Raw genomic sequence first — 244,933 nt, 5'->3', positions numbered from 1 at the left:
CCAGCAAGCGAGAGGGAGAGGTAGACGAGATCCCGGCAGCACGACGGCGTGGTGACTATGGTGAATATTCTCACGGGCAGGGCTACGCCGTGCGCGTGAGAAGAGGAGGAGAGGAGGGCTCAGGGGAGAGAGATCCAACTGAAAGCTTGGAGTGTCTCTCTCCCTTGCCCCCCCTTCTATTTATATAGGGGTAGAGGAGGCGTGGCCAGCCAGGACTATCCCGTGGCCAGGACTCTCCGGCGGCCAGGACTCTCATGCGGCCAGGACTCTCCCGCGGCCAGGACTCTCCTCCTGGCCGCATGGGCCCTGTGGGCTAGCCCCTCGGCCCATTAAGGCCAGGGTGCTCCCTCACAGGCCCATTTAGCCCAGGGATAGGTGGGCCTCAAGGTGGAACCCTCCGGATCCCTCCGGAACCTTCTAGAAGCTTCCCGGTCAAAACCGGGAAATATTCCAAACTTTCCAGAACCCTGAAAACAAATTTCCATATATAAATCTTTATCTCCGGAACATTCCGGAGCTCCTCGTTGCGTCTAGGATCCCATCCAAGACTCCGAATCATAATTCGATATCATCATCATTTATCTCATCTAACCCAAGCAACATGAAACGTTAAGTGTGTGACCCTACGGGTTCGAGAACATGTGGACATGATCAAATATCAATAACCAATAGCGGGACCTGGATGTCCATAATAGTTCCCACATATTCCACGAAGATCTCATCGGTTGAACCACTATGTCGAGGATTCAATTAATCCAGTATCCAATTCTCTTTGTCTCGCGATATATTACTTGCCCGAGATTTGATCGTCGGTATCGCCATACCTAGTTTAATCTCGTTACCGGCAAGTTCTCTTTACTCGTTCCGTAATATAATACCCCCGCAACTAAACACATTAGTTGCATGCTTGCAAGCTCATTAGGATGTTATATTACCGAGAGGGCCCAGAGATATCTCTCCGTCACAAGGAGTGACAAATCCCAGTCTTGATCCATACAACCCAACAAGTACCTTCTGGGATACCTGAAAAACACCTTTATGATCACCCAGTTACGAGATGACGGTTGATGCCCACAAAGTATTCTTCCGGTACTAGGGAGTGGCATGATCTCATGGTCTAAAGAAATAATACTTGACATAATAAAACATAAGCAACTTAAACTTAAGTGACACGATCAAAAGCTATGTTTAGGTTTGGGTCTGTCCATCACATCATTCTCCTAATGATATGACCTCGTTATTAAATGACAACACATGTCTATGGTTAGGAAACCTTAACCATCTTTAATCAACGAGCTAATCTAGTAGAGGCGTATTAGGGACACGGTATTTGTTTATTTATCCACACATGTATTTGAGTTTCCAATCAATACAATTATAGCATGGGCAATAAACATTTATCAAGAACAATGAAATATGATAATAACAAATTTATTATTGCCTCTAGGGCATATTTCCAACAGTCTCCCACTTGCACTAGAGTCAATAATCTAGTTTACATTGTAATAAATCTAACACCCATGGAGTCTTGGTGTTGATCATGTTTTGCTCGTGGAAGAGGTTTAGTCAACGGGTCTGCGACATTCAGATCCGTATGTACTTTGCAAATCTTTATGTCACCATCCTTGACATATTCACGAATAGTGTGAAACCGGCGTTTAATATGCTTGGAATTCTTGTGAGACATCGGCTCCTTGGCGTTGGCTATGGCACCAGTGTTGTCACAATAGATGTCCATGGGATCCAACGCACTCGGAACCACACCAAGTTCAGATATGAACTCCTTCATCCAAACTCCTTCCTGTGCCGCTTCTGAAGCAGCCACATATTCTGCTTCAGTTGTTGATGCTGCCACAACGCTCTGCTTGGAACTCCTCCAGCTAACTGCACCACCATTCAAAATAAATACGTATCCGGATTGAGACTTAGAGTCATCCGGATCAGTGTCAAAACTAGCATCGACGTAACCCTTTACGACGAGCTGTTCGTCACCTCCATATACGAGAAACATTTCTTTAGTCCTTTTTAGGTACTTAAGGATATTCTTAACTGCTGTCCAGTGTTCCACTCCTGGATCACTTTGGTACCTGCTAGTCAAACTAACAGCATGACACACGTCTGGTCTAGTACACAGCATGGCATACATAATAGAGCCTATGGCTGAGGCATAGGGGATACTATTCATCTTTTCTCTATCTTCTGCCGAAGCTGGACACTGAGTCTTACTCAATATCTTACCTTGCAACATGGGCAAGAACCCTTTCTTTGCTTGATCCATTTTGAACCTTTTCAAAACTTTGTCAAGGTATGTACTTTGTGTAAGTCCTATCAGGCGTCTTGATCTATCTCTATAAATCTTGATGCCTGATATGTAAGCTGCTTCACCAAGGTCTTTCATTGAAAAACTTTTATTCAAATAGCCTTTAACACTTTTAAGAAGTTCTATATCATTCCCAATCAGCAATATGTCATCCACATACAGTATTAGAAATGCTACAGAGCTCCCACTCACTTTCTTGTAAATACAAGCTTCTCCGTGAGTTTGGACAAATCCAAACCCTTTGATCACCTTATCAAAACGGAGATTCCAACTCCGAGATGCTTGCTTCAGCCCATAAATGGAACGCTGAAGTTTGCATACCTTATTAGCATCCTTAGGATCGACAAAACCTTTGGGCTGAACCATGTATAACTCTTCCTCAATGTGACCATTAAGGAACGCGGTTTTGACATCCATCTGCCAGATTTCGTAATCGAAAAATGCAGCAATTGCTAACATAATCCGAACAGACTTTAGCATCGCTACGGGTGAGAAAGTCTCATCGTAGTCAACTCCTTGAATTTGTCGAAAACCTTTTGCGACAAGTCGAGCTTTATAGACGGTAACATTTCCATCAGCATCTGTTTTCTTCTTGAAAATCCATTTGTTCTCAACGGCCTTTCGGTCATTCGGTAAGTCTACCAAAGTCCATACTTGGTTTTCATACATGGATCCCATTTCGGATTTCATGGCTTCTAACCATTTTTCGGAGTCTGGGTTCATCATCGCTTCCTCATAATTCGCAGGTTCATCGTTGTCCAACAACATGACATTCATGACACGAACATTGTACCACTCAGGAGTATTACGTGTTCTTGTCGACCTGCGAAGTTCAGTAGTTGTCTCATTCAAAACTTCATGATCATTATCATTAGCTTCCTCTCTAGCTGATGCAGGATGCACGGGAACAGTTTCTGGTGCTGCGCTACACTCAAATTCGAGAGAAGGTTCAATAACCTCATCGAGCTCTACCTTCCTCCCACTCACTTCTTTCGAGAGAAACTCCTTCTCTAGAAAGGACCCGTTCTTAGCGACAAACACTTTTCCTTCGGATCTGTGATAGAAAGTGTACCCAATTGTTTCTTTAGGGTATCCTATGAAGACGCATTTTTCCGACTTGGGTTCGAGCTTATCAGGTTGTAGCCTTTTTACATAAGCTTCGCATCCCCAAACTTTAAGAAAGGACAGCTTAGGTTTCTTGCCAAACCATAATTCATACGGTGTCGTTTCAACGGATTTAGATGGTGCCCTATTTAAAGTGAATGCGGCTGTCTCTAATGCATAACCCCAAAACGACAGTGGCAAATCAGTGAGACATCATACACCGTACCATATCCAATAAAGTACGATTACGACGTTCGGACACACCATTGCGTTGTGGTGTTCCAGGCGGCGTAAGTTGTGAAACAATTCCACATTGTTTTAAATGCGTGCCAAACTCGTAACTCAAATATTCACCTCCACGATCCGATCGTAGAAATTTAATTTTCTTGTTACGATGATTCTCCACTTCATTCTAAAATTCCTTGAATTTTTCAAATGTCTCAGACTTGTTTTTCATTAAGTAAATATACCCATATCTACTCAAGTCATCTGTGAAGGTTAGGAAGTAACGATATCCACCGCACGTTGTAACACTCATTGGTCCGCACACATCAGTATGTATGATCTCCAACAAGTCACTGGCCCGTTCCATTATGCCTGAAAACGGGGTTCTAGTCATCTTACCCATGAGGCATGGTTCACATGTATCAAATGATTCAAAATCAAGTGATTCAAGTAGTCCATCAGAATGGAGTTTCTTCATGCGTTTTATACCAATATGACCTAGACGGCAGTGCCACAAATATGTTGAACTATCATTATCCACTTTGCACCTTTTGGCATTAACATTATGAATATGTGTGTCACTACTATCGAGACTTAAAAGAAATAAACCATTCACAAGTGGTGCATGACCATAAAAGATATTACTCATATAAATCGAACAACCATTATTCTCTGATTTAAATGAATAACCGTCTTGCATTAAACAAAATCCTGATATAATGTTCATGCTCAACGCAGGCACCAAATAACAATTACTAAGGTTTAAAACTAATCCCGAAGATAAATGTAGAGGGAGCGTGCCGACGGCGATCACATCAACTTTTGATCCATTCCCGACGCGCATAGTCACCTCATTTCTTGCTAGTCTTCGTTTATTCTGTAGCTCCTGTTTCGAGTTACAAATGTGAGCAACTGAACCAGTATCAAATACCTAGGTGCTACTACGAGTACTAGTAAGGTACACATCAATAACATGTATATCAAATATACCTTTGACGTTGTCAGCCTTCTTATCTGCCAAGTACTTGGGGCAATTACGCTTCCAGTGACCAGTCCCCTTGCAGTAGAAGCACTCAGTATCCGGCTTAGGTCCATATTTGGGCTTCTTCGCGGGAGTGGCAACAGTTTTGCCACCCTTCTTGAAATTTCCCTTCTTACCCTTTGCCTTCTTGAAACTGGTGGTCTTATTGACCATCAACACTTGATGCTCCTTTTTGATTTCCACCTCCGCGGTTTTTAACATCGCGAGGAGCTGAGGAAGTGTCCTATCCATCCCTTGCATATTGTAGTTCACCACAAAACTTTTATAGCTAGGTGGTAGTGACTGAAGAACCCGGTCAATGCCTAATTCATTAGGAATCTCAATTTCCAGTTGTCTCAGGCAGTCGGCGTACCCAGACATTCTGAGCACGTGCTCGCTAACGGAGCTGTTCTCCTCCATCTTGCAGTTAAAGAACCTTTCGGAGGCATCATACCTCTCCGCACGGGCTTGGGTCTGAAATAAAGTATTCAGTTCCCCAATCATAGCATATGCCGAGTGGTGCTCAAAACGCTTTTGGAGCTCAGGTTCCATACCAAGCAAGAGGCCGCACCTAACTACATTGTGGTCCTCAGATTGAGTCAGCCAAACGTTCCTAACGTCAGCAGACTCAGTTGCTGCGGGTTCTGCACCAAGCGCTGCATCAAAAACATAAGCCTTTTTGGCAGCTTCGAGGATAATCCTCACATTCCGGAACCAGTCCGTAAAGTTGCTTCCATTGGACTTCAGTTTATCTTTCTCTAGGAGAGTATTCATATTGAACGTAGTACGAGCCATTGATCTACAGCATATTTGCAAAGGCAATTAGACTAAGTTCATGATAATAAGTTCAAGCTAATCAAATTACTAATGAACTCCCACTAAAATCAACATCCCTCGGGTTGTTTAGTGACACATGATCCAAATCCACTACACCAAGTCCGATCATCACGTGAGATGGAGTAGCTTCAATGGTAAACATCAGCATGTTGATCACATCATTCATATGACTCATGTTTAACCTTTCGGTTCCTTGTGTTCCGAGGCCATGTCTGTACATGCTAGGCTCGTCAAGTTAACCAAAGTATTCCTGCATGTGTAAAACTGGCTTACACCCGTTGTATGCGAACGTAGAGTTTATAACACCCGATCATCACGTGGTGCTTCAAAACGACGAACTTTTGCAACGGTGCATACTAAGGGAGAACACATTATTATCTTGATATTAACAATGAGGGATCATCTTATAATGCTACCGTCAACTAAGCAAAATAAGATGCATAAAAGGGATAAACATCACATGCATAAATAATGTGACATGATATGGCATTCTCTTCGTGTGCCTTTGATCTCCATCTCCAAAGCACGGGCATGATCTCCATCATCACCAGCATGGCGCCTAGGTCCTCGGGCGTCATGTATAGTTGCCTCCACCAACTATTGCTACTACGACTATTGCTACTACTAGCGATAAAGTAAAGCAATTACATGGCGATTAAATCATTGACACGAAGGTCATACAATAATTAATGAGACAACCATACGGCTCCTGCCGGTTGCCAAACTCATCGACATGCAAGTCGTGAAATATTACAAAACATGATCATCTCATACATCAAATATATTATATCATATCTTGGCCATACCACATCACATGCCCCTGCAAAAACAAGTTAGACGCTTCTACTTTGTTGTTGCATGTTTTACGTGGCTTTAGGGGCTGCACTAAAAGAACCGTTCTTACTTACGCAAAAGCCACAACGGTGATATACAAATTGCTTTTTAACCATATAGGCCTCCCATTGCAAATCAGATTTCAACTATAGTGGGAGAGACAGACACCCGCGAGCCGCCTTATGCAATACAAGTTGCATGTTAATTGCGGAACCGGTCTCTTGTGCGAAGACAAGTAAGGTTGGTCCGAGCCGCTTCATCCCACTATCCCGCAAAATCCGATAGTGCACAAAGGAGGTAGCAATATGAACATCAACGCCCACAACTAAATTGTGTTCTACTCGTACAAAACATCTACGCATAGATCTAGCTCTGATACCACTGTTGGGCTCGTTGCATAGGAAACAAAAATTTTCCTACGAGAAGTGCGGAAGAAAACCCAAGAATATATATACTAGATGTATGTAACGAGAGGGATCATGAACACCATACCCTCGTAGACCGCTAAGCGTTACGATCACGATATCGTTGTTGGTGTAGTGGAACTTTCAATGAGATCAATCTCAGTGCCGAACGGACAGCACCTCCTTGGTATCCACACGTTCAGCTTCACGTTGTCTCCTCCTTCCTCGATCCAGCAAGCGAGAGGGAGAGGTAGACGAGATCCCGGCAGCACGACGGCGTGGTGACTATGGTGAATATTCTCACGGGCAGGGCTACGCCGTGCGCGTGAGAAGAGGAGGAGAGGAGGGCTCAAGGGAGAGAGATCCAACTGAAAGCTTGGAGTGTCTCTCTCCCTTGCCCCCCCTTCTATTTATATAGGGGTAGAGGAGGCGTGGCCAGCCAGGACTATCCCGTGGCCAGGACTCTCCGGCGGCCAGGACTCTCATGCGGCCAGGACTCTCCCGCGGCCAGGACTCTCCTCCTGGCCGCATGGGCCCTGTGGGCTAGCCCCTCGGCCCATTAAGGCCAGGGTGCTCCCTCACAGGCCCATTTAGCCCAGGGATAGGTGGGCCTCAAGGTGGAACCCTCTGGATCCCTCCGGAACCTTCTAGAAGCTTCCCGGTCAAAACCGGGAAATATTCCAAACTTTCCAGAACCCTGAAAACAAATTTCCATATATAAATCTTTATCTCCGGAACATTCCGGAGCTCCTCGTTGCGTCTAGGATCCCATCCAAGACTCCGAATCATAATTCGATATCATCATCATTTATCTCATCTAACCCAAGCAACATGAAACGTTAAGTGTGTGACCCTACGGGTTCGAGAACATGTGGACATGATCAAATATCAATAACCAATAGCGGGACCTGGATGTCCATAATAGTTCCCACATATTCCACGAAGATCTCATCGGTTGAACCACTATGTCGAGGATTCAATTAATCCAGTATCCAATTCTCTTTGTCTCGCGATATATTACTTGCCCGAGATTTGATCGTCGGTATCGCCATACCTAGTTTAATCTCGTTACCGGCAAGTTCTCTTTACTCGTTCCGTAATATAATACCCCCGCAACTAAACACATTAGTTGCATGCTTGCAAGCTCATTAGGATGTTATATTACCGAGAGGGCCCAGAGATATCTCTCCGTCACAAGGAGTGACAAATCCCAGTCTTGATCCATACAACCCAACAAGTACCTTCTGGGATACCTGAAAAACACCTTTATGATCACCCAGTTACGAGATGACGGTTGATGCCCACAAAGTATTCTTCCGGTACTAGGGAGTGGCATGATCTCATGGTCTAAAGAAATAATACTTGACATAATAAAACATAAGCAACTTAAACTTAAGTGACACGATCAAAAGCTATGTTTAGGTTTGGGTCTGTCCATCACATCATTCTTCTAATGATATGACCTCGTTATTAAATGACAACACATGTCTATGGTTAGGAAACCTTAACCATCTTTAATCAACGAGCTAATCTAGTAGAGGCGTATTAGGGACACGGTATTTGTTTATTTATCCACACATGTATTTGAGTTTCCAATCAATACAATTATAGCATGGGCAATAAACATTTATCAAGAACAATGAAATATGATAATAACAAATTTATTATTGCCTCTAGGGCATATTTCCAACAGCTTGCAGCTCGTACAGCAGCCCGGCATCGAATCTCCTCGATGAAGGTAAGGTCACCAATCCTTTGCGTGTGTTGGCTCTTGTCGCTGTACACGCGTACCCGAGGTGACCCATACTTGAGCTCGAGGGGCAGCACAGCTTTTGCCCCGTAGACGAGGGCAAACGGAGTTTGACCCGTCGACTTGGTGTGGTCCGCAGTGACCACAGCACGGGCTGGAGTTCTTCAACCTAGTGTTTCCCGTGGCCTTTGAGCTTGTCAAAGGTTCTCGTTTTGAGCCCCCGCAGCACTTCCGCGTTGGCTCGCTCCACTTGCCCGTTGCTCCTCGGATGAGCGACGGAGGCAAAGTGAATCTTAGTGCCCATGTCCTCGCAGTAAGCTTGGAACACCGCACTAGTGAATTGCGTGCCGTTGTCGGTGATGATGCCGTTAGGCACACCAAACCGGCACACCGTACCCTTGAAGAACATGATGGCTGCCTGCACCGTGACGGCTCGGACAGGCTCCACCTCGATCCACTTCGAGAACTTGTCGATGGCCACGAGCAGGTACTCGTAGCCGCCAACTGCTCTCGGCAACTTGCCAATGATGTCCAGCCCCCAGACTGCGAACGGCCACGAGGACGGGATGACTTGCAGGGCTTGCGCTGGTTGGTTGCTCTTCTTGGCGTGAAACTGGCATGCTTCACAGGTCTTGACTAATTGTTCGGCATCGGCTAGTGCTCTCGGCCAGTAGAAGCCGTGATGGAACGCTTTCCCAGCTAGTGCCCTAGAGGCCACATGGTGCGAGCATGTGCCTCGATGTATATCCTCTAGCAACGCGCGCCCTTCTTCTTGGGGCACGCAGAGGAGCATAACTCTGTTAGGATGCCTCCGGTAGAGTTCTCCGTCCACCAGAGCGTACATCTTAGCTTGCCGGGCTACTCGCTCCGTGGCAACGTCTTTCTCTAAGAGGGTCCCGTCCCTAAGGTAGCGAATAATATCCGTCCCCCAGGATGGTGGCTCCCGGCTAGTATATGCCACCAACTTGGCGACATAGTCCCCTGCAGCTGCAGGGTTACCTTGAGTTGCCAGAGGGGCTTCCCCAGACACAGCCTTGGGGTCGACAGAGGGCTTTGATTGCCTCTGCACGAACACCCCAGGAGGCACCTTGCTGCGTTCCGCTGCCCACTTGGACAGTTCATCCGCAACAAAGTTGTCCTTGCGTTTTACGTCCCGATTTGGGTCCTTTGAACTTGGACTCCAATTTTCGCACTTCCTCCACGTACACTGCCATCTGGCGGCAGTCGTAGTCCTTGTTTACCTGGTTGATCACGAGTTGGGAGTCTCCACGAACAACCAAGCGCTTGATGTCGAAGGCGATCGCCGCGCGCAGCCCAACAAGTAGCCCCTCGTACTCTGCTGTGTCGTTGGTGGAGTTGGCGAAGTCGAGCTGTATCACGAACTTGAGCTGGTCCCCGGTGGGCGACTCGATCACCACTCTGGCACCGGCGCCCTGCAAGCAGAAGGCGCCGTCGAAGTACATGACCCAGTACCCTTCGTCCAATCTACTGGGAAGGCTCACTTCCGGCTCTTCTTCCTCTATGCCTATCGATGTCCACTCTGCGACGAAATCAGCGAGAGCGGTGCTCTTGATGCTCTTGGTGTTTGCGAAACGCAGCCCGAACTCCGCTAGCTCCATTGTCCACTCGGACACCCTTCCGGTGGATTCACGGTTAGTGAGGGCCCTCTCCAGGCAGAACCCCGACACCACCGTGATGTTGTGCGTCTGAAAGTAATGGCGCAGCTTCCTTGAAGCGAACAGGATCCCAATCAGAAGCTTCTGGACCTGCGGGTACCGTTCCCGGGCATCGCGCAACACCGTGCTAACGAAGTACACGGGATGCTGCACTAGCCGCTTGCGGGGGGCAGCCTGCGGGGACCGTCCCTCGGATCCAGTGGCAGAGGCGGTAGCCGGGGGTTCCCTCGGCTCGCCAGGAGCCTCCCGCCCTTCCGTCTCAGCCCTCGGGACTTGCTCTTCTCTTTTGGCAACGAGCACGGAGCTCAGTACCTGATCCGTCGCTGCCAGGTACAGCAGCAACGGCTCGCCCGGCTTGGGGGCGAAGAGGACCGACGGCGACTTCAGGTACCTTTTCAAGTCCTGGAACGCCACTTCCGCCTCGAGGGTCCAATTGATTGGACCCTTCTTCTTCATCACCTTGAAGAAAGGCAGGGCTCGCTTGCCCAGCTTTGAGATGAAACGCCCAAGCGCCACAACGCACCCGTTGAGGCGCTGGACGTCTCTAACCTTGTGGGGTGCCTCCATCTTCTCGATCGCTTTGATCTTATGTGGGTTGGCTTTGATTCCCCTATGAGAGACCAAGAAGCCCAGCAAGTGTTCCGAGTCCACACCGAACGTGTACTTCTCGGAGTTAAGCTTGAGCTTGATTCTGCGGAGCTCTTGAAACGTCTCCTGTAGGTCGCCAACGAGCGAGTCCCTATGCCGCGACTTGACGACGATATCGTCCATGTAGGCCTCGATTTTCCGGCCTAGCTGGGGCCGTAGACACTCGCGCAGGGTGCGCTGAAATGTCGAGCCCGCGTTCTTCAACCCGAAAGCCATGCACGTGTAATAGTAGCAGCCAACCGGGGTGAGAAACGTTGTTTTCTCCTCGTCTTTGTCGTAGCACGGGGCTTTGACATCGGGGATGCGCGAGCACCCCCTTTTTGGTTCGGCAGTGGGCGACAGGGATCGCTCCGGCGATCGCCGGCGGGGCCAATGCGAAGCGCTACGGCATGTAATGAGCACGGACACGCGTTTTACCCAGGTTCGGGCCAGCCAGAGGCGTAAAACCCTACATCCTGGTTATCTGAGCTCGTATTGACGGAAGAACAAGTGCTTACAAGTTGCCGCGGAGAACCCCCGGGTGCTCTCTTTTTTGGCTAAGTGTCCCTTGCTACCTTGGGGCTACTGCTAGTGAAGCACCACCAGTTGGTTAGCGAACTAACTAGTCCACCATGCAACTATCCGACCATCCAACCCCTTTGACCGCTGGCGGGGGTCCTCCTCTTATAGCCAAGGGGATACCACAGGTACCACGATGCATGGTTTACAAGTGACGAGCGGGGAGCTCGGGCAGCTCCTCCTCGGTGCGCTGGCATACATGCAGGAATACTAGCCTTTTAGCTAGGGGTCTAAGGCCTAAAAACTACTCTTGGACAGCCATTGTTTGCATGACTTGACGGGGAACCCCCTCCCTGTCGGTTCATTAAATGCGCCGTGCGCCTCACTCCTTGTCCTGACGAACCCTGCATGTTGGGCGCCCCGCGGGCGCCCATGTGGCGCCGTAGTCCTGCTTACTCGGCCCCGCCCTCGCAGCGGAAACATGCGCCCGGGAGCACCCCTCCCGGCAAGTACCTTCCCGGCAGGTGCCCAGGCGGGAATTCTCCCCCGAAGCCCCGCTAGCTCTGCCGGAGTGGTAGCTTGCCGGGCGGCTTGTATACTGCCGCCCGGGGTGTGACCCTCCCGGGAAGCAGGCGAGGCGACCCGCGCGTCGTGCAGCGGTGGTACCCTGGATGCCACTGGTGCGACAGTCCTCGACTACCATCTTGATCTGATGGTAGCTGGAGAAGGCATCAAGAAAGCACAAAGACTCACAACACGTTGTAGAATCTACTATTTGATCGATACGGGGTATAGAGAAGGGGTCCTTTGGACATGCACGGTTAAGGTCAGTAAAATCTACACACATGCGCAATTTATTTCCGGCTTTAGGGACTACAACAGGGTTTGCTAACCAAGTAGGGTACAACACTTTCCTGATCGCCCCGGCGTTCTTGAGCTTCTCCACTTCCTGCTGGATGAAACCCTTGCATTCCTGTGCTTGCCGGCGAACCTTCTGCTTGACAGGCTGCGCGTCCGGCCGCATCGCCAGACGATGTTCGATCACCTCCCTAGGGACTCCGGGAAGATCTGACGGCTCCCGAGCGAACACGTCAGAGTTCTCCCGGAGGAAGGCGACGAGGGCGCTTTCCTATTTGTCGCCGAGGCTCGCACCGATGGGGACGGTGCGTGCCTCGTTGCCGGCATGCAGGGGGACCTTCTTGAACTTGGTGCCCTCCCCCTTCAGCTTCGTGCCCTTGTTTATGCGCGGGCTGGAGCTAGAGCTGCCCCTGGCATCCTGCCCGGGAGCGGCTCGCGCCTTCTTTTGTGCGGGTTGTTCACCCGCAAGTGGATCCTTGTTCCCGGCAACGTCGTAGTCACCGGGATCGCGGAGGTCTTCACGACCTCGCCCACGCACCAAGCAGCGTCTTTCAGGTCGCACTTAATGGAGAGAACGCCGTATGTTGACGGCATCTTCATCACGCCGTAGGCGCAATGGGTTGCCGCCATGAACTTGATCAGCACTGGCCGACCAATGATCCCGTTTTATGGCAACGGGGTGTGAGCCACATCGAAAACGATGTGCTCAGTCTGGAACGCTTCCCGAAAACCGAAGGTCACCGGGAGCGTGATTCGCCCCATGGGCAGCATCACTCCGGGGTTGATCCTCCGGAACGGGTCGGTGGGCTTCATCTGCTCCAGGGGCAGCTAAAGCTTTTCCACCAGCTTGGCGGACAGCAGGTTGTGGCTTGCCCCACTGTCCACCAAAACCTTGGTCACCGTCACATTGTTTATGATCGGCGACACCACGAGCGGGAGCACCCCTGAACCCAAGGGACGGATCGGGTGATCGTCCGAGTTGAAGGTGATCGGCACATGCGACCACCTCAACAGTTGCTGCGCCTCCATGCTGGGGAGGAGGGCGCAGACCTCACGCGTGAGCCGCTTCATGGCGGCGTGAGACGTGAGAGCATACGCTCCCTCGTGGATGCAGGCGACGTCGCGGGGCTCCTGGAAGCCGGGTTCGTCGGCGTCGTCGGCGCTGTAGACATCCTCGCGCTGCTCAGCGCGAGGCTTCTCGCGTCCCCGGGGAGTCCGGTCCTTGCCACCACGGGTCTGACCGCGACCCCCCGCGGGTTCTCCTTTGTCACCGCCGGCTGCACCCTAGCCTGCTCCGCCGCGGGGGTTGTTCGGGCAGTCCCGGGAGAGGTGCCCGATGTCACCGCAGTTGAAGCAAGCCCCGGCAGCGCGGCGCTCCTCGTAGCGCTGCTCGCGCTTCTCCTTCATGGTCTATAGAGTGTGGCAGTCCTGCACGTCATGGATGGCGTTGGTGTGGATGGGGCAGCGCGCGGCCACTGCCGGCTTGCTCCCCGATGCCCCCGCCGCCGCCGCCTTCTTGGCGGGCCTCTAGGGAGCCCCCGGCTCCGCGGCAAGCACTTGCTTCCGGCCGCGTTTCCGGGAGCCCTTCTTCCCGGAGCCCTCCGGTGGGGTTGCCGCTGCTTTGGCGGCAAGCTCGGGCGCCACGCGCCCTTCCTCGTCCATCGCGCACTTGTGCGCGAGAGCTTAGAGATCCCTGGTGGTCCGGATCCGGTGCGTGTTGAGCTTCTCACGCATCTTCGGGTCTCGGACGTTGATGGCGTACGTGTTGATGATGGCGGCTGCTTCCACCTCAGGGATGGAGTAGGAGAGATTGGAGAACCTGTTGGTGAAGTCCCGCAACGTCTCCCCCGGTTTCTGCACTACCGTGTGCAGTTCCGCCATGGTTCCCGGGCGCTTGTAGCCGCCCTGGAACGCGTTCACGAACTGCTCGCGCAGGTCAGCCCAGGAGGCTATGGACCCGACGGGCAGGTTGAGCAACCAAGTCCTCGCTGATCTTTTGACGACCATCGGGAACCAGTTGGCCCTGACCTTATCGTCGGCACCAATGGCGTGCATGCCCAACATGTAGGTCAGGAGGAAATCCTTGGGATTCACGGTCCCGTCGTACGTCCCGAGTGTCGGCGCTCGGAACTTGCGGAGCCATGTCACCCGGCGCAGCTCGCGAGTGAACGCGGCGTAGCCGTACTCAGCGCCCATGGGAGCATCTTCCTGCTCCTCTGGGCGCGGGCATTCTGCTTCACACCGACGCCGGCGCTCCAGGCGCGGGCGGAGGTCTTCCTGCTGGCGAGCATTCAGGACGCCTCGCGCGTCACCCTGTGTAACGGTCGGTGACGAATCCGAAGACCCCACGGGATCCTCGCCTCCTTGCCCTCCCAGCGGGGGAGGGTATTCTCCGTGTCCTGAGACACGGGGCGTGTCTCTGCGTCCCGGGTTCTGCCCCCGGCCTGAACCAGCCGGGGCACCCTCGCCTTGCGGCTGCTGGGCGGAGAGTGCGAGGAGCGCGTCCAGCTCCGCACTCCACGCTTCATGCGTCGGCATGCCTTGCGGTGGCTCATAGTGCACCATGACACGCGCGGCTATAATGGCTTCCGCCGGGGTCTGGGTGGGAGGCTGCTGATTCTCCGACCGGCTGCCCTCCGCCCTGTCACCCGGTGCCCTCGGATGAGTGGGGCGAGACTCCATCGGCGTTGCACGCGACGCGCTGTACTCATGGCACAGTTGTCGCTGCACATCTTCGGCCCGCGAGGGGACTCGCTGGCCGGCGCGCGCGGCTGGCTCCGGCGTTGGGCACCGCAGGCCCCCTCGGCAAGTTGTCTGCCGACGGCCGAGGTGGCGGAGGTGGCAGCTGCGACTGCTGCGACTGCTGCTGCCGTGGAGGGGACCCCTGGTCCCCTTGTGCTTGTGACGCTCGCACAACGTCATGGGACCGAGTGCGCATGGCGAGAGTGTCGTGCAAGTCGACCCGGGGCTCGTCCGTCTTCTTGGACGGCATGGCAAGCTAGTTGTTGAAGACGTCATAGACGAAGGAGCCGATGTTGACGACGCTGACGCCAGCGGTCACCCGAAGCTCTCTGCACGCCCCCCTACCTGGCGCGCCAGATGTCGGAGCACGGTCTCGGGCACCGGGGATGCCGAGCACCCCCTTTTTGGTTCGGTGGAGGGTGAGGTGATCGCTCCGACGATCGCCGGCGTGGCGATAGACACGAAGTGTAGACACAAGAGTTTACCCAGGTTCGGGCCACCTGGAGGTGTAATACCCTACGTCTTGCTTTGAGTTGTATTCACAAGTTTGAGTGCGTACGTATCACCCGGGGAGTTCCCGGGTTGGCTACTTGGGTGAATGCGATGCTATGTTCTAATAACTGGGGTTGGAACCCTTTGACCGGTGGCATTGGTCCTCCTTTTAGAACCAAGGGGATACCACAGGTGCCTAAGCATGCAGCATGACACGTTTCCCAGACACGTGTCACGGCCACACAAGATACACTTTGGTTGATCCGCGCTGGACGCCATGCAACGCCCTGTCTACTATACACGGTAGAAAAAACGGTTCGCAGGGTAGTCGCCATAGCCTTGCTCAGCAAGACTAGTCTTGCCGATAAGACTCTTGTCGGTGAATTAAATGCACTGCGCCCGCTGTCTTGTCCTGTCTTCACTATTCTGCGGGTCCCGCCCGCATGCCCGAACGCGGGTTGCTGGGATGCACCTTCCCGGCTAGCGCACCTGCTAGTTGCCGGGAGGCGTTCCTTCAGCTTCCCGGGACCGGAGTTCCCGAGGGCATCTTGTACTCGGCCCTTAGCCTTTAACTTCGCCAAAGGCCGTCTCCTCGAGGCAAGCTTTCCGGACTCGTCGCTTCCCAGGAGGCCTTCCTGACGGGGCTTCGTCACTGACGACCCACGCGTTCCGTATCAGTGGGATCCCGTGGGCCACTGGTACGACATTTATAAAAGGTTGCGACACTCTGATACGTTACTCCCTCCTTTCCGGTTTATGGAGCCCCACACATCCTTAGGTGGAAGATATCACTAATGTAACATGAGTTTTATATCACAAAAATTATACCATTAAAACTTCATATGTTTTATTTTCTAATGGTATAATTTTTTGATATAAGAATCATGTTACCTAATTAAATCTTGAACATAGAAATGCGCAGGGCGACTTAAACCAGAATAGAGGTAGTAGTAGCACTACCAAATTCCCTAGTGACATTATTATGTTTTTTTTTGCGGACAGTGACATTATTATGTCAGTTAGTTGGCTTACGACAGCAGATCTTCCAAGTGCGTGATGCTTTGTGAAACAGCTGTCTAGTCAAGTCTCGCTACAAATCAAGAAGGAACTTTGGGCTCGTGAATAAAGGAAAAGATCGCAGCCACCAAATTGTTATTAGTATTTATACACTCCCCTACATTCTGTCGTGGTTTAGTTCAAATTTGAATTAAAACAACAACAATAATTTAATATAAGAACAAATTTGAATTAAAACCACGACAATAATTTAATACGAGGGAGTACATATATGCTTGCGTACTTTGGTGAAGTGTCTAAGTTCGAACTAATACAATGGTCCAGGTACTCATCACGTAGGCTCAGTGCTTGATTTCTCTGTAGATGTCCTTTGCTGACTAAGATAGAAGCTGTAAAAAGAAGCGATAGAGAAAAGATAAATGAAACCACAAGAGACGCGCTCGCAAAATTATTAAGTGCGAGGGAATAAGGGAGAGCGGCCCTCCATTCGCACCCCAGCCACACCCCACACGACTCCTATTCGAATCATCGAAAACCAAGAGCAAAGGAAAGGAAAGCGGAGGCAAGGGGAGAGGGGATGGACGCCGGCCACGCCACTGCCGCGCAAGAGACCGACGACGACGCGCCGCGCAAGAAGAAGACGGCGGCCAGGAAGCGCTGGGGTGACGAAGGCTCGCGCGAGCGCGGCCTGTCGCCGGCGGCGCCACCCGACGACCCCGGGAAGGACGCGGCGCTGGCGGAGTGCGCGGTCTCGTGCTGCATCTTCTGCGCGTGCCTGCCGGTCGCCGCGCTCTGCTGCGTCGCGCGCGCCCCGGTCCGCGCCGCGCGGCGGTGCTGGAGGTGGAGGGCGACGAGGAGGCGGCCGCCCCGGCGCCTCGCGCCCGGCGGGTCCTCGTCCTTCTCCGACGCCGAGCTCGGGGACTTCCGGCAAGGGCGGAGGCGGACAATGGCGGACGAAGACCACCGGCCCAGATCGCGGTCGCCGCGTGGCTGCCGGACTGCCCCGCCGCCGGCGCATCCGCAGCAACCGCCCCTTCGGGATCGGAGGAGATAGTTAGTGCTCAGTCAGTCAGTTAGCCTTTTTTTCCCTCCTCTCCAGTTTTGCAGTGATCTGCCAAGTAGGATGCGCCGGCTCGATCTGTCCGGCCTCTCTTTTTTCTTCGGTTTCTGTCTTTCTTCCTCGCTCTCGCCTTCGGCTTCGGTTCAGGTCCGCCTTTGGTAGTTTGGTGCCGATGATTAGCAAGAAATTTCGGCAAAGATTGTTCTTCAGTGCACAGCTGCACAATGCCTTGTCCACATTTTTCTCTCTAGACTAGACTGTAATAGTCAAGATGATTTGATCGTTTGCACCAAAAATAAAGATGCAGTCTTTTTATAAAAAAGATGCATTATCGTATGCTTTATCACATCTCCATCCTGCGCCAGTAGAAATCACAGGATCCTGCGCTAAACAGTAGAAATCACAGGATTTATGCCCCGCTCGCCCTGCCCCAGAGCCGGGCCTGGTGGAGAACTGCGGGCTGCTAGCACGTACTGATGCTACCCACACTGTTGAAGAAAAATGACCCGTTACAATTCGTCAGATAGGACTACGAGTCAAACATACGTGTACTTAAATTGTGCTGTCAAAAATAAGTGTACTTAAATTGCCTCTTAATTCTACCGTTGAATGACATGCCACTGTTAAGTGTATTGCTATAAACGAGGGGGTCAGACACGGCGAACAGTTAGTGTAGTAAATTACTGGTTTGTACTGCTATCCCCACCTGAGCGATCACGAAGGTGTTGAGTTAAAAAAATGAACAGCCCGCCGAAAGATACCCCCGGAATCCAATGATGTGATCTATTGTCATGACAAATCTATCTTTGGAGTGTACTACACTTCTGAACACTGATCTGAATTCTGTTGTTTGGCGACTTTGTCGTCAATAGGTCGGCACGACGCGACATGCCAGTGGCACGCACCATCAACAGAGCGCAATCCTTGTTTCCATATGCGATGGGAGGTCAAGGTTGCGCCCCACGGGCCAGGCCATCGTGCACGCGACGCGATAGCGAGGAAGATCCGAGACCGCGAGCACAAGGCGCCGTCCAAAGTCCAAACGCCCCAATGGATAGAGGCTCCGCTCGGCAGCTAATCAGGGGGGCAGTAATTGCAAAAGGCGGACTGACACGCAGACGCGTTCGCTGTCTCCGTCGGCTCGGTATCGGGCAGCGTGGCGACAACGCGGCCCAGCGCCGACAACGTGCGTTCGTGCGTGCAAGTTGCCCGCGAGAAGATCCTTTGGTTCGTTTGGGTGGCCGGTCGCGGCCGCTGGGAAAGGGGAAGTTCAGCCGCGGGAGGGAGACACCTTTCTCCCCACCGCTGGAAAAGACAAAGCAACGTGAGCGCACCCGCGGCCCGCGGCGGCATCTATCTCTACTCCGGCGGCGCTCCGGCCCATTTCTCTTCTGCGCGATTAATCGATTATCACCTGTAGAATCCCAAAAAGAACGTCCGCGAATATGAGTGGTCCATCATACAGACAACAGCAGTAAGCATATATAGCTGCAACTCAGAACGAAAGCTAAAGAGTAATTCTAAAGTTACGGATAAAAACAGAGCCAAGCCTGTTTGTGTTGCAAAACGCATCTGTCCTTCAGGATAACAAGTAAATAGCACACACAATAAATAAGAAACAAGAACTTGACACTGACATAGAAGGAATACAGGAGCAATGATACTCCCAAGGGTCTATTGTACATGTGGTTAAAAGAACAGAGAAATCAAACGCATCAGATTGGACTATGATCTGAACCTACAACAATAAACACCTCCGGTTCATCTTTAACCCTTACAGATTAAAACAGTGACTTCTAGAATTGTACAATTGAAGTCAGAGAAAATATGGAACAGCAGTCCTTGGGCCACGCATCTGGTTGTTCTCCTCTGTCTCTGTGAAGAACTTAACCTCTCTTTCCTGACAATTGAGCAGATGATCGAAAAGGTCAGAAAACAGATATAGTTCATGAAATAAATTGGCTTCAGCTACTTCACATAAAAACTGTAACTAAAAGTGAATGTGTAGGTTTCATTGGCAGTTGAACTGAAGTTCTCTTCCTGTTAGTAGCCACTAGCTTTATTCCTTATTTCAGGTCTTGATCCCACTAACAAGCAGACTACAAAATCCGTGGAATGCGACACTCGGTATACCAACAGAGAAGCGACTCACAAGTCACAACCAGTTGGGCTGTGTACCATAACAGGAACTTTGATTACCTAAAAAAGAAATTTTGATAACCACAACACTGAATTTAAGATCTAGAAATACTGGCCACAATGTGGTTGCAGGGTACAGGGTTCATCCCATGTTGCATGATTAGTTCATTAATGACCAACAAAATGGACATTCTCCATGAACTAGTTTATATGTATAATAAAATTGAAACCCAATAAAGATTTGAGTTGAAATGATTATGGATGGCCTGTATGTATTATGTATCTGCAGGACAAATACAGCAAGTAAATCCTTGTACACCAAAGATTAATATAGTTTCATCAGAGATGAACATACCATGTTGTCACTGAAGCTTAGTATAGAAGCAACATTGCCGCATCTGTAACAATAATTAGGTGCGGACCACACCTGGAAAAGAAATATGTACAAGGCATATGAGAAGGTTGCACGGAATTGAAAAATGTAGGGAGTAGCTTATAAGTTATAATAGAATAAGATGCTACGGTCAACTGGATTAGTTAGTCTATACGGCTAACAGGAACTCACAGTTACAAGGCCTTTATCCTGAAACATGTACTTTAAGCCTTCCTGGACCAGCTGGTGTGCCCGGCAAACTAGATCAAGATTGTTGACATGGTTGAACTGCATAGGATAGATCAAACACGAATTGTTAAGAACAATGAAAAGGTGATCCAGATGGAGAAGATTTGATGCGCACCTCTGTTGTCACTCTTGATCCAAAAAGCCAACCAGCACCACGCGGACTAACAGCCCATGTCTCTATCTCTTCAGGGTCACTCCACATCAGATCACAGAAAGGACCTTCGTGGGGAATTTCACAATTCCGATCAATTGTCCGTATCTGGCGACAAAATGATGTTCAATCAGATGAATGTTTCGATTGTATTGTCCGGCAACAACTCTTAGATCTTATAAGACAACAGCAGTAAGCATACAAGAACAAATCAACCACAGAATCATGCATTATGACATCAATGATAAAAAGACTTTACTGCCACAGATAAGTATAACAGAAATCCAAATGAAAACAAAAGATGATGGCGAAGATCAAAATCAATAAAAATAGGGTAGGATTAGAAACACATTGTTGACATGCTCAACACAAAGTTGGTGTTAAAGTTTACTAATCCCTCAACAGTTCTCAAAGAATACAATGTTCCAACAGTAACCCAGCATTAGCCATGGGGGACACCCTCGTCCTACTCGCCTAATGGGCAATTAGGTGTTAGCACAATTATCTACAGAACTCATAGATCGATTAAAGATATATCTAGAGCTGTTATCTAGCAAGAGCATTTCCTTAAAATTCGTAAGAATTTGGATGCAGGCCATATAATGATATAATAGTGTTGTAAACCAAGTGCAGTAAGTTTCTCTATTGTACATTTGCTACGCAGAAATTCAAATTCTTCTAAAATGGTAGAATCAAACCCAAAATGGGTTCCAGAAATAACATACTGGCTGAATGATGATCACAAAAAGTTGGAGGAATAAAAGGAGTCCAACTAACCTGGTCAATAGTTCGCACATCAGGAGAAAGACCACCGTGAACACACAGGACCTGAATTTTCACCATATCATTTAAGTAATCATTTGGTACAAAGTACAAACTATTATCCTACAAATTGCCTACTAAGAGGAACTTACTGTGCCATTAATGATTGCTGAAAGAGTAAGGTAATCAAAAACATCAGTGCAGTACCGCCATGCGTTGGCGTTCCCGTACTTTCTCTGGCACTCGTCATAGAAACCATATACCTGCAGATTCAACCAAATTATATTAGTATGCCTGCATGATACCCAAAAAATCAGCATACCATGTGAATTGACTTATTTTTGTTAGACAATACATCAAGCTGTGATTCAAATAAATATACAAAAGTAGCATATATTCCTAACTCCTAACCACGCACAAAAAAAAAACATGTGAAAGAGAGATTGTTCAACTGGCCAAACAAAAGTACAAAAGCACAAGCAATGGTGCGTGCATTTGCATTTCTAACGCGCAATTACTTAAATGACAAACATGATAACTTATGTAAAAACATTAGTTCAGTAACAGGATTGTAAATTTAGAGTAGTGTTCTCATTTCGTCCAGAAAGCGAGAACCACAAATGTTGGTGCACGAATTAGAGGTCAGATATGCAAAGTAACTCAACAAACTACAAGATCATTTGGCAACAGCTGAGAGTGCAACATGGAAATTATGAAAGCAGGTAGATAAAACAACAAGACAGTTAATTGCAGCACAAGTATCTCGAAACCCAAATTATTAACTAGATAAGGGATCATTCACCATACCAGGACATACCTGTGTCAACTGCCTACTTTCATGATTTCCTCGGAGAAGGGTTATATGGGCAGGATACCTAATGTCAGTACGAAATTTCATTCACCGGAATTAGTCATATATGGTGACACTACAGGAAAAAAACTAAACAATTCTTACTGAAAGGAAACAATAACACGAAACAAAATTAACAGACTTGGTGTGTTCATTACTTAATTGTTTCACTGATCAAGAGTGACAGGCAATCCTTATTTTCACACTTGCAGTTCAAGTTAGTACAAAACACAAAGGAGTTTTGATTTAAAATTCCAGCCAGTATGGCACACCCTTTAAGCATTTGCTCATGTTAGCATAACGAAGTCCAGAGGCCAAAATCCAAGCCATGGTTGTGCAGTGCATGGTCATCTTAATCCAATTAAGCTCAACTCATGTCCTTTGTGTACTCGGTATGGTATCAGAACCATAACATAGTAAACTTTAAATTGAATGATACAAAATAAGCTAAACTAACCCCCTCCATCCATAGATTGCTCCAAGGTATTATTCCACAAATATAAGGGTATAACTCAGTTACGAAAAGACAACAGGGTTTGACATGTAATGAAGCAGCAGCAGAGCATTATCATCCAACAGCTTAACTGTATCTAAGAATGCCTACTGCTACCTTTGGTTATTTGTTTATCCTTACCATGTATTATTACAATAAATATGGTGATATACTAATAATAAAGTCAATAGTTAGAAACAGTTAAGCTAAGTGTTATAAAGTCCATAGCTTTGGAACATATAAAAGGGCAATTCACGATTAGTACTCAGAACACTAACCAAATACCTTGCTTTTAGAAGCAAAAGGATGGTGAAAACCTCGAGACTGTTGAAGCCACGGTCCACAAAATCACCCTGAAAGTCAGAATCAATCACTTCAGTAACATAGAACATCAGAAACCCTCTGAACAAATCACGGGTCACAAAATGGGGTGGGGAAGCCACACCATGAAAATATAGTTTGTCTCGGGCACATGCCCTCCTGTGGCAAAGAGCTTCATCAGGTCATGGAACTGCCCATGGATGTCGCCACAAACTGTCACCGGGCTGTTCACTGGCTGCACGTTTGACTCCTCGATGAGAATCTCCTTCACCTGCATAATCAACGAAGCACACGGCGGTTACACACAAACACGTCCACGGATACAGAGTTTCACTTTAATCTCTCAGCGGACAGCAAAAGCAACTAATTTTCCCCATCTACCAGCTATCACCCAGAACCCTAACATAGGAGCGGCTTAGTGCACACGCACACGCGCGCCGACCGTGGGGAGAGCAAAACCCTAGCGAAACTAATAGGGGCCAGGAAGCTCACGTATTCACAGAGGGTCTGGAGCTCGTGCTCGGCGAGGTGCTGGCCCTCCTTGACCTTGGAGATCCACAGATCCAAATCCATCAGAAGCTCGGGGAGCGGCGGCGGCGAGTCGCCGGCTGGGTATTCAGGACGGACGCGCGGATCAGGGGAAGATAGGAGGGCGTCGATCCCCTCTTGGTTCCTGGTATCGGTATTGGTTTCGCCTCCTCGATCGCGGCTGGTGAGGGAGGCGAGGCGAGAGAGAGAAGAGAAGGTTGTGATTTGCGCCGGGCTTTGGGCGCTGGAGTAGGAAGAAATCGAGGCTGGTTCCGCTTTGCCTCACAGCCACCAGACGTCGTGTGCAATTGGACGGGCGGCTCTGATTGGCTGGTGCAGCCTTCTGTCTGCGTGCGCAAGCGTGTGTTCCCTCTTTTTTGAACTTTAGATTTGATGCACGGAGTACTTATATGAAAATATTCTGACTAGCTTTACGAACGACGTTCAATTTTTGTTGCGACATCTTGAGATGGACTACGATACGTAGTCCTCCGTAGATTGTTCGTAGCACAGTCGGACAGTGCTGCTTTTAGATACTCATCGGATATCACCATTACACAGCCGAAATTGTAGAGTAGAAAAGGACAGCCGGATTTGTCCACTTGAGTGATTCTTTTATAAATGAAACTTACAAATAAGAGCAGCTCCACCATTGCACAGCAACCACAAATTTTGCAGATTGGCTTACAGTACTAAGCAAATATATCGATAACAAGATCCTCAAAATTCCCCCCTTTTTTGGTATAACGGGTAGGACACATTACAGTTCTTTTTGTGAGGAACACATTACAAGGCTCTGCAACATGGATCGTTAGTACTACAGGTGTTGTACCAATATTTACATTACGGAAAGATCTTGTTTCCTCACTCTGGAACGGCAAGCGCACACGGCAGTAGAAAGCATCGCTAATTAGCTACAACTGATTCTCGCCTGAGCAAAATTGCGAATGAACCAACAGAAAACCTGAGCAAAATTGCTTCTCTTCAAAGAAAAATGCAGGCAGGCAACTTCCCGGTTAGAATCCCTGACAAATGCTTTAACACTGGTGTGCATCTTATGCTCAGTAAAAAGGGCCAAGTCAAACCATGTCCCAACAAAGCAAATCATGCCCTACAGGTTCCTGGCTTCCTGCAGATGCTACATACTGCAGAACCCCTAAGTGTAGCGTTTCTTAAACAGATGATGCCTCTTTGCTGGGTCCTTGTTCTTCTTCGCTCCCTTCCCCTTCCCAGTGCTGGATCAAAGGTAAGACTCACACGTGAGCATTGAGCAAACAAACCGCAATGAAATCAAAGCACAGATGTGAAATGTGAATGGAAGTGGAGAGAGAGGCAGCACTTGTACTCCATGTAGACCATTCCACCCGCTCCAGAAAAGGCGCTCATTAACCCAGCAGAGCGCCGAGCTTTCAGGAGAGCCTTGCCATCAGAATCCTCTTCCAAGTGCTCAACACCAATCATGTCATCCCCTGCATTCAACACCTGTTTGGAGTAGTGCAGGCATCAATTGTCCACAGTCAGCAACAAAGGCACAAAAGTGAAACAAGGGGTACGGAAAACAGTAAATACCCACTTTGCCCAAAAGGTCAAGTTGTTCATCGAGCGTGTGAAAGCTCAGGTTAGGTCCTTCGTCAGGTGGCGGCAAGCTAGTGATCACCTGGAAAATAGAATATTTCATCATTAACACTGAAGTGCCAAAAAGACTTATTTCTTACCCGTGTGTGCAGAGGGGTCTAATTCAAGAACCAAGCAATGAAGCAAAATAGACTAATTCCCCAACTACAAAAAATTGTAGAAAGGTAAACCTTGAAGCTATAGCCCTGGTCGATAAGGAACTGTTGCCTTTTCGTTGAGTAGTACATCTCCTGCACCAGTGCGACATATGTTATGGTGAAGTTAATCTACATTATGCAGGCATATTTTCGGCCCTCTCAAAGCTGGTGGACTTCCAAAAGGGCAATTATGCCATAGAGAAACAAATATAAACGTTAGTGAGACATACCTGTGTGTCAGTTGAAACCAGGGAGTAGAAAAAAGCATTGTATTCTTCTTTTCCACCTGCCATCCTATCTTGATGCTTACCCTGAAGTCACAGCAGTTGACAAGAGATTAAGTGGCAGTACAATAGAAGACACTTGTTTGAAATACAATTGCTGGAGTTCAAGATCTAATATGGTAAAGTATTTTTGGAACATTTCACCCCATCTGATCGGCACATCTTATCAGATTTGTTGTCAATTTGTCCTAACTAGCATCCAGACTATGTAAATCCCTTACACGACTACCTCAAGCCAGATCAGGGGTGGGGATTATTTAGTGGCAACTTACAATCCACACGGCAGCATGTTAACAGAATTCTGTAGATGAATGACATCATACAAACTGTCACAGATTCAAATAAATCAAAGATTTGAAAACATTGAAGTAAATGCTAAGTTATATAGGAAATACACTTGTCTCCTTTTGCCACCAAATTTGGTTTGAGATATTTTTTTTCTTCGCACCAACTATTTTTTTTCAGAGCTTATATCAGTATTTGTGATGAGTTATCATTGTAAATTTTGAATATCAAGATGAGTAACAAAGTACCTACAACAATCGGTTTGTACATGCAACAACCACAAGCTTCAGTCCACATTACCTTTGCCCTGAGGATACGTCCCAACCGTTGAGCTTCTTGACGCCGGGAACCAGCATGAGATGATATTTGTATGATGACATTTGCTTCTGGAATATCAATTGAGTTATCACCCACCTAAGAAGTAACAGCACACAAGTCATTCAGATTGCCTATATCCATAGCTTTGAAACAAAAACTAGGATCACAAAATCAATGATAAGCACACCTTAGAGAGGAAAACAGTATTAACTTCTGGGCTGTTCTTGAATTGATACAAAATTCTCGTCCTCTCAGCATGGCTGAAAGATGCAGAGCTGACATAAGTATATAGCTTATGGCTCATAAGTAGCGTCTGTATAAAATGAGAGTTCACCTCGTGGCACCATAAATCATTGGTTTACGGAGCTTCATCGCATATGCAGTTAGTGCAAACAAATTGTCGGCAAACACAATTATCTTATCTCCACGTTGTTGCTCATGGAATCGAATTAGAAACTCACAAGCCCTGAACTTGTTTGGATTCATCACATAGAGTACCTGATAGGAAGAGCGAATATAATGCAATCATCAATATGAAAGAAAAAACTGAGGACTGTACTGAAGCTAGAACAGAGTTGAGAAACAAGCATACAAATAGAAATATTCATAAGCTTAATATGTCAAAGTTCAATAATAAAAGCATTTTCTCACCAAGATTCAAGATAACAAAGATCAAAGGAAGTCAATATATGTTGATAAATCAAATTGACCATTGCATAAAAAAGATGCCACAGAAAGAAATAATGGAAATCCAAACATGTGTGATTTATCTTTCTATAGAAGAGGCTCTGAAGTTGAATGAAAATTCTGCACAGGCAGATGAGAAACTTCAACAAAGATTTACCTGCTTCTTCTTTGAGTTTTCCTTTTTCAAATACTCAGCAAAAAACTCTTTGGTCATGGGACACCAGACTTCTGCACACTGCACATTTGCAATAAATCCACCTTTCACTAAATCCAGCCAGTTTGCTTCATACAGCTTTGGTCCAATTAGAAAATTCAGATCAGTAATACGTTCGTCCTCTCTCACAAGCGTAGCTGCAATTATATTAATTTAAGTTATTTTGCTTAGCATAATAAGTGAATAAAATAATATAGGAATATATGATGAAAATATACCAGTAAGACCAAGCTTGCAGTGAGACTTAGTAATGCTAATAACCTTTCTGAACATATGTGCAGGGACAACATGAACCTGCAAAAGAAAAAAGGTAGAAAAAATGGGTATGTATTGTACTATGACTTGTCATGTGTAAATGAAATTTGAAACACTGGATTATCAGAGAATGGAGATCCCACCTCGTCCATTAGGAGCAAACCCCACTCTCTGTTCCGGATTTCTTCAATAATCTTCTCTGAGTCTTCAGACCGTTTGCCCCCAAATGCCACCATGTTATAAGTAGTTACAACAACACCAGCCATCCCTCGAAATTTCTCCTTGTTATCTGATGTAAAACGGCTGATATGTTCATCTCTTATAGTTGACCAGAGCTTGAACTGGAATGCCCATTGATCAACAGAGACAGCATTAGTGGCCAAGCATAGACAGCTCTTCTTTATACGGCATGCTGCAGATACACCAACCAACGACTTTCCAGCACCACAAGGTAGCACGATAATGCCTGACCTTGCTCTGCCTGTCAAATCATGGGAAAGAATTTTCAATGAAAAGAAGAACAAATGAACCCATGGAATAATGCTCTACTACCTCCATTCCTAAATGTAAGAAGTCCTAGCTTTGTCTTAAGTCAATCAAATGTACTCCCTCCGATCCATATTAAGTGTCTCAAATTTTGTACTAACTTGGTACAAAGTTGTACTAAATTCGAGACACTTATTATGGATCGGAGGTAGTATTAAAGTTTGACCAAGTTTATAGAAAAATCTACCAACATTTAGAATATCAAGCAAGTATTCTACGAAAATATATATCATGATGGATTTAACAAAACTAATTTAGAGTCATAGATGTTGCTAGATTTTTCTATAAACTTGATATAACTTTAAGAAGTTTGACTTAGGACAAAGCTAGGACTTTACATCTACAAACAGAGGGAGTGGCTAATGACAAGAGCAAGGAGACTGTCTCCAACATTCCTAGTTTCCTTTCTTAGTAAACACAGGTTTCCCACTAGTCCCAATGTTTAAAATGTCTCTTCTCAAAAGTCCTACCCTCTAACAACTTCTAGAGAGAAGATCCTGATTTTAACTCAAATTGTCAAGATCACTAGTACGCTTAGTAAATTATTAATGAGGATTGTATGCATCTGTTATGCTGCCACACCATGACACTATCTGCAGGCCTTGCCCAGATCTTATATGCAGTTATTCACATGTGCATTGCATAATGAACTTACCGTTCCCAAACATCTTACTGAGGCTCTTTTCTTGATACGGCCTTGGCCGTGCTTGAGGTTTTAATTCCATATCCAAATCTGGGTTCACCTACAGTTAAATGAAAAGTCACCTCCAATTCTAAATCATGCTGCCAATGGTTGTTCATACATCGTGCTTGAAATCAACCAAAAACCATCACCATCAAATTATTCTTTTTTATGTTGCCTGTTCATATACTACACAACTTTACAAGTAAAAATGATGAAAAAAAATACCATGAGTCTCAAACCTCAGTATGAAATTAGCATACAGTGATTTCTATATGTACTTTGTTGTGCTGGCAAGCAACACACTGAACAGAAAGTGTTCTCTTTACATGAATATTTATGAGAGTTCTCACTTAATATACCAAAATAGCTCTACATATAGCTTTATGACGAATAGCTCTCATGTATATGGAATTAACCATATACATGAAGAATATGAAGCAAATAAAGTTGCTGGTTTATTGTTTTAACTTTTAGCTGTATATGTTAAGAATCAAATAACATGCGCTAATTGTTTCCAGGGTAAAAGAAAGGCCCGATATTAATACAGTAAATTTCATACTCCAATGTTTTGAATCATACTGGGCAGTAAATAAGGTCAGTTATCACCGTTAGATTGGTGCTTTAGTCTTATACTCCCTCCGTCCCATATTAAGTGACTCAAATTTGCCCAAATAGGGATGTATCTATACCTAAAAAGCGTCTAGATACATGTAATAGAAAGTTAATTAATATAGGACGGAGGCAGTATAATTTATATTGATGTAGCAAACAACTACTCCCTTCGTCCCATATTAAGTGACTTTCTATTACATGTACTAGACGCTTTTTAGGCATAGATACATTGATATTTGGGCAATTTTTGAGTCACTTAATATGGATGGAGGGAGTAGCTCTCTAGTTCAGTTGATACGTAGGAGTTCTTGACTTCTTGTGTTATCAGAGGCAATTGTTTTGAACTCAGTGAACTACCAGCTAAAAGTTGCATTTCTAAAGCACATCGCAAGGTTGACTCAGCAAAGTTCAACTGTTCAACTTGACCAGCTCGCAGGAAACCTGGCCAGCTCAATCAGGCTTCCTCACATTTTGACACGGGCTAATTGGACTTTAATACCTTGGTCCAACTAATGCACCACATCCAGTTTTTTCCAGTCAGCCACTGTTCTAGGTCTGATAAATATGGTTGTTTATTAATATGGCCAAAAAAAACTTACAGTGTCATTCCTAAAATCATACTCCTCCAGCATGGGAAAGTTTAGTGCATTTGGTAAGCACCGTTGCTTGACATTCTCAACCTGAATGAGATGAATTGAACTATTATAATTATTAAACAGCAGTCTCCATGACTGAAGTCGCACCCAAGTTTATACTTAAAGTGACACGATACCTGAGATGGATCGATTTCAAAAGAATGTGTTTCCTTATCTTCAGTTGCAGCAGCCAATTCCATTCCATCTAACAAATCCTCATGGCCACTAGCTATTTCCCCTGCTGTTTTGCTAACAGTAAATGAAGGTCCTCCTAGGGAATCCTGAAGAAGAATAGAAATGGATTTAGATAACATATAGGAAATAGAAAAGCTGTATGAGAGAGCAACTGAAAATGTCCAGTATGGAAACCTATTCCTGAAGTCGAGAATAAATAATTAAGGTACTCCCTCTGTTCCATAATTCTTGTCAAAATATTACATGTATCTAGACACTTTTTAGGAATAGATACATCCATATTTGGGCAAATTTGAGACAAGAATTATGGAACGGAGGGAGTAGTATTTATGCCACTCAGATTAAAAAAATAACGAGCATAATTATCAAACAAGTAGATCAAAGCACGTTGACGGTATGGACAAGCACAAGGATGCAGTTTTGTTCTGCCTGACACTGATTATGTTTCCGCAAAAGCTGTATTCAAGTAAAGAACACAAAAGGTTAACCTCAGGAGATTGCCGTGCTCTTGCGATGACTTCATCATTCAGAAGAGTCTTCAAAACCTGGACACAAGTGTCACAGCTCACATAAATAACAGGTAACAGTGCAATCAGAAATCCTTTAGTTCAAGGAAGAATGATACAACCTCAGGGAATGGGGATTCCACAAAATATCGGTTCTTCTTCAGAACAAGCTTTACTTTGCCATAATTCGCAGTTGACCCATGGATGAAATCAATTATTTCACGGGGCAATTTGGTCTTCGAGAGCTTACTCAAGACACTAATGATAGTTGTTGTCTCGAGTCCAACTGAGACCGCGGCATATAATGAGTGTGGCGTTAGATTGTATTCATGCATAGATTCTGGCCTGCACCAACAAAGTGAGAGTTGAGTTTTCAATGAAAATCACACACACTTTGCTGAATGCATATATTCCAGACATTAACTTGATAACTTTTGGGTGGGAAAAGGTTCATCTATTGAGTATTATCATCGTTTTAGGTCAGATTCAATCGGATTTAGCTTAACTTATTGCTGTTCTGAACATTAAACGACACTGAGTTGGCAAAGACTTCTTTATCTCCTTGACCCACCATCCAAACCCCAGACCTAGAATTTTGTTCGAAGGTAACAAGGTAAAGCATATAATTCTTCTCCTGGAATTATGCTCGGCATGTTGACATGTTGCAACTTATGTTCAGATAAGTTTTCTAGGTGGTGATATTTAAAATGCTTCAGATAATTTAATTGCAAGAAATTTATGGTTAAATAACATTGAGCAGCATTGGTTTCTCAAAATCAAAACGGGTCCAAACCCAACCTATTACAGACAAAATTCTTCCATGTAATCACATATAATCAAGTTGGACTTTTCCCTTGCGTATCATCATTAAACTCACAAGGCAGTGCCAAAATCCACCAAAAGCAGGTTCCATTGAAAAATCATTTTATATCAGATCAAATGAATGATGCTGTGCGTCATCACACCTACCAAATCCAGAAATTCAACTTCTGGTTCAAGGTGTGGCAAAATTAAAACTAACTCAGCTGAGAACTTGTGAGGAGAGAACTACTAAAAATTGGTAGAGGTCCACTCGTATGATAAAATCGTGACCGGTCCAACACAAATATGCCATTTGGTTCAAAGTCGGAGCTGGACCTGCAAACAGGTTCCGCGATCGCGATGAGGAAATCATAAGCCTGCTTGTAAAGAGGCGAGAAGGTCTCGAGGAAGATGCGGCCGTCGGCGCAGGCCCACAGCGGCCGGTTCACGTGATCCGGTTTCAGCTCCAGCTTGGTGAAGTCCCTCTTCTTCACCTCGATATCCCCTGCGCCAAATCGAAGTTCCACCCGAGAAATCCCCAATCAATTAAAAGGCAGAAACCGCATGGATTCGCGAAAGGTTTGTTGATTCGGGAGGAATCGTGCGCGCGATACCATCGCGGGCGTCGTCATCGAAATCATCGGCGTAGTTCATCTCGGCGGTCTCGTCAACCAGAGCCGCCTTTGATGGCGCCGAGGACTTCTGCCGCTTCGGCGCGCGGGAGCGATCGCCTGCAGAAGGGGGAGACGGACAGTATGAAACCGAGTGACAAGGATGTTGGTCAGATTTAGGGTTGCCGCCTCACCATCGCCGCCGGCCATGTCTGGGGTGAGGAGACGGTAGAGGTCGGTGCACGGATGAGTCGAGTCGAGTCGAGGTAGACGGCGAAAGTCGAAGGAAATATGTGACAGGCCTATGGGCTGCAGGCCTGGGGTAAATATAGGCCCAAGCCTCTCGCGAACATCTTGTTTTCTCCGTTCTTCTCCCGTAAATTGTTCGGCGCATGTCTATATTGTGGGCGCGACTTAAACAATTCGTTTGGGATGGAACGGTCATCCACCTGCGTCCCTAAAAATCGGCCACACAAATTTGGTTGTCTCACAGATAGTGGTGGCCCGCGCTGCTTTTTAGTTTCAGCACGCGTCCCCGCTAGAACCCATGTGAGTAAGTAGGGAGTGGTTTTGAGAGGGGGGCTAAATTTTTGGGCCGAGCCGGCTACTTTTTGGATTTAGTGGAGTGGCTGGTTGGATTTTTCAGCGCCAACACCCTTTATTTGACGTTTGGGGGGTATTTAGGGGGTCGGCTGGAGATGCTCTTACAACTTTCGCTCAAAAAATGGTTACAACTAGTGCACAGGCATAACCGACCCAAAACACCACCTAAAAGCTGTATACTTCGCTAAACCCCTAAAAATGCTAAACTAAAAACTCATAAAAAAAGTTACTAATTGTTCACAATATCATTGTCATACCCATCCATGTGTCACAAAATTTTACATCCAAATTCAAACTTCATCTCTAGACACAAAGGTTTTAAAAAAGTCAATGTTAGTGTTAATGGGCTCAACTCACAACATAAAAAAAAAGTCATGATCTGAACGCCATGCCCTTTTGATTCCCAAAGGCATCCATACGTCTTTGTGGCTTTGTTTTATTCCTCTTGACAGATGGGAATCGAGGATGTTATCGAGGTCCGTTTTGTTTGGGCTTCTGTTTCGGTTTTTTATGCTTCTAACTTTCTAAAAAGCACTTTTTTCGTTTACACGTGAGCTGAGAAGGGAAGCACCTCCGGATGTGCTTCTTAGCTTCATGTGTAAACGGGTGACGTGCTTTTTAGAGGGTTAGAACCATCAAAAACTAAATCAAAAGCCCAAACAAATAGGGTCCAAGAACCACCAAGGCGTTTGTGTTACTGCTTGCAATGAACTTTTTTTTTCTGACATGGTGAATCGTTAATTTGCCAAAGCTATTGCGAAGCGATGGACGAAGCTTCCGATAAGCTTCTCAGCCTGAATTCTTCTGTGTTAGATCGTAGCTATGTGGGTGTGGTTGTTCAGAACATTTAATGTCCAGCCCACCCGTGCATTTTTGTTCAATTTCTTCGTATCTTTTGTTCATTTTTCTTTAATCGATGATCCAACCGTTAGGTTGCATTCTATAAAAAATATCTTTCTTTCATGTGGCTGGTACATGTGTTAGCTTTCGTTCTACAGATAAGTTTGTTTTTTTCTATTTTCAGGTTCCGTACCCCGAATGCATCCATAAAACTTTATGTAATGATTCGTGGTATTCAATAAAGTTACGTGTTATTCTTAGAAAGAAACTCACACAGTCACGCTAGCCAAGCGACACCTTCCCGACTCCCGACGAGTCCCCGGGGTGGGTATAAAACTGAGAAACCAAAGTTGATGACCGAAAAACCAAAAACCGGAGCCGATTGGACCGAAACCGAAGAACTGTTTAAAATTCCGGCCAGCAAATCTGAAGAACCGATCTTTGTTCGGTTAATTTGGTCACTTCCCTCGGTTAACCGAAAAACTTGAAGAATTAATTATTCCTACCGACACCTCAACTCCGTCTCCGGATTCATGACTTCCGAGAAGCAGCCCGTGGGGCAAAGCCCAATAGCCCATAAAGGAACCCTCCTCCCAAATCCTGATCCATTTGCCTAACAGCTACCACCATCGCGAGCGCTTCTCTCCTGATTAGCGGCTACAACCGCCATGCGCTAGCCATACGGGCGCTGCCACGCCGATGCCGCATAACCCCACGCCACCTCGAGCAACAACTTTCGGTCTCGCACGGACGCTAGCCACGGACAGCCATTCCCCCAACCCGTCTCCAAATCCTCTCTAGCTCGCCAGTGTGCCGCCCCAGCCACGACCTCCTTGACCACCGGTGAGCCGACTCTCTCCGGCGCAGGACGCGATAAGATTTTTTTTTCGCAATTTGTTTCTCTTGTGCCGCCAGTCATTAATTTGGTCTTGCTCGGGTATGACCGAGAACCGAACTGACTTTTTGTTCCAAAATATTTCGGTACTCAATATTTATTTCTAGGAACCCGATCGGTCACCATTTTTGAGGAACCGAACTTTCTGAAAACTCGAAGAACCGAACGGTTCGGTTTGCCCAGGCTGACCTGCCGGTACCCGGCAGTCCAGAACCGGACGGATTCCACCGTCGTGTGGTAGCTCCCGCAACGGCGCCGTCTCCAACACCGAATCGTGATGGAGACTTGGATCCGCGCCGTGGTGGAGGCCATCCACTCCTCTCGCGCCCAGGCCGTCATCTACCTCGCCGGTGGCGCTTCCCAGGTACGGGCCACCACATCACCCCACTTCTTCTGCTGCCCCATGGGGCACCTGTCCTGTAAATTATTAGTCGGCGGATGTCAATTGCCAACTGTGTTCGATACCTCGACCGTCGCAGGCGCTCGGCTGGCTCCTGTCCGTGCCCGGCGCGTCCGGCAGCGTCCTCGAGGTCGTCGTGCCCTATTCCAGGTCCTCCATGGCGCAGCTACTCGGCAAGGTAAACGCAAGCAGCTTCCGAATCCTTCTGCTCTTCTACTCGCGATTCGTACTTGTTTGCACACTGGGTCATCTCGTTAACACGCGCTAGACACTCATCGCATTGGCCATGCTTTGATTTTCAGATGCCCCTGCAATTCACGAGCAAGCAGACTGCAGAGGACATGTCACTGGCCGCCTTCAACCGTGCCCTTAAGCTTTCTGGACCAGGTCTGTCGGAAGAATCCTCTAACCTCGCTAATTGCAGTTAACATGAGCGTGCAATTTGCAGTTAACGTCGTTTGTGGTTGCTATAAGTTTAAGTAATTGGGTGAGAATACTCGCAGGTCTACAAGTAATGGGTGTCGGTTTTTCTGGGTCACTCGCTAGCTCACGTCCAAAACATGGTGACCACAGGTATGCCTCACTCACTTTCCTTACACCTTAACTAACTGGAGTAATATTAACACGAGGAAGAATGAAATTCCCCTCACACCTTAACTAATAATAAGACGAGGAGAGGGAAATTACCAAAGCCTTTTCAGCTATCCCTTGAGTGATCTTATTATTAATAGTTACAGTAGCAAACCCAAAGTTCATCCGTTATCAGAGTTAAGTGAGTAAACGTGTAAAACATGTATGTAATGTAATGTCCATCAAGTGAGGGCAGTGATTATATTAGCATGTTAACATAGCATGGGATGTGGTCATACATAAGCTAACCTGTTATTGAGATAAATGAACTACTTGCTTACATAAAATTCAGTGTGCATATGACATTTAGAGCTTTCTTGCTATTGCTTCTAAGGCATTGGAGCTTCAATACATGATGTGTCACACAAAATTCCTGCCTTTTAGGGAGGCAGGGGACCTTGCCTACTTTTGATAATAACATTTGTAAGTTTTGTGAGCCTTTTTCTTTAATGCGCTCTATATAATATTTGGAATTCATATTCAAACAGGTTCTATGTGTCAACTCGGACACAAAATTGCCTAAGGACATCACATGTAACATTATCAAAGGTACTGCTGATACTCTTTACTGTTAGCAAACCATTTTTAATAAGAGGGTGCCAAAATGACCGGAAGTCAACGTCCTGATTATGCGGTGCTTAATTGGCTATTTTCGCATGTTGGCACATTCTACTGCACTCTGTATTAACTTGTCAGCAATTGCGGCAATTTGTAATAAATGCACTAACCTTATACAGTTCTTTGTCAAACTATGATGTTCAGTTAAAATAGTTTCTGTACGTAGGGTTTACGGAACAGAGAGGAAGAAGACAAGGTCTCAAGCTATTACGTGCTCAAGGTCTGTTATATACATATGTCACCAATGTGCTCATGCATAAATGTTCGGACTAATAACATGCAATTGAGTTGGGCATCATAATTAGCAACTACGAGCAACCTATCCTGATCGTGCTAGGATGTCAGGATTAGCAATACTTTATGATAATTGGTATTCTCCTAGTTAGCTCTCCCTTATGAAAATCTACTACACTGCAGGTGATTGCAGATGCCTGCAGAGTTTCTGCAACTATTCCAACAGACGTTCAAGAACCTGAAATTCCAAAAGAAAGTGTGGAACAATTTGATGAAGACCAAGAGCTCCAGCAAGTTATTGATGGAAAAGTCTGCATGAAAGTATACCACTTTTCTGGTATACTTTGGCGCTGGAAATTGCTAGTTTTTTCATGCTAGAATTCTTCCATTTTCGTTCTCAAATTGAGTTGTTATTTGTCACTTGTAGATCCAGTGGAAAAGAACTTTGACAGGAAACTAATTCTACCTGGTTCATTCAATCCCTTGCATGATGGTCACCTTAGGTTGTTAGAAGTTGCATCAAGGTGAGATATGATCAAACTACAAATGATTAAATCAAATATCTGTGCAATTAGATTGTCATCCTAAAAATTAGGTATGAAGTGATGCTGTGTAAAAAAAACTTTCTTAAACTGGAAATGTTTGTTACAATAGTTTACTTCAGTGATATTAAAATTAGCAGTCCCGCATTATTTCCGTATAGCTGTCTGTCTGTCTAGCAAATGTGCAGCATTCCATTAAAACCCTTTTGTTTGTTGAAGCATCAAAAGAGTAGTTGACCATTTTTCCATGAATCTGTGTATTGCAGCATTTGTGATGATGGGCTCCCATGCTTTGAGATATCAGCAGTCAATGCTGATAAACCTCCACTATCTATTGCAGAAATTAAGCGCCGTGTTGAGCAATTCAGAATAAGAGGTATGAGTATAACCCATTGCTATTTTGCTATGCATTAAGGTCTTGCTTAAATTTCTTTGAACTATTTATCATGTGTCATGCCTCCAGTCTTCTTTATTTCTAGCACTCTTGTTGCATTGCTATGCCGACATTTTGAATGTCATTAGTCTAAGGTTCCAGAAAAACAGGGAGTTTCATTTCACCATTTATGCGTGCAGTCACGCATCTTGAGTTTAATATCGTTTAGCAATGATTTTTATGGCATATGGTTGCGTCCAGTCATGTTTCTTGCTCAGTTTCTATACATACTGTGGTTGTATCGAGTATTGACTTTGGAATCATGGCTGACACTTGAACAACCCACCTTTCTAAATTTACTGAAAGTCTATGATCATTTTCTCACCTATCATCATTTACTATTGTTTCTTTGGCCCATTGTGGCAGTATGAAGATGAATTTATCTGTGGGCGGGGGGACTCATCCAGTTGATCGATGACTATCTATTCTTTCTGATGCAGGGAAGAATGTAATCATATCTAACCAACCTTACTTTTACAAGAAAGCAGAACTTTTCCCAGGCAGTGCTTTTATAATTGGTGCTGACACTGCCGCTAGGCTTGTTAATGTAAGAAGTTTGCTGGAGCTCAATGTTAAATCGCTGACCTGTTAGTTTTCTTTCTGAGAGTGTTTGTTAGCAATTAGTATTGATGAAAAGTGTTTTTATTTTTAATTAGATACTAAGTAATGGAGTGTGGATTTCTACTTGAAGCCCTTTGTAGAATTTTCCTCTTTGTTTGTATGTGTGCGGATTTGCTGCATTTTCCTGTTCCTGCATTCTTTAGTTTCTTATCAGCTTATACTTACTTTTGATTTGAGTATGAAGTCTGATATTGCCTCGAGTTATATGAAGTCTGATATTGCCTCGAGTTATATGAAAGAAAATCAAATCATTTATTGCAATGGTTAAGTGAAAATAATCAACTCTTGAACTCAATGTTTACAGTATTCAGCTATGTTAAATCCGGACTATGTTTTCTGCATTGGTCTCTAAATTTTACACCCCTACCAAACATGAGAGAAAATGATACATATGCAAAAAGGAAGGCTTAAACAAGTTCTTTTAGCTACGGGTCTATCATCAATGCAGCATTTAGTTTAGTTGTAACAAGAAACTTCATGTGCAGCTGGTTTCGAAACTGTTACTGTAAGTTAGAAACAAAAAATAGTTATTACAGTAACATATGTTTGGCTGAGTTGTACTTCTCAAGTTCAGTGACTGGATTTTACCCCAAAACAAATATTCAACGGTTGAGTGTTTTATCGTTCCAAACTGAATGTTTACTCGCTTCAGCCTAAGTATTATGGAGGTGACTGCAAAAGAATGCTGGAGATTCTTCTTGAATGTAAAAGCACTGGCACAACATTTCTTGTTGGTGGTCGAGAAATTGAAGGAGTTTTCAAGGTATGAATTTATGTCAAAATTTTGTTTTACATGCATTTGAAATTGTTTGTCTCACCTGTACTTCATTGCTTGTTTTGAAGGTCCTTGAACATTTGGACATTCCAGGAGAGTTGAGGGACATGTTTACCTCTATACCAGAAGAGAAGTTCCGCGTGGACATTTCATCTACTGAATTAAGAAAAAGCCAAGGGCTCTAATGTGTGAAACACATGGTCCTACTATGCAGAAGATTCAAGACGTTCGTTTCTTGAGCGAATCTTCGCAAATAGCCATGGCAGTGTTTGATGGCATAGCCTTGGTCATGCAAATAATAAATTTATGTGTACCTTAGTAAAAGTAAAACACATAGCATTAGTATTTCAATCACAGATGTCAGAAGGCAACAGATGCCCCTTCCTTTTTCTAGTATACTGTTATTGGACACTTTTAATGTGTCATACTTGTACAGATTCCTCAGTGACACAGTTAAAAAAAAGAAAATCACTTCTTGATAACGACATACGTTGTTTGAGGTTATAGAATAAGAGTTCTTCTCATATATATTTTTTAGCTAGCTGATGAAAATATGATTGTATACATTAATAGGTACACCTGGATGCTAGCAGTCTGGTCTGAACTCTCAACTGGACTTTCATCTGCTTCGCTTGTCTGGGATAATTTTGCTTATTGAATAGAATCGCTTCCCTTGAAAGCCACTCCAGTAACTGGTCATTCTCTTTCTGGGGAGCAATTATTAATCTGTGCTGATAGCCCTCAATAGTATGTTTTATCTAAATTTTGTCTTGACAGGGCCTCTTGGTATTTTGCTGACCACATTGGAATCAATCTTCTCATAGAACTTCTTGATGTATTCGCCTCCCCTTGCAAGTAGATGGTCCACTTCTGTCTCGTATCGTTGGTACAATGCTGGCAAAGTGTGGGCGCACAAGAATCCTGTGGAAGAAAGTTATGTTATAGTATTTGGATGTTTTTGATCTATATTGTTTCATGAGACTGGATTGTTTGGTGTGTTCTCCTTGCATCCTTTATTTAGTTCTACCTTTTTTTTTGCAACTTATGATTTTCTGTCCCACTTACCAAGATAGAGTAGGCTTGTCAAGCTGCAAGAATCTCCAATCACTGATAGCGCTAGCAGGGATGCAATGACCTTAATGGTAGAAACGACTTGAATGTTAGTACAAGTTTGAGTTAAACAGAAATTGCTAAACAATGGTATGAATATTTTTGCTAAACGGTGTGTTGAGTATTGTGTCATGTCTTTGTATCAATCCTTTTGTACACGCTGACACTGGAATTGTCACAGGATTTGTCTTTTCCTTATCAAAGATAGTACAGCAAAGATGTGGATTCTGTACCAACAAGAGTTTCTTCAGATCCTTTCCACAAGCAATGTCATAAAGAAGAGATACAGCATATGACAGTTTGTGATGACTGGTCAAAACCAGTTCTCTGAAGGCATGTTCAGAGATGACAACTTCTGGGATCCTTGGCGGGGCTCTGCAATTTGAAATTGGCCAGTTGAGTTCTTCTACTTTCCATTGTAAAGAAGTCGTAATTTGATAAATAAATAAAAAGCTAAATACTCTGATCTCTCCAGATAAAAAGGAAGCCATACCTGTCGAAGATTGGTGCAGCATTTGACCAAATGAAGATGACAAGCATGACAAATATGGCAATCTGGGAAAGGAGCGGAATTATGTTATATTCAACCACGTCAAACAGGAACCAGATCAGTGTGGCCCCGGCAAGGACCCCTGCAGATAAGTTCCTATTCTTCCACAGCAGAATGTCTGCAGCTGCAAACCCCGACATTTGAATCCATAATTGCGTTGGAGGAAATATGGTACATCAGATAATGTAAAGTAAATTTCCTACAAACAAAACAAGAAAAGCACACCTTCCCCTCCACCAAGAAGCCTATGGATCGACTTGTGCCTGCCTAGTGGCCTTACCGCATGTCGTCCATGGTTAGAATCACTTGGAAAATGAGGTGGCATGGCTTCAAGCGTTTGGGATGTTTACCTGCTGTTTTGCTATCTCTGACTTGTGCAGTTATGGAAATCCCATCTTATATAGTTGTAGGCACCTAAAATGTTAGTATGATCTGTAAGGGAGCCTATGTTTGGCAAGGAAAGGATAGCTTGGCCTGTAGGTGATTGAGCCATTGAGGGGAATAAACGAATGCCGGGCAAGAGTTGCTTCAACCAGATGTTTTCTTCGTTACACCCTAGAAGCAAGTTTAGCTGTTTTAACCTTTAGTTTATGCCAGAAGCTTGCCGGGATGAAAATCGTTGATATCAATGGGATCCTAACCATGGGCTTGCAACGCATCCCAGCGTCCTATACTTTCGGCCACCCTTGCCCAGTGAGAATTCTCGTGACCCGCCCGACAGTCCGGCAGTTGATCGTGAAGAGGCCGTCGTCTTTTTCTTTCTCACGGTGCTAGTCCCAGCCCCCCTGTTTATCCTGGAAACTGCTGGGGATCAGCAGACGCTCGTAGTGATATGGAAACTGCAGTGAAACAAAGTACTCCAGTATAATTTAGCACTACATATGCTGATGATATACACTAATTTATGGAGTTGCACATCAAGAAAGGAAGCCTATGTATCAACTTATATGAAGTCTGCACCGGTGTGGCCTGACTAGAAATATCTAGGACCTGTTCTGAGTGTCTTCAAAACCGCAGGAGCAACATGAACACCAAATTTTATCATGGAATACTAAAATTTACATTTATGTACGATTCATGATAATATTGACACCCTCATGTTAATTTATTTATTGAAAGAGATAACTAAACTAATATGGCCTTAGATTTTATTATCGTTTAGAGTTTAGCCATTATTTCCCTCCAGAGAAAAGTCAATAAACACTAATGACATCTAAACTTTAATGACAACCCTTCGAGTCGAGGAAATTCATAAAATTCTCCCTAAACATATCAAACAATAGTACTCCCTCCGACCGGTATTACTTGTCTCAAATTTGTCCAAATGCGGATGTATTTATGTGTAAAAAGTGTCTAGATATATGTAATATTTCGACAAGTAATTCCGACCGGAGGGAGTAACATAAAAATATGGATTGAGAATATCAGTTGCATAGTACAAGTGGGGAATGTGATTGCTCGTATTGTAAGTTTTGGTGAAAAAATGTCAATTCAATTAGTCAAATTCGCAAAAGGCATTGGGATTGTAATATTAACCGGTTACTACAATTCTGAAGAAAATTTACTAGGCTTTCAACAGCTTGGTCCACGGTACCCCTCCTTTCTGTGCTACCACGGTCGGTAGCGCTACCGACCGTAAAAAGTTTCTACATCCGGCTGTAATTATTTGTCACAGATTCTGTACTACTCCGTATGATATATATATATATATATATATTTTTAAAGTTAAAAGGCTCGACAAGATTAGTGCTTATAATCCTACTCAAGTTCAGATTCGATCTAACCATAGAGAAACGAAAAATAAATGCAGTGTGAGCAGTGTCGCAAAAACACAAAAGATAAAATTACAGACACTATTCACAGCTGGTTGTAGGTAAACGCAAATACCTTACTCTATCTTTTTTATATAAATCAGAAGGACTTTGGTACGGGGCAGCGTGCCAGCGCTAGATACTCTCTTGCAGTCTACTTCACGCGACCCGAACTCCGAAGCAGAGCTCCTGGGATCCCGAGCACTCGTCACTCGTGCTCACGACCGTGCTCCACCGTTTACGCAACCGTGCAGTTTAAACGCCGCAGCATTTCGCGGCACGATTCCAGTGGAAGGCACCGGTGCGCCATTCCCATCCTCGGCTCATCATCCAGCACACACCCCCGTGCTGCTCGCTACAAATACCAAACCCTGTCCCCCCGCTCCCAAAACCATTCTATCAGTCACAAAATTAAGCTACGATCCGTGCGAGAAGCCATGAAGCCGTCGTGCGCGCTGCTAATCCTTGCAGTCATGCTCGCCGCGTCCGGCTCCTCGTGCCGGGCGTCCAGAGCAGCGCCGGCGGCGAAGTGCGACCCGCGGGCGCTGCGCCCGTGCGCCCCGGTGATCCTATTGGGCACCGCGCCGTCAACAGCGTGCTGCGTGAAGCTCCGGGAGCTGAAGCCGTGCCTGTGCAAGTACGCCAAGAACCGCGATCTGGGTAAGTACATCAATTCCCGGGACAGCAGGAAGGTTGCAGCCGCATGTGGCCTGCGCGTTCCTATCTGCTAGGAGTAGATCGAAGTTTATGCGCGGTGGAATTAATCTGATACGTTCCTCTGGGTTCCTCTTGACGACCGTCTCCATTTCTGACTGCCATGCGGTTGTGATAGCAGAGATAAGTTGTAAGAGGACGGCGTAGTTAGTACCACTACTAGTTAGTTACTGTTGATCTTGGAGTATCTCAAGAGTTCTCAAGAAATTATGTCGAAAACCTGATTAGATCTGGATCAATTTCCTCTCAGGTCACTTGTGCCATGTAGAAGCGTAAAGATGAAATGATCACCTTGCAGGAAATGAAATGGACTTTTCACGTCAAGTGTCTTAAAACAGGTTCTGACGCAACGACATATGATAGCAGTTTGCAGGATCACGTGATCTGAATTACCTGAAACAATTTCAACTCTGACAATACAAAAGTTGGCAGTACTTGCTCGAAATTTCACATGTATCTAGACGCTTTTTAGAAATAGATACATCCATTTCGGAGCAAATTTGAGACAAGAATTATGGAACGGAGAGAGTACTACTTTTAAACGACAATCAGCTACTTATGTGCTCTCCTCAAATTCAACACTAAACAGATCCAAAACCAGGTCGACAGCATACACGCCCTACTTCCGATAATATGAACAATCAACAATGTATGCAACCATGTCTTTTACGCTTCAAGAGATTCTTCTTGGCAATTCCAGGTCTGTGCTGCTACTTTCTAGCATCTCAATGACTCTGCTCATTGATGGCCGACTCATAGGTGCTGCCTGCACGCACCACAGCCCGACTATAATCATCTTCCTCACAAGATCTCTCGTGTCGCCGTTGATGTCAGAGATGCTGTTGCAAAACTGATCCAAGTGCTCATAGAGCCACTGAGCAAAATACTTGCTGGTAGTGTCAGCACCAACCTTGACGTGCCTTTTCGCTCTAACCATCTCAAGGACCATCACACCGTAGCTGTACACATCAGACTTGCTACTGACCGCACCAAATTTCCTGGATACTGACTCAGGTGCATCATATCCATCTCTCTCCCTTACATCGTGAGATGTCTTGCTTTCTTTCAACAAGCATAGGTTCGCCACACCAACATCAGAAATCTTTGGGCATAGCTCCTGATCCAGCAAGATGTTCCGGGGCTTGACACTGATATGCACGTCATTATCACCAATCCCTTCATGGAGGTACTCTAGCCCTTGCGCGACACCCACCGCAATGTCGAACAGCTTCTCCCAGTACAGCCATAGAGAGTAGTTCTCCTCTACGGAGTCCTCCTCGTTATTGTTGAGGGCATAGCTTTCAAGCGAGCCATTGGGCATGTACTCGTATATCAGAGCTCTTGTTGGCCCCTGCAAGCAAAACCCCAGCAGAGGAGCGACGTTGGCGTGAGAAATTCCGCCGATTCTAGCAACTTCGTTCACGAAGTCCTTGTCGCTGCCTTTACAGTTCTTCAGCACCTTCACCGTGATCTGGCGCGCATCTCGGAGGCTGCCTCTGTAAACGTCGCCGTGGCTGCCTTGGCCCAGCTTGTGAGCGAAGGTTTTGGTCATCCTTTGGATGTCTGAGTAAGTGTATCTTTGCGGATGTTGGGGTATCAGCTTTTGCTGGAATTGTTCTGTCTTTGGAGGTGTCGTTGATCCCTCTTCAGGAGGCGACGAGCTACGGTATTTCTTATGGCACAGGAAACAAGTGGTAAGAAGCAGGAGCAGCAGGACTGTGCCAGCGACGACTCCTACTATGGTGTCTGCATAAACAAACATGGAGTTAAAACGCATCGAAACTGCTTGAGTCAGGCTGTGTGCGTATTGTCAATCTACGGTAAAATAGAAGTTGGTTGGATAATCCAATATTTGCAAGAAAACATAATCAGAATGGACAAAAGTAATGGCTTACAGATTCTTTTTCTGTATGATGATGTGCCGTTCCCTGTAATTTGCCAAAGAAAGCATTAGCTTGTTGAAACATGTGACACGCCGATAAAATTACAAAAACGACTAAAATACAAACTTGCAATTAGTAAAATTTCGTATATATGTTGTAAGTAACGCGGTAGGTACCTGTGTTCCTGTTTTGTAAGTTGGCCTGCAGCTTGACGCTAAATCCAGAATCCTTGTCGTAGGAGCGGCTCCACAGCATGACGCCGCCGTAGTTAGGCGCGCCTTCCACCAGCGGCAGCACCCGCGACACGAGCGTGTCGGCGTCGACGAACCCGCTGCCGGCGGCATCCAGCGACGCCGGCAGACCGAGGAACACGGTCGCCGACGGCAAGGCCGCCGTCCACTGCTGCCACGCGCTCTGCAGCGCGCTCGCGTCCGCGGCGAACTGGCACGGCGGGTTATTGTAGAACTGCACCCACACGTGGTCGAAGAGCCCCATGCCGAGCGCGCCGCCCAGGGACGCGTCCGGGAACGGGCACTGCGGCGCCGCGGTGAGCAGGTACGCCTTGTTCTTCTTCTCCACCCCCGTGGGCGTGGCCGTGGCAGCGCCCTTGTAGAGCCACGTCAGGTTCCTGGCGAGGTCGTCGTAGTACCTGGACGGGGCCTCCATGTCGAAGTCGATGCCGTCGAGCACGGCGTCCCCCAGCGGCCGGGATTCACCGGTGCCGCCGAGGAAGTTGTCCCATAGGTAGGCGGCCACGCGCTGCGCGTCAGAGGGCGAGGACAGGTTGTATCCGGGCGCGCCGGCGTCGTCGAGCCCGCCGCCCATGCTGAGCAGCACCTTGACGCCCGCGGACTGGCAGGACGCGATGTCGCTGGCCAGGGCCGCGCAGGTGCCCGAGGGGGCGTCGCAGTGGCCGCTGAGATCGAGGACCGGAGCCCGACCGGCGCCGAAGGTGGAGAGGAAGGCGAGGTTGACGTAGGCGTAGAGTCCCGTGCCGCATGTGTCGCCGAGCGTGCCCTCGCTGGCGTTCTGGCCCCAGTAGATAGCAATGTCGACGGCGTCCGCTGCCGCTGCCGCGGGCAGGACGGACGCCGCCGCTAAGAGCAGGATCGTGAGGTTGCAGAAGTTGCCGCGCATTGTGAAGAATGGTGCATGCCGTCTGTGGCAATGTGGTGGGTTTTGTAGGTATTTGAATGGTGTGAGTTTCTAGGATAAAGAAATGGGACGCACTGCAAATGACAAGGTTATGTTGTTGTCTCTTGTGCATGGAGTAATCAGGAGATCAGCGGACATAAGGAAGCTACTTTGTTTGTCTCAATCCCAATTCTCCAGCGTAGATTTGGATACCGCAAACTTTTGTTCCTTCTTGCACGACCTGCCTTTTGTTCCTCCATGTATGAATTGAATTTGAAACTTTGTAGCATTATAATTTATAATTTTATCCAATTAACTTGTACTATACTTCTTTCCACCCATAATTTGGTAGAGGCCTTATAAACCGGAACGGAGGTAGTAGATAAAACTCTCTCGATGAAGTATCACGTTCTGAAAGAACTGTTCTGGAATAAATCGTCTAGCATAACCAAGTATAAGCACAATAGTTTCATTTTTTTTTAAAAAGAATATGAACGCGGTTTCTGCCGGTTCCCCTTCGCTCCCATCCCGATGTTTTTTTTAGGAAACGTCATCGTGACTAGCTTTATTGATTATGAAATAAACTTACATCGTTCACAAGAAGAGTACTAATAAAATCGGGGATCCTCAAACCAAGAAGTAAGGTGATCATCCACCGCTCTCGAAAGGCATGAGCTACAAAATTACTCACCGAGATGTAGGAAAGGGAAGAGAAAGATAAATTTTGAGCACCTACGCTTCGTCTCACGGTATCTCTTCGTGCCTGCGGTCATGCCGCGGTCCACCCTCAATCGCGTGCCGCATCCCGCGGTCCCTACCTCGCCGGGCTCACCAGGGTCCACATGGCTACCTCTCTACCCAGATAGTCCCGACTCCCTACGACGGCCGCGCTCACAGCAATCTCCGCCGCTGGCAACGCCGCGTTCCGGCGCCGGTGCGCTAGCCGGACCTCGACTCAGGCAGCACCGGCGGCCTACAGCGACCCGTTCAAATCTAGAATCTGAAGTATCTCTTCGTTACTCCTATTTGGCTACTCTGAATTAGGTACCCCGTGAATCTCAAACCCTAATTCTTAATTCAGAATTCAAGTACTCAAAACAATGGGCACCATACTAATTTTTAATCACGAGTCTTTGAGTATGATTTTGCGATATGAATTTGTTGTCATGCAATTCAAATAAGTATTATAATTTAGTGTCGTTTCTAACTCGTACAGTATTTCGTACTCCAGTCCTACCAATCGAAGGGTATTCAGAACCTGACCCAACTAGTTCTGATTCTCTAAGACATTTATCAGAACGACCAGAGTGCAGCTGCACATAAGAGTGTTATATGGGCACCGTGGTTTTGCAACTACTCACGCACAAATTACAGCATTTCATGGAGTATTAAAAATTTCAGTTCCTTACAATTCTGCAATACTGGAGCAAGTGCACAACACCCAATGTAAACATGTTGGTGATTATGAAATCAAGAGCACTTTTGGTGGCAATTCAAGGTCACTCGTGTTCCCTTCTAGCATCTCAACTACTCTAGTCATTGTTGGACGATTCGTGGCACTTAATTGTATGCACCACAGCCCAACTACTATCATTTTCCTTACAATCTCTGTGATCTCGCCATCAATCTCAGAAGCACCGACACAATATTCATCCAAATGTTCGTAAATCCATTGAGGGAAATATTGGCTACTAGATGCACTACTTGCATAGATATTCTTATCCCTAGCCCCAACCATCTCAAGAACCATCATTCCATAACTGTAGACATCAGACTTGCTACTTACTGCCCCAAATTGCTTTGAAAAGACCTCGGGCGCAATATAGCCTATTGTTCCTCTTGCACCACCAATGGAAATAGCACTTTCTTTATTGAGGCACAGCTTTGCCAATCCAAAATCAGAGATCTTAGGGCAGAAATTTTGATCCAACAGAATGTTGTGGGGTTTGATATCAAAATGTACGATGCGAGTATTGCATCCTCGATGAAGATATTCAAGTCCTCGAGCAATGCCAACTGCTATATCAAATAATTTCTCCCAACCTAGAGTATTTTGGCTATCTTCGCCTTTAGAGTTATCTTTGAAAGCATACTTTTCAAGTGATCCATTAGGCATATAGTCATAGATTAGTGCCCTTTTAGATCCTTCCAAGCAAAATCCTAGGAGGGTCACAACATTGACATGAGAAGTTTTGCTGATACTAGCTACCTCATTGATGAAATCCTCACCATCAGTCTTGTAGCTCTTTAGCATCTTGACTGCAATCTGACGGCCATCAGAGAGGCCACCTCTGTAAACAGCACCAAATCCACCTTGACCTAGTTTTTCAGTAAAAGATTTTGTCAATCTTTTCACTTCTGTGTAAGTGTATCTTTTTGGATATATGGTTCCATTCTTTTGCAGGAAGGACTCAATCCTTATTGTTTCCTTTGATTTCTTTCTGGATAAGTATTTCTTGGACCCCAGCAACAATGCAAAAAGTAGAAATACCAGAGGTATAGTGCTTGCTATTATGTCTGCATAAACAATTTGGGCGGGGTAAGCTATCGAAAGGGGAACCAGTTTATATCTTATACTAGTAAAATTGTTTACTTGGACTTTGTTTACTACTACATAACCAAAAAGAGAGGCATTATAATCATGTCCTGCTGTAGAAAGCAATGCATCTGAGCTATTGAAGACTCTTGTTGACAATCCTACTGCAGAACCTATTATGTACGCTAAAAGGCTAAAATACATGCATTTTGTCTTATGGAAGACTCATGTTGACAATCCTACCATATTATGTATTCTAAAGGCTAGGTATATTTTTATTTCCATCATGAAACCTGATTTAGTTTTTCAGGAACTCTGTGCCGCTTTTCAGATAAACTGAACATGGTTATGGGGACATTAGTAAACACACAGGATTGCAGCACATTTCGAAAAAAGATCGACAAATATGAGAAGATGGGGAAAAGAACTAGTTATCATGGGGTGGAGAGATATTTCTTACATATCTTTCTTTTGTTCTTTGAGTGTGCCCCTGCAAAGTTTCAACATTGGTGCTCATCAGTAATGGGTACATAAAAGATGCATTATTGATACAATGTAAAGCTTGCGCACTACATAATATAACCTATAGACTTTATGACACACATTTGAACATATGGTAATATTCACCTACGGTTTCAGTACATTAGAGCCTGCTTGGAATGTGTGTATTTTTGTTACCGGAACCAACTAGTGTTCTACTCCAAACAAGAAGAGAAATATCATCAATTTTCATGCATAACCTTTGACCAGTGATTCATGACGCCAGTTTCACATAGACAGAGCTAATTGGGTACATGGAAAAGAACAGATTGCTATCTCAAACTGTCGACGGTAAACGTCGATCTTACGGTCGTATGTGTGCCGATAAGTGTGGAGTACACCAAGTAGATCATCACGGGACATGACATACGCAGATTCAGGCCCGCTGAGGGTAACAGCCTTACATCTTGCCTGCTCTTTATTAATCATGAGAAGGATTACAAGGGTATCAAGTACATGGGTTAGGTGGGATCTACAAGTAGGTGAGAGCTGGGGATGTATCTCCTTGCTTTTCTCCTCAGAGCTGGGGATTACAAACGTGCGCTCTACTAGTATTTCAGTAACATGAAAGCGTTCGGGAAGCAATCGCGTCCAAATCGGGGCAAGAATCGGTCGCGACTACTACAGTTTTTACCTTACCAAACCTGAACAATTTCGTTCGAAAGTTCAGGTTACAGGCTTTGTCAGAGTTATGCGGGATTTGACTGGCTTGGCTTACAGCGATTAGAAATGTTCAGTCTTCGCACTTGCCCCTCTAGTTAGTGAGAAATCATTCGATGTGCGACATCAGAAAAGATGCAAAGTAGCAGCGCGCGGCGGCACAACAGGATTGCTGTACAACCATGTTGTAAGGTCCAAGTGATTTCAAGAAGTAACAAAGTTTGGCAGTCACTTACTAGCAACATTACGACATATGTTCGTGGGAAGGAAAGGGCCAGGAGCCCGAGAGGGCTACACGTCAAATGCAAAAACACGCAACTGTTGGAAGAAAAAGGGAAAAGTTTCAGATTCAGAGAGCTTACCGGCGCCCTTGACACAATTATCGGAGTGCATTCGCCCGTCAGGGCACAAGCAATCGATGAAATCCATGCCCTGGCTGTAACCGCACTTTCCACTGGATTGCTCGCACCGCATACATGCCTGGGACTTCACGCTGTCATTCAGTCCCAATTGAAATCCCTCACGAAGAAGCTTGCCATATTCACTGTTTCTCCATCTATAATCAGTATGGTCGACCGGGATATTTTTGTTCACAGGCAGCTGTATGACTTGCCTGCACGCGTGCGACCAGTTCCTGGCGGGCACTTCATCATCCGGAAGCACGAACGACAGTCCAGGGCCCCCGCCAAATCCTTGGCAGCTGATGGGGTCGATGTTACTTGGTCGCGGGAAGCCAGAGCCGAACGAGCAATCGATCAAGAAGACGAGGTAATCGACCGTGCTGTCAGGAAAGAAAAGCCATGATCCCTGTGAAAGGGTCACGTTACCACCGACTATTGGTCTTGGGCAGGTGTCGGTGCCGCCGCCGAGAACCTTGGGATCAGTTAGAGAGACGGTCGGGATCGTGCCATTGATGCTTGTGATCGTGTACTTTGCGGGGCCGTCGAGTTGCAGGGTGGGCTTGCCGCCGTCGCAGACGATCCCCAGGCCAGGGTAGCCGCAGTAGGAGTTGTCGTAGCCCTTGAGTTCTTTTGTCTCCTCAGCGAGATAGAACGGGTAGCTGATTTTCACGCCTCCGCAGGTGTATGGCTGATCCAGGCACATGGAGGAGTCGTAGGCATCGTTAGATGAATCGCCATGGGAGGCGGCAACCGAGAGGAGGAGGATCAGCAGCAGCCGGTGACATATCAGGAGAGGAGGCATGGCTAATGGAGTCAGGAGCTTTGTTCGTCGCCGCTGCTCGCCTCTCCGTTTATAAGTCGTGAGGGCCTTGCGAGTTTCTACAGAGGCTGGCAGGCTGATGAGAGCGACAGGAAGGCCTTGACCAGTTGCGGCACGCATAACGCGAGTGTGTGCCACGCAAGTCGGCTGTTACCTCCCGTCGTTGTACCGTGGAGACTCGTTTGATGTTTGATTGGTTGAGTCGCATGGAAACAAAGGCTTCTAGTCGCCCATATCTATCTTTTGCCTTTCTTACTGGGGGATTTGCATTTGGGAATTGGTAAGTTTTCGTAATAAAGTCCCTAAAAACCTCTCACCTGGACCACCGCGACAGAAAGAATAAGGAGACTTGACCCCGTCAACTCTATTCTGGGAACATATCGGGCAAGTGTGCGTTCGTCTTTGTAAAAAAAAAAGGTGCTCGTTCAAGCCCGGAAACACGTCCAGAACAAAGCAAAAATACCCAGGTATACGCTGTTTCACATTCAAATGCTCTAGAAAAGTTTCTCGATCGCATGCAGTGGGTTGCCTTGATTTTTTTTGGAGCAACCAAACAATGATGCATAACAGGAACAAGGGGGATGGAAAAGGTCAGGAACCATCCTTGTCGGCTGACGAAACCAGGAGCGAATATCTCGCCTTCCCACGCGCTATTGGTTTCTCAAGCAAGCACCGATGAATTTCCGATTAAATCAGGTCAAGCATAATTACGTCTGCAGTGCAAGCGTCAGCAGGAACGAGCGTGCACAGCGGAGAGGAGGCGGCGGCCGCCGCTACGAGATGCAAATCCGGGAAATCAGTGGCTACTGAACTAGGAACAATTCATCAGTCCTCGCTACGTTATCTAGGTGGACATTGGCACACACAATTGGGTCTGTGATCGAACACGCGAAATGGCAATTGGCAAGCGAGGGGATTGGTCTACTTTCGGCTGGGAATAAAACAGAATGATCGGTTCTGAAGAACTTACTTGATGCAGACGCGGTGCTTCCAGTTCTGCTGTTGCCACTGTTGTAGCAATCCGGAACCCCAATCTTCCCGCCGGAGCACAAGCAACCAAGGTATTCCTTGCTCTCGCTGTAGGCGCACCGTCCGTAAGATTGCTCACACGCGTGGCATGGCTGCTGCGTGCTCTGCTTCCATGCCAGCTCGAACCCTTCCTTAACCACGGCACCGTAATCCAACGGCAACCTCACTGAACCACTTCTCATCAGACCATCTTCATGTACCGGCACGAAGACAATCTTGTTGCAGTGCTCAGCCAATAGGTTCTCTCGAGAAAGCTTGTCTTCTTCAGAGGTGAACACGAAGGAAACACCGTTTCCACTGCCTGCAGGCGGACTGAAACCTTTGCAGTCGATCTGGTGATCTTCTACGTCGGGCCGGGGAGCGCAGCCGAAGAAGAATTTGAGACTGTCCAAGGAGTCGGTGTAGTTCAGCCACTCCGGGTCCATCGTAACGTTGTGGCGGACTGAGGGGCACTTGCCGCTAAGGGCGTCAGTGTCCACGAGAGTGATGGAGCGATTGTCGTAGAAGATGTTCCGGATGGTGTAGTTGGCTTCGCCGAGCCGAAGGATCGGGGTCTTGGTATCCCCATCGCCATGGCAGAAGATCTTCAAATCGGTGTAGCCGCACGAATAGGTTGTGTAATCTTCTGGGTTTCTTTCAGTTGCGTTTGACAGATAAAATGGGTATTTGATGTCAACGCTGCCACACTTCGATTCCAAGCACATGGACTCATTGTAAGCAGTGAGCGAAAGAGGGAAGCCATCGGAGGCGGAGACATGGACGCCGATGAAGAGGGCGAGCAAGAGCAGTAGGTGAGCCATGGCAAGATGAGGCAGTGGAATTTGGCCGTTTTTGCTCCTCTAGCCTTGCACGCTACTGGTTCCTGCGAGCGCCGTCGTATTTAAGTCGCGTGCAGGACCGAATCTCGCAGAAATTGGTTGGTTGGTGGGCTGGAGATGTGGAATTAGAAACACATCCTACCCCGACAGGTGAGCTGATTGGAAGACCGGAGCGAACAAGTTGGTCTCTGCGTCTTGGTGGTTCAAGGTAGAGCCAAAAAATCGTCGGCTGCCTGCTACGTCATGGCAAAGACGCAAGGTTTTAGTTGACTTGACTTACATGCTGATCAGTAAATCTTGTTAGGTTCTTGCATCCGATACCTTTTCTGTGCCTTTCTGCACAAGACATCTTAAATTCAACTGAAAACGCGTGGATCAACTTTCACCGCACATCTATTTCGGACGAGTAATTAATTTGGAAATGAACACAATTCTGTTCCTTTTGAGAGGTCCCCCCCTCTTTCTTTAGTGCCCCGGAGAACTTATTTCAAAAGGCAAAGCATTATGCACACAGAAATAAAAATGGTAAATCTTCTTTTGACAAAATGCTCAAAAGAATACGACTCACAAAGATGCTTTACTGGCTCATTAATTAGCATCAACTTGATGATTGTCCATTTTAGGTTCTGAACTTACGCACAAAGGTTGTCCCGTTGTGCGAGTCTCGACTGGTCGGAGCATATTTGATAAGCAAGAAGCCAAATGGGGTACACATTGGCCCATGGGCTTTACGTTGGAGTAGTTATAGGCTGCGAAATTAAGCTGCCAGGGTTTGGTAGCCTTTTTTTTTTCCTATTGCAACGAGATATGGTAGTACTAAAATCCTAAAAATTGGCTAGGCGAGAGAGATGTTTTCCCCCATCATTGAAAAAAGATCTCATTCAGTAGTAGGTTATCACTATAATTTCTGTGGAATAAGTATCTATACACATTTGCCTATCTGGTAAGTGCTCTTTATGGCTTTTTTTCTATACATTTGTAACCGTGTAATATTATGTGTAACTACGAATTTTGGCGGGCTTTTCTTAATTGAGCACCAAATTATATTGCCCCTCTTTCAAGTTGTTCCTATGCAAGCAATGGAAACATTCCCACTAATTTGGTGGTACTATCGGTCATTCCCATGTATAGATGTGGATTTATTTTGAAAAAAAATGTAACTTAAAAAATAAGCATTTTTCAAAATATAAATATTTGAATTTAAATCCGAACAAATCCTTGAGGTTCATGCTTCATTGGTTTCTACAAGCGGCATCAAATATGTAACTCATGTGACAATTTGGAGGGGTTTAAGGAATAGCTTGACAAAATTACGGTTTTAGGAAAGAGTTCACCTTCCCCCTATCAGTGCCTGTTTGCAAAATAGCCTCAAAATGCATGGATAGGAAAAACATGATTATTTTTAAAAGAAGGAAAATCGCTCATCGCTCATCAATATTACTAAATGAACACATGTCATAATTTTTTACTCGTTGAACCTCTTGCATTGTTTGTTCTAATGTGGTTCTTGTATAGGTAAGGTCACGGTAGCATGGAGCAGGACAATAGTACTAGACATGATAAGAGCATTTTCAACAGTTACAAATCAGCTGTTCTTAACGCCACATATCTGATTTTTTTCTTAGGTGGAGGAGTGAGAATAGAAAGAAGCATAACATCAGTTTATTGTGCAATAAACTGTTAGTTCATTGTTACCAAGAAAAGTCGGAGGAAAGTAGAAATGGGAGAGGAGTATGACAAGTGGATCCTAATAAAAAAAATACTTTTCAGATATTTATAATTAGAAAAAGGTGGATATGAGAGATAAGTGACGACATGAAAGGCAAAGTAATGGCTGTGGTAACATCTTGTTGAAGATGCTCTTAGCTCCGTAGAGGTGTGATGCTTGAAAGACAACTTGAAATCACGTTAAGACAAGTCAAAGAGGGGGAGCGGACCTGGCAGCAACACATGGCCACATGGGATAGGCAAGAAGGGCGAGCTAATTAAGTACCCCCAATGCTCCCAAGCCAAAAAAAAATCACATCATTGACACGTCATGTTTTTGGTATCTACACAATTTTAAATCCAAATAGAAGCAAAATTTGAGAAACAAAACAGATCAATCTAGTGTCGGTGCTGAAAATCGAGTTTTAGGATACAGATTTGTGTGAAATCATAGATAAATATAGTGTCAATAGTGTAAAACTTCTAAAACTTTTACTTGTATTTACTAATTGATCTACACTTGGGTGCACATGGAATAGCCGTGCTTTCGGAGGAGGAAGGGAGGGCGAGAAGATAACACCCGTGCTACCGGATTATTGGGTTATATTGTACTTCAGAGCAAATCGATATATTTTTGGCCTAGATCTATGCATATGGTGATTTCTCATTTAAAATTTTAAATCCTCAAGTTTGGTTAGAATCAAGCAACCCATCCTTCTCTCGGGACTAGGTTTCTTACCCACTCATTTCTCCCATTTACACCCTAGAGTTTTGTTAAATTCCACCTGTAGTACACCCCTCTCTCTCACCCATCTTGCAAGATTTTGTTAGTTTCATTGATATTTCATTCTGATTAATTCATTCATATTTCACAAAATATTTAGGTTTCATTCCAGTTTCACTGTGATATCAATTTTATATCAATTGGGCATTATTATTCTCAAACATCACTTGATTGACATATCATTAATTGATTGAAATTTCATCGATATTTTTGTTAACATATATATATTTCAATGATGATATCACTGAAGTTTGAGTGATATAACAAGAAATAACAATAATATATTTACAGTTTTGCTATTTGTAAGACGACTGATAAATAACTATTTCTAAGTCAATGGTAATAACGGTCTGATCTAATCAGTGAGATTCATACAAGATTGATGCAAGTACAGAGATAATAAAATCTTCGTCGGTGGTATGATTGTTGACTGAAAAATGACTATTTACTTTCATTATTTCATTGATTTATTTTAATTCACTAATCAATCAATTTTCCTGAAATGTTATTAAAAATCCACATACCAGAAAAAGGGATGGATTGTCGCTTGAACATAATTTAAGGACGTCAATGAAAAATCAATAGTTATGTTCGATCATGTGCCTTGACCCAGATCGGACGGTCCATGTTGTTTTTTATTATGGTAATCATCCTTACATACCACTAGATATGGTCTGATGTATTTGGACTTTTGGAGAATGGAAGTCGCCAAAAGATGGAGTAGTTCGTTGATAGCTGGTTGCAACCAAACCGGTACTCCTACTGAAGTAGGCTAGTTGGCACGAGAGCCTGATGGCTGTACTTCGCTGATGTGTGGTCACTACACCAGGTACAATTAATTGTACTAAGACTTGTGCACTGGTGCACGCGGTGTTCAGTATGAACAGAAGAAATCCTTGAGGGAGCAACCGAGCAGGCAGGTCCGTAGACTGGTACCGACCAAACCAATCTTCTTCCAGTTGGATGCATTGCTGAACTTTCGTGATCACAAACCTAGAAAAGATCAAAAGACAGGAGTACCAGCGTCTCACGCAAGTTCTAGTCCACTGAAGTCCGACTTGGCTGCCTGTTGAGTAGTACAGCTGAGCACTACGAAAACGTAAGAAGCAACCTGCGAGCGGTTAATTCAGCACGGAGCTGTCGAGGCAAGGCAGTCACACCACTGAGCCGTCGATGTTGATCCGTGAACAAGGGGCCTCTCTACAGCTTTACAGTGAAGTCGCGAACCGAATCTTGCTAGTCATTTGTTTTGTCCGGATGTGCATAACACTACCTCCGGCCGTAAGTCCTAGCCCCTAGCGGTGGGTCACAAAGCACGTACAGTACGTTTGACAGAGGCTCGATTCCTTCAGGCAAGTACTCAGGCAACTACCCGTAGTAGTAAATCGTGGGCAACTGGTTTGTTAACAACTTGCTACTTGCGGATAATTCTTTCTATCTAAAAAATGGCTAAACTGACTGTTCCGGTCAGTTTGTTACTGAATTACTGCAGTATTGGCTCCAGTTAGTCGCTGGTAGGAGCAGAAAACCAAAACACGTCACTGCATTAACGACTTTTTGTCAACCAAAAGAAGAGGAGCTCATGCTCTGAAATCCGAACTCTGAAGCAAGGAAAATTTCGAGGAGTGCGGGAGAGGAGGAGGAGGGACACTTACCGCAATGATCCGCGGTCGGGCCGCCGTCGCAGAAACAGCTGAACACGATCCCGCCGTGAGTCTGGTTGTGCCGGTAGCCGCACCATCCGCGTGATCGCTCGCATCTGCCACACTGATCGGAGTTCGGGCTGTAGTTCAGTTCGAACCCAGCCCTCAGCACCTCAACATATTTTGTGGCCGGAGGCGAACCCACACCCACTATGCCCTTCTTATGAATCTCAAGCACCGGCGCCACCACCGCCGCCTCGCACCCGAACTCGGACGCTTCACCATCATAGTCATCGGCCGGGGACACGTAGGAACTCTTGTTATACTGCGGACAGCCACTTAATTCCACGGCAGAGGACCAGGAGTTCTTCGTGCAGTTGTAAAAGAAGGTGATGTTGGAGTCCGCGTGCGAGAGCTGAAGCGCGGAGATGGTGTCGATGGTGAGGTTGAAGTCGAGGAGCGGGCAGCCGGTCGTGGTGGTGAAGGCGTCGGCGTCGGCGAGGGCGATGGTGTGCGTTTCGTAGTCGATGTTGGAGACTTTGTACCGGTGGGATTGGGCGAGGAAAATCAGAGTGGTGCCGTCTTCGCAGGCAAGGCCGAGGCCGGGGTAGCCGCAGCTGGACGCTGAAGATGAAGACGAGGAGTTGAGCCAGAACGGGTAGGCGATGGTCTGTTGGCCGCATGTGGCGTTCCTGCAGGTGGATGGGTAGCCGTCGGCGGCCGTGGCGAAGAGGAGCAGAACGGGGAGGAGGAGCAGAGGTGCCATGGTTGTGTGTGTGTGGATCAGTGGATGGGAAAGGGGAGGATCGAGGGGGAGACTGGGGGAGGAGTGTCGATTAAAGTCGGCGTGAGAGTCAAGTGAGGAAGTTAGACTGAGCGCGACGGGTGCTTCGAGTGGATGTGGAAATTTCGCGCGTCGACCGAGAGCACGCGGCAGCTCACGGTTGCACGAAGAATTCCGGCCTTGCATTTCCCCGTCGTTCATCGCGGACGAAAACGGAGCGTGTCGCGTGCCGGTGAGTGGGCCGGTCCCTGGGCCAGAATGCGTTTTCCTGTCAATTGAAATTTCTCTTCTTCTCGATCAATTTTCTGTACGTCCGCTTATTTCTACGATTTGTGCATTCGGCGGTTCGATAGTGGTGTGATTGCCCTTTCCTGATATCATCGTAACATTTTTATTTTTTAAAAACACAGTACCAGATGCAGACACACACGTAGACGCTCTCGAACACCAAACACACGCAGACACACACGTAGACGCTCTCGAACACCAAACATACACCGGTCCTTATGAATGCGTGACTACTTTCAGTTCGCCATCATGACATGAGAATGACAACACATATCTCTGTTTCAAAATATACAAATCCACGTCACTTATTTCGAAACGAAAAAAGTCCATTTTAAACCCTGAACTTGTAGAGCTTGTCCGAATCAAACCCTAACGTTTTAATTCCGGGTTTTCAGACCCTAACCTATCTAATCCCGGTTTAATAAAACCTTATCCCGAGAATACCTGTTTGGCTCGGACGGGATGATGACGTGTCATGGGATTATCTAAGTGGGGCACGTGCCCAACCAACGGCGCATCTCATCATCGTCGGATCGGACTCCATCCTCTATCTCTCTTCCATTTCTTTCATCTGTCTCTTCACGTTTCTTCCTAACCACGTATCGGCACCCCGGATCGACGGCCGAGGCCATGGACGGCGGCGGCGGCGCGACGCCGAGCCGGGCTGCCATGGTGGGGCCACGCCGGTGGGCCTACGACAGGGCGTCGCAAGACGGGGCTGCGAAACGGCGGCACGGTAGTCTGATCTAGCTCCCCTCTGTTGGGAGTTGGGACCTGGACTCTCCTCATGGAAAGATTAAATGATGTTGCCATGACACCCACATAATACGGGAAAGTAAAAGCCAAGAGAGATTAAAAGTTCAACATAAGACTAAGAAGTCTGATCTAAGCTCCCCTCTGTTGGGAGTTGGGACCTGGACATGCCTCATGGAAAGATTAAATGAGGTTGCCCTGGCACCCAGATAATACGGGAAAGTAAAAGCCAAGAGAGATTAAAAGTTCAACATTCAGAACATAACCACCACTGCGGCCATCAATTATACAAAGATGCAATACACGGTAGATGTGTGAAATCATTGCCATCTTCGCCGGTTGATATTTCTAGAGGAGCCGCGCAGTTGTGGGGTGCCACGTGAGCAACAAGCCTCCAGATCCAAACTCATTTATCGGTGTTCGAAGGAACACCAGTTTGCTCTGTTCTCTCTGTAATACCAAAAAAAAGGAACATATTAAATGACAAATCTGCTAATGCGGAATGAGCACTACTTGTTTCCATCCATGATTGATATAATCAGACAAGGTTTTATCTTCCAAAAGAGGTATATTAGACCTGGTCCCATCCTTGGTAGATTCAGTTTGGAATTTATACGGAACAAGTATTTTATGTACCAGCCACACCATTTGAGGAACAATAATTTTTGTTCTGAGGACGCAAACGGTCAATCCCCGCGATTCGATTAGAAGAAAAAGTTGGCCCGTTTATGTGGAAAACCGGACCGAAAAATCGATACAATGTCCGGCTTATTCTAGAAAAGCCGTTCGAAAAACCTTGACAAGCAGCAGACACAGGACGAAGCTGAAAAACAAGCTGCTACCGTGGAGACAAGCCCCCTCCACCCCAACGACGCTGAACAGGAAGCAACTCCTTGCGCTAGAGAAGGTAGGCAGAACTGGGCTTCTTCGACGACAGGAGCCAGAAGAGGTTGCCCCGACAGTAACAGCTCGCGCATCGGCAAGCCCGCGTCGCACGAAGCTGCCCTCCCTGGTCAGGCCCCCCGCTGCAAGCATAGTCCGCCACCAAACAAGGGCTTCAGAGGCAATGCCTCCAAGGAGGGCACAACGTCCGAGGACGCCGTCGTTACCCGACTCGGATACTGAATCAGAACTTTCGCTCGGAGGCACCTCACTTGCAAAGTTTGGGAAGTGGCGGAGATGCACAACGACGCCTTCAAGAAGGAAACGACGTCCAAGGACGCCGCCGTCGTTGGCACCGACAACGTCGATGAAGGGTTTTCACCCGCAGCCACGAAACCCACCACAGATAGGAGCGGACAGCACCGTGAGCCAAGGTCTCGACCAGAGGCCACCGCACCACCGCGAGCGCCGGCAAAACCCACCGAACGCCACGCGACAAACCACCAACGAGCACCGGCCAGGGCGCCGCAACCGCCCCATGCACCAGATCAGGCGACGCCATCCTGGCCACACGATTAGCGGAACAGGGCAGCAGGGCCAGGCCCACCAGGCCTAGATCGGGCCCGCAACACCGCGGACGGCGGCCTCCATGGATCCCATAGCAGATCGGCTCCGAGACCAACCGGATCTGGCACCACCAGCCCCGGGCTCGGTGCTTCCACCTCGAGATCGAGCCACACTAGCCCTGCCGCGCCACGCGACGCCGCCCCGCGCCTGCTCTAGCCACCCGCGCACGGCCCCCTCCTCGCGCGGGCTACTTGCACCTCCCTTCGCCGGCAGCGCACGCCACAGCCCCGTAGATCTGGCGGGCAGCCCAAAGCCGGGCCCAGATCGGGCCCGCATCACCGCCGGCCATGCGCCGGCCTCGCGCGGCCGCCTCCACGCGCGAGAAAAGGGGGAAACCGCCCCACCGCCACCTTCCCTGGGCGTGCCCGGCTTCGGCGGCACCCTTCCTACGGCGGCGATGCGGGGGAGGTAGGGGGGAGGGGGCTAGGGCCGGCGACGCCATCTGCTGCCCCGTGTCGTCAGAGGAGGGCGACGCGGGGTCCTTCAGAACACTGGAAAAATAAATTTATCCACGGGCGACGCGGGGTCGTTCGGAACACTGGAAGAATAAATTTATGTGCCCACTGCTCGCGTATGTTTCCCTCATTCTAAGTTGATATTTTTTTGACTGATGTAGTGGCCTGTAAACAGTGATGGAACCAGGAACTGTGTGGTCAGGACATGTGAACCAATTTTTTCGGGGTACGTCGTTGTCGTCATATACCTAGATGCCAGAGAGGTTTTCCCCCTGCATGGGTGGTGGCTTAATCTCAGGATCGCCGTGGCGCCACCTAGCTTTATGCGTTTTTTGCTGCTCATTTCCCTTTTGTTATTACCGAAACTTCATTTGTAAGGATGACTGATTTGGTTTGGCCGTGTGTGTGTGTTGTCTGTATTGATTTGATAAATCGTGATCGCTCCCATTTTGAAGGAAAAAAAGCGAACCAAACCTGTCTGGACTAACGAGTTTGACTGAGCTGGGCTCACGCATGTTGCCCCGTAAAGTTCTTCGGTCCACTGGGATGGATTAGGTTCCGAACTCATTACCAACCATTCTCCACCGGTGCATAAAGCGACCAGCTACCTGCATCTTACAGTGGAAAAGTGCCAGATACAGGGGAAACGGGAAACGGTCGCCGAATGGATCAGCTGCCTGGTTGACTCGTGGTCATGGCACCAAATTTCCACATCCGTGGAACCACCGATCTTTGCCCGCTGGAATGCCATATGAAGCCCCTCCCAGTCTCCTCTTCCTCGTCCATCATATTACCATAATGCATCATCTGTTCATCATCCCCGTTCTGCTCCTCCTCGCCGGAGCTGCAGCCGACGTCTACCCGGCTGTCTGCAGCAACGCCACCTGCGGCGGCCACAGCATCACCTACCCGTTCTGGCTCGCTCACTCAGGGCCCAACTGCGGCTACCCGGGCCTGGGCCTCCTCTGCGTGGACGACGCTCCGATCCTCGACATCCAGTTCCACCAGTACAGAGTCCTGCGCATCGACTACGCCAACCACACCGTCTCCCTCGCCGACGTCGACGCGTGGAACAAGACGTGCCCACGGCTCAGCTACAGCCTCGCCGTCGACCCCAACGCCTGGCTGCAGCTCACGCCGTCCAACTCCGAGCTCGCCTTCCTCTACAACTGCAAGACCGACGACGTTTCCAGGCACACCTCCGCCGTGAGACTCGACGGGTGCGTCCCGGAAGAACAGAACATGAGCAATTGGTACGTGTTCCCGGATAACACGATCACGACGGGCAGGTACGGGCTGGCCTATGGATGCGAGAAGACGGTGGTGACGCCGGTGCTACTGAGCTCGCATAATCGGCTGATGATCAACCCGGTTCTCGGTGTCGGTGAGGCGCTGAGCGACGGGTTCGAGATGAGTTACGGCGCCAGATCCGAGCAGTGCGGCGCCTGCGAGCGGTCCGGCGGGCGGTGCAGGTACGGGCGCATCGAGCAGCACGGCGGCACGGAGTTCGCTTGCTTCTGCGCCGATGGCGGGTGCGGTATGTATTTTCTTCTTCCCAGTCTGGAATTTGCTTGGCGATGCACAAGTCCTTTTCAGCCAGTTTTTCAAATAAAAAATATAAAAAGCCTGCATTGACCACCAGGGGAAGATGGCATTGGTGGATTTACACCCAAGTACGGGCGATATTTGTACAAATCTTCCAATAACATTAAGATGGACCAATTCAAATGCGTTAAAGAAGAGAAAACACGAAGATGACATATGGAGTTGGAGTAGATTTTTTTTCTCACGAAAAAACTAGTACGGAGTACTCCGAAACTTGACACCTATACATACCAAGTCAGTCAGACGAAGTTTCGCGCAAGGATGTGGCTGTACACGACGGCAGATGATAGGAACTGCTTTGCGCAAAGAAAAGGAGAGAGAGAAAGATGATAGGAACTGCTACTTCAGTGCCACGCTGGCACGCTAGTCTTCTACACTTGCATGTTTAAAGTTGAAATCGATATTTTATTTCGTGCGGCTTGATAGGGTTCCCTGTCAGCGCCACACTGCCAATGATTCTCTCACGACTTTCCTTACAAAAAAAACCATAAGTTAAGATACCTAACGTTAGACAGCCAAAGCAAATTAGAAAACAGCCAGAATACACAAGTGACTTGTTTAGGTCTCGCTAGAAAAATATGGGCTTCGTAAGGATTGAGAGGAATGGAGGAAAAATAAGGGAGTGTCTATTTCTCAGTCGACGATCATAGTCATTATTAAATTAAAAAAATCATCATTTTATATTTGTATGGATCTTGCACGAATCTCAATGACAGATCGGATGGTTGTTAGCGTCGACTTACGAATAGTTATTTCTCAGTCGCCTTAGCAATAGCAAAACCATAAAAATAAACTGCATTCCAGGACATCAGATCATTGGTTCTCGAACTCTCTGCCAGAACCAAACAAGGCTTTAGACAACCCAGGGAATGAATGCCCTAGCCAGATTTTCTTTCAAGCTCCAACGAATGCAATTTACTCATGGTTCAGTTTGCGCTAATACACCATACTCCCTCCATTTCACAAAGGTTGGCGTATTTTGTTTCGTTAAGACAAGGCTTTGACCAACGAAAACTCTATTGATATGTGTTTTTTCATACATGAAATCTATATCAATGGATTCATCTTTAAAAGTTCTTGCTAACGATCATGGTTTCGTATCATATAACTTACATATTAATAGAGTAACTCTTGGTCAAAGGCTTGTCTTAACGAAACAAAATACTCCAACCTTTGTGAAATGGAGGGAGTATTATACTAGCCCAATCAGAATTAAAAATAGTTTTTTAAAGACGATGCAATGTCTCAAATGAAATAATCTATATTTTCTGGTCAGGAGGGGGTGCGATCTAAAAGTGGTGGACCTTCGCCACCAATTGAGTTATTTATAAGAGCAGAAGATATATACCCTGGCAACCCACATAAAAAGGACATCTTACTCACATTTAGTCTGCCTGAAAGTAGATACTCCCTCCGATACTAAATTGTTGTCGAAATATTACATGTATCTAGACGCCTTTTAAAAGTAGATACATCCATATTTGGGCAAATTTGAGACAAGAATTTAGGATCGGAGGGAGTGCATATTATTCCATTTTTCTCCCCCCCCCCCCCCAAAAAAAAAAACATGCACACCTTGCTTTCTTAATTTATTTTTGCAAACTGTAAGGTGTGGTTTATCAGCATACTATAAATTTTCAGTAAATTTGTACGCCATATACTTATGAGCATTTGTTTTCAAAATTGCAGGGGATGCCCGCCCTTTAAGCTTGAAGAGATGGAAATTGTTTAAGCAATATCTCTCAATCTGGAGTTCCTTCTTATTTGCGTTCATATAATCTATTGTATAATTGAAACAATAGGACAACAAGCCACCACAATCATCCACATAGAAACAATATCTTCACCGTCAATTTTGATTGATCCAGATTATAATAGTTCAGATTTAAAGTCTTTCTCACGTTTATGTTAATCTATTCGGCTTTGCTAAGTATAAATTATCTGGGAAATAGTAAGAGATTAGTCTGTTTTTGGCATGCTTTTTTAGTTCTAAGTACATGCAGTTGTACTTTTTTTTTTGCTCGTTGTATTTTTTTTATATCTTCAACTCAAGTGAAATCTTAAATGTTGAACATCAAGAGAATACATGTGTTTTTTATTACAATTGTTTTCCTTTAGTGTATATGTTTATTGGCCAGGTGCGCGCACCCTACTGCTGTGCATATTAGTTTTTGAAGCCAGTTACACAAAGCTTCTTCACATGTGTAATCGAGTTCATTTGTTTAGTTGCTCATGCCTATACTTTTCGTACCACCGGGTGTAGGCTTCTCTTCATGTGCAACTGATGTTCTGGGACCTGAGTTTCCCTTCTTTTCAGCTTTTGGCCTCGTGAGAACTAAAACTTGTCTAAAATCTGAAAAAGAAGGGGGCCATAGCGAGAATACATGCAAGCGGAGACCTGCCTCAGGCAGCCCGAGCCGTGACATTCTTTATCTTTGTTAATTGAACTAGCATGGTGTCCCGCGTAATCGCGCCGGAAACGACTTTAATCATGCATCATTATTTTCTAACTAATCGTAGATATGTATTTTTGTGTTATTTACATGATCGGTCGAATTATTCAACCCAATTTATCTAGAAAAGTAGAATTGATCAATCTCACAGCCCCTATAAGCATGAAAGTATATTGAGTCAAATATGTTTAGAAGATGAGACAAAATGTTTCATTTGCATGTGTTTTTATAGTAAAATCCAGAACTAAACGCTAAAGCGTGTGTCGGATGGTCGCTCAACTTCTACGTCAGACTGATTAATTGTTTGTGGTGTCATTAGCTTAGTGTTTATAATTAAAGTTCAGACCATCTACCAACCACTGATCTTTACGTGAGATGATTGATCATGCATGATATACGTACATCACATTGGAAAACAAAATTAAAATTAAAATTCACACGTGGAATTGATGGATCTGTTATTTGCATTTGTAGTCGTGTGTATGCCAAGTTATATCAGTAGGTGGGATTTCCGTGATAATACAATTCAAGAGTAACGTTCTACTTGATTATTCTATCGATACTCGAATGAAAGTATTGATCATTTGAGCTAACTGTTTGATTACTATGGGTACTTTGTAACGATATTTCATAAAAACTTGTTTGGTTTGCTGGCCGGTCATTCGCTCATACAGGATATGAAATTAATAGTCAGAGTTAAATTTGAGGCCATGTGTAACACAATTCACATTTTTTTAGCAATTGTGTATTGACACGTAGAGTAATAAATATTCAAATGCGGTTAGGAACTCGTTTTGTAAAGAGCCACATTTATCTTGCTAACGATATATTGGTAGGCCGAGTTATGTTTACCGAACACCGTTACTACTCATAAATCTTAATTGTTCGGTATAAGACCTAATGGTTTAAATAATACATATTACATGGATCAACATGGAGTTTTCTCTCTAGAACCACACATTGCCCTTCTATTATATACTACCTACGTCTAGGTTTATGGCTTGTGCGTGCTCCTAATCACCAATTTAACTAACAAAATGTAAGTTATATGACAAAAAAAGATCATGAAAATTAAAAGTTCTTTTGATAACGAATCTAATGGTATACTTTTTGTGCAATATAATACATATTTAGCTAATAAAATTGATGATCTAGAAATAAGTGCATGCCTTTTGGACCTGAACAGAGGTAGGTATTGGTTGAAACAATTCATGTGATGTGAATTAGACTGATTGCTCATTTGTAGATGATGTTAGCTTAGTATATGTAATTAAAGTTCAAATCACCTGCCAACCTCAGGTATTTACATGATACAACCACGTGATATATATCACGTATGTACATAAAAATAAAGTTCACACAGGGAATTGATGTATCGAATGTTTGCACTGGTTGACCGCGTGTATGTAAGTTATATTAGTAGGAGCGATTTTCATGGTAATAAATCATAACATGAATTTAAGTTTTACATGATTATTCTAATGATACTCAAATTAAAATTTAGGTAATGAGCTAGTCGTTATAGATATTTATTAGTGAGTGATATCACATTTGTAGACAAAATTAAAGTTTAGATGAGAAATCGGTGAATCGATTTTGCACTGATAGATGGCATGTATGTTAAGTTATATTAGTAGGTGCGATTTTCATGGTAATAAATCGTAACTCGAGCTTAAATTTCACACTATTATTTAAAAGTTTTTGATGATTATTCTATCGACGGTCGATTTAAATTTAGGTAATGAGCTAGCTAGTCGGTTTTATTGAGTCTGAAGAGATATTTATGAGTGAATGTTTGGTTAATTTGCTGGCAGTCATTTGCCCGTACGTATCATATGTCAATTAGTAGCCGGTATTAGAACTTAGGGCCATGTGTTAATACTTAGATTATAAGGATGGCAACGTCTGTTGGTGTCGTGTTGATCGATCTCGTAGTGATCGATCTCTGCATCTGCCGAGTACGCGCGTACGTACAAAGCATATAAAGGCAATATTGTTTTTTTTCTCTAAAAAAGGCAAGATTGTTTAATGAGATATATTGTTTAGTTAAGTTGACGTTGATTGGTCACCCGGTTTCGTCAAGCTACGTGATTGTTTTGAACCGAACATATACAACATACAAATCAACGTGTCTAGGAGGGAAACGCCAAAACTTTTTTAGGTCTTTCAATGGCTTTAGATCTCGGATCCGACGGTTAAAATAATTAAGGTGATGTGGATTAACGTGGAACCTTCTCTCGGCACCTTTCATATTGCTTTTAGATCTAGGAGTAGTATATAATAGATAGATAATTTTAAAATTTTGCCAAGTCTTATTTAATAGGGATTTAATACGGAGTAGTTTTAGTAATTTGAAGCAACGAAGGCCTAATGAAATCCTAACTCCGCCACGCATCCAGGACCGAAAAACTTTGTGGAACCTTGAGCTGCCGTGTGCTCGGTCGAGGTACGAAATTTCCACATCCACTCGAAGCACCCGTCGCGCTCAGTCTAACTTCCTCACTTGACTCTCACGCCGACTTTAATCGACACTCCTCCCCCAGTCTCCCCCTCGATCCTCCCCTTTCCCATCCACTGATCCACACACACACAACCATGGCACCTCTGCTCCTCCTCCCCGTTCTGCTCCTCTTCGCCACGGCCGCCGACGGCTACCCATCCGCCTGCAGGAACGCCACATGTGGCGAACAGACCATCGCCTACCCGTTCTGGCTCAACTCCTCGTCTTCAGCTTCACCCTCCAGCTGCGGCTACCCAGGCCTCGGCCTTGCCTGCGAGAACAACACCACTCTGATTTTCCTCGCCCAATCCCACCGGTACAGAGTCTCGAGCATCGACTACGACACGCACACCATCTCCCTCGCCGACGCCGACGCCTTCACCACCACGACCGGCTGCCCGCTCCTCGACTTCAACCTCACAATCGACACCATCTCCGCGCTTCAGCTCTCGCACGCGGACTCCAACATCACCTTCTTTTACGACTGCAAGAAGAACGCCTCCTGGACATCTGCCGTGGAATTAAGTAGCTGCCCAGCAGCATATAACAAGAGTTCCTACGTGTTCCAGGGTGATGGTTACGCGGGTGAAGCGTACGAGTTCGAGTGCCAGGCGGCGGTGGTAGCGCCGGTGCTGGAGGTTCATAAGAAGGGCTTGGCGGATTTTCCTCTGGCCACAAGATATGTTGATGTGCTCAAGGCTGGGTTCGAACTGAACTACAGCCCGAACTCCGATCAGTGCGGCAGATGCGAGCGATCCAGCGGATGGTGCGGCTACCGGGACAACCAGACGCACGGCGGGATCGGCTTCAGCTGTTTCTGCGATGGTGGCCCGACCACGGATCATTGCGGGACGTGTGTCGTGTGCCTGCCCTCCTCCCGTGTGAACTGCTTCGGTGCACCCGCTTCAATGTTTAGATGCAAATTTTTAATCAACGGTTAACATTAGTACTTACCTCTTCAGTCGTAAAAGGGTAGTGTGAATAAATTTGATATGGTCCGCATTATTTCATTTTGAACGAGCTACTGCAGTGGACGTGGACTGATTGAGCCTTTGCATCCCACAACTTTTGGCTTACACCGCGGGGCGTTTACCGTGAAGCACCAGTCTTGCGAGCTGGTCGCCTCTCCCCTGATAATGCAGGGGATGTCACGTCCGGCCATACAACCAACCAAATTCTGTGCCAAACCTGGTCAAAGGTGCACCGGACTTAAATACGGAACCAAACGCGTGCAGGACTATAGAGCTACTAAAACAGTCAAATCTGTCTATCTCTGCTCTCGCCTCTCCATGGGTTACCCAACATGCTTGCTCGTCCCCCTCTTCCTCTTCGTCCATGCCTCCGCCTCCCTTCTTCCGCTCACAACATACAACGAGTCCACCTGCTCCGAATCATTCAATTGTGGCAGCGTTGACATCAAATACCCATTTTATCTGTCAAACGCAACTGGAAGAAACCAAGAAGATTACACAACCTATTCGTGCGGCTACACCGATTTGAAGATCTTCTGCCATGGCGATGGGGATACCAAGACCCCGATCCTTCGGCTCGGCGAAGCCAACTACACCATCCAGAACATCTTCTACGACAATCGCTCCATGACTCTCGTGGACACTGACGCCCTTAGCGGCAAGTGCCCCTTAGTCCGCCACAACGTTACGATGGACCCGGAGTGGCTGAACTACACCGACTCCTTGGACAGTCTCAAATTCTTCTTCGGCTGCGCTCCCCGGCCCGACGTAGAAGATCACCAGATCGACTGCAAAGGTTTCAGTCCGCCTGCAGGCAGTGGAAACGGTGTTTCCTTCGTGTTCACCTCTGAAGAAGACAAGCTTTCTCGAGAGAACCTATTGGCTGAGCACTGCAACAAGATTGTCTTGGTGCCGGTGCATGAAGATGGTCTGATGAGAAGTGGTTCGGTGAGGTTGCCGTTGGATTACGGTGCCGTGGTTAAGGAAGGGTTCGAGCTGGCATGGAAGCAGAGCACGCAGCAGCCATGCCACGCGTGTGAGCAGTCTTCCGGACGGTGCGCCTACGGCGAGAGCAAGGAATACCTTGGTTGCGTGTGCTCCGGCGGGAAGATTGGGGTTCCGGATTGCTACAACAGTGGCAACAGCAGAACTGGAAGCACCGCGTCTGCATCAAGTAAGTTCTTCAGAACCGATCATTCTGTTTTATTCCCAGCCGAAAGTAGACCAATCCCCTCGCTTGCCAATTGCCATTTCGCGTGTTCGATCACAGACCCAATTGTGTGTGCCAATGTCCACCTAGATAACGTAGCGAGGACTGATGAATTGTTCCTAGTTCAGTAGCCACTGATTTCCCGGATTTGCATCTCGTAGCGGCGGCCGCCGCCTCCTCTCCGCTGTGCACGCTCGTTCCTGCTGACGCTTGCACTGCAGACGTAATTATGCTTGACCTGATTTAATCGGAAATTCATCGGTGCTTGCTTGAGAAACCAATAGCGCGTGGGAAGGCGAGATATTCGCTCCTGGTTTCGTCAGCCGACAAGGATGGTTCCTGACCTTTTCCATCCCCCTTGTTCCTGTTATGCATCATTGTTTGGTTGCTCCAAAAAAAATCAAGGCAACCCACTGCATGCGATCGAGAAACTTTTCTAGAGCATTTGAATGTGAAACAGCGTATACCTGGGTATTTTTGCTTTGTTCTGGACGTGTTTCCGGGCTTGAACGAGCACCTTTTTTTTTTACAAAGACGAACGCACACTTGCCCGATATGTTCCCAGAATAGAGTTGACGGGGTCAAGTCTCCTTATTCTTTCTGTCGCGGTGGTCCAGGTGAGAGGTTTTTAGGGACTTTATTACGAAAACTTACCAATTCCCAAATGCAAATCCCCCAGTAAGAAAGGCAAAAGATAGATATGGGCGACTAGAAGCCTTTGTTTCCATGCGACTCAACCAATCAAACATCAAACGAGTCTCCACGGTACAACGACGGGAGGTAACAGCCGACTTGCGTGGCACACACTCGCGTTATGCGTGCCGCAACTGGTCAAGGCCTTCCTGTCGCTCTCATCAGCCTGCCAGCCTCTGTAGAAACTCGCAAGGCCCTCACGACTTATAAACGGAGAGGCGAGCAGCGGCGACGAACAAAGCTCCTGACTCCATTAGCCATGCCTCCTCTCCTGATATGTCACCGGCTGCTGCTGATCCTCCTCCTCTCGGTTGCCGCCTCCCATGGCGATTCATCTAACGATGCCTACGACTCCTCCATGTGCCTGGATCAGCCATACACCTGCGGAGGCGTGAAAATCAGCTACCCGTTCTATCTCGCTGAGGAGACAAAAGAACTCAAGGGCTACGACAACTCCTACTGCGGCTACCCTGGCCTGGGGATCGTCTGCGACGGCGGCAAGCCCACCCTGCAACTCGACGGCCCCGCAAAGTACACGATCACAAGCATCAATGGCACGATCCCGACCGTCTCTCTAACTGATCCCAAGGTTCTCGGCGGCGGCACCGACACCTGCCCAAGACCAATAGTCGGTGGTAACGTGACCCTTTCACAGGGATCATGGCTTTTCTTTCCTGACAGCACGGTCGATTACCTCGTCTTCTTGATCGATTGCTCGTTCGGCTCTGGCTTCCCGCGACCAAGTAACATCGACCCCATCAGCTGCCAAGGATTTGGCGGGGGCCCTGGACTGTCGTTCGTGCTTCCGGATGATGAAGTGCCCGCCAGGAACTGGTCGCACGCGTGCAGGCAAGTCATACAGCTGCCTGTGAACAAAAATATCCCGGTCGACCATACTGATTATAGATGGAGAAACAGTGAATATGGCAAGCTTCTTCGTGAGGGATTTCAATTGGGACTGAATGACAGCGTGAAGCCCCAGGCATGTATCCGGTGCGAGCAATCCAATGGAAAGTGCGGTTACAGCCAGGGCATGGATTTCATCGATTGCTTGTGCCCTGACGGGCGAATGCACTCCGATAATTGTGTCAAGGGCGCCGGTAAGCTCTCTGAATCTGAAACTTTTCCCTTTTTCTTCCAACAGTTGCGTGTTTTTGCATTTGACGTGTAGCCCTCTCGGGCTCCTGGCCCTTTCCTTCCCACGAACATATGTCGTAATGTTGGTAGTAAGTGACTGCCAAACTTTGTTACTTCTTGAAATCACTTGGACCTTACAACATGGTTGTACAGCAATCCTGTTGTGCCGCCGCGCGCTGCTACTTTGCATCTTTTCTGATGTCGCACATCGAATGATTTCTCACCAACTAGAGGGGCAAGTGCGAAGACTGAACATTTCTAATCGCTGTAAGCCAAGCCAGTCAAATCCCGCATAACTCTGACAAAGCCTGTAACCTGAACTTTCGAACGAAATTGTTCAGGTTTGGTAGGTAAAAACTGTAGTAGTCGCGACCGATTCTTGCCCCGATTTGGACGCGATTGCTTCCTGAACGCTTTCATGTTACTGAAATACCAGTAGAGCGCACGTTTTCCACAGATGTCGTGAGAAGGAGTAGGACGCCGTCTTGACCATTCCACGCACATGCGAGTATGCGACAGCAAAATTCGTGTGTGGTTGTTTTTTGGAAAACACATACTCCAACCTGAGAGATCAAAGCCGGTCTTGCAGTAAAGGCTCCACTATAATTTTTTCTTTTTTCCTTTTTCTTTTTTCTTTTGTGAGAGCACATAGCTTTTGTCCGGTTTAAAAGAATGATTTTTTTTAAAAAAAAATTCAGTTCGCATTTTCACTAGTTTTATTGGCAAGGAATTACAAATGTGACCAACTTGGGAGCATATTTTCCGGTAAGAAACCTGGTAAACATATTTGAATCATGTCTAGAGTCATGAAAAGAATCTTAAATTAACTTATGGCATGCATATAGATTAGCATACACAATCTACCACATGACATTTCAATTCTATTTTTTACGACTACATAAAAAACAAAAGAAATCATGTTGTGACTAGTACCAAATTTAAATATGGAACTAACAGTATCCTGGTGGAACTATTCAGGGACGAATTGATATTTTTTCTGAAGTTGTGTACTATGTATCAATTTTGGACCTAAAAATTATTCCGTCATCTTGAGGTGCTACACCAACCGGTATGCCACCGTGGAGCGCAACAGCTAGGATATGGATGAAGTTCTTTTTTTTTTGCATCAACGCGACCTAGAGGGCTGTGGCACAACTAACGTCAAGATGGCAACGAGTATCCGTTACATGGCCTTCATCCACTTCTAGGCCTCGCACGATCCAGGCGCCACCAGCCACCTCATTTGCTGTTGCTAACTTATTGGGATAAATCGGTGGTCGGATATGAGAAAAAATTATGCTGACGGCTAGTATATGCACATCTTTTTTTTTAGCAAATGAGTATAAAGCCCGGTAGCAAAACTCCAAGTCGGGGCCGGACCTGAGGCCCAGGCTGATCTGGCTATTAAAAATAATCAATTATGATAAAAAAAATGAATTTTTGGATCTATCTATTATTCCCTCCGTTTCATAATTCTTGTCTCAAATTTGACTAAAAATAGACGTATCTATTCTTAAAAAAATCTAGATCTTACATGCCAGCACGCCGGGCTTGGGACCGGGCCGGTCATGCCTAGATCTTACATGCCATTCTTACCATCTTGAGCTGGCGCGTCGCCAGTCGGCCAGTGCTCTCGACTGTCATGTGCCGTACGTCCTGCAGTGCCCACCCAACCGGCCAACCCTCTCACCCAAACCTCGCTTGGTACCTCGTGCTTAGCGCACGGCATATAAACGGGGAGGCAACCAAACCAGCCAAAGCCCCACACCAACCGTGCCAGCAGCGCAGAACCCTCGAGCCAAAACAGAGCAGAAACCGGCCATGACTCTCCTCTGCCTCATCATCCTGCTCGTGCTCTCCCCGGTCGCTTCCCATGGCGACGACACTTACAACAGCCGCCGCACCCCAACGTGCCAGCTCGAGCCTTCCGTCTGCGGCGATCTCAGCATCAAGTACCCGTTCTACCTCTACAACGAGACAGAGAAGGCGCCCCCTCCGGAGCACTCCTACTGCGGCTACCCGGGCCTGGCCATCCTCTGCGACGACGACGGCAAGCCCACGCTCCGCCTCGACCGCGACGACTACACGGTCTCCTCCATCGACTACGCCAGCCTCACCGTCTCCCTCGCCGACGCCGACATCCTCGACGGTGGCGAAGCCTGCCCTAAAGCCGGCCACAACGTCACCATCCCCAAGGCCTTCCATCTGCCCACTTCCACCATCGCCTACCTCTTCTTCTTCACCGGCTGCGCATTCGCGCCGGACGCCGAGTTCCTTCCGGAGCCCAAGCCGGCGCGCAAGCCGCCGAGTATCAAGCCGATCACCTGCGCCGGGAGCTCTGGCGAAGCAGAGCCTACCATGTCCTTCGTGCTGCCGGAGCGCGAGGTTCCGCCGAAGCCCAAAGGATGGTGGCAGGCGTGCCAGTCGGTGTACAGGGCGCCCGTGCTCAGTGACGCCGTCCCGGAAGGCGCAGCGCAGGACCCCGGGTGGAGGGAAGGCGGGTACGCCAAGGCGCTCCGCGGGGGGTTCCAGGTGAGCTGGGAAAGGATCGGCTCCGGACCCTGCGCCCGGTGCGAGAGATTCGATGGGAGGTGCGGATACAACGGCACCGGCGAGTTCTTGGGCTGCTTCTGCGGCGGTAATGGCGCCCTGGTGGACGCCGACGGCTGCAGCAAGGTCTCAGGCTCCGCCGCGACACGGTCCGGTAAGCCGTTCTGATCGAACCGCTGCTGCCGCGTCAGTTCCGTACGAAAACCATCTAAAGCAACAACAACCCGGACACATCTATCTGGGTCGCTTCGCTTGGCAATTACTCCGTACTTAGAGCCATAAATTAGAGCCATTGCTAGCTTCAAGCACACTGCAGCACCATTATCTGACGGATGGGTACTGGGTAGGCCAACTAAACAAATACGCGCCAATGTTTTTTCGAAAAGAAAAGGAGGAGAAATATCAGCGTGTGAAACGAACCGTAGCTTCAACCACATCAGTACGATCGATCCGTTCTCCCGTACCTTTCTTTCCTTGGACAAAGATCGACACGCCCATTGAAGAACACAGATGTCCAGCAGAGCAGGGTCTTGGCTTCATCGATCACGTCCGCTTCAGGACGGCAACGGGGAGAAAGAAATGAAGAGCAGCTGCACAGCGACTCGACTCCATTTCCTCATGCCCGGCCATGGACTGATTCGGAATTCAGAAACCATTTTAGGTCCCAACGATTGATCCATTCACGCCCTCTCCCAATCTATACGCCTTCTATCGTGGAATGGAGTGAGTAGTACTGTCTACTGCAGCCTGCGTTGATAGATCAACCAGCGAATTGATGGTTAGGTGTGAATGTGTGATAAGATCAAAGGCCCGCTTGCGGACACATGGCAATGGTCCATCCCTGTCAATGTCTATTTGAGGGGTCGACATCTTTTCACACTTTCGAAGGCAATTTCAGGTGGTAATATGAGTTGGTGGCTCAAAATTTTCAGTGGAATTTATTCTTTGATTTCGAAATTTTTTTCAGACACTCTGACATCATGGAGAGATCGTTTTTTTCATTCCTAGGGAAGACTACAGCTGCCTGCCTTTATGGTTTCTTTAGTTTTCTTCCTTGACGCCGATGTCCTACATATTGGTATCTGTCATGTTCCCCGGAAAAATATCTGCCAGTACATGTTAATTGCGCCTTCAAACGTAAACGTGTACGCTTTGCTACAGCTTTATCCAAAGTCATAATATTTTTCATGTTTCATGTCATGATGCACCATATCTTCAAAAAGAGAATGTTAACTTGTCAACCGAACTAAGAAGGAAAAATGAAGACAACAAGGATGCCTTTGTCCGCTGTTGGTACAAGATTTTCTTTTTTCATAGTGCGGGTCGTTGTTCATCGGTAGTCAAAAGCAATAGAGCAACCTCCTCTTTATGGTCAAAGTTAATTTCCAGGCTTTGTAGCTTAGCACGTGACAGCTTTACTAGGAGGAAACAGCACCTTGCCCATGTTCCCCATATGTTTCTTCTTTATATAATATCGGCAGCAGTTGCAAAATCTTTTCTTAGTTCGTTAGGTCTCCAGAAACAAATTGAATGGATCGATAGAAAACAATCACCTTGAAGTTTGATACTCGTTAAATTTTCACACACATTATTTTTGACTTTTTTTGTCTGCTTACGCAGGAAAGAAGATAAACAAGATAAACATAGCAGCAATAGCAGGTATACTGCACATTTCCTTTTCATGCAGTTAATTTCATGCCGTGTTAATGTTTTGATGCGGCACAAGACAAGTTTGAGCAAGTTGATCAGCTGTAGTAGATCATTATGCGTGGCATGTGAACCTCTTACATTTATATTTGAACTGCATTCTTGATCTAGCAACAGAGCATTATTGATCCTGCTGCTAGATCAAGAATATACTCTAGAGATCATCCTGCTGCTCACAATATACTCTAGGGGTTATCCCCTGCAGTCTTTCCCTCAAGAAAAATCTAGCAACAGAGCATCTTCGACATACTAATCAAATTGTTGTTTTAACCACTTCACTTTCTCAACCAGTGCAAATGGTTACACTGAATGTTTATACTACTTGAAAAAATTGACAGCTGAAAATTCCACAGATGTTGGTGATTTGCATTCTGGTTTGCAACCTGTAGTTAACCTATCTGTGCACATTATTCAGGGTTCTACTACTGGCTGCAGCAATTTCACTGTCAGGCGTTAATATGTTCGATCATTGTTCGCTATTTCAGGTGGTGCGGCAGCCGGTGTCGGTGCGCTGCTTATTGCTGGCGTGATAGCCGTTTTCTTCATCCGCAAGAGAAAGCAGAGGAAGGTGACCTCGTCTTCAAAGCTCCTCAAGTACAGCGGCTCTGGCGGGACCCCTACACGTTCCAGGGGCAGCGACATGGAGTCCGGCAGCGTCCAGGACATGGGCAACCGATTCAGCTACGAGGAGCTCGAGGAGGCAACCGATTCCTTCAACGAAAAGAGAGAGATCGGCGACGGCGGCTTTGGCACCGTCTACAAAGGTACACATTGCTCGATCTCACGGCATGCCCGTCTGCGCCAATTTGGCTACGTTGAAAGAAAATGTGAACTCATTCTTGTGCAATGGTTGGGTACTCTTTGGTCGATCCAGGATACCTGGCAGACGGGCGAGTGGTGGCGGTGAAGCGGCTGTACAACAACAGCTACCGGCGCGTGGAGCAGTTCGTGAACGAGGCGGCCATCCTGGCCCGGCTGCGCCACCCGAACCTGGTCATGTTCTACGGCTGCACCTCAAAGGAGAGCCGCGAGCTCCTCCTGGTCTACGAGTTCGTCCAGAATGGCACGGTGGCCGACCACCTCCACGGCCACCGCGCGGCAGAGCGTGCCCTCCCGTGGCCGCTCCGTCTCAACATCGCCGTTGAGTCCGCCGCCGCACTCACATACCTCCATGCCATCGAGCCGCCCATCGTGCACCGTGATGTCAAGACCAACAACATCCTCCTCGACGCCGACTTCCATGTGAAGGTCGCCGACTTTGGCCTTTCCCGCCTCTTCCCCCTCGACGCCACACACGTCTCGACCGCTCCCCAGGGCACCCCAGGGTACGTTTGTCACTCCGGTAGATTGAGCAAATTGAAACGGGAGAGAAGACAGCGCGAGTAATCTTCTCGCATTTCATTATGTAACCATTGTGTTCTTCGCATGGCTGGCAGGTATGTGGATCCAGAGTATCACCAGTGCTACCAGCTCACCGACAAGAGCGACGTGTACAGCTTCGGGGTCGTCCTCGTGGAGCTCATCTCATCGAAGCCGGCTGTAGACATCACCCGTCAGCGCAACGAGATCAACCTGGCCGGCATGGCCATCAACAGGATCCAGAAGTGCCAGCTCGAGGAGCTCGTGGACCTCGAGCTTGGCTACGAGTCCGATCCAGCGACGAGGAAGATGATGACTATGGTGGCCGAGCTGGCGTTCCGGTGCCTCCAGCAGAACGGCGAGATGCGCCCGCCGATCAAGGAAGTGCTCGATGTGCTCAGGGGCATACAGGAGGGATGCGTGGTGGAGAAAGACGGCAAAGACAAGAAGGACCTCGTTGCGCCCTTCTCTCCTAACACGGTTCATGCTCCGTGGGACAGCAGGACCACTACTCCTAACACTAGCCAGTGACGCAGCCGAGCAGATTAGATCAGTGTTTGCAGCCAATTTTTATTTCATGTTTGTAGTATGCTTACTACTGAGAGCTGCTTGATTTGCCGTGTATGAGCGGCCCGACATTTCTTTTTCCCTTCCAGGTGATGTAAATATATGTTTGTTGGCTACCAGAGCAGAGGCAGTGTCCATGAGTGGCGTGTTGATGATACATTTGAATATATAGATTTTTAGAGATATGATCTTGCATTTCTTGCTAATATGCAGTTCCACCAGTCAGATGATTCAGATTCTCTGTACACTCAACAAGAGAGGTGTAGAACATAGACGAAAGTAACATATGAACACTTATATTGGCATATCCAGACTAGAACATGTCACTTGTGATTGCGCCAATACTTTAGACTACGCAAAGTGGCAGCAAATGTTCTGCTTTCGTCACTCATGATTACAGACAATAATGGTACACTTCTACATGATGGAAATGATGCTGCCACTGGTGTTGCAAAACAGGTCGGTTGCGCACGCGTCTATAACCGATAAAGTAACCATGTTAAGACGTACCTCTTTGATAGATGACAGCTTATTCAGCAGCTTCTTGATTCTCTTTCCCGTATTAAAACAGCTCTTATCCCTCGAATGCGGGAACTGCTCATGCTGTTCCTCGCTGTACAATACTACAATGTATGCTTGATTCTCATGCTATGGTATTCAATACTACACCATAATTGTGCCATATCATACATCACCAAACCAAGCATCTTCTCCTCCTGAATTTGTCAACATCATCTGAGCTCATCCGTGGCTTTTCAGGAACATCCACTGTTTTGGATTTCCCGACTCGACTATCTAAGCTCTTCCGCGAGATCTGTCGGCACTTCGCAACCTCTCGAGGCTTGTCAGAAGATGCAGGCTCTGCATCTTTACTAGAACTGTCATCCTTTGCAGATGCCTCTTTTAGGTCATGTTTTGCTGATTTCTTGCCAAGGCTCGACACAAATTTCTTCAAGTGTCTGATGTAGTCAGGATACAATTCGAGATTGCAGTGCCCACCACCACTTAGCCACAAAGGTGAATGTTTCACCTTGCAAAGCTCCCATAGCTGTTTCCCATGGGAGCAATCAACAACATCGTCTGATGTACCCTGGTATAGGAATCAGAATTATTTCAGTCATGACAACTGGAGCACCAAAATTCTCAGACAGAAACTGACATGATAGTTAACACTCTAAAACAGGACAAGACTTATTCCACCTCTGTAACTTTGACATCTGATTGTTCATTTGCTTCATTTTTGTTTAAATTTTTACACACTTGACTTTACAAGGGTTTACAAATGAATCATCTATGTTCAGCTTGTCAATGTACTGGTATTTCAAATCCAAAGCTAATCCCACCATGGGCCCAATGCAAGAACTGGAAACTACTGAAAATGGAAGAAAAAGAGAGTAAATAACAGAACTTACATGAATGACAAGAACTGGACAATTTACCAAGCCGATTTTGTCCACATTCTACAAAATGGAGGGAAAATATATCAGACCTTACAAACAATAAACAACGCTACGGACAGGGGGATAAGTCAAATTTACCTTGTAAATGTCAAACCAAAATGTCTTTTTAACTGGATATAGCACTCTTAGTCCCGATAAAATGGGACTGTGCAAAACTACAGCTCGCAAGTTCGGCAACTGTGAAGCGAGATCAATGGTTGGGCCACTTCCAACAGACTGACCATATAGGATTATATCCTCATCTGCCACACCATATTTTTCCTTGAGGCAGTTATATGCTGCTTCAATGTCTGCATATGTATTATACTCAGTGGGCTGTTCAATGGAAGAATAAATTGTCCATTAAGATATGTAGAAGATTAGCTCTGCTACTTAAGTTAAAGATGAAGCAACTAGCATAAACATACTTTCCCTGTAGACCTTCCATAACCAGCATAATCATACCTGCGACACATATTAGGTACATTAAATTGGATGTCAGGGGAAATGATTTCGTGGAAATTAACTGTATTTTTTGCTCTAGGGTACTAACTTTGAGCGTAAATCAAGCACAAGCATAAATGGGAACCCATTTAGCATTTGAGGGGGGTCAAATATTGCTCCAAATATTATACTAGCGTGTGAGATCCCACAAATATGATGCACGTCTCTCTGCATAACTCCAATCATTAGGTATATAGGTGATCCACTAGACAAACCCAACAATTATGCCTCGAAATACAACATGCCATCTCTTCATCATTCAAAAAGTGTCTCGTGTCAGATTCAAGCTACCTCCATAAAATACATTACCTTCTTTGCTACACCACAATGTTGGATACAGTACTATAGTCCATTCTGAGAATTTTTTTTTGAAAAAGGAAGCCCATTCTGGCCTTAGGGCATGTACAATGGTTGATAAGACTGTCTTATCTTAGGCATTCCACGTCAATTAGAAAAGACAACAAAACATGTTGTACAATGGGTTATCTCTTAGTGTTCTATCTTAGAATTAATGTTTAGATGAATAAAATTAACTAATAAATGCTAAGAAAAGGTGAAATCTAGTACAATGGTAAATTTGCCTTATCTTTGCCTTATCATTCTTGTGAAGAGATCATCTCTTAATTAAGAGAAGGCTTGTGCCTTTTCTTCGTTTCTCTCTCTTCCACATCAGATTTTATCTTATGTGGCATCGCTAAGAGAAGGCTGACGTCACCCCATTGTACATGCCCTTATATGACTAACAAGGGATAGCTGGAATTCTTAATCTGAAGCAAAATTCCATTAGACATTGAGGGTGTCGGGCAGCACTGCAGAGATGCTTCATTTTTCATGGCTGGGCGAATTATGCAGTGCTCAGAGGAGACGTGGCAGCTTAAGTGCCAGTAGATACAGGTGAATTCCATCCGCACCTAAAAAAATGGGAATAACTAGGACTAGGAGCCACTGGGTACTTTCCTTTAACGAAGAAGAAAGGCACACAAATTAAATACGATAACCACTTGTGTATGACCCAAACATCTCTCGCCAGTCGCCACTACCAGACAATTTTCGAGAAAACGCCATCCCTTTTGCATAATTGCAGGAATCAATCAGGAAATAAGCACACAAAAGATACCGATATCCCCTAAAAAATAAACATAAGATAATAAATGCAAACTCATATCAAACACCCTGTAAGTGCACGCACCTTTCCCGAACTTCTCCCGGAAGTTTCCCCCAATGGGAACTCTCTAACCCAGGTAAACTCAACTTATAGAGAAGTAGAAAAGTAGTCCTAACAACAGGCGAGCGAGCTGAAGCGAGCATTACCCGAAGATGTTGACGCGGAGCCGACGGCTGAGCTCGACGAAGAGTCCGTACATCTGCCCGAGGTCCGCGGCGTTGCCGTGGGAGTAGAGCAGCGTGGCGGAGGCCCGCGCGTTGCGCACGTACACCCCCACGATCTCGTTCCCGCGGCGCGTGCGGAGACGCACCACCTCCGTGCCGTCCTCCTCCTGGGCGGCGCCGGACGAGGAGTCCCCGCCGCCATCCCGCCTACGGCGGCGCGCGGGGGCCCGAGAGATCTCGGGGATTAGGAGGCGGCCGGTGGCGGCGTCGGCGACGACGGTGTAGGACGGCGGCGTGGGTGGGAAGAAGGCGAAGCGCGCGGCGATGGTGGACGTCACCCCGCCCATGTCGTCTCCGCGGAGGAGTAGGAGGAGTCAGCAGCGCCGCCGCCTCGGGGGCCGCGGCGGCATGCGAGGGAGGGAGGAGGGTTTGGATCGGAGGGTTTGGTGGTGGTGGTGGGAGCAGAGATGCAGGGAGGGAGGTGGGAGCTCACTACTTTTCCTCTCCAGCCAGCCAGCCAGTGTGATTAATTTCGGGTGTCCGATTTAGCTGGGAGCTTTAGATTTAGCGAGAGGAGCCAAGCGGTTGGCCTCACCCGGACAGGAATGTGGCGGATCGGCTGAGGCTGCCTGCCGTCATGGCCAATGCTGCGGTCATACAAATACTGAAATTTATATATTTCTCCATGTGCTGGCATGTGGTTGGAGACCATCAACATTCTTTAGATTAGGAGTAGTTTACTAAGCTTAAAGGCTTTAAAGCCAACTTAAGCATGCCCACGATTCAGTGTTGCAAACGGTGCTAGTAGCAGTATTTAGACAGAGATGGTTTGACGACGAGAACTCTCGGCTGCGTTCAAAAAGAGAACGTGACGACGTGACGTGGTTGGTTCCTTTTGGAGTTTCGGGGTGGGAGGTGTAAAGGAGTAACGTCGTAAACTTCATTTATAGGAAGACTTTATCTGTTGCAAAATACATCTCATATAGATTTGTGTATTTGGACTAAGACAGTTCTCATTTGCGGCCGGATGCGGATACCAAGAGAAAATGAGGTGTATTGTGAATTTTCCTAAAAAAATCTATACACGTTGTATTTTGAAATGGTAAGAGTATATAGAAAAAGGGACTCGTTAAGGTATTCCTCTTTAGCCACCGTATTTCATCAGCGTGTGGACCTTATGCACTCATCTTGGAGTGTCTCCTAAACTTTAATCGATAGTACAACTTGAGCAAAAGTAAACTTACACACCTTTACAACTCGAGTACTGAATTGAAAGAAGAACGAAAACATCCAAACTCTGCAATCTTTGCTTAAAGCAACAGGCGAAACGGAGCAAGGAACATCGATCGCCATGTCTTGGTTGGTTTTTAACCATCCGGAAGGCCACATGACACACCACGCGCACAGGATGCAGGGATCCAAGTGCGCCGGGCGCCGAACCAGCATGCCTCCGCAACAACATTTTCCTGCTGCGGATTTGGATAGGGAAATCGGCAGGGGGAAGTCCTATCGGAGGGGGGTTCCGCCCGTTGATCCAGCAAACAGGAGATTTGGCATCGCATCGTGGGGTGAGTGATCGGCGTGGGACGACCAGGTCACGAGGATAAACTCCTTTGACCGGCCAGTTTGTCCCGGAGAAAGCAGAAAGCACCCGTCAATGGATCTACTACCAGGCCTGCCCGTACATCAATCAGTCGGCATCACCCCCATGGCTCGCTCACATGTCCCCTGTCGTCTAGCACGGATCATTCACGTTGCTTGTTGCTGTCTATGCGACTGATTCTGCTCCTCGGATCCTAGTGCTCCAGCAGTCCAGCTGCTACTGCTAAGACTGTATTTGGTTCAGCGTTACAGCCGCATGCATGTCCATTCATCGACTAAATCGTTTGCATTTTACCGGATGTATAATCAAACATGATGACAAGAAGCCAACGTTTGTCAACACGGGCTAAAATACCTAACCGATTGAAACTAGATTTTAAAGTAAGATTTTTGCAAACTTATAGCTCGTTTGGCACGCATCATTTGGGTCTAAAATTCAGGAATTCATTTTGAATTTTAGAAACGAATTTGTTTGGTTGCCACGAAATTGGCCACGGGAATTCAATCTCAAATTACATAAAATTGCACTATAACTAACTCCAATTTCTTTCCAAAAGTCATCATTTCTTGGGAATTGTCTTTTACTCTCCAAATCCATGTGCTATACAAAAATGATTTTTGAATAAGTAATTCAAATTCGATCAACCGAAATCCTATCAAAAACTGGATTTTATTTCACTTCTACCAAATGAAACGAAACGATGGTTACCAAACGGACTCTTGGATCTTTTGATATTTAGAAACCGGTAACTCCAACACATATGCATAACCAGCCGAGCGGTCCGTTCGACCCGAAGGAGTCCGACATGCACTCTACCGATGACGTGCTAAACTGCTAATCATGATATATTTCCTCAATCTATTTTTATTTTTTCTTCCGTTTTCTCTCTTTCTGACCGGACTTGGGACCGGTGCACCTAGGTGCAAGCCTAGTTTTGAAAACCGGACCGGACCGGCGGTCCGACCGGGAAAAATCGGAACCGGAGCTCACTGCGGTCTTCCTAGCGCACTGGACCGGTCGGGCAAGTGGACCGGGAAAACCGGATGAACTGGGCGGTTTAGGTGAAAACAGGTGAACCGGGCGGTTTGGCTCGAACCGCCCGGTTCAGCTCCCGTTCCAAAAATCTCTCGTCTCCCTCGTCGCGCCGCCTCCGAGCCGCCGCCAGCCGCCCGCCGCTCGAGCTCGATCCCGCGCCTTGCCGTCCCCCGTCTGATCCCTGGCCGCGACCGCCTCCCAGTGACGCCCCGCCGCTCCGCGCCTCTCCGCCAAACCGCCACCAGCGCCGCCCCGCCGCTCTACTTCCTCGCCGGCCTCCCCGTCCGCATCGGCACGGACCCACGGGCCGCGCCGAGGCCTTCTCCGACGAGCACGAACAGCCGGAAAGGGCGCCCCCTACGCCGCCACCAGAACCAGAGCCGCCCGCCGCTCGAGCTCCGATCTGCGGGGCAGCGGGGAACGGGGGAAGAAGACGTCCGTGCGGGGAGGGAGGCAGGTAGCGGGATGAAGGCGTCCGGGCTGCCTCCTATCCGGAGCTCCGACGAGCTTCCATGGCGGATCGAGCACTCAGGAAGACGATAGATCAGTTCGATCTTCGATCCGTTGTTTTTTTGCCAGAAGAAGTGTCGATCTGTTTTCTTGGGCCAAACCGACAAAGCCCATAGGCATTCTTCGTTTCCCTTTTTGGTTCCAAGAAGATGGCCCGCGAAGCAAGCCATGGGCCTCAGGTGCAAGCAAACCACCATGACTCAGCCCATTTGTTAAAAAAATATATATTATTTTATATATAAAACCAAACAGGTTCAACCGGGTGAACCGGCGGTTCGACCGAAAAACCTGAACCGAAAGCCTCGCAGGTTCGGTCACCGGTCCAGTCTTAAAAACTAGGGGTGCAAGCAGGAAGAGCACACAATTCATACAGGCATAGAGCATATCGACTCTGGTTAAAAAAAAGAGACAAAACAACCAATGACAATTGTTGACCAAAGAAATAAAAGGTAAGCAATAAAACTACGAATCTTCTGTACTTAAACATGCCCGAGATACTTTAAAAGACCATAAGTTACTCGAAGTTTTCCGCTAGTTTATTTTGGCTATATAGTTTTACCGTAGTTTTAAACATGGAACTAATGATTTATTAAATTCCCCACGCTAACACATGTACTCCATAAATATGTGTGGGGTCACCTTCGTAGTTATGTTTACACGATCTACCATCGAGTGTCGTTGTGATCTCTACACCGTACCTGGGCAAACCTCGGGCCCGAACCGGTTCGGGCCGGGCTTCATAAAAGCCTGACAATCAAACCTGAAGCCCGAGCCCGGCCCGGCCCGAAACCCTGAAAATAGGCCATTTAAGCATTAAAATAATTATTTTCAGAATAAATAAATAATTTTTTATACCTATTTTTCTTAAAAATTATCCCTTTTTACTCATCTTGGACTTTCGGGCCAGGCTTGGGATTGGAAAATGAGGCCCGAGCCTGGCCCAGGACGTCGGGCTTCGGGCGGGGCCACCCATGCCCAGATATACTCTACACCACATGTTTTTCAGAAGATGTGTGTACATCAGGTGGCGGATTCAAAGCATAGTGAGTGAGGGGCAGCCCCCAGTCAATTCTCATGTTTGTACTAAAGAATGCAATATTTCACCTTTAACGCTCCCACTTTGTCTATTAAAAGGTCTTCACTTTTCCTGAAATTATCTATCTTTGGTTTCATATTCTTAAGAGTGCCCGCAGTCATCTTTTGACCTGGATCCGTGCCTGGTGTACACGTTGCCCTTGTTATCATGCCCTCCAAATTGCTTGTTTTAAAGGCCATTTAAACCATTTTGCATTCTAAATGAAATGTATTGCTATTGTTTTCTTTTGCTTAATCTTTTTAAGTTGGTTTGTATGTACCTTTGGACAACATAACTTCATTTTCCGACACATGTTGACTTGGCGTAAATCATTCACATGGAAACGAATGTGGATTATATGATCTACCATAATGCATGGTGTTACAATATTATCTTTAAACATATATTGTTTTATTCCGCAGTAACGCAAGGGTATTGTGCTAGTATTTTCTCAGTCAACAATATTAGACGCCGATTGTGTCTGCGGGTTATTCTCCTTTTCGATTTTTTTTATTTTCCTGTGGCTTAGTGTGGCCTTTTCTTTTCATCGAAGCAAAATGAAGCCAATGAATTTCTACATTAACAATTGAATCCAGGCGGAGATGAGTTGGATATAAAATCAGCAGAAAAGAAGGACAAGAAGCCCATGGAACACAAAGCTGACCACCGGAAGACCCCTTGCTCAGCTGCTCTAGGTCCGACCAGCACAAATACTCGAGGTTGAGAAGGCTACGACTACGATCAACACGGAGCAAAGACACACCTACCAAAAACAGAACACAATTGGGCCAGGAGAAGTGGGCCGGCAACATAAATAAAAGAAAAGGAAGAAAGCCCACGGGCTGCCTTTGCACACGCTCGATCCTCTAAAAAATAACGCTCGAATCTCCCAGAAAAAGAAACGGTCGAATGAATCTCACGCGGCTGTGATTTAGGAAATTCTCAGGCAACTCAGATTTAGGAAAGATTTAGAATTACTCGTCGCGCACGCTTCGGTCTCAACTCTCAAGTCGTTGAGTTGTACTACTCCCGAGTTCGTTGTAGGAATTTAGGAAAGGCAACAACACGCGTGGATCATTAAATTCGTACGCGAAAGGAAATACTAGGCCAGTTTGGAATCGATCGCTCCGGTTTAAATTCCGCCGTCACTTTTCTCACCCCATCCCGAAACCTCTCCTTCCAAATTTCACCCCCATCCCCAAACCTCTCCAACATTTCGCCGCTGTCTGTCTTCTTTGATCCCAGTGCTTTGCGTTCATCGATTGGAGCCAGAAATCAACCCATCCAGCAACCCCATCCGATCCAATGGAGGAGGCAGAGGCAGAGCTCGGCGAGGTCTTCTACCTCTGCAGCTTCAACCCTAGCCCGGTGGAGGCCGTCACCTACTTCTTGCCGCGGCTCATCTCCGGCGAGCCGCTGCCCCGTGGCGCCGAGCATCTCATCCACCGCGTCGACATCTACAACCACGAGCCCAAAGACCTCGCCGCGGCCTTCGCCCCCGCGCCCAAGGCCGAGCGCACCGGCGACCGCTTCTTCTTCACGCTCTCCAAACGCCAGAAAGGGAGCCGCACCAGGACAGCGCGCGTCGCCGGCGCCGGCACCTGGACCATCCAGAAGACAAGGGACGTCAACGATGAGTCCGGTCTGAAGGTGGGCGAGAGGAGGAGCCTCTGCTTCAGGAAGGGCAAGGCGTCCACCAGCTGGGTCATGGAGGAGTACCGGTGCTTGCGGCCAGACGCTATAGTGGACGACGGGGAGATGGTGTTCTGCAAGATCCATCTTTCATCCAAGCCGCGTCCCGAAGCTCAACAAGAGTCCGCCGCATATCTCCGTCGTCATCAAGAACTCGCCAAGAATCAGCCGCCAATGCCGGTAGCAAAGAGGCCGGCGCCGTGTGCCGCCGATCCGCCGAGCCCAAAACGTGCGCGGGTTGCTTCCCTGACCCCTGCCGTGGCTGAATCTGACGGCGGCGACAGCAACGCGTTCGCGAGCTTGCTGGAGGAGGACATGCTTGGTGCCGTCAGCTCCCAAGACGAGATCGCCCCTATCAACATCGACGACTACATAGACAGGTTTACTTGCTCGATTCACGAATTTCTCGGTGGAGCAACTGATCCGGAGGAGGCCGCCACGCTTCCGGCCGACGAACCAGAGAACGATTTTGACAACAGCATGGCGAGCGATGAGGAGTTCAACTTTGACATTCCACTACTGAGCAACTCGAGCATGGTGTTCAACCTAAACGGTGAGGACAGCTTCAACCTGCTGGACAACGACCTCTACGACTACAAGCTTCAGACCGATGATGGAGAGCAACAGCAGGCCGGCTTGACGAGTGACGACGAGTCGTGGGCCATGACGGCAGAAGACGAAGGATTCATGCGGCTCATGGGGAGCTACACGCCATGGCCGACGATGTTCACTCTGGATCAGCTCGAGGGCCACAACGAGTTCTTCTCCTACGTTGAATGAACACTAATTTATCTCCCGGTGTTGCAAATCTTGTCAAAGTATGTTAGAGAACACTAGGTGTTAACAGTTAACTCGTCCTTGCATGACCGTCATGGATGTAATTCCCAGTTGTTTATTTTGCTTCCTTTGCTCGCTCATCGGCTCATGCAATTAGAAGTGCTGCTGATCTTGCTCATGTATACGATCGATCTTCTGAGCCTTATGGCAATGTCTGTTCACCTGCACTACATTTTGTTCTGTTTGCAGATGAATCTAATTTTATTTTCTGTGTTTTGTGCTCCAATTTGCAGTTCTTGCTTTAGAAGCTTTTCTGTTGATGTTTGCATGGCAAAACCATGTCGGTGTCCTTGATGATGCACGCTTCGATACTAAGCCTAATCGAGAAAATGCATTTGTTTATAATTCGGTTTATCCTTATACCTGGTGAAAGTGAATAGAAATTACTTTCTGTTTTCCATTCTGTGTTGTGATTGTTGAATTTATGAGTTACGGGTCTCACTGCTCTTTGTTTTCTCTTGTCGTGCCACTTTTAATTTACACTCTTGCAGGCTTGAGGCCTCCAACGTTTTGGTTGTGTTGTACATGGTAAAGTACAACTTTTATACACATGGAATACTGTTTAGCTTGATTAGCTCCTTTGTGGTGGATTGCTACGAGTGAGTAGTGACCGTCTCCTCACCAAACGGGAGTTGACATATGGTTCATGTTTGTTAATTTTTGAAATTAGTTTGATGAGAAAGACAATCAGGGCTATGTGATACATCTTGCTAATAAAACTGGAATACTAGTATATTCACAATTTTTTCTAAAAAAAACTGATATTTCGTCTGATTAGTTTCTCAAATATTGATATTCATTCCCCAACTTCCATCTCTCTTTGGACACGCAAGTGCTGCGACCTGCGACCAGGCCGTAAAAGAGTTTACACGGCCTTGGGCCATTGTCAGACCCGAGCAAGCCCGACCCATCTGTTCCTTCCCCATCTGGCCCTTCGGGCTTCGGCCATGGAAGCTTAGCAGCCTAGCAGGCATGGGAGTCTTTTTCCCCATAAAAAAAGCAGGCATGAAATTGAGCAAAAAAGGAAAGGGCAAAGCAAGAGATGGGGGGAGGAGGAGGAGGCTTACGAGAAGCCGATGGAGACGACGAGGGGAGTGGTAAGGAGGAGGCGCTCGCATCAAGTAGGCTACTTGACCCGGGATTCAAGCCCTCAAAGCTTTCCCAGGACCGGCTCGACAAATTTAAGGTCTTCTTTTCCTACTTGGATTTCTCGAATTTCTATGCGAATCTTGTGCTGTTCTTGATCCACGCACGTGGAGGATCCTTGCTTTTAACCGGTCTAGTTCCTGCAGTTACGCAGGAAACCTAAATTAAGTTAGTTATCATGGAAGAGCACATTAGGGCAGGACAAAATTGGTCTCTCCCTCCCTTGCTCCGTCCTCAATAACCGGGGGTGTTCAAGCTGCAGGCTTTAACTGCTGTCCATGTCATACAGAGTGGCGAGCGCACCTTAATGTATGAGTGAAGTGTTGGGTTTCTTGTGTGTCCTTGGTTGGTACTATCACACACCAAGTTGTTCATAGAGTTTTATTTCTCCTATAGACTAAATGTATAAATTTTAGGAATCATTTGGCTTTGTTTCCAGAATAAAGTAGTCTGATGAAGTCTGGACTTCATGTGGCTTAAGTCAGCTTCTGATTTGTGATAGTTAAGAGTGTCTGACTTCAGACAGATGATGTATTGAACAATTGATAGCCATTGAACTTTAAAATTTAAGAATGCAGTTTTTCAGTGTCTAGAAAATCCTGCAGTTAAGGGAAAAATGTACTTGTAAAAAGCCGTAATAATTTCTTTATATTAATCATTAATTTTGGAATTCACAGTTGCTTTGTGGAAATACGGAGGGAGACGATATTATGCCCTAAAGTCCATAGCCAGTTAGCAAACCGCATACTGTACACGCACGTTGATGAATGTAACAAATAAATAAACAGTGCAAACTGAGAGAGGAAGTTTAGTACGTAGCAGTTAGCACATCTGTGGAATGTTGAATGGAACACTATTTGTGTACTAGAGTTTGGGTTGGTGTGTAGAAAATATATTCCTATATGCACTCAGGGATAAACTGGATGTGATGTTTTAGTTTGGGCTTATTATCTGTCCTGTGCCTACCAAGATCGTTAACCAGATGCTGGTCTTGATACTTCTCAAGGAGTTCAAGTCGAGAAGCAAAATTTCATATTCCCAACAATCTCAACCCTGAAAACGACAAATTTCCAAACATGTGTTTGAGTGTTCCTGGCTATCCTTCATAAGTTTTGTTTTGTTGTTCAAAGTTAAGAAAAAAATTCTGAAGTTATCAACTATATTATCTGATCTGTCATGTTGTAGGAATTGCACAAGAAACGGTTACAAATAAAGGAAAAGCAAAAATACAAAGGAAAATCTAGAGGTACCTCTCTTTTGTGTATGTGTGATCACCTGATGATCAGTGTTCTAAGCTATTTTTGTTGGTGTTTGTATTTATAGGAAGCACTGAGAGGAATACCAAAGTAGCCAATGACTTTAAACTCACTAACAAGGATACATCGGTTGATAATACCACAGTAGATGTACAACATACTGCATCAACTACAGAAATCCAAGTGGTATGTCTGGTTATACTTATTGAGAATGTTTGGTTACTAGCACATCAAATTACTAACTTCCTTTGACCTGGATTCATCTTATTGCCTGAGTCTTTCCTCATAGCACATCAAATTAGTAACTTAAAAAGGTTGTCTATAGAAATATCAAATATGTGACCGAGATCTTGGTTATCGATCCCAGTAACTTCTTCCAATTGGTCTTGAGGTGTTGTATATACTCAAGTAATGGAAGAAACGGCTCTACCTTGTCCTTTTGCAACTGTTGTTTGCAAAATACACACTGTTTTATGAGTCCTGTTAACACGTAGCATGTGCCAATGAATAAAGTATTCTTGAGGGCATACCAATGAACTAAGTTTCAAATTATCTTAGTCCTCTGATTTAGTTTAGTTTTAAGTAAAAGTACCTCTTGGCATCAAAGGAAAAGTAATTATCTATTTCTTATATAGTGTTTACAATCTATTGCTCCTATATAACTACAACAAAAGGGCAACGAGCTACCATGTTTGTCCACATAGGCTAAATAATCTCCACCGCTGATATTGATGTTTAACGGTTGAGATAGAAAGGAACGTGAAAAGTTTTTTATTACACACATATGACTTTCCATCAGTACATAAATAAGTTCAAATCAATCACCAACGTATTTGCCTGCACATACGTAGCCACGTAAGACACGGTCAATTCCCCTCCCCACGTGCATGCAGAACCAACGTGCATTGCCGGACTTCACGGAGAGGTCCATGCATACCAGTACATATATAAATGTACGTTATACCAACACCTAATAGATATACTATCAAATTAGATGGTGGATTTAGTAATATAATTGCTAAAGAATAACATGAAAGTCTAAAGCTGTCACATACCAATATCCTCACCAGCTAATTAAATTCATGTGGACAAAATTTAACTAACAGAGAAAACAATGTCAAACAAGTTTGTGCATCACGCATGTAATTTGACTACAAGGTTTCTACAATTTTATATGTTTGTCTAACACCACACAACCGTCTCAAAGTTAATATAATAAATATGTAAAAACAAATGTAACAACAAAAAAAAATCTAGCTGCGCAAATGCGCGGATCACCCAGCTAGTTTATTTTGAAGAAAAAAAACCATCAATTGGTGGCATTTACTTACAAACCAAGGGAAGATTAAGAAAAAATGAAAAGAAAGAGTGATAAACTAGGGTGGTGACTGGTGAGCTACAAGCAACTTCTCAGATGTGCATTATCTAGGGGTATGAATACATGGCTGCACGCGGCACCGGCCAGGCGCCATTTACAAACTAAATAATGCAATATCATTGGAAACAGCATATATTTTGTTATCAACATTTACCCAATATTTTTTCTGTCAGATCGACGTGATTTCTGTAGAATCGATAATTGATGATATCCCTTTTTTTTCGGGGAAAGTTAATGCTAGCCATTGATTCCCAATTGAGTTTACATTATTGCTGTTAGGTGTTAATGCTAGTTACATTTACATCTGTAAGTAAATTAATTGATTTCATACCTTCATGAGTACTGATTTAATTTAGATGGTATTTAGACCACTAATGTTATGAATTTACAAATATGATTTCATAAAAATATCTTGATGATCTATCCCCATTTATTTGCAGGATCTTGCACCATCGCTGCCTTTAAGGAACAAAAGGAAGTTACATTGGGGGTACTATTTCGTTGTTTACCATCATATTACGTAGTAGCTTCTGTTTTCAACACTCTTAGTCTTATGTTACTTTCTACTTAACTTATTTAATATTCAGGGCTTCGAGCAGTTCAAGTGCCTCTTTTCATCAGAAAACTTCATTAACACTGAAAAACTTCACCTTTGGTCACTAAAGAAGTCCATATGCATTCCCCTAATACAAAGTGTTCATAATATATACTCCCTCCATTCCTAAATATAAGATGTTCTAAGTTTAGTCCTAAGTCAAACTTCTTAAAGTTTGTATTAAAACATCGATAACTCTGAATTCGTTTTATTAAATCCATCATGATATATGCTTTCATATTTTACTTATTTGATATTGTAGATATTAGTGTATTTTTATAAACTTAGTCAAACTTAGGACAAAACTAGAACTTCTTACATTCAGGAACGGATGTACTACATTGTACAACTCCTTGAATGGGTGGAGACTTTTACTTAAATCTGATAAAGAAGATGCAATTTTGACTTAACAACTTCTGCATGTAGAAGAAATAGGGCAGGAATGATTCATGCTGCAATGTATTAATAAGCTATTTGTAGCTTATTTTGAGATATTTATAATCAACTTTATCTGATGACGGGCATGAGGTAAACTCTCAGAAAGCAAGGAACTCTGATTCGGAAGATGAGGAAAAAAAAATCAAGCAGGATTGCCATAGTGTTAGGCTAGTATGTTGTGGCATTCTTATGACCATGATTCACAAAATATAATGTGCCAGTTCGCCACCCCTTTTTGTGAAAAGAAATGATTGACTTCCGTTCTTATCACCTCCACGCCATATTTTCAGGCTTGATGTTAAGGAACGGTGGGAGAGAAAAGCGAACATGTGAGTTTCCGAAGATCAGTTTTGTTCTCACAGAAAGAAATTTCCCAACAAGTGGGCAACAGCTAGGGAATGTATCAAATATGTATGTCTTTCAAAGTGTGACCGTGTAAAGACAACTTCATGAATATGATATTTTGCTGCTGCTTGCCTGTAGTGATTATTTAGGTTAGTACAATTGCATAGTGATTTGTCAGTTTTGTGGCAGTTTGGGTGCTTTCTGTCAGTTTGCGGCATAGTAGTATTCCCTTCATTTCAAAATAAGTGACGTGGATTTGTATAAATTTTGGGACGGAGGGAGTAGTACAATCTAAGCCCTTGTGCGCCACTGCTTGATTTGGGTGCTTTCTGAATTCTGATGCTATGATCTCCGGGGGTGCTTCAACTCTTCAGTTGCCTGCAGTCTGCAGATGCAAACCTGCAGAGAAACTCGTCCAGATCAGAAACCGAAAGTCACCGTGAACGTTTGTACAATCTGCATCCAACAAATGAGTGCATCTCTCGTGTGACTTACAAAATACGCGATTAAAACAAGAGAAGAAATGGAAGAAGTGACAGCTGATGTGGATGATGTAGGAGTAAACCAACGGTGTCAAGTCAAAAGGTTTACCATAGTTGAAATGTTGTGGGCTCTCTGCCGCTGGTTTAGTCAGTGCATCTGTGATCCTCTAGTGTACCGGCAGAAATTAGTTGGGAAGATTGGATTGGCATTTCCTACGGAGAAAGTCGAAGAAAACAATACGCGGAAACACTTTTCTGTTGTGAGTCGTCTGGTTGAGTTGTACAGATACATGCACGATTGTGCTTCATGCAAACTTTATGTGAGATTAGCAGGATTCCAAAAGTATAGTGATAGGGAAAACGTAACGATTTATAGTCTCACGGCATGTTGGAACCCGTAGAAATTGAAAACACGATAATATGCAACAGAAGTTCCTTGATTGCATCACGAAAGAAACCATTAAATTTTCTTAAAGGACTATGTGTCGGCCATAGTTTTCTCGTGGTATTGTTCATTGCGCAGAGAGAGGCCGGAGACGCCGAAAACGTCCCCATAGCTGCATTCAACTCCGTATTTATCTCTTTAGTCTGAGTTTCGCCTGACACTCTGGCCGCTGGACACGCTAGCTGCACGATCGATGTCAGTCCACATCTCGCTTTGGATGAATTCAGATTCAGAAGAACCGATCATGGAGTAAGCAGCTCACTTCCCACTTCAAAGGAAACCAGACTTAGTCCCCACAACTACGTGCTAACCATAAAACGGGTGGTTCTCATCATCTCATGTCTATCATCAAAGCCTGACAACTGAAATCAAGCTGGTGGTATCAAAGTGGTCACTAGATATAAGTGACCATGCTTAATTTCGCTTCATGTGGAGTCCACCTGAACCCGTGACTCCAACTAAATTCGGCAAGTGAATATAGTCTATTGGCGATTTCACTCTCTTGGTATACCACTTGTTAGCTAGGGTCCGGCCAACATGTTATGTTAACATTTCCTTTTACCATCCTTGGTTCCACTCCCTTCCGTCAGCAGACATGCACGGCTACGGTTGATCCCAATGCGCTGCTCGGATGATTGCAGCGTTTTATGATTTGACTTCATTGGAAGCATTCGTTGTAACTTAGCACAAAAGACCTCGATTGATAAGGTTAGGCACTCGCTGTCTGGCGAACAATGTTACCATTCTTAATTTCCAGCCGACAGCGTGTGATCATCACAACTTTATTAAGACATTAGATACACTACATTATGTGCCTCTCCTGGCTCCACACCCCGTCATTCCCTCTTTTCCCAACCTTCCTCCATCGATCCAATTCTCTGTTCCGACATGGTTTCTCTATTCTCTATTCTGGCATCGTCACGGTGCATATATCACTAAAGCAAATTCTCAAAAAGTTGTGCCGTTAGTACATGGAATACATGGAAAATAAGGGAGTACATGGAAAATAAGTTGGAAAAGTCCAGTTGAAATTCTTCGTTTTGGGTGTGGAAGTTTTCAATTCTTTTGTTCGCCCTTCTCGATCTTAACTTGAGGTGAATGTTTCGGTTTTCAGGTGAAAGGTGTATCTTGTTTGTAGTTCAAGATTGTGACAAGCAAGGGGCCTTCACCTTACTAGTCCTAGATATCCGCGATAGTTCTCCCAGAAATCAAAGTGTTATTAGCACTAGATTTTCTATTGTCAAAATGGATGATAAGTCAGTCAATCAGGGTTACTATACATAACTAGCTGGCTCCAATCCATGTGGTCCTAAATCTCACTATAATATGTATTACTCCTGAAAATTATTATAGTATGAAATTGTAAAATACTCCTTCTGTCCCACTTTAAGTGTCTCAAATTTGCCAAATATGGATGTATTTATATTTAAAAGGCGTTTAGATACATGTAATATTTCGACACTTAATATGAGACGGATGGAGTAGTAGTGTATTAGGAAGATTAAGACAAACACTAATGCACCTGGTTTGAATCAGGCAGAGTGATAGTTAGTTGATTATTAATTGAGTACGTAGTTGCTAGGACTATCACGCAAGGTATCTGGTCCAAGAATTGTATCCATGTTCAAGTCAAAGATCAGTGTTTGAAATATAGAAATGGTGTAATCCATGTTCTTTTTGCCACATCCATGTTTGCAAAAGATTAAACATAGGGGCAAGTCAACTAAGTACATTCAAAGCCTGTGTACGAGAGGGATGCTATCTTGGTGAGGCGGACCGAACAAATTCCTTTGTCTCTTTTTGTGTGTTTAATAATACTATAAGAACAACTACTACAGACACTAACTTATATATACAAACCATGAATTTCAAAAGGATCTTGGAAATAACAAACGAAGATACTAATATTTATTAGACGCTAACTTATACATTTTCTGTTAATTTAGTGAGGGGATTTCCGGTCAAAAAAAAATAGTGAGGGGAATGGGACGAAGGCTTGACTGGTAAAAGCAAGTTTAATTGAGATCCATGCAACAATACACCAGCCTAACTCCTTCCGGTATAAAATGCAAGTCCTTTATAAGTTAGAACAAGAATAATAGGTCCTACTAACCAAGAATAATATCCAAGGGCCAAGTACAACCCATCTACTCTTGGTTACTATACCTACTAACCAAGAAACAAAAAGAAGTATAGAAGCGTCCTCCATTCAGCCATTGCCATTTGCCCATTAGTCGTTGCCTCGGTTGGCTTAGTCCGTACCGCACTGGTGGTTGGAACTTTCGCAGCAGCATGTTTGGATTGGTCGCCCTTGTCCGGTAGAGCGTCGCTGGGTAACGGGGCCGCGTGCTCCGCCGTGCAGGCTCGTGCCTGGCTCGTGCCGGGGCCCTAGCACCCACGCGCCTGCCCATGCCACCTCTTGCGGCTCCCGTTTCCTTGGACATAAAACAAACATGTGGCCACGGACAGGCGCACACGCGGAGCAGGCGTTTAGATCATTTTCAAGCCTTTTTCTAATCGTTTTCATCAATTTGGGTCGCGGTCCGGACAGACCAAGGGGATTTGTCCGTTTGGCTCTAACAATGCTCCCAGCGAGGCCATCCATTTGGCCTCCTTTATTGGTCATAGACATGTAGTTCACATGAAAAAAAATGAGCAAAATGATGACAAACGAAATGCAAATGTGCTGTCCGTCCCGACCCATTTCCAACCCAACTTTGGAATGAAAATGGGTCGTGGCAAACCGAAATCCAGACCCGAGCGGAAATGAATCGTCCCGAAGGGGGACGCGTTTTGTCCGTTTCGGTCCAAACGGACCGGTCCAGCCGCAAATGGGTCTCCCCGCTGGAGTTGCCCTTAAAGTATTGTTTGTGAGCGAGCCATCCATTGGCGATCGGGTCAACGACATGTCGAGCCGTTGATTAAGGCCAGCCATCCAGTTGGCTAAACAAAAGAGCACAACTATATATAGTCTTTCGCCACGTATAAATATGGATTATAACTTTTCACGCAGAGGCACACCACATGTACATAGTCGGACAACGTCTCGAAAATCAAATTCAAGGAATCTAGAGATTTGATGAAGACGCCGTTTTGGCCCTCACTGTCTTTTTCTACGAGAAAGACATACGTTTGCTGATTTCATTAAGATAGAAAAATAGAAAAGTATCAAACTGAATATTTCCAAGGACAAAAACTAAAACAGAAAGCTACATGTTTGCAAACATCATTAATTTTACCTACCAATATCCTTCTTTTGAGATAAGTCATGTCAAAAATCGAGAGATATATGTACTCTTATAAAAGAGTCAGTTGGTGATGGTGGTATGTCACCTCCTTTTATTGTAAAAAACTTTCCATTTCTTTCTAATGCAATTTACTGCAATAAACTGACATGGTAATGGCGTTTTCCATCAGAGTTGGAGATATTATTACTAGCAAATGTCTCTAATATATCATAGTTCCTATTAGTCTAATTTATCTAAACAAACAGTTTAATTTGTATTATTCATAGCAACGCACAGTTATTAGGCTAGTGACTCATTAAGGTAGTGTTTGGTTCTATAGCGAGGTGGAATGGAACGGAACGGTTCTATTCATATAGGAATGGAATGTAATGGAACGGTTCTACTTTTCTATATCCTAAGAACCAAACACTTAGATCATTGGTTCTACTTGGAACCAACTCATTCCTACATTTTTGTGAAATGAGATGGTTAGGCATATTGAGGGAATATTTCCTTTTGAGGAACCATATGGTTCCATTCCACTTCTCTGTGTTCTAAGAACCAAACACATGAATCATCCCAACTTTTGGAACCATTACATTCCAGTTCATGATCTCAACCAAACACTAACTAAAACTCCAGCGGTGGCGCTCTTTGCACACGCTCCATAGAACGTATATGAGCACCTCTCTGAAAAGCAACATAAAACTAATCTTAAAAGGGCAACCGAGCAATAATAGATTTTACATTTTTGGTTATTTCTGGGAAAAGCTTTTCCGCTCGTACATGTACCCGCTTGAGTAATCTAAACCACAAAGGATGCTTTGAGATTATTCATTTTATCCTACATTATTTTATCACAAGTTATTATTCGTTTTATCCTATTCCTTTGTCACCATAATTTCTAAAGCTTTCGGGTTAATTATTTTTTCATGTAAAAAATTGCTTTTCTAAAAGACGGGATAGTAACTAGACTTTCATCCACATGCACACTATCTTGGCAATAAAAGGTCGACACTTGTGTGGTTTGGGTAGATGCGAGAAGGAGAGTGGTGTGTGAGTTGCTTTTAGAGTTAACCAATAAGTGTCTTCTAATCGATAGCGAAGTTTAGATTGTAAATTAAACTGAGACTATAGTTATCTCGCACACCGAAAATTGTCTAGGCACTACTTTGTTACAAAGCTCACCTGTTTGATAAAAACTTGATCTTCTTCTACTTTCTTTCAAAAAGGTCTTCCACATTCTTGAAATTTGAAAAACCAGCACTACGGCTAGTAAGAAGTCAGAAAGCTGCCACATTACCACAACGAAAGTCACTCCTAACCACTTCTTTTTTTGGTGAACCTAGAACTCGAGGAAAAGTACAACATCGAGCACTAACAGATCTCCGTAGCCACAAATCCATAGACCATAGGTAATACCTGTAAGGATATTTGCAAGTAAAAGCAGCATGATGCATGCTCAACCTAACCAGCCATATGTGAAGCGTGTTGGGTTCATGCCTTTGTGCACGAGCCGTTGGTGTACCTAACAGATACAAAGCTCCGGCCCACTTCTAATGTTTCTATATCATCCTTGTATCATTCGCCACAAGGGCATAATAAAATATTTAATTTTTTCCTGTCATGGAGTGGCAATACTCTTTCTGTTTGTCAGCTAGCTCGAGCTAGTCATCACTATGATAATTAAGGACATTCCTGATTAATATTTAGGAATGAAAAGGTGCCCATATATAAGCGACAAGATAAACACTAGGAGCATGTGTATATAGTTATCAACTTAATTCCATGACTTGTCAACTGTTGATTAGTATTCTTGTTACGTGTGAAAGTATTAATTATGACCTAGAGCTTACATTAGATAGACATACTCCTTTTTTGGAGTATTTCTTGGTGATCCATAAGGCCACATGTACATGCGCAGGTGTCTTCTTTCTTTCCCTTCCCAAAAAAAAGGAAAAACAATGAAAGTATTAAGTACCCGGCCGGCTGCTACGTGCATGAGCAGAACTGCGTCCAGAATGTCCGGTCGGGCAGAAAATTTGCAATTTCAGTTGTCATCTATCGTAGGCTCATTTTTATTTTTGCTAAACTTATTTTATATCGTGCTCTAAAATAATAACCATATAATAGGAAAACTTGGTGAAATAAAGAGATCTCTTACAACGACACTTATTATGAGTCAGAGAAAATAGTAAGTAGGCAAATATGGTTAAGCAAACAGTTTACCATAACCCACAAAATGTCGGGCAAAACAGCAGACACAACCATTTCTTTAACTAAAGTTCATAATATTAATTAGCATAGCACGGTGATAATATCAGCTGCTAGTGTGGCATGGTTGTTGACTCGGTTGACGCGTTTCGGAGATGGCAGTTTGATAGTTTGGTTATACGGTGGTGCGGCGCCACGGCAGCCATGGATGTCCGGGCGACAACCATTGTATGTGAGTGATTGCCGCGCTTGGACTGTTGGGGGACCGGATAGTGTGGCGTTGTAGCTTGAGGCAGGAGCGGAGCCAGGATTTCAAAAGTGGGTATGCAAAACTTTTTTTTCTGTGACAAAAAACTAGTCGACGAGAGAGTACGTGTACCAACGGAGGCGAGGAGACGGCGGCAGGCATATACATGATGGACTGACAATTTTAGTCGTACTAGCTAAATGTCCGTGCTTTGCTACGAGATTAAGAATCTGTGGTTGTGGCTTATATTTTTTAAAATTTCTGATATATCTCAAAATATTATTTTTGATTTTTTTAATCTTGAAAATCATCAAAACCAATCAAGAATAGTCAAAAGATCATGATACGTATAAAATGAGTGGCAATTAGATGACTCTGTAGCCATTAAGAGGTAGTATTGTTGGAGTGAACTCGCAACCACCAACTCAGATCTTTATAAGTGTAAAGATTTGGTTTCAGCTCAATTCATCAGTTGCATTCATATTTAGACTGTAACACTACACGTAGACACACCATCGAATGGATAGACACATGAATATGAAAAACCATGATCAAAATCTCACCGATAATGAAACTTAATTACTCCTATCTGCAAGGCAGTGTCCTAAATATAAGCCACGTTGATACGAGACAAAATGTTGGTGAGTCATGCGGTTGGAATTCAAAAGGGCACCTAACATTATACTAATACACTACTATCATACACATGTATACTAAGTAGTGATAAGAGTACCAGTAGTAATTATTCTAGAAAAAAAATACTAGTAGTAATGAAGTTTTAGCTAGCCAAGAAGTCTGGGTATGCATTGCAACCCAGGCATTAGTCTGGCTCCGCCAGACGCTTGAGGGTGAGCGGGGCCATTGTCGGGGTGACGACCTTGGAAAGTGGTGTCGGAGGGCAGCACAAGACGCGTCACATAGGTTGAAGTCGGGGCGATGGCCAGATATATATAGGCTTCGGCCTTGCTGTCTCATTTTTCGCCCAATTTCATGCCAGTTTACTAGGCAACCAACTTCTCAATTTACATAAGAGGGAGAGCTTGGGTGGAAAAAACATCGTGTGCTCACTGCCTTAATTTGCATGCATAACTATCTAAATGCACTTAAATTGTGATGTGTGTCACGGGGCAATGCAGCTGAGCAACTAATTGCTTGCTCAATGACTGCAATAATGATTCTAAATACTCTCTCCGTTCCTAAATACTTGTCGTGGTTTTAGTGATATAACACAACTAAAAAAAATCAACAATATCTCTCCCGATCTAAGATTAGAAGGGAAAGAGGATAGGATCATGCATATGGATACATCAGATATCACCCGCAAAAAAAGGATACGGCAGATATAAAGGAAAGTTAATGTTATCCGTGTAACCATGCATATAATGGATTGGTTGATGGCGATCACTTCTGTTTGACCAGAGACTAGCATTTTGCCTCCCACTACCCTGCACACATCCGACAGCAGGATCGATCCAGAGACACACTCAGATCCTACTACCTTCTGTCGTGTGCCAGAGTGCTAGTAGATACATCGAAGTGGCCGCTGATCATCAAGCAAGAACGAAGAAGAGTGCACTTCGTCGTGGTTCCGCATGTAAACAACTCCAGACTCCAGTTGGCATGCATGCATATATGATTTCTACTGCTAATGGATATATACTTATATAAGTATGAAAAAAAGGTCGCCGTATAAAATGACGTTTGTTTCTTCGATCCTCTGGATCTATCTACCCAGATTTACACATGATGGCAACGTGTAAACACACGAGATGCGCATCGGAATACTATAAATCGACATGCCTGCTCAAGTTCCCCTGTACCGAAAGCAGCAAGGCTTTGGCCGGCGCGTCCACCCGTTCTTCGGTCCAATAATTAAACTACTCGAAGACCGCAAGCACGGGCAAGATTTGGGGTGACGGGGGTGCAAGCACACGCCGCATCAACCGTGCACTGTTCCCGCATTCCGGTGACGAGCACGCAGCTAGCATCAACCACCTCAAACGACTTAAATTTACTCCTACTCATTTTCCTAGCTAGCCCAAAGCGCCTTTTCAGAGGTGGAAGAAGCAACCGCATTCCATTAATACTCCCCTCGTGGTCTGATCGTGCTCCCCCCGTTTTTTTTTCCTTTTTCTCCTTGGCATTTGCACAAATGTGGACTTTGCTTTTGCCAAGAGTCCGTGCCAAAAATGATCGGTGAAGTTGACGATAAGGCTGTAGTTGAACACTGGGGGGAGGTTGGCGATAAGGTTAACTAGAGCTGGATTGACAGGGACCGGATAAACTTAAGATCGCCTTTTGTGCTCTGGATCGAATTAGTTCAGTTATGACTTGTGCATGAATTAACTCGGTCGTCCGGCCGGCCCGTGCTAATAAATCTGCCACACGATTTTAGTTCGGGCTATGTGGGTGTAAAAGATTGAATTTTGGATCGTACTAGTATCAAGGAGTTAAATTGTCGCTTGATATCATACCCGTACATGCAAAACAAAACAAAACAAACGCGTGTGTAAGATCTGATTATCTCACACAGTACGGTCTAGTTAGATCATTCTGCCGCTCTGCCCACTAGCTAGGATTATTTTTTACTCCTTCTCTTCAATGTGGTCATGATGATATTGATGTCAATGGAAGAGGATTTACATCCAGATCAAGCATTCGAGCTTTGCTGCTCCCCGGCATGTATATGCGGTCAAGAGTCAAGACCTTCTACGGAGTATATGTTAATAAGTTACATTGGACCCAAAATATAAGCTAAAGGTTTTATCTTGATTAAAAAAAATTTAAACAAGTTTATGCAACAAAATATTTGCGTCTATGGTGCCAAATCATTTGCTCATAAAAGTAATTGGCATACAAGAGCTTTTTGTGCTAAATTCTTGACTCAAATTTGTCTAAATATGTATATATCTATTCTTAAAAAGCATCTTAGATACATGTAATATTTCGACAACAATTTAGGATCGGAGAGACTGGAGCTTGTATTAAGGATGAATTATATACGGTTGGCTATATTCTTGCAAAATTAAGCTAGTTAATGATGTGTATTGTACTAAGTTGAAAGAATCGACATATATTCCATTAAGATGCATGCCACAGATAATTCTGTGTACTTGTTTTGGCTTGTGTGGCTGTCTTGCTTGGTTGGGTTCATGTAGACGTGCTATATACTCCGTATATGCCTACGGTGTTATTGGGCACTGGAGAACTTTTGTTCGGTTGACCAAATGGATGAGCTTTTACAAGATTGTGTCAAAAAAAAAGTGGGTAGTAGAGTAACCGAGAGGTTCACTCTTCTTTTTTATATTTATCTATTTTCATGAAAACGATGGTGTTACTTTTTTTTCCGAGAAAACGCAAAACTTGCATATCGATGCATTGATAGAAAGAATGTATTTACAAACCCAATAATAGGCCAACAGAACCGAAAACTCAAAACAAGAACACGACCAACAGCTACAAAGCTCTCACTACAACCAACGCCGCCAAACAACCACATGTCTAAATGCCAAAAACACAAAAGTACATGATAGTGAAGAAGACGCCGCGGCCCGTCGGCCTCGCAGAACTCGAAGACAAGCCCATGAGGCATCTCGTCAGCTGCAGAAGCCTCGGGCCGCCGATCGCCGCGCTCATCCCGAACATTGCGCCACCATAGCTCACTGCTCCCTGTTGGTCGTAACAAACATCCCCAACCGCTGGTCGATACCCATCGAGTGCACCCATGAGACCAAGATGCCGCGGCACTGAACCCTCCGCTAGCCACTACCCTTTCCATCCAAGGTCGCGCACTGTCACGATGTCAACATGCCCAAGACCCGGCCACTAAAGCCAAGGCGTATGTCGCAGGAACACGCTCCAGCTAAGGGTTTACCCTCCAAAAACAACGCCTCCAACAATTGAAATTAAAAATAGGCCATTTGTAGGATCCCGTTTTGCATTCTACCATGTCCTTCGAGATTCCCAATAAACATCACAACGGTTTTGAAACCACTCGGCTCCATGAAGTAAGCTAATAAGAAACACTAATGCATTAAAATGCAAAATCATTAGTACACTAGTGTCTTACGGTAGTTCAGAGATATAACCTTAGTTTGTACTCCATAGTCTATACTAAACCACAATTGTATTCTTCGGTGTTCATTTCGTTTGGGACAAAGAGCACAAATCTATGACCATAAAATTAATCCAGAATTTATTTTATACTATTTTTATACTACTAGGAGTCCTAAACCAAACACGGGAAAATAAAATTAATCCAGAATTTATTTTATACTATTTTTATACTACTAGGAGTCCTAAACCAAACACGGGAAAATAAAATTAATCCAGAATTTATTTTATACTATTTCTATACTACTAGGAGTTCTAAACCAAACACGAAAAAATATTCAATACAAATAGAGACAACTACTCCGTACTTTGTCTTAGAAACAGAAAAAAGAACCCGTACTAATACAACAAGAGCAGCCTTTCCTCAACCTAGTCTTCTCCTCGGCAGAAAAATAACCACAGACGACAAAACGGAGGAAAAAAAAACCCAATTCGGCACGGCGAGGGAAAGAGAGAGACCCCCGCAAAAGCCAACGCGACGCCAAATCCATTCCTCTTCCCTCTCCACAGGCTGAGACGAAGCCAACCGAAGCGAACACCCTAGGCGCGCGCGCGCAGAGCCGTGGCATAGTCGTCGGCCTCGACGGAGGCAGCGGATGGCGACACCCACGCCCATGGCCGGCGAGGGGTCGCTGGCCGCGGTGATGCCGCGGTCGCCCTCCCCGCCGGCGGCGGCGGGGTCGGCGGCCGAGGCGCCGATGCTGATATTCCTCTACTTCCACAAGGCGATCCGCGCCGAGCTCGAGGGGCTGCACGGTGCCGCCGTGCGCCTCGCGACCGAGCGCGCCGGCGACGTGGAGGCACTTGCCGAGCGCTGCCGCTTCTTTGTCAACATCTACAAGCACCACTGCGACGCCGAGGACGCGGTAGGGCTGCTGCCCTCTGCAGAGCTCCGTTTTGTTTGAGCCATTTCGTTTTCCCCCTGTTTAGCTGTTGTCGATTTGGGTAAGGGGATGCGTGGGGGCGTCGGAATTTCAGTTCTGTTTTGGGTTTAGGGTTGCGGAATTGTTCACTTCAGTTTGGACGAACTGGCGTGGTTGGGATTGAGTGGGTCGAACACTGTTAGGATCTGAATCCGGTAAACTCCGTACCATGGTGTTGAATCTTCTTAGCTTTTTATGCTACAGTGGATAGTATGAGATTGGTTGGCTGAATCAGCCATGTTCGCATGAACAGTTAGTCACACTTTTTTTGCCTTCTGGCTCCTGATGCTGACATAAGGAGATGATGGTTGAGTTGTGCAAGCTGTGATACAAAAGCCCCTGTTTAATTGAGACCACAATGGAAATTTTGATATCGACATCATCATATATCCCATTGTTTGTCTTTCTTCTAGGTTAACGCTGATGTGCCACTTCGATTGGAGCACACAAAAACTTCCACCGTAATCACATATTAAATTGGGGAGGATTGATCTGTCTTAGTTTCAACCTTTTAAGAGTCAGGAGCTAATGGAGGTCAGAACCCTTAAGTAAAGAGCGATGCCAAGTGTACGGCAATTTTCATACTATCTTCATACGACAAACCACTTGCACCATTGGATTGCCTCATTCTTTTAATCTGGATGGCTTGGAGTTCCATCGCGCCAGAATCGGACTTCAAGTGTCGTGCGCCTAGCTATTCCGTTGCGACAATGTTAGGAACTTATTCTGCTGCAGAATAGGATAAACTTCCACTGCGGGACTAGATGACAGTAAATGTACTTCGATCTTCTATTCCCCTTATTGCTGCCAAAGTAGAGCTTCTGTGTTGAAGCACAAAAACATTATTGCTTTTGCTTAACCATTTTCTTCACAGGGAAGAACTGTGGTAATGGCTTGTTTAATTTTCTTTGCATTTTATCTTTCTAATGCTTTATTGTTGACCCTTTGCTATTTAGAGATTACGCCAATTGATTTGAATTCTTCATATCCTAGATTTTTTATTTATTTACAAAAATGCTCATATGTTTTATTTTGACAACCGCAGGTTATCTTTCCAGCACTTGATATTCGAGTCAAGAATGTTGCAGGGACCTATTCTCTGGAGCATAAAGGGGAGAATGACCTCTTTACCCAACTACTTGCTTTATTACAAATGGACATACAAAATGATGATGGTCTTCGGAGGGAACTTGCATCCTGTACAGGAGCCATACAAACTTGCCTCACCCAGCATATGTCCAAGGAAGAAGAACAGGTCAGTACAATTCTCCTCTTTCAAATGGGATCTTATCATATTTAATTACTTCACATCACATCCGACTAGTTATGGAAAACAGTATGCTCCTCAGGCTCTTCTGTCTGAAGCAATTTTAATCTCTAAGATACGTGGATTCTATGAAAATCACCACAGATAATGAGAGAAGTACTCCCTCTGTTCCAAAATGTAGGGTGTAATTTGTTTTGTTAAGACAAGCCTTTGACAAACATTTAACCATTGATATATGATTTATGTGTTACAGAATCATAATTACAGGCAAGTACTTTTGAATACAAATCTAAATTCTAATGACAACAATTTTATGTCATATGAACTACATACTAATTTAGTAATTTTGGTCAAACTCTTGTCTTAACAAAACAAAGCACATTATATTTTGGAAAGGAGGGAGTGGTTCTTAACGCGTGCCCATTATCTTAGTAGCTTCTTATGAAGGTGTTTTCTTGTTCTAATTCTGTTGAGAAGTCCTTAGCAAAACATCTAAATACTAGGATGTCCATCTATCTCGCTCTTTTAGTAACATTTGAATACTCAGGGTCTCCTTTACTAGGGTGCTAACAACTATAGCATGCCAAATCAATCTGGTAAATTTATACTCGAGTATTTTGAGAGATTTTATGGTATACTTTCCTGTTGTAATCTTGATATTAATAATGATAGGAGGAAGCTGAGAAACTATGGTAGTGGGAAAAATGTGGTCTTCTAGTTGCTACTCTATTTTTGTTTTCTCGATTTCTATTTATACTCAAGTATTTTGAGAGATTTTATGGTACACGTTCCTGTTGTAATCTTGATATCAATAATGATAGGTGGAAGCTGAGAAACTATGGTAGTGGGAAAAATGTGGTCTTCTAGTTGCTACTATATCTTTGTTTTCTCGATCACGACCTTGGGTTGGCTCGTGCCAGTTTTTATATTCTAGTTTAAGGAACACACAGTTCTCAGTGTCATGCAGTCATCCTGGAGACCTGAACTGTGTACTCTTCTTCCTTTTGGAAACACTGGACTGCATATTCTCATTATAAGTATTTACCTTAATCTGTGGATCCTCATTAGATAAATTGGTTGGTCAGTTCTTGTATCCTTTGCTGTTACACTAGGCCTCTCATTATTTCTTAGAAGCTTTGATTAGTGTTTTTTTTAGCAGTCTTGGCAAATAAGTGGATTGCAATATTAACTTGCATGAACTAGAATCTGCCTCTGGAAATTTAGACGCGGCAGATTTTTTCTTCAGATTATGTGCTTTGAATGATCATGTATCTACTGAGATATACTGATATCTGCATTCTAAAATCATAACTAACGAAACATTTAGTGTTGGTGGCTGATCATATTTCATACGTATTGATTGCTGATCATCTGAATTTGTTTTAGGTCTTCCCGTTGCTTACCAAGAAATTTTCATACGAAGAGCAATCTGATTTAGTGTGGCAATTCTTATGCAACATTCCTGTAAATATGCTGGCAGAGTTCCTTCCGTGGCTTTCAGCTTCTGTTTCTTCTGATGAACATGAAGATATTCGCAATTGCTTATGTAAAATAGTACCTGAAGAGAAACTTCTTCAGCAGGTCTTCACAGTTGCACCTATTTACAATTCCTGGCATTAAATTGCTTGGCGTCGTGCTAATTTTAGTTTTAAATATGTGAAGGTTGTATTCACTTGGATCGAAGGGAAATCAACAAGAGTAATGCTGCCGAGTTCTGTCAATGCTATTTCAGAAAGAAGTCATAGTTGCAATGATGCGTCCTCAGTTGACCAAGGGAAGAAACTTATTTATGCACATGAAGAGTCTAATGTTGGGAACAGAGAGTATGAAGAATCTAATGATAATCAAGCTGACAGGCATCCCATAGATGAGATTCTATATTGGCATAACGCTATTCGTAAAGAATTGACTGATATAGCAGAGGAGACAAGAAGGATGCGGCAGTCTGGAGATTTTGCTGATATATCAGCCTTCAATGCGAGACTTCAGTTTATTGCAGATGTGTGCATATTCCACAGGCATGTAGCTTTAAATCTTCACTCATTCATCTTTTTTTATCATCTTGTTGTGCAGCTATGGTAAATATGATTGACTGTATTTTAATACAGTTTTTTTTTGCACATTGACATTTAGTATGCCATCACTCATTACGGATTTACACTGTAACATATTGTATAACTTGTTCAACATATCCCGGTTCTTTCATGGACAATTATTAGGTGGCTTATGCACTGTTTGACATTGTGATGAGCTGGTGGCTTTTGGATTGCAAGTTTATTTTACTATTTCTGCATATATTAGTGTCTATCTGCTGGCTTTTTCTAAGGGCTGTAGGTTTGTAAAGTAGATAATTTACTATATCTAGTCCGGATTATCTTAAATAACCAGATCCCAGCATTTGCAGCATAAGCACTAGTGGCAAGTAATTCGTAGTCGCCATAGCTAGCATATGATTTTATACATCGGAATAACTAATGAATGTCTAAACGTGATGTTTCTTATTGCTGGGAACAAACTTATATCTTTTCTTCTTTATTAGCAAATGGAAAAGTCTAAATGGCACACGTGTTGTCTTTTGTCTAAACCGGCGGTGTGCTTGTATCTCTCCTGAACGCGTGAGATTTGCTCGGCCCTTCTCTGTCCGTGCGTTTCTTCGTGGAATGCTCTGCGGTGCGTTTTTTCTTTTGGGATGCGCCCCCGACCAAGCCACCAGCTGCCGTGCCGCCACAACCTGCACAGGACTGAGCCACGCCTCTCCCTCCATCCCTCTCTCAGTCGCAAGCCGCAGGCATCGGCTCAACCTGCAAGGGATAGAGCCACGCCTCTCCTTCCATCCCTCTCCCCACGATTTTCCGGCGACTGGCTGAGCAGGAAGAGGATGGGACAGGGCAGCCCGCTGCACACCAGTGGCCGTGAGGAGCACCGTCGACCGCTGCAGTACCCCCAACGTTCGTGCTTCTCGGTGACATACGCATGGCCTTACACGGCCATGGCCGGCGCGACCAATGGCGCGGGAAGACGGAGCTCCAGCGCTGCTGCTGACACCACGCACTGTGCGCCCCCCGGAGAGCAATGGTTGAACATGTAGACGGCGAGGCCAGTGGCGCAGTAGCAGGCCTTCACGGCAAGCGAGTAGGCTTGGGAGGGATGGTGGCATCAACAACGCAAAGGGCAGAAGCCATCTATCCCTTCACGACGCTCTGTGAATGGCCAATTGATTTTCCTTGTGCACACCAAGTTTTTGTCATAATTTCTCGAAGTACTATGTCTCATCTGGTAATTTGTCAAGGTTAGCAATCGAGCATATGTTTGATGCACTGCGATGATGCATTCAATACAATGCTTCAGCGTACGTTTACTACGTGTGCTACATAAGATGGAAAATTATATCTCATTATAACTACTAGTTCACACGATTTTAACGATCTCTACACATATTAAGATGCTTTGTTGATCTCTACACATGGTTGTTTTGGTCCAATTGCGCCATGTCATGCACTATTAGTTGCTATGTGGTGTACTACGTAGTTGCCATGCTGTTTGGCCCTAGTCATGCACTACCTAGGTGTCATGTCGTGCACTGCTAGTTGCCAAGTTGTTTCTTGTTTGGTCGTAGGTGCCATGTCGTGCACTACTTAGCCGCCATGTTGTATAGTTCTGATTGTCGTGTTGTTTGGTTATAGGTGACATATCGTGCACTACTAGCTGACATGTTGTTTACCATCTAGTTACTGGTTGCCATGTTGCTTGGTCGTAGTTGCTATTTCGTGTATTACCTAATTGCCACAAATGTAATTTAGAAGAGGAAAATAATGAAATGCTAAAACGAGATGGACCGAAGGCCTAAACTTACGTGAGCCAGGTGCAACAAATCCCGTTGCTGGGCTGGACACACTGCGCTGCTAGCTGCTGGGATGGGCTTGGCGCGCAGCGCTGGGATGGGCCTGGCATGGGAGGGTGCTGCACGTGGGAGAAGCAGGCTGCACATGGAAGCAGGCTGCACGCGTGAGTTGGCCGCAGGCGCCGCTCGGGATGCTTAGAGGGCGGCGCCACATGATATTTATTTTCCACCCAAGTAATCCTTGCTTACATATGCTTGAGCAAGCAGTAATACCACACCAAACATGCTGAATCTCGCTAAGTTTAGGAGCAGTTTAATTGAGAGGAGTTATGTACATATGTGTTATTATTGAGTTGTACATATGGGAATTTATTGTGTACATGTACTAGTCATACCTCGCTGTGTATTGAAACATGTTTTTGCATGGCACGTTTTTTTAATGGTTTTCACTTGGAAAAACAGGATGTTCTTGGAGTAGACCACATACCTTCTTTAATTTAACCCTTACATTTTTTTACTATTTTGTACAGTATCGCCGAGGATCAGGTTGTATTTCCTGCAGTCAATAGTGAGCTTTCCTTCGTGCTGGAGCATGCTGAAGAAGAACGCCGATTTAACAATTTTAGATGCTTAATTCAGCAAATCCAAAAGGCAGGAGCAAAAGCAACTGCAGTAGAGTTTTACTCCGAACTGTGTTCACATGCTGATCAGATAATGGAGGCAATTGAGAAGCACTTCAGTAATGAAGAAACCAAGGTTAGTACTTAGTAAAGATGCTACTGGACTGCTGGTACTATTGCTTTATTGATCTGTTCAGAGTTTCATCGTTGGTTTAACTTACCTAGGTGCTTCCCCAAGCTAGGGTTCTTTTCTCTCCTGAGAAGCAAAGGGAACTTCTATACAGAAGTTTATGTGTCATGCCATTGAAGTTATTGGAACGTGTTTTACCATGGCTGGTGTCAAAACTGAGCGATGCGGAGGCATCTTCTTTTCTTCAGAATATGCGCTTAGCAGGTTTTCTCTTTACTCTGATTTTCTATGTTATTGTCTCTATACATTACTTAGCTATGGTGGAGCTCAATGTTTGATAAAACATGCACATGAAACAGCACCATCATCTGAGATGGCACTGGTCACTCTTTTCTCTGGTTGGGCGTGCAAAGCTCGCTCAGAGGACAAATCCAATTCGGGAGAATATATATGCTTAACTTCAGGGGCGGCAAGATGCCTGTTGGATGATGTAGATGAGCTGAAAAAATGCCAATCATTCTGTCCATGTGCTTCACGTAGCAATGCAGTGGTTCCTCTGCATCTGCAAAACGAAAATGGTCCTAGGCCAGGCAAGCGAGGAAGTGATGCAGAATGTCTGCGTGGTACTAATGGAACTCATTGCTCTCAAATTGCTGACACCGAGGCACGTCCATGTAGCAAAAAACCTTGTTGTATTCCTGGGTTGAGAGTAGAAACCAGCAATCTTGGCATTGGTTCACTGGCTTCTGCAAAATCCTTTCTCTCATATAATTCTTCTGCTCCTTCATTATATTCGAGCCTTTTTTCATGGGATACAGATGCAGCATTGTCTTGTTCTGATGGCATCTCAAGGCCAATTGATACCATTTTCAAATTTCACAAGGCCATTCGCAAGGATCTAGAGTACTTAGATGTTGAATCTGGAAAGCTCATTGATGGTGACGAGTCTTGCCTTCGCCAATTCATTGGAAGATTTCGTTTATTGTGGGGTCTTTACAGGGCACACAGCAATGCTGAGGATGAAATTGTGTTTCCTGCTTTAGAATCAAGAGAGCCATTGCACAATGTGAGCCATTCATACACTCTTGATCACAAGCAGGAAGAGCAATTATTCGAGGATATATCTAACGTTCTCTGTGAGCTTTCACAGCTACATGATATCTTAAATGAGCCTCATAATGAAGCTAATGAAGCAGAGAAAAACTATTTGAATTCATCTAATGGGATTGATTCAACTAGAAAGTACAATGAGCTTGCTACGAAGCTTCAAGGAATGTGCAAGTCTATCCGGGTTGCCTTGACTAATCACGTCCATAGAGAAGAACTTGAGTTGTGGCCATTGTTCGACAAACATTTTTCCGTGGAAGAACAGGATAAGCTTGTTGGTCGTATAATTGGTACAACAGGGGCTGAGGTTCTCCAGTCAATGTTACCCTGGGTTACATCAGCGCTTAATCAAGAGGAACAGAACAAGATGCTGGATACATGGAAGCAAGCAACGAAGAACACAATGTTTGGTGAGTGGTTAAATGAGTGGTGGAAGGGAGTTCCAACACCATCAGATTCTTCGGCAGAGACATCCTCTGCTCCAGAAGGTTTGTGCAGTTGATCTCTTATGGCCTCGCCCTCTACTACTAACAATGTTTTCAACTTGCATTTTCACTTCACTCGTTAATGCCATGTTTACATTGAGTCATTGAGGCAAGCATGCAACCTTCATGAGAATAAATTATACCCCATCTACTCTGAAATACTTGTCTAGAAAGTAGAATCCGTGTTGGTCAAACCTTTTTATGTTTGTCTATCGATTCAGAAGAATTATCAACGTTGACAACATCTGATTGATATTACCAAGACAAAATATACTTTCATAATGTAAAATTATTTTGTTCAAAGGATCATATTCCCAAACAAGGTGATGGTCAAAGTATGACCCTGGAGACCATTTGAATGTCCCAAAGGACGAGTATTTGAAACAGAGGGCGTAAATGGTACACATTAGAGACAAACATATCATCAACTTATGAGTGCTCAACCTTGATCTAGTGAACTGAGCTGTAATATTGGGCCTTATGGTAAACAAGAAGACCCATCAATTCTTGATAATTCTTTGGAATGTGCAAGCTATTGAGATACACTGCCTGTATTGTAAAACATAAACTTCGTCAAAGATTATTCTTTGGGTGTTTCTTAGAGAATGGACAGGCCATGAATTCTCAAAATTTGGGAAGTGGATTTTAGCCGTGGAGTTATGTTTGAACAACTAATTCATAAAATATCATTTGTTTCTGACGCCTCTTTAGTCTGAAAGTAGTTCTATGTTCGTTTCCTTTTTTCCAATGGAAAATATTATTGTTTGACAAATATTCTTTGCTCTTCGTAGATAGTCATTCACAAGACAATGTTGACCAGAATGACCAGATGTTCAAGCCTGGCTGGAAGGACATCTTTCGAATGAACCAGAGTGAACTTGAGGCTGAGGTGCGAAAGGTTTCACGAGATCCTACACTGGACCCAAGGCGGAAGGCCTATCTAATCCAAAATCTCATGACCAGGTTCGTGCACTTGATATTTCAGTACATGAATTGTTAATAGTTATATTAATAAAACTGTATTGATAATTGTGCACCCTAGCCGCTGGATTGCTGCTCAGCAAAAGTTACCAGATCCAAGATCAGAAGAGTGCAGTGAAGGTGCTGGTATACCTGGATGTTCTCCTTCGTACCGAGACCAGGAGAAGCTAATATTCGGCTGTGAGCACTACAAACGGAACTGTAAGCTTGTTGCTGCTTGCTGTAACAAGCTTTTCACATGCAGATTCTGCCATGATAAAGTTAGCGATCATACTATGGAAAGGTGAATTCTGTATTCTGCAAAAACACTTGACTAGTTCTCATCTTTTTACTGCGGAAGGGTATTTCTATTGTCTGGTTATACTAGAGTGTTTTGAGTTCCTTTTCTCTTCTACTCCCTCCGTCCCATATTATTATTAAGTGACGAAATATTACATGTATCTAGATGCTTTTGACATATAGATACATCCACATTTGGGCAACTTTGAGTCACTTAATATGGGACGGAGGGAGTATAATCTTTCAAACTGCTAATCTGCATGTTCTATTAAAAAAATTAAGACACGTAGGAAACAGACAGAAACTTGTTTTTTTTTTCAAATAACAAAAAGGGATAAAGTTTCCGACATTGTTTCCATTAGTTGTTCCATTTGTATTCCGATATCGACACCTTTATCACTTTTCTCATTGACTGTCATCCATATAGTTGGCTTTGCTTGTGTTTATGTGGTTACTTTGTCCATTTATGTTCCAAAGTACCTATCCTGTCTGAGATGAAATGATTTCTGTTCCTTGACGTTTCTGTTCATCTCTCTGTTACTGTTCAGCTAGACCTTTGCAACTGTATAAAAAAGTAAATGTGCCAACATTACTTGCTACCTGTAGGAAAGCAACACAGGAGATGATGTGCATGGTATGCCTGAAGGTTCAACTGGTTGGTCCAAATTGCCAAACTCCATCTTGCAACGGTCTATCCATGGCAAAGTATTACTGTAATATCTGCAAATTTTTTGATGATGAAAGGTAACATCCCCACTGTCATTGAAAAACCGTGCTTTCTGTGGTATTAACTACTCCCTCTGATCCTAAATTCTTGACTCAAATTTGCCCAAATATGGATGTATCTATTCTTAAAAAGCGTCTAGATACATGTAATATTTCGACAACAATTTAGGATCGGAGGGAGTATTAAGTAGGTACTGCCGTACTGGGATATTTGAGATCTTTGGGGGCATTGAACAATTGCCATGTGTTTTCCCTCTTGTTCATAGACCAAAATACTGTTTCCGTGTTAGTTTCTATTTAGTTCTGAGATATGTAGCCATATCCACATCTAATATCAAGTTTGGATTGGATTATATCAAAGTCTGTCACTACCATTAGTTATATCTGCCACATACCAAAGGTAAATATAAATTAAGACTCATTTGCATCTGTTGTCAGTAATCTGATCCACATTCAAATCAGAGTAATAGCTATGCATCTGGTAGAGGCACAGCGTTTGCACAACCAGTATGTCATGGGCGTACATCCCTATAGAGGGCACAGCCCTAGGTATCCAAATAAGGGACAATATCCCAGTAGTATCTTCTTAATTAGTTAGGCGAGAGATAAGATAAGAATATTAAGATATGATTTGTTAGCAAAGTAGAGATTAGTTTCTTGGATGTCAAGTTGAGTCATTCCTATAAAAGGGCCCCCTGTAATCATCATGAGGCAAGTCAAGTATAAATCAATCTAGTTATACCACCCCTGCCCTTGAGGTGCGGCTACCTTCATGGAGCTGCCATGCCTCTTGGGTCCAGGGTCACCCCGTACAGGCCCTAGAGCCTTATCCCCCATGTCATGAACCTAGCTCATGACAAAGTATCTTTCAATTTTGCTTTGCCTCCTCTTCATGCCGTATTGCCACCATCAATTTCATCAGATATTTACAGCAGGGACATATTTAGTGCACACCAGTTCAGTTGTGCTATGAATTTAACTGAAACAATTAAACTGAGGAAATAGTCCATTTTTTATCGAAAAGAAGGAAATAATTTGTCGAATGTCTACCCACCTTTCAAATTCCAAGATGAACTTCATTGGTGTTACAAGAAATGATGGTGGGAGGGATTTGCTGTCCATAATTATTTTATCTTCCACATTCTTGCAGCTTTGTCAGAGAACTACATTTTTTATCCTAATATCTACTTTTGCCATATTATTGGTTCTACTAGCTACTGGTTTGCGCTAGGTATACTCCATGGATGTATTTGTTGGGTTCATCATGAAAAATGCATTGACAAACCCTTATTTAAGAGCAAACAATTGTACATTGCTGGACTTCTAATGTTCTCTTCAGTTGTCCAAATACAATAACACAAGTCGGAACCTGTTGGTTTCCCAAGTAGCTATGTTGTGCTATCTCATACGTTACATACTGTGGATAGAAGCTGCTTTTCATGGTAAGCAATAGGGCTCTTCTAATGCGGAAATGTTTTTCAGGACTGTGTACCATTGTCCGTTTTGTAATCTATGTCGTCTTGGGAAAGGTCTTGGTGTTGATTTCTTCCATTGCATGAAGTGCAATTGCTGCCTTGGAATGAAACTAACAGAACACAAATGTCGGGAGAAAGGGCTAGAGACAAACTGTCCAATCTGCTGTGACTTCCTATTTACATCAAGCGCGGCAGTCAGAGCTCTTCCCTGCGGCCACTTCATGCATTCAGCTTGCTTTCAGGTATTAACATCTATTAACATAATCATGCAATTTTCTGATATACCCTCCTGCTGTGAAAAATGCTTATGACAATTTTCGATTCCAGGCATACACTTGTAGTCACTACACTTGTCCTATCTGCTGCAAATCTTTGGGAGACATGGCGGTAAGCTACATCTCTTTTACGGTGCTGCAGCTATTTTGCATTTGCGTTGATAGTGTATCTTTATCTCGAGTCCCATGGTTTATTTATTTTCTCATTTTAGTGAATACGATTATTTCTCCTTGTTTGCCCTTCATCTAGAGGGCATTCCATTAAGCTAATAAGTGATGTTTCATGAAAGCAAGGAACTGGCACATCCCCATTACTTTGATACTGGTAGCATCTACTCCCTCCGTTCCACAAAACACCTCATATAGATTTGTGCACTTGGACCAAGGCAATTATTGGATTAAGAGTAAATGGGTGTGAGCAGCTATTAGCCGGGTGTGGGAGCCAAGAGAAAAATGAGGCATATTATGGAATAAACGAGAAAAAAAATATGAAGTGTTTTGTGGAACAGAGGGAGTACCTCCATTCGAGGGTAACACAATCAAATGTTCTATCTCTTCAGTGGCATTGCATGATTATTTCTACATACACCCCTAATCATGACTCCAGTGCCCGAGGGTGACTTTTTTTTAAGTTAAACCGTAAGAGCCGCGTGATTGCAGTCCGACAGTATATAGATATATAATTTTTACAAAGTGCGACCTTCGAGGATCGAACCCTGGTCGGCTGCCAGCATACCTCATGGTGACCACCCAAGCTATGCCCGAGGGTGACTTTAGTTGTGTTTATTTAAAATCGTCCCTAATACGCCAAAAGGAAATGTTTTGGTCTTTCGAGAATACACAAATGAACATTTTACTCTTGATTCACACATGATGAATGATTCCCCTTACCAGTTACTGAACATTTTCTTATATGTAGACAAAATTCATTAAAAAAGATGGAAAGCTACAATTTGTTGCCATTATGTAAGAAGGCAATAAAAAGGCACCAGTTTCTTTTTGGCTTGTTTGAGATTTAGCTCCGATCAATTAGTTTCCTTCACACTATTTTGTCCAATACATGTGTGGTTGCCATAGTGATCTCAGAATAGTATTGAAATCGTAATGCTGATCAATTGTTTTGAGTCATTCCTTCAACTTAGTCTGCTGTATGCTGTAGATGTACAATATCCACATAATGATTGTTCCTTGTGAGCCGATTGTCTATACATTGAAAGCCCGTTCATCGGTCTTGCTGAACTAATATCTGTTTCTCCATATTTGTACATAAAGGTGTACTTTGGCATGCTTGATGCATTGTTGGCTTCTGAAGAGCTTCCGGAGGAATATCGTGATCGGTGTCAGGTATTCCAGTTCTGTTACTGCTTTTCATTATTATCAACATCTACAGTATTTATATTTTGTTGAGGCATTCATCCAGGATATTCTTTGCAATGACTGTGAAAGAAAAGGGAGATCTCAATTTCATTGGCTGTACCACAAATGCGGCTCCTGTGGTTCTTATAATACCAGAGTTATCAAGACTGATACGGCAGATTGTTCTACGCCAAACTAGTGAGGGGAATATTCTTTCTTTTTAGCTTTAACTCTGTAAATATAGTCCTACAGAACCTTGTGTAGCATAGCTACCATTTTTTTTTCATCCCATAGCCAGTTCATTTTGGTCAAGCATAGCGTGCAATTTACTAGGTCTAGTGCTAAGCTGTCGAAATGGACAATAGCCTGACCTCTATTCTGTCAGGTACATCCTGTCCCAAAGGCCGTAGCATCGACGCCAAGTTATACAGTATATACTATACACCAATGCTGGCACGATCACATGCATGATTCCAGGTGTTCAAAATATCATTTTTCATGCATGATTCTTTTGTTACTCAAATACATACACATTTGAAACGTTAGTATATTACTCAAGTCTTTTTCTTCAACTAGAAAGTTCTTGGTGAATATCCATTTTTGAACTGCACCAAAAGGATGTAGGATCGGTGTATGTACAGTAACACCGCAATGAGCCCTTCACGGTTTCCAAAAAAGATAAATCTGGATGTACTTTTATGCAATCATCTGTATGCTTGCAAGTTTGATAAAAAGTCTCGCAAGAACAAGTTGTGATAAAAAGAGAAGGGAGGAGTTTTTTTTTTTTAAATAACCGCAATGAGTTCTTGCACAGTTAAAAAAATGATTTTGCTATCCTAAAAAAAAATTTGTTTTGCTATTGAGAAGTCTTGCTTGGCTGTTGGATTACACGTGAGAGAGGAGGAAGTGGAGATGGCACTTAGATTTCAATCCAACGGTTTTGATGCATTGACTAAGATTTAAACTTGAGGTATCGCCTGAGACACTGTAAACCATTACGTACCGGTTGCATCTAGAAAAAAGAGCAATTGATACGTTTGCATTTCTTTTCTTTTTTGGAGATTTATATTGCATCAACGAAGAGCAACTGATATGTTTGCATTTTCCCATTTCAAAAATTTATAAGCACGTCATGTGTACACATTAACCAGGTAACGATTGTATTCAGAAAACGATGTTGAAGAATTCATATGTTTGCGCCTCTTGCAAGGGTTAAACAAAATTTATCCAAAATGTTATCTGATACTCCCTCCGTTTCATAATACAATGCGTATTAGATTTTTTTTAGGACAATTTTGATCAAGAATACTCTATTAATAATTGGTTATATGAAATCACAACTAAAATGAATCTAGAGATACCAATTTTATGTCATATAAACATTAACAAAGTAAATCTTTGATCAAAGTATTGTCTTAATGTCCTAGGAATGTTCGTTCCACATGACGCCCAAAAATAATATGAAAACTTTGTTTTCACATGAACATTACTCATCAATTAGACATTACCCGATTCATCAGAGTAATGTTCACGTGTTCACGTTGCCCATCCCAAGTTGTCTCTGTTGTTCCGCACGACGAGCACATAAAGGATTTGGCACTCGTAGAGGGGTGGATGGGAAAATTGTGGATCTATTTGGCACAATGTGTACGTTTGAGGGTTTTGTTTTTCAAAAAACGGTACATTGCAGTAAAAGGGCGGCCGTCTCCCACACGTGTAGGGCATGTATGCTCCATTTGAGTCACACAATGACATGGCGAAAGTGCGCTAGAAACGAGAATTTTGAGTAAATCTAACCTAACTGCCAAATTAAATGAATGACATAACCATTTACGAGTTGATGGACTAAACTGGACATAAATGCCAGTTTAAGGACTAATGGTGCATTTTACTCAAGAATATAATACTCCCTCCGTTTCACAAAGATTGGCGTATTTTGTTTCGTTAAGACAAGGCTTTGACCCATGATAACTCTTTTTTACATAAATGAAATTTATATCAATAGATTCATCTTTAAATGTTCTTTCTAATAATCATGATTTTGCATCGTATATGTTACATATTAATAGTGTAATTCTTGATCAAAACCTTGTCTTAACGAAACAAAATACGCCAACTTTTGTGAAATGGAGGGAGTATAATGCACAATTCACTCTTGATTACACATGTGCAAGAACCGACAAACACCAAGTTAGCCTGCAAACCTACTCACTCTTTTGTATGGTGTACATCCAAAGATATAACCACTCGTCAGTCTAGATAGGAGCTTTGCCTTATCTCGTTTTAGTGTTTCTTCGAGACTTCTAAGAAACTCTAGCAGCAACCTAGAAAGTGTACCACATATTGTCATATTGTCCGACTCCTAGGGTATGTAGTGCGTCTTTTCTTGTGCTCTTGTTAGAAAAAAGCATGCATGACCAGGTACACCACCTAAAACAATTTAGTTGCCACTTTGTAATACCGCAGGAACATTTAACTTACCCAAACTGCTAATTATTGGGCTCCCGGCTCCTTGGAGTTCAAAGTTAGTTTCGTCAAAATTTGTGGCAAGTTTGGTTCGGGTATAGTTGAAGGTCGTCTAAATTTTTGGTTGGAAGTTAATGTTCTTGAGGATGAAAGCTTCAACTATTTTAGTAGAAATTGGAAAGTTTTCAATTTGAGTTGAAACATGTGAATTATTGAGGGCAGAGAGGAGCGGTGTGAGAGAGGTTGGTCCTCGTTTATAAGACGTGTATGGGTAAATCCTAGAGTTACCATACCCTTTTAACCTTGTGTATGGGTAAGTCCTCGGATTGGTCGGCGGCGGCATTGGTGGCGTCACTCTCTCCTTTGGGGGCGTTGTTGGAAGAACGCTATATTTGCGGATGCACGGACTTTGGTCAGCGAACGCTACTAAACGCTTGCTGGTCGGTGATTTTGGTTTGCATCGTCGATACTAAGTCTGGCAAATTCAATGCTTTGATCATTGTCCTGAAGATGGGTTAGCAGAAGACGGTGACGGCAGGTTCTAGAGCGTGCACATACAACACATGTTAAGAATTTGCTTGATCGGTTGTGCCCTGATATGACCTCTGTATTTGGTTGCTGGATGGTGGTGTGCGGTCATGACATACTACGTTAATGGCCGTTCTTTTACCCGGCTTGTAAGTATAGCATGTGGCTTGGGGTTGATCAATCTATTTTTATTTTGTTCTACTTGTTAAATAAATTAAAAAACGATGCATGCATTTTGACGCAGAGACGTTTTTTTATGCCTCTTTTAAAGAAAAAACTAACGAAATCGAGTTGTATGCTCCTCGTATAACGAAAGAAAAACTAGGTCGGGATAAAACCGGTCGTTTCTGGTCCACGGAATCCTTGTTGGGGTCCTTCCCGGAACTGCCACCTGTTGGCTGTTTCTTTTATGAGATTTGACAGAGTCATGATGTTCGGTTCTAGATATATTGACGTGTGCTCTCATGGCGTCCTTGACGCGATCCTGTGCATACGTGGACGATGATGTATTGATGTCCACGTGAGAGAAAGATTATTCAACTATCCCTTTGTTTCACCGAGCTCTCAAGCTTGACATGTCCAACATAAATTAAGGCGAAACCACCTCACCTGTACCCCGGGCGGCAAATAGATCCGGCGCAGGACAGCTTCATGGATTTTACTCCGGCTCGTCGCCGCGGCCTACGTGCTCTGGCCGGTCACGGAGCAATGCTGGCGCCGCCGCGGCAGCTTTTGAGCGCACGTTGGACCCGTTGGCGTTTTGATTTTTCATCAAGGAGCCGCACGCGTCCGTATTTTGCAAATTCGCTGACCGTCCTCTCTCCGGGAAAGAAAAAAGAACTAGACTAGACACGGTACTCGGTGACCGAAGAAATCCACGCACCTGCTGGCTGCTGTCCTTGACCAATCTAATAACACAAAAGTGGCCACGGCCCCGCACCGCAAACTCCCAAAGTCTCCGACGGGCAGCATCAGGTCCGTTCCCTGAAATCTAGCACGGGCACGGCGACTTGCCACGAGACCGAGCAGTGGAGGACGCCGCGCGTGACGGCCCCGTTGGGTCGTAAGCAAACAAACGTAGGGAGCACGGAGCGAAATGATCGATGGGCCATGCAAATCTTACCCGGCGACGTGTCATCATCGATCCTCTCTGGGTGATCACAATTCCCTCGTCGGGGTGAACTGTTGACGACGCAATCTGATGCTGACACACGGCAACTTGTACACGCAGGCCCCATGAAGACGAGGTACTCCTGCACCGTACACGGCAAAAAGGAGGAGGATGATTCCTCGGGTTAGGTTTTTTAATTAGCCCCATTTAATTGTGGTGATCGATGTACGTGACGACGTCGTTGATTAATTGGTTTTATTCATCTCCGCGAAAGAATGAAATTGGTTTCTTTTGCGGAAAGGACCGCCCTAAGCTGTGCTTGGCTGAAAAGGTGATGCTACATGGCAAATCAGGCAGAGGGGTCGTTGCTTGATGACGATAGCTTTGCCGTTCACGTGTATGATACTCCTGAGTCGTGCTTGTTTAAAAGAGGCATATATGAGTTCGACCGGCACTTTGGCATGCACTGCCTCACTGTGCCTCAAAAATTCAAATCTAAATTCAAGCAGCAACTTGATAAACCAAACTACCAAAGGCCCAGATACAACAATGAGTACTTGAGTGGATTCCATTTTTTTTACCACTTATTTTGAAAATTGATACTCCCTCTGATTCATAAAAAGTTTCTTAGATTTTTACAAAGCCAGTACAAAGTTGTACTAAACTTGAGACTTTTTTTTTGGGAACGTGCACGTGAATTACATACATGGGGGGGGATGTGGTGGAGTGTTACTTACCAAATTTACTTTCCCATTATGAAATTCTAATCTAGATTGGACAATATCATGTGTATCATGTGTTTTCTGTTCACAATCGATTCTTTTCCTTTAGTTGTGGATAGATGATGGAATTGAACATTGTGACACAGTTGTTTTTTAATTACCTTTCCCATGATATTTTGGTTTGTCAATTTGGGACTTTAGGGCATTAGTACCCAATATACCTCAGGTTTTAAAGACCTTTCAACATGCATGGCAAAACTGGCAACCGCCTATTTCTCCTAAACTTTTGGGACCTCGAGCTTTTCCTACTTCCAACTAATAGTGCGGTGAGACTGTCGTTTGATTTATTTTTTTCAAGGTGAATTATAGTAATCTTGGTCAAATTTATTTTTAAAAGCTTATCATTTGGTTAGAAGCTTTTGGTGTAATATGCACAAAAAAAGGTGTTTGAAATCGATTCTTGTTTGGCAGCAAGGGCGGATCCAGTCTGCTTATTGGGTGGGGCATATGCCCCACCCAATAATTTTTAAAACCCTTTATTCCAACTAAAAATTATCGGAAAAAATTAGGAAAAAATAGAACCGCAGTGTATTTGCCCCACCCAATATTAGAAACACAGTGTTTATCTCACCCGATATTGAAAACCTGGGTCCGCTACTGTTTGGCAGACCTGAATAAATATATGCATCCATGTTGCAAGTGGTATTTTCTTGTCTATTTTAGGAGTTAGTTAGATTACTATATTATTGGCTTATGACGCTGATTATTTCATAGTTTTTTTCTTAATAGGTTATAAGAATAACCTGAACACAACACAATTCATGAACCGAAAATTAAAGCCTCAATCTCAGTATTAGGTGTGAGCTTTTAATCCAGCTTTGATATTTTATTTATTATGTAAACTCCCTCGTCTTTACGCACTCTCCACCCTCCCAACCTCCTTTATTTTCCCTGTTTTAAGCAAGAGGTGCAACAACACATAGCCAAATGCTTCAGTGAGTAACTGAAAGGTGCTCCGTTAACACATGTTTCTAGTGGATTTGTTTTCCAAAATTTGAAGTTAGAAGCCCCTTGAGTGGTTATAAGTTTTTGTGTATTCTGTGTGTAAAAGGTTTAATTGGTGCTGAGAGTTTTGGTTAAGCACCAAAATAGATTTATTTTCTCCCGGGACACATATTTTGTAATGAAAGGCAAGCGACGTGAATAACTATTTTCTTTCAGAGGCATTGCCGCCGCCATCAGCCGTTCGGTCTTAGCTTGACGGCGTGCTCCGACGACGGGTGGAAAGATGAGAAGATGAGGCGTGTCAGCTCGCAGGAAATTTGCATCTTTTAAATGTGTCACCATCCACTTGTTTACGTTCCCAATTGTTTTTCATTTTGTTTGTGTGAGGAAAAGCCTAACGTCGATATCACCCATAGAAGAAGAAAAAAAATGAATTCTCTTTCGTTCCGAACGATCAGCGTATAGCTGGCGCTATCATAACCCACAGTTGATCCGTAGAGAAGCGAACTTTTTTTCGCACAGTGCTGCGGTTGGTTGATGCTTCACACTAACGTGACAACGCCGTTCGTCTCGCGCCAATTAATTCCTGCAAGTAAAGCTAGCGATCTCCTAATCTGCACACACGCAAAATGTGTTGCGATCGAGCGCAGTCATTTATTTGGTCGTACCCGCCGCTAATTCCTGGTTTACCCCGGTACTACGTGGTACGTGCTCAGATCATCAAATGGAGTAACATCCATGATCTGTCCATAGTACCGTACCTTTACCACTAGCATAGTCTATGCCAAGTGGGCAGCCGACGTGTTACGTGCAGCCCCGTCCCCCAGGAGGCCAGGATCTACTGCGTCGGACCACCTGGTGCGGAGAGCCAGCGGGCACCCTTGCCGTACTCCCACCGCCCGTTGCAGACCACCGGCTGAGGAGCAGGCCAACTCGTGCAGCATAAACAAATCTCGGCAGGGTGGCGCCGCGCCGACGTGATCCGAGCCACCGTTGTGGCTGTCAGGCGGACGTAACCAAGAGAGGCTCGGGCGGCCTGGATCAAGTGATTTTTATCCCTCGGGGTGGTCTCGTCTCGTGGCCCTGCACGAGCCCGGCTGCCCCGCGAATTACCTAAGCTGCCCTCGGTCCGCTCCCCCCGACGCACACCAACGCCGCACGGCACGACCCATCGCCGTAGTAGTATGCCCCAGTAACAAAACGCGAAGACTCTCTCTATCGCTCCTCGCCTCCCACCCTTCGCCTATCTCGCTTGCCTCCTCCGCCGCCGACCCTCTAAGCCGACCGTGCGCTGCGCCTCTGCCTTGTGCGGCGGGGGAGCCGCGCCGACCGACCGTGCGTGTGCGCCTCTGCCTCGTGCGGCACGGGGCCGCGGACGACCGCGACCATGGCGGCCGCCGCGGATCCGAGGGCAAAGACGCCGGCCACGCCGTCGTCGCACCACCTGAAGCCGTGGGTGCCGCCGCCTCGTGGCAGCCGCGTGCCTTCCCTGCTGCCAGCCGTCTCCGGGGCCTCCCGCGATCGACGCCGCTCCTCGACGTCGTCGTCCCACCGACGCGGCGGCGACGCGAGCGCCGCGGACGAGGAGCCTTACGACGCCGGGCTGGAAGATCTCCGGGCCAAGCTCATGGGCCACCTCCATGACGCCGCCGACCGCCTTCGCCTGCCCCAGGCGCACAAGTCCCACCGGTCGCCTGCGCCGGCGGAGCCCAAGCCTCCGCTCCCGCCGCCGCCGCCGCCGCCCCCGGCTCCACCGCAGGACGCCGCTGCGGCCGTGGTGGCCGCTGCCAGCATGCCGTGGACCCTGAGGGAGCGGAAGCGTCGTCCATCAGCCCGCGGGAGCGCGGCGGCGGCGGCGGCGCAAGCGACGACGACCGCGGCGGCCGGTACGGCGCGGGACGACGGCGAGCGCGCCCCGTTCGCGCTCGCGCTGGAGGCGGAGGAGATCGAGGAGGACATCTACGCCTTGACCGGCGCCCGGCCACGGCGGCGGCCTCGGAAGCGGTCGCGCATCGTGCAGCGGCAGCTCGATGTAAGGCCAATTCCCCATCCTGCCCCTCGTCTCCCTAATCACCTAATTAGTACAAAAAAATTACTTATTTAATTATACTCTCGATACGCTTTTAGTCTCTTCGTATAATAGGAGTAGTAGTACTGATACTAATAATCTAATCAAATCTTGTGTCCAATAACAACAATTTATAGTAGAGTACTGATGATCCAGCTAAGAATAACACTAGCGATTGTCTCGTGATGCAGTCGCTGTTCCCGGGGCTGTGGCTGACCGAGATCACCGCCGACGCCTACCGGGTCCCCGACGACTAGCAACCCCCGCCGGCCGCTACCAGCCCTACTACCATTCCTTGGGTCACCAAAAAAAAGATAAATGTAACTAGGATTAGTTGAGTTGATAGGTATTGCTTCCTACGAGTATGTCGCATCTTTTAACATTGATTTCCTGCTTTAAAATCTGAGCAGTGCTTGCTTTATTCTATGTCTTCCTCTCTCTTTCTCTGTGTCTCTTTCATGTACAGTAGTCTGTGGTCGTGTGTTGTTATCAATACTCTTAATACATCTAGGTTCGCCATGCTATCCTGCCTAATTTGCCAGTATTGTGCTCCATCTCTTTCTCCGTCTCTCGGGTTGCATGGTTTCGTGACCACGGTTGCGGTGCAGCACAAGAGTTGCGCCTTTCCCAGTTCGTTGCTTGCTTTTAGCCTTTCTTTCTTTTCTTCGCAGCATATTTGTGCAGCTGTGTTGCTGCTCGAGGGGTTTGGCCCGTCTCGTCTGGTCTGTACCGTAGTAGGCGTAGTTGCAGCCGCGTGAGCGTCGTGCTCGGATCCGAGGAGAGGGAGGGAGGTGGTTGGTTGGGTCGTTTTTTTGATCCTTGGACCCCGCCACCTGTTTGGGGGTTAACGTGGGACACCCATGATGCGGCATTATCATTGTACGTACGAAGCTCCAAAAGAGGCTCTTCTTCAACTGTAGATTTTTTTTTCAAGCTCGCGTTGTAGGTCGCAGAACAACGGTCATGGAACTCGATAGTGGTAAATTTTGAGTAGGTTTCCCTCGTCGAGATCTAGATGTTCGTGGCATAAAATGATAAAATTGCCGCTAGAATTGGTTTGCGCAACAAAGGCTGGCTGACCGGTAGGGCTCGCTTGTCAGATACGTTTGGCAGTTGGAGCATTTGTTTGCTCTTTTTCTAGAATACGGAGCATTTGTTTGTCAGATCGTCATTTTAGCTAACTAAATATAAATTAAATATTTTTCTCCGTCCAACCAAAGATGTCTCAACTTTGACGAAATTTGAATGCATCTGTACACTAAATCATGCCTAGATACATCCAAACAAATTTGAGACATCTTTTGTTGGACGAAGTGAGTAATTAAAAAAATATATCATTAGAAAGTTTTTCGATAACGAAATTAATGGTGTACTTTTTTTAGAAAACATACATATTTAATTAGTCAAATTGAAAATTTGGGTACGCGTGCGTGGCTCATATTATTATAAGGCCCTGTTTAGTTGGGTTTAAAACTGCTTTCTGACTTTTGGATTATAAGCCACAAAAGCACCAAATTAGATGCTTTCGGTTTTGGTTTTTGACATTTGACTTGATATTGTTAGATGATGGTATAAGTAAAATGCCAAAGTCAAAAACAACTATTTAGGTGCTTTTGTGAATTATAAGTCAAAAGTCAAGGTGCTTTTGTGAATTATAAGTCAAAAGTTAAAAAACAGTTTTAATCCCAACCAAACAGAGCTAACACTGAGGGGATAATACAATATTCTTCTGCTCATGTTATCGTGAAAGCGTGGGAGTAACAGAACAGCAGTACACTTCTAAAAACGTTCGTCATCGACGAGGTACTCCTCATTATGGCTATGACCTCTACTAGTTAAGCATGACAGCTGGTATATAACCATGATCAAGCATTCAAAGTTTCAAGCACCCACAAGAAAACAACGCGGCATATTGAGGGCGCAGTGGCAGTACTAGTACAAACCACCATGGAAGCCCGAGCCCATATGATTGGTCAGCCTCATGACGTCCTATGAATTGAGTTCACTGTTTACCATTTCGTGCCAAGTTTCACAGATCTTCTGTGACGGCGGGTGATATGCATTTGTGCAGCTCCACTACATGTAAAAGCGGCCGTGCGGCGTGTTGTCCACCACGTGTCAGTGTAGACAGGCAATCGGTCAGCACTCTTTTTTCTGCGAAATGGAAACCGAGTGTCAAGCAGTCTTTTTCTGCGAAATGGCAAACCACGAGCACTCGTACAACAAAGATTTAAGCCGGAGGCTCCACCTAAAAGCATTTCTACACAGACGTGTTTCAGTACAGTACTTGTGCTTTGCTACTGAAATAGAAAGGCGTACACCGTCATACAAATTTTAATTGGCGTATTTGGTTTTGTTAGCACAATACTTTAACCACAATATTCTTAACTGGATCATACGAGCTTCGAAAGCCCGAGGCGCAAATTGACTACCCACCTTTTCGGCTTACCTCCCCACATCGTCCTTTATTAGTCGCATTAGCAGCTCGTTCGGCTTTTCCACTGGATCGCTGGCAAGTTCATCCATCGCTTCAGCTCCCTCCGGCGGTTCTCAGGATGACGGGGACGGGTGATCAGCAGGAGGGCGGCACGATTGCGATAGGCATCGACCTCGGGACTTCGTGGTCTTGCGTCGGCGTGTACCGGCACCGGCACGGCCGCGTGGAGATCATAATCAACGAACAAGGCAGCCGGACAACGCCGTCCTGCGTCGCGTTCTCGGATACGGAGAGCCTCCTCGTCGGCGAGGCGGCCCTGAACCAGGCCGCCCGGAACCCCACTAACACCGTCTCCGGTAAGTCTATTAGTACTAGATCCTTTTCTCAGTTTGTACGTACATTTCCCCGTCTTCAATGGCCGCGACCCATTTGCGTGACTGCACACCGACTGCTTTGTGTGTTACTACTGCTAGGTGCTAAGCGACTGCCGGGAAGGAGATTCAGCGACGCGTCCGTGCGGTCCGACATGAATCTATGGCCATTCAAGGTCGTCGCCGGCCGCGGCGACAAGCCAATGATCGCCGCGAGCCACAGACGCAGGCAGAAGCTGCTCGCCGGGGAGGAGATCGCAGCCATGCTGCTCGTAAAGATAAAGAGGGACGCTGAGTCCTACCTCGGAGGCACCGTCACGAACGCCGTGGTCACGGTCCCCGTGTCCTTCGACGTCCTCCAGCGGCGCGCCACCAAGGACGCCTTCGCCGTCGCGGGCCTCGACGTCCTCGGCGTCGTCCACGAGCCCGTGGCCGCCGCCGTCGCGTACTACGGCCTCTTCCACGAAAGTGGCACGGAGACGAAGAACGTGGTCGTCTTTGACCTTGGGGGCGGTCACACCAGCGCGGCACTCCTGACGATCTCCGCCGGCAAGATCGCCGTCGAGGCAACAGCCGGCGACGCCCACCTCGGCGGCGAGGATTTCGACGGGCGCATGGTCGAGCATTTCGTCGAACAGCTGAAGACAGAGTACGGGAAAGAAGACGTCGGCCGCAGCGCGAGGGCTCTGGTGAGGCTGAGGGCGGCGTGCGAGCAGGCGAAGAGGACGCTCTCGTCAAGTACCTGGGCCCCCATCGAAATCGACTGCCTGCTCGAGGGCGTCGACTTCCGCACGACCATCACCCGGGATCAGTTCGAGGACCTCAACACGGACCTCTTCTGCAGGTGCATGGAGCCTGTGAAGAAGTGCCTCAGCGACGCCAAGCTCGACAGGAGCAACGTGCACGACGTCGTCCTCGTCGGCGGGTCAACCCGAATCCCTTGCCTGCGGCGTATGCTTCGGGATCTTTTTGATGGGAAAGAGCTCCTCCGCAAAGACATCAACCCCGAGGAAGCCGTGGCGCGCGGCGCTGCCATTCTCGCCGCTGCCGTAGTCAGCCGCGTGCCCGACAGTGACTTGCTGGACCTGATCCTGTCCGACACCACGCCGCGCTCGCTCGGCGTGGAGGCGGCCGGCGGTGCCATGGCCGTGATCATCCCCAAGAATAGCACCATTCCCATCAGAAGGGAGCAGATTATTGCCCTCCATTCTCAAGAGCCGACGAGTGTCGTTATCCCGGTGTTTGAAGGCGAGAACCCCATCGCAAGGGAGAACAGCTTGCTCGGCGAGCTCAAGCTTTCTGCCGTCCATCGTGGAACACAACGCGGGGGCAGCGAACGCCAGGTTTCGGTGTGCTTTGACATCGATGCAGACGGAGTCATGACGGTGAACGCGAGGGACAGGGCGACCAAGAATGCGAACCAGATGAAGTTCATGGACAAAGGCCAGCTGAGCAAGCAGGAGATCGAGAGGATGGCCGAGGAGGCAGCGGAGTACATGGCACAGGACGCGGAGAACAGGGACAGGGTCAACGCGAAGAACCTGCTCGAAGAATGCTTGTACGTGAAGCGCCGTAAGATTGAGGCCGAAAGGAAGAAGGCGAACGATGCTCTTTCCGGCTTGGAGCAGATGATTCAGCAGGTGGACAACGACCAGGTTTCCAGCGCCAAGAAGTTCCGAGAGGATTTGGAGGTGCTCATGGTGGAGGGGAGCACCGTCGCTGGTAAGCTGGGTGATGCGTGATGATGTCCACATCGTCTTTATGTATGCAACCTTGATTAGCTTTTCAACCGTCAATGGTCAAATCCAGATCTATTTTAAGTGATTTATGTTCATTTTGGTATTTGCACGTGTCGTGCTTCAATATACTTCCTCCGTTTCATAATTCTTGTCGAAATATTACATGTGTCTGCTTTTTAGAAATAGATAAGTCCATTTTTGGGCAAATATGAGACAAGAATTATGAAACGGAGGTAGTATATCTGGAATGTTTGACTTCAAACCATTTATACAACATACTCCAAATGTTGTGTATTCAGTTTCAATTATTAAGGCAAGAAATTGACCAATAATAAATTTTATTAATAATATGTAATTTACCTAAAGGAAATCACAATTATCATCAAAAACTTTCGAAAACAGATCAATTAATAAATTTCATGTCTTAAAATATTTCCTCCACATGGCCATGTGGACAAGATTGAGATGAGAAACATCACATTGATGGTCAGTAAGATTCTATTAGTAGATATATTACTTTTTTTCTTTTTCTTTTTTTGAAAATGAGTGTACACGACTATACAACTATAGATAGTCAGTAAGATTCTATTAGTCTCTACATCAATCGATACACACAACTATAGATATATTACCTTTGTATGTCACTAGGTAAATTATATACTCCACTATCTATTCCCCTCACTAACCCCATAAACATTTTTTTTCAACATGTAAACCACTTGAGCCAATAAATACTACACATGGGGCAATAAATAAACCAAAAAAATTCACGCATAAGACAACAAACAAACCAATCCGTCCTCAATAAACTTATGAGAACCGTAGCAACGCACGGGACACTAGTTAAAAAGACGTGTGACCGGGTGCTTTGGAACTGGCAAAAACTGTAAAGGCCCCCTTCTCTACGGCTCGAACTTCTCTAGAAGCCGGCTTCAGCTGAATTTCTCACACAAGCGGCTGTCCAAAAAAGCCATAGAAAAATGTTACATTCCCTTCTTTTTTACTTCTGGAATTTCAGTTCGTAACCTATTCTAAATAGGAAAAGTCAATATTGCCCAAGTCATTTGTGCTGTGTTTAATTGCCAATCAACATTGTTCCATCAACCCAACCAAAATAACATCAACAGATTCAGCTTGAAACTTGTTCATCTGCACAAAAATTTCTTGCATCTAATTTGGTTCATACATTCATTTATAACACTTCCACGTAAAAGTTCCTTGCATATCAAATGCATACATTCATTCTTGCACTACTTGATTTCCACAAGAATCTGACCCTGTTCTTAGGCTAGCGACTGGAGTGGAGATAGGATTAACAAGATGAAGCTCGATGGGGAGAAGGTCTAGCAATAAAGATCAAGAACCCGTGACTCACAGGAAGAAACGAAGGCACAATCGCATCTCGATTGATCAAGCTACACAGATTGGAAGAAATCGAAAAAACGCCGACGCGCTCCTGCTCGTGCTCGATCCAACAGCAGCAACCTCGCCGGACGGAGCAGCAGCAGCAGCCTCCTTGCCGGACGATGGTGTGGCTCCGAAGCCGGGGCGGCGGTTGCGGGGGAGATGAGGAAGACTGCTAGCGGTGAGGAGGAGGCGGGGCGGGGGAGGAGCGGCGGCAGCAGGGGAAAGGAGGTGGGGTGAGGGAGGAGCGGCAGCGGCAGGGGAGAGGCCCGCTAGGGTTGGGCGATGGGGAAGACGCGCGAGGGGGTCGGTTGACGCTGACATTCACGGGTGCCGGTGAAAACGTTAAGATTCACTCATGCCGCCGAACAAAGAACCTGAAAATTCTAAATTCCTTGTCGCTGTCGTTTGCATAATATCCTCTTAGTCTACCGCTTTATGTGTCATGTCATGTACTCCGTTGGGCAAGAAAAAGAAGCACGGAGCATGGTGGGCTGGGCCCCCCTGCGCTGCCTCCGTCCCGATGGCGGCGGCCCGATGGTAACCCGCCAACACGTGAGGCCAGCACGTCCGTTTCGTTCGCTCCACAACACCCCGCACCCGACGGGGGCGAGAGAAAACCGAGGAAGCCAGAGCCAACGCCACATCGACCCGCGCCGCACCGCTCTCCGTCCGAAGCCGAGAGAGGCCCAGAAGTCCAAGACGAAAATCCAAAGGCAACGAAAAGAAAACTCCCCTTTCTTTCCCCGTTTTAAAAATCTGACCCTCTCGGCCTCTCCTCTCTCCCCGCAGTCCTCATCCCCCCCCGGTCTCGGCTTCCTCGCTTCCTTCCTTCCGCCCCCTTCCTTCCCTCTATCTCTCTCGCCCCGTCTCTCTTCATCCACGCGCTAGGACAGGCGGCTACACCTCATATGGTCCTCATGGCAGACGACGACAACCACCACCACCACCGCACCGTCGCCAATCCCTCGTCGCCTCCGTCCGATTCCCCGCCCCCCGCGCCGGCGCACCGCACCCGGCTCCACAGCTTCTCCTTCCCCACGCTCAGCTGGGGCACCCACCGCCTCCTCCGCTGCTCCAAGAACCCCGCCTCGTCGCCTCCGCTCACGGCTCCCGATACCCCGTCCCCGGACAAGGAGACGGCAGCCCGCGGTAACACCGGTGGCGTAGGCGGAAGCGGAGGCGGTTCGCCTCAGCGGCCGTGGAACCTCCGCACCCGCCGCTCCGCCACCGCCGCGCCGCGTAAGGTGCGGCCGGACGACGCGGCCGATGCTGCCGCGGAGCACGGGCCGGCGCGCCCTGCAGAGGCCAAGAAGCGGGGGTTTTCCATTGTGCTGTCCAAGGAGGAGATCGTCCGAGACTTCGCGTTGATCCGCGGGACGCGGCCCCCGCGCCGGCCCAAGAAGCGCCCCCGCACGGTGCAGCGGCAGCTCGACGTAAGGATCGGGGCTGCCTCTCGAATTGCTAAGTTTCTCTTATTTGAATTTTGCGTTTTTATACGAGTTCCTTTCTTTTGGAATTGCAGTCGCTGTACCCTGGATTGTGCCTTAAGGGTGTCACGCCGGACTCGTACAAGATCGAGGAGGTAAGGAACAAGGGATCGTTTGATTTTTGTGAGTTTTATTTGGTTCTTTTATTTGCTTTGGTTCTGAAGGTGCATCTTTTTCTAATGCAGCGGTGATTGCTAATATGGCGGAGATTCAAATAGGAAGGGATTCAGATGTGTTGATCCATTTTGTTCTCCGACGTTCTGATTGCTTTTCTCTTCTTCTGTCAGGGCTGAAATTTCCGTTTCATAACTCATAAGGGTGTTATGGTGGATGTTTTAGAGGAAGTACAGTGTAGTATCTGTTCTGATGATGTGTTGGGATGTAGTTAAAGTTGGAATTTCATTGTTGGGCTTGTAGGATTGCTAATTGTACGAAAGGATATGATCCTTAGGTGGGATATAATGTCCTATTATGTACATGGGTATTAATTAATCTATCAAGGTTTTTATATGAGATTACAAGGAAACCGTACAAATCTGCTTCTCATTGTAGCCTGAGGTGTTTAATTGATCTTATGCGAGTTGGTGTTTGCTTCTTAATGATTTCTTAGTTGTTGAATTTTCCTAGCAAGCATAAAATAACTACGGAGTAGTTGTATTTCATCTTTGCATAACATAGAAGAAGCTCCTTTTTTCTTTACTCTAATGGGTTATACATTGTTATTCATGGAATGTCTCTATGTTCTGTAACATAACTTGATGGTTTCGCTCCATAAGCCAAAGTTGGTGGGTATGTAACTTATCAAAGGTAACGATACATTTTTATCATACTGTTTTAGTATATCTATGTGATGTTTCTTTTGGGGCTCTGATTACCACCTTTTCTACCTGACATGCACTCCATGTTATCATCAGCATCTGGTACTCCCTCCGTCCGGAAATAAGTGACGTGGATTTGTATAGGACTTATTTCTGGACGGAGGGAGTATTAGTTTGGTATTTTTCTTCTATTGCTCTGCATCTTGGTTCCACTGTTTGTTTCAAATTTAGCGCATCTGTCTATTCAGTTATGCACTTCATGTCTTCTTTAAAATATTGCAACTCTAGGTTGACGGATTGTTGCATGTAATGATGCTCTCTATCTAGGTATTTCTGTTACTTCATTGCAGAGTGCCAGCAGAGTAAGCCAAAAAGCCGCATACATTTTACCAGGAGATAGAGACAATATGATATAGTTAGCCTCCATCAGATGATGAGCCCCAGTTTAGAGCTTTGGTCACCTTGGACATTTTTCAAATCAATTGATATCCCTGAACATTCTTAAACCAGTTTGGCCGCTAGGCATATAAACACATCTCAATGCCAACCCCTACTTGTTGAATAGATGAACTAACATTTCCATGGAAGGGTTTTCTTAGTTCTACTTCTACAGAATGCTACTGACACATATGTACCGCCAGTTTTTTAGGCATTTATTTACTGAATCATGGAATGGTAGCTTGATTAATGAGACTTTAGTGGGATTTGTGGATCATATTTGCGAAAAGGCTGGTACATATTTTCTGTGGTTTTGCAAGTCATTCTGTCACTAAACAAGCATGCTATGAGCTTCAGGGTTATGTTTTAATTGACTAGTAGCTATCTACATATCATATGTTCCTCTTTGTCATCAGGTTTGTTTCATTCGGCCACAGTTAGCTTCAGAAATTTTGTTTGTCTGTACGCTGTGACGCTCTGGGTTGAGGGTATTCTTTGTTTAGTGCTCCAGTATTGCAGTGTTTGACGGAGCTTGCCTGTTCCTACCTGCGGTCCTCCTGCCAGTGTACCTTGTGCAACGGTCACTGCTGTTTGGGTCAAACACCTGGAGTCAAGGTTTCTCTTTCTTTTATAATCCTGATTTGTCTTACTAAGTTTTATTTTCGGGTCTTTTGGGAAGAATGCTATTTCTTTGTAAACTTTTGGTATTTAAGTGTTTGAACTAAATATGAATACTCTGAAAAATACTCTTATTCCACAGTTTTCCATTATCTGTGAATATTTCCACGGTTTTGCTAGCATGATGTGACTTGAGGATCTGTTATCCACTTCATTCTAAGAGGCTAGAAACTCCCTAAGATAATCTGAAAAAAACAATATGACAGATCCAGATTATACTGTTGTCGATTAATCAAAATGTGTATGATAATTGCTACAATTGTGTAGCCAGAAGCATTAGAATTCTATAACCAAAACATCTCAATTTTTAAACATGCTCATATGCATTTAAGCATTGGGCTGTTTTGCGGCGATCAGATAGTTATTGTGTGCGAATTATTCTTCTGTCATTGTTGCTTAAACCTAGCAACTCTTGGGGTCTGTAGCTCTGTATGGATCGTAAGTGATTTCGTTGGTTTCCTGCGGTGGATATTACAACTTATGGGTTCACTGATGCTATTGGTCAAAGCTCCTTCCGGCCTTCGTCCTGACTGCCAGTGTGTCATGGTCACGGGTACGATGCCCACACAAGCAGAAAGTCTTTACCTGATTTGCCACTGGTGTTGCAAGATTGCCTGATTTGTGCTCTACGTTGCTATTTTACTCAAGGCATGTTTTGTCTTTTCAGTACTATAAAGTGTGATCAGCTCCCTTCACTGGAATTATTTTCAGATAAGGGCGCGCGATCAGCTTTTGTAAAGAATCTTTTAAATGCAGTGGACCCAAAATCTATGCTACAGGTGTAGAACTTCTTTCGGCCTTTCCCTTTCTTAGTCCTTTTCACAGCGCCATTTTGGATTGGTGTCCTGAGTTCTGAGTGCTATTCCTGTTGGATAATCCATCCCTGCATTCCTATCCTTGAGCAAGGAACTGTTTGATTGGTGAGCTCCGCTAGTGTTCTACCGCTACTCTTTGTCTACCTCGTTCCAATTCGTAAGTGCTCGCTGATCCTTAGCGTACATTTATTAACATTTCTTTACTGTTCTCAGAAAGCAATGTTTATATATGAGAGTAACTTTCAATGTCACTTTGAATTGTCTGTTCTCTCGGTTATATTTTGATTCTGGGGTCAATGTGAGTATATTTGTGGCAACCTTAATCTTTTGTTACAGAACACCATTATTTTCCGGAGCTTTGATGAAACAAACCTTTCGATGTGACTTTGCGCAGTAGCATTACAATTCCGTGGTCATTTTTTACAGCGCACCGCCTGGTTTAAAACGCAAAGTTTGACTTTTTTTTCACAAGAAATTACCGTTTCACTTCCATAATTTTCCCTAAACATGTGTTCAATCCAGAATTAATATATGCCTGCACTAATCGATTTTTTGAACGTTTATGGTTCTGACATGAGGCATGAGGCTAAATGCTGATCAATTTTGTAATCAAAGAATGTCAAATTTGAAACCTACATACTGCCTTTTGTTGCCAAATTTCAATATAGATTTTTTGGATTCAAAATAGTCATTTTGTCAAGCAAAAAAGTCATCTAGCAAAAAAAAAGAAGGTTGCCAAAGTTACATACAAGAAAGAAGATCAAAACGAAAATAGGAGCCGTAAGATCAACAAACTCCATGGAATAGACCGTAACAACAATGGCAAGACATTAAAATTTTTCCCTAAAAACAGACATTAAAAAAATAAAAACATTAGAAAATTATTAACAACGAGTTGACTTAGTTGATTTGTGAAAAAAGAAGAAGCTGTTTTTTTTAGGGGTAAAGAAGAGAAGTTGTTGAACACGTCCAGACTAATGTGTTGATTGGGCTAGTTCCCGCCTATAGGCCAAACTTTGGTCCATTGTTGCATAGAAGGCTGCGGATTTCTGATAAGCCCGCAAGTACACTATTCATTTTTCAACTAGGGCTCTAGGCCCGTTCGGCCAAACAAGAAGATCGTAGATGGGCCGTATCCCGAGTGCCAAATTACTAGCGGTTCGATTGTGTTACCGTTCGATCTCCAGTTCGCGCCGAGCTTGCGAGAATTACTACATCACCAACGCAACCGACTTGCTTCGTCAGCAATTAATAGGTAAACATTCGTAGTCGATCGATCTCTGTAATTGTACGTAAACATGTCACAAGCGATCGATCATCAGAACTGTATGTAAACAATTTACGGTCGATAGACCATTACTCGAATTATGTGGAATTGGAAACCTCTCATGGCCCCGAGAGATCGATGGTCGCGACTCTTGTTCAGGTTCAATTCTTACATTCCGGTTTTGTGCCGCCCTGATCTTTTTTGGCCTTGAAACCTTGATGAGCTTCTAAATATCTTTCCTTCTATGCAATCGATCGGTAGAAATTACGGACCGAGCAAGCAGCACTGCAAGCCATCGTCATGGTGCGTCATGGTGCGAGAAGCAGCGGGCGCTTTCCGAGTCATTTCACCGCGTTTATGAGTTCATCCCATGCCCAAGCAAAGCGGATCGGCTTTACCGTACGGCGACAGTCAGAGCAAAGGTCGGCAGAGAGCCACGCCGCGACAGCGAAAACGCGCGCCGACGTGCGCCGTGGGTGAAAGGCTAGTTCAGTTCGCTTCAGTCCTCACCACTGCGCGCACAAGGGATCGGGATCCCGTATATATTCATGAAGAGCAAGGAGAATTTTACTATGCGTTTGAAGAGACGTTTTCCAATAATCATGGTTACCGCACAAGACTGCTGATTCACCTGTCCAACCTCTTGGCTTTCGGCCCAAGTACATACCATCTGGTGCGTGCGACACAAAGAGAGAGAGGGTGCGGTTACTCCTAACGAGGTCGTGCTGCGCACACTGGACGCATTCTTTCTTGTAAAATCTACTCCGATCGAGTTGTCGTGGAGAGCAAGTTTGTGTCGATCCCTTGCGCGCAAAGCGTATCGAAATACTAGCAGTCTAGTAACAACAACCCAACAAGGAATGGACGAAAGCATATCCAGGCTATTATCCCAAGTAAAACCGCGGCATCGTCGCCAAGTAAAGTTCCTCAGTTCGGTAAACATCACAGGTCGCATCACAATTAACAATGCACCCGCATCACAGACCCGAGGTCGGCTGGGAATTGAAGCGATCGCGCGGCGACGGCTACGTACCGTGAACCGCACGGGTCACGACGACGCGTTTGTTCCTCCTGCGCGGCTAATGTCAAAACGCAACAGGTTTTGGTCGGTCGGTCGGTCGGTCGGTTTCCCGGCTCAGGAAGCCGAGAGTGACGATCGATCTAGCCGGCATGCACGCGCGGACGGCTGACCCCAAAGCTCCTCTCCCGCCTTCAATTTAGCCCATCAACTGGTACGTGTCGCCCTCGCACTCGCGCCGGACCGGGCAGGCCCGCACGCAACTCGTTCGTTGCCTGCGATCTGTTCCGGTCGTGGCCCGGACACACGGCCGCACGCCATGCTCTGGTCACATCGTTTTGAATTCAGGGCTCCTCGCGCGCGCGCGCGCACTTCTTTTTTCCGGCCTTTTTACAACTCTTTTGCAGCTTACCGGGCTTATTGCAAGATAAATACATGCATGTGGGATGCGGACGTGCAGGTCGGCAAGCGGCCAGTCGAGAAAGGATCAGTGCTTTCGGCGTAGCGAGACACCGGCGAGACACGTAACGTTGATGTAGTTGCTCGTGGCCGCGGTTAACGTGCAACTTTCATGGCGTACGGACGCTTTCAACGGTTGCAGCTAGTGCAGTGTATCGTTTCCTGCCGGCGTGCTGAGCTCTCTCCGTCTGGAAGCGAGCAACAGGCCGATCTGCACGCTTCGCTGCGTGTGTCAAACTAAAAGATCGGTGACTAGAACGTACAGTAACTGGGAATCTAGCTACCACCGCGTGGATCTATGGTAACTTCCAGAGTACGTGCAACCAAACTATGGAGTTCAAACCGGTCGTTTTCACCTAGAACAGAGTAGGACGTGACAACCTGATCTAAGGGATAGGACGCTTATTAGCACGGAGTACGTAAGGAATAATGCAAAACCCAAATAAGTTGCCAGAGTATTAAATACTACCGGTACATTGTTGGTCAGTTTTTGTATGGAAAGGAATGGAACAAAACATCCTGCCGTATTCTATTTTTCGATATATGAAAACATGCAACCAAACGGACAGTCAAATTTCAGCACATCCATGCATGATTCCGAGTACTTCCACACAAATGGTAGACAGACCCAGGCTGGATCGAAATTCATTAAGTGATCAGAAAAGGCGCGCGCACTACCACATCATTGGTCTTATTAGCCAGGAGCAGAAGCATCTAGGCACTAACTATGCGAGCTAGTGGAGTAGTTAATCATCAGCCCTGTCCTAATGCGTACACAACACTGGCAAAGCGAAGCTAAATTCTTGTCCAGCCAAAATTGGATCTCGGTTGGGGGAACAAGCAAGCAAGGAACTAGAGGAGCGAGCTAGCAGCACGACTGATCTGCCAGGAGAAGAGAGCAGGCGCGGGAATTAAAATCATTTGCTGTTTGCTTCGATTTGCCTCATGCATGCATCTGATCGCCAATACGAGCACAAGTGGGATTAGATCTAGTGAAGCCGTGGGGAAGAGAGAATCAGAGATCATGCTCTCCATGGAAACCTTTTGGCATAACATGATTACTTTAGCAGTTATCATAGGACTTCTCTATGTAAACATGATATTTCCATGAAGAACGCACATTTAGAGTGGAGACCGTAAAGGAGGAATGTGTTGGCTCAAAAGCAAGAACATGCCAAAGACTAAAGGAACACTAATGTTAGTTGTTCGCTTAAGTTGTCTCTGTGGCGGGCAATACAACCTTAGCCAGAAATTAACAAGGGCAATGCGAAGGGGCTTGGTTTTGGCAAGTTGTTAAGAGACAAAGGGACAAGTAGACAGGGCCCTGGGGCCATGGCTGAGCTCGGGGAGGACAAGTAAACACAGGGTTAGTACTTGGCCGCTTTGTATATTGCTACGATGCTGGCTAGTTCTTGTCCTAGTACATGCACGGACATGCACGCGCAGCTGGAGGAAGCCTCCCCTCGAGCGCCAAAAACAAGGCAAGAGATCGAAGCCCCGGCCCCTGCTCCTCTCATGCCTGGCCCCCTTCAATGATGGCCTTTGCCGTCTCAAGAAGGGCCTAGAGACCTGCAACCGCAACAACTACCAAGGCAAGCAGGTGCATGCAGGTTTATCTCCGCAGCATCAACAGCCGCATGGGAATTGATTTATTTAAGATAATGCAGCATCGATCGGCAGGCAGCAGCTATAGCCATCATTGTTCATGTGGGCGCTTTTCGGGTCTCGGTGTCTCTGCCGCTGTACACGCCCTGCATTCTTTTGCGTGCATGCCTACCTGTTCTCTTCTCTTCTGGTCAAACGTGCGTGCATGCGCGGCGTACGGTACGGGTGTGTATGGCTCGCTGCTCGCAGCGATAGAACCTACGCTCCTAGAGTCTTTTACTGGATGTACTCTCCCATTCTTGTGTTGTTGTCCCGTAGTACGCACGAGCCCATGCTGATCGAGGCCTGGTTTTCTCCAAAAGGAGCTTTTTCGAGAAGCTTGTTTTACTTGCTAGCGTGTCTAGAGTAGCCTCTGCTACGAACAGGGGAAGCACATATAGTAGCTGGGCATCTGAAATGGCATCCTAAACAGGGGGCAATACTTTATTTGCTACACGCAGGTGTTAGTTGTTGCATTAGTAAACATGAAAGGAACAGCTTGGCTGTTCCAGAGAATAATAGTGGTACAAATATGGTGCCACATCCTAATCAAGCGCAGGCGAGGGACATCATCGACGAGGTGCACATGACATGAGAGATGCACAGCTGCAGTTAGTACACAAGTGCCTATACTTGTGAGAGAAAACAAGATAACACTTGAATAGGAAAACGCGGAAAATTAAATGGTATGTCATGTTGAATCTTAAGTCATACAAAACACATGGATGTGTGATAAACTTGTTTGATTGCACGGTAGGAAAATCTAGAACTTATTCGAAGGTTTAGGTACCAATAATCATATATGATTGTAATAGAAACAAAAGAATTTTTCATAATGTTTGACCTCAACAAAAAAAAATCTTTCTAATTGAATGCAAATAGTCAATTGGAAATTTTTCTATGATTTCAAATCAAACAAGCTGTATAGTAACATTTCTTAGGGATAGAATCATTCCACTTTGTACCCTCAAAGTGTCCAAAATTGACACAAAGTACGAGTATCTTATTTAAAAAATTGACCACTTCGTACACCATTTAGTTTTATCAATTTGCGCCCCATTTTGCCAATTTGTGTAGAATCTAATATATGTGACCCAATTGCTTAGTCGAGCTGCTCGGCTCACACACACACGCACGCCTTTTCCACTTAGTATCTTGTAAAAGAAACCATCTTTTCAATTTTTGGTTCCAGCTCAGCCCAAAAAATAAGATAGAGAATATAAGTATCTGCTAAGTACTCTTGTTGGAGATACCGTAATACCTAGCTGGAACGGTGGAGCGTGCACTGTGTGGTGTTGTGACCTAACCGTACAGTTCAGGTTGGACCTAAACAGAAAAGGTTGAGAACACCCTTGCTTCCATTAACCCGACGGCTCACCCCGAGGAGTGGGCCCTATCAGATTAAGCATAACTTAACAAATGAAGCACAAACAAAAAACAAAAAAAATAGCACTAAATATGGTACTAAGTGGAAAAGGCGACATTGAATGGGGGGTATAAAAATTTAAATGAGACGCTGCATTTGAATTTTAGATATTTGAGGTACAAAGTACAATTTAATTAAAAGCAAAGAATGGGTGTGCATCTAATAAGAAGTGAAGCAGCATATGTGTTTCTCTAAAGTTAGTACACTAACGGGAAGAGTAAAGGTGGCGACGAACATGTGGACCATAGCCACGCAAAGGCCCGCAGCCAAAAAACAGGAATGCCGGTATAGTAGTAAAGAAAGAAAATCCCATAAAAAATGCAGAGAGAGAAAAGAAATAGAAGGGAGCAGAGCACACGTCTGGACTCGAACTGTCTTCCTAGCTGGCACAACAAGAACACCAACTCACGCGTCCAGCACAATCCCTCCTCCTAATCACACACTAAGCATGAGATTACAATCTAATCAGCCCTCGCACGCACCAGCTGGAATATTTCAAACCATCCACAACCAGAACGGTGAACCGATGATTGATTAAAGAACAACAACAATGAAACAACTATAAACGACCAACATAACATGGCAGGTTAAAGAAATCAGACCTCCAGACGAATCAACAATTAACCCACTGGAAACAAAGCAAGGTCAAAAGGCACATGTCCAGGCTTCACTTGCGAGATGCCAGCCAGCCAGCCCCTCTGAATCTGATACAGGGAAAAGGAGGGCCAGGAAAAAGCCTGAACGAAAACCCTGGGTCCTGAATACTGTTGAAGCCAAGCTGTTAGCAAAAGGCAAAACTATTTCAAATTTTGAACAAGGTGGGCTAAATTACACTGTATGCAGTGGTGGCTAGCTAGAAGAAGAAAAGATGGTGAAAAAAGAAGACGCCTCCCGTTGCAGGGAGAAAGAATTCACAGGCGCTGCAAAACTTCTTTCGTGTATCTCTGTTTTCTATCGCTGGCTGTAGTATCCGCCCTATGGCCCCCACCGACCGGTGTCTCAGATGAGCAGCCGGACCCCCCCAAAATCGGCGGCCTATCAAAAAAATTTGAACCCAAAAAGCTCGAGAGCTTTTTCCTCCGCAGGGGCCGGGTCTCACCCCACCATGCCACGGCATTGTCTCCGCGCGACTAACCCGTCCTCCTCGTCATCGGCGTCGCCGCGTCCGGACGACGACAGTCCTTGGTCGCCAAGAAACCGGCGCATGGCGGCCAGGCCCGGCCCGCGCACGTCGCGCTCCCACGCCGCGGCCTCGGCGGACCGGCCGGCGGAGCCCGCGAGCCGTGCGCGGACGACGCCCGTGGCGTCGAGGCGCCGGACGGGCCAGCCCCAGCCGTCGGCCATGCGGCGGATCTTGCGCACCTGCGCCGCGGCGAGCACCCGCGTGTTGGCCTTGATCTCGTCCACCGCTGCGCGGAGGCTCTTGCGCCCGGCGAAGTGGTCCCCGAGCTCCGGCACGCCGATGGCCTTGCAGAGCCCGGCCTGCGAGGCCCGCTCCGAGGGCGACGTCGTGGCGAAGTACTCGCGGAGCTCCTCCACCATGCCCTCGCCCAGCATGTCGTCGACGCGCCGGTCGAGGTATTCGTCGAGGACGGCCTCGTCGACATCGACCCAGAGCAGGCAGCACGGGAACCTGAGCTTCGGCCGGTAGTACCTGGCAGCAGCGGCGAAAGGGTCGCGAGGCGCCTCGTCGTCGAATCGGTCGGCGAGGAAGGCGTGGATGAGAGAGTTGGAACCCCCGGCCACCACGGGGACGCGCCCGCGCGCCGCGATGGATGCCGCGGTGGACGCGGCGAGCGAGCGGAAGGACGATGCGGGCAGCTCCCCGGATTCGGCGCGGAGGGCGCCGAGGAGGTGGTGCGGGACGCCGCGTCGGTCGGCCGGCATCACCTTGTTCGTGGTGACGTCGAGGCCGGCGTAGAGCTGGATCTTGTCGGCGTTCACCACCTCGCCGCCGAGCTCCTGGGCCGCGTCGATGGACAGCTTGGTCTTGCCCGTGCCCGTCGCGCCCACGATCACCACCAGCCTCGTGCTCGTGTCCTCCTCCTCCCCACGTTCTGCCTCCCTCTTGTTGCCGCTACTACAGCTGCAGCTGCAACCACCCCCGGCTCTTGTCCTTTCCATTCTCACACTGAGCCGTCGCAGCCGCTTGTGGGGGCCGCCGACAGCGACGGCCGCGGACGCCATCGGCGAGCGGAAGCCGGTGCCGATCCTGCCGATGAGGCTTCTCATAGAGCCAGCCCAGTCCCCCACCCCAGTCAGTCACCTCGACGCACTATAGCACCGGGGACTCCCTTATATAGGAGACGACGGCGCAACGCGAGACGCAAGACTCGCTCGCTTTAGAATAAACAACTAAGCAGCAAAGCCTCAGCTAAAGCTTCACTTCTTGTGCGGCCGTTTGCCACACTAGCAGCACTTGTTAGTAGTTTCTCTTAACTTGATCAAGTTGAGAGGCTGGTAATGCCGAGCGATTCCACCACCGGAGCCGGAGGGAACACTCATGCGCTGCTTGTTGCTTGCAGCCTTGCACGGATGGTGTTTGTGTTTGTGCTTTGTCCTGTTTTGGGCGCCTGCTCTGTTTGGGCTCTGTCTCTCTCTACCTGCGAATGCCGCTACACTGGCATTGGCAATGCACGGGGGATACTCCATGCCTGGTTGCTCAGACTTTATATATAGAGGAAGGGAGCAGGCGTCTAGCTCAAGTTTGACTCTGACCGCATGGCCGGAGGGATCTTGAAAATTTAAGCTCAAGCTAGGCAATCCATGATGCCATGGCAACCATGCGGGTCCTTTGGGCTCAGATGGTCAGGCAGCCTCTGCGTCTTTTCTAATCTTGTCGTAACGAACCTCCGCCGGCCCGGATCACCTGCCTGCATCGATCCCGTCCCCGGGCGGAAAGCTGATCGCTGCAGAGAATAAGAATAAGAAGTGGCTTTGAAGTAAGCGGCGCATGCCTCATGAGACAGAGCCGTCCACGCCGTGCGCGGACCGAGCCGTGTGTCCGCCGTGCGCCTCGCTCGCTGGCACTGGCAGGGAACGCAAAAACTTGTACCGCCGCTTATAGGCCGTGGGCATAGGCATTGCCCCGTCTGACGCGATTGTAGCCTGGTTCGGGCAAAGCTGGACACGGCTGTTTCATTCCGTCTACTTGTTGGTGATCTTTTCGCCCGTCCAGCCGGGGTCGAGTCAGGCGCAACTCACCCAGCGGCTAAAACATGTTCCGGGTAGCCTTTTCCAGGGCGTCTGCACTGTTGTTGCCTCGCTTGCTCCCCCGGACAGCAAGCAACCAAGCGCAGCACGCCCGGTTACGATTTAGATCGGGCGATGCCCCTGCTCAAAGGTATGTGCTCACATGAGTATGTTAGATGTAGCATATATAGTCCAAAAATGATAGATCAACGGTTCAAGAGAGTGTGACGCACCATAACTGCGTACGGACTTTCTTTTTGAAAGCACAATATGACGAATTCGCAATGTTATATGGACTTTCATTTACACAAAGCAAATGCCATTTTTTTTCCAGACAGGAGAAAACGGCAGAAGCGCTGGCCTACTCGCTAGGAAAATTTTAATAGGTCAGAAAAAATCATGTTTTGATCGGAACATAGTAGAAACCGCAAAACCTCGTTGCAGCTCCACTTGGGATTTCGATGAATATGAATATAATAATCTTTCTTTGCTCAATCTTCTTCCACATATTTAACTGTTTTAGTAATAGTACTAGGTTTCTTCTACTTTTTCCTGCCTGATATTCGTATCAAACTGTTGTGATCTTTGAATTGTAAACTTCATATTCCTTAAACGCTGCAATAAAATGGATGTGTGCATCAATCGATGCAGATGCAGAAGCGATTTTCCTTTTCGTAAAAAGTAGATATATAAAAGAAAAAGTTAAACAAAGTCTGACAACACAAATACTTTATTTGTCTAGAAAATGAAAATAGAGGTCAGAGCGTAACACGATGTAGGTTATAAAAGTATTTATCAATCCACAAGCAGATGAGTAAAATTAGGCTGAATTTGGCATACATAGTGGATTCTGCATTTGGCATAATTTTGTCTTCATGGCACTTTTTCACATAGATTATGAAAATAAGTTCAATATAATCTATATAGCTCACCAATGCAACCGACACTTAAGTGTAAATCTTATTTTCAAGCATCGCACCACGCGAGTGTTGACTTAAATACGACTAATCTCTATAAAAAAAGGAAAAACTTAAGTACAATCATTCGTCAATGTTGTGAGTTATCCTGGATCGACCCATGAAGGGAATGGAACCAGATAGCTAGGTTTCTCTTCTGCCAATTGTCCTAGCTTCTTCAACGCACGAACCTTTCGTGTTTCCATGTTGATGGCCTTGTTGGCTACCTCGGACGGTGCTTAGGTGCAGCTGCGTGTTGTTCCTCGCTGGACATTTCCCATGGGTTTTCTCCTCCCTCTTGGTTCCTCGCATCACACCTCTAGGTCGCACCCACCATGCATCTAGGTTGCACCCCACCTAGCAAGTGTGGTGAGGTAGAGGGCGGTTGTGAGGCCTCCTAGACTTTCCAAGCACCGTTGTCCACCGATCGACCAACGCCCTCCGAGACCTTGCAAGCACCGCGGTCCTCCGATCGACCACCCAATCCACCGGTACCCTACTTGCCCTTCTCTAGAGCTGTCATGCAATCGCACCTGGATCTCTTGATATATATTTTTTGTTCATGCAAAGATCGATCCAGATCCAAAGAATGGATTTTTTGTGATGTTTTTCCCTGATACTTAAGAAGTTTTCCTCCTATATAATGGAATGTATCAGATCCGGATAATGAACATATTTTCTTGGGAGATAGCAATAGTTTTTTCATGTACCAAACACTCACCTCTACTTATCTCTGCATCAACCCAACCATGCTAGGTGCAGACAGGATATGGATGCGATGCAGGCTAAGCCCATGTCGAAAACCAAACGCAAGATAATATATGGCTAGTCCTCTAAAAAAAGAAAGATAATATATGGCTAGTTCGAAGCTGACTTGTTGACCTCGTCAGCCCAACTCACTGTAGACCTTGTATCGCGGTATCGGCATTTCTTTGTGATGCAACAAGTGGCCGATTGAGCGCAGGTTCTTCAAACCTGCTCAGGTGCACTTGCTAACTACTCCCATTATAAGTAACTCTTGTGGCCTCTTCTGTAATGAATAGCAATTGGTGCGTGCATCAATTGATAAAGATGTCAGATGCTATATAAAAAAAAAGAATAGCAGTAAGTGTGAATTCCAGTGGCATCGACTGCTCGCTGTGGGTGGACTTGAAATAGGAGTAGCACGCAGGGAGGTTAAGTGGACGTTTACTCCGTTTAGCTCGCGACCTCGCGTAGGCGTGCACACGTCGATCTACACATTTCGGGGCTCCCTGCATGTCTACTTGTCTTAGTGACCTGCGTAGCAGCAAGCTTTCACTCGGAGGCAACAATGGGGGTTATATATGGATCAACCAATGTGGTCCTGTAGAATGGTTCTCTGTGTCTCTATGTTCCAGTACTAGTTAGTGCTAACGATGTTTATTCGCAAAAACAAAATAGTGTTAAGCATGTTAGATTTGCTGATCTTTTTATTCCATTCTGCCCCCTTCTCCATTGGCAGTGGTCATATTGCTCTCTGATTGAGCATGCACCGCCCCTAACCATGAATACGTGCTAGATTTATCTGAAAACCGAATCGATGACAGATTTTGCAAAATCCTCCCTTTCTCTAAGGCTTTGTTTGGATGTTGGTATTGGCAGCCTTGGAATTGAATTGGACTCAATACCAAATCAGCCTTTGTATTGAATTGGGATCCAATACCAATTCCATTGTTTGGTTGTGCAAAAAGTTGATAGATAAAATCAAGAGATAGGCCAATTCCAAAGTTCTGTTTGGATGATGCAGAGGTGGGCAGAGTGGGTGCTTGAGGAAGAGAGAGAGAGACTCAGTGCCAGAGAGGGAATGTGGGGAGGGAGGGGACACGGCGATGGGAAAGCCGCGGCCGAGGAGAGGCGAGGAGGGGCGAGAAATCTCGAAGCTCCTCGAGTAGAGGGAGGACGCGAGCTGGAGCCAGCGAAGGAGGCGGAGGCGCATGGCAAGTTCATGGCGGCCAGCAGCTGCTCCACCGATATGCCCTCAGTGTGGGCTGCCGCACAGAAGAGGGAGGTGGGGGGAGGGTGGCGACGAGTTGGCCGAGGAGAAAAGGCATGCTAGAGGGGCTGGACCGCTGGAGAACGGACGGCGAGAGAGAGCTCTCTTACCTTCGCCGACTACCACCGTCGACTGCCACACGCCGTCGGTCACAGGTCCTCTCCTTCTGCTCGCGTCGACGGGGAAGAGAGACGCGGATGAATTCTAGGCAATACGAAGCACTTGGGCTCGGAATTGTTTGACGCGGGGCTATGCCTGTGGGAAAACGGTTCGGAATTTGCTCCTAATTCCAGGGGTCAATTTCACGGACATCCAAACGGTGGAATTGAGCTTGTTGAATACCAATTCCCAATTCTGAGCGTGAATACCTACTTCCATACGCGGTGTAACTGAAAACAGTGTATGCATGCGGTAGCTGTCACGTAGGCCGTATACACACACGACGCCAGATGAGCCAAATGTAACTTCAAACTTAGGTGACGGATTAAGATATCCTCTGTCCACCAAATCAAAATGGACGTATTTCAAAACCAAACTTAGTAGATTTAGTAGTCTGTAACATTTGTTTTGTTTTCCTTCCATAGTTTCTTTAGTAGCTACCCGCACAAAAATAGTTTCTTTACTACTCTCTCCGATCCTAAATTCTTGTCTCAAGTTTGTCCGATGTATCTATTCTTAAAAAGCGTCTAGATACATGTAATATTTCGACAACAATTTAGGATCAGAGGGAGTAGCATTTTGCCTCTTTTTTGGATCGTAATAACTTTGAAATGTGATTGTTGGCAACTGCAATAATAATACTAGATGATGCCCCGCGCGTGCCGTGGAACCATATTAAAATCAAATGCATAAATAGATGTTTAAAATTAACTTGCATTTTCGCTTACTAGGGAGAGACAACGCTTCTGCTGCAATTTGCGCTCCCTTTGTTTTAAATGGCTAGATATAGCCTCAAAACCCCTTTTGCCCCAGTTTTAGAAAATAACCAAGAATTTCATATTAAAGGTTCAAAATATTACCAAAAAAACATAGACGTACATATGTGTGCTACTTTTTTTTGTTGTAAAATTTCGTTACAAAATATTGTTTATAGTATGAGGTACACAAGAATAACAAATACATATATTCTTAGTAGATGCACCTTTTGTTATCCTAGATCCACAAATTTGTGAATTTTGCACTGATTTACAGGTATGTAGTATAAATCTATGCTTGCACTAGAAAAAAAAACAGTTTTCTTGAAACTTTCAGATATGATTTTTTAAAAATGTATATAAATACCAGGCTTGCATGAACCTTGGAGCCAAACCTCCGCTCGCTAGCGCTGCACTATAGTTTTTTTATGCCCTAAATGCTAAGAGACGGGCCAGTGCTTCGCCATACTAGCTACTATGTTATAGATCTAAATAGATCCACTATTTTCCATAGTTTTTAGCAACGCGGTAGCTCCGATACTCCATATATACATATTTATCACAAAATAGTATGATGATTTTGAAAGCAGTTATATTGAAAGTGAAAAATACATTGAATATATAAAATTTCAGTACGATTAAATTACTACGATTATCTAGTTTATTTGAATGCGATTTTTATCATGTATGTATTTTAAAAAATAAAAATACTATTGTAACAGCTTTCGCCATAGCTAGTATAGTTGTAGTTAAAACCTCGGTACAAAGCTACGATATAAAACTTCAAATCCTACTCATATTTATTATTTATGAGCAATAAAGATCTTGCGGTTCCCCCGAACAACATACAATAGCTAGTACATCAAGATTCAAAGGGCAAAGGTAAAAAGGCTTTATTCTCCCCTAATGATAAAAAGGCGATTTGATAAGGGGATTAGGAATATTATTATCATTGTATCTATAATAGTTGGAAGCCATAATTTTGGGATTGGTTGACGATTTCTTTTTGCTACGAACTGTCGCATCACGCGGTATAAAGGAGCCCCATTTGCACAAAAAGGTTCAGCTCTTTTTCGCCACTGCATATTGGTGCACGAAGTATCCAACCACTTTAGTCGAATCTCTTACCGCACGGCTTCAGTTTTACCGCTGATCGATGCTAGTGTGGTTCGTGTGGTTCGTGCGTATATAATGGCCATCCTCCCTCTTTAACTTGTTTTTGCTCTGCAATTAGGATTCCACTAGCCGCCAAACTTTGAAGAAAAAAAGCAGAAATATGCCAGTCCTTTTGTTTACCTTCGAACGCTTATGGGCCACCATGCAAACTAAAAGTTCCTTGTCCTCAAACAGCCCCAAACGCGCACAATGCAGGTTGCAAGTTGCGACCAAACGCGCGCGGTGCACGAGTTCCATAGCCCAAATCAAGTATGGTTGCGGTGGCGGTGCAGATCCGCGTGTGCCATTCTTTGGCTCGATTTTGAATGCAGTTTGCATTTTGTTTATTTGATGGAGTACCTTAGCCCCAATCAACTTATTTGATGGACAATCTTCTCTATATTATCTAAAAACAGAAAGAAATCAAGATTCATATTTGCATGGCGCGCAGGTCGATCGATCGTACTACGTAGGAAGATCGAATCATCCAACGGCGTGAGTTGGAAGTCAAATTAAGGCATTTCCTTTGGACCGTTATCTGGCTGGCCGATGCTCGATCCCGGCCACTCCCACTCACCTTTATTTCATTTTAGTGCGTGAATATTCGGCCGGCATTGCAGGATCGATCGGTCCCTCTCCGAGAGGGCCTGATCTCGACCCTTTAATTTGCCGTACGTGGTGCATGCATATATTCAATTCTTCAATTCAACAACGTACCGGAAATTCATTCGACCACCCTTTAATCCGGCCATGCAACGCGCGTTTTCTCGCTGGAATCTGATATATGCCGGCCGGCCGTCAGCGTTCGCCTGATCGTTCTACTCCCTCCGTTTTTAAATTTTTGTCGTTATTTTAATACAAATTTGAACTAAAACAACGATAAAAATTTAGGAACGGACGGAGTATTCAACTGATGTGACGGTACGCTTCGTATGCATGTGTGTGCATGCTATAACTTGAATTGACAGGCAAATGCCAACGAGTGCAAGTACAACATCTATCTATCCATGTTCGCTGAATATATACTAGCTAGCTAGCCGCGTAGCATCGGTGCCTCCCCCACTAGCTAGCTTTGCCTCCCTGAAAGCTCTACACTTGTCCCCTGTCGTTCTCGTTCGTCTCATGTGGCAGACGCAGATCTGTAGTTAACCAAAGAAATTAACTACAGTTTACGCCGTATTAAAAAACATTTAATTCTCAGTTAAGTTTTTTTTTTGTAAAGATCAATCGAATACCAGCGTCTACATTCTACGGGCATGCATATGCATGTATGTGATAGTTATGAGCCAGTGCCTATAGTTAACTCAATCGATCGATCTCGGTGATGAACTGATGACGATCAAGTATGATGAAGCGATAAAATAATCAAGGCAGTTCAAGTACATTGTGAGGTCAACTGCTACTAGCTAGCTAGATTGCTTGTCTTGTTTTTTCTTTCTAGAATATATACGCCCTGGAAGGCGCAGCATCAAGGCTAGAGTACTCGTACAGTAGTTTTCAGCGAGACGAAATGATAGGGGCTGTGACGAATGCTGCGGGCTGTATGTATACCCAGTATATGAATAAGTATAATAACCAAGATGACGCGATCAAGACAGTAAACTAACTAATCATCATATCCCTCGACCCCTCAAGGTGACCATATCAACATGCATGCAGTAATTGCCCATTCTTGTGCGGATCCGTTGCAATCGATCCTTTGCTTGCCCTTGCCCGTGCAAGCTAGCTAGCTAGGTTCCTTCAGTTTTGGTTAGCTTCAGTCTTGCAAGAGTCTGGCATCCTTGTAACAGGGGAACATACTCTAGCTGAGATCTGTTAGTTTGGTGTTTAGATAATTTTCTTATGTCATGTTGCACTAGTTAGTTGTTTAATTAGGAAATGAGATCATATCGTACGTTGTTGTGTACGTAACTACAACTCTAACTACTTGAGAGTTGACACTTGACGCTCCAAAGCATATATATTGACATGTGGTACTAATTAAAAAAAAAGCAGCAACGAGTTGGAATTATTCTACATAATCCAGGTGGCTAGTATCCAACCAAAATATTAAATAAATTATAAAAACGGCACATACTTCTCCCAATTTGCGGCCTTCTAGAACTCTTTGGAACTTCATCATTTTATTAGCTAGAAGTAAATTTCACAGAACCACAATTTTTAGGCATTTTCTCACGGAGTCCCGGATTTTGCTAATTTGGCCGGAAACCAAATGTTTTGAGTCTGATTATCTCAAGTAGCCCAAAATAACGGTTTAAGCCATATTGACAGTATCCATTACAGGCCTGGTCCACATGTCCAAATCAGCGTCTTAGAAAACAATTTTTTTTACAGCCTCTTAGAAAATAAACTTTGTAATACTAAACTTGTCTTATATACACTGACCGCATGGCTAGAACGTTGAGGTGCACAATTGTTTTCGAATTTTTAACATCGGGGAAAATTATTTCACGGGCACACAAAACATTATGAACACCATCTGTAAGTCGTTTTATGAAAATGAGAAACAGTTTGTAGAATCACAGAAATCCTATTTCTCTACCACAACACCAATTTTTTTTTCCGTGCCACGCCTCTTATAGACCGCTAATATAACAGTGTTATACATCACCTTCGGTTAAGATTATGCTTTTAACGGTTTTGGAGCCACGTGCTAAAAATTGACCGACGGATCAGACTGTATATAGATAAAGGTGGTAAAATGAATGTTTCCTAGTTTGAAGAACCGGATCATGTACTGCTCGATCAGTCGAGAGTTATGTTACTCTCACTACATCCCAGTCTGATCCGATCCAGGTGACGAGTTTTTGCCGGATACAACATCCTTATATACCACGTATTCTCACTCCAAATAACTAATGTTCGTCGATCAGTGGATGTTCGAAAGTTCAAATCTTGAAAAGTAGAATCCAAACCAAAAATTGAAACTCTGTTTGTGAACCATCAACTCTTTTACTCTTGGTCCTCCGTAGCTAGATCCGGTCGGGAGACTCATGCATGGGATTGGGAGGGGAAGCACTCAAGCACAGGTTAGTCTGAGAGACGACACGTGCTCCTGATTGGCTCGTGTTCTGTGATCCATTCAGGTTTATGTGATTTCCTACTGGAAATGCCTAGGTCACCGTCATGCATACCGATGGTCACATCAGGCCATTAATAAACCAACCCTTCCGAACACTTGAAGCTCCATATATAAACTTCCTATCATGCTCTCTAAGAAAACTAAAGAGCAAAGCTTATCACTGGATTGAATAAAATAGAACGAGCCGAACAACACAAGTATAGGAAACAGTACAGGTCGATGGATCGAACAAGTGTCAGCCGCGTTATCCAAACTCAGTACGTCTTCCCCGACCGTGATCAAACACGTACTAGAAGTTTATACTCCTGGTCCTGGAGTAGTACAAATTTAGGTGCCGTCATCTCTCGATGCGTTGGCCCGTTCCTGGTCGCGAGGTCGAAACTGATAAGCCATGACACGGACGTGCTTGATTGCTTTCTTAAACCGGGTCATGACGCTAGCTTAGGGGCCTAGCTAGTGGGCCCCTATGGGGTACGTAAACATAGTACGTACAAATCTGGCTGGTAAGTGCTGTTTGTTTTGGGGTCAGATCTTAGTTTAAGCTATCAAGCCAACAGTGAAGGATTATATCGATCTAAAAGAAACTAAACGAACTGATCATGTTTTTTTCGTAGCTCCGCAGCGGGGCCCTACTTCAGTTCGATGCATATGCATCTGTCATCCGTGGCAGAACCGCGGGAGTCCTGGTTCGTCGTCATGACTGCCCTTAAGCCCCTACCATTTTCTTTGTGTGTTTTAAGAGTTACTGATGTAAAAAAGTTAAGTTATGGTGCCCAATACGTTTAAGGCTAAATTTTATTTTGCGATTGCTGAACTTATTATAAGCACCCAAAAATATGCCATGCAAATAATAAAATAACAAAAGTGTGTGGGAAAAACAACATTACGAGAATCCACCGGTCAAACCAAATGTAGCATCAGTCAGAACGAATAACCTGATTCCCAAGAAGATCGCGCAGAGGCCTTCCCACGAGGTTGATGTTCGTAGAGGATTTGCCTTTTCCACGAGACCTAGCCACCAAGTAAAGTTCCTCGAAGCTCTGGCTATTCATCCATGTCCAGAGCACCTCATCTAGGTCGTCTCGGGAGCGCTCTAGGATATCAACGCGAATAGGCATTGTTCCGGGGAAACACCTGTGTACGGTGTACCGCCGCATTGTAGTTGTCGCCGCCGCCGTCCTCCTGTGGCAATGCCGCCGACGCGAAAAAGGTTAGCCCACAGCCCAGTACGAAAACAATCCTGGGTCCAGGCCTGCGTAGCCCAGCCCACTATTAGAAGCCTTACCAAACCTGGTCCCGGCCAAGCCCATACATTCCCTCTCCTACGACTATTCCTCTAGAAAAAAAGGCAATACGGTTATACGGGTCTGCACACTTGCCCGTACACACGGCTGAAAGGTCAAAACCGTCAACGGGGAAGGTAGCCTTCCTGCAGCTCCAAGCCGGCGTCTCGACGCCAACCTGCCAACTTGCCAAGTCCCCTCGGGCCCTCGGGCCTCGGTCTCAGCCCTCAAAGCATCTAGGTATTCCAGCAATCAAGCTGTATTGCCCACCGTATCGGTCGAGCGACTCAAATGGCGGCGATCTCGCAGTTGCAGCGGATCGCGGGGCCGCGCCACGCCGGGGCGCCGCGGCCGGGGAGGCGCGCGGCGGCTGTGTCGGTCGCGGCCGCCGCGGGCAAGACGCCGTCGCGGAGACTGGAGGGCGCGAGCGAGGAGCTGAGGGCCGCGGCGGCGCAGAGCCTCGACTGGGCGCCGGCGCGCCGGCGCGTGCGCGGCGCCTTCGTGCCCGTGCTCCCCACGCTCGACCACTGCCTCTTCAAGGTCCCGTCTCTGCTCTTGGCCCCCTTAGCTTGGGCCGTCTCAGTTTGATCCTGTTACTAGTTCGTGTGCTTGCTTTCAGGAAAGACACAAATGGTAGAAAAACTAGCACCAGTATACATACTCATAGTCAAACATGTTCCTCAAAACTAAAAGTCTAGAACTTACATGTACCATTTCTGAGATGAAATTACTCATGATTTTCCAGTGTGTCACTTGTAGAGTTTTACTGTGTGTCACTATCTAAAAAACAGAGAGTTGTATTGCGTGTGCGGCATTCAAGTCCATGTTAGCATAGTTAGCTAGCACAACTCTACAAGCAATGCATACAAATGGACAAATCACTTTGGGGGAGGGAGTGCTTGTCTTGACAACAGAAATGGGCCGTCCTACGGATCAGTGCACATTGTATGTAGTTGCTCTGTTGCTTGAGCTGTGTAAGTGGATGACATTGTTCCAAAGGTAATCGGTTCTATGATCTATGTTGCAAAATGGTATTTGCTATGTGGTTCATCGGCAGTCTTGATATTATTGTTGCACATTCCATCGCTCTAATTGTCAGTTGTTCCTGTTTTACTTTCTCACCTTTTATCTCCTACTTTTCATCATGTAGATGGCTCCCAAGGGAATCCAGATGGAGGAGGTAAGCACATGACGGGGTTCTGAATTGACCTTCCCTTCTATTTGGTTCAAGTAGTTCCCTGGCATAAATGCAATCTATCCATGACACAAGTATCCTTTTCTGTTGTAAAAGATGGTATGCTGACATCCATCAAAACACAGGTAGCTTAAGCCAGTAATACCAGGCACAAGGTCGTGGTATATCAAGGAAACTAAATAATTTATAAAGATTGGCATGGATATGTTATGTGCAGTTAGCCTCAAAAGGAAACTAACATTAGCTGGCACTTTGAATCTTGATGAACATTTTTGTAGCTTCTTTTCCTTTGTGTGACAAGTGACATCACTTGTTTCTGTAGAATTTTGAGACCAATTCAAAGGGGGTTGAAATATTCTGGAAGAGCTGGCTGCCTAGGGAGGGCACTGCCACCAAGGCAGCACTTTTCTTCTGCCATGGGTATGGGGATACTTGCACTTTCTTTTTTGAAGGTGATTACTTCTTCCGCTTTGTGTTCTCTTTTGTTCACCTGCCTTTTTTTAATGAGTATCTTACTAGCTTGGAAATATCAGGGGTTGCCAAGAGAATAGCCGCTGCTGGATATGCAGTATATGCTATGGATTATCCTGGTTTTGGATTATCTTATGGTCTTCATGGCTACATCGCGAGCTTTGATGGAATGGTGGACCATGTCATTGAACAATATGCAAGAATAAGAGGTTTGATGGATACCTCCAGTAGATGAAGAATAATCTAATGAGATAATCTCTGCATAATAATTCAATGATATCTAATATTTAGGCAGGAACGATGTACGTGGGCTCCCTCACTTTCTCTTGGGGCAGTCAATGGGAGGTGCAGTTGCTCTGAAAGTTCACTTGAAGCAACCGAAAGAATGGGATGGAGTGCTTCTTGTTGCGCCTATGTGCAAGGTAAGCATGTAACTCTAGATGAAACTCATCAAATCTTGCATTCTGTTACATCATCTTGTTTAAAGCTAAGCAGCTAAGATTGCTTAGAGTTTTCAATCTTTCTCATTACGTCTCATGCTTTTGTAACCGTAGTCATGTGTATTTTCATACTTAATTAACTATAGTCTGAAAATGCATGACATTGTAATTGAAGGAATCCCTGGTAAGATCATGACTTTGCAATAAGTATATTGCCAAATATTGTGTTTCGCTGGCACTTTACAACTAAATCAATGTCACATGAAATTTACTTGAAATATATAGCAACTACTTGCAAGATATCCACCTTCTACTCCGTGTTATAACAACTAGTACTTGCTATCACGCATGAGTTAAATTTCAAAATATAGTGATCTTGTCAAAAACAACTGCCAAAAGGTACAGAGGACTTCCTTTACACTATTGTTGCATGTCTTTGTTCTTCATTATTGGGTCTGACTTTATTTGGCAAGATTTCAGAAGATGTAACACCACCGGTGCCAGTGTTGAAGGCACTGAGCATATTATCATGCTTTCTTCCAGAGGCAAAGCTATTTCCGCAAAAAGATATAGGAGATTTGGGATTTAGAGATCCGGTGAAAAGAAAATTAGTAAGTTCTTTGGACCAATTCATTGCTATTTTCTTCAACTTGGTTTGTTTCAATGAAATATAATCTAGAATATAGCAGCACATGTCTTACTTTTTTGTACTTGAGCATATTCCTCATGCCTTGGTTTATTTATGGCAAGGTTCATGGTGTTTCTGTATTTGCCCTTCTGTTAGACATCTTTGCAGTGATCAAATTTATAGGAACAATCAGCACAGCTCTTTAAAAAGGAATACTGAAAAATGTTGTGGACCTCTCTGTTTTCACTTTTCAGTGTGAGTACAATGCGATCTCATATAACGACCAGATGAGGTTGAGAACAGCAGTTGAACTTTTGAAGGCTACAAAGGACATTGAATCCCAGTTGGAAAAAGTCAGCATCACTCATACCTATTTCTCATGTACCTGATTTCTATTCTTATTCTTGAAGTACCTAGAAATGTAGAACATTTCATGTTTTATTACAGGTTTGCTCTCCGTTGCTGATTCTTCATGGAGCAGCAGACATGGTAACCGACCCTCACGTGAGCGAATTCCTATACGAGAAGGCCAGCACGAAAGACAAGACCCTCAAGCTCTATGAAGGTGGCTACCACGCTATCCTAGAAGGAGAGCCTGATGACCGAATTTCAACAGCCATCAACGACATCATTTCCTGGCTGGATTCACACTGTTGAACAGTCTCATTGATCTCATTGATCGGTATTGTTCCCATCCCGCTAAGTAGTGGATGAGTCAAATAATAAAACGGCGTCGATCCGTGTGAGGCCTTCACTTATTTAGGTGAGCATGAAATTCTCTGATGCTTTAGTTTCAGGAACATGTTGTACAGATATTCTTTCTCATTTTCTGGAACTTCATTTTAATGCTGTCATTTGTTGGTTATCGGCAACTTGATACCGTTAGCAGCGACTGCTCATGTGTTTTTTTTACAAAGCTACTCACTTCGTTCTGTAATTCTTGTCGAAATTTTACATGTATTTAGACACTTTTAGGAATAGATACATCCATTTTTAGGTAAATTTGAGACAAAAATTATGGAACGGAGGGAGTAACTAAGTATTTGTTGTTAATTATGAACGCCGCTTTCTTTTAGCATGTTCATTGTTCAAAGCAGGTTGAGCCGTTGAAGTGAACCTGCACTGCAGTATGGAATCTGCTGTTCCTAACCTTAGTTTTTCTTAGTCTCACGGTTCAAGTGTTATAATCATTTCACTCTGTATAAACGTGTGACACTTATGTTGTGGCACGAGTTTATTAACCGAACGTGGCTTGCAGTCATTTATGAAGAGGGCATGTCTTGCAGTCTGAGACTAACCAAACTGGCGCTGCATTTTATTTTTTCACCGCTCTAGGCATGTACCTACTCATGTATTTCTACCGCTTTCTCGCATCTTCTATGCCTTACATGTGATCCACCGCTCTCCTAGTCCTCCCACCGTCTTACATTTTCACCACTTATCTTTCAACCCTCTACTAGCCTACCCTTCCTCCATCCTTCTTCGTGCAGTGTAACCATGGACCCTGAGAGACCCAAATCATACAACATCTTCCACGATGAGAGCTCCACCACACCCTTTGGCTCCCCTCCAAGAGCCACCAAAGCAAGATGAAGGAACAGCTCGAGACCAGGAGGACCAGCTGCTGATGCCACAAGACAAAGTTCCAAAGCCAGCGGCAACGGTGCCACAGGTTCAGATCACTAGCCGCAACAATCTCCTCATGAAGGTGGCCAACACGGGAGGCCGAATCCGCGCCATCCCTTGGAATGCAGTCCGAGGAGCCATGGAAAATGCTTGGGTCCGAAGCTATGGTGCCATCTCCCAGGTCGCCACCAACCTTTTCATGGCCCATTTCGAGGATTCCAACGCCATGTGGTTCGTCTTCCGTAAGCAGCCGCGGAGTGTGGAGAAAGAGACGATTCTCATCGAGTGGGTTGATCCGGAAGATAGGTCCAAGCCGATGGAAGACTACAGGTTCGAAGCTCTCTACGTCACTGTCAAGATTTACGGCATCCCTTGCAGCCTCTGAAGCAGAGAGCTGGTGGAGAAGATCGTCGCAGGCTTCGGGGAGCCGTCTGATCTGCACCCCATCACGGACTCCATGCTCTTCGGTCGGAGCGACTATGTTCGGGTAAAGGCCAAGGTTAACATCGGCCGTAGGATGGTGGACCGTGTCAAGCTGCGGCTCCCCTCCTCAGCCGGCCCGGCCACCATCACAGCCTTCATCAACTACGACAAGATCAGGAAGATCTTCAGGTTTAGCGGTATCATGTTCCGTAATGCTGTAGAATGTGCTCTCAGGAAACATGTCGTCATGAGAAAGGAGGCCAAGGGTGAGTCGACGCAAGATGTCACGTTCCATGTTCTTGGTGGCTGGATGACGCACGCATGGCTCGTACCAGAAGAAGCTCTGGTGGTCAGGGAGTTCCGACAGGAGAGCCCGCTGGTGACCATGTTCAGAGAGCATTTCGCAAGACTCGGCGATTGCTCGATCCGCCGTCGACACAGGGTTGCTGAAGAACAGAAGCATGAAGCAGCATGTGGCAACTCATCTTCGGCAGGTGTTGTTCACTCTCAGCTACAGCACTCGGTCTCGACCGCCCGAGCTGGCGCATTAACCCGGTTGAAGAGGCATGGCGGACACGTGGAGAGTCGAACTGCCGATGCGCCCATGCAAACTGCTAAGGTGGGCGGACAGTCTCTCCCGATGAATGACCAGCTGGAACTGGAAGCTGCCCTCTCCGGTCTCCAAGTCTCAAGAGACGGGGGTCGATTCCGTAATCAACCAGATCACCGCTGACCAAAAAGATATCCTTGGACTGTACCCAGACAAAGGGGAAATAAGGCCCGGCTTTGGTTCGCCGACGACACAGGCCTCGACGTTAGGAAGTGCAGGGTCCGTTTGGTTTCTAGGCAAAAACTAAACTAGCCCAAACGGACCCGTAGTATCTCACCCAAACCCAATTTCGTCAGCACCAGCCCAGGTAATTATTGTTTTTTTAGCTAGATGAAGCAATCTTACTTTTGTTTCATAAATGATTTCTCCTACTACAGTGGTGTGATACTTCGATTCTGGCTTAACCGGTTTCTCTATGAATGCTAGTTTCGTTGTGCCGGCAGCAGGAAGAACTCGCTGGAGGTGTGGGGTTGTGCGGTCCGACGAAATCCACATATGTAAAGTGAAGCGTAGTCCCTCGCAAAAACAAAGTGATGCGTAGTCAAAAGTACTAGTACTATGCTCTTCCGTTTGCTGTAAATAAGATACTCGCACTAATGTAATGTACTTTTCCGTAGCATCTTCTCTTGGATTATTTTGTGATGATCCTAGCAACACAAGACTCCTGATATATGCAGGGGCGGAGCGCCCTTTATGGCATGGCTGATGCCATACCTCAATTTGGCCTATTTCTATAACTTGTCTTAGCTACTAATTTGAACTATGACTACTTGAGTTTAGTTCTCTGCATCTAATTTATGTTTTTCTCAGTAATTCATTTTATTTCATTTCGGATCAAGATTTAGCAATTTCACCGGATATTTTCACGATGCTTTCAATTAAATTCTTCACACGTTAATTACAACTTTTCAGCAATAAGTATTTTATTGATTATCATCATCACGTTAAGCAAATACAACTCGTGAGTTCAATGGCCTCTCCATAACTAGATACACAACTAGAAAGACTGCTCAAGCGTGAAAAAAGGATAGGGCGACAAGTACACTATTCGTAGGTCAGCATGCCGCCCTGACCACGCTCCAGCTTTGTCAGGCCACAATAACCAAAACCTGGTCCTCTATTTTTTATATTTGTTGACTCCGTGCGGCCGCGTTATATATGGAAATTATTTTTTTGTCCATTTCTTTTTGCATCTTTGAACTTAGTTGTGTATTCCTCCGCACCAAAATTCTAGTTCGTCCTCCGCCACTGGATATATGGACGGCAGTAGTGGTGGCAAACAGGGGCGCAGCCAGGATTTGAATATGAAGAGGGCGAAAAAGACAAGAGTCATACAAGTGATAAATCTTCCGTTCATATAAAATCTCAATGTAGTATGTTGATATAAAACATAGCAACAAATGTATGCGGGTACGAAAGAAATAGATCTAACTCTACAACTACCTAACTAGTCAAACAAGTCAATAATCTCATTGGAGCTGATTTTTGTAGTTATTTCCTTCCCAATATAGACGATCATGTAATGTTAAAGAAAATCATCTGCCGTTTTATTTCCAATGAGCGTCTTGATTAATTTCATAGCTGATCATAAGGTTTTAACTTGGTAACTTATTGAGGGGTCTAAATTCACAGCTTGATGAGAAATAAATAAATACACGTGATTGGAAGGGTGAACTAGGATTTCGAAGTCCGGCGATTCGGCGATTCGGCGAAGTAGTGTTCAGTAAGACTAAGGCTACTCATGGTGGAAGTAACTTAACTAGTAACATGCATGCCAACTAGTCATTTTGGTGACATGGCATGGTAATAAATGAAAAAGGCGAGGGAGGTGTTAACTACTCCATCCATTTCACAAAGAATGGCACACGCGGCATTTCAAGATTTTACTTTGACCAACAATTAGACTAATGATTTGAGGTTTATGTGTTACAAAAATTATATCATTGGATTCGTATTTCAAAAACCTTTCCAACGATATAAAAATTGTAAAATATTATCTACATACAGTTGGTCTAATCGTTGGTCAAAGTCCGACCTCGAAAAGCGTGCGCGCCCTTGTTTGTGAAATAGAGGGAATAGATATGTTACCATAACATCACACAAATTAAGACAAGATGAGTCTACAACCTAATAAATGGCACAATGCATGACATCACACATATGTTATTACCCACTATGGAGATAGTAATTTAAACTAATAACATAAGCATGTTACTATTATAAGTTACTCCCCACTATATGATCAGCCTAAAAAGAGCACCCGCCAGGTCTCAAGGAACTGCAAGTTGCATATAGCGAATTGAGGAAGTCAAGGCTATTGGTTTGAGCGGCCGAGGTCTGAGCCCTGAAGTACTTTTTTTTTTTGCCAAAGAACGGTCGAAAAAGAAGTTCGACCGCGGAAGAAAGTGGCCCGTTTATACGGGAAGCCGAACCGAACAGACGAAAAACATAGAAAAAAGAGAACACTAGAGCTTGGAGGTAGGGTTCGGAGGGTCAAAAAAAAAAACTAGAAAAACAACCTAAGGAACATCATCTGATCCGGACTCAAGAGCACCCTAACCCAGGATCACGACAAGGTGCTCAAAAACAACCTGCACAATCACGCCACCCTTGAAATGCTCCTTATGCCGACGTGACTCCATACGAACAACGCTGATCGCCAAAAGGGCATCTACATCAACTGTCAGGAGTCACATGTTTACACAGTGCTTACCATTTGGCCTAGCTAATTAATTATGCCAATTAACGCCTAAAATCTGCAATATAGTGTTACTATATATGTACCGACAATTGGTGGTCTGACTCTTTGCTCGCCACTCCCCGGCTCCACCCTTGGTGGCAAAACGGAAATCGGCCTTTTGTTAGAGTATTCAGGCAAGCCAGTCGAGTAACCCTGAGAACCACAAATACTGTTTTTGTTATTTGTTACCCCGAGATTTTATTTTATTTTTGAGAATCTGTAATGCATTTTGCTATCTAGTGAAATGTTTCATGGACTTCTCGAAAAAAAAATGTTTCATAGACGGGTGTTCAAAAAATGATGAATGGCGTGTGCTCTATCCAAACACTACTGTTTATAATCTCCCATCGTTCTAAGTGATGGTGCTCCATTTCAAATGTTGATTAAAAAGAATCAGATCACACGTCGCGGAATGAAATCTTTGGACCTTTTTCTATGTAAGAACCGGACGGCAGCTCTACCGCAGAAAAAAGAATCACACGGCAGCTAAAGATTATGAAAACAAACAAGTGAAGGGGCATACACGCAAATACACACACAACTACAACAGCTTCTTCCCCCCCAGCTCCGCTTTGCCTTCGCCGGGTGGATCAGCGGCAGACGATTGACGATGTCGTCCCTCAACTCGCTCTTCAACCGATCCTCTCCATTCGGCACCAAATGGTTCGCTTTCCTCCCAGATCCTATCACTGCCTCGCTTTCGCTATAATTTCTCTTCTCGGTTAGTGATCCTAAGATCGGCGGATTCCACTGTGCCTATTTAGAGTTCTAGGTTTAGGTTCTGCTCAGGAAGGGGTAGTTGGGGGATGACCTGTATGGCGATGGGGAAAAAGGTAGCGCCCATCTCGGTTGACAAAGGAGGTGCCTTTTTCTCCGCCTGCTTGGGTGGCAAATTGCGAATTTGCGACTGCTCGATGTGGTATATTAGAGCTTGATGGGAAACTTCATGTATGCAATGATTTTGATTTTTGAAGATGTAAGATGATTCAAATCAGGCTTAGTATTGAAAAATCGGATTACTACTTCTCTTCTTCTTTGTATATAGATGACATCTGATTTCAAGAGTGACAGTGTTAACAAAACTGAACTAGTACAAGCATTGCTGTTTGTTATTCCAAGTGGATCGAAAGCAGCCGACAATATTATGAAACAGTCTACAGTTACTGTATTAGAGTAATGGAAGAACCATCAACAATCAGCTACCAGTCAATGCTTACCCAAACCATAAGCATTTCATGTTTAATATAGTCCTTACAGTTCTCTTCACAGATTCACTTGCGTTCATGTGTAGACCTGGAGAGACAGTCTTGCTTTATTATGCTCATAATTAACAGAAGTTTCCTGCTTTGTGTAGCAAAACATGCTTGAATTTGATCATTTCAAGGATCAAGCTGCTGCGCAATAGGAGGGAAATGCAACTGATAAATATGCGCAAAGAGATGGTTCAGTATCTTCAGACAGGCCAGGAATCGATTGCAAGGATTCGAGTAAATTACGTTTACAGCTACATATGTTTCTTGTAGTTCTGATTTTATCCTTTCTGCATTTTTCTAATATATCATGGTGAATCATAGGTGGAACACATTATTCGGGAGCAAAATATATTGGCTGCCTATGAGATTGTGGAGCTTTTCTGCGAATTTGTTCTGGCACGAGTCCCTATCGTTGAGGTTCAAAAGTAGGTCCTGATTTATCTCCTATCAAGTGTGATCTTATTGAAGTTACTTACTTACTTGTTTATGAGTTAGGCAGTTGCCACTTTGTGGATACCATGATTCTTTGTTTCCCTCACTTGATAGAATCTGATTGACAACTACTGAATTTATCGTGGGAACAGGGAATGCCCCATAGAATTACGAGAAGCAATATCTAGTATTATCTTTGCATCAGGAAGATGCTCAGACTTGCCTGAGCTAATGCATCTCCGTAATTTGTTTACCACCAAGTATGGAAAGGAGTTTGTTGCTGCTGCTCTGGAATTGCGCCCTGATAGTGGTGTTAATCGCACAGTAAGAAGAATTTCCAATTTATGCCTTCATTGCAAATTTAGAAACTGTGCAGTTTCAAATAAATTGAGCATCGTTTCCACAGATAATTGAAAAGCTTTCAGTCAAGGCTCCATCAGCTGAATCAAAGTTGAAGGTTTTGAAAGCTATAGCTCATGAGTACAATCTTGACTGGGATTCTTCTAATACGGAAGCAGAGTTTAATAAGAAATATGAAGATCTACTGGTAACAGTTGTTACCTAATTGCATATTTCCTAAGTACTATTAGACAGAAGCGCTCATGACTTCATGTGTGTGTTGTTTCCTAAGCGAGTTTCAGAATTTATGTGTTTCTGTCCATCAATACTTTCTGAACTCAATAATAAACTGTCACGCTGAAATTGGAATAATTTGATTGAATCTTTAATCCTTATACATGCTCTTCCTGACAATTGTTTAATACTGAGAGGCCATTGGTTCCTATCCTTTGTTTCATTTTGCCACTTGAATTTTAGCTAGGAATTAAGGACTGTGATCTGCCATAACATATCGTGCATAGCTGGTGCATTATGTTGTGCAACCATTTTTACATCTATCTAGTAAACTGTTCCCATCCCATGCCGGTCTCAATTTTGGCCTTGATTTCCTCAGTATTCTTGTTCCCAGAAAATGTCTATTGTTGTATTCTGTTAGAAAGTCTACAGAGTATAGATTGGTTCTTATTCTTACACGCTAACAATTTAGGGTTTGCAGACGTAATGTTTATTGCTCCAAAGTTCTTTGGTTGCTTGCCTGCAAGAGTAGGGCCAACAATTTGGACATTTTGATGCAGTAGTTTAGGGGAAATTTATGTGTACAGTCAGAAAGGACTTGTGCCTACGGTTAACTTGTTTTAAAACTGAAAATTCACTTCATTCGTTCTGTGGTGATCTGCAGGACGGCTCAGGATCCTCAGTCCGCCAAGGCCAGACACCTATAATTGAGAGCACTCCGGTTGCTTCAGTTTCCAGGGATAAGCCATCGATCTTACCTGTGGAGGACACTAGAAAACTTCAAACTCCCGGGTCCCCAAGTTCACCTACTGTGAGTTCAAGAGCATACGCTGCCCCCAAGATTAATGTGGGCAGCCAGGAGCATCAACCCCCTGTTGCGGAGATACCCTGCACTAGCCGAGGTTCGTCAGATGTACTAGAAAAGGCCCGAGCTGCCATTGCTGCAGCCAGCCGTGCATCTGCCGCTGCCCGCGCAGCAGCAGATCTTGTGAAGGTTAAAGTTGCAACCCAATGATGTGTGCCTGCTGTTGATGCGAGATTCTGGCAAACAACTACTTGATGAACATATTTCATTGCGTAATTGTATTATGTGTGTGTTTCTCTGTATGTGCATTAAATATCTTTTTCACCAGGAGCACTGCCGTTCAATAAAAACAAGTGTTTGTATATTTACAAGAATGTGCCTTGATTTTCGGACAGGATAAGATGCGTAACGTATAGCTAGTATCATGCATTGCCACAAGCCCACAAGCACTTCGATGACGTGGCATATCATAAGACCCACATGACACAGTTTACGATTACATCCAATCACTCGTAACGGTAGGTTTAACTTCAACCCTGCTGGAACGGGATCGGACGTAACGTGTGTCGTAGTCGCTGAAAGTGGACCGATGTATTGCAGAAAGATAGTGCACGAGAAATCCAAAGTGGACCATGTATTGCAGAAAGATAGTGCACGAGAAATCCATCAAAATGCCAGAGAGGGATCCTCTGACGTTGACGTCAGTGACATGAAGGTCCCACATGGGGAGGACCACATGTCAGCGCTACGTCAGGGGACCCAGCCCCCAGCTCCCCAAATGTCACCTCTGCTAGTTTGAGTTCCTCAGCTCACTTAAGCACATTAAATGTGAATCTCTCAAAAAGAAGCACATCAAATGCGAAACTGTGTTTTTTATGTTCCTTGGTTGCGTATACTATGTTTTTGGACAATCCTAGAGGTCAGCCGGTGTTTTTGAACAACACTAGGCGTGCGGGCGGACGATCTATTTAAAATTCAATTTTTGTTTATCCAATCGCCCATATCAAACTCACGGATTCAACAATTATTGTGTAATTTAGCACATTGGTCTCTCAAAGAACACCTCATCTAGGGCAAAGGATGGAGGGTCAGGAGGAAGCGGAAGAACCGCTCGTGTAAGGGAAGGCGAAGAAGGGAGATGAGGTGCAAAAAAATAGGGAAGAAAAGCATACACGAGGAAGACGAGAATGGGAGAAATCTAGCCCTCTGAAGCATTTTTCCGTCGCCGGTTGAAAGTCTGAAATCCACTGAATCTATCGGTACAACCGAATCATTAACCATGACATTGATCATGCATGATGAATTATTGAAGTATATTTTTTTCAGAAAGAGAGAAGCCTCATGGCCTTTAAATCGGTTGATGCACATAAACATGTGCTCCCTCTGTCCCATAATTCTTGTCGTTGTTTTAGTTCAAATTTGAACTAAAACAGCGAGAAAAATTATGGGACGGAGGCAGTATTATTCAGTATTCAAAAGTGTTGGACAAATCCAGATGACAATGCCGAACAACTCGACAAAAAAAAGCTGAGGCCATGCTACACTAGTTAGCTGAGCCATGGTAGATGCACATTGTGTTGGTGTTGTCAATTTCTACAGAATTTCATGCAGTCCAAATTTTACAGCGGTAGCACCCGTGTGGGCAATCGCACTAGGTATATGTCTGCATGATTTTCTGGTAGCCCGGGGTATCCCACTTGGTGCCGGTCATGCTGGTGATGATCTTTATCTGCTCCTCCAGCTCGCCGATGCGCGCCTCCGCGGCCTTGGACTCCTCCAGCATCTGCAGGAGCACCTCCACGCGGCCCTGGCGCTCCTCCTCCACGGGCAGCAGCTCGGCTTCGGCCGCGTCCGCGCGCGCCTCCGCCTCCCGCTTCCGCGCCTCCGCGGCGTCCCTCTCGATGTCCGCCGCGGCCAGGGCGCGCTCCAGGGCCCTCACCTCCTCCTCCAGGTTCTCCAACGCCTCCGCCTCCGACACCGCGGCCGCCTTCTCGGCGAGGAGCCTGCGGCGCAGCGTCGGTTCCGCGTCCTCTTCGCCCGTCGTCGCGGCGCGGCCGCCGCCGAGGACGGCCAGCACCGATGACCAGCACGACGGCATTGCTGAAGCTGATCGATTGATGGACAATGAAATATAGTTACGCCGTGTATACAAGGGAGGCTAAGCTATCGACTCCGTGCCGGCATTTTAATTGTCACCGGTTAGTGTTGGAATCGGATCCTCTGCTTCTCCACACCGGTTCGATTCCACACCGGTTCGATTCAGAGAGGAGGGGCGGGGTGCAGTGCAACCGGGACGGCGCGAGCCGGGCTTTCGATTTTCCAGAAAAACGTAACTAAGTGGGCCGGGAAACTGTTGGGTCGGGTTTTCACCCAGCCCACTCACCTGGCCTCGCTCAGAAAAGAAACAAGAATAGACCCAGCCCACTCACTTACCGGCGTCCCGTGGCGATGGAGGAAGAGAAGGCGGCGGCGTACTACGACGAGCTCAACCGCAAGGGCGAGGGCGCCCGCCGCTTCAAGCAGGGACTCGGCTTCTCCTCCGGCGACCCCCAACCTGCCTTCTCCTCCAAGACTACCAACACCTCCTCCTCTTCTTTCCTCTCCGGCTTCGTCCGCGCGGGAGCCAACCCGGCCCAACTCCCCAACCCCACCAAGCCGCATCCACCTCGCGAGGCCCCATCCCGCCACCGACGTCGCTCCCCATCCCCGTCCAGGCCTCGACCCGGGTCGAGATCCCCGTCTCGCTCGTGGCGGCGCCGGTCCAGGTCGAGGGAGAGGGGGGACCGCAGGGCATCGCACCACCGGTCTCGGTCGAGGTCGCCCTCTCGCCGGAGTGGCAGGAGCTCTAACGCGCGGGACAGGCATGGGGATCGGCGTCGCGACGATGGCGGCAGCGGCGGCCGTGAGAGCTCCAAGGTGCGCGGTGGTAAGGACGGCGGTAAAGTGGACTACTCGCGGCACATTGACGGATATGATAAAATGGTTGGTCCCGTCCTGCGTTTACGCCTCGTAACTGAAACACTGTTGTGCAATTCTGCAACTGTGTTGCTGCCCAGTTGGTGTTTTCGGAGTGATGACTTGTTGATGTTCTTACAGACCCCTGCTGAGAGAGTGAAAGCAAAGATGAAGCTTCAGCTTTCAGAGACAGGTATTGGCCACTTTTTTTCTGTTACTTTGGATCTATTATTTCCATTTGATTGCGCTAGTATGCTGCTACTCAATTACAAGCAATAGTGTGGCTACTTGTGTGAGCATACCAGAGTATGTTTCCATAGCAGAAATTCAGTGACTATGCGATTCCATGGTTGTGCTTAACTCCTCTTCTCATCTATACATCGATTGTCTACGCTAATGATCTGAAGTTTATATAATTATACATGTTTATGTGCATGATTCAAATATAGCCAATCCATTGTTTATTGAATGGCTCTAAACTAAAATAAATAACTCTTGCACGCATGAGTAAAATTCCATTCAAAATCATAGGGAAAGCTGTGTTGTATATTCATCAATTGGCAGTTCAGCACACACAGTAAATACTTAGGTTTGTACAGTTTTCATCCCTTTTTGCTTCCTTTTCATAGTTCTGAAGAATTTTATTATTTATTTTCAATGTTTGACAGCTTCGAAAGATTCCACCCTTGGAAATGCCACTGTGGGGTGGGAAAGGTTTGAATTCAACAAGGATGCTCCACTTGATGAAGATGATGCTGATGTTGAAGGTTCGTCTTAATATGGCTGCATTTGAATTCAATTAGGATTCCACTCGTTTTTAGTGAGTTCAGTATCCCCTTTGTATGACTCCGCATTTGGTGCGATATGTAGTGACTAATGAGTATTCCACATTGGTGTCATGCCATTTATATTCATCATTTAGGGTACCTGGAGATGAAGATCTGCTAGGATTTACCAGTCCCAGTTTAGGTTGTAGACCACTTTGCAAATCCCTGGGTTTTATAGTGAATTGTTTAAAAAAATGACCTGCATGTGCGCACCCTAGGTCAAATTTAGCACCATCACATAAAGTTTGTATTGGAATACCTTCTATTTATTTGAGTTGCTAGATCGATGCACTCTAGGAAGGTAAGATGTCTGATTGTTGCAAGCTGAGAAGTGCCCGTAAGCTGTGTAGCTGCCCACTTTATTTACAGTTGAGGAATGCACATGGAAATAACCATATTCTGTACTTAGTTCTGTTGCGCTATCATGGTTGTATTGATGTTAAATTAAGCGTAAATCTCCATCTAACGACTATGTCTAGCTGTAGAATTTCATGCCACGACACTTGGTAATCAGGTTTTGAGCACTCAGAAAATTGCATATTGGCGTGTGTCTCTACTCTAGTCCGTACCAACGATAAGGAACAAACAGTTCAGACCATATTCTCTACTCTAGCTCCTCATCAAGCTACTGAAACTGGGATGCATCTTCTGTAGGATTGCAATTCCTACATCTGATTCTCCATTATGCAAAATATTTAGTAGCTCAAGGTTTTAAGTGGTTTTGGTGTGTGCTATACAAAATCTCAAACCCTTATTTGGCATGTCAAATTTGCTGGCTGATTACCATAATTAGTCTTTATTTTTTCTTTTCCTATTTTAGCTGCTCATGATGATGCTTCACTGGTTAAGCACATTGGGAAGAGCTTCCGACTTTCTGCTGTGGAGGTATCTGTGCTGTAAAATGATGGATTTACAATGATATATATTCTGCACTTTCCTCCTTGTTAGTAAGTCCTAACCAGCGTTATTTTGTCCATGCCTTGTTTATTACATATCATAGTCGAAGCATGAAAATCTAGTCAGAGATGCGCATGACGAGGCTATGTTTGGTGTACCTATGTCTTCGATTGTTGGTACTGAAGCTTCTGAGGATGAGCTTAAGACCAATTATGAGGCCAAGAAAGCTGAAGATGTTGAAACTCAACCTAGCAGTTCCCTTATTAGCGATAAAGTAATCTCAAGTTCTTCCCTGTATTATGTTTATTTTATTTTATTTCTCCGTGTGACAAAGGATGCTCACAGAACAACTTTTTGTTAGGTTCTGGCAATGCAAAAGGTGTCATGGAGAGAAAGGATTCAGAAGCTGCGGCAGAGTTCAGATACATGAAGTTAGTCCTTGCTGAAGTGTTCAATATTGTATATTTCCACATATGCTGTTCTCAGTTTTGACTTGCCATGATGTGATGGTCGTCAAGAAGGAAGTCTGAAATATTTAATGAGCAGTGATACCTGAAGTTGAATTCTCAGACATGTATGTATCTGTTGTAACATTTGGGGCCACTCTATTCAGGTAATCAGGTATACGAATGGCCTTGAGGATTATATCCAGGATAATGGTTGCAGAACTAAGTTGATGCAAGATCAGCCGAGCAAGTTGATGTCCGCAAGTTACATCATTGTGATTATTCTAGGTTCCCAATTGAACCTGTTGTGAATGGTGATCACAATTTTTCTACTCCCTCAGTTCCATATTCAGTGACTTAAATTTGTCTAAATATGGATGTATCTATGTCTAAAAAATGTCTAGATAGATGTAATAGAAAGCCACTAAATATGGGTCGGAGGGAGTATAAGATATTGTGATGCAGGCAACCAGAAGATCAGAAAGCGGCAGATGATATTTTGGCTCTTAACGAGCGAAAACCTGGGTGGGGCCTATGTCCCAACCGAAAAATTTGAGTCTGCACATTTTGTCAATTGCTTTCTCGCCACACGTTGCTACCGCTGTCAATTTAAGATATCAAAATATTTTTGGAAGCCAGACAAATAGTAATCAAATCCTCAAACTTAGCATCCTTTCATGTCAGTATCACTCACAAGAAAATTCTTCAGATATTAAGAACACATGCTTCTGCTAAGAAACAGATTATGCTTCTGTTAGAAAAACACATTATGCTCTCTTTACCTAAATTTGGGAAATAGGTATTTGGCTTAGTAACACTCCCCTGCAAAATTCTCTAGGCCGCCGATAGTACCACAAAATTTGTGTAAACCATGCAGCAAGCACGACATAGATTTGCCTTGCTCTGCATCCTTTGCACATGTTGAGATGTCAATGTAGATTTCCCCTCTATGGTGATTTCAACAGCTTCTGACCACGTAGACCATTCCAGAAGTCCCGAGCCGTAGTTACCTTCTTTCCAGCTAGCTGAAGCTCCAAGACCTAATATGCAGGCAACTTCAGAAAAATTCGAGAAGGCCACAAGGAAAATAAGCAGATTGTCAATGTTATGGTAAACACTAATACCTCGAGCCAAGTTGACTGACTGCAAGGAATGAGCAGCGAGTTCCCCGAGAATAGTATCTCGTTTTCATCTCCGGTTTTATCAGAGGATGTGGAAACCTTTGTACTGATAACCTTGATGTCTAGAACATCGGGTTCGCCCTTTTGGTTCATGAGTTGCAATTTTGCTCGAGTTCCTGGCCACCCTGCAAATGCTCGCACCTACCAGAGTTGGTTGGCAATAGTTTCCATAAGTACACTGAGAATTAGAAAGCTCACCTTGTTATGGAGAACTTTAGCTTCTTCATCAAATGTCAGCCATGACTCCTCAGAATTCATCTGGAAAACAGAGGTTATCAAGATAAATTAGTTGGGCTATATGTCTCAACAGTTTAGAGATTCACTTGGGAGTATCATCTGCAAAGTTTGAACTTTGAAGTGCTAGTAGATGAGGGTTCCAGTAATACTGTAATAGTATTATGTTCAGCAGCTTCAGCAAGTGCATAATTGGAAGAATTGAACAGAATGAAAGTCATATTTGTACAACCATATACAAATACTAATATATGAAGAAACATGCCTTAACTGTAATTTCAGTACAAAACGTACAGATAAACGAACTTTATAACTGCATAAGTGCCTTCGTGTAAATGCAATAAATGGGTCAGGTAGATGCAACAAATGGGTCAGACATCCCACCATATAAGTTTATAACTACACTTGGAAACAAGCACGGTGAATTTAAGAAGCATTTCAACCAAGTCATCAAATATAAAGTTTAGACTAAATTGTAGCAGAGCATTTAACAAAGGTTCTTGCAACTTGTCTTGTTGTTCAAGTCAATTGATATTTTATAGCACTGAGCTTGATGTCAGATTTATTTTTCCTTGGTGAATTTTGACAGACTAGTGGTTAGGGCTTTATACACATCTGCATAATAAATGACTGATTTGAGTTGCATCAATTGGATAAGAAAAACAACTTTTTAGTCACTCCTGCAAATTACTACCTTGGGTGCTAATGTAGCTTTGGAGTCATCCTGTGGTTTTGCCTTTTGCTTAGCTGAGCCATCAAGAACAGATGGTAGTTCGTGAAGGAGTAGTTTGGACCCTATTTAATATACAAACATCAAAATTAGCAAGTCTGAATGGCTCGAAACCATCATAAAAAAATGTTGTTAAAACTATGGAAACTGTTTCTCTGTAACTTGTAAAATTAATGAACTAAATCGTAAGTCCAGCTAGGAGTAGCATATGCTGTTAGGAGAGGTATATATCTCTAGGAGGACGAACTCCATCTAACGAGCATGTAGAATACTACAATGTAACTCTTATACTTTACTCATGAAGTATGATAGGTTTGTAGTTAATACCTATATTGAATAACATAGAAAGCAGCTCTGGTGCCTGCAGACAAATTGATAAAAAAAATCAATGAAGGATTATAGGAAGCTGGTAATCACATCATGACAGCCTGAACAAATTAGCAAGCAAATACTCCCTCCGTCTCATATTAAGTGACTTTCTATTACATGTATCTAGATGCTTTTTAGCCATAGATACATTCATATTTGGGCAAATTTGAGTCACTTAATATGGGACGGAGGGAGTAGCATATTGTTAAATAGCAACTTGGAAACCTGAATTTTTCTAAGGTAAACGTTTTTAGTAAACATGTGACAGTGTCAAAGCTAGAACTGCATAAGTGCTTTTGCGTAGATTTCAACAGTCACTATGATCCATCAAACTGGCAGGAGAACAAATATTATCTACCTTGATGCAGTCATCGACAGAAAACCTTTCGCAAGCAATCACTGGACCTGCATCCAAGGCACGAACAGTATATGCAAGGGAAACACCTGTTTCTGAAACACCATCCTACAGACATAGTTGTTAGCTTGATAATTATAGTATCTTGCTTGTGGTTTTACAAAATTTACTCTAGACTCTTTCTGTCATTGGAGATGGCCTATAACACGTGAGCGCACATGAAAGTCATCAGAGAGGAAATGCAACTCTAGGCATGAGAGGCATGATCAGCCTCCGGGCAAACACGCTCAAATGTCCAACAACACATCCATGTGGTGATTCTAGTGCCTGTTGACTGTTCTTTGTTGGTGAAGCCTCCGGGCCACCGTACACACACTCTCAAATGTCCAACAACACATCCATGTGGTGATTCTAGTTGTTGGTTGGTGAAAGGTGATCATGCCTCCCTCGTTTGTGCTACCAACATGCATGAGAAACCAATAGAGGTGCATAGTGAATAGTACTATAATACTCCGAGAAGATCTCCGTTTCCCAAAGAATAATAAAAATAAAGAAGAAAGGTTGCATTAATTCAAGTTTCTGCGCCAAGATGCATCGGGTACCAACAAAATCACAGCATTGGAACCAATATCAAAGTACATTTATATCACCAAATTAATTTGTCTGCTCCTTTGTCAGTTCCATGAAGTTGCCCCTTTCTATTCGTCTCGCAGAAAAAGAATCAGTAACGATTAGGAAGGAGAAGAGGAAGGGCTGTGTTCGATTTATCGCCTGACCACATTTGCTGTATATCCATACAAGAACCGCCGTCTCCAACGGCCATACTACCTTCGTTCATCTCCCCCCACGACGGTTAAACCCCTCCAAATTACCCACAAATTTACCCGGTTGATCTCGCATCCAATTCCTACCCAACCCACCATCCCCACCATGGGGTCTCTGGGCGGCGGCGCGTCCACCCCGTCGCCGGAGCCGGCGCCGCGCGACCTGGTGACGACGCAGGTGAGCCTCGGCGGGTTCGAGGCCAGCGTCTCAGCGAGCGAACTCGCCGACTTCCTGGAGTACGAGGCAGGCCTGGTCTGGCGATGCCGCGTCAAGACCTCCTGGACACCGCCAGACTCCTTCCCCGACTTCCTCCGTCCCACCGCGTCTGCTTCCGGGGCCCCGCCGCCGCCCTACGACCGCGTGCCCCCGCACGCCTTCGTCCACTTCGCGCGCCCGGAGGCCGCACGCCGCGCCACCGATGCAGCGGGGAAATCCGAGCTCCTCTTCGGCGGGAAGCCCCTCCGCATCGCCTCCGCCTTGGACAGCTCCCTCCGCGCGTCCCGCCGCCACAGCATCAAGCCTTTCCGGTTCGCCGACGCGGTCCTGGAGGTTGGCGCCTTACTCTCACCAGGGGACGAGGCGCCCGAAGCCTTTCTCACCGCCTGGCGCGGACCGGCTGCAGGGCTCGAGTTTTTGGTCGATCCCTTCGACGCTTGCTGCCGGCTGGTCTTCACCCGCGACACCGCCTTCGCTTTTACCGGATACCGTGAGGTCGCTGTCATTCGCTGCGACGTTAAGCTCGAGTTCTCGGTGGGCGACATTGCTGAGGTTCGGGTGTACCGGAACGACTGTTCCCTGCTTCTCCGGCTCACAGCCGCACCCCTGGTGTACTACCGCACAGCTGATGATGACATCCATGAGTCTGTGCCGTTCGACTTGCTCGATGATGATGACCCATGGATACGGACTAGCGACATCACTATGAGCGGTGCCATTGGCCGTTGTGGGATGTATAGAATCAAAGTCGCGCCACGGAAATGGACAATGATGGAGCGCGCACTGGCGTACATGAAGGGACGGAGGGTGGTGATTGTGGAGAGCAGTGTGTGGTCGGGGCCGAGGCGGGGTCTCAAGGTACGTGATGAGCCAGAGTTCGACGAGCCAATGCAGGACCTGTTCTTCTGTGTACAGCACGCCGAGGGCCTGACGTTCCCAGTGTTGTTCCTCGTGAATGCTTTGGTGCACAAGGGTATCATCAATCAGCACCAGCTCACGCCTGAGTTTCTCAGCTTGCTGAGGGGAAGAGATGATGATGTGAATGTGGCTGCCTTAAAGGAATTTTGGGGGGACAAGTTTCCAGTGTTTAATGCATGCAAGAGGCTAGAGCAAGCGCATCGTAGGGTTGCCAGCAACCCCAAACTTCTCCGCAGTGGCAAGGTTGGGGATGACAATGTGGAGGTTCGGCGGCTGGTGATCACACCCACCAGAGCTTCTTGTTTGCCTCCAGAAGTAGAGATATCAAACCGTGTCTTACGGCATTATCACGAGGTGGCAGATAGATTTTTGAGGGTGACCTTTATGGATGAGGGGATGCAGTCGCTCAACAACAATGTGCTGAACTTTTATACGGCGCCAATCGTCAAGGAGTTGATGTCAAACTCACTGCAGCAGAAGACAACAGTGTACAAGCGTGTCAAGACATTTCTGACAGACGGTTTTTACATGTGTGGCAGGAAGTACTCATTCCTTGCATTCTCATCGAACCAGCTTAGGGATAGGTCAGCTTGGTTCTTCGCAGAGGATAGTAAGAGTAAGACTACGGTGGAAAGCATTAGGAAGTGGATGGGACGGTTTACAAGCAAGAACGTAGCAAAGCATGCGGCTCGAATGGGGCAGTGCTTCTCATCTACATATGCGACAGTTATGGTGAAACCAGATGAGGTCAATGAGAATCTTGAGGACGTTGAGCGTAATACCTACACTTTCTCTGATGGAATCGGCAAGATTACACCTGATCTTGCAATGGAAGTCGCTGAGAGACTGCAGCTTACGGATAGTCCCCCATCTGCTTATCAGATCAGGTATGCAGGCTTCAAAGGTGTTATAGCAGTCTGGCAAGGAAACAAGAATGGGATAAGACTATCCCTGAGGCCAAGTATGAAGAAGTTTGAATCTAAGCATTCTGTTTTAGAGGTGGTCTCCTGGACAAGGTTCCAGCCAGGATTCTTGAACCGCCAAATTATACTATTGCTCTCATCCTTGAATGTCTCGGATGATATCTTTTCACAAATGCAGGAGTCCATGCTTTGTAATCTCAACAAGATTTTGTTGGATAGTGATGTTGCCTTTGAGGTTGTAACAACATCTTGTGCTGAGCAAGGAAACACTGCAGCACTGATGCTGAGTGCTGGCTTTGGTCCTGGAACTGAGCCACACTTGAGAAGAATGCTCTTGGCTATAAGATCTGCACAGTTGCAGGATCTTTTGGAAAAAACAAGGATATTTGTGCCGAAAGGTAGGTGGTTGATGGGCTGCCTTGATGAGCTTGGGGTCCTTGAACAAGGGCAGTGTTTTATTCGAGCCTCAGCTCCATCGCTTCATCGATGTTTTCTGAAACATGGCTCAAGGTTCTCATCAGCCGAACAAAACACAGACATCATTGTAGGTACAGTGGTGATAGCAAAGAACCCGTGCCTTCATCCAGGGGATGTCCGGATCCTTGAAGCAGTTGATGTGCCGGAACTGCATCATCTGGTTGATTGCTTGGTTTTCCCGCAGAATGGTGAGAGGCCACATCCCAATGAAGCATCAGGGAGTGACCTTGATGGGGATCTCTACTTCGTGACATGGGATGAGAAACTCATTCCTCCCGGCAAGAAGAGCTGGAACCCTATGGACTACTCCCCAGCTGAAGCAAAACAATTACCACGCCAAGTATCTCAACATGTAAGTTCTACAGTTTTTTGCATGTTGTCATTTCCTCCCTTGGATATTTGTTGAATATATAGCTGTGGTGTTTGCATGTTATGTCAACAGTAATTTCTGCACATGGCAGAGTATCTTGTTAATACTGATTAAATCAATTTTCTTTGTGAATTTGTGAATTAACTGCTGCATTCTTGCCTGCTCAATTGGATTTCCAGGGTACAAAAAAACAGATCTATACTTTTGAGATACAGAAAGTCAATTGACAACTTAAGAAAGAATATGTTCAATTAGTGTCATATCTGAGTTAGTCATCATATCAGTTTTGTAATTTCCCAATTATTCAATGACAAATTATCTTCCCTCAAGATCTACTTTAAAACTGTGATATCTCTCTTTGCAGTCTATGGCATCAGCTACTGGTTCTTAACTTGCTTTCTAGTTACTTGGTGTCTGATGTGGAGTTGGTAGGAGCTGAAATTGCAAGGGTAGCATTCAGCTTAGCATGTTCAGCTGGGTTTTAGTTTAATTTGATTGGGTCCTGGGGATAAAAGTGCAGTTCTTTAAGTAGAAGTTCAGTGACAGTTGATCAGTATTTCAGCATTCCTTTTGTTTTATTTGGTGCATGTTGCCACCTGCCAGGTTCTTAATATGTTGGCAAGCCCTGAAATTTAGTAATGGCTAAAGCTCTTATATACCAGATAAACACTTGACTTTGCTGTAGTACTATTTTCAATTTTTGGATATGTACACCTGCAATATTTTGGGGGGAAAGGGCACATTTTTGTGAGTTGGAAAAAACTTTTTGCTGTATTACTTTTTTTTATTTTAGCTAATCATTTTTTTTGCGGCCCACAAATTCAAATTTCCACAAACTTTTGGCATGTTCATAGTGTACTTCCACATCTGCATGTGGGAATTTGTTTTGGAAGTTTTGGACCTTCAAAATGCACTTCTCGAAATTTTAAAGAGCACCGATCTTGGGAGCCAAAAATTTACTTATGACTTGTGTCTTAATTTCATCTTGTTTTTGTGAATAGCTTTCTTGATTTTGTTCAAATATTTATTTTGTGCTACATTTGTATTAATAAGATTATGGTCATTTATCTGTAACAGGATATTGTTGATTTTTTCTTGAAGAACATGGTAAATGAAAATCTTGGTGTGATCTGCAATGCTCATGTTGTTCATGCTGACCTTAGCGAGTATGGGGCAATGGATGAGAAGTGTATTCGCTTAGCTGAATTAGCAGCAACTGCTGTGGATTTCCCTAAGACAGGCAAACTTGTGACAATGCCACCGGAACTTCGACCAAAAATCTACCCCGACTTCATGTTAAAAGAAGAATCAAGATCATATAACTCAGAGAAGATTCTTGGAAGACTCTATCGGTCAATCCAAGAAGCCTCTGGTGGTGATTTGGTGTCAGAAGAAGCTTGCACCTTAAATGATCTGCCTTATGACACTGATCTGGAAGTTCCTGGCGCATCACTTTTCCTGGCAAGTGCATGGGAATGCAAGTGCTCTTATGAAGGACAGCTCAATGCTTTGCTTAATCAATCCAGGGTGCGCACCGAAGCAGAGCTTGTGACAGGGCACATGTGGTCCCTTCCCAAGTACAACAGCAGGAAACAAGGGGAGATGAGAGAGAGGATCAAGAATGCCTATGCAGCGTTCCAGAAGGAATACCGGTCTGTTTTTGAAAGCCTTACAGATCAATGTCAGATCACCGATGACGAGAAGAATCTGTTGTACGAGAGGAAGGCGTCCGCATGGTACCAGGTAACCTATCACCCCAAATGGGTCGAGAAGTTGAGGGCCATGCTGGATGAAGATGGTGAAGAAAGACCAGTGAGGTTTAGCTTTGCGTGGATCGCGGTGGATTACTTGGTGCGGATAAAGCTGAGGTCCCACGGAGGAGTGAAAGCTGAAGGCTGAAAGCCTGTTGAAAGGCTGGCGGCCTTCATATCTGAGAGGATATGAGGTCCCCCCCAAGATTGCTGCAAGACCACTCTGCCATTTCGGTTTTACAATGCCATAGCTTATCAGTTTGTTAACTTTCCGTGTCACTTTAGTTTTGTGCTGAACTTGGTAACTCATTTGTACGTACTTTCTTCCTGGTCTATATGCTTGCTTTGTGATGGTTAGCTGTTCTTTTGTGGAACCAATGCTCTTTGTAAGAAAGGTGTTCCGTGTATTTGAACCACGTCCACATACTGGACAGTGGACATGCCTGTCACCAATGATTTGAAAGGATCTGGCCTCACTAAGTGCTGACTAACACCCCACTTGGATAGTAGATCACAGAACTCAGGAATTAAAATTAGACAAGAGTGAATTTCTATCCCAATTCCAAGTAAATTTAGGCAACTGAAATTAACCCGTCTTTATTCAGGAGGTGAATTTAGGGACAACTAAAATTAACCCGTCCCAATTCAGGAGGTGGTGGTTTGAATTGGGTGGAATTAAACTCGTCAACTATCTTCATATGCATATAAATAAAGCATGTCATCGTTTAACTGGCTTTGAATTGTAACAGGCATATCATACAAACCTGCAATGCCCTCTGCACAGGAGCTGCACCACGATATAGAGGTAACAAACTTGGGTGTATATTCACCGTACCTGATATACAAGGAGACATGAAAAATCACTATTCACCATACCTCATACAACGAGACATAACAAATCTCACTCAAAAAAGAGACATACAAATCATTATTGTGTTAATTTCCTTTCATATTTACTGATTCCACACTGTTAACGTCTGGTCAAGGCTGCTTGATTGACTATGTTGGACCACACAGAAGTACGAAAATACACCCACATGTTCTTTGTTGCATCAGCAAAAAAATATTTTTCACAGCACAATTTTTTTAAACCAATGCTTGTAATCGATTCCGGGATATGTGTAACTACAACGTTTTGTGCAACAATGAGCACTTCTCTGTCCCATGACACCAAAAACAAATGTTGTATTCAAATATATCAGAAATTTCAGGATTTCTTTGTGCAGACAAGAAGACGGTGTTTCATTGTAAGAAGTAAACAGTCGACAGTCAATAAACTACAAGTACATACTTCAAGCATTATACAAGAATAATAGCTCATTCCCATTGTGTTGCATTGTAAGAAGTAAACAGTCGACAGTCAGTAATGCTGGATTCCTAGTTGCCTAGTTTTTCTGTTTAAACATAAGATAATTCTAGTTCATCATGCAGCACATCGATTGAACAGTACGAAAAATAAGTCAAAGCTGGTAGTTTGGCAGCAAGATTTCCAGACTTACCATATGGTGGGATATCAAGAAACCTTTGAGGTAAAATGTTGCCATAAGCAGCAGTAATGCAAAGCTCTGGTCTCACTTCCTTCAAGTCAGACAGAAAGGACTCCTGCATTGCATAATAAATCACTATGAACTGCACATCCTCATACATTCAATACCATTAGAGCGTCGATGTGAAAGAAGACTTGGATGACGGTTCTGAAGAGAGTACCTCCCCTGTGCGCTCGGGAGTGAAGATGAGGTCATGAGGGAACCCTCGGTCGAGAGCGAGCTGCGCGACGGCCGACGGCATCAGCTTCCTTCCCCTATTCTTGGAGGCCGGCGGCTGCGTCACGATGGCAGCGACCTGGAATATGGAGTCAGGGGAGCCAGACGCAGCCAGCAACGTGTCCAGGACCGAGGCAGCAACCTATGGTGCTATCCGAATTCTTGAGTTAGACATTAGAATTGACGGTGGGAATTTGGGGGAGCTGGGAATATAGCACCTGTGGGGATCCCAAGAAGACGATGTTCTTCTTGGCGCTGGCAGCAGCAGCAGTGGCTGAGGTGGATTTGGCAGCGCAGCAGAAGAAACGGCACAGCAGCGGCGGGGAGCAACGAGCCATAGTTCCTTTTGGACTGAGAATTTGCTGTGAGGATTTGTGGTGGAAGAAACAAGTAAAATCATAAGGCTCTGTTGGGATGCACATATTCAGCTGGAAGAATTGGATTTGACCTGCAATGCCAATTCTGCTGTTTGGATGTGTATGTAATTGCTAGTTGGAATCAAAGGGTAGCACCCAATTCTAAGTCATGTTTGGATGTACAAACTGTGGAATTGTAAAGTTTGAAGATTTTGAAGTTTTGAACATTATGCAATACATGTTTGAAAACGAATTCTCCACTACTCGTGCATATATTTCAATGATTATTATATAACACTTTACACACAGAAACATGGAATAATCCCAAAACACAAAAAATCAAACTTTCACTTAATTAAATGCAGCCTATCGTAGCATTTAACTTCAGAACCATCATACATTTCTTTGAGCAAATACTACTTCCTAAGAATATGCCTGGGCTCATCGTCAGTAAAGCACCCTAAATATCTTGGTCCCCTGTGCAAACTGAGATATGCTAGCCCAAAATATGTTCTCTCAATATATCATCTTTCTTCTTTTGTTTTATTCAGTTATATATGAAACGAACTCTAATTCTGACATGCTGAAGCTACAATGCAATTTTCGTATTTGTAAGACAGACTTCTAAACGCAATACTATGAGAAATTAAAGTCGTCATAAAAATCAAGTATCTACTCGCAAGATAGAATTCTACACATAAGTAACACTGCATCGCATACAGCAAGACAACAGAAAACAAATGGGAAAGTTTTCAGCAATGTTACCTTCAATTGACCACAGCAGCTAGCAATATTCAGTAGGCCAGGAGAGCTCACAGCACAACCTGAAAACAATTGCAGCGCCATCCTAAGCTTGGCTTCAGTTTGGGGGATTTAGGAAGGAAAAAACACAGAGATTCACAGCAGCTGCAGAGCTCAAACTCTTGATTCAATCCTCTGCGAATTGCAAACTGCACTGCAGAGGTCAAACTAACAACAAAAATAGGTTGGTTTCAGTGGGGATTTGAGGGTTTAGAGGGGATTAGGATTCCTGTGGAAGTGGAAGGGGGGCGCATCCGAGAGAGGTTGGGAGCGTGCGGAGGGATGATGGCGAGACGCACGGACCGGAAGAGAGCATGCCAGCATGGGCGAGCCGGGGAAAGAGCCATGGGAGAGAGAGATGGGATAAGGAGGAGGATGGCCGGAGAGCACCGACCTGCGCGCCGCCGTTGAATGATCCCTGCGTGGCGCCTCCTTCTCGTCTCCTCCCGCGCTCCTAGGGACAAGTGAGGCGCAGATATGAGCAAGGTAGCGTGGCGTTCACCTGAGATTTGTTTTTTTTAGCGGAACTCGATCTGAGATTTATCAATGTGTTCGGACAACCTGCTCCTTATCCGTTTTTCACCGGGAACAATTTCACGTACCGAGTGGCAAATGGCGCGTCAAAATCACCAACTCTGCAGATTACCGAAACAGAATCAACGAAAACGTCGCGCGCAAAATCTCCGGATTTCGGGTCCGGTTCACAGCGCTGCCGAACAGGACCAATCCAAACAAGCCGGTGATTTTTGAGACGGTATTTCTCGGACTCTGTTCAAGAGCACCTGACAGGTCTCTCGTATTTCTCAGACTCTGTTCACGAATTTCCCTGAAGAGAGCTTTTGTACAGGTCTCTCGTCGCACGCTCTCGTTATCCGATATGGGATTGTGGCAGCCTTCAAATTCCACCGACAGGAGGACATATACTAGTCAGCATCCTCTGCGGTTTGTTGTGGCGCCGTTGTGTAGCAATAGCCTCAGCTTTCTCACACAGAATGCTACTCCCTCGGATTCATAAAAAATGTCTGGTTTTAGTACAAATTTTGTGTTAAGTGGGTGCATTTTTTATGAATCAGCAGCGGGGAACTAAGCAGTGACGTAAAAACTCTGGAATTCAAGTAAATATAGGCCCCCTTCTTTCCGGCTTTCATGGCTTCTCAAGCTGCTCTCCTCCAGCTTCGGTGAGAACAGCTTCTCGGAGGAGCCCATCCCAGAAACCGTGGCCATAAACTGAAATGCAACAGCCAACAAGCACAAGGCCATTCATCTCGCTCTCAGTTATGTTCGGAAAACAAATAGGTCGTCATTCAGAAGACGGATAATCAGTTCCCTAGCTATCACACATGGTTGATAACACAAATATTTTCCTATCTCATTGGAATAAGATCTCTTTTTCTGTGAGGGAATGCTAATAGCACAATCATCGTCGACACTGCGAGAAGTGTACCAATTTATCTCTGCCTGGGATTTTAATTGACGGACAATAGCCAGTAGGAAATACAGCTAGATAGAAACTAAGCAAATTTCATAAGCCCTCCGTATTCCAGACTACAGAAGGACCCCTCTTCTGAAGTTCACATGGCCGTAGCTTGTTCATTACACGCCCCATCATAGCCATCGCTGCAATGCTTGGAAACTGACCTTCGAGACAATCAGGTGGCGAGGTCGACTTACGTGATTGTTTTCCTAGACTTGAAGTTCCGTGAAAACTAGGGGTGCCACCTTGGCACCATCTCCCTATCCAGTCATTAAGACTTTTTGCTGAAATAGAAGACAAGTCTTGGTTTTCTTGCTCCATTGAAGTTTCATGCATCAGTTGGTCCTCCTTCACATGTTTGATCATGCTAGTTCTGTCCCTCTTATAATCAAGCACTTCACCGAACATGGCACATGTTCCTTCAGTTGCTGGACCATCTCCAATCTTTAATCTCTTGGAACAAGAAACATGAGAATCTGAAATATCACACTTCAGGCGTTTGAGCCACTTGTCACTTGGATCTGAGCTTGCTGGTGACTCTGTTAGAGCCTTGGAAATTGGATTTCTCATTCTGCTTATTTGAAAGAGAACCAGATCTAGATTCATGCTTGAAGTTTTGGGTATGCTCCAGTCTTGGTTACTGGCGCAAGCTGCTTTTGAAGAAGAGTTTTGATAATCCGAGCACATGTTGATTGTTTCATTTCCTTCGCAGGACACTAACCGTTCAGTTTTCCCTGAGTCTGAACAACCACGGTCCTGTGGAACAATTATTAGTTAGACAACATTAATAATTGTAGGTTTTCCAGTATAAATTAACTGATTTAGTTCCAGGATTCCCACATGTTAAATTGAGAAGGTAACCCTAAGTGTCAAACAAAATTCTGGAGCAGGAAAAATTCCACCAAAGATCAGAGACTTTGATTTCAGTAATTGACTGGTACCATGATCTTCTATGTGCAGGTTAGGTATTCCATGTCAAAATGACTGAAAATGCAGCACTCACATGAAGATAAAATGAAATATTTATCATTTGAACTCCGGGAATAGAATAGGCAAATCAACTTGCATATAAGAAAGCATAGTTGCATTCTTAAAAGGTAGAGATCTCCTGCAGAATGTTAATTTATATTGCAGAAAGAGGTAAATGCACTGCTCGTATATTAACTTGGCGCGGATGTGCAGATTAGTCAGTGTACTTGCAAAATGTTAAATTCGAGTGTTACAACTCGTCAAGCTTGAGCATCCGAGGTTAAAAATACGAATTTGTACTTTCAGGCGCTGACGTGGCTTGCCGACGTGGACTAAATGGGTCTAGCCGGCCATAAATTTTGCAAATAGCCCCTCCTTCTTTTCTTCTTATCCCATCCGGATCTCATGCCGAAAAAAATGCTTGATGATGCATATAGGACCCCAGGAGCAGCTCGGCCTCTTTCATGTACATGGACATGGACCTCTGCGTGGCCATGGAGGTGTGGCGTCGGTGACTTTGTGTGTTGCCGGTGTTGAGCTGAGCATGCGCAGAGGTCATGGTTGAGGAGCTATGCAGATTGCACAGGACGTGACAGGAGCTGCAGTGGTGGCTTGTGCCGGCAAGGACGATAGTATCCAAAGGTCGGTGGATTGACCCGATTCACTGCAGAGGGTGGTGAGCTTCAAGAGCAGCGGCAATGGCGGCGTAAGCAGAGACCATCATAGCCGGCAGCCGGCGGTCGTCGTCTTCATCGTTGTCGAGCAGCAAGGCAGCTTCAGTCGGGACGCCGCCGTCGCATTCTTCCCTTCGGCCGCGCGTTCCCCGCCGCCGTGCCCGGCGTCTCCCGCGCAGTTCAGCAGCAGGCCCATTTGGTCACCATGGATTCGGACCGCAAGCTTAGAGTCAGGAGGTGCGCGAATTTGGGAATTAGGGATTTGGGGATTGGGGATTCGGCAGAGGAAGGAGTAGTTTTTATGGCATTGCACTCTTTGCAATTTACCCCCTGCAGATTAAATTCGGGCCGAAATGCTCTCGCAAGACCCGTGCAGTCCACCTTGGCACGCCACGTCGGTGTTCAAACATACAAATTCGTATCTTTGACCTCTCGCGTCTATACTTGCCAAGTTGTGACACTCGAATTTAGCATTTTGCAAGTACAATGACTAATCTGCACATCCGCGCCAAGTTAATATACCAGCGGTGCATTTTCCTCTTGCAGAAAACACAGAAGTTTGGAAGGTGCGTTTTTTAATAGCTTGATTATTTCATACTTCCCCTATAACATGCGATGTGTGTAACTGCAAGCTGCATCGCTAATCCATAATATCTTGCATGCTTCCACGCAAGAACATACTACTCCCTCCGTGCGGGTTCATAAGGCCCGCACGAAAAACATGCATGTTTTTTGAGCACGTAGACTCTCTTTTGGTTGCATATAGTAAATTAACATAGAACAAGTGGAATGCAAAATAAATGCTTCATGATTCCATGATCATGGGAAAGCCTTTCATGTTTATTGAGCACCAAGACAAAATCTTAAGGTTGCATATAGTAAATTAACATAGAACAAGTGAAATGCTAATACCTTTTGTATTGGCATTGAAGCAAACCCTACAAAGAGGCAGAAGAAATATATTATTAGCATTGCAATATCCATCCTAAAAAACATTGCAATGAGCAGAGCTAATGCATGATATTTATCATTCAAAATTAGAATGCATCTTTTTGCTCACTCTCTTTTATGTACATTATCAGGGACGATCTGCCATCCAGGTAAGTTAAGCCTTAACCTATACTGGATTATCTCATAACAGTCTCACCTGCTGTGGATTTTGATGCATGATAAGTATCCGTGTATGTATCGGTTTTAGCTGAGAACTGCTTCTGCGTTCCCAATGAACATCTGCCTTTGTTACTGCAAGAAATCCCCGAACATGTTGGATCCTTGGAGCATGTAACATGTGATTTGCATGGCAGTGTTAGCATTTCAAATAAGCAGGACCCCTTTTGTTTGCTATGTGTCGACTTTTGCTTTGGCGGTTTTCTACAACCCAGTGCTTCGCCTTTGCTCTTCATTGTCGATATCTTTTCAATTGTATCAGGTAGCTTGGAGGACTCTGTCAAATTCGCAGGAGAATCCCCGTTTTGTGTACTCGGATGCTGTTGTTCACCTTGTAATAAATCAGCAAATGTCCCGGCATGGCCATTAATGTCCACATCAATGCCCTTGCTGATGGAAGAGGCGTTAACTGATTTCATCTGGTATTCTCTACCTAGTGCTGGCTCATGAAACGCTACTTCAAAATCTTGTTCTTTTTGGCATCCTCCAGATGTTCCTAACTTCTGTTGCAAGAAAAAATCTTCAACAATTTCATTCTCTTTTCGGCTCGCTTCAAACATGAACTTATCCTTACCAGACCAAAAAGGTGACCCCTTTGAGTGGCTACTACGGAGCTCGTCTGCTAGTAACGAACATGCTGAGTTAGTTTCATCCTTACTGCAAGAGCATGATTCTTCAATTGATAAAGGTCCTTTCAGTTTTCTTACTGCACGGTCAGAATTAAGGCCGACATCATCATCTAGGTGAGATAGTATGACTCCTGCAGATTTGCAGTGAGTCATATTCTCATCACTTACTTGGTGCGTCTGGAACTGATATTCCTTCGATGAGAATGCCATCACATTAGATGTAGATATGTTTGCCTTCAAAGTATTTTGTGGAACAAAAATCTTATCAGACGACGTAGCAAGAGCAGACCGTCTTGGATTAAGTATACTGTCAATCTTCCTATTGATTGCAAACATAGGGAAATGACTCCATTCTGAACTTAGACTGTCAGAGCTCAAAAGTTTATGGGAATCCACAGATAAATCTGAAGGCTTATGAACAGAAAATCTTCCGGATACCACTGTCTTAGCAGCATATAAGTTCACATTTTTCTGCACCATCGAACTTTCGAAAGGCCTATCAAACTGGTCAGTATTCTTGCATTGAACTTCTTGTGAAACATCATGTGCCACACCCCACATATTAGAACTGAGTTGCCGTGTACTCCCTGAAGAGGCACCCCCATGGCTAACTCCCACCATCAACCTTTCAGCCACTCTAGCTTTCATGAGCTCAAAAGGTAAATTACCACAATCTTTTGAATAACCGACATCATCGATTTCCTCAAAAGGACGACAGCTCTTGGAATTTAGAGGTTCTGCACTGTTGCCATCCCTGGTCCAGTGTGCCATCCAGAGGGAATGCTTGCGGTAAGATGATTCCCTGACATCACTTTTGCTCAGCATAATTTCAAAGTCCTTCTCACCAAATCTTCTGGAAGCACCATCAGACATGACTGAAGTGCAGTTCAGATTGAAAAAAAATTCCTGAAACATCAACAAAAAACAGAGAGAGAATATAACTGCTATCCATTTTGTGAGGTGCCGTAACAAAAACCAATGCTTGCGGACAACAATAGCTGCTAAATTTTATAAGGAAAATCCAAGGACGAAATATAATGTTGGGAGTTAAAACTTTAAATCAACCATTTAAAATACACATGCGTAAACGTCAACCATTTAAAATACACTTGTGTTAAGTACCACTGGTTTGTTTTCAAATAAGAGAATAGCATAGTTTTAACATAGATGACAATTGAGATTCTGCAACTTTACTATAGATTGGTAGAAATAACAGTATGTTGTTTCCAAATAACAGTAGTTAACTTTAAGAGTAAATTTCACAAAAACACAGTTTTTGGGGTAGTTGTGTCGCTGAACCACACTTTTGAGTCAATTTGTCTCAGTCAGCCCGAAAGTGAGTGGTTTCGCGGTTTTGCTTGATTTCGTATAGGTCGGGCCCACCCGTCGGACGCTACATCGGTCCCAACCCGATCCGACCCGTTGGCCTGCGATTAGACCTCCGGCCCCCTTCTCACTCCCGCAAGTTTTCGGAGCCGACGTGGCGTCCAAGATGTGGGCCCACCTGTAAGAAACCAAGCAAAACTGCCAAACCACCCGGTTTTGGGTGACTGAGACAATTTGACTCAAAAAGTGTGGTTCTGCAGACGGTTTTTCGTTAATTGTGGTTCAGCGACACGACTGCCCCAAAAACCGTGGTTCTGTGAAATTTACTCTTAACTTTTAACAATCTTCTAAAAAATCATTTGAAATCGTCCTTTCTTAATTCCATTCTATAAAGTCTGAATATCAGGTCTGAAACTGGTTCAGATTATAGACTAGTCTTCCGTATGTATTTCCTTTTTTCTTTTGACCCTCGTTTAATTTCACTCTGGAACACCGAACACCTCTACATACTTACTAACCCTCTTTCTAAAGGAAAGACTAGATAAAACGAAAACCAGTCAGGAGCAGGAAATACTAGCACAAACACAGATTGCACTTCCAAATGATGCCAATGCCGAGGGTGTTCGAGGCTTAAGTGAATCTATGACCAAGGAAATGCAATAGTATCTGAACTACAGAGCAAATTATTCATCAGCTCCGGATGAACCAAACGTGTCAAACAACAGATGAGGAACTTAGTGGCGTGCACGGTTCAACAAATTATGGAGGACACAGGGCAATGGTGAGATAAGGATCCGTTTGTCATAATTTTGAAGGTGAATAACTGAATATCTAAGCTACTCCTTTGTTGAGACACATTTGATCTGTCAATGGTTTTGTCAAGAGTGCGATGATGAAAGGCCCTGTTGCCACTCAACAAGAAATCTCCGAAATAGGAAAAGAAAACCTTCCTTCTTATGTGAAGCAGGATAGTATATAGCAATTAAAGAAGGTTAGACCTCCCTCTGCTATCTTAAGCCCAATTAACAAGCAAACTGCAATACCACCCACAATTCTGGAAACAAAACCCATGAATCTACAACAGCAACACATAACTAAGTAGCCATGCAATAGGAACAGGATAAATCTGAATTACCTCGGCAGCCGCTCGTTTCCTTTCTCCAACAGAACACAGATCAGGGCGCCTCCACCGCTAGCTCAGACAGAACCAACCAAATTCCGGCAAGCACAAGCCACACAAGCCAACTAAGAACCTAGAAGACAGTCAAAACCATTAAACCAGCCATGGCTTTCGCTCGGCGCTCCTAATCCAGAATGCGGAAAGGCTTAAAAGAATCTCCGTCTCCCAAAGAAGCAAGTAGCGGCGGCCGCACCTGTGCCTAAATCCACTTGCGCCACAGCCAGCCAAGGGCGGACCGATCAGAGGGTTCAGCCCCGGCCGCTCGGCCACTCCTTTCCCGCACCGCGCGTCGCCGTCCCAATCGCGGAATAAAAACGTGTGGGCGGCAATTGGGAGGACGATTCTTCTCCCTTCCTCCCTCGCGCAGGCAGGATTAGGAAACAGCCGGGCCAGTATGTGGTGGTTGGTACACACACGGCCGCGTCCTGTCGCCATTAAAACAGAGGAGGCTGGGGCGAGCACGGAGCGGCGTGGAACGGCCGGGGTGACGTCGCAGCGTCTCAGCCAAGTAAGAGGCGGGTGGCATTTTTTTTTATTTGGATTAAATGAGTCGATGAAAATATCTCAGGACGCTTTGCGCTTTTTGGTGAGCTGTCCCGGGGATATTTATGGATGCCACTGCCACGTACTCGGCCCAATCTACTGCAGCTATGGGGTCTGGAGTGCTGCTGGGTTTGTCGCGGTTGCCGGACCTAGCAGGGCCAAATGGATGCGCTCTATTCTCGCCCTCTTGGAAACACTTTTTTTTCCCTCTAACAAAAAAGGAAGCACTTTTTTAAAGATCCAACAAATGCTGCCTTTTCATTTTAGAGCAGAAAGAGGTTTAATTACAACACCCCAGGGTGCAAAGCAAAAAGAACAAAAAACAAGAACTGGAACTAGAACTAGACTAGATCAAGGCTCAAGGGGATCCCGAATTGGAATCACATTTATATCTGACATTTGTATCTAGGATTTTCAGTATTTGTACTACCACTATTGAAAAGTTTGTAGCGGATTTAGAAGATTTTAGCGATCCAATAGACTAAATTCAGGACCCATTTGGAACAAAGGACTTCATAGGAATTTCACAGGAAATTTTCCTATGTTGCCATTTGTATTGTAGAATTGGCATTGAGAATTCCTATAGGAATGTTCTATTTCTTTCAAGTTTTGGAGGATTCAAAACATTTGCTCAATCCTCATATTTTCACTTCCTTTGAGAACTCCAATGCAACATGTGTCTTTATCTCTCCTCTTTTCTCTCTCTTGAAAATACTTTCTTGCGAAATTCCTGTGAAGCATCCAAGCAGCTTTATTGTGTAATTCATGTGTTTTAGATTACTTAATCCACAGAACATGACATCCAATTCCTGCGAATTTTCTATCCATGTGATTTTCCTATCCTGTCCAAACAGGACCTCAATGTCACATGTTGCATTGATGATGTATGTTGCCAACACGACCGAAAATCTCCCAACTAATTTTTTGAACCCTTTATAAATTATAAATCAACTCTTATCAATTCAAAACTACTATAGTCATCGGAAAATTTCAATTAACACGAATTTTTCATGTATTAATCGAAACATGTTTTGCACATGTACCATCACTAGTCAGCCGAAAGATCTCAGCACGCATCATCTCCCAAGGTTTATTTTCCATAACAAGTGTTTATCTCATGTACGTAGGGTCGTAGCTAAGAATCATAGGCCCCATGCCAAGTTGAAGCAAGTTAGGAACACAAGAAAATTAATAGGCCTTTTACACCTACGGAAGTTGAAGCAAGTTAGGAACACAAGAAAACATTTTCAATATTTCGGTTTGGCTATTTTTAGTTGCTTGGAATTCTAAAAGTCTCGGCCATCTGAAATTGCATTGTTTAAATGTGTACGACTTTGTTGAAATATTAGTTTAACTTTATTTTATACTACTTCCATTTAGGAATATAAGGTGGGCTTCAATCTCGTCTATTAACTACCCCTCTCATAATGCATTTGCTGGTAAAAAAAGTTAATAGAAGATGCATGGGATGGTTTGAGATGACAGCTTGTGAGAGGACAGAATGAACTTATAGAACGAAATTCCAGGATTTTGAAGATGGACCTTTCATACCGAAATAGAGAGAGTATGATACTTGTGAAGTGACTAAAGACTTAGATGGTTGGATGTTGATCCATAGGCCTAAAATTATGACAGTCGTTAAGACCCAGAACTCTTATCAAGAGTCGGCCGTTCATTATACGTCACTGCATTTAATGCTAACAAACCATGTAGGTTTAGTTTCAAGATATAACTCAATGTGTCTATTATTTTACTGTCAACAAGATGATATGGAGAGCAAATACCGACACTATTATTATGTATGCCCTAAGCGCCTGATCTTGTTAGCCTAACACGTGAGAATAAGACATACTAGAGATGTACCTTTGTATCTGGAAAGAGAAATGAAGTTGTATATATGTACCCTATGTCCAACAAAAGCTGTCTCAACTTTCATTAAATTTGAATGCATCTATACACTAAGTCACATCTACATACATCCAAATTTTGACAAACTTGAGACATTTTTTGTTGAACAGAGGGAGCAAGATAATTTTTATCAAAAGTATACTTGACTGATTAATTAATTGTATTTTATTTAGAGCAATACTTATATCAGGTCGAACCGCTCTTGCGGTGCAACTGTACACAATTCATAAAAATCATGTTTAGAAGTTCCAACAAATTTCTACAAAAATATCATATGTTGGAAATGTGAAGATCTACAAACGTGTGAACTTTCAAGTCGAAACTCAAATGCATTTGCAGGTAATTAAAAAGAAAAATATACAAATGAATAGTGCAAAACAATAAATAACCATTATTCATGCTATATTTGTTTTTTGCTACTAGTACAAATTTTAAACATATAAAAAACTGTGAACCCCAGGTTTCTAAAACTCAAATTACATATTTCTAACACCATATATCACAAAAATAATACAAAGTCTTTATTACAAACAATTATTTCAAAAATTTCAAAGAAGTCATTTTCAATTTTACATTTCAGCCCTTGGACAATTTCTTAGCAGCCAAGAAATCCTCTTGTGGGCCCAAGTGCATGGATGCCATTTGGCACATTCCAACACACACGTGTGCGTCATGCATCATTTTTCTCCAACACCTGTCATCATGGTACACAGTACAATACGCCCTATAAATAGGGAGTGATTTTTTTCTACTGTCCATTTCACCACCTTTCCACCGAACACTTTTCTTCACCTGGCTCCATTGCTGCTGCTTGCTGTTGTGTGCTGCTGCTATGTATTGAAGGTAAAATATAATGTCACTTTAATTTGCCTTTGCATGCTCTTGAATGAAATTGCTGGCACATTACTGTGAATTAAAATGCATGTACATTAAGTGATTAGGAGTAAAACACAATGCCTAAGAGAAAATAATATCCTCACCCTGCTACTGTTTAGAACTAGATCACATAATCACTTTGCTAGATTAATCACTATTTTGTTTGCTCTTGTGTGCATTTGCTTGTTCACTAGAATTTAGCACTTAGATACATGACAGTACATTGTTAGGATATATGTCACCCTAGTTTATCAGCATCTTTTTGTTCTCATGCACATGGTGTAGAGTTACTAAATCAAATCCTTTGCATGTTAACAAGTATTATCTTTTTCAAAAATGAACAGAACATAGTCAGCTCAAGTAAATCAAGCAACACTCACATATTAATTTTCCTTAATTGACCACCTAATACTACAAGCAACCACGAAGAGTAGAACTTGCTGTCAAGGAGAGAGAGGGACTTAACTTGTCTGTTAGGAGAACTTAGCAGTAGGCCACGCACGCCGGACTGCCGGTCCCAACACCGGCGAGCTGGGGAGGAGGAAGTGTAGCCCCAGCTTTGCCATCGCCGGTGACGACGCCTTGACGCCATCGCACCTCCTTGTTGGTATTGTAGCTCAGCGTGTAGACGACCAGTAGGTGGAGGAGCACCGTGGTAGCAGGGAGACGACGTGGTGGACCTCGCCGGAGCCGAGGTAGATGGCGTCGGCCATGGCAGCCCAAGAACTAGGTTTACAAATTTGGGACGAGTAGATGTCGATTGGTAGAAATTAAGTTGGGGATCTAGTAGAGGAAGGAGAGAGGAACCCGGAGCTGGCCTCGTAGTCGCCAGACATGGCCGGAGCAGGGAGATCGAGCTGGTGGCAGCGTACTGCGCTCGCTCGGGAGAGAACAGGGAAAGAGAGGCAGGGAACGAGAGAGAGAAAAAAAGGAGGAGGAGGAGAATAGATGCGGTCGGTGAAGTTTGTCTGCGCAGTGCTTTATTTTTATTTTTATTTTTTTTGTTTGCCTTCACAAATCGATGACACGCTGGGTGGATTAGTAGTACTTGCTGCTGGCTTCTGCTCACACACACACATACACAGACATGTTTATTCCTCTCATCTATTTGGCTTAGATATAGAATAGGAAAACTAGTGTAAGTTGTTGCACGTATGCTTTTTATTTTTTATTTTCCCTTATTACTTTGTTGGTTAGAAACTTTTGTTAAACATGTTTATGAATTAAATATTAGGAGTTGACTCCGGACAAGTAGGATACCCAGACGGTATTTCTGAGTTGACCGGAGCGGTACCAGGCAAGTCGCATCCCTTGAACATGTCTTCGAAAATGATTTTATGAAACTTGGCTTATTTCGAAATTCTTGCATGCCAACCAAAAAAAAAGATTTATAAATAAATATGTAAGTGGATCCGGTGGATCCATTAGGCCGACCCGAACAGGGTTACGGCTTAAGTGTAATTCGGTGGGTAGGGAGCTCAGGGTTAGGAGCAACCCGGATAGGGTTGGCAGAAAGTCAGAACTCTTCTACATAGGGAAACCATATAAGGACAAACCAACTGGCGCTTACTTCAAAAGCGGCGCAAACCGTACTGACCATAGACCTAGAATGGGACAGGCTGAGCCGAATCACGCCAAGTAGCTGCCTCTGTCCGGGTGAGAAGGTGACTGTATCCGGGTAGGTGCAGACACCCTAGGGCGGGACCTACCGATCAGGGGTCTCGACCCGCGGGCCTACGTAAGGAAAGGCGGCAAAGCAGAGGTAGTGTACGGGCTGGTTTTGGTTCAGGTTCTTTGGTCTAGTCATGTGCAGATGATTAGTGCACCAACGAGGATTGACCAAGTGATGCTATGGGCAAAGCAGTACACCTCTGATCAGAGTTAGATGTGATATCACTCCTAGCTTCCGGGTTTGGAAGTGCGTCGTGTGGGTTTTCCTCTAACACAGGATGTAAGATCCCACGTCGATCTGCCGCCAGTAGATTTTTCAAATAAAATATGGTTTTTAACGAAATACTAAAAGAAATAACTTATTTTCGAATATAATTATTTTTGGTTTGACGGCTTGATGGTCGTCAAGTTTAACTCATGCATAATGATTTCCGGCGACTTGCGGAGTACGTATTTTCATATGTACTCAGCCTTGCTTCATATGTTGTTTTCAGAACCAATGATCATGGTGAGCCCCGACGAGGTAGAGGCCGATACTTATGATGAGTCCGGTCCTTACGATGAATATGCTGAAGTGGAGTATGAGTATGAGGATGCCGCTGGCGAAGATGATGTTGCGTAGACCATCAGGAGGGTAGTTCAAGATGGCCTAATAATGTCTAGACTACAGGCACCCCTTGCCGTAGTGAGACTTGGAGACATTTTGAGTGTCCTTGTAATAAGACACCATCTGCGAACGGTGAAGGTTTCTATTGTACATGCTACTGTTTTCCTCAAGTTGATCTTGACGCAACTCTGTACGTGGCGAATCTTCCGTTACGCTGACATTGTCAGAGGTAACGGGACGTCACAAAAACATCACTTCACTAACATATATAATTTTTTTGAAATTTTACAATGATTTTTATAGAGTTTGCACCACAAAAATGGTTTTCATCGGTACAAAATTGAGTACGGAAGTCCATTCCAATCTAGGAGTTTACAACAAATGTTGCGTTAATGTTGCAGTGGGAAAACCCAAACATATCAGGTGAAAACTCTATGAAAATTATTGTAGAAAGTCCAAAAAAAAATCCCAAAATACTTACAGATGTTAATGTTTTCTATGTGTAAAATTTGAAGTTCAATTTCGCTGTGTTTAGTACTAGCAAAAAATTAAATTCAACATTGACTCATCACTGTTTGGAAATATTCATTTGTATATTTCTCTTTTGCCTACCTCAATATGTGTTTCATTTTGCACATTCCTTTTTGCCTACTTCCATATGCGTTTTGAGTTTTGACTCAACCTTTTGCACATTTGTAAAGCATCACACTACCAACGTTATATTTGTAGATATCTTTTGAAACTTCTAAGTAGCTTACACCTACAAGTGATCTTGACACCTTTAACATACGATACGATATTTTCATAAGAAGTTTCTGAAAGAGTTTGCACCGTAAGATTGGATATCACCTGATGTTCATATCTCATGAAAATTTATGAAGCATAAAACCTTTAACATACGATATTTTCATAAGAACTTTCTGAAAGAGTTTGCACCGTAAGATTGGACTTCACCTAATGTTCGTATCTCACGACATATCACCAACGTAAAAAATTGCCCAGAGAATTAGAATCTTTAAAAAAAACCATTGAATCAAAGATGCGAGCTCTTGCCAGTCTACCACCGTTTCATTCCATCCATTCATCTGCAGAGCACGTCTACGACAGCTAACATGGCAACACAGCATTTCCACCTCCGTTCAATTTCAGAGCGCATCTACCGACTACCATTGCCAGCCAACAGCAGTTGGCAATGTAGCATCTGCAACCACAGTTGGATCAACACTTCTTTGGACCATTCAATTTTGAAAACTAAACTTCCAAATGATTTCCAACATCTTTCACAGGAAATCCCATGCACGACTATCCAGCAGAAAGGGATCATACAAACAGAACAGACCGAGCAGCTTCACTGATTCGATGGTTCATGTGATAGTATGCTCAACAGCCAAAACAAAAACATGATGCAAAAGTACCTGTCCGCATTATCCAGAAACATACTTGATGCTAACACATAGATAATTAAGCAGAAGTACATGCCTCAAGACAGTAGAAAAAGAAGATACCACAGCAGTTTACCAGAATTAAGGCCACTAAACAAGATTTATCATCTAGGTTGAGTAGCTGAACCCTGAGATCTTATAGATCCGGATGGTTCCATCAGTATAACCAGCATAGAGAGTGCTGCCGTCGGCGCTCCAGCTGAGGCAAGTGCAGTAGAGCATCTGCATGACAGCATGAAAAAACAGTAAGATGCCATTCAATGAACAATTGGATTTAACTTAGTGCAGCCATCAGCACATTGAAAATGACTAATAAAATATGTTTGATAGCAAATAATAGTATTGCTGATAATGAATAAACAGTCCAACTGAGCAGATGAATGATTTTTTTTTCATTCCTATATAACGACTATCAAGTACACCAGCCTTGGATTAAACAGGGGTTTCAAGGATCATTGAAAAGTATCAGAAAATATTTCATACCAGAAGACTCCTAGCACATATAACCTTTGTTTCATGTTAGCTGCGAACTTACATTTGTAATAGGCAAAAAATAGAATTAAAAAAAGACATAATAGGATCATACTGTTTGCCACCAGATTAGTATGACTATTTACATGTAACAAACATATTTGACTCCAATTCCATCACGTATTAATTAACATATTTGACTCCAATTCCATCACGTATTAATTAACATATTTGACTCCGATTCCATCACGTATTAATTAACATCTTTGCCTCCAAGGTATGCAACCGTGGCAAGCATTGTGAAAAGAGGGTGTATTAGATTATAATCAGTCTAGCACCAGCAGCATGAGAAACTGCCATAGCAAATGGCTAGCAAAAATAGTGCATTACAATAGACTACAAGATTAATAGACTTCAAACATAATGTGAAATCTAACAAGTCATATATGATAGATTATCTAAGTCTGACACTACGATTTTCCATTTAGGTTCTTTATCAACTGCCAATTATGAAGGCCGACGAGATTGGAACAACAGACATAACTATGCATATATATTTCATCAAAACAAACAGGTATTGAGCTGGATTTAGCGGCTAGATGTTCCCACATATGCAGTATCATGACCACACAACATATCTACACAACATATCTACATACTGTACAGTAACCAGCATCAAGAATGAGTAACCAGCGGCGACAATAGAAACATTATCATGTGGGGGCAGACCTGGTTCTTGGAGACTGGGACCTCGGGCCTAAGGTCCTGCACAACGTGCTTCGACTCAAGATCCCAGATCTTGATGGAATCTTGTGTCGCCGCGCATAGCCAGTAGCGGTTGGGCGAGAAGCAAAGTGAGTTGATAATGGCGCCGGCATCCAGCGAGTACAGCCTCTTGCCCTCAGCCAAGTCCCACAGCAGGGTGACGCCGTCCTTGCCACCAGAGGCGCAGAGTGAACCGTCCGGACTCACAGCAACGGCGCTGACGTAGCCTCCATGACCATCGAGAGTGGAGCGGATCTTGCAGTTGGTGAGGTTCCAAACCTTGACGGAGCGGTCCCATGAGCCCGAGACGATGGTTGGCACGAAGGTGTTGGGGGAGAAACGGACGCAGGACACCCAGCCGGTGTGGCCCTCGCCGCCTCCGTGGTCGCCGCCAATGGTGTACTTGCACTCGCCGAGCGTGTTCCACAGCTTGATGGTGCGGTCGCGGGACGCGGAGACGATCTGTCGGTTGTCAACAGAGAAGGCGACGGAGAGAACGTCCTTCTCGTGGCCGACGAAGCGGCGGGTGGTGACTCCAGTGGAGAGGTCCCACAGGCGGAGCTCGCCGTCCCAGGATCCTGAGAGGGCGAACTGGCCGTCGGAGCTGAGGACGACGTCCTGGACGAAGTGGCCGTGGCCGGTGAGGCGGCGGAAGGGGATACCATACTCGGAGCTGGAGTCCTGGGTGGCCTGGATGGGGTTGGTGAGGTCCCACACCAGCAGCGACTTGTCGCGGGAGGAGGAGACGATGAAGGGCGAGTTGTCGATGGGCGTCGCGATGGCGGTCACAACGTCGTTGTGACCGCGCATCACGCCGGCGTACGCGAGGGACTCCTGGCCGGCCATGGTGGTGAGGCGGAGGTAGGGCTAGGGTTTTGGGTGCGGCGGCGCAGGCTAGAGATGAGAAGGAAAGCGGGCGAAGATGGTGGAGGAAGCTTTTATAGTAGAGGCGGCGTGGGAAGGTAGGGTTTTCGGGGATTAGTAGCCCTCTGCTCAGCCCCGCGGAGATCCTGACCGTCCGATGCACCAAGAGGCCTTAATGGGCTTTGCAGTTTCCTATTAATGGGCTGCATTACAAGAGGACCAGTGCAAAATCTGGCAGATCGTCCATGCCAAGCCAGGTCCTCCAAAGCAGGCCACATGGGCCTCTATGGTTTACAATTGCTAGACAAGCAAGAAATGCTTTGGTCCTCCAAAGAAGGCAAGAAATGCCTTGCTTGTATGCTTCTATTGAAATGAAATTATATGTGGCCACCATAAGAAAATTTCGATCATAAGATGATTCAAGCAAAGGATCATGCCGTGGATATTTCATAGTACCAGCACCTATCAACTGATTGCAACCAAAGCAATCTTCTTTTACAAGGAACTGCCATCCGAAGATTCCGTGCAGAGAGTCAGGTGCAAAATTTTACGGATAGACAATATTACTAGTAATATCATGTTTAGCCCGGTCGTGATCGAAAGAGCACCGTGAATCGAAGCAATATTCCTTCCCCCGTCGACGTCGAGGCCAATCAGCCAATGGCAAGGTGCCAAGGCGTGCAGAGACGAGGGATCTGGAAGAACCAGATAGGCTGTGAAGTGCAGCGACGGGGCCGTAATCTAGCACCCTGTTGTCAGCATCGCCACCCTAATCAGGTAAATTAATCGTGGCCTGGTCGAAATACTAGGGAAAGTGACGTGTCGCAAAGGCTGCCGGCTAGCTGTTCCGTGATTGATTGCGCCGGATCAGGTAAGTCCACAGTTACCAGAGCCGTCAAGTTTGCAAGATGGCCACCAATGGATGATGGAGTCCTTAGCCATGAAAATTGGTGGCTTTGGCAGGAAAGGCTGGATCGGTTTCCCAACAATCATGCTTGCTGCCTGGGACTGGTAGTGGTACTTGGTGAAGCTTCTGCAGGTTGGCTAGCTCCCTGCCTCCCTGTACTTTTCTCCCTTTTTTATTTCTGGAAAATAAAATTACGTTCCATTTTTTTTTCATTCGAGGGAACAAACAGGCAGTCTTCTGTTTTACAGTCAGCAGGGGCGACTGGCGAGAGCCACGTGAAAATCATAGTTGCACCTGACCAGATAAAAAATATTGCACAGATGAGGCCTGTCACCAGGAGTTGAAAGCAGCAGCAATGGTGTTAGGACTAATTAATCTTGTACTCCCTCCTCGGTGTCATAATTTTTGTCGTTGTTTTAGTACAAAATTGAACTAAAATATTATGAAACGGAGGAAGTAGAACCCAGCAGTCAGTTACTCCTGGGCCACGCTGCCAAAATTAGTACTAGTAGCACAAATCGGGAGGGGCCGTCGGAATCAAATGTTTCTGATCAGAAGCAAGAAAGGCAAAAGGGGAGACGAGGGGCAGCGGGAGAAAGCCACCTAAGTAGCTAACCCATCGATCTCTTGCTTGTGTTGCTTCCCTGAATGTTTCGGATCTCCAAGTCCCGCCTTGCAAGCCTTCCAGGCTTGTTGCTCTTGTTGGCCTGCCTCTCCTACCCGCCGTCCCTTCTCTTCCCCTGCTCCCTTTGCGTATCGTTATTTCCCCTCTTCTTTCATTCCTTCGTCCGTGGAGAAAGCAGAGGTCTTTAGGGCGACCAACGTGAGTTCCTATTGTCTTGCCTCATGGCGTGAAAAAGCTCGTGCTCTTTTTCTGCATCGATCGGCTAGCTTTTCATTCGTCTCCTTTGCCCACAGGTAACTTGTAGTACCTCCATGCATATATGAGTATATCTAAATCTTTTTGTTCCTTTCTATCATGAGGAATTTTCAGTGGATAAATGTTGAAAAGGGCTACTTTTGCGCCATCTCGTGTGGTGGTCGTGGTCTGACGAGCTGATACGAAATGATTTTCCTGAATCGTGCGGAAGAAATGCACACAGCAATTCTAGCTTGTCGTGTGGTGCAAAACACGAACCCCGGCTGCATATGATTCTCCACAGCTTTGCTTTGCTTTGATCCTATCCTTATGTTCACCATCTTAGTCAGCAAAGAACTGATATATTCAAGGATGGCGGACCACTTCACGTTGATAACCGGCCGGATGATCACAGAGGCGACGATTCAGTCTGCCATTCGCGATGCCTTTGATGTTCCTTCCGTGAAGGCTGCTTGTGATCACCATGATCCTTCTGCTCCTGACGATGTTCAGGATGGGAGGACTATGAGCGGTATCGTGGTGGAATGCAGAATCTGCCAAGAAGAAGGTGACGAGGCTTACATGGAGACCCCTTGCTCCTGCAAGGGTAGCCTCAAGGCAAGGTTTTATAATCCTCTTCCAGCATGATATCTCGCTATGCTACAATAACCTCAAATCTAGCTTAGCTGTCTGAAACTCTGAACGCCACAGTAACCTCAAATCCGTGGCTCTGTGCTCACTTTCGTACTAGATTTATTCATATCGATCATCAAAATGCTAATGGGAACAATTTAGTCCTACCAATGGAGTTTGTGCTTGAATTAATTTGATGCTGCCTGCAGTACGCTCACCGCATATGCATCCAGAGATGGTGTAATGAGAAGGGAGACATCATATGTGAGATATGCTTACAGGTGAGCCTTTCTGAAATTGCCTTATCATAACTAACCATTCTCAGTTGATACAAGCAAGAGACAGCTGAATTCAGTTTGTCCTTTTCTTCCTTGTAAAGAGATTCCATGTTTCGTCGTTCTTAAGATTTTCAGTTCATGTTTATTTTATTTTTTTGCGAAGAAGGGGGTGCATGTTTGTTGTACGAAAGACGATGAAAACACCATCATCAGTCTATAGTGCAACAAGGGAGTGCATGGTTTGTTGTTGTCTAATTAGTTGTCTCTGCTTGTGATGACACAGCAATTTACGCCAAACTACAGTGCCCCTTTGAAGCTGTTTCGGATAGGAAGAAACTCAATTATCTTCAGGTACTACTTGGTGCTTCCTGAGATAGTACCACTTGGTGATTCAGATCCTTGGCAGTTGGCAATAGATTTGGTCTGACGAGGTCTATCTAACATGCATCGAGCCATCTTCTCATAGTAGGACGGCTGGAGAAACATCGGGGAACCTCAACGCTAATCATGGTCAAGAAAACGTATTGCATACCGCAGATCACGCCGTTGGCACATCAAGCTTCGTTTCTGAGGGTTCCAACCCAAAAGGTGCCACTTACTGCCGTGTGATTGCGATAGCTGTAAGTGATACAGAACATAACCTTACATGGCCATGAGCACTCCTGCTGCAACCAACTAATGTCTAATGTACATGTATTCTGAAACACACACCTTCAGTTGATGGTTCTGCTGGTGTTCCGAGACGCGATCTCGCTTGTCCTCGGCGGTCCTGAGGTGTACTCCATGGTGCTGATCACAGTAAGAGCCGAAAACCGGAACCCACGTAATTCTTTCTACTTTCTAGCCCTGGTTTGATTCATGGCCAGACAAAATTTCCTTGCTGATACGAGTTGCCTTGATGAGATAGCTGCTGATGCTGAGAACAGCTGGAATTGTCATACCAATCTACATTATCTTGATATCAGTTGTCACATTGCTCCATAGGTTCAATCAACAACAGGTCTGTAAAGCTCACTTAGTACATTCATGCATAAAAAGGATATTCACAGTTTCATTCAAAATGTTAATTATCACGCAGGGTGTGCATGAGGCAACACCGGTGTTAGTACCTGGGGGAGCAGAGGGCTTGCAGAGCCTGCAGCCTGTGCCACCACAACAGCATGTCATCAGCATCCAGTAGCATGCTGCACAAGGAGAATTGTGTGCACAAGGAGAATTGTAGTTAGACTCTGTAAATACCAGGGATATGTTGACTCGTAGTCGCTGAATGAAGTAGGGAGATTCATGCTGGCTATCAGATGATACAGAAGATGCAAAATCGTTGGGACTGTAAAGATGTTCCGTAGCATCACAAGGCATCCTAAAGCAAAGCTCATGAAGATGAAGTGGGTCTGTTGTATATAAAAATTCAAAAAAAAAAAACTCCGAATGTGGAGTGAAATGTACAGGTTTCCCTACATTCGAGAAAAGCTCAGAAAGAAATTGTGGCCATCTAGGGAAGATAGATACCAAACACTAGAACTTTGCATTTTCTTTGGAAAGAATATGGAACTGAAACTGCAACTCTATATAAATGTGTAAACGTTCACAGTACATTGATAATACAGTACAGCAGTGTCCCCCTTGTTTGTTTACACTACACAAAAATTGCTTCATAATGTTATCTTACTCTATGACCTTGTAAACTGGAAAGGGACATCCCTGTCTAGGCTAAAATAACAACTGAAGATAAAATGAGCTACAACATAGAGAGAAACCCCGCTTAAATTGGCCTTTCACGCCCGTTGGAAAGCCACAGTACACACTTGGGATCCCTCGACTCCGCCAAACATGATAGTAGGATATGTTTGGACATGATCGATATAATGGAAGATCTTGGGCACATCGCCTGCACCTTCATCCACATCCTCCTTGCCAAAGATTCGCTTACTGAAATCTTCTACTTCTTGCAGAAGCTCCTCCTTCGTGTGATTACATGATGTTATGACCTGAAGACATAAGCATAAGTTTCAATTCTGGGCGACAGTGGTATAAAACAGAGTCTCAAAGAGTTTGTATGAGAAAGTACTGACCACAAGGCCACCAGGTTCAACCAAGTTTGACACAGACTCCCAGTAAATTACTCTGACATAATGAACAACATAAAGAGAAAAATGTTAACTCAATGTCATACTGATTATTGAATCGTGTACTTTCAAGACAGATATTATCTTTTACTCCCTCCGATCCTAAATTATTGTCGTGATTTTAGTTGAAATTTGAACTAAAACCACGAAAAGAATTTAGGATCAGAGGGAGTACCAAATTACAATGGAATACAACTCATTGGTTAAGTTGCTACCACCAACATGGTGTATTGGTAAGAGTAACACACGTCTATCTACTGCAATATGCAGATCTGAAACTATAAAGCCAATTTTAAGTTAGATTCATACAGCCTAAAGGCTAGAGCTATTCACTGTTGGAAATGCCAAAAATAACTATTCAGATAAGACAACTAATTCTTCCAGGCTGCTAGCTATTCCAATTCTTGTATGCAACGATTTGAAAATTTATGTCACACAATAAGATTTACTGAATATATCAACAAATCTATACCTATCTAAAAAATACGGACCGTTCCCCGTCGTCTGTCAAACTTCCCAAAAAATTTGTGGGCCCCCCAAGATTGCATGTATATTAGGCCTACTAAGCCGGCTGGCCCGTTACCTGCACCGAATTGGACTGGAACTCCGCGAGGGAATCCATCGCAAGCGGGATCGTTACGAGAGTCGGGCAAAAACTCTGAATTTGACGAGAAAAAGATCGCTCCGCCGAAACACTACGGGAGTCAGAAGATGAGACCCGATCGGGCACCCATTGGGCAAGGAACCGAAGCCACGGCCGTCCCCTCAGTCTCCCAGGTGCGGGCACGGCTGGTCTCCTCTTTCGTTTCCCAGCCATGGCCGTCTCCTCCTAGGGCTAAATTACACGAGGAGATGACGAATTGTTAGAAGAACCTAATGAGACAGACTGCGAGAGAGAATGGTGGCGGTGCCTAGGGCATAGTAGAGAGAACATCTAGCTGCCAAAACATAAATTTGTTGCCCCTTCTAACTCTTTGTTTTAACGGGTGAAGTGAGATAGTGGAGAGAACTACAAAAATTAAGTGATTCCGTCTCAAAACTTCTTTGACCGGGTGATGTTATATAATTTTCAGAAGAAAGCTTATTGTTCTATTTTGAGAGACTAGAGTATAGAGACACAATCTTCAGAAGAAAACTTTTTTAAATGGATATTTGGTGATCGCTAAAGAAGAGCAAAGAGAGGTTTTGATGCATGTTTTTGAATGTATCATTTTATTTTGTTGTTCCGTTGCAACGCACAGGCATTTCAGCTAGTAAAAGCACAAAAAACTTTCTTTCTGCAACTTTGGATAATTAGAGAAATTAACAAAAATCAAATAGGAAATTAAGGGGTGCCTAACTAAAGAATGAGAATGATCAAAGTCATTGTTGTTGACTTATACCTTTTTGCACGTCCATCTGGATGCAATCCAATGGCATCCAATGTACCTTTGTCTGTAATAATTTTGAATTTCCTGTCTAACTTTGTCTCAAGTACATCATCGACCTGGTGGAGACAGAAATATGAGTGATTACAGTAAATGAAACCATGTAAGTACTCAAAGAACATTTGATAAATTCTCAGTATAAACTGCCACTAGTAGCCTCCATCAACCAGACACGTGAGGTAAAACAAAAACTCAAAGACAAGTGAAAATTATGGAAGTGGTAGTGATTCTTAAGGAATACTTTTCAGCTGCACTAAGTGGAAGTGCAAGTACAGTTAAGAGGAATAGCTTTAACCATTGTAGATTAACAGAGAGTTTGCCCCTTCCAGTTTTTTTTTTTGCGCACGAACAAAACACAAATATATTCAGATTTTCTTCTGAGCAAAAATATCTTCAGATTTTACAAACCATTTTGAATATACATGCAAATTGACACTAGATTATTAACTTCTTGGTACATGTTACTTATTTCCTTGTAAATAATCTTGCTTTCCACCATGAAGTTGGAAGTTTTAGGCAGAATATATTTGTCCTGAGACTACACTTTTTCTTGATATTATCAATTACCGATCGAAGGTGCTTCAGTAGTTTTTTGCTTTGACAATTAACACAAGTGGATATTATACATACTCAGGTAAAAAATATAGTATATATTCTCCTTGTTTGTGTTCTTCCCTGCTTTTACTTTAAAAAAATATCAGAAAAATAAGTAAAAAGGCACTTTGGACAAACTAGTTATGCAGATTCTTATTAAGTGTTATTGCTTTTCCACAAAGATGCAAATATGCTTCTTGTTTTGCCAAGGCTGGTGGTGGCTCGTGAGCGTAGTTACTGTTCCCATATATATTCTTCCCTTTTGAGGATGCAGAACATGTAGACAATTGTAGTTCCCAGTTAAGAAACTTAAAATACAATAAGACGGCGTGGACTCCTAGAAAATATAGTTTGGCAACTTCAGTTTGAGTATTTGTAGAACACTGAAGGTGGAGAAACTTCAATTTTAATAAAGCATACTAACCAAGAAGTTTATAGCAGTGAAGCCATCACGAGCAGCAAGGTTTCTTGCAAGTTCAATGGCTCCTTCACTGTAATCAGTTCCTGTTAAATCTGAAAACCTGAAAGGTGAAACTATTCATTTCTTTGCAGTCATGTCATCTTTGAAAGAATAATAATTGGATAAGGTGAATTTAGCAGGGTGGCTTTCAAAAGCACCTAACTTCATCAATTTAGTGCATAGCAGAAATAGTTAAATAGAATTGCCACAAAGGTTCAAGATAGTCTATTCAGTTCTTAGAAAGTCAAAAGACATTCTCACAGTGAGCAATGACCAAACTGTAACCTCGGTTTATACACCTTGAATTCTGTTCTAGAAAATATGCATGCCGTTGTAATGTTCTGACCACATGATTGAAGCTTATTAATTGTTTAAATATACTATTCAACATGTATGCCATCATACTTTTATGAAAATGAGAAAAATAGATGAACATGTCCATAAACGAAATGGTATAACTAGTAGATAAACCCTTACTATGTGCAACAAATATAAACAACATAACATCTTAAAGATAATTCAATGGGTAGTACCCCTGCTTGGCAAGTGCTTGCAAAAGGAGGCCGTTCCCAGTTCCAAGATCAAGCACAGGGTAGTTGACGAAGTCCTCATTAACTTCACATTTTATGTTGTCATTATCTGACGAAATCCAACTTTGGGGAATGCTTGCACATAACTTTTTTGTCCAAGCAGCAACTGTATCCATTACATCTGTACCAAACCTACAAAAAGAGAAATGCACTGCTCACTTCTCACTTCTAAGAGACGAAAATGAAAATGTGTGTGATCCAAATTCTGAGTTGTCAAAATGTCAAAGCAAGTAAGCATGCTCAGTGACTCCTGTGCATTTTTGTAATGCATGCAACCTGTCCCCCAGAATATATGTTTCCAAACATTCTAATTGCTGATGGAAAATGACAGTCAACTAAATTGAAAATACCAGCTGACAGTACAAAAATTAAAACAAATAATTAGTGCCTCCCCCCCCCCCCCACCCACCCACCCGCACATGCAGAAAAAAACACAATGGCACTTGAACCTGCACTTTTTCAAAGTTTAAGCAATATCCCAATTACACATGAAACCAATCAGCATCAATCACTCGGTCTCTGTTGTAGCGATCAATATGAAAGATGTCACTTTTTATTTAGTTAGTTTGATGCTTTCGGTTTACTCCACCAGTCCACTTTTAAGGAGGCATGCATGTATTTCGAGATTATACTTTGACCAATAATATGTAGGCTATGCGGCATAAAAACTATACCATTTAAAACTTATTTTCGAATATAATTTCAATGGTATAATTTTTGCAGCGCACAAACTGCAAATTACTGGTCTAATTAACGTCAAACTTGAACCTCGAAATGTGTGCACACCCCAAGTGGACGAAGGGAGTATATAAAAGAATATAGGAGTTGAATACCATATTTCTCCAGCGTGACCGTGTTCCTGAAAATTCGCAAGATCTTCTGAGTAAGAAGCATCCCAGTAACTTTGGAGACCCAGCATTGAGCCTTCAACATCGCCAGATTCTTGATCATCCTTGTCAGAACTGCCAAGATACAAGGACATTTTAGGACACTTGTAGTCAAACTGTTAATAATAATGGTACAATTATGCAAGAAAATAAATTTAAGAAAATTCAAAGACAAGTAAGCAGCCAACAGACAGGTTTTCCCCTCTTGCCACATAAACCAATTCCAGTTTGCTGAATAATTACACTGAGTATGAAATCTGCTCATTAGAGCTTTCCAGGAGCTGGAGGAACTGTTATGTTCTAAGCAAGCATGCAAACTTACAGCATCTCTAATAGGTCATTTCTTAGCTTGTTACTAAGAGGAGACAGAAGATCAAATCTTATGCAAGGAAACAGGATCACGAATAGATTATTCTCCACCCTAAATTATTGCATGTATGATTGATGACAATTGGACTTAACTTTTTGGAGGGGGAAAAAGTAAGCCTCAGACAAAGATTTTGGTTGTTTCGTACTCCCTAGTATCAGCAACATGGCTGAAGACTGCTGGAAACGACTTTACTCTCTCTCCTCCCATTCCGTCCTCCACGTCACCAAAATGCTGTTGTGGCAACTGGCAACAATTAATAAAGGACGGCTGACAAGTGACAAGTACTAATAGAGATGCTCATATGCCACGTTCCTACAATGTGGTGGAGATTTAGACAGTGTGACGCAGCCTCTGTTTCGTTCCAAGTGTTGCCTTTTATAATGGGTTTCTTGAACAGGTTTTCCTAATGCATTTCACAACATTATTAGGGAACGCCCAAAGATAACCCAACCTATTTAGCAACCACAAATAGGAAATAAATTAGTGCTATCGGCTGCACAAACATATTTCTATATATTTGACAGGTGATGTCTTCATATGATCCCCGGGTATCATTAACCATACAGAACATTCTTATTTTCAGACAAAAATCTGAATTACTTTTTACATTTTGGTAACATGAATGGTTTGCTTATATCCCATGGTTTTGAAGTCCCTATTCTTTGCTTCTCGAACTAACCTGATAAAACAACAAACTGGACATGAATATGAACTTTCCGAATGGCATGTGAGAGAGAAACTGATAAGGACATCCCTTAAATTGAATCTCCATCTTCCAACAGAATCAATCTGCCCATGCATATCATTATCAAACTAGAATACTGCTAGCAGTGGCTGAGAGAAAGGAGACCAGCCAGAGCAACAAATCACCCACTCTGCTGAAAATTTTCTTATCCCCTTGATCTTCTGCTACGCTAAAGCAAGTAAAGAACTCATTGCAAGTTGAAAGCATTTCAACGTGAAGCATGTATATGGCATCTTCCAGAGCATGCAAATCGTATTTTCATTTTATTTTACTTTTTGGTTCAGAACATATTGTGAAACAGTAATCATACTTGTCCAGCTCCAACTATATCAATTTTCTGGCTCCGCCCCCTAGCTAGACTAGTAGACTTAATCAGAAGGCGCACAAAGTGAACAATTTTGCTTTGCGTACGATGAATAGCTGTCCGATCTTCATACGACTTCCATCTAGACCACACGGCAGATGTAATAAATGGTGGATATGGACTGTCATACAGAAATTGAACAAAGTTGATCGTACTTATAGCAGTTCTCCAAAGTGAAATTGTACGAACAAGAATCAAGAGAGCTTAACCCCGTACGGCAGCTAGCTAAAGGAGCAAGCTCTCCACCAAATCGAGCATTATCATTTTCCGCACAGTTCACTAGATCTACATCACAAACTAGTCATGGCCAATATACATTCACATGAGATGGATATTTCGGGAACAAGTTGGTAAAAGGGAACAGCCGGGAACATGTTACCAGTAATCGGAGGCAGCTGAGGGGAAGTTGGCGGCGGCCGCGGCAGCGGCAAGCACGTCGGCTGCGTCGGCGTAGCGCTGGTCGTCATCGAGCGTGCTCCCGTAGTCGCTCCGCACGGACCACGAGTCCGCCGCCACCGACCGCTCGTCGTCCGAAGCCATCTCAAGGCTACCGCTGCCGCCGCCGCCCGCTGCGACGCCGGCGCCGGCGACGGCGGGCGGCAGCTGGGGTCGGGGCGGGGTGCCGTGCGGAACTTCGGGCTCCTCAGGAGAGAGCCTGATTCCGGCCATGGGGGATCGGGCGGGAGATCGCGGCGAGGGCACGGTGGCGGGGGCTTGGACCTTGGACTGAGAGTCTGGGAGGCGTCTCGAATTTGGGCTAAGCGTCAGGTGGCGACTTGTAATTCGCGCATTTGTAGCTGATGGAGAAGGGCACGGGAGTTGTAATTCGCGCATTGGCAGTTGGCAGGCGGTCCGCCGTTTGCTGCTTCTGAAAACTGCACAACGTACAAGGGTTTCCTGTCCTGCGTTACTGCATCAGTGTCCGAGAAAGCCTGCATTGTGTGCGTCGCTGTTTCGTACTCCGAACCCAACAGGCCCATTAGTTTTGGCTTTTACACGCAGCTTGTAGTCCTGTCTAAAAATCAGTTTTGTTATTGAATACGTAGTATTTTGTTCTTTTAGAGATCTGTGGATTTGTTTGGCCATCGAATTTTAATCCAACAACGACAACAGGTGAGAGAAGAGATGTGTCAATTGAAATTTAAGCATTTTGTTCGTAAATCAGATGCTTGAGATATAACCACATAAAAAAATACGATCTGCCTCAGTTGGATGCATACTCAATTGTTCAAGCATGTCCTTAACACAGGATGAAACAAGCGCAGATTCCTGAATTAGGTGATCCGTAGAAACCCGTTAGCCGGGGAAACGGTCATCCAATATTAATACTGTATTCATCTGCTTTTTCAGGCAACACTTCATCGAGTAAACCAAACATGATATAGTTTCCCCAAATAGTATCAGAATATTATCTCCTGCATTTCAACCATGCCCCAGTCGCCGCCACTTCAGGCAGGATCCACGAGCGTGCGGCTCACGCCGATCTCCATGTCCATGTGATCCCATCAAGCCAACGACCGGATCAGATCTGCTTCCGTAGCTAGCATATCTGGTCAACAAAAGCCTGGACGCCGTGATCCGACGAGCCCCCGTCCGCCACCGCCGCACGCGACTTCTCCTTCCAACGGGCCGCTCGTGCTCCCATCGCCTCCCCCTCCGGCCCGCCCATGACCTCCTCCACGGCCACACGGAGCGCGTCCCTCGTCACGGGCGTCGGGCCACGGACGCCGACCCGGTACACGTCGACGATGAACCTGGCGTTGATCCGCTGGTCGGACCACCTCGGGCAGGCGACCAACGGCACCCCCGCGGCGAGTGCCTCGGCGGTGGAGTTCCACCCGCAGTGCGTCACGAAGCAGCCCACCGCGCCGTGCGCCAGCACGCGCGTCTGCCTGCACCACGGCACCACCTTGCCTAACGACGAGTCGCCTTTGTCTCCGGCGCAGATGCTGTCGAGGGTGTCCCTGGAGAGGAGCGCTCGGCTCTCGTCGCGGAGCACCCACAGGAACGGCCGGCCCGTGCCCGCCAGCGCCTCGGTGATCTCCGCGGTCTCGTCGTCCCCGGTGTTCACGATGCTCCCGAACGCCACGAACACCACCGACCGCGGCGCCTGCGCGTCCAGCCACGCGACGATGTCGTCGTCGGCTTTGTTGCCGTCGAGTGGTTCGTCTTCTTCCGGCTCGATGAGCGGGCCGACCGGTATGACCGGCGCGTGCTCGCTGAGCGCCGCGATGGCCTCGTGCTCGAGCTCGTCGAAGGTGTTGACGAAGACCCACGACACCCCCTTGTCCCGGACGCTGCCGAGGTCCGCCACGACCATCTGGCGCCACATGTCGTTGCTAGCGGTGCTGTAAATCAGGAGCGGCCGGAGGTCGTCGGTCGCCAGCTCCGGGAGCCCCGGGATGGCCACCGACCCGGACGCCTCCGCGTCGGGGAAGGCGGCGAGGGAGTGCACGTAGTGGTAGTACACGGACAGCAGGGCGCAGGACTGGATCCACAGCATGGCCCGCGGGAGGCCCAGCTCGCCGGCGACGCGCAGGGCCCACGGGACGAAGGCGTTGGCCACGACGCACGTGACGGGCCGCCCGGCCTGGGCCTCCCGGCGGATGAGCGCCTCCAGCGCCGCCGGCCCCGCGGCCTCCACGTGGCGCGCCATGTCGCCCGGGACGCCGAACCGGGGATCGTCCGGCTCCCACAGCCCCTCGCCGCTCAGGCGCTCGACACGGAAACTTGAGAGCGCGTCGTTGTTGTCGTCGATGCCGCCGTGGACCTCGTCGAGGCGGATGCCCTTGCGGAGAGCGGTGGTGAAGGTGACGAGCACGCCCTTGGCGGCGAGGCGGCGGCCGAGGCGCATCAGCGGGTTGACGTGGCTCTGGAATGCGGTGGACACCAGGAGGACGTGCGCGCGTGGCTGAACCGGAGTCGTCGTCGTCATAACGGTAGCGGCGGCGGTGGCGGCTTTCTCTTGCTTCGTCACGTGGTCGCGGTTGCTGTCGACTTCTCCGGCTAGTACCTGCACTCTTAAATACCAGCTGGAATGGGGACGATCCAAACACGAAAGTCCTGTTGGTGCCTCGCTGTGGTTATTAATTTTAGACAGCGAAAGGCGGCGGTTTTAAGTCTGTAGTGACCACCGAGATACGTTCAGGCTGTTTCTCCCGACGAAAATACAACCGCGGTGCTATTTTTATAATCATGGTGTCAGTTTAGTTCTAAAACTATAAAACTGAATATTTTAGTTTTAATTTTATGATAAGTGGTGCACACGAGGTCCTAAGCTCGATCGGGCCCGTCTGACTCACTACGTGGCACGTCAACCGTATACGCCTCGGTTCAGGACGTTTGGCGGGAATTTTTGCAAGAAAACCCCTATAAAAACCTGACCATCTTTCTCTCTATGTTTCCTCATCCTCTATGTTTTTTGTTCAAACTCTCTGTTTTCTCGTCCTCTCTTCTCAGTCGCCGCCGCCGCCATGACAACGAGGTCGATGGCCAGCTCCTCCGTGCAGGGGCCATCCCGACCAGCGTGTCCCCGCTGCTGCCTTCAGAGTCTCCCCGCCTGCTCGTCACCTATACCGCCGCCGGTCGCCACCGAGTCGCCACTACGTCACCTTAGAATCGCCGTTGTGTACAAACGGGAGAAGGGAGAGGAACGAAGCGGCGAGAAATAAAAAGGATGCCTCCTCCGCCAATGGGTTTTCTGCAAAATTTCCCAACCGCCACGGCGGCAAAACTCCCGCCAAAAGCTCCTGACCCTACGTGTACGCGATCAACATGCCACGTAGGCGAGTCAGACGCGCCCGAACGAACTTAGGACTTCGCGTGCACCACTTATCATAAAATTAGAACTAAAGTGTTCGTTTCATAGTTTTAGAACTAAACTGACACCGCGACAATAAAAGTAGGACCGCGGGTGTATTTACCTCTTTCTCACGCCATTGAAAAGTGCTAAGCATTCGTGTAAAGAAAATGCTATGCTATGCTAGATGCGCACACGCAGATTTGAACCCCATCCGAGTTATACAATCATGTTAGAATAGTGGGCTAAGCCTAGTACCCTTGAAGACGGAGTGAGTAATACTCCCTCCGTCCCATATTAAGTGTTAAATTTGTCCAAATATGGATGTATTTATACTCAAAAAACGTCTGGATATATGTAATATTTCGTTTGGGACAGAGGGAGTACTTAATTTGGAAAAATCTAAAAAACGAGGGACAAAGGTAGCCACTCTTTTTCATAAAGATTAGCATATTTGGTTTCGTTAAGAAAATACCTTGACCTGTAATAATTTCATTAATATGTAATTTACATGATAGAAAACTACAATTACGAGTAAAAAGTTTTGAAGATAAATCTATTGATATAAATTGCATATCTTCATATTAATAAAGTGATTCTCTGTAAAAGCATTTTCTTAACAAAACGAAATACCCCAACCCTTCGGTGTGAAGGAGGACTACTGTCTTCCTAGCTGAAAAAGTGAGACACCAACATATAATTATGTTGGTTCTCTCTCCAATAATAAGAGAAATGATATTCCTACGCGCACTTCTCCACCATTGTTGTTCGCGCGTCGCGTGAATTTAGATCGAGTCGGTCTACTAGTCTGGTGTGTACCAATTAGGGTATCGATCTAAGCACACCACTGGGGGAAAGAGCCTCGCTCATGAAGCATAAGGACAAGCGCCGACCAGGAGACAGACAAAGTCAATAGCCTTGCAAAAATTGTGCTTTACTATAGAGGAGACTTTCTTAGGGAGGAGAACCAACGAAGGCTCTACGATAAGGTCGAAACTGTAGGAGTAGAATAAGGAAACAACGGTGGACCTAATGAGACTCTAGGACTTCTTGAAGAAGAACAAGACAAAACCATTAAGACCAAGGTTAGTCTTAGGGTTCATGTCAGCAAAAGCATCAAATATTTATTGAGGCTGAAGGAGAGGTCGAGAGTAGAAAGTTGGAGGACACGTGAGGGGTAAAGAACGTGATTTGGAGGTCAAAATTCTAGGAGGGAAAACTGATCGAGAGGGGAAAGATAGTAAGCTCATAGGATAGTAGTACCTTTGTTTTTGTGATCAAAGCATGCAATCGCCTTGTCATCAAGAACCATTTGATGGCATCTCGGACCTATCAGGCAGGTACTCTACGCTTGCACAAAATAAAAGTTCCTATCAAGAACTCGAGGATAAACCAACTACAAAATGTGATCACAAATTACCGATAGATGCACAGAGGCAACTGAAGTGGAGTTGGTGAAGCACGTCAAAAAGTGTTGTAGTCATACCTGTGAATGGATCATTCTAGCATCGCAAGGCAGCAGAAGTACCACCAAGGTTTCCACACACACGGGGCGTCGAACACCATGCTTGGAATGCTAGCTCCAATCACGCAATTCGGGCATGATAGGGTGGTGAATAGGTTTTCTAAACATAAAAAAAATACTCTCTCATCACAAATAATGCCGTGCACGCATTTCGAGGTCAAACATTGATCAACGATTAGACTAATAATATGTAGATTATATGTTATAAATTTTATACCGTTGGAAACGTTTTGATATACGAATCCAATGATATAATTTTTTATAACAAGTAACCTTCAAATCATTAGTCTAATTATTGATCAAAGTAAAACTTTAAAATATGTGCATGTCATTTTTTGTGAAAATGAGGAAGTAGTACCCAAAATCCACGCCTCGCCACCCTTTAGAAAGGCGTATTCTAGGGTAACAAGGCCCATTAAGACATGGAGACATCATACCAATTTTGTGGGCATATGTTGGAGAATTCTCTAAATTCACATTGGTACTTAGATCAATTCATTTGTTCATTTGTAGTGGGGGAAATTTGTCACAAGACACCGTTATTTTCCGGCCTTTGCCGAAACACACCGTCGGATTGCGATTTTTCCTAGTACCATTACAATTTCGTGGTCATTTGGCACAACACACTGCTTGGCCTAAAACGGAAAGTTTCACTTTTTCCACGCGGTACCCTCAGATCTGAATTTTAAACCTATGATTTTGTGTATTGTTATGGTTCGACTTAATGCTAAATGCTGACCAATTTTGTAATCAAATAATGTCCAGAGTTGACACTTATGTACTGTCTTTTGGAGCCAAATTTTCAATTAGAGTACAAAAAAAACTGTTCAAAACCGTCATCCTCCCAAGCAAAAAGCGTCATCCATAGAAGAAAAAATAGTCAAGCTTTCCGTTTTGGGCTAGGTGATGTGTTGTGGCAAATGACCACAAAATTATAATGGTACCGAGCAAAGACACAATCCGGCAGTGTGTTTCGACAAAGGCTAGTGATTTATAAAATTTATACTAGCTAAATAGTGTACATTACAACAAACCCCGGGCCTGGTTCGGGCCTGGCTTCATAAAAGCCCGACGGTCAAACCTGAAGCCCGAGCCTCGCCGGCCCAAAACCCCAAAAATAGGCCATTTAAACATTAAAATAATTATTTTCAGAATAATATAAATGTATTTTTCCTAAAAAGCACTCAATCTAAGTCATTTCGGGCTTTCGGGCCGGGCTTTGGGCAGAAAAGCGAAGCCCGGGCCTGGCCCGGTACACCGGGCTTCGGCCCCGGCCGGGCCACCCATGCCCAGGTATAGTCTCAAGTTTGTCAAAATTTGGATGTATCTAGACATGATTGTAGATGCATTCAAATTTGGTCAAAATAGAGACATCTTTTGTTGGACGGAGAGAGTATGTATAGTTTAGTTAAGTAGACTTTGTATACCCGGCCGGACCTCATGGTGGATCCATGATGCTAGAAGCCAGTCTAATTCCGTCCTTCAGTTTCGCTCAAATAAAAAGACACCGTTGATTTATCCAGGGCGCCCTTTATCCAGTGCAGCCAAACGTAACTGATGCGACTTTCGGATCCAATTTTTTTTTTCAAAAAGGAGGAAATATCCCCGGCCTCTGCATCAATCGATGCAAATTTTCGGATCCAAGTGACATATCTCACCCACAAACGGATGATTTCTTCTATGTTTCGTCTCTTATTGGACACAAAGTTACAGCACTCTTAAGCAGTACCAGCTGGGCAGGCGATCCAGAGACTAGAGCACACGAGTCATCAGGGCGAAGCTAGGCTTGGTGCTACCTGAGCTGTAGCACCAGCCCGGCAAAGTTGCAAGAGCAAATATTAAAAAATAAGCTCACGATCCGTATTGATTAGCTCATTGGCACCATCAAGTCCCTGGCCTCTGCAAGTCATGTTATGACCTGGTTGGAGTTGTCACGATTGGACTTTAGATCGCGAAAATGCTGATACACAAGTCATGTTGTGACCTCTGCACTTTCGTTGTCAATGCTGATACACGTTCTTAATTAAAAAACATATAAGTTCCATACATGTTGTATATTTTTAGGGGGATATAATTTGTATGTGAGACGCATTATTTTTGCCCAAATTAACAGATCTCGATCTCGTGATATATCTTGCGAATGAAAGATCTTCGCTATAAAATTTGTTAACGCACAATCTGGTCTTAAACTTTTGTACAGGGGACGCTCTCCCTCTCTCCCCTCGTGACCTCGTCTCCTCAGCATGTCGGAATTTCCAACTGCCTTTTTTCGATAATGAGGATTGCCTAGCGCTGTCATCGGCGACTAGCAGTACATAAGCTGGTATACCTTGTTTTGTTTTATCTCTTGAGCTCGGCGTGCTAGTTTCTCCAGCCCGAGCTAATCATTTGTTTCTAAGGCCATTTTCCGCGAGGTTAATTTATTTTTGGATAAACGTGTGGACTAGTTGTTGGGGCGGGCGTTGTCCTTGGAGCTGCTTGACTTTATCGCCTTGGAATTTTAGCAATGCCTTCCTCAAAAAGGAAGAAGAATTTTTGAAATGCAGCCGTGCAGGAGTTTCTTGCCTGGGACAGGATCGCAGAACAGCGACAGGAAGTTCGACTCCTCTGCCGGTGGGGTAGGCCGAGAGCAAGTTAGTATACACGCTGACAGGCCTGAGTGTGACGAGCGCCCAACACCAGCAGATTTGGGGCACCTTCGGCCAGACCAGCTAGTATTTGCTATGGGCCGGCCTAGCCTAATATGTGCTCAGAAGGATATAACAAGAGCTCCCGTTATCAGAGTTCTCCCACGTTCAAAGCGCTCAAAAAAGGACCGACTAATCTTCAGAGAATCTGCATTGCCTCAGATGCACATGTGGTGATCAACGGCCTAGAAGGTAACCGGTGTAGTTAATTAGAGTGTTTAATCCTTCGACAGATTGCAGCTCTTAGCAAAGAGTTTCTTGATGTCGTTTTTGTTCATAATACAGTTAAAAGCGCTTTGTCGCTTCAACACGTCCGGTACACTTGGCTTTTCCATCCTTGGACAGATTCTAGTGTAACACTTTCTATTGATTAATAAAAACCGTGTATTTTGCTCAAACAAAAAAGAGGATGTCTTGCACACCGTGAGTGTGCATGAATGGTTTTTGCATATGGTTTTGCCTGGGCTCAGTCGTCTGAGATTTATTTTTCTTAGTCGACGTCTTCTCGACCATACGATCATCTTTGAGATTGTGTTTTCCTCAGTCGACGCCATCTCGACCGTACGATCATTACTTTGAACTCACAGGATCAGTCGACTAATAATTTGTGTTTCTCAGTTGACTTAGCCGTAGGCCGACCCCTTTTGCATAACACATATCACCCTCCTGTAGAAAGCCTCTCGCAGTTTTTTTTCCTTTTCTCCCCCTGATCTATATTCACCTGCAATCATTTTTAAACCGATCATCCAAATTATAAATAGTTTCCACTATCGGTTTCCCCTCGGCGAGACCTTCTAACCAATATCTCACATTTATGTTCCAACATAAAAACCATCCATTTTGTTCTTTTTTAATTTGTTTTGATTGCTCTATCTACCCCAGTTGCGCAGGACAACCATGTGAAATGACACGTGACAAAACATACAAGATATGCCAACACTTGAAACACAACGCAAGACACGGTGTGACACAACCAAGACAATTGTGAGATTGAAACATGCGGGACAACTGCAAAAAAGATGCATAAGGAACACACACGAGATGAAAACCGTGAGACACAAGACATGACACCACATGGCATGACAAATACGTCTACATAACACTTACAAGACACAATACAGAACAGAGACATAAAGAGTTAAAGACATGACTATTACAGAGCGCAAGACAATAGGATTCTTACGAGACACAACGCGCGCCAGAAGACAACATACAAGACAACCTTGTGATGCTCGGCGGGACAAATAATAATGCCAAAAAAATTAAGGAAACATATCCTATATTCCTATGTGATCTAGTTTTGAAACTCTCATCACGAGAAGTCAACGGGGAACAATGGATCCTCATTTGGACGCTCAATTCAAAAGTTATTGCATTTCAAGTTTCTGATGTAGCAAAAAAAAAAACCTACATCCCGGGAGTATCTTCACATGCTCTCCCGGAGTGCACATAGGCAGGGACCGCTTGGGAGGGGGACCCCTCCATGTGTGACAATCATCGCGTGGAGGATGCATCCGCTTTGAAAGGATAACCTTGTTTAGTAAAACCAAAAAAATTAAGTACGTGAATATAACATGTCCTTATTATTTCACAAATTCTCAAATCCAAATATGATTGACTTCTCAAGAATAAAAAAAGAACACATCATATTTACTGTGACAATAATGATGAGCTGAGTTCATGGTCTAGCCAGTTTAAATTATCTACTACTATCTGCAGTTGAATTTGTCTTTTTTCGTTTTTAAGTTGTGGATCATTTGTATAAATGTGGTAAGTTTTTTCTCCCAGAATTTTTCGCGACTTTTACGAAGACGTTTTCAGTTAGAAAGGGCCGGCAATACCCGAAGACTGAAAGCACCGGCAATACCCCAAGACTGAAAGCATCACCCACTTAAAATGCACCAGAGCATCAACCAGATTCCTTTATCATGGCATGCAATCAGATCACTAACTAACCAACTTATATGATTCATTCTCACTTGACTTATTAATCAAACACATCCATTGCAAGCTGCTCATTGACTAGCTAGAGAGAGCACCCATCTTATTTCATTTCGCGGATCAGAAGAAGAAAAAACATGCCACGATCGGTATCCGGTCTGGCGTGGCGTAGGGGCGTTGCCGCGTTGCATCGGATAGTGGCTTCGCTGGCCCGGAGCATTCTGTAGTCCAAGCGCGCACAGCACTGGTGGGGTGTCCATGATATATCACTCCAAAGAAACTTTTGCATTTGGATTAGCTTTATTTCTGTTGGGTTTGTATTAATTAATCAATCTGAGGCTTTCATGTTCTGCGGCTTTGCTTTCCTCTCAAGATTTCGGGGCAAAAAGTTGGAGACTTGTGGGGAAAAGTAAACCTTGTTAATTTACTAACTTAGTTACATGGTTGATGCACAAAAAGGTCATAATATGAGTGGATCAGTGACGCAGTGAGTGCATTATTATGTTAGCTCTTGCGTGGACATCCTACTTGCGCTTTGCTGTCCATGCATGACAAATTAGCTTGGAAGCAACGTTTGGGGATGTGGTGTTAATGAGTGGAACGAGACATTTTATTTTGCACTCGACTGTCAGACGCTGAAATTACTCAGTTTGGAGTAGCATGGAAGAATGTCTCATAACCGAGCGGAAGGTAGCACGAGACATTTTGTTTCACAGTTGACTTTCATTCTACTCAATCAGAAGGAAAAAAAAACTAAAGCATTATCACAACTAGATTTGATGTGCAAAATTATGTGGCTCTTATATACTCGGGTCACACCATATGGGTGATGGCGATGGGTGTGTGAACTCCAATGGCACATGTACAGGTCTCATGGTACTCAATGATATGCCTCTTGTGTTCCCGAACCTAGTTGTTTTACCCGACACGGTATTATTTTCCTGACGGATAGCTAATGTCCGTAAAAAAATGTGCCGCCAGGAATAAAGCATTTTCTGACTGCACGTTCAATGTCCGGGAGGCCGCTTCTTTGCTTCAAGACACATCATCTCGTGCTCAACAAATTGCCAAGCTACCGTCGAGAAAGTACTTGGCCGTATGTGCTCCTTTATCTGATCGGTGGGTTTTTCAAATTTTTTTAATAAGAAATCACCCTGGTGGAATAAGACTCCCCACCTGAATTTCCTCATCGAACTCTGAATCTGATAAGCTGAGCACGGTCGCGTACAGGGTTACGGGATTAGAACCAGCGGCCAAGAAATAAAAGCACAGAACTTACAAAAATGGACATGAGAGATATGGTTCCCACAAAAGGAATTCGGCTCTGTCGGTCAGCCCGAAGGACCACATGCGGAGTTCCTCTGCTGCAGCCTCCATTCCTTTCACGATAAATATATAATACGCTGATAGTTTCTTTTGCTAAGTAAAACCTGACATGGACAGGATTCAAATATAATACTACTCATTTATTTGTCTAAAACCTGAAACTGAACAGACTAATATATCCAAAAATGTGCATCTGAGATTTTCTTTCTTTCTTTTTTTCATAGTTTTTTAAAGCTTTGAAGATGTGTTTGCTAAATAGAGTGAATGAATCGATAGAGACAGAAGTTTTATCAATGGGCCTTCAGGCAGACAACGACCTGCGTAGAGTTCGGTAGAACAAGCTAATCGAAATTTCTAGCTCTCCATCCTATTATTCTTTCTTTGTTTGCTCGGGCCGATGCATTCTTTCTTAGTGAAACAACTCGTAAGACTTCTACGCGTTCTCGAAAACAAACATCCAATAACGATTTTCCCTTTTTTTAGCTGCAGCATCTGTTCAGATGCACAATCACACACACACCACAATTCACAACACACCTCTTTTTGAGAAGGTTGGGAAAATGAGTTTGAAATAACTAATTTCCCTTCCTAATATCCATATGAATCCTTCACAAGTAGAAGGATAGTGTTTTCATGTTGAGTAAAAAAGTTTTCAAGCGGCCATATATTTAAAAAACAATGTACTTTTTTCACTCCATTATTCAGGACAGGATAAAGTCTGGAGTACCGCCGAAAAGGAATTGCAATTGTGAAAATTGTTGGATCTTGTTGATTCGTTAATCACTCGTCCACCATTTTGTTCTTGTTCCATTAATTGCCCTTTGATCGCTCAAAAATACATGAAAAAAGAGGCACCGATATTTTTTTATACAAGGTCAAGAAAAAAGAATGAAAAAATGAGGCGGAGAGAAGGCCTTTGCCATCTCTCCCTTTGTTTCTCCGGCCGTGGCTAATTAATCGACTCGCAGCATCAGCATGTTGCCACCGCCGCCGCGTAGCTCTCCTCGTGTATGGTCTCCAACGTGGGCCGCCGCCTGGACAGGCGCCCGCCGCTGATCCGCTGCTTGAGCTCCCCGATCTCCGCGGCGGCCGCCTCGTCCTCCACGGCCATCTCATCCAGCCGCGGCGCCCTGACGGCCTCCGTGGCCTGGGCCACGTCAGCCTCGGGCTGCGCCACGATGACGATGGCCGACACCTTGGCCGAAGCCGCGGGCCTCCGCGCGGCCTCCCTGGCGAAGACGGCCGCGAGGCGGGCCACGTCGGCGGGCACGGCCTGCGAGCCGAGGCGCTTCATGGGGAACGCGGCGTAGACGGCGCCGAGCTCGAGGTCCTCGTCCGCCGCGAGCGCCGCGATCCGTCGCCCCGCTTGCAGCGCGCGGGCGTCGGCCAGGAAGTGTCCGGGCGCCTCGAGCATCAGCTCCGCGGCCGTCGCCGGCGGCCTGACGAGCCGCACCCCGCCGTCCGGGAGCACGACCCTGGCGCCCTTCGCCGCGCCGGGGATCCTGGCCAGAGTGCACGACGCGAAGTTCCCCATGCGGCGGATCGGAGCTAGTAGACGGGAAGGCTGCAGGGGAATGTGGGTTGGTGTCTGGGGTGCGTGTCCGATTGTGTGGTGGCTGGGAATGGGGGATCGGTTGCGAGGCTGCGCGGGAGATTATATAGTTGGGCGGAGCGGTGGCGTGAATTGCTTGGGGGAAACGCGTGAGGTGGATGGGATGTGACGCCGGTGGTGGCGTGGTGGGTCGGAAAGCAAGCTGAGCTGAGTGAGGAGTGAGGTGGTGGTGCTGGCCAGAGTGGGTCGTCGAAGCGGACTTGCGCGTGGGGCCGACCGACCACGGGGACGGGAGTTCGGGTTCGGTTGGGCTCGGTGGGACGGCGAACCCAGAAGAAAATAGTCGACACGGGACGCCGCTGCTAGCTGGGTGCGCCAGGAGGCGTGCGCGGCCGGGCCCGGGCTCCGACCGTGCCCTCGCTTCGACAAAGTTTAGATCGACAGGGTGGGAAATAGAATGGGGATTCCGGTTTCCACTTTTCGTCCAGGAGACAAACCACGAACTTGCAGTTCAGTCCATAGCGCTAAAGCGTTTCCACAGTTAGTGTTCACTGTTCAGTTGTCGGCATCAGACTCTGTTCTCTTTGGCTGAATTTTCAGAACACCGCCTTCAATTTTCAGCGCCGCCTGTCTACGTCCTGCGGTTAGACGAGTTGATGATATTACAGTTGGCGCTCAAAACCAGGTTGATTTGACCAAGGAAGGCAAAACATGGGGGCAAAAATACTTTAGCTGTTCCGTTCGTGGTATATCTAGAAGGCACAAAATTAAGTTGCATTAGAAAAACCGAACCATGCTGCCCCCGAGGCCCAATTAGTATATTCAAGTCAACGTATTGCAATATTTAATTTGATTCAAACTTTATATATAGTAGATTACATTTTATATGCATGGTTGAGTTTGGCATTGAGATAATTATGACAATCCAGCAATTTCAACCAATTTTGCCTAATTTTTCGTTTGGCTAGCAAACTTTTTTCAACTTTCACATGTATTTTTTCACATGAGATTATAAAATAAGTTCAGCGTAACACCATCCAGTAACCACAAATTGGTCCTAACTAGATGCCTAATTCGACATTCAGCGTAACACCCATATCAATCAGTATTATATCCAAAAAACTATAAGCATCAAATTAGAAAGTCACTGGGTTTCGCTTGAAAAAAAGTGTACATTTCCGATTAGAGAGATATATCTTACCATCTAAATTTTGTCCAAATGCTACTTAAAATTTCTTGCTTCCAAATCTACCACTCAAATTTTGCATTTTGGGTACTACCTCCAATCCTAAATTGTACTTGTCATTGTTTTAGTACAAATTTGGACTAAAACAATGACAAAAATTTAGGATCGGAGTGAGTACAAGTTAATCACTACGGTGAATGGACTGTTATACAAAACCTAATCAATTGTCGGGGTTTTCCATATTGACAAATATACCCATATTACGAGGAGGCAACACTCTACCAGACTACCACGACGTGCGAGGAGGTGACACTCTCTTCTGCAGTGGCAGAGAAAGGCCTGGGGTATCTGGGGTTGTTGCCAGAGAGCTGGAGCCAAAATTCCCTAATGGTTCTTGGTAAAGAGAAAATCACCATGGTACCTAGGGGCAAAATTGTCTTTTCATCAGTAACTTAACGGTCAATTCAATGTAGTGGTTAATTTGTACTCAATGCAAAATTTGAGTGATACATTTAGAAACAGGAAATGTTGATGGCATATGGGCAAAATTAGGATAGTAAATATGGAATTCTTTCTTCCGGTTACTAGGCATATATATGCACCAGACAAATACGACTAGTGTTTCTCTTGAATACTTTTGCAAGTATATCATAAATGAACTATGGATGAAGCACAGGAATGGGCTTTTGCGGGCGCTCAGGAAGCTCCTCTGGGAGCCCCCATGATTTTTTCTTCCTTTTTTCGTTTCGTTTCTCCACTTTCTTTCTCTTCGCTGTTTTTTTCCTCCTTTTTGCCTTAGGGCAAACCCTGTATTTACCTTCTACCTGCTAATACATCAGAAAGCCAGTCTTTGCTGGACCTTTCAAAAAAAAAATGAACTATAGTTAAAGCTTCATATATGATACTGGGAAAGTTGCATGTTGAGTAAAAACAATGGCGGTCTATGAATTTAGCATGCATCTGCAGTTTAGTTATATAATAAGTTGAAACATATGTTGGATCGGTCAATAATTTTGGCAAGTTATGCATGCACGGTCAAAAATTGACATCGTCGTTTAAATCGACATCATCAAATTTCTGACTTTTGTGTCACAGTAAGCTTATGCTAGTTAGCTAGTAGTCTCCCTGTTTAAAATATAAGGCGTACTTTGTTTCCTTCAACGGAGACTTTGACAATGTTTTATATCTTGAAATGGAGTAGTATAATTGCCTTAAAAAAATTAACATAAGTATAGAGAAGAAGAAGCAAATACTCTTTACAATATTTGTACATTATAGTTGGAACTATAGTTAAAGGCTTAAAGCATTGCATCGGAGACTAGGAAAACTTTTTTTTTTTAAAAAAACAAGGGGCTACATTGAGTTTCAATATTTGGCCAGCATCGTCAAATTTCGTGAAATTTTAACCAAGCGGTATCACTCTATCTCTAACGAAGCAGCATGCCTTCGTCTTCAACGACATTATGCTGAATATGGAAGAAAAAAAATACAGAACACAGAACACAGGCCGTAACGACTTTTGGAACCTGATCACCCTTCCAGGTCCTTCATTTCCCACAAAAATACCTGGAACAACCGAAAACCGAGAAAGTATCTTCCGCGGTTTGCTTTGAGTAAGTAGCACGCGGAAGGGCGGCAGGCTAACCGGTCCCCGCTCTATTGCACGCTAGGGCCACTGACTAGCCTAACGCGGCACTTCATATTGCAAGTACAGGTAACACGCAAATGGAGAGAACAAAAATCTCTGAACCGACAGACAGTGACAGTTAGTGAGAAACCAGCAACGACGAGGTTAAACGAATCGAAGTCGAACCAGGGGATCTCGAACATGCAGCAGCTAGCTTGACTCTCCCGGCCGGAGGTGTCATGACTTGACTCCTCCGCGCGCATCAAAACATCACATGACGCCTTAAATAAAAAACATCACATGACCCCAAATCATACGAGGTGCAGTATCTGTGCCTCCACAACTTGCAGGCAGCTAGAGGGGAATCGATCTGCAGGAATAGGAATTATTGTCGCGGACGAAGGCGCCGGGAAACGGACTCGAATGGGGATAGGAATAGGATAGCTGGATAGGAGAATCGCGTGGCTGCCGATCGAGTGTGCCGGTGCCGGAGGCCGCTGCTGCAAGTTGCATAGAGCGCTAGCGCATAACGCTGAGGCCAAGGAAAGCCACACCGCACATGTACGTGCACATGCCTGTCCGTTGAGTTGTGCGGGCAGGTGCCCCCGCGAGCGCGCTGTGTGGAATTCACGGACGGTGTGTCCTCGGCGTGGGGTGAGCTGTTGTTATCGCCATCCTGAAGCTCCGGCCAAAACCGGCATGGCCGTGCCCGCGGACGCCGGTTCCTGGTGGCGCAAGGGAGCCTAATTATGGACGAGAGCCGTACCCGTGTGATCTGACGCCGGCTGGTCCCTCTCTCGATCCGTCGATCCACTCGGTGCGTTCGACCTACGGGTTGCGTCTTGCGTGCTAAGCCATAACGCGTACGGTTCTGTTGCTAGTGCTACGTCTTAAGTTAGGCGGTCACTCTCGAGCGTTAGTGGCCAGGCCACTCTCCGTCTTTGATCCGGGTTACGTGCTCGCCGTTCTCTGGAGTACGTACTGTTCTGTTGATACGTCTTGAGTTGCGGGGTCACTGTCAATGGGCGTTGCTCTTCGCTACCGTACGTGCTGCGTGATGGTTGGTTGGTTGGAGAGTCTGAGGCCGGGGAATGTTTGAGCAGACATGGATGGAAAATGGTTGGCGTCGGGTTACTTTGTTTGGTGGCCTGCGCACTCGGTAAGTCCTAGCACCTAGCTAGGCTTTGGTTCGGCAGCTGCTGTCGAATCAAAACTGCTAATTGGTGGCGATTATGCTATGCTAGCGCCAGATTTGTGGAGCATTTTCAACGCAGGCAACTGTGGTGGAAAATCTCTTCTGCGCGGATGGTGCGAGATGACGGCATCGTATTTTATGCGCTTGGCCAACGCGCATCCACTGAAATTTTACACCAACAACACACGTACACTACGATACATTCCAAGATTCTGATCCTTGATATGCAATTTGGATCACGCATAAAGAACAGAAATATATAACGGTTAATCTTTGCGACACTGCTGATCCGTTTAATCAAACTGACTTGAGAAGATTCAGTGCTGAGGAACCTATACAACTCAATAAGCTAACCAATGGGGGTACCGAACTGAACGGAAGTTGTCAAAGTGTAAACTTCCTTACTAAGAGTATGGAAAACAATGAAAAGGTTGCGGTGAATCTGAAGAGCACTGGCCGACTGTCGTCGACCAACAATAGCCAAATGTGGAGATCTCGGCGCCTCTCAACAGCTAAGCAATTTCTCTCTTGCCAGATAGGCAGCCAGCCGCCTTTCTTCGAATGAATACTCAATCTCCTCCGGCAATGCCAGCTCTGGTTTCTCGTAAACAAGGGAAACAGGAGTAGCAGCAACCTTGTTGCCCACAGCAGGCGTCATTGCCAACTGCATCGGAGCTGCCACAGTCATCGGCGTCTTAGGATTCAATGCCCCAAATGTCTTTGGGTTGGGGGTCCGGTTCTCGTCCTCCATGTCATTGGTGATTGGCCGCACAGGCGTAGACGGGACACTGCTTGCTGGCATGATCTGAGCAAAAGGCTTACGAGGCGTCTCCGTCTCACGCAGAGCACTGGCATTGAAAGATAACTTCTTGATGGGAAGATCGGCAATGTCTATGCCTCTACTGCCTGAAATTGGTCACTTACATCAGAGGCTTACGAAGAAGAAGAAATTAGGAGGTGGAAAAAAAATATGAGAACTAACAGAGGCTTCTTTTCTTACCAGGGGACAAAGTGGCAATGTCTTCGGTTCTCTTTGCGGCACGTACAGTCTTCGAATGCAATATATCTGTTTTGGGCACCTGGAACGGGGCTCCACCAACTGACAACCTGCGGTTTGCGCCACCTATCGAGTTTCTAGGTGCCTTCTTTGTACTTTGAGGCTTGGATGGACTTGGTTTTGAACCGTAGAGAGCTTCCTGCTCAGCTTTCAGTTGATCCTGGACCTTTTTCTGATCCTGCAGTTATATTCAGTTCAGGTATTTGAACTATTGACTGAAACTGATGGTGTAAGGAATTTCGATAGTTATGCAACGGCGTAATACCCTTTGTCTCTTCTTCTCTTGCTCTTTCTCCTGGCGAACAATCATGTATTCGTCAAGCATCGAGATAAGGCGTACCTGGAAATATTGCAATAACCAAACTAGTAAGAAACCAAATCAGACAAGCACTAAAAAAACTTAAATCAGTAAACATACACCATCGTATGTGAACTCTTTTCCTCTTTCATTCTCCCAAGCTATGATTTTCGAGGACAAAACATCTACCATTCCTGCACAAGGCAATAACAAATAAATGGAGAAGGTATATCATCTGAATAAATTTGGTCAAGAAGTTATAACAGATCACATGCAGTAACAATACCTGGAATCTTGTTAACCAAAATGCGAGCTTTTTCAGCCCTCTTAAGCGTAAGATGTGCCCCCCTTCCAGCATTGTAACGATTGTCATCCTAAACATTTCATGTAAAGGGAACAATCATTATCGGAAAAAAAAATATTGAGGGCAATTGAATATAAAATTGGGCAGCATCCATACTTTGTTGTAATCTTCCAGCCAGGCTTCCTCCTCACATGCATTCAGAAATCTTTCGACCTTCTCGAGGATATCCTTTCGACTGAAAGCTTCGTCTTTAACTGTTGCAATGTGAGCCTCAATTTGTTCCAGCACCAGTGCAGGATCAATAGCTCCTGTAGAAGAAAAGGTAACAGTGGTGAGATAGTTGTGATGACAATTTGCAGGGCTGAAGCACATTTTACTGAGCACGAGATGTCAAAAAGGCAGGAGAAGATCATACCGGACTCAATAGCCTCGATGTTAAATTCATCTGAATATCCTTCCTCACCAATTAGATGTGCACGTCTTCTGTGCTCTTCTAATTCTGATTTCTTTTTCAATACAAGGTCCTTCATTTTGCTTCCTTTCAGTTGTTCAAGCCTTATAACCTCAGATTCCACCTACATTTATGAGTAAAATCTCTGAATGATCCAGCTCGGTAGAAAAAGATAACGATATCAACTGCGACATGAGAGCAATCTCTGCAGCAATAGTGACTCACGTAACCGAGGAAGTCAATTGACAGGATGTTGGGTTCCGTAATTTCATGCTCTGAAGCAGCAATATTGCACGTTACATTCTGGAACATCTGTTGTTCTTCAATTGGTGTATCCATGAGATTCCATAGTTCTAGCATTGTCGACGCAAAATCTTGAAGCTGCCAGGTTCATGTAACCAGAGTTAAGGATAGAATGTAACACCTATTGCAAACACTTCTACACAACACAGAAAATACTGACCTTTTGCATCCTCTGAATTTTCATTTCACGCAGTCTATTTACAGCTGATGCAAGTCTGTCGATTGTAGTGTTGCTCAGGTTCTTTGACCCGTCAGCCTCATCCAGGCTAGGGTGCACCTCATGTATTGTTTGTTTGAAGTCTATGCCAAGCACCTCACATAAGGAATGCAATGTATTCAAATGTTCCATTACTTGCTTCACCCTATCACTCTGTCAAGAACACAAAGACAAAAGACATAATAAGCTTTATAAGGGCAATGAAGAGTCCGGCTAGAATGGTGAGAATATGACTGGTGAAAGAATTAGATTGGCAGGAGCGATGATGACCTTCTCTTTCTGAAGGGATTCTAACTCCTTCGTTAACTCCTCAAGCTTTCTTAATGACAGATCCGACTGATCCACAGGCTTTTTAAATGGTAAAAAGTCTGAAGGCCTGATTTCAGATGAAATCTTTTTAATCTCCTCTATGACATGAACAAACTGGTTCCATCGCTCGACCTTCTTAGTCTTCATCTCCTCCAAATACGGTACAATTGCATTCAACTCCTCCCTTAAACCATGTAACTTCTGGTTTGACTGCCAAATTAAGATTAACATACTGAAAAGATCAGTTAAGCTGGAATAGTCTTCAGTACAACAGGTTATGAATGTTGCAAATACAAGAAATTGAACAGTATCAAATATTCATGCAGTACTATGTAGTTTATTGAGTCTTCAGTACAACAGATTATGAATGTTGTTGCACATACAGTAATCACGATATCAAAGCAGCAGCTTAGTTAAAGTGGCCCTAAAATACTAAGATTGTATTCTTGTTGGCTCGACTCAAAGTGAATGATGTTGCATTTACATATTTGCAGGTATACTGACACATAAGTAAAATTTGATGAAGAGAATAGCTTTTTTTAGCAAGATTAGTTGGTGATGGGCTATTACTGTCATGGTGTAATGCACAGTGACCTGCAGTGGTCCTATTAGATCATTGTCTAGTACTCTAGTCCATGTAAGATTCGTCTCAGCTGTTAGCACACAAAATGAAGTGTAGTCTACAGTTTTCTACTGTTCTAAATTTCCTTTCCCACGCCAACATTAGCACTATTCTTCTTCTTTTCGTTTCTTTTATAGGAATAATTAACAGTGTTCGAGATGGCACATAGTGTACTTGTGAAGCCAGGAACAAACCTGCCTGACGTGAACTGGCGGCTCCCCTATGGCCGAACAGATACCGGCGAGCTCAGCCTCAGCCTCTGCAATGGATTGCCGCAGCTGTGCCCGGCAGCGGTTGGCCTGGTCAACCTTCCTCCTGTAGACATCCAGGCATTCCTGCTCAAGCTCCAGCAGGGTCTTGTCCCGCGCCGTGTCGGGCTCCCCGACTTCATCCCAAATCACCTGAAACAGATAACATCTCTCAGTCCCTCGAGGCAACCGCGCGAGGAACAGACATACAAGGCGCAAAGCGCTGGACAGGGGGAGCCCGCAACGTACCTTAAGCTCGAGGAGGAGCTTATCACATGGGAGGAGCTGGTCTTTCGCCGCGCTACCCATCGCGAGGAGCGGAAATCTGCAAGGTGGCCAAATTGAAGATCAAATCCAACGCCGTAGGAGGGAAGCGACCTCGTATTATAACAGGGGCGACGAAATCGCCGATGAAACTAGGGTTTCCCCCTCACGGCGCGCGAGCAACCAGATCCAATCCGGCAAACCCCGCGTGAGACCCGGGGGTCCGGGTGAATCGGGATTACCTCTTCGCCGGTCGGCGCGGTATAGACGGTGGGTACGCCGGGGATGGCCGCTGAAGGGATCGCGCGGATGGGGTCCTCGGGGCGAGCGAGAGAACGGAGAAGATGGCGGAGAGCAGGAGAGAGTGATTTGAAATGTTTTGAAATGGGGAAGGGGGCAAGAAAAGTGGAGAAGGAATGGAAAATTCGAAAGGAGTCAAGGAAGGAGACAGCCGCAGAGAGACGTTAGCGCTAGTCTTTATGGGGCCCGCTCTCGAGGGATCGCATCCTGGGGCCTCCGTTTTGAATTCGACGGTCCGGGATGTGAGATCCAGCCGGCCGTTTGAACAAGGCAAGGGCGAGCTTGCAAGTCGGATACCAAGTTGCAACGGTAAATACGTGGAGCATGAAGTGCTGACCGGTAGGGGCCCACTTTTAAGTAGCCACGTTTAACCTGCAGATCTGACGGAGTATGTCGCATCACTGTGCCAGCTGGCGTGGCTGCGTGGACCAAAGCATCCCTGGACCAGATAACTATTGAGGAATGAAATACGTGTCTTGTTCCATTGATTGATGATTATATTGATGACACCAATACATGCATTGGTGCTTCATGTTTTAAGCATTCGCGTCCCAATTTTGCCAAATTGGGACATGAACAGTTACAACTTTAACTGCGTAATTAACTATTAATTAACTAATAATTAATTCTAATTGATCATAAATAATTATTCTCAGCACTTTCCTTTGATCAATTTGCTCCGTTGATTTGTATATTCTTGAATCATCATGGAATCTTATAATCTTGTAATTTCCTCCAAAAACCCCGTGGAAAAAATATTGAGGAAAAATGATAATAATACTTATGTTATGAAAACTTCCTTTAAAAATCCAATGGGAAAAATAAGAAGAAAATGGTATAACATATTTTAAATATTGTCTCTTGATAATTCATATTGAATTATGTGAACAATAAATATGTCTTGTATATTATCTACAAAACCCCGGTGAGGAAAATAGAAAATATGACATATAATCTTATGTTAATATTGTCCCATTAAAAACCTTTTATGAGAAACTAGTGAGTAAAACTCATAATAGGAAAAGAGTGAGATATGATGTTATGAACAGGTTAAAATCAGGTGAATGCTCCCCCTGATGCTTGTAAATTTTTAAGTCGTCGCATACCAATCCCGTATACACGTTTTTGAAATGTGGAGTTGAGTAAGTACTTAGTGAACAAATCAGCGAGGTTATCACATGATTTGGTTTGCAAAATATTTATCTCTCCATTTTGTTGTAATTCATGAGGATAGAATAATTTAGGTGCAATATGTTTACTAATATTGTTTTTTATATAACCTGTTTGCATGTGGGCAACGCAAGCAGAATTATCCTCATAGATAATTGTTGGTGATTCAATAGAACCAATACCACATGATTGTTCTTTGTGGTTAATCATTCTGCGTAGCCATACACTTTCACGAGATGCTTCGTATAAAGCTATTATTTCCGAATGATTTGTGGATGTAGCCACTAGAGTCTGCTTAGAGGACTTCCACGATATGGTTGTCCCACCGTGTAGGAACACGAAACCGGTCTGGGATCTGGCATTGTGGGGATCAGATAAATAACCAGCATCAGTGTATCCGATTAATTCAGAGTCTTGGTTTTCCTTTTGGAAATATAGACCTAGATTTTTAGTGCCTTGTACGTAGCGAAAAACTTGCTTGACTCCTACCCAATGGCGTTTTGTTGGAGTTGCGCTGTGTTTAGCTAGTAAATTTACCACAAATGCAATATCCGGCCGGATGCAATTTGCTAGGTACATTAATGCGCCAATGGCACTAAGATATGGGAATTCAGATCCCAAAATTTCCTCTCCATCACCTTTTGGTCTGAATGGATCTTTCTCTACGTCTAGAGATCGAACTACCATAAGTGTTTTGCATGGATAGGATTTGTCCATGTTAAATTTCACCAAGATTTTCTGGATATATGTAGCTTGGTGAACCAATATTCCCGAAGGAAGGTGCTCAAGTTGTAAACCTAAGCAGAACTTGGTTTTACCCAAATCTTTCATTTCAAAGTCCGTCATTAGATGATTACGAGCTTCATCTATATCATGTTTCTTGCCAATGATGTTTAAATCATCAACATATACAGAGATAATGCAAAATCCTGTTTTGGATTTCTTGATGAATACACATGGGCAGTCATCATTGTTAGAGTAACCCGTTTTAATGAGAAACTCATTGTCGGTTGTACCACATTCTACCCGACTGTGTTAAATCGTATAAAGATTTATTCAACTTTACACAGTACATGTTGTGTCTTGCGTTAGTATTCGGAATTTGGATTCCATCGAGAACCTTCATGTAAATGTCCGAATCTAATGACCCATAAAAATATGCAGTCACGACGTCCATCAACTGCATAGATAGACGATTTTGAACAGACAATGAGATTAAATATCGGAAAATAATTCCACTCATAACCGGAGAATATGTTTCATTGAAATAAATGCCGGGTCTCTGCGTGAACCCTTGTGCTACTAGTCTTGCTTTGTATCTCACCAACTCATTGTTTTCGTTCCTTTTCTGGACAAAAACCCATTTGAATCCCACTAGGAAAATATTTAGAGGTGTAGGTATTACTTCTGTAAATACCTTCCTTTTATTGAGCGAGGTTATTTCTGCTTGAATTGCATCCTTCCATTTAGGCCAGTCGAAGCGTTTTTCACACTCGGCTATGGTCTTTGGATCATGATCATTTAATAGGTTGTTTGCAATCTTAGTAGAGAAATAAGTGTCGACAAATGTAGTCTTTCTATTGTATATATTTCTCCCGTGTCTAAGTAATTTGTGAAAATTTCGTTTACCTTTGGTAACTGTTCGCGATTTCTCGTTGCGGTTAAGTTCAGGTTTTCCGGTGTCCCAGCATCAGTAATTCAGTGCACTATTGAGCTGGGTTGTGGATGTTGTTTATCCACTGGGTGTATATTACCCAATTGATCTCGATCAATCAAATGTTGACTCACATTTGTGTTGTAGAAGGAGGTTCATAAGGTTTATTCTTCTGTTTTTCTTTGCCGCGGCTCCTTCGTTTGTTCCTTTTGTTGCTTGCTTAAAGTTAGATCCTTTTTAGTTGTCGTACCTCTCCCCTCTTCCTTTGAACGGTAGGTGCATGAGGTTGAGTAGATTTTATAAGTATCTCCACTCTTTCGGGTACGTTTTGTGCAGAATTATAGGATTTAGTTACACCTTTGTAATCAACAAATGCTTCTGCTAGATTGTTTGGAATATGTTGCAAATTTATAATTTTCTGAACAGTTGTTCAGTTTCTTCAGTACGTGGATCTGAGGCGGAATGTCTTGGACATTCCAGTTGATTTCGTGGCATTCTTGTTTTTGGTACTTTAAATCTCCCCCTAATGCCGGAAATGATCCTCATTAAAAATACAATCAGCGTACTGGGCAGTTAATAGATCCCCTGTTAGAGGTTCTAGGTACTTGATAATTGAAGGGAATTTGTACGCCACATAGATCCCCAATTTTCTATGTGGTCCCATGGATGTACGTTGTGGTGGTGAGATCGGTACGTATGTAGCGCAACCTAATTTTCGCAGATGGAAAATACTTGGTGGATTTTCATTTACTAATTGAAAGGAAGAAGTAGTATGATATGCAGTTGGTCGCAAATGAATTAAATCAGCGGCATGTATAACCGCATGACCCTAACAAGTTTTTGGTAAATTACAATTCTATAATAAATGTATTGCAATGAATTTAATTCTATTAATAAAAGATTCAGCCAAACTATTTTGTGTGTGCACATATGGGACTGAATGCTGAACTTCGATTCCTAATGCCATGCAATAATCATTAAAGGCACGTGAGGAGATTCAGCGGCATTGTCCATTCGGACTGTTTTAATTCGATGTTCTGGATAATGAGCTTTTAATTTAATTAATTCGCAGGGCAGAAGTTCTACCCCCTAGAACTTCTGGTCAGCCTCCTCCCAGGTACTGGTCTAACTGAAATTGGTCGTAACGGTTAGATTTCGAGTCTACTTAAAGGGGATTCATCCCCAACGGGTTTCCACACCAAGCACAACCAAGAAAAGCCCCTCTCTCACCCCAAGAACACAAGAGCTTCATTTCCCTTGATCTCCCTCCGTAGTTCCCCCCCTTTGATTCATCTTTTGAGGATTGGAGGAGAAGATCAAGATCTAGGGTTTCACCAAAGCAAAAAGTTGATTCTCCTTGTTTCCTTTGTGGATTTTGTTACTCTTGGGATTTTGGGATCCCTAGCCGAAAGGTGTCTCCTCAAGACCACTAATCTTGCGAGGTGGTGCTTGTGGATTCAGGAAGGAGTCTCCAATTAAGTTGTGGAGACGTGCCCTTCTTCTCGGATTGGGAGCTTCCAATTAAGTTGTGGAGAGAGCCCCGATCAAGTTCGTAAGGGTTGGCGTTCGCCCTCAAGCAAGCCACTAGTGGAACTCACCTCGCCTTTGTGGTGTTGTGAGAGCTCGCCCACCTTTGTGGTGTGGTGAGTTGGAGAATAGAGTGAACCTTTGTGGCGCCTCTACCCTTATGGTAGAGCACTCCTCCAAACGGAGACGTACACCGACCCCAATAGGTGGAACTCCGGTGAAATCTTTGTCTTCCTGTGTGGTATCATTATTGCCCCTTTACTTACTTGCAAAGCTTAATTATGTATCTTGTGCTTTGGCTATCAAGCAAGTTTCAATTGATTATCTATTGCTTGTGTTAGTGCTTCGGCTATTGCATCATACTAGGGGTGTTCATCATTTAGACATTTTAGTGAACCCATGTATTGATGCTTGTATCCTTAAAAGTGAAAAGAAAAAGTAAAATTGTTAGTCACCTATTCACCCCCCCTCTAGTCGACCATACCGATCTTTCAGATGATGGCACGTCCAGAGCCAACAATTAATGTATCGCGTCCAGCGATTGTCAAAATATTACCTTGCATTTTAGTAATGGTTTGGAAATATTTTGTTTCCCTAAGTATAGTGTTTGTGGTGGCGCTGTCCACAAGGCAAAGTTCTTCGTCCATTTTGGATTGACTCCCGTAGAAAACTATATATGGAAAAGGAAGAATTTTAATATCATTCTTAATAGATATATAGAATACATACAAATTTATTTATGTATTAAAATAATAATACAATATCGTAATTTACAATACATATGTCAAATATGTAGGTACCAAAGTGATGATACAATAACGTAATATTACAATATAGATGACAATAGTCATTATAATTTATATACAACAATACTTAGGAACGTAAATATAGATAATATCTATTTTGGAGATAGGTGAACTAATTTAGGTCTCCAAACATATCATTTGAAGTGAATTCAATGATCATGTTCTCCGTGCTCATTAGATCCTCACACGATCGGATTGTCGGGTTGTTGCTTGGGTCCTTGATGTCATGCGAACAACCGGATTCCTTGAAATTGTCGGATTGGAAATTGAAGTGTGATTCAAATCTTGGTCCTTGATGAGCAGGTCGCTTGCGTCCTACGGATTGGAGGTACAGATGTACCAAATGACGAGGGGTACGGCATTTCTTTGTAATATGCTTGTAGCACCCACATTTCTGACAAACTTTAGATTTGTCGTATTGTGGTTTGAAAGTGCCTTTCCCCTTTTCCTGTACACGTGGCTTGTTTTTCTTGTTGCCCTTTTGCTTGCCTCTGAAGTTGTTTGGTCGATTAGTCGATCCATTGAACTTATTGTTTTTCTGAAAATTAGCATGTAGTTCAGGCAAAGGTGCAATGCCTACAGGACGCTGATGATGGTTCCTCATTAGAAGTTCATCATGCTTTTCGGCTTGAAGTAAAACATGGATAAGATCAGAACATCTATTGAATTGGCGTGCATGATACTGTTGCTGGAGGATCCTATCGGCCGGAAGCATAGTGGATAAGGTCTTTTCAATCTTTTCCGCTTCAGAAGGTTCCTTCTCGCAAAATTGCAATTTTGAACAAATTTTATGAATGGCATGATTGAACTCTCCAATGGATTTAAAATCTTGTAGGCGTAGTTGAGTCCATTCATGTGTGGCTTCAGGCAAAATCACGGCCTTCTGCTGTTCATATCTAGTTTGAAGGGCAAGCCATACTGTGTATGGATCTTCTTTCATGATACTCTAATTTGAGATCAGCATGGATGTGGTTCCTTATAGTATATAAGGCATTATATTTGTATAAATCTGCGATGGGCGGTTGTCCCTCTTGAGGAGGTTGTATGGTCGCTGAAAGACCGCGTGACACAAGGCTCACTTTTACGTCCATTGCCCAAGTTGGATAGTTTCGACCGTCGAGGGCGAGTTCCTCGAACTCTTTCCCGGTCAATTTGTCCTACATGGGGTTGAAAAAACATCGATTTTGTCAATTACTAGTAGGTAAAGCCAAAATATTGTGGTCAAGTCAAGTCACACACCCCAAAGACAGGATGGGACCAGACTACGCAGTAGGCGCAAAGGCTATATAAACCCTCCACCCGGTTCGTCAGCAATCCAGCGAAGGAGAGCGGGGGTACACTGGCTCCACACCACCATGGAGGAAGAAGTTGCGAAGAGCACCAGGCCAGCGGGAGCAAGCAAGGCAGGCCCTTGGGCCCATCCGCATCACCCGAAAGCTATAGCCCGAGCCCCCGCAAGCTCGCGTCAGCAGGAAATTAGAGGGCTCACGGGGGACGCCTCCCTCAGGGCACTTCGGCCGCACCACGACTACGTCAGGTAATGTGACCTCGAGAAGCTCATGGGGTGCTTCTGTGCGCGGGTCCAAGTGGAAAAAGGAGGCATCGCGCACCGTCTGCGCGCCTGACAGCTGACAGAGGGCATTTAATGCCCCTACCCACTGAAGGAGGGACAAGACTGGATGGGACCCGGTCGGTGAATGCTGACCCAACGCCGTACTAGTAAGAGCCCCTAAGAATTATGTAACCTGCCCCCCCCCCCCCCTCACCTGGCAAACTATAAACACATATCAGGATGTAGGGTGTTACGGCTCTGTGCGGCCTCAACTTGGAAAAAATCCATGCGTCTAGTTTGTGAACGTGTGAGCTTGGGAGCAGATCGTCGGAGTAGCTGCCGAGCCACCATTGAACCTAAAAAGGGGTGCTCGGCATCCCCGGTGTAGGAGTTCAGGCACTAACAGAGTCCGTGAAAACATCCTCGATTTCTGATGCGGAAACTTCGAAGGCTCGTTCCATGGTCTACTAAGCTTCGACGTCATCTAAGCCGTGAGAGATAGTGGCGTCTCATGTACCACGGTGAATGTCTTGTACGCGACAATTTCTATCATTTGGTAACAGATTTTAACTCAGATTACCTTCGAGCACTTATTATGCATCCAAAGTTGTCTCGTATTATTTAGCAGGTTCAGTTTATTGTTGAGACTAGAGAATGAACATTAGTGAGTGCTCCCTCCGTCCCATATTAAGCGACTCAAATTTGTTCAAATATGAATGTATCTATGCCTAGAAAGCGTCTTGATACATGTAATAGAAAGACAGTTAATATGGGACAGAGCGAGTACGACTAGATGGGATAGTCATAGCAAATTAGCAACGAATATTATCCAAAATATATCGGAGCAACAGACCGTACCATTTCTACTCCCTCCGTCCCATAACATGAGGTAGACACGCATACCTAGATCTCCAATTTGATTGATTAAATATGCATTATATTGCACAAAAATTACTAACATTAACATTAGATTCGTTATCGAAAAACTTTTTTATGATATAATTTTAATCATTTAAGTTAAATTGGTAATTTAGAAACACATGCGTGCACCATTAATTTCCAGCTAGTAGGATAGTAAATAACATATTACCTTTCACACTTTAGAAACCAGATACCTTGTCTTTTCAGATTTCGGAAGCATGCCTAGGAAAAATAATGGACCAATTTTGTTGCAAACGGTTGGAAAATAGGGTAAAACAAAGTGAGTGAGATTGTGACGGGACACATGATGAAAGTGCAAATAAAGTGGGACAAAATAACTACGACAACTCAGATTACAAACAGAGCTTGCATAAAAGTGCCTGTGACAGAAACAGAAAAGAAGAAAAGCATGAAGTGCTGATGATGACTCTAACAATCCTGAAGTGCGAATTAATTTAACTACTAGTAACAAAATTGAATAGAAACATCAACACGTACCACGTATAGACAGGAGAGCACTACTATCGAAGACAAATATTTCAGTTTTTTTTTAATGAGAAGTAACAGGTTAACGGCCTCGCCGCTCATGGGTCACACAAAAAAGAGAACTCAATTCTTCCTTGAAGGGCAGTAAGCCAAACAAATAGGTCACTGCAAGTCCTTATTCGGGAAAAAGTGGAGGGGTGAAAACATCCATCAGCAGGGCCGGGCCTCCTGCCTGTAAGTACATCCTGGCTAACATAAAATAAAAGGCACAACAGGTTGACCACAAAAAGTTAAAATGTGAGGAGATTTCTACGCATTCTCCTTGGCGATCTTCTCTGCCTTGGCAATGACCTCATCTATTCCACCAACCATGTAAAATGACTGCTCAGAAAGATCATCGTACTTGCCATCCAATACACCCTGTCATATGTTGAGAAGATCAATTGGTAGGTGGTAAAAAACTACAACCATTAGGATAATAATAGTCACTACATAAAAGTATGGCAAGACTTGGAGAAAAAAAGGAGCAGGAGTAATGCACCACAAGAAATAAAGAGAACAAACCACATGCCTTTTCAAAGTACACATGCTCCTTAGGAGCTGTTTGTTCCCAAAAAATGACTGATATAGTGATGTACTCTAGCTATGTCAAAGTATTGATAATGCTACACATCCACAAGTGCGGTGGCACTAAGCACATAACATATTGACTAAAATATTAAAAATTTAAAAGAAGCACATATGCATAGCTTATGTCCTATGACACCAGCAGGACGATAAAGCAATCTTAGTGGCCAAAAAAACCTATGAACTGTATTTCGAGTCACGTTTCAAACCAAAATCCTAATTCCTAAGAATCCACTCTATCAAAAAAACATGATCTAAGTAGATAGAATTTGCACGACATTTTTTTCAGTATAAGAAATAAATCAAACATGAAGCAGCTGCAGTGTGCATGCAAATTTTATCATTAGAGAGCAACAATTGTAACAATGACAAATAATATAACCAAATATACATGTAGAAAACTAGAATATTTGCAGAATTAGTTATATTTGTATCTAATCATCTACAACCATGAAAATACTCATTAGAATTATGCTTAACCTTATATAGAGCACCCAACACCACCTAAAATACTAAGCAAAAACAAAAACACAACACCGTCAATTACCTGGAAACTTTGAACACTCTCCTTTAGTTCAACATACTTTCCAGGTGCACCTGTGAACACTTCAGCAACATGAAAAGGCTGGCTAAGGAACCGCTGAATTTTCCTAGCGCGAGCAACTGTTAACTTATCATCCTCACTGAGCTCATCCATTCCCAAAATGGCAATAATATCTTGAAGATTCTTGTAATTCTGGAGAACCTTCTGGACACCACGAGCAGTGTTGTAGTGCTCCTCACCAAGAACGTGGGGAGACAACATTCTGGATGTGGAGTCCAAAGGATCGACAGCAGGATAAATACCAAGCTCAGAAATCTGCACATGCAGCAGAAGCAAAGTCACATCATAACAACCAACATGGCAATCAGTTCAAATTATAATAGATTTTACGTAGGCATGCCTGTCGTGAGAGCACAGTAGTAGCATCAAGATGAGCGAAAGTTGTAGCAGGTGCAGGATCTGTCAAGTCATCAGCAGGCACATAAATAGCTTGCACAGATGTAATGGAACCCTTTTTGGTGGTGGTAATCCGTTCCTGTAGTCCTCCCAGATCAGTAGCAAGGGTTGGTTGGTATCCCACAGCAGATGGAATACGTCCAAGCAGGGCAGACACCTCAGAGTTTGCCTGACACAGAATAAACAAATGCACAACTTTTAAAGGCACAAAAATACACAATGCCAATATCTTTTGCTGATTACAATAACGTAAGTAGAGCAGAAAGATGAGCATATGTTTGGCTGATGTCTATTGTGCAACAACTACCACTGATATCATTGCCGGTACTTGCCAGACATGAGATGGCAGAAGGGACTCAGAGAGCTTTACCTGAGTGAAACGGAAAATGTTATCAATGAAGAGAAGCACATCCTGTCCTTCAGCATCACGGAAGTGCTCAGCAACAGTTAAACCAGTCAGTCCAACACGGGCACGAGCACCAGGGGGCTCATTCATTTGCCCGTAGACAAGAGCACACTTGCTCTCACTCTGCCACATACTACAGTGTAAGAATAATTTACCTTACAGAAATGAATTCCATTAATATATTAAAAATGTGTATCATTTACCTGCTTGTCACCAAGCTTAATCACACCACTCTCAATCATTTCCCTATACAAGTCGTTACCCTCACGAGTACGTTCTCCAACACCAGCAAAGACAGAGAAACCACCTGGAATAAACAAAAGAACAATAAGCCAAAATAAAGCACAACAAAGACCTTGGCAGACCATCAAGATCTGTAACAAAAACAAACCATGGGCCTTGGCAACGTTGTTGATCAACTCCATAATAAGGACAGTTTTGCCCACCCCTGCACCACCAAAGAGACCAATTTTACCACCTCTTTGATAGGGTGCAAGCAAATCCACAACCTGGTAGCAGTACAATGCTTGCGTTAGAAGTAACATTGCAAAAACAGGAACATCTCTTGCCAACTTAAAATAAACCTATCAAACTAGAAGCACCAACTTTTAAGAAAAAGAAGCAGAACAGACAAAAGCAAACCTTAATTCCAGTAACAAGGATTTGTTGCTCAGTAGCTTGCTCAACAAAAGCAGGGGCTTCACGATGGATAGGTAGGAAATGGTTTGTCTCTGCAGCAGAGAGGAGAGGAGTAATCAGCAACGTAAATTCATAAACAGGTGATAATCCTGAGTTTCTGGTAATCAGAAACATAAATTCATAAACAGCTGATAAATTCATGAGTGGTTTGTCTCTGGAGCCGAGAGGATAGGGAATATGAGTCCTATAAATAAAATGCATGTCAAACCAACTTACTTATATCTCCCCTCTCATCGATTGGCTCACCAATAACATTTATAATACGCCCAAGAGTTGCCCTACCAACAGGGACCTACAAAAGTGCACATAAATGCATCGATAAAAGCAGAAATGGCGACAAAATAGCGATAGAGATTAAAAGCAGAAAATAGCGATAGAAATGGCAACAGGGTCCATTGGTTCAAAATAGCGACAGTGATACTAAAAAGAATAATAGCAGCTAAGTTCAAACTTGAAAGACAGTAAATATCTGCAGTCTAACAGAATAATCTTAATATCGATGAATATTTAAAAAGGTTAACCTCGCAACCAAACTTTAAAAATTTGCAAGCTAATCAAAACAACTGTGGTTTTACACTTTTAATTTACTGACAGCTTTGGGAAATGAATTGTCTTTTGGTCTTGCCAATTACGAACCTACATCGATAATTACCTTGTGCAAACCTACATGGAACCCATGCATTTCTCTCAATCCTCTCTCTCACTACTACCTACACCCCCCAAAAAAGGATAGATGCTACCCACCTGATTTATGTAATTGAGGGACCATAGAGATTATAAGGCAGAAAAGTTAAAGAATGCGGCATGCGCCAGGCAGTACCTTTACTGAAATATCAAAATGGTAAATATTTTCATCCCAAGGGTGAGATGAATGGGCTGAATATTCAAATATGTGAAAACATGGTAGACCAACGACAGGCATGATGTGCAGAGTCTATCCATTTGCAGACCAGAGACATGGATATACTAATTGAAGATTAATCAGTCGATACACAAATCCGTACAGACAAATCAAATCTAACACCTACCATTTCGCCATTTCATCAGATTATAATCAGATTCAAATGAAACATTTCAAACATGATCGAGGTTGCGGGACAAGAGGGGGATGTATTACAGTGATGGGAGAGCCGGTGTTGAGCACGCGCTGACCGCGGACGAGCCCTTCCGTCCCGTCCATAGCGATGGTGCGGACCACGTTCTCCCCGAGATGTTGCGCCACCTCGAGCACAAGGCGGATACTGTTGTCGAGCACCTCCAGCGCCGTTAGGATAGGCGGGAGCCCCTCGTCGAACCGCACGTCGACCACAGCGCCAATCACCTGGCAAACCTGCCCCACCGAGCCGGCGCCGGTGAACTCATCTGTAATCTTACCACCAGTGTGCTTAGCGGAGGTGGGGGGCGGCGTGGCGGGAGCAGCCTGCGCCGCGGCGGAGGTCGCGTAGGCGGCGGCGCGGTTGAGAAGGAACCCGGCGGGGGACGGGCGGTGGAGCGGCGCGCGGGGTAACGGGGACGGGGAGGCGGCACGGATGCGGGAAGCGGAACGCACGATGGATGAGATGGCCCGGCGGGTCGCCATGGCCGGCGGCGAGGATTTGGATCTAGGTTTTCCAAATGGTCCGCGGGGTGGGGAGTGGCGGCTCCGCACTTCGGGAAAGGATGGCAGGGGTTTGGGATCGGGGTCGGGGGATGGAATAAGGAGGGGAGAAGAGGAGGGTGGGGACTCGGGAGCAGGAGGGATTCGCGGGTGGACTCGGTCTTGTGTAGACCGAGATGAGTGCAGCGTGCTCGCTGATCTGTCGTTCGTTCATCACACTGGTTTCTCCAGTTCGTCCACCTAAACTTCTTTTTTTACAGCCACCTCAACTTGGTGTGTTACAACTTTTTATTTAGGAAATGCCAGTATTACGAATAAAGGTGTGTTACACCTAGTTTAGTGGATCCAAACAGTTTTGTTGCAAACAGGATGACACTGGTTACATCGGTTTCGAGCTAGATGCTCATTTTTTACCCTCAAATTTCACCTTTTAGACAGCTTTGACTCCATTTAGTGAAATTTTTATTTTTACTTCTCGTTTAGCAAAACCTGTGACACTGATGACCCATTTAAAAAACTAAAGGGGATGGTGAGAGGCAAATGTTCTTCTTTTTTCTAGACACCGAAGGCTTCCTAATTAGAAACAGGGCCAGAGCGAATATAGTCTTTTACAACAAGGTTAGCTATGACAACAAGAACTACCGGAACCACTGGACCTAGCGAAGCTGGCGAGTTCATGCGCCACATGATTTAGTTTTCTACCAATATGAGAAAAACACAGGAGAGAGAAGCACTAGCGTTAGCAATCTCGCTATAGATGCTCCAGGCAGTGGACATGTCGTTTGTGTTGTTAGGCTGTTGATCACCGTCGTGCTGCAGTCCGATTCCACGATGATGTTAAGAGATGTACAGCTCCTTGGCCCTCTGAATGCCCATCAACACCGCTCTACTTGAGCTTCTTCAATAACTCGACACGTCTGGAGGACAATACTTGAGGCCAAGAGTGAATCGCCGCTGGCCACCTTCATCTACAACCCGTCGGCATCCTCTGCCTCTCCATTGACTCACAAATCCCAGTTCAGAGCTGGCCGACTGCATGTAATCACCGACAGCCAACAAACTGCGGAATCGACCGGATCGAATCAGGAATAGGCAGAAGCTCCCAGTAAAAAAAAACGACTCCCCAGATCCCCCGATCCGAAAAAACCGGCAGCCCCGATCCATCCTTCTCCCTCGCCCCTGCCGGCTCACGCCGCCGGGCAAGCCCGTGTGGGGCCGGTGGCGGCGGGCCCCGTGCTCGCTGCAGTTCTGTTCCCGCGGAGCAGGCCAGCTTTGGCGCGACGCCTCCCTGTCCGCAGTGGCGGCGGTGGCTGCCCTGGGCGCGTCTCGCGGCCGGCCTTAGCGGCGGCGCCTCTCGGGCCGCGTCGGTGCGTGCGGCCGCCGGCAGGCCCTTCCTCGCTGGATCCGGCAGTCATCTTCGTCGGCTCTCGTGTTGGCGGGGTGTGTGTGGTGTGGGTCGGTACCGGGAGAAATTCTTGGTCGGCTCATCCGACCACGACGACGGGGACTCCTTCTCTGAGGCGTTGTTGAGGTAACTGCACACCACACCCGCTCGAAATTCCCCGGTGAAAACCCACGGTCCTCGGACTAGACGGCGGCGACGCCGATGGCGTCGCTTTTCCCCTTGGGGGCGTCGTTGGGGGAATGCTAGATTTGTGGGTGAAGGGCGGCAGTCGCTGCTGGGCGCGTGTTCTTCGGGGGCTCTGGTTTGCAACGTCGTTTACAAGGCTGGCTGGCATTTCAATGCTTTGTTTTTTCGTCTTGAAGATGGGTTGTTGGATGACGGTGGTGGCTGATACTGGATCGTGCACAGTCGGCACGTGCACAGTCGGCACACGGCACGTGCACAGTCGGCACACGTTGAGAATTCGTTTGTCCGGTTGTGTTCTTCGTGTGGCCTCCGGATTTAGGTGTTGAGTGTTGGTGCGGTCAGAGCACTCGGCTCCGATAATGTCCACACCCTTCATCAGTCTTGTAGGAATAGCTTGGTGGCTTTGGGTAGATTGATCGTTGTATTCGTCTCGCCAGACTTGTAAATAATTGAATAAATTTGGTTGTGTGCATCAATTTGATGCAGAGGCCGGGGGTCTCGACCACCTTCTCGGAAAAAAAAACTTGAGGCGAAGAGAATGGTATGAAAAATTCTGGAATTGCTATAGAGGAATAACATACGAATCATCATTCATCAATCACTTTAATCGACAATCACCCGCATTATGCGAAGGAAACACACTGGAAATACACACGTCTGATCTGGCTTGCTACATGAGTCTGAAAAGTGGGATCCACCTGTCAGGACTGAGGAGATTTGGGCAAAAATCTTAAACCTTGTTTAGTTTTAGGAACACCCAAAACTCTCAAAAATCATTTCTACCAAACAATCATTTGGCATTTCTAGTGTTTTTCATTTTGGGGTGGATAATACCCTAGAAAAGTTCCAAAAAACTCTAGTACCAAACAATGTCTAAATAGAGTCCTTAGTGAAACAAGTTTTGCTAAATAGGGTCAAAACCGTCAAAAAATGGATTTCACTCTTTAGGTTCATTTTTTTTATAGTCTAGGCCTGCACTGCACTCTGGTCTTAACATATATTTCCATCATTTATCTTCAATGTTGTGGATTTCGTGGTTGTATCGAAATTGGGTGGTGCCTCCTCGGTTTACATGCAACATGTGTTCCGTTCCCCTGCCGGCCGGCAACTTCGCCCTTATATCTACCCCTTATCATCACGCCTACCGCCGTCACAAGAGGATGTCGGTCACCTGTATTGCTGGTATGACGACCCCGATAAAGGTGAGCAACCTACTCTTTGCGACAGCCTATATTTCTCTACTCTCAAATCTTCTGCTTTGTCGTTGCATCTAGCCATCTTCTCATATTCTGATGGTACCGTTCTCACCCAATTCAGCGGCTTCATGGTGTTTTGCACTCTATCTATATGATGCCTGCTTTCTATGTGATACTAAGCATGATATGTACTCCGAAGTCAAAACACTGATCATAGCGGGGGTGATGAAAGCCTATTATTGATAATAGGGAAGAAAAAAAAGAAATCCTGTTATTGATCAAAAAAGTAAAGAAAGTGAAAGCCTATTATCCATCTTTCCGCTTTTTAGTTATGAAAACGTATAATCTCTCCTCGAAAAAAACAATAAAAAAAACGTATAATCTGTGTTGTTACTAAGTTTTCTTCAGGCCCGAGTCCGTCGAGCGCCGTCAAGGCCAAAACGTTTTCCGACCTCTCCATTCTCCACCAGGCTGTTTTGCGCGCCACCACCACCGCACCATGCGCTGCCTCGCCGTCTCCGCCGCCACACTCAAACCCTAAACCCTCCACCGAAACCAATGGCGTCCCTCCTCTGCTCTCCCGCCACAAAATCCTTCTCCGTCGACACCTCCACGCTCTTCCTCTCCTCCCTGGCGTCACTGTCGCCCGCCCAGACCCACCCCATCTCCGCCCCCTCCGCGACCCCGCCCGTCCCGGCCACCGTACCATCCACAGCTCTCATCCCTAACTCCAGCTTCCTCGTCGACGCCTTCCGCCACGCTGGCGACTTCTCCGTCGCCTATTTCCTCTCCCACTTCCACTCCGACCACTACGCCGGCCTCGGCCCCTCCTGGCGCCGGGGCCTCGTCTTCTGCAGCGCTCCCACCGCGCGCCTCCTCGCCTCTGTGCTATCCGTACCTTCGGAGCTCATCGTCTCCATTGACATTGGCGCCCGCATCACCGTTGATGGCTGGGGCGTAGTCGCCGTCGATGCCAACCACTGCCCTGGTGCCGTCCAGTTCCTTTTCACCTCCCCTGGACCAAACACGAAGAGGTATGTACACACCGGGGACTTCCGCTATACGGATTCTATGAGAAGCGACCCTAATCTGCTGGAATTTGTCGGTGCTGATGCTGTATTTCTGGACACCACCTACTGTAACCCCAAATTTACATTTCCTTCTCAAGAGGAGTCAGTGGAATATGTTG

General features: G+C 45.0%; 34 protein-coding genes and 2 long non-coding RNA genes across 54 annotated transcripts in view; 20 read left to right on the top strand and 16 right to left on the bottom strand.

Annotated features, from left to right (window-relative positions):
- Positions 1–16,873: 16,873 nt before the first annotated feature.
- Positions 16,874–17,822, top strand: LOC100838380. The gene has a single exon (XM_003566965.4). The coding sequence runs from the start codon at positions 17,004–17,006 to the stop codon at positions 17,478–17,480; it is 477 nt and encodes a 158-aa protein (XP_003567013.1). The 5' UTR covers positions 16,874–17,003; the 3' UTR covers positions 17,481–17,822.
- A 1,271-nt stretch (positions 17,823–19,093) lies between these two features.
- Positions 19,094–23,668, bottom strand: LOC100823467 (phytochrome-associated serine/threonine-protein phosphatase 1). Its single transcript, XM_003569551.4, has 10 exons — positions 23,317–23,668; positions 22,949–23,095; positions 22,789–22,856; positions 21,978–22,035; positions 21,313–21,423; positions 21,176–21,226; positions 20,363–20,506; positions 20,191–20,286; positions 19,981–20,052; positions 19,094–19,386 (listed from the first exon to the last, which is right to left on the bottom strand). Exons 1-10 carry the CDS (start codon positions 23,395–23,397, stop codon positions 19,303–19,305), a joined length of 912 nt encoding a protein of 303 aa, XP_003569599.1. The 5' UTR covers positions 23,398–23,668; the 3' UTR covers positions 19,094–19,302.
- Positions 23,669–24,004: 336 nt separating this feature from the next.
- Positions 24,005–32,114, bottom strand: LOC100822542 (general transcription and DNA repair factor IIH helicase subunit XPB1). Its single transcript, XM_003569548.4, has 19 exons — positions 31,953–32,114; positions 31,762–31,878; positions 31,484–31,652; positions 30,469–30,691; positions 30,329–30,385; positions 29,783–29,926; positions 29,610–29,690; positions 28,369–28,456; positions 27,311–27,648; positions 27,131–27,206; positions 26,856–27,049; positions 26,346–26,509; positions 26,199–26,271; positions 25,994–26,107; positions 25,355–25,435; positions 25,158–25,217; positions 24,926–25,009; positions 24,692–24,834; positions 24,005–24,587 (listed from the first exon to the last, which is right to left on the bottom strand). The coding sequence occupies exons 1-19, from the start codon at positions 31,966–31,968 to the stop codon at positions 24,509–24,511; spliced, it is 2,301 nt and encodes a 766-aa protein (XP_003569596.1). The 5' UTR covers positions 31,969–32,114; the 3' UTR covers positions 24,005–24,508.
- Positions 32,115–34,249: 2,135 nt separating this feature from the next.
- Positions 34,250–40,193, top strand: LOC100822853. 3 transcript variants are annotated; one of them, XM_024459627.1, is made up of 15 exons: positions 34,252–34,460; positions 34,576–34,674; positions 34,799–34,883; positions 35,000–35,069; positions 35,615–35,675; positions 35,911–35,964; positions 36,162–36,315; positions 36,406–36,502; positions 36,787–36,896; positions 37,394–37,500; positions 38,227–38,337; positions 38,418–39,044; positions 39,127–39,549; positions 39,641–39,854; positions 39,935–40,193. In XM_024459627.1, exons 1-12 carry the CDS (start codon positions 34,374–34,376, stop codon positions 38,532–38,534), a joined length of 1,152 nt encoding a protein of 383 aa, XP_024315395.1. In that variant the 5' UTR covers positions 34,252–34,373; the 3' UTR covers positions 38,535–39,044; positions 39,127–39,549; positions 39,641–39,854; positions 39,935–40,193. The 3 variants fall into 3 exon arrangements, with proteins under 3 accessions (XP_024315396.1, XP_024315395.1, XP_003569597.1); XM_003569549.4 differs by having other exon boundaries at positions 39,127–39,854; XM_024459628.1 differs by lacking the exon at positions 35,911–35,964 and having other exon boundaries at positions 34,250–34,460; positions 39,127–39,854.
- LOC100822232 (reticulon-like protein B9) lies at positions 38,708–40,711 on the bottom strand. 2 transcript variants are annotated; one of them, XM_003569547.4, is made up of 6 exons: positions 40,235–40,709; positions 39,953–40,133; positions 39,693–39,834; positions 39,415–39,484; positions 39,128–39,270; positions 38,710–39,045 (listed from the first exon to the last, which is right to left on the bottom strand). In XM_003569547.4, the coding sequence occupies exons 1-6, from the start codon at positions 40,332–40,334 to the stop codon at positions 39,001–39,003; spliced, it is 681 nt and encodes a 226-aa protein (XP_003569595.2). In that variant the 5' UTR covers positions 40,335–40,709; the 3' UTR covers positions 38,710–39,000. The 2 variants fall into 2 exon arrangements, with proteins under 2 accessions (XP_024315397.1, XP_003569595.2); XM_024459629.1 differs by lacking the exon at positions 39,415–39,484 and having other exon boundaries at positions 38,708–39,280; positions 39,643–39,834; positions 40,235–40,711.
- Positions 40,712–41,929: 1,218 nt separating this feature from the next.
- On the top strand, positions 41,930–42,852 carry LOC100838085 (non-specific lipid-transfer protein 2). Its single transcript, XM_010233866.3, has one exon. The coding sequence runs from the start codon at positions 42,258–42,260 to the stop codon at positions 42,549–42,551; it is 294 nt and encodes a 97-aa protein (XP_010232168.1). The 5' UTR covers positions 41,930–42,257; the 3' UTR covers positions 42,552–42,852.
- Positions 42,853–42,957: 105 nt separating this feature from the next.
- Positions 42,958–46,077, bottom strand: LOC100837779 (LEAF RUST 10 DISEASE-RESISTANCE LOCUS RECEPTOR-LIKE PROTEIN KINASE-like 2.5). Its single transcript, XM_003566963.3, has 3 exons — positions 44,594–46,077; positions 44,430–44,462; positions 42,958–44,280 (listed from the first exon to the last, which is right to left on the bottom strand). Exons 1-3 carry the CDS (start codon positions 45,552–45,554, stop codon positions 43,208–43,210), a joined length of 2,067 nt encoding a protein of 688 aa, XP_003567011.1. The 5' UTR covers positions 45,555–46,077; the 3' UTR covers positions 42,958–43,207.
- A 127-nt stretch (positions 46,078–46,204) lies between these two features.
- Positions 46,205–48,697, top strand: LOC112270847. The gene is made up of 2 exons (XR_002963353.1): positions 46,205–46,595; positions 48,398–48,697. It is a non-coding gene; the product is annotated as an uncharacterized LOC112270847 (long non-coding RNA).
- Positions 46,878–52,376, bottom strand: LOC100837475 (LEAF RUST 10 DISEASE-RESISTANCE LOCUS RECEPTOR-LIKE PROTEIN KINASE-like 2.1). 2 transcript variants are annotated; one of them, XM_024459240.1, is made up of 3 exons: positions 49,650–51,472; positions 48,548–48,577; positions 46,878–48,068 (listed from the first exon to the last, which is right to left on the bottom strand). In XM_024459240.1, the coding sequence occupies exons 1-3, from the start codon at positions 50,626–50,628 to the stop codon at positions 47,014–47,016; spliced, it is 2,064 nt and encodes a 687-aa protein (XP_024315008.1). In that variant the 5' UTR covers positions 50,629–51,472; the 3' UTR covers positions 46,878–47,013. The 2 variants fall into 2 exon arrangements, with proteins under 2 accessions (XP_024315008.1, XP_024315009.1); XM_024459241.1 differs by lacking the exon at positions 49,650–51,472 and adding an exon at positions 51,479–52,376 and having other exon boundaries at positions 46,897–48,068.
- A 74-nt stretch (positions 52,377–52,450) lies between these two features.
- Positions 52,451–57,358, bottom strand: LOC100821924 (LEAF RUST 10 DISEASE-RESISTANCE LOCUS RECEPTOR-LIKE PROTEIN KINASE-like 1.2). Of its 2 annotated transcripts, none has more exons than XM_010233865.3 (2): positions 56,502–57,358; positions 52,451–52,588 (listed from the first exon to the last, which is right to left on the bottom strand). In XM_010233865.3, exons 1-2 carry the CDS (start codon positions 57,253–57,255, stop codon positions 52,494–52,496), a joined length of 849 nt encoding a protein of 282 aa, XP_010232167.1. In that variant the 5' UTR covers positions 57,256–57,358; the 3' UTR covers positions 52,451–52,493. The 2 variants fall into 2 exon arrangements, with proteins under 2 accessions (XP_010232167.1, XP_024315010.1); XM_024459242.1 differs by lacking the exon at positions 52,451–52,588 and adding an exon at positions 53,696–56,387 and having other exon boundaries at positions 56,502–57,357.
- Positions 57,359–60,889: 3,531 nt separating this feature from the next.
- On the top strand, positions 60,890–64,028 carry LOC100837170 (LEAF RUST 10 DISEASE-RESISTANCE LOCUS RECEPTOR-LIKE PROTEIN KINASE-like 2.7). Of its 2 annotated transcripts, XR_002962975.1 has the most exons (3): positions 60,890–61,815; positions 63,573–63,713; positions 63,838–64,028. XR_002962975.1 is itself a non-coding variant. In XM_010233863.3 (2 exons), exons 1-2 carry the CDS (start codon positions 61,023–61,025, stop codon positions 63,659–63,661), a joined length of 882 nt encoding a protein of 293 aa, XP_010232165.2. In that variant the 5' UTR covers positions 60,891–61,022; the 3' UTR covers positions 63,662–63,862. The 2 variants fall into 2 exon arrangements, 1 of the variants encoding a protein (XP_010232165.2); XM_010233863.3 differs by having other exon boundaries at positions 60,891–61,815; positions 63,573–63,862.
- A 2,797-nt stretch (positions 64,029–66,825) lies between these two features.
- On the top strand, positions 66,826–67,853 carry LOC100821607 (LEAF RUST 10 DISEASE-RESISTANCE LOCUS RECEPTOR-LIKE PROTEIN KINASE-like 1.2). The gene has a single exon (XM_003569545.4). The coding sequence runs from the start codon at positions 66,932–66,934 to the stop codon at positions 67,775–67,777; it is 846 nt and encodes a 281-aa protein (XP_003569593.1). The 5' UTR covers positions 66,826–66,931; the 3' UTR covers positions 67,778–67,853.
- Positions 67,854–68,072: 219 nt separating this feature from the next.
- On the top strand, positions 68,073–77,215 carry LOC100836861 (LEAF RUST 10 DISEASE-RESISTANCE LOCUS RECEPTOR-LIKE PROTEIN KINASE-like 1.2). 3 transcript variants are annotated; one of them, XM_014899074.2, is made up of 5 exons: positions 68,073–68,981; positions 75,018–75,056; positions 75,590–75,868; positions 75,979–76,429; positions 76,541–77,215. In XM_014899074.2, the coding sequence occupies exons 1-5, from the start codon at positions 68,126–68,128 to the stop codon at positions 76,992–76,994; spliced, it is 2,079 nt and encodes a 692-aa protein (XP_014754560.1). In that variant the 5' UTR covers positions 68,073–68,125; the 3' UTR covers positions 76,995–77,215. The 3 variants fall into 3 exon arrangements, with proteins under 3 accessions (XP_014754560.1, XP_024314283.1, XP_010232164.1); XM_024458515.1 differs by lacking the exon at positions 68,073–68,981 and adding an exon at positions 69,005–70,810; XM_010233862.3 differs by lacking the exon at positions 68,073–68,981 and adding an exon at positions 70,818–73,551.
- Positions 77,216–77,300: 85 nt separating this feature from the next.
- LOC100821307 (alpha/beta hydrolase domain-containing protein 17B) lies at positions 77,301–80,856 on the bottom strand. The gene is made up of 5 exons (XM_003569544.4): positions 80,285–80,856; positions 78,898–78,934; positions 78,569–78,805; positions 78,443–78,490; positions 77,301–78,120 (listed from the first exon to the last, which is right to left on the bottom strand). The coding sequence occupies exons 1-5, from the start codon at positions 80,647–80,649 to the stop codon at positions 77,722–77,724; spliced, it is 1,086 nt and encodes a 361-aa protein (XP_003569592.1). The 5' UTR covers positions 80,650–80,856; the 3' UTR covers positions 77,301–77,721.
- Positions 80,857–85,830: 4,974 nt separating this feature from the next.
- LOC104583318 lies at positions 85,831–86,997 on the top strand. Its single transcript, XM_010235188.1, has one exon. It carries the CDS (start codon positions 85,831–85,833, stop codon positions 86,995–86,997), a length of 1,167 nt encoding a protein of 388 aa, XP_010233490.1.
- Positions 86,998–88,043: 1,046 nt separating this feature from the next.
- LOC100821006 lies at positions 88,044–92,529 on the top strand. Its single transcript, XM_003569543.4, has 5 exons — positions 88,044–88,240; positions 89,386–89,446; positions 89,524–89,642; positions 91,275–91,324; positions 92,158–92,529. Exons 1-5 carry the CDS (start codon positions 88,097–88,099, stop codon positions 92,198–92,200), a joined length of 417 nt encoding a protein of 138 aa, XP_003569591.1. The 5' UTR covers positions 88,044–88,096; the 3' UTR covers positions 92,201–92,529.
- A 10,879-nt stretch (positions 92,530–103,408) lies between these two features.
- LOC100846815 (zinc finger protein BRUTUS) lies at positions 103,409–116,977 on the top strand. Its single transcript, XM_003569542.4, has 14 exons — positions 103,409–103,806; positions 104,909–105,118; positions 106,517–106,711; positions 106,793–107,148; positions 109,502–109,727; positions 109,817–109,985; positions 110,081–111,316; positions 112,105–112,276; positions 112,356–112,577; positions 113,180–113,317; positions 114,782–115,016; positions 115,102–115,161; positions 116,322–116,393; positions 116,470–116,977. Exons 1-14 carry the CDS (start codon positions 103,537–103,539, stop codon positions 116,602–116,604), a joined length of 3,696 nt encoding a protein of 1,231 aa, XP_003569590.1. The 5' UTR covers positions 103,409–103,536; the 3' UTR covers positions 116,605–116,977.
- A 6,254-nt stretch (positions 116,978–123,231) lies between these two features.
- Positions 123,232–124,839, top strand: LOC100846507 (formin-like protein 15). Its single transcript, XM_003569541.4, has 2 exons — positions 123,232–124,269; positions 124,497–124,839. Exons 1-2 carry the CDS (start codon positions 123,625–123,627, stop codon positions 124,560–124,562), a joined length of 711 nt encoding a protein of 236 aa, XP_003569589.1. The 5' UTR covers positions 123,232–123,624; the 3' UTR covers positions 124,563–124,839.
- An 859-nt stretch (positions 124,840–125,698) lies between these two features.
- On the top strand, positions 125,699–129,037 carry LOC100836549 (heat shock cognate 70 kDa protein). Its single transcript, XM_003566959.3, has 2 exons — positions 125,699–127,098; positions 127,216–129,037. Exons 1-2 carry the CDS (start codon positions 126,861–126,863, stop codon positions 128,853–128,855), a joined length of 1,878 nt encoding a protein of 625 aa, XP_003567007.1. The 5' UTR covers positions 125,699–126,860; the 3' UTR covers positions 128,856–129,037.
- Positions 129,038–131,006: 1,969 nt separating this feature from the next.
- LOC100836244 (ras/Rap GTPase-activating protein SynGAP) lies at positions 131,007–132,272 on the top strand. The gene is made up of 3 exons (XM_003566958.4): positions 131,007–131,692; positions 131,782–131,841; positions 131,932–132,272. The coding sequence occupies exons 1-3, from the start codon at positions 131,168–131,170 to the stop codon at positions 131,935–131,937; spliced, it is 591 nt and encodes a 196-aa protein (XP_003567006.2). The 5' UTR covers positions 131,007–131,167; the 3' UTR covers positions 131,938–132,272.
- An 8,802-nt stretch (positions 132,273–141,074) lies between these two features.
- Positions 141,075–143,002, bottom strand: LOC100835937 (adenylate isopentenyltransferase). The gene has a single exon (XM_014898821.2). It carries the CDS (start codon positions 142,539–142,541, stop codon positions 141,405–141,407), a length of 1,137 nt encoding a protein of 378 aa, XP_014754307.1. The 5' UTR covers positions 142,542–143,002; the 3' UTR covers positions 141,075–141,404.
- Positions 143,003–153,012: 10,010 nt separating this feature from the next.
- On the top strand, positions 153,013–156,714 carry LOC100846206 (caffeoylshikimate esterase). The gene is made up of 8 exons (XM_003569540.4): positions 153,013–153,445; positions 154,056–154,085; positions 154,423–154,552; positions 154,634–154,780; positions 154,863–154,993; positions 155,485–155,622; positions 155,894–155,992; positions 156,087–156,714. Exons 1-8 carry the CDS (start codon positions 153,197–153,199, stop codon positions 156,294–156,296), a joined length of 1,134 nt encoding a protein of 377 aa, XP_003569588.1. The 5' UTR covers positions 153,013–153,196; the 3' UTR covers positions 156,297–156,714.
- A 4,814-nt stretch (positions 156,715–161,528) lies between these two features.
- Positions 161,529–164,475, top strand: LOC100845901 (IST1-like protein). Its single transcript, XM_003569539.3, has 6 exons — positions 161,529–161,701; positions 162,393–162,525; positions 162,613–162,716; positions 162,876–163,047; positions 163,130–163,270; positions 163,961–164,475. Exons 1-6 carry the CDS (start codon positions 161,649–161,651, stop codon positions 164,309–164,311), a joined length of 954 nt encoding a protein of 317 aa, XP_003569587.1. The 5' UTR covers positions 161,529–161,648; the 3' UTR covers positions 164,312–164,475.
- A 2,040-nt stretch (positions 164,476–166,515) lies between these two features.
- On the top strand, positions 166,516–169,500 carry LOC100845593 (serine/arginine repetitive matrix protein 2). Its single transcript, XM_003569538.4, has 6 exons — positions 166,516–167,083; positions 167,198–167,249; positions 167,725–167,823; positions 168,704–168,768; positions 168,884–169,054; positions 169,142–169,500. Exons 1-6 carry the CDS (start codon positions 166,550–166,552, stop codon positions 169,208–169,210), a joined length of 990 nt encoding a protein of 329 aa, XP_003569586.1. The 5' UTR covers positions 166,516–166,549; the 3' UTR covers positions 169,211–169,500.
- A 368-nt stretch (positions 169,501–169,868) lies between these two features.
- On the bottom strand, positions 169,869–181,030 carry LOC100845293 (methionyl-tRNA formyltransferase). Of its 3 annotated transcripts, none has more exons than XM_024458969.1 (12): positions 180,890–181,030; positions 180,460–180,518; positions 179,557–179,786; positions 179,283–179,480; positions 179,075–179,177; positions 178,340–178,410; positions 172,099–172,203; positions 171,699–171,732; positions 171,336–171,436; positions 170,606–170,665; positions 170,351–170,548; positions 169,869–170,266 (listed from the first exon to the last, which is right to left on the bottom strand). In XM_024458969.1, the coding sequence occupies exons 3-12, from the start codon at positions 179,758–179,760 to the stop codon at positions 170,174–170,176; spliced, it is 1,167 nt and encodes a 388-aa protein (XP_024314737.1). In that variant the 5' UTR covers positions 179,761–179,786; positions 180,460–180,518; positions 180,890–181,030; the 3' UTR covers positions 169,869–170,173. The 3 variants fall into 3 exon arrangements, with proteins under 3 accessions (XP_024314737.1, XP_024314739.1, XP_024314736.1); XM_024458971.1 differs by having other exon boundaries at positions 179,557–179,700; XM_024458968.1 differs by lacking the exon at positions 180,890–181,030 and having other exon boundaries at positions 179,557–179,700; positions 180,460–180,555.
- Positions 172,666–178,051, top strand: LOC104582839 (probable RNA-dependent RNA polymerase SHL2). The gene is made up of 2 exons (XM_010233857.3): positions 172,666–175,806; positions 176,902–178,051. The coding sequence occupies exons 1-2, from the start codon at positions 173,026–173,028 to the stop codon at positions 177,721–177,723; spliced, it is 3,603 nt and encodes a 1,200-aa protein (XP_010232159.1). The 5' UTR covers positions 172,666–173,025; the 3' UTR covers positions 177,724–178,051.
- Positions 181,031–181,773: 743 nt separating the features above from the next.
- LOC100844984 lies at positions 181,774–188,278 on the bottom strand. The gene is made up of 5 exons (XM_010233856.3): positions 188,108–188,278; positions 187,870–187,987; positions 184,760–186,314; positions 184,525–184,550; positions 181,774–182,725 (listed from the first exon to the last, which is right to left on the bottom strand). Exons 3-5 carry the CDS (start codon positions 186,279–186,281, stop codon positions 182,018–182,020), a joined length of 2,256 nt encoding a protein of 751 aa, XP_010232158.1. The 5' UTR covers positions 186,282–186,314; positions 187,870–187,987; positions 188,108–188,278; the 3' UTR covers positions 181,774–182,017.
- A 34-nt stretch (positions 188,279–188,312) lies between these two features.
- On the top strand, positions 188,313–193,692 carry LOC112270783. Its single transcript, XR_002963126.1, has 2 exons — positions 188,313–188,422; positions 193,407–193,692. It is a non-coding gene; the product is annotated as an uncharacterized LOC112270783 (long non-coding RNA).
- A 1,084-nt stretch (positions 193,693–194,776) lies between these two features.
- LOC100844071 (guanine nucleotide-binding protein subunit beta-like protein A) lies at positions 194,777–197,127 on the bottom strand. Its single transcript, XM_003569534.4, has 2 exons — positions 196,162–197,127; positions 194,777–195,183 (listed from the first exon to the last, which is right to left on the bottom strand). The coding sequence occupies exons 1-2, from the start codon at positions 197,041–197,043 to the stop codon at positions 195,070–195,072; spliced, it is 996 nt and encodes a 331-aa protein (XP_003569582.1). The 5' UTR covers positions 197,044–197,127; the 3' UTR covers positions 194,777–195,069.
- Positions 197,128–198,502: 1,375 nt separating this feature from the next.
- LOC100844675 lies at positions 198,503–201,251 on the top strand. 7 transcript variants are annotated; one of them, XM_014899667.2, is made up of 8 exons: positions 198,506–198,791; positions 198,963–199,445; positions 199,670–199,741; positions 200,022–200,089; positions 200,205–200,358; positions 200,456–200,536; positions 200,646–200,738; positions 200,817–201,251. In XM_014899667.2, the coding sequence occupies exons 2-8, from the start codon at positions 199,158–199,160 to the stop codon at positions 200,916–200,918; spliced, it is 858 nt and encodes a 285-aa protein (XP_014755153.1). In that variant the 5' UTR covers positions 198,506–198,791; positions 198,963–199,157; the 3' UTR covers positions 200,919–201,251. The 7 variants fall into 7 exon arrangements, with proteins under 7 accessions (XP_014755156.1, XP_014755155.1, XP_014755154.1 ...); XM_010233853.3 differs by having other exon boundaries at positions 198,506–198,886; positions 199,174–199,445; XM_014899666.2 differs by having other exon boundaries at positions 198,506–198,886.
- Positions 201,252–201,286: 35 nt separating this feature from the next.
- On the bottom strand, positions 201,287–208,085 carry LOC100844371 (EEF1A lysine methyltransferase 2). The gene is made up of 7 exons (XM_010233851.3): positions 207,681–208,085; positions 205,769–205,897; positions 204,879–205,067; positions 204,310–204,406; positions 203,247–203,350; positions 201,811–201,862; positions 201,287–201,726 (listed from the first exon to the last, which is right to left on the bottom strand). The coding sequence occupies exons 1-7, from the start codon at positions 207,968–207,970 to the stop codon at positions 201,514–201,516; spliced, it is 1,074 nt and encodes a 357-aa protein (XP_010232153.1). The 5' UTR covers positions 207,971–208,085; the 3' UTR covers positions 201,287–201,513.
- Positions 208,086–208,486: 401 nt separating this feature from the next.
- LOC100835629 (gallate 1-beta-glucosyltransferase) lies at positions 208,487–210,372 on the bottom strand. Its single transcript, XM_010233850.3, has one exon. The coding sequence runs from the start codon at positions 210,234–210,236 to the stop codon at positions 208,842–208,844; it is 1,395 nt and encodes a 464-aa protein (XP_010232152.1). The 5' UTR covers positions 210,237–210,372; the 3' UTR covers positions 208,487–208,841.
- An 8,953-nt stretch (positions 210,373–219,325) lies between these two features.
- Positions 219,326–220,225, bottom strand: LOC100835323. Its single transcript, XM_003566955.4, has one exon. It carries the CDS (start codon positions 220,111–220,113, stop codon positions 219,550–219,552), a length of 564 nt encoding a protein of 187 aa, XP_003567003.1. The 5' UTR covers positions 220,114–220,225; the 3' UTR covers positions 219,326–219,549.
- A 4,139-nt stretch (positions 220,226–224,364) lies between these two features.
- LOC100843770 (65-kDa microtubule-associated protein 3) lies at positions 224,365–228,642 on the bottom strand. Its single transcript, XM_003569533.3, has 13 exons — positions 228,455–228,642; positions 228,198–228,273; positions 227,895–228,101; positions 227,040–227,288; positions 226,713–226,922; positions 226,475–226,630; positions 226,214–226,373; positions 225,955–226,106; positions 225,781–225,868; positions 225,615–225,688; positions 225,462–225,536; positions 225,140–225,374; positions 224,365–225,045 (listed from the first exon to the last, which is right to left on the bottom strand). The coding sequence occupies exons 2-13, from the start codon at positions 228,255–228,257 to the stop codon at positions 224,645–224,647; spliced, it is 2,067 nt and encodes a 688-aa protein (XP_003569581.1). The 5' UTR covers positions 228,258–228,273; positions 228,455–228,642; the 3' UTR covers positions 224,365–224,644.
- Positions 228,643–236,664: 8,022 nt separating this feature from the next.
- Positions 236,665–241,049, bottom strand: LOC100843462 (ATP synthase subunit beta, mitochondrial). Its single transcript, XM_003569532.4, has 9 exons — positions 240,478–241,049; positions 239,577–239,652; positions 239,304–239,392; positions 239,053–239,170; positions 238,865–238,968; positions 238,626–238,784; positions 238,200–238,424; positions 237,803–238,114; positions 236,665–237,048 (listed from the first exon to the last, which is right to left on the bottom strand). The coding sequence occupies exons 1-9, from the start codon at positions 240,937–240,939 to the stop codon at positions 236,938–236,940; spliced, it is 1,656 nt and encodes a 551-aa protein (XP_003569580.1). The 5' UTR covers positions 240,940–241,049; the 3' UTR covers positions 236,665–236,937.
- Positions 241,050–244,159: 3,110 nt separating this feature from the next.
- LOC100835014 (DNA ligase 6) overlaps positions 244,160–244,933 on the top strand; it is a 13,441-nt gene continuing 12,667 nt past the window's right edge. For 2 of the 3 annotated variants that reach the window (XM_024460051.1, XM_024460052.1), the window contains exon 1: positions 244,160–244,933. This exon is cut by the window's right edge and continues 1,638 nt beyond it. In XM_024460051.1, the coding sequence (XP_024315819.1) occupies positions 244,303–244,933 (631 nt within the window). In that variant the 5' untranslated portion in view covers positions 244,160–244,302. The other variant, XM_010233847.3, reaches the window with a different exon arrangement.

The sequence above is a fragment of the Brachypodium distachyon genome, chromosome 2, assembly GCF_000005505.3.
Source record: "Brachypodium distachyon strain Bd21 chromosome 2, Brachypodium_distachyon_v3.0, whole genome shotgun sequence".
Lineage (NCBI taxonomy): Eukaryota > Viridiplantae > Streptophyta > Magnoliopsida > Poales > Poaceae > Brachypodium > Brachypodium distachyon.
The sequence above is the reverse complement of the archived record's forward strand: the minus strand, read 5'-3'. Positions and strand labels throughout refer to the sequence as shown.

Coding starts and splice junctions, on each gene's coding strand:
- LOC100845901 (XM_003569539.3), top strand. CDS start 161,649: ATGTCGTCCCTCAACTCGCTCTTCAACCGATCCTCTCCATTCGGCACC. Junction 162,717..162,875: donor CCTATCGTTGAGGTTCAAAA/GTAGGTCCTGAT, acceptor TCGTGGGAACAG/GGAATGCCCCATAGAATTAC. Junction 163,271..163,960: donor AGAAATATGAAGATCTACTG/GTAACAGTTGTT, acceptor GGTGATCTGCAG/GACGGCTCAGGATCCTCAGT.
- LOC100838085 (XM_010233866.3), top strand. CDS start 42,258: ATGAAGCCGTCGTGCGCGCTGCTAATCCTTGCAGTCATGCTCGCCGCG.
- LOC100837475 (XM_024459240.1), bottom strand. CDS start 50,628: ATGCGTGCCGCAACTGGTCAAGGCCTTCCTGTCGCTCTCATCAGCCTG. Junction 48,578..49,649: donor TAATTGTGTCAAGGGCGCCG/GTAAGCTCTCTG, acceptor GAAACTTTGCAG/GGGCACACTCAAAGAACAAA. Junction 48,069..48,547: donor AAAGAACAAAAGAAAGATAT/GTAAGAAATATC, acceptor TTGTTTATGCAG/ACATAATAGCAAGCACTATA.
- LOC100822853 (XM_024459627.1), top strand. CDS start 34,374: ATGGAGACTTGGATCCGCGCCGTGGTGGAGGCCATCCACTCCTCTCGC. Junction 36,503..36,786: donor TTGTTAGAAGTTGCATCAAG/GTGAGATATGAT, acceptor TGTGTATTGCAG/CATTTGTGATGATGGGCTCC. Junction 36,897..37,393: donor TGAGCAATTCAGAATAAGAG/GTATGAGTATAA, acceptor TTTCTGATGCAG/GGAAGAATGTAATCATATCT.
- LOC100845293 (XM_024458968.1), bottom strand. CDS start 180,540: ATGGCGCTGCAATTGTTTTCAGGTTGTGCTGTGAGCTCTCCTGGCCTA. Junction 179,178..179,282: donor CTCCCGAGCGCACAGGGGAG/GTACTCTCTTCA, acceptor TATGCAATGCAG/GAGTCCTTTCTGTCTGACTT. Junction 171,733..172,098: donor CTGTCGATGACTGCATCAAG/GTAGATAATATT, acceptor ATTTGTCTGCAG/GCACCAGAGCTGCTTTCTAT.
- LOC100821924 (XM_010233865.3), bottom strand. CDS start 57,255: ATGGCACCTCTGCTCCTCCTCCCCGTTCTGCTCCTCTTCGCCACGGCC. Junction 52,589..56,501: donor CCCGACCGCGGATCATTGCG/GTAAGTGTCCCT, acceptor ATGACGTAGCAG/GCAGCCGACGATTTTTTGGC.
- LOC100837170 (XM_010233863.3), top strand. CDS start 61,023: ATGCCATATGAAGCCCCTCCCAGTCTCCTCTTCCTCGTCCATCATATT. Junction 61,816..63,572: donor CTGCGCCGATGGCGGGTGCG/GTATGTATTTTC, acceptor TCAAAATTGCAG/GGGATGCCCGCCCTTTAAGC.
- LOC100844984 (XM_010233856.3), bottom strand. CDS start 186,281: ATGTCTGATGGTGCTTCCAGAAGATTTGGTGAGAAGGACTTTGAAATT. Junction 184,551..184,759: donor TGCATCAAAATCCACAGCAG/GTGAGACTGTTA, acceptor GCCTCTTTGTAG/GGTTTGCTTCAATGCCAATA. Junction 182,726..184,524: donor CTTCAATGCCAATACAAAAG/GTATTAGCATTT, acceptor ATTGTTCCACAG/GACCGTGGTTGTTCAGACTC.
- LOC100821607 (XM_003569545.4), top strand. CDS start 66,932: ATGGCACCTCTGCTCCTCCTCCCCGTTCTGCTCCTCTTCGCCACGGCC.
- LOC100821307 (XM_003569544.4), bottom strand. CDS start 80,649: ATGGGCGGGGTGACGTCCACCATCGCCGCGCGCTTCGCCTTCTTCCCA. Junction 78,935..80,284: donor CTCCGCGTCAACATCTTCGG/GTAATGCTCGCT, acceptor TATGTGTCGCAG/GTATGATTATGCTGGTTATG. Junction 78,806..78,897: donor ATGGAAGGTCTACAGGGAAA/GTATGTTTATGC, acceptor TCCATTGAACAG/CCCACTGAGTATAATACATA.
- LOC100843462 (XM_003569532.4), bottom strand. CDS start 240,939: ATGGCGACCCGCCGGGCCATCTCATCCATCGTGCGTTCCGCTTCCCGC. Junction 239,393..239,576: donor CGATGAGAGGGGAGATATAA/GTAAGTTGGTTT, acceptor TCTCTGCTGCAG/AGACAAACCATTTCCTACCT. Junction 237,049..237,802: donor AGAGTGTTCAAAGTTTCCAG/GTAATTGACGGT, acceptor AACATATGACAG/GGTGTATTGGATGGCAAGTA.
- LOC100844371 (XM_010233851.3), bottom strand. CDS start 207,970: ATGGCCGGAATCAGGCTCTCTCCTGAGGAGCCCGAAGTTCCGCACGGC. Junction 203,351..204,309: donor TCACTGCTATAAACTTCTTG/GTTAGTATGCTT, acceptor TGTCTCCACCAG/GTCGATGATGTACTTGAGAC. Junction 201,863..203,246: donor CCAGATGGACGTGCAAAAAG/GTATAAGTCAAC, acceptor TCATTATGTCAG/AGTAATTTACTGGGAGTCTG.
- LOC100846206 (XM_003569540.4), top strand. CDS start 153,197: ATGGCGGCGATCTCGCAGTTGCAGCGGATCGCGGGGCCGCGCCACGCC. Junction 154,781..154,862: donor ACAATATGCAAGAATAAGAG/GTTTGATGGATA, acceptor TCTAATATTTAG/GCAGGAACGATGTACGTGGG. Junction 155,623..155,893: donor ATCCGGTGAAAAGAAAATTA/GTAAGTTCTTTG, acceptor TTCACTTTTCAG/TGTGAGTACAATGCGATCTC.
- LOC104582839 (XM_010233857.3), top strand. CDS start 173,026: ATGGGGTCTCTGGGCGGCGGCGCGTCCACCCCGTCGCCGGAGCCGGCG. Junction 175,807..176,901: donor CACGCCAAGTATCTCAACAT/GTAAGTTCTACA, acceptor TATCTGTAACAG/GATATTGTTGATTTTTTCTT.
- LOC100835629 (XM_010233850.3), bottom strand. CDS start 210,236: ATGACGACGACGACTCCGGTTCAGCCACGCGCGCACGTCCTCCTGGTG.
- LOC100838380 (XM_003566965.4), top strand. CDS start 17,004: ATGGACGCCGGCCACGCCACTGCCGCGCAAGAGACCGACGACGACGCG.
- LOC100846815 (XM_003569542.4), top strand. CDS start 103,537: ATGGCGACACCCACGCCCATGGCCGGCGAGGGGTCGCTGGCCGCGGTG. Junction 103,807..104,908: donor ACTGCGACGCCGAGGACGCG/GTAGGGCTGCTG, acceptor TGACAACCGCAG/GTTATCTTTCCAGCACTTGA. Junction 109,986..110,080: donor TCAGAATATGCGCTTAGCAG/GTTTTCTCTTTA, acceptor CACATGAAACAG/CACCATCATCTGAGATGGCA.
- LOC100845593 (XM_003569538.4), top strand. CDS start 166,550: ATGGAGGAAGAGAAGGCGGCGGCGTACTACGACGAGCTCAACCGCAAG. Junction 168,769..168,883: donor TCCGACTTTCTGCTGTGGAG/GTATCTGTGCTG, acceptor TACATATCATAG/TCGAAGCATGAAAATCTAGT. Junction 169,055..169,141: donor GTTCCCTTATTAGCGATAAA/GTAATCTCAAGT, acceptor ACTTTTTGTTAG/GTTCTGGCAATGCAAAAGGT.
- LOC100836549 (XM_003566959.3), top strand. CDS start 126,861: ATGACGGGGACGGGTGATCAGCAGGAGGGCGGCACGATTGCGATAGGC. Junction 127,099..127,215: donor CCCCACTAACACCGTCTCCG/GTAAGTCTATTA, acceptor TACTACTGCTAG/GTGCTAAGCGACTGCCGGGA.
- LOC100822232 (XM_003569547.4), bottom strand. CDS start 40,334: ATGCCACCTCATTTTCCAAGTGATTCTAACCATGGACGACATGCGGTA. Junction 40,134..40,234: donor GCTTCTTGGTGGAGGGGAAG/GTGTGCTTTTCT, acceptor CGGGGTTTGCAG/CTGCAGACATTCTGCTGTGG. Junction 39,271..39,414: donor GACAAGCCTACTCTATCTTG/GTAAGTGGGACA, acceptor TTTCTTCCACAG/GATTCTTGTGCGCCCACACT.
- LOC100835323 (XM_003566955.4), bottom strand. CDS start 220,113: ATGGGGAACTTCGCGTCGTGCACTCTGGCCAGGATCCCCGGCGCGGCG.
- LOC100821006 (XM_003569543.4), top strand. CDS start 88,097: ATGGGGGGAGGAGGAGGAGGCTTACGAGAAGCCGATGGAGACGACGAG. Junction 89,447..89,523: donor ATACAAAGGAAAATCTAGAG/GTACCTCTCTTT, acceptor TTGTATTTATAG/GAAGCACTGAGAGGAATACC. Junction 89,643..91,274: donor CAACTACAGAAATCCAAGTG/GTATGTCTGGTT, acceptor ATTTATTTGCAG/GATCTTGCACCATCGCTGCC.
- LOC100822542 (XM_003569548.4), bottom strand. Junction 30,692..31,483: donor ATCGCGGAACCTGTTTGCAG/GTCCAGCTCCGA, acceptor TTGTTGGTGCAG/GCCAGAATCTATGCATGAAT. Junction 25,010..25,157: donor ACCAGGGCTATAGCTTCAAG/GTTTACCTTTCT, acceptor TCTATTTTCCAG/GTGATCACTAGCTTGCCGCC.
- LOC100846507 (XM_003569541.4), top strand. CDS start 123,625: ATGGCGGCCGCCGCGGATCCGAGGGCAAAGACGCCGGCCACGCCGTCG. Junction 124,270..124,496: donor TCGTGCAGCGGCAGCTCGAT/GTAAGGCCAATT, acceptor CTCGTGATGCAG/TCGCTGTTCCCGGGGCTGTG.
- LOC100823467 (XM_003569551.4), bottom strand. CDS start 23,397: ATGGATTTGGATCTGTGGATCTCCAAGGTCAAGGAGGGCCAGCACCTC. Junction 21,227..21,312: donor CAGCAATCATTAATGGCACA/GTAAGTTCCTCT, acceptor GTGAAAATTCAG/GTCCTGTGTGTTCACGGTGG. Junction 20,507..21,175: donor ATGTGCGAACTATTGACCAG/GTTAGTTGGACT, acceptor TTTTGTCGCCAG/ATACGGACAATTGATCGGAA.
- LOC100844675 (XM_014899667.2), top strand. CDS start 199,158: ATGTTCACCATCTTAGTCAGCAAAGAACTGATATATTCAAGGATGGCG. Junction 199,446..199,669: donor CCTGCAAGGGTAGCCTCAAG/GCAAGGTTTTAT, acceptor TGCTGCCTGCAG/TACGCTCACCGCATATGCAT. Junction 200,739..200,816: donor ATAGGTTCAATCAACAACAG/GTCTGTAAAGCT, acceptor ATTATCACGCAG/GGTGTGCATGAGGCAACACC.
- LOC104583318 (XM_010235188.1), top strand. CDS start 85,831: ATGGAGGAGGCAGAGGCAGAGCTCGGCGAGGTCTTCTACCTCTGCAGC.
- LOC100844071 (XM_003569534.4), bottom strand. CDS start 197,043: ATGGCCGGCCAGGAGTCCCTCGCGTACGCCGGCGTGATGCGCGGTCAC. Junction 195,184..196,161: donor TCCCAGTCTCCAAGAACCAG/GTCTGCCCCCAC, acceptor GCTGTCATGCAG/ATGCTCTACTGCACTTGCCT.
- LOC100836244 (XM_003566958.4), top strand. CDS start 131,168: ATGGTCCTCATGGCAGACGACGACAACCACCACCACCACCGCACCGTC. Junction 131,693..131,781: donor CGGTGCAGCGGCAGCTCGAC/GTAAGGATCGGG, acceptor TTGGAATTGCAG/TCGCTGTACCCTGGATTGTG.
- LOC100836861 (XM_024458515.1), top strand. CDS start 69,832: ATGCGTGCCGCAACTGGTCAAGGCCTTCCTGTCGCTCTCATCAGCCTG. Junction 70,811..75,017: donor TAATTGTGTCAAGGGCGCCG/GTAAGCTCTCTG, acceptor CTGCTTACGCAG/GAAAGAAGATAAACAAGATA. Junction 75,869..75,978: donor CTTTGGCACCGTCTACAAAG/GTACACATTGCT, acceptor TGGTCGATCCAG/GATACCTGGCAGACGGGCGA.
- LOC100835937 (XM_014898821.2), bottom strand. CDS start 142,541: ATGAGAAGCCTCATCGGCAGGATCGGCACCGGCTTCCGCTCGCCGATG.
- LOC100837779 (XM_003566963.3), bottom strand. CDS start 45,554: ATGCGCGGCAACTTCTGCAACCTCACGATCCTGCTCTTAGCGGCGGCG. Junction 44,463..44,593: donor CTTACAAAACAGGAACACAG/GTACCTACCGCG, acceptor GGCAAATTACAG/GGAACGGCACATCATCATAC. Junction 44,281..44,429: donor ATCATACAGAAAAAGAATCT/GTAAGCCATTAC, acceptor TTGTTTATGCAG/ACACCATAGTAGGAGTCGTC.
- LOC100843770 (XM_003569533.3), bottom strand. CDS start 228,257: ATGGGTAGCGCGGCGAAAGACCAGCTCCTCCCATGTGATAAGCTCCTC. Junction 226,107..226,213: donor CATCGAGGCTATTGAGTCCG/GTATGATCTTCT, acceptor TTTCTTCTACAG/GAGCTATTGATCCTGCACTG. Junction 225,537..225,614: donor AAGAGTTCACATACGATGGT/GTATGTTTACTG, acceptor CAATATTTCCAG/GTACGCCTTATCTCGATGCT.